This window comes from Ursus arctos, unplaced genomic scaffold (assembly GCF_023065955.2).
Source record: "Ursus arctos isolate Adak ecotype North America unplaced genomic scaffold, UrsArc2.0 scaffold_14, whole genome shotgun sequence".
NCBI classification, from domain to species: domain Eukaryota; kingdom Metazoa; phylum Chordata; class Mammalia; order Carnivora; family Ursidae; genus Ursus; species Ursus arctos.
The window spans coordinates 65484077-65766904 of record NW_026622808.1 but is presented as its reverse complement, the minus strand read 5'-3'; the positions used below and the strand labels follow the sequence as shown (position 1 = coordinate 65766904).

The 282828-nt window shown below is 39.1% G+C and overlaps 2 protein-coding genes and 2 long non-coding RNA genes across 5 annotated transcripts; 3 read left to right on the top strand and 1 right to left on the bottom strand.

The window, feature by feature from the left end:
- The first annotated feature begins 15057 nt into the window (after positions 1-15057).
- LOC130543635 (uncharacterized) lies at positions 15058-27468 on the top strand. The gene is made up of 3 exons (XR_008959132.1): positions 15058-15126; positions 24625-24912; positions 27030-27468. It is a non-coding gene; the product is annotated as an uncharacterized LOC130543635 (long non-coding RNA).
- A 59446-nt stretch (positions 27469-86914) lies between these two features.
- On the bottom strand, positions 86915-281634 carry SYN2 (synapsin II). Its single transcript, XM_026501384.4, has 13 exons — positions 281150-281634; positions 134885-134942; positions 133400-133491; positions 131028-131184; positions 126625-126714; positions 115957-116019; positions 115453-115595; positions 111469-111543; positions 110909-111011; positions 109428-109577; positions 94629-94689; positions 90365-90584; positions 86915-87837 (listed from the first exon to the last, which is right to left on the bottom strand). The coding sequence occupies exons 1-13, from the start codon at positions 281539-281541 to the stop codon at positions 87702-87704; spliced, it is 1740 nt and encodes a 579-aa protein (XP_026357169.1). The 5' UTR covers positions 281542-281634; the 3' UTR covers positions 86915-87701.
- TIMP4 (TIMP metallopeptidase inhibitor 4) lies at positions 118095-129267 on the top strand. Of its 2 annotated transcripts, none has more exons than XM_026501385.4 (5): positions 118095-118781; positions 119982-120079; positions 120482-120596; positions 123434-123558; positions 124200-129267. In XM_026501385.4, exons 1-5 carry the CDS (start codon positions 118643-118645, stop codon positions 124395-124397), a joined length of 675 nt encoding a protein of 224 aa, XP_026357170.1. In that variant the 5' UTR covers positions 118095-118642; the 3' UTR covers positions 124398-129267. The 2 variants fall into 2 exon arrangements, with proteins under 2 accessions (XP_026357170.1, XP_044241010.1); XM_044385075.3 differs by having other exon boundaries at positions 118116-118802.
- Positions 147059-151396, top strand: LOC130543634 (uncharacterized). The gene is made up of 2 exons (XR_008959131.1): positions 147059-147149; positions 150122-151396. It is a non-coding gene; the product is annotated as an uncharacterized LOC130543634 (long non-coding RNA).
- Positions 281635-282828: the final 1194 nt, after the last annotated feature.

The following is a 282828-nucleotide window of genomic DNA, read 5'->3' as shown; positions in this document are numbered from 1 at the left end:
CTATGAAATATGTGAACCTCCAAAAAATTATGCTGAATGAAAGAAGTCAATCATAAGAGAACTTACATCGTATAATTCCATTTATACGAAATGTTCAGAGTAGGCAAATCCATAGCGACACAACGTAGATTAGATGGGAGAGGAGAAAATAAAGCACTGGGTGTTTTACACAACTAATGAATCATTGAACACTACGTCAGAAACTACTAATGTACTATATGTTGGCTACTGAACATGAAAAAAAGCATATTTGTTAATGGATACAGTTTCTTTTTGGGGGAGAGGAAATGTTCTGGATTTAGACAATGGTGATGGTTGCACGACTTTATTAAATATACTAAATGCATTGAATTGTTCATTTAAAAGGCTGAATTTATGATATGTGAATTATATCTCCATTTTTAAAATGCTGAGAAAAAAATATATCCTCCTTTACTGAATAAGAACGAGCGTGTTTTTACTTTTCCCTTCTTCACCCACCTGCCTTGTAGTGTCATTCTGCTACTCCTGGGCTGCAGCAGATTGTTGTAACTGTGCCCAGAGAGGCTGACCCAGGGGACAAAAAGGGTCTAAAATCTTAGCTGTGCACTTGTTCTACCTGAAAGAAGGGTGACTGTTTGGGGGGGAGGGGCAAAGGGGGAGAGAGAGAAAGAGAGAATCTTAAGCAGGTCCCATACCCAGCACGGAACCCAATGCCAGGCTCAAACTAAGACCCTGAGATCATGACCTGAGCCAAAATCAAGAGTCAGACATTTAACCGACTGAGCCACCCACCAGCCCCAAGGTGAGGGACTTTCTCTAAACCATGCAGAAGTGCTTTAAGAACTAGCAGTAGCCTTAATCATTTTAATGGGCTTTTAGGGTAGTCAAGGTTGATAAATATACATAGTCTACTACCTTGGATTAAAAACCAAACACTTCATTTCACTATAATACTATAATGGACTATTTTCCAGAATGGAACACCCTTTGGCCCTCTCTTCATAAGTCGGGTTGAAAATTATGTGATTAATCTCAAAAAGCACATTTCTAGTTTGAATGTGTGTAATACAGTTCCTTCAGATTGGCTTTTTTTGTTTAAAAAAGACTCAGTGTGTTGTTCAACTTCACATTATGCTCCTCCAATAGTTTTTATGTTTATATCACTAAAGTACCACCACTACCAAGGGGATTTCCTGATAGTTACTTGTTCTAACAATGCAAATTTTCTGACAGCATTCTTGTAGATTTCAGAAGAGCTCAAATAATAGTATTTTTGACACTAAATTTAATCAGTGAGTCAATGCACATTTATTGAATTACTGTTGAAAATAACACTATTCCAAACAGGAAGAACCCCCAAACCATGGTACTTTACATATAAAGTGCTTATGTGCCTGGTGCATAGTAGGTACTCAACAAATATTTGGAAATGAATCAGTGGATCAAGTGCAATTTTGTTTATTTATGATACCTAAAAATCAGATACTGGCTAATAACCGTAGATTTAATAGGTCCTTATTTCCATCTTCAGAGAAAAAAGAGAAATTATCTGATGTAAAAAAAAAAAGTGATATAATTAGTGACTACTTCTAAGAGAAGTCCCAGAATTCTGGCAAGTTAACAATTGTTTTAGTGCTAAGTATTTGCAGTGTTTTAAGCTGCAAATTTTCATCAGTGATTTTTTTTTTTTTTTGGCTTCGTTTTCTGTTTGTTTATAAAAAGAAGTATTTGCTGTTAAGTTTCAGGATTACTCAAAAGAATTTCCATATATAAATCAATAATCAGTGGTTCTCAAACCTGGCTGCATATCAAACACTTAGTATTTTGTTTTTGGTTTTGTTTATGTGTTTGTTTCTAATCCTAGAAAGGTGGAATCCAGAATTCCTAGACTAATTAGAGCCACATGGTTGAACTCATGAATCTTTGATTTAAGAAGCATCGTAGATGATATTTTGGGGAGCCTGGGTGGCTCAGTCAAGCATCTGACTCTTGATTTCGGCTCAGGTCATGATCTCAGTGTCCATGAGATTGAACCTGGGCATCAGGCTCCATGCTTGGTGTGGAGCCTGCTTGAGATTCTCTCTATCCCTCTGCCCTCCCTCCACCCTTTCTTTCTCTCTCTCTCTAAAAAAAAAAAAAAAAAAAAAAAAAAAAATCCTAGGTGATATTTTAAGTTTCATTCTTAGCCACTCAAACTCTTCATGAACATTTTTTTCTTAGAAAAAACGGAAGATTTCAAATAATGCTGAATTCTCATCCTGGTTCCCAATCTTGGTTCCTTCTCTCCTTCCCTGACTTGGGAGCACTTCTTGTGCACAACTGAAAAATTTTGTTAGAACTCAAAAACATAAGGCCAGATTTTTAATGTTGTTATCATGTGAATTAGAGAGTACAAGTCCCAATAAAGAGAGGGAAGAATTGCCTTTTCAAGTATTTAAGGGCATCATTTAAGATGATATCTTACCAAAAGAATCTCTTCCTTCTCATGGAAAAAAAAAAAGTTTAATTCCAATTACGCTTAGTAAGAAATGTGAGCCATGGAAATAGTAAACATATTCAGTATGTGGGGAAAACAGTTGGTATTCAGTAAACACCAAGTAATTTATTGGCTTGGCAAGGCTCCCTTGAACTCTAGTGTATAGTTAACTCTTACTTATCTAGGACCAGATTTACTATTTTGTAAATTGTTTGTAATGTCATTGAGCTTCTCCCCATCATGTTGCTAAATTCCAGGCTATCAGTAGTACTCCTGCAAGAGCAATGGAATCAAGTCAACAGTGGGCTAATATAGTTGGCTTTCAAATCCTTAAGTACGTCCTTTTCGTCACACATTGTGTTAGGTCAAAGGACAAAACCCTGCTTTTAGGGAGTTCACAGTCCTGTAGACGAAGCAGAGGGGACAAGATAAAACAACAACAGCAACAGACACTAGAATACCAATGCGGTAAGTGCTATAAAAGGGTTGTTCCGCCATGGGTACTGGACAGGCGGAGAAATCTAACTCAGGTTGGAGGGGTAGAGGGGTGGTTAATGGGAAGGCTTCCCAAAGATGTAATACCTGAGCTTAATCTTGAAGGATGAGTACAATCTAGCCATACAAAAATATTTAGGAGGTAGGCTCCAAGGCTTTTAAAAAGCACAAAAACAAAAAAAACCCAAAAGTCATTTGCACTAGAGACCCTAAGTCTAAGCTTAAAGCTCAGGTTTTTGACTCGAGCAATTGATGGGCTCAGTCTGAGACATGTTGAGTTCTAGATGTGTGAGGGATGTCCTAGTGAAGGTGTCCGTAGACGACTGGCAATCTCCTTTAACTTTAGGAAGGGGTCTGGGATGGAAATATAATGTGGAGTTGTCCTTGCTCACTTAGTAACCAAACCCACTGATGTGAATGAGTTTGCCAGGGAGAACAAGAAGGTGAGGAGGCCAGGGAGAAATCTGTGGGGAAGATGAGCTTTGAAGAGATAGGTGGAACCTGAGAAGGAACAGTCCAAGAAATAGAAAAAAGGAAAATGAGAACAACTTGATATAACGAAGGTCAACAGAAGAAGGAAGCAATCCTCTCAGATGGCTCAGAGAGGTCAGTTAAGGCAGACCTGGTAACTGGTGAGATCCAGGCAAAAGCCATGTCAGTCGGGAACATTTATTGAGCACCTCCTATGTGCCAAGCATTGTAAATGTCATGCTCTTTATTCTTCACCACAGCCTTCTGAGGGAAGGCAGTCTCATTATTACTGTCATCCTCATATTATAGATGAGTAAATTGAGACAGAGGCCCTGAGCAGAGTCATACAACTAGCATGCAGCAGATCGAAGATGACTCAGCTCTTACTGACTTCTGAGTCCAGTCGCTTAGCCATTTCTGGTTACCAGTTGTGGCAAGAAAGGAGATAATGTATGTGGATGCCTCGTTAGAGACATTTATCAGTGAAATAAGAAGGGTAGATTTTACAAAGGGGACGACACAGAGTCTAAAAAAGGTGGGTTGTAGGGCTTTATTTTTGTTTTTAAGAAGAGAGAGGTTTGTTCAACATCACTTGGCATTGGGGAAATACAAATAAAAACCGCTATGAGATACCACCTCATGCCGATCAGAGTGGCTAAATTAACAAGTTAGGAAACAACAAATGTTGACGAGGATGCAGAGAAATGGGAACGCTCTTGCACTGTGGGTGGGAATGCAAGCTGGTGCAGCCACTCTGGAAAACAGAATGGTGGTTCTTCAAAGAGTTAAAAATAGAACTGCTCTATACCCAGCAATTGCACTACTAGGTATTTACCCAAAGGATACAAACATAGTGATCTAAAAGGGCACATGCACACCAATGTTTATAGCAGCAATGTCCACAATAGCCAAACTATGGAAAGAGCCCAGATGTCCATCGACAGATGAATGGATAAAGAAGATGTGATAGGGGCGCCTGGGTGGCACAGTGAGTGGTTAAGCATCTGCCTTCGGCTCAGGGCGTGATCCCGGCATTATGGGATCGAGCCCCACATCAGGCTCCTCTGCTATGAGCCTGCTTCTTCTTCTCCCACTCCCCCTGCTTGTGTTCCCTCTCTCGCTGCCTGTCTCTATCTCTGTCGAATAAATAAATAAAATCTTTAAAAAAAGAAGATGTGATATATACATGCAATGGAATATTACTCAGCCATCAAAAAAATGAAATCTTACCATTTGCAATGACATGGATGGAACTAGAGGGTATTACGCTAGGCAAAATAGTCAATCAGAGAAAGACAAATACCATATGATTTCACTCATGTAAAATATAAAAAACAAAACAGGATTATGGGGAAGGGAGGGGAAAATAAAATAAGACAAAATCTTATAGTCTCTTAACTATAAGAGACTCTTAACTATAGGAAACAAATTGAGGGTTGCTGGAGGGAGGTAGGTGGGAGGATGGGGTACTGGGTGATGGGCATTAAAGAGGGCACTTGATGTAATGAGCACTGGGTGTTATAGGCAACTGATGAATCAATGAACTCTACCTCTGAAACCAATAATACACTATATGTTAATTAATTGAATTTAAATTAAAAAAAGAGAGAGGTTTGCACATGATTTTTTCTTTTTGAAAATATTTTTATTATGTATGCTTATTTTTTCACTTTTTTTATAATAATTTTTTATTGTGTTATGTTAGTCACCATACAGTACATCCCTAGTTTTTGATGTAACGTTTCATGATTCATTATTTGCGTATAACACCCAGTGCACCATGCAATATGTGCCATCCTTAATACCCATCACCGCCTATCCCAATCCCACACCCCTCTCCCCTCTGAAGCCCTCAGTTTGTTTCCCAGAGTCCATAGTCTCTCATGGTTCATTCCCCCTTCTGTTTATCCCCCCTTCATTCTTCCCTTCCTTCTCCTACCGATCTTCCTATTTTTTATGTTCCATAAATGAGTGGAACCATATGATAATTGTTTTTCTCTGCTTGACTTATTTCACTTAGTATAATCTCCTCCAGTCCCGTCCATGTTGCTGCAAATGTTGTGTAATCGTTCTCTCTGATGAGTAATATTCCATTGTATAAATGGACCACATCTTCTTAATCCAGTCATCTGTTGAAGGGCATCTCGGCTCCTTCCACAGTTTAGCTATTGTGGACAATGCTGTTATGAACATTGGGGTGCATATGGCCCTTCTCTTCACTACGTCCATATCTTTGGGGTAAGTACCCAGTAATGCAATTGCTGGATCATAGGGTAGCTCAATTTTTAACTTTTTAAGGGACCTCCACACTGTTTTCCAAAGTGGCTGTATCAACTTGCATTCCCACCAACAATGTAGGAGGGATCCCCTTTCTCCACATCCTCTCCAACATTTGTTGTTTCCTGCCTTGTCAATTTTTGCCATTCTAACTGGCGTAAGGTGGTATCTCAATGTGGTTTTGATTTGAATTTCCCTGATGGCTAGCGATTTTGAACATTTTTTCATGTGTCTGTTAGCCATTTGTATGTCTTCACTGGAAAAGTGTCTGTTCATATCTTCTGCCCATTTTTTTGATTTGATTATTTGTTTCTCATGTATTGAGCTTGAGAAGTTCTTTGTAGATCTTGGATACCAGTCTTTAATCTGTAGCGTCATTTGCAAATATCTTCTCCCATTCTGTGGACTGCCTCTTAGTTTTTTTTACTGTTTCCTTGACTATGCAGAAGCTTTTTATCTTGATGAAGTCCCACAAGTTCATTTTTGCTTTTGTTTCTCTTGCCTTTGGAGATGTGTCATGAAAAAAGTTGCTGTGGCCGATGTCAAAGAGGTTACAGCCTATGTTCTCCTCTAGGATTTTGATGGATTCCTGTCTCACATCGAGGTCTTTCATCCATTTGGAGTTTATCTTTGTGTATGGTGTGAGAGAGTGGTCAAGTTTCATTCTTTTGCATGTAGCTGTCCAATTTTCCCAGCACCATTTATTGAAGAGACTGTCTTTTTTCCACTGGATGTTTTTTCCTGCTTTGTCAAAGATTAGTTGCCCAAAGAGCCGAGGGTCCATTTCTGGTTTTCTATTCTGTTCCATTGGTCTCTGTATCTGTTTTTGTGCCAGTTACCATGCTTTCTTGGTGATCACAGCTTTGTAGTATAGCTTGAAATCGGCAACGTGATGCCCCCAGCTTTGTTTTTCCTTTTCAACAATTCCTTGACTCCTTGCACATGATTTTAAGCTAAGGAGAAAGAGCCAATGAAAAGGAAAAAAGGGAAGTGTTAAGAATGAAGAGGTTGATACATTTCTAGCCATACCTCTACTTTCTGTGGCTGGATCCGAATATATCTGTAAAGAAGCAGTCAGTTTGAATAACTGAAGCTATTTTGTACTAAGTACGTTTTGTGAAAGAAAATGCCTGTAATAAATGTCCATCCAGTCTTTTCTCATTTTGGAATCCATTAATATGACTGGTATAATTCATGATAAAGTAGGCTGAATTTCTTATTTAACTACAGCTCACAACTGTACTTGCCATATCAAATGAGGCCGTATGTATCTAGGTTCAAGGCGAATATTAACAGTGAGGGGTGGGCTCCATTTTTACATTTCCTTCTTACGTTCACATTATAAAATTGAATGCCTTCTTTCTCTCCATTGGTTACTGTGCTCCAGTAGAATGCCCGGAGTTCTTTTGTGGCACAAGAAGTGGTGCCCCTTGATGAGCTCTTACCTGATCCTGCTGGGGTACTAGAAATACTTTCAGTTCTCCCTGGTCTTGTTTTTTTTTTTAATATATGCAAATGTAGTTAAACTTGACTTAAACTGAACTTCCAGTAATTATACTAGAAAGGACAGTACAATCTAGTTGTTTCTTGGTTATAAAGGGCTTGTAATGAAATCCATAACCAGAGCTCTTTATACATTCCTCTCCAAAAAATAGTAGTTCTCCAGCTCTGGTGGAGTGACATCTAACTCATACTCGAGTTCATAGTTTTATACATTGAAGACGGACATACTAGGACCTCTGTGCCAAGGCACTAATGCTAGGGCTGTGGGGAAAAATGCAAAGTCCCATGCTTATGGCTTCTTTAGGGTCCTTCAACTTTCTTAGAAGAGATTACAGAAATGACTAGAATTCAGAGAAGTAAGGGGCCAATATAAATAGTAATATGGTGTTGGGTCACCTTAATTTCTTCCATTTAAAAATGATTAAAGCAGTAAGAATTTATTTTTGTTCAAGAATTTATTATTTTTTTAAAGGAATACAGAAATATCTAGAATACATTATAAGAGTTCCCCCTTACTACCTCCTCACTTCCACTTCCCTTCCCGGACTGAGGCGTTTCTCACTAATTTCTTCTCTATGCATTTTCATATGTGTGGAAGGACTTATGTAGTTTAGCACAGGCTCTTTCACAGCCGTTTGGCATAAATTATTTAAAATGCATTGTTCCATGAATTTTTCACTTAATAAAGGCTTTTCATGCCAGAAAACACAGATCTATTCTTTCGATAGTCAGTGTTGTATTACTGCTGAATAAATTTTTAAATGTATCCTACAAAAGAGAGTGAAACAAAACAATTAACTTCTAAAACTTTTGATTGGCAAACACTGGCGATTGTATTCAATTACTTCCATGTTTAATTTCTTGTTTGAGAAGACTAAGCCTAATAGAAATTTTCTTTTACCTTTTTAATCTTTTAAAAACATAAATTTAATGCATTATTTTGACATGAAATGCCTTACATAAATATTTTGCTAAAAACCAAGTGTTCTTAAAAGGAAGACTTAAGTAGAAAATACTGGAATACTACCTCATAAGAATATATAATTGAATGCTGTGGATCCCACAGGCAGAAACAGAATGAAATAAAATAAAATAAAAATCTTAAGTATCTAAGGATAATGGGAATTCTAAGGACAATGGGAGATTTTGTTTTTGTTTTTTTGTTTTTTTGTGGTTTTTTTTTTTTTTTTTTAAAGATTTTATTTATTTATTTGACAGAGATCGAGACAGCCAGCGAGAGAGGGAACACAAGCAGGGGGAGTGGGAGAGGAAGAAGCAGGCTCCCAGTGGAGGAGCCTGATGTGGGGCTCGATCCCATAACACCGGGATCACGCCCTGAGCTGAAGGCAGACGCTTAACGACTGCGCCACCCAGGCGCCCCTGTTTTTTTGTTTTTAATATCAGTTCTTTTCTCATCATTGTTAAACTTATAACTAAAATATTTTTTAAAAAAACAAGATGTGAGGTGCCTGGGTGGCTCAGTGGGTTAAGTGTCTGACTCTTGGTTTTGGCTCAGGTCATGATCTCAAGGTCATGAGTTGAAGCCCCACGTCAGGCCTGGAGCTGGGCTAGACGTGGAGCCTGCTTAAAACTCAATCTCTCCCTCGTCCTCTGCCCCTCCCCCCTCCCTCTCTAAAAAAAAAAAAAAAGATCAAACCAAAACAAACAAACAAACAAAACCAAGAAGCTCTCTACATCTTGTTTAAAAATATATCTGTATGTATACATGCATAGAAAAATGTGGAGGAAAAAATAAGTTTATTTTTTACCAGTGGTTATCTCTGGGTGGCGAGATATAGTCAAGGTGATTCTTATTCTTTATCTTTTTCTGAACTTTTCAATTTTAAAAATATTGAATACATATTATTTTTCCTAATTAGAAAAGTTGAAGCAATATAATGAATTAATAGTATATGAGCTAAAGGACCATGTCTCTGGATTCAAGAAAAATAACCATTCCCTCTTTATCTTTGTATTTCCCCACATCACTTTTTCTCAAGTAGTTGTCAGATTTTAAAAACTTATAAGGCCAAGAAATAACATTGGACCATTATACTTAATGTATAAAATTATAACCTTGGGTCAAGATAAACATAGACTTTTAATGTATAAATAAACACAACATCTAAAGTAGTTTATCCTAGTGCTATTAGGCCAACACACAAAATACATTTTTTATTTGCTAATAAGTTAGGTCTCTTTTGTTAAATAACTAAGATTTTTTACTTTTAATTTAGCAAAATTTAGGTTTTAAAAAAGCTTATTCTTGTCATTTCCAAAAAAAGAGGGGAAAGGAGAGAGGAAGCTGTGCTTACTGGGAAAGTTGCAACATTCAGTTCGTAAGTACTTTTTGCTTGAGATATTTTTTTCAACTACTTCTCTTACATAAGAGCCCTGTAATATCTCCATAGGGAGAAATAACACTGGGCTACATTATGTCTTTTTAATTTTTCCTCCAGATAGTGTTTACAAATCAACATGTAGGAATGACTCCATACTCAAAGTTATTAGCCAACATTGGTGTCCATTTGCCATTAAGGACAATTGGTAATTTTAACAATCAATGAGAGTTTATTTTAGGAGAAAACTTACTGAAATTTGCAGGAAATAACCTTTTTGTTCCAAAACAGCTGTCATTGAGCACCATTATATCTACAACAATTAAAATTATCTTTGGTGACTTTTAGCATTTGGCATTGCTCCATTATTGTTCAGTTAAATATTTTTCAAGTTTGCTAGGACTTTTGCCCACTGTGTGCTTACGGCCCTTTATTGTCAATATGTATCTTAGAATTCACCTTTGTGACATTACTTTTTTGTATTGTGGGAGAGAGTGTAATTTCTGAAGTGAATTGCTGGAGAAACCAAGTAACATTTGTTAGGAAAATTGCAGCACATATCTACAAGTTACTTACAAAAATATGATTACAATTTATTCCATTATGTTTGGCAACGGATATCCCTTTCTCTCTTTTTCTAGATCCTTGCAAAAAATTCCCAGTTTAAAGAATTAGCTAATGTTTAGAGGACAAAAACAGTGAAGGGTGACATGTGCTGTCATTTTGATAAATGTAACTAAAAATTGTGAAGAAAATGTCTAAGTTTAAGTCACCCGGGCCATCAGGTAGGGGATTGATTGTCAAAAACAACACCAAACAAAAACATATGATTTTGCATGGCAATGGAAGTCATAAACATGTTAGCCCAGCACCCATCCAAAATGAGTGCTGCTTAGAAAAGAATAACAAACCTGAGATCCTGTAATACGTCACCCAGTCTAAATCTTAAATAAGACCTCATGTGTTTGTTTGTCTAATTTTGAAAAAAAGGAAACATTTGTCTTCAGAAATGATTAATTAGATATTGAAACACAATAGCTTGGAGACCCTAACTGCATCAGATGATAAAAGGCAACACTTTTACAATATCTCAGGCCTTGATTACTATTAGTTTATTACTGCATTTTGAGGGAAAGAGTTTATTTGCCATGATTTTATTCAAACCAAAAAGTTATTTGGAGAATATTTAAGCATTGTAACTCATTATCTAAACCTAAAATACCGATACCAGTGAGCATTTCTTATATCCTGATACTTTTCTCAATACTTGCAAGCCCATAATTAACCTTTCGGACAAAAAAATCCTGGAAAGGATTTGAAGGGCTAGTTGGGTGAAATTTATTTATGTAACTTCAATAATCTGCAGAAATTCAAAGCAATTTAAGCGTTGTGTTACATATTTAGGACACGAATTTCTTTACGCTGACTCGCTTTGACCCTCTTCCCTCTGTTAAATCCCAGCAGATATTTTTATTTCTGAATTCCTCCTCCCCCACCCAATTTCACATCATCAAATCCTGGGCTGTTTTTGAGGAGAAATAGTAATTAACAAAACTTGGCTTTCCAACCCAGGAGGTCGAAAATGGAGGGTGTGCAATATATTATTTAAAAAGCAGATGCAGGGGTGCCTGGGTGGCACAGCGGTTAAGCATCTGCCTTCGGCTCAGGGTGTGATCCCGGCGTTATGGGATTGAGCCCCACATCAGGCTCCTCTGCTATGAGCCTGCTTCTTCCTCTCCCACTCCCCTGCTTGTGTTCCCTTTCTTGCTGGCTGTCTCTATCTCTGTCAAATAAATAAATAAAATCTTTAAAAAAAATTAAAAAATAAAAAAAAAATGAAAAGCAGATGCAAACTTCTTTAAAATTTAAAATTGACTAACAACTTGAAGACAGATACTCCAAATTGTTGAAAGGCCTTATGGAATACTCGTGATCTTTCTTTTCTTGATATTTCCTGAACTTTTCAGAAATTCATGTATGTTTTCATGTATCATTTTTATGGTGAGAAAAATAGTAAAACATGGGGAAGAGTATCCCATTGATCATGAAAGTGTGAATAAAATAGGTAAAACACTGAATTTTTTCAAAGAATTAAAAAAAAGTACTCTTGTAAAAGAATCCAGGCTGCTAAACTCTTCCTCTCATTTGTGGAACATAAAGTATATTTTGGATCAAAACATGGAACATTCCAGACAATGTGAAATCTAGAAAGGAACTGCACCTGTATCCCGATGCAGCGCCAAAAAAATATAGCTACTGAATAAATAATCTTCCTAAATTAGGAAGAAGAATTCAAGTCCACTTATTACAATGCACAAAAGTGAAAGTTTTACTCTTGGCATGAATACGATAGAATCGTGAGATACGATTATCAAGAAGGTATTTTTCAGAGTTTTATTACACTGAGCAGTTTCAAGTGGAAGAGTAGATATTATAGAATATAACTCAGTGCTTTGCTTTAACTGAAAACATTTTTTATTAAACTATACCTATTTACTCTGTACATTTTGAGAATTCTTTTATTAATTATTTTCCTCAAAACTATTACTTGTGCCAAATAGAAGACATTGTATATTTTAGGATTTGCTTACCTAAACTGATACTCTTGGTGGGGATGAATTAAGCTTCTGCAGAATTTTCTGGAAGAAGAGTAACATTTACATAATGGTAATTCTAAAAAAGTGATCTTTTTCATTGGAAAATATGAAGCAATGTATGTGGAAAGCTGCAAAATCTGGAGTTACAGGCAGATTAGGCAAGGGACGTCTGGTACAAAAAAAGAATTAAATCATGGCTAAAGATTTTTCCAGTAAAAGTAGTAATTAATAAAGGGAACAAGCTATTAGCGTGACTTTTTAGAACACACTATAAATAAAACTTTTGAAAAATAATCAGAAGTTGTAAAAGAACTCTGACAAAGGAGAGGCATGAGATAAAGAGGGAAGTTGAAAAAGAATGAGTATGTGACCAGACATGTGACATTGCCATTATTTTTATTATTTTGCAGAAAACCTCAGACTAACCAGGAGAGAAGACTGAGGAGATGAGCTAAAATTTAGCTTCTAGATGAGATCTTTTGCTCATGTCTTAGGTTTTTCCTTTTTAAAAAAGTGTGTGTGTGTGTGTGTGTGTGTGTGTGTGTGTGTGTGTGTGTCTTTTGGGTGCATTTCACGGTAGAAAAATCTCTTGAATATTCTATAGTTTACCAAAAAAATTGAAAAGCAAATGAAGCATGTGGAACTGTTCTCAGATACAGATAAAGACAGACCAAAATTAAATCTTCACTTTTGCATTTTGAATTTCAACAGAGCTATGGTATGTTTCTTTAAACTCTGATGTTTGGCTGCACTCATTTTCATAGTATTTTTTTGCAGTTATCTTAGCAAATGCTTAAGAAATCTAAATTGACAAAACCAGTTCCAAACTAGTAAAATGATCTGTATTTATTTCTTCATTGAATCTTTTTATTCATCTTCCAGTTTCTCCATTTATCAGAATTCGAAGCTGCTCTTGAATTTGTTGTCTTCCATTTAAGGGTTTGGTGATACAATCTATTGTGAGATATATATATATCTATATCTATATCTATAGATATATCTATATATACTCAGCTTTGTACTGGATGCTGGAGATACAACACTGAAAAATTCAGGAAAGTTTCCTGAGCTTGCTGTACACCAAGTTCTTTCCCAAAAATAGTTTGTAAAGGTTCTAATGATCTCTACAGCAGTATCAAAAATAATTCCTTCTTTCTAATTTGGAAAACAAGAACATTAGCCATTATTTGCTTCTTAGTAATTTTCCACATGCCAGTCATCCTATCTTGGAACTTCTCAATCTCAGACCAAACTCCTCTTACTGGTGTATGACTTTTCCCATGTGACCCTTTAAATAAATTCTAAGGTTTTTCCCATAATTAATTAATCTCAGAAATCAAAATGAAACATGTCACCAGGGTCTTATTTAAAGCCAAGAAATTTATTGGCTATTATCCAGGCTTCCTTCTAAATTAAACAACCCCAAACACTCCTCTTACCATCCTTGCTTCTTGATTTTAGGCATTTTCTCCCCAGACAACTGGGGCATGTATAAGAGTTTTGACATGTCCATGTTTTAACCAAGATTGCATTTACGTTTTCTTGTGATGATGCGTAAGGAAACTTCTCTCTGAAATGTTCATATCCAGGTGCTTTTAAAAAGGTACACACAATAGAAATTAATTTCCCCATCCTCAGTATTTTTTGCTTTTTCATTTTTTTGAAAGTTCTAAAATTTAGTGGCTCAAAATCTTTTCTCAAAGTCTGACTGTTTAGGCCTGGTAACAATTTAACGTACAACTAAATCTTTATGATTTATAGATGGATTACTTAAATTATACTTTATCTTTGGTGACTCAGTTCTTCCTCACCTTTGCCACTTGGCCAGGTTCAAGGATGCTGAACATGAAGCTGAACAGAGTCAGGGTCAAACATGTAGAGTGTAATCATGGGGTGTGCGTGCATGTGTGTGCACGGGGGGAGGGGAGACAGAGACAGATTTAATTCCCAAGCCAAACTTGAGATTACCCATTTTTTAGGGGAAAAAAAAGGGCTCTCTTTTGCCGAGGTAGATAAAGCATTACATATAACTAAAGAGAAAGCTGGGCACCTCCTCTTCCTCCCTCCCTCCACTACTCCCTCCTTTCCTCTCCCACTGCTTTCCTTCCTTCCTTTCTTCAAGGCCAACAGCCTCCTCTGAGCGGAAAGCAGAGGATTCCTGGGCAGCAGCCTAGGTAGGATCCCTTCATATCCACCCCTTCATATCCACCCACCTGGTCCTCGGCTGGGCGGGACGGTGGTCAGGCTCTTGTGACCTCACCTCCCACCCCTCTGCCGGGTGCTGCCCACTGAAGCCCGCAGCCTCCTTAAGCCCTGCGCCTCCACTGACACATCTCAAGGCTAGGATGCTTTCTCCCTCCCCTTTTCCCTCTTCTGCTCTCTCCCTCTCTGTACCTCTTGCATTTATTCACATTTTCTCCATTTTCTTTCTTGAATTGAGATGAGGGAGCTGGTGATTTGATAAATTTCTATTTCTTTAAAGATAGACTTGCTGTAACTTCTAATTTTTTTCCCCTACTAGTCAGTGACCTTTGATAGAAAGAAAGCATTCTTACTACGGCTTACAGAATTGCTGCTTCGTACATGAATGAGGTGTGCAAAGGGGCTGCTGTTCATCTTCCTAAGTTTCTTATGATAATTTTAGAAAGAAAATATCGTAAACATCGAAAAGCATACTTATCCTTGGGTAGAGTTGCCAGATGTAGCAAATAAAAATACAGGACACCAGTTAAATTTAAATTTCAGATAAACAATGAATATTTGTCTAGTATGAAGTATTCTCATGCAATATTTGAGACATATGTATACTAAAAAAGTATTTTTATTTAACAGTTGCTTATCTGGGCATTCAGTATGATATATATATATATATCATATATATATATTTGTAACCAGGTGTTTTTTGTTTGGGAACTAGTTATTTAGAACTTCTTGTGCCATTTCCCATGGAGATTTTACTGCCCCTGAGGATGGCCATCAGATAAAGGTGAGTAAGAGTGAAAAACTGTAATTAAAATCAATTTTGCTATTTACTTGTTCTGGCACGAAGTTCTACGGGAGGGAACAGTACATTTCTTATTTATTTGTCCCCCACTAATTCTGAATTCAAAATAATATATTGACTTTATCTTTTCTCCCTAGGGTATATATCTTCTTTCACTTCCTTCCCATTCCATCTAAAATGTAGATGGTTTAAGGAGAAAAATGTATCTACATATTCAATTCCTTACCACCTCCCTCTGAAACAGGCACTTATTTACTTAATAAACATTGTAAAAAGGGCAGCATTTCTGAACCTCTTACAAAATTACATATGCACTCGGTAGACTTTTTTCTTTGTCACGACCTCATTTTAAAATAAAATACCTGAGAAACGTGGGTAGCTATGGTAGTAATAATAGCTGGCACTGTTGGCACTTAGCCATTTGTCAGGCACTGTTGAAACATTTTATATCAAATGGCTTCAATCATTTAAATCCCCCAAACCAATGAGGTAGGCAGTATTATTATCCCCACTGTAAAGATGAGAAATTGAGGCTCAGGGAAGCTAGGTAACACCCAGTTTCCTCTGTTATTAACATATTACATTAGTATGGTAACTTTGTCACGATTAGTGGACCAATATTGATCTATTATTATTAAACTCTATACTTCATCCAGATTTCCTTAGTTTTTACCTAATGTCCCTTTTCTATGCTAGGATCCTACCCAAGACATCACATTACATCCAGTCCTCATGTCTCCTTGGCTATAACAGTTTTTTCGTTTTCGATGACCTTGACAGTTCTGAAGCATGCTACTCAGATATTTTTTAGATTGTGTCTCAGTTGGGATTTGTCTGATGTTTTATTCATGTTTAGACTAGAGTTATGGGTTTTGGGGAGAAAGACCATAGAGGTGAAGGGACATTCTCAGCGTATCATGTCAGCCGGGATCACCTGGCTGAGGTAGTGTTTGTCAGCTTTCTCCACTGTGAAGTGACTCTTCGCCCCCCTCTTTCTATACTGTGCTCTTTGAAAGGAAGTCGCTATTCCCCACCCACTCTTACTGGGTAGAGAGTTATAATTGAGCTATTATAGTAATAACAGCTTTATTGAAATATAATTCACATACCTTATAATTAATCTATTTAAAGTGTACATTTCAGTGGTTCTCAATGTATTGGCAGAGTTGTGCAAACATCACCATGACCAACTTTAAAACATTTTTATCTCCCCCAAAAGAAACCCCATACCAATTAATAGGCATTTCCCTTTTTTTCCTCACCTCCCCCTTCCCCCAGCCGTGACAACCTAATCTACTTCTGTCTTTATGGATTTGCCTGTTCTGAACATTTCATATTAATGGAGTCCTAGTGATTTGTGACTGGCTTCTTTCACTTAGCAAAATGTTTTTGAGGCCCATCCGTGTTGTAGTGTGTACGTCGTTGCTCTTTACTGCTGAATAATATTCTGTTGTATGGCTATAACACATATTCTATTGTATGGATATACCACAATGGAATAGTGTTCTATTGTATGGATATACCATCAGCTGATGGACATTTGGATTGCTTTCCTTTTTGCCTACTATGGATAATGTTGGTATTCACATTTGTGCACCAGTTTTTCTGTGGATATGTGTTTTCATTTTTCTTGGCTAAATACCTAGGGGTAAAGTTGCTGGGTATAATTTAGCTATTTTTAAAATAAGAAAAACATGGCTGACAAGGCTGTGGGCTGGCCCTGCTTTCAGTTATCCACACGGGCTAGAAAAACCCAGCTGATTGCCCTATAAAGCCATAACACAAGGCCCCACCTCTGATCCATTGGCAGGTAACCAAATTGTAAGCCTGTTGACTAAGATGAAAGAAAACAGCTTCATAAAAGCCTGCTCACACATCCCATTCTATAAACCTATGGCAAATAACACAGTTTATATGCACTGAAAAAAATACAGATCCCATATAATCACTAGTTTCTGTTAAAAAGTTATGATGAGAAAGCTTTGCTTCTCCCAGGTCTAGATGTCCTTCAAGATGCATGGAGTAGGTCATTTACCTAAATCCTCTCTTTGACATTTTTCTATATTGCTGCCACTGTCATTGTTAGGACAAGTATTATTTATCAAGAAAATAGGTACTAAGCAGGAAGCAGTAGCCACTACTTTCTAGTGTAAGGGACATATGTATCAGTTTAAGGAAGTATTTTGTGGCAGGAAAAAAAATACATGATTACACAGCTTTAAGCACAGACACTTCTATACTGGAGAGTGTGGTGGCGGGGGGCGGGGGGGTGGGAAGAGGAACAGAAAAAAACAGCAAACCTAAAGTCTAGACTACCACTTCTTCCCATTAACCATTCATGGTAGGAACTAATTCAGGTAAGCGGCAATTTTAGAAAGTCAAAAGATACTTGTTCCTATTCTTGGTGGAAAGAAATGAAACCCAAGTGGTTTGTAACAGATAGCATGATATTATTCCCTTAAAAATAAGCAGCTTGTCAGTGCTTCCAGATAAATCCCTTTGACCATATTCATTAATCCTTGGAACTACAATCACCAAAAATAAGCAGGACACTTAGGGCTAGTCCTTTAGCAGAGGATAAGCAAGAGGGAAACAAGTCTGTTTTTAATGAAAAAACACCAGAAGACAGTATTCCACACACACTTGTCATGTCTTCTCTTTCTTTTGCTCCTTGTCCCCTCCCCAATCATCTATGATAGGGTCCCACACAAACGGAGGAAAATAACTGTTGGCTGACTCTAACTGATTTACTTCTGTATCTACCTCTAGAATTTGCTGACTCCTGATTGCAAAGATACTTATTAAGCAATCTGTGAAAATGCAAGTGATAGTCTGGTCCCCATACATAAGGTATGCGTTGCATGAGGGTGTTAAACAAAAGAAAGTGACAGGAGATTGCTTTTCTGAAGCATGTAATCATGGCCGTCCACCTGAAATAAAGTCCTTAAATGAGCTAGATTGGCACGTGGTTTAAAATAAAGGATCTTTGGCTGGTATTCACATGGCGAAATCTGAGGGAAAATTTTACCTCGGGAAGAGGGGTAGAAACTCTTTTCCTGGGGACATTTCCAAACAGACTAGATGTGCCTCTGCTTGGAATGATGCAGATCAGAGCTGGTGTGCGGGGAATGTGTCTCAGGTGTGCAGAGATAGTGATCATTTCAGCCGTAAGGGAAGCTGGGCAGGGCCTGGGGCCCACAGAGACCCAAGACAGATCACCTTTGTCCACAAGCGTCCTCATGGATATACCCCTGAGTGCCATATAAATGCCATTTTCTATGTGCTCCACAATGTGAAAAAGGTTGAGAAGCTCATATTTAGGTGAAGTTTGCCAGAGGTTGACCTCCATGATTATTCAGTAAGGATTAAGGATATAATAAATTCCTCATCATTCCTTCTCATGAAGTTAAATAATGATGTAATAATTGCAGTCATTTTTTTAAAATTTCGTTTTAGAATTTGATTTTGTATTTATTCATTGATTTGATTGTTTGCTTGCTTGTTTATTTAGATGTTTTTAAATGAAAATACGGCTACTTCTTAGGGGCAGGGCTGAAGTGTTTTAGCGGGCGTTACAGACTCAGCATGAAGCAGCTGTAGCCAGGACTCGCAGAGAGTTTCAGTGCATTTATGGTTTACTAAGTTAGTGTGATTCTTGGTGTCTCGATTGATGACTGGGGTTCCACCCTATTTCTCTGCCTGAGTTTCTGTCTTGGTGTTTTGCCTGATACCCCAGAACCTCCCCGACCATAGGCCCTGTCTTGTTCTTACAAGTCTCTCCTCCAAAAGAATGAATGTCTCTGCTCCTGAAATCAAGCCCACAGCATTCCAGGGGGAAAAAAAAAAAAAACAAAAAAAACCAACCAAACAAAAAAACCCCCAGCATCTGTAGATAAACACATTCAGAGAGATTGCGAGTAGTTCAGCATGACTAAAATGAAGTGGAAAGATCTGAGACGAGTAAAAAATAAAATGAGGTAAGTAGGGAACATATCATGAAAGGCCTTATATGTTATTGTAAGGGTATATAATCTGATCCTGTTCTGCTGAGGACATAATGTGGTTATAGAGGCATCATGTACGGTGTGTATAAATATAATATATTTTTAAAATTTACTTGATAATAAAATAATGCATGCTCATTAAAGAACATTTGGAAAATATAATGAAATTTAAATAATAAGATAAAGATTACCTATTATCTCATTACCCAGACAGAATCACTGATGATATTTTGGTGTATTTCTTTCCAGGTTTATTTTATATGTATGATATATTGCTATTTAGCATAAGTAGAATAGTCTGTTTCTTTCACTTAATGATACATTTTGTACTTTTCCCATGCTGCTAAAATTCTTCCAAAACACAATTTTAATGATTGCTGAATATTTCATCTTAAGTCATACAATTTACTTAGGCATTCCTCTAGTACTTGACATTAGGTTGCTTTCAATTTTTTTCTTCTTATAAGTAATAGTGCAATAAATATTCTTGTACATAAATACTTATATTCTTCTCTGGTCATTTCCTTGGGATGGTTTCCTGGCAGTAGAATGTCTAGGTCAGGGCAAAAACTTCACATTTTTCTGCGTAAGAATTTTCAAATTACATTCCATCAAGGGTGTATTCATTTTTATTTATATCAGTGTATCTCATTATACTCTTCTCAACACTTAGAATAAAATTATTTTTTATCTTTGTGAATTTGATAAGCAAATAATGATATTTTCTTTTAATTTAAATGCATTTGGTAACTAATGAGGTGAATGCTATTTTTAATGGTCATTTGTATTTTTTTCATTAAGTGGCTTATCAATGCCATTTTCTGATTTTCCTACTGAAATGTTAGTGTAAAACTATTAAGAATAACTTAGGGGTGTCTCGGTGGCTCAGTTGGTTGAGTGTCTGACTCTTGATCTCAGCTCAGGTCTTGATCTCAGGGTCGTGAGTTCAAGCCCCACATTGCACTTGGAGCTGGGTATGGAACCTAGTTATATATATATATATATATATGATGTTGGAAGTAATTACATTTCTTCTTATTAAAGGTAAGCTAAAAATGGACAGATAACCTTTAGGAAAATGCGACTCACTAACCTAAATAGAATTGTCTGCTCTGATTATGTTGTTATTATAGTTACTCCTTTCCTCAAGGGTTGAAAATAATCAAATGTATTTTGTTTAAAAGATCCTGTCTTCCGGGGCACCTGGGTGGCACAGTTGTTAAGAGTCTGCCTTCGGCTCAGGGTGTGATCCTGGGCGTTCTGGGATCGAGCCCAACATCGGGCTCCTCTGCTGGGAACCTGCTTCTTCCTCTCCCACTCCCCATGCATGTGTTCCCTCTCTCGCTGGCTGTCTCTCTCTCTGTCAAAAAATAAATAAATCTTTAAAAAAAAAAAGATCCTATCTTCCATCTTCTGCTGGGCTGTGGACTGCTTAGAAGTATATAGAAATAGCAATGATGGCCACAAAAGATTTTTTAGAGACCAGGTGAAAACATTCAAATAAGAATTTGAGGGCACAATTTACCATGAGAAAACTTCAATGCAAATAATCTTCTGTACTTAACCCAAAGCATTCACAGCCAAAGGATATATACAATATGAACTTGGAAAGATCTTTAAATGATAGTCAAAATGCAGGACCACCACAGAACTTTCCTCCCCTAAATTAAATCACATTAAAAAAATGAAGTGAAAGAGCAAAAGATACATGGTTGATGCTGCAGGCATGCAAGGGTGTCCATCTTATTCTACAGAGTTTAAGAGTATCATCTGATATAACACAAATTTTATCAAATTATAAGGTGATTCAGGAAATAGACTCCTGACTTTCTCTCTCAAGAGAGAAACACAGTGAGGCAATCAGTAGGCAGATAAAATTCTGGAAAACCTCACTGAGGTTTGGTGGTATGAAGAGTGGGGATGTAAATAAAATGTATAGAACTTTAAACTTGAAGCCCCACCTTCTAACCTCAAATAAATAATATGAGCCTAATTCAGAGAAACACATAGAATTCGCCTCTTTTCCCTTTGGTGTAAAGTGAAAGAGGATTTTGTTTGTTTATTTTTGTTTTTGTTTAAGTAGCAAATAAAGTCCCTGGATGACAGGTGGGAGGGAAAATGTGTCACACCAAACTGAAAATCAAAACAGCCAATGCTTGCACACTCAATACACCAGCTTGATGACCCTGAAACAGGGAAACATAGTGAAACTTAACTGTTTGTTTGCAAGGACAGACCCTCATCCCCCAACTCAATGGAATGGACTTGTTATGCAGGGTTCGTTAAAGAGAGGTGATAAAGTTCCATGACCTCCATCTCCCCAAATCCCAAACTCCCCAGGCCCTTCCTGCTCCCACAAGCTAGTAAAGGATAGAACAAAACCACAGCCCATTAACATGAGGCCTTAAAATCCTGCTTGAGGGGAGGACTCAAATATTACCCAAATGAACAAGATCTGGAGTCAAGGAGAATTTGCTACATTATTTGGGGGCCGAAAGGCCAGGATAGGATTGCCAAGCCAAAAATTAGTGGGTAAAACAAGCTGAAATGGGACTCGTGCAAGAATTTGTTCGTCTCCCCTCCATAGGTCCCCCCAAAGAGAAGAAATGCAGTAAAGAATCCAAATTGGAAGACATGTTACCATGAAAAGAGAAGAAATGTTTAGATACTATATTCTTCACACTCTTGAGAAAATTAAGGAGGATGTGAAATAACAAAATGACAGAATAAGTTCTGTCAGGGCACCTGGGTGGCTCAGTCAGTTGGGCGTCCGACTCTTGATGCCCGCTCAGGTCATGATCTCAGGGTTGTGAGACTGAGCCCCGTGTTGGGCTCTGTGCTGGGCAGGAAGCCCGCTTAAGATTCTCTCTCTCCCTCTCAAAGAAAAAAATAAACATAAATAAGTAAATTAATTAATTAAATAAAAGGAGCAGGAAATGCAAACGAAAGGAACTGGGAAGAAAACAATCCAGTCCCAGAACAAAGAAATACATTAGAACTAAAAAGGCACAGAATGAACATGTGGAAAACCAAATCAAAGATATATTCAGGGGAAGAAATATTTCTGAAATGATTAGTTCAATTTACATATTAAAGGGTTTCAGGGAAAAAATAACAGAAAATGATTAACACCAATGCTGCTGGCGAAGCAGCTGAAGGTGAATTCCTGTAGGCTTCCCGGAAAAGGGATCAAACCGCCTACACAGGGACAAGGAATTAAACTGACTTGAGACTTCTTGTCTGGAACATTCATCTGAAAACTGAAGCAACATCTAAATGTCTTGAGAGATAAGGGCTTTGGCTGATAAATTCTATACCTGGTGTCATGTAGGCAACAGATACATACAGGCAACATACAAACAGTAGATAGCATCAGATAAACAACATTCTGGAGATAGACCATTTCTTGAAGTCTACTTGATGATATAATTCAATCAACAAAGAACTGAAATAAAATGAAAACCTGCAAAGTCTGAGTCGCGGAGTATGCCTATTTTCAACTTTACTGGTGGTTGCCAAAATGCTCTTCAAAGTGGTCCTTTGGATTTACAATGTAGCAAGCATACACCGTATGAACTTTCCCACCTGCTTGCCAATACTTAGTATTGTAAGATTTTGAAATTGTTTCCAATCTGATGTGCACCAAATGGTATCTCGTTACTGTTTTATTTTGCATTTTTCTGATGTGAAGCTTGATTGCACTCCAAAGTAGCTATACCAACTTCCATTCCCTTTAACAATATATTAGCATTTATTTTGCCCCACATCATTGCCCACACTTGATATGCGGGGAACAAGGATGTCATCAGTTGGCCTAATGTAGCCTGCAAATTTGATATTACCTCTTTTAACCATTTGTGTAAATACTGCTAGACCCTCTCATACAGATTGCATATTATAATACACATCATGACCTCCCATGTTCATTCAACAATACATTGTGGAGGATTCTGCAGTCCTCCTTCCTTCTACCCCTTACCAATGACAAAGTCTATGAAGGAATTGTATAGGAAAACTATTTCTTCCTTCCTTTGTCACATAATTTAACTAAAACTCAGCAAACTTTTAATGGAGTATCAAGTTGAAAATCCTGAATGATATATGGAATTTTCTTCCCCCTTGATTTAGTGGACCAGCCAATGGATCTTCCTTTCCCTACATTATGTCACTGTTTGATAAGATAAACTACCTCAAAACTGGCTGTGGTTTCACAAAAACATGAATATTTATAAATAAACTCTTGATTCAGCCAAATTGCTTAATTTCCAGTTAGTTATGGGATCATAAAATACAGTTTCCTTAGATACATAAGTAATGTTTTATTGGGCAAATCCCTCTGAGATAAGTCAAACTGCACTGTAGGCAGATTATATTTTACAGTCACTCTCCAGTTTTATTACCATATAGAGTCAACCAGTTTCCTTATTTCATCATTGTAACTTGAGTTTGTCTGCATTTCTGTCAAAAACACATTTTCTCCTGCTGGGGGTATTAATGATAACCTAGTATGAACATCTGGGAAATAAGCACATAGTATGGTGCCTGGCACATACAGGGTTTCTAACATTAGTTGTTGAACACGGGAAAATTAAGTTCTGTTCTCTCTCACTCTCTCTCTTTTTTAGAGAGCAGAGGGTGGGGAGAGGCAGAGGGAGCAAGAGAGAGAATCCCAAGCAGGCTCCATGCTCAGCACAGAGCCCGAAGTGGGGCTTGATCTCACAACCCTGAGATCATGACCTCAGCTGAATCAAGAGTTGGACGCTTAACCAACTGAGCCACCCAGGCGCCCCCCTTTTCTTAATTGATGTATAATTAAAATATAATGTTATATTTGTTTTCAAGTGCACAACATATTGGTTAGACAATTCTAAACATTAGTCAATGCTCACTATGATAAGTGTAATTTATTCACCTGTCAGTGTTATTAGAATATTATTGACTAGATTCCCTATGCTGTACTTTATATCTCTGGGATTTTTTTTTTAATAACTGAAAGTCTGCACCTCTTTAAGTTCTGTTTTATGATTGAATTTCCTATTAAATCCATCCCTGCATCCCATGTGATATTTAAATTGTCATTTTAAATGGTGAAATATAGATCATTTGTATCATATCCATATTGTGATCTCTAGTACTGGGTCTTCTTAAAGCTGTTCCATTTTTCTAGGTCAATCTTGCAAAAGTATGTGGGTCATTGCAGATGAGATATAATTTTACATATTATATAAAGAAATATGATGTTAATAGCTTCTCTTGATACCTTTCCCTGAGCAGTTACATCAAATCCTCCTCCACGCTAATCCTTTAGGATCCTGTCTTTCCCCTTGATCACAAAACAAACTTAAATGTGCAGAACTCACACCCAGCAGCCATTTCCACTTAAATTGGAAAAGATTGAGTGCAGGTGGCCAGAATGCGAATTTTAATCTTGGATTTTGCTATTCTCATCCTATTTCAAATTTTGTTTATATTCTAGTTAACAAGCTGGGTCAAATCCATATCTTTACCTCTTTTGCTCTATGAAGCATCACCAACAGGAATTTAAAACAGCAGAAACTCACTAGTACAGACAGAGTGAGAGAGGAGATGACAATGGATGGAAGATTCGACAAATTTCTAAGAAATGGAAAGTAGAAGGACCCATCATAACTGACTTAATGGAGTGAAGAAAGCTAAAACCTAAGTCTACAGAAGGCAGAAGGCAATGAGAAGAGAGTTAATTCATTCTACAGAACACTAAAAGTTCAGGAATTGGAGACATCAGGTAAACCTAGGGATGGAGAGGATTGAGCATGGTTGAGACTCTGTACCAAGAGCATTTAGCTCCCCCCATCTACTCCATTACTCCACCCACTTAGGCAATTACTCCTCTTACCCTGTATAAGAATGGAGATTTATTCCTTGAAGAAACTGAAGGAGAGAGAGGCTCTGAGCTCAGAGACTGTAGGCATAATGGAGGGTGTGGGTGAACACTGTACAAGAGTTCCTCCTTGTGCTCCACACCCAGCTTCCTCTTGCCCCCATCAGTCCTCCAACTCCCTCCCCGCCCCCACAACCACCACAGTTTTCCCCAACCAGAGACTGGATAATTCTCCCCTGGAGAAACTGCTTCAAGAGAAAACAAATCTGGACACTGACATTTGGAGACATCTCCCTGAAACAAATGGGCCCTACTGAATCACATCACAGTGAAGCCCACCAGTTAACAAACCCTACCCATGCCTCACTCACACTGAAGTAGAATCTGTCAGAGAACACTAAACATTTGAGGAACACCTCTACCATGACAGGCACACAAATAATAATTTTAAAAAACCCAAATAATAATTTGCTTTCAATAATCTGAAAAAAAAAAAAAAACTCAGAGAAAAGAAATAGAAACAATGCAGGGAGCAGAAAATAGGTTCAATAATGTTCTGAAAGGCCAAAGAGTATATACCGCATCCAAGAAATGAAAACAATCAGAAACAAGAAAGAGCTCTCGAAAATTAAAAATGTGATAGCTAAAATTAAAAACAGCCAATATAAGGATTTGGAGACAAAGTTGAAAAACTGTCCCAGAAAGTAAAATGAAAAGACCAAAAGGTGAAAAACAGAAGAGAAAAGATAGGAAAATTAGAGGTTCATGCCAGAATTTGAAAAATAAGGATTCTAGAAAGAGAGAGTAGGGACAGTAATGAATTATAAACCTTAGAAAAAAAAAGAAATCCATGAGTAGTCCATACCAAGAATAGAGAGATAATGGATAGGTAGATAGATAGATGACAGAAGGATGGATAAATGGGTGGGTGGATGAATGGATGGATGCATTGATGGATGGATATATGAGAAGGGAAAGGAAGTCTCTTTTGGTAGAACGCTGAGTGCTTACTTATAAATGTGAAGGGAGTGCAGGAGTTAAATCATCATTTGCAACCATCAAAGTAAAGATTGGTTTAGGCAAGAATCATCAATGGTTGCAAAATCTAGGGGGAAATTTCAATCAAGAGAACATTAGTATGATCTTAAAGTGTCCTCCCACAGATTATTTATTGGAAGAGGGGGAAACAGGCTATCTAATGGGGAAAAAATTAACTAGCACCTTGACTGGATGACCAAAATTAACATCACCAATAAGGGGCAGATGGACAAGGGATGTCTCCAAATGTGATGCCCTAAAAAGAACATAAGACCAGGAATTCTGACCAGGAGTGCATACCTTGAATCTAATCAGGAAGAAACAACAGGAAACCAAAAGGAGGAACATCTTATTTAAATAGAAGGGAAGAGGGCTTTATTTTATTTTATTTTATTTATTTTATTTTATTCTTTTTTGGGTGGAGAAGGCAGAGCGAGGGGGGAGAGAGAAAGAGAATCTTAACAGGCTGCATGCCCAGCCCAGCTCGGAGCCTGACATGGGGCTCTATCTCATGACCCTGTAATCATGACCTGAGCTGAAACCAAGAGTAGGACTCTAAACCCACTTGAGCCACTCAGGCACCCTGGGGCTTTATTTATTTTAGAAAAAACATTATAAAAGACAAAGATAAGCTGTGGAGATGTTCCAGATGAAAGAAGATCAATGACATCTAAAGGCAATACATGATCTTAGACTGGATCCTGTAACAGAGGGGAAAAAATAATATTAAAAACACTTCTGGATCAACTGACAAAACTGATCTATTGGAATATGGATGGTAGATTACTGTGTCCATGTTAAATTTATCAAAGTTGATGATGGAACACATACACATCTTGTGTGTGTGCGTGCACAAATGGGGCAAAATGTTAAGAATAGGAGAATCTGTGGAAAACTGTAATATATGATCACACCCATGTAATCTTGAAGCTATTTGCAAATAAACAGTTGTTAAAGATTGCTTCCATCTCCCTTTTCCTTAGGAAGCTACTAGAAGACATACCCTAACAAGGGCGCAGAGCAGGCCAATTAGAAAGAAGACAAAAATCCAGGAGACTGGGGAACCAACACTGGAGAAAGGGAAAACAATTCTCAGGATGGTGGGAAAGGCAAAGTTGGCAGCTTTGCAGGAGGCGGAAAAGAACAATTAATCCCACCTGGAGTGGGAGGATGGAGCAATTCCAGAAAGATGTCTCCCTGATTCCTCCAAAATGAAACCAATAGACCACCTGATGTGGCTATGTTGAAAAGAGTTTAATGATTCTTTCGAAGAGTTTGGTAAAAATTGTCAGGAGTAAAAAAAGGGTGGGGGGGTGGTAATTATTAACTCTAGGGGAAAGATAAAGGTACAGAAAAGAAATGTAACATACTATGTTATTGGCTCACTCATGAATAATATGTACATGGTAATAATAATGTAAACACAGAATGTTCATTTGTCAAAAACTTGTGATAGAACTAGTTGAGAAAGGAAAGAAGGAAAGAAAGGACAAGAGATGGGTCGGTAGGTGGGGGGAGGGGGAGGGGAGAATGATAAATTCACAGCTTCCATAGGTGCAAGTTAGATAATAAAGTTAGACTAATAAAGAAAAAGCAACACAAACAAATCATTTAGAAGTATGGAGGGAACTCTAGAAGAAACAGAGCAGAAGAAATTGGTAAAAGACATTGTATCTGAGAAGCAGAGCTCAGAAATGGTGGTGTGAGGAAGTGGATTGTAGTTTTTGGGGGGGAGGGGCACTCTTTTGTTTGTAATAAGCTGTGTAATACTATTAGTTCACTCATTGCATGTATTGTTTGAATAAAGGAGAACGTTTTAAAATTCCGAAGATCTGCTGATTTTGACGATTAACAACGTATTTTACATTTCGTTTTTTTTTTTTTTAAATATTTTATTTATTTATTTGACGGAGAGACAGACAGCCAGCGAGAGAGGGAACACAAGCAGGGGGAGTGGGAGAGAAAGAAGCAGGCTGCTAGCGGAGGAGCCTGATGTGGGGCTCGATCCCAGAACGCCAGGATCACGCCCTGAGCCGAAGGCAGACGCTTAACGATTGAGCCACCCAGGCGCCCCTACATTTCGTTTTTCAACAGCACTAGGATATAAGTAAAGCTAAGGGGACTGCCCATTAGAGAGGTTTGATTGTTATATTCATGATAAAATTTAGTTTATATTAATTTTTTAAAGCTGTGTGTGTGTGTGTGATGTGTGTTGGTTTGGAAGGGGAGTGGAAAAGGAAGAGTGGGTTTTGAACAACTCGGGTATTTATGGAAGGAAAGAAGGAAACTATTCATTACATGTGCATAATATGCTCATGCTCAAGAAATAATTATGATCCAAGGGGAGTTTAACGCTTAAAAATAAGAAAAGGAAGGGGTACCTGGGTGGCTCAGTCGGTTGAGTGTCTGCCTTTGGCTCAGATCAAGATCTCAGGGTCAGATCAAGTCCCGCATCAGGCTCCCTGCTTAGTGGGGAGTCTGCTTCTCCCTCTGCCCCCTGCCTGCTTGTGCTTGCTTGCTTTCTCTCAAATAAATAAATAAAATTTAAAAAAATAAGAAGAGGAAGGGCAAAGAGAGGTGCTCCCATCAAATAGAAGGGTGTAGTCTCTAATTTTAGATACAGAACAGGACAGAAAGAGAGAAACACAGAAAAGATGTTTATTTGATTTTTATAAACTAAGTGTGCGATCGCGTTATGTGGCGCAGCTGGGAAATCATTTCACCTGCAGGACAGGTGTAACAGAATCAGACACACAAGGAGTTTGTACATGTTATATGGGTTTCAAGCTGAGATTTCCCTGGGGAAGTAGGGACGCCACGGAGAAGAGTGTGGGTGGTACCCAATCACTCAGTCTGGTTGGTGGAAATTTCAAGGCTAAGCAGAAATATGCTGAATTTTCTTTGGCAAAAAAACATGTGTTAAGAATACCAGTGATTTCTTAATCCAATTTTGCAAGTACAAACAATGACTGTCTATTATAAAAAGGGCTATTCAGATTTAGATTTCTTCATAGTTCCAATAAGGCAAAGATCAAATTTTTAATGTAAAAAAGGAAAAACAGAGAAGTAGACCATGAGTGAGAAGCTTCTAAAACTTTAGAGGCATTGTCATTGCTTTATAATTGATGGCGTTTCATACTATAATCTTTGCAAATGGAAGTCAATATGCAAAACTAAGTTAAAATGTTATGGTTATGGGTTTTTTTTTTAACTCTTGTATCAATCTAAAAGGAAACATGTTTCTTCAAAGTCTGGTGATGTCAATATTATTGACTGGGAATGCTTCTTGGTTACAATGCCAAAATCTCATCAAAACAAGAATTTTTAAGGGGCACCTGGGTGGCTCAGTCAGTTAAGTGTCTGCCTTCAGCTCAGGTCACGATCCCAGGGTCCTGGGATGGAGCCCAGTGTTGGGCTCCCTGCTTAGCGGGGAGTCTGCTTCTCCCTCTCCCTCTTCCTTTCCCTCTGCCCCTGCCCCTGCTCATGCTCTCTCGCTCACTCTCTCTCCCAAATAAATAAATAAATACATAAATACATAAATACATAAATAAATAAATAAATAAATAAATAAATAAATAAATAAAATCTCTCTCTCTCTCTCACACACACACACACACACACACACACACACACACACACAAGAATTTTTAAGCCCATCATCTGGATGTTCCCAAACATCTAGCTGTTCAATGCCACGTAGACAAAACATGTGAATAGCTTAACCCAAAACACAAAGACATCTCACAGAGCTTCACAGGTTGTGTTCAGATATTTGGGATGGCATAGTTCGATGCTCATTGCTGTTATCTCAGCCCTCAGGAAATGGGCTGTGCAAAGTGCATGGCTTTGTTTAAATCTGCTTCAAGCTAGCTGGATTTTTTGCTGAAATGAGTTATGATTACAAATCTTTGCTTAAATAATCCTACACGCAAGTTTGACCATTTTATTTAGCACATCCAGCAAAAATTAAAAAAAAAAAATTTGTACCTTGGGGTGCAACCCAGGATCAGGCGTTTGTTAAATTTATGTTGGTGTTCTGCTTGGTCTCAAGTGGACAAACTGGTAGCTGCATTTTTAACAATAACAGAAAGCACCAACCACATATGACTCAGTTGTCTTTTTTCTTGAACTGAAGACAGCGCAAGAATGAGTATCCTCTCTAACCATAGCCTCCCCCTGGAGAGCAAGAGTGAGGATCACTCATTCTACCAGAGGAACATTATCCTAAGGGGAACAGTTTAACCAAATAAGAAAAAAAAAGAAAAAGAAAGAAAGAAAGAGAAAGAAAGAAAGAAAGAAAGAAAGAAAGAAAGAAAGAAAGAAGGAAGGAAGGAAGGAAGGAAGGAAAGAAAGAAAGAAAGAAAGAAAGAAAGAAAGAAAGAAAGAAAGAAAGAAAGAAAGGGAAAGAAGGAAACGGAGAAAGGGAGAAAGGAGGGAAGAAGAAAAGAAAGAAATGCTTCCCTTACCAATAACTTCTAAAGTTATCAACATATATGTTTACATGCATAGATATGGACCTGGAGCCAACAACAATCAGGCTCCCATGACTCTAATATAGAAACGAATAATGACCCAAACCAAATCCTCCTGTGTGGTAAAGAAGTAACTGAGACAGGGAAAAAAGAAAATACTTCCTGATTTTCTGAGTTTCTGAGGTTTTTAATGAAAGAGATCATTCTTCTTGGCTCAGGACTACTACCTTTTCACTGGTGGCCCTGTGGGAAGCTTACACATTCTTCCATAACAATATAGGATTCTTTTCCAGGACCACCTATGGTTCGGTGCCCATTGAACAACAGAATTGTAGCATGTGAGAGCAGGAAAGGGCACCTTCAAGGGAATTCAGTTCAACCCTCTTGTTTTATCCATGAAGGAACGAAGATGCAGGGATATGAAGGAACTGATTCACATTCTGGAGCTAATGAGAAGCGGAGCCCAGGGATCCCGTCACCAGGTCTAACCTTGAAATTCTTGAACCTTTGCTGAAATGGCATCTATAATAACTTACTAATGTGTTTTTGAAAATGTCGTGGCTAAATAGTGCCATAAAAAGAATATTATATTTGGATTTAGGATTCCTAGGTTGTAATCCCAAGGATGTCTTTCATTTTCTTTGACTTCGGGCAAATCATTTTGAGTCTCTCGTGCATACTTCTCTAATCTACAAAATAAAAGCATCGGTCTGGATGATCCTTGAGACTGCTTCCACTTCTACAGTTGTATGATTATTTTGCTTTTTAAAAAATTTAACTGTGAAAACAAAAAAGCAAAACCCACCTATTTTTTTTTTTAATCTTCATAATTTATCACCCGCTGGAACAAATCTATATCCTTCATGCTGTGCCTCGGCCTTAGCTTCCCCTTTCCATCCGGCAAAATGGGAATTGTTTCTGTGTAGTTAGTTCTCCTTATACATTGCTTACCACAGCACCATGCAGGCTCAACGGCTTAATAAGTATTTTTCAATGTGATGAGGACAACAATTATAAAATGTGGTGCAAATGTAGACATTCCAATCCTGGACGTTTTAAAAATCTTTACAGAAACATCTTTGTTATTTCTGTTTTCCTATTCCTCTCAAAGACCAAGAATAAAACACTGGTTTTGGCAGAAATAAATTGATTAAATTCCTTTAGGGTCTACCCCTAGTCAAAGTGTTAGTTAATTAAGTTTGAGGAGATCCTAGGAGAGGCATCTCTCTTTCCTGGCCCCTGATCGCCGGGCTTTATCTAGTCCATTTGAAAAATATTGGAATTCAAGTAGATTAAAAAAAAAAAGTTGAAATGCAGGCTTAATAAGATTTTAGCTCTTGGGAAGACTGGTATTTCTTTCTTGTTAATGCGTATTTAAAAGGAAAAAAAAACCTTTTGAGGAGATGAAAGGAGGTAACCTGTTTATAAATAAGACTTACGGAGGTTTATGGTCTCCAGGATTTGCCATAACACGTTCCCTAGAAAAGGAATTCCGAACTATTGAAAAGGGTGCAGCGTGCCTTCAGTCTAAAATGAAAGTTGAGTAGCCAAAGGTAACTGCCCAGTAGCAACGATGAGTCACCATTCCAAACGATAAGCAAAAGACAAAAATAAAATAACCAAGAGTAGGAAAAAAAACACAACAGAATTACTGGAAGCTTTATTGGATTACCCAGGAGTGTTAGCTCAACTCCTGTTCTAACAGAATTGGATTTGCCTTTTGAAGCTATTCTAGCTCTCGAGCAGCATAGTAGCTAGCCTGGCTGTGTGGCTTCATTGGTTTATTGGCAATTACTTTTTTTTCCTTTTGCTGGTTTGAAGGCAGTTTGTGTTCGAGAGATGGTTTATGGGTACGGCTCTTCCTTAGAAAACAATTGTTCATTTTCAGCTTTCTCCTGCTTTATGCAGGTGTTAGGAACACGGGGTTGGCTTTAAATATGCCATAGGAGAGATTCTTGCTTTATTTGGCCTGACACTCCAAGGAAAGAGCAATGCGAGGAAAAATGGAGGGAGGGATCTCTTAAGCCAAGTTCAACGAAAAAGAGTGAACATTATCTGATCTTTCATTCCTACAACTCAATGTGAGTGAGAACCGAAAATCCATGTATTAGTATGAAGACTGACACTCAGACATTTGGGTGTCTCACTAGAGAACAAAAGATGAGCTGTCATTACAAAGACATACAGGAAGCCACACATCTTTATATTATTGCGTTCGGAACGCCTAGAGAGTCTCCTCATTGACCATGAGGCCAGCTATGAATTGAGCCCAGTGCTTGCGTGTCTTTGGGTAATTTAGAAGGATATATGTGCCATGTCTTGCAATGCTCTTCAGTGAAGAATTTATTTTGTAGGAGGGGGGTTCACCTCTTCAATCCATATGTACCCAGTCATATCGGAAGCACATAATTAAAAGAAGATCGCTTTGGCCAAGGTAGCCCCCAGAAAGACAGGGAGCTGATAACTCCATATTACTCATACCCTCCATTTCTTTACCACCTTCCTTAGCAATTTGTGACCATAGATCATGGCTCACTAGCTTCTCCAGCAAACACAGAGGAAAATTTAAAAGATGGAGCTCAAAGGAGAATTTGCATGCTATGCAAAACAACAGGTTTGGGGAAAATTCTATGAAGAAGAAACTGAAATCTTACCAGAAATTTAAGAATTATGTTTCATCTGTCCATTCCTTTGAAGTATCCCAACGAGAATTTTTCAGAATTGACCACCTGAATAAACAGCAATTTTGAGCTAGGCAAGTCATTAACTATAGATTATAAACTACTCAAAAGTAGGACTTCGTCATTTATCTCTCTATGAAGCCAAGCACCAAAACATTGCAAGCTTTTCCCTTAAGGTGACACTATCTAGAGACAGGGCAGCTGTCGCAGGAGTGGAAAAGTAGGAAAGAAGGAAGAGACAGAGCTTGATGTCCTGTGGACATGTACCTCAAAGGCCTTGCTACTTTAAAATCATGGTCCCAGAGGCCTGTCTCAGATGGCTAAAATGTCACCACAAAAGAGATGACCATTTGAATTGTTACCTACTATAATGCAAATATTCCCTGAGAGATCAACACACATAAATAAACTGTTATCTCCCCATGCTGCCACAGTATGATTTCTGTAGTCTGATTCTATTTTTAGCATGACAGTTGCCGGAGAGCAAATGTGGATAGTGTGTAGGAGTGGCAGTGACACTGGTGGGGAGTGGGATGGCACAGAGAGGGAGAACAGGAGAACCACATGCAAGAACCACGTGTAGAAACCACAGAGATAAAGTTGTGCAAAGCAAGGGCACTGACCCAGACATCTCTGGGTTGAGCAGAGTCAGTGCCTCCTGTCTGCCTGGCAGCTGCATGAGGGCGCTGGGCAGCCACAGCCAAGGGAAGAAGGAGAGAAAGAGGCTCCTGAGATAGATCTTTTCTTCACAGTTTGGTTTAATTCTGACCCTGGGCCACCTACAGAGTAGAAGTGACGACAAGGATTTTGGCTTTGGGGACAGGTTAACCCTGGGGAGGAGAGGATTGCAGAATGGGAGGAGGATTTTGGCTTACCATGGTGTGTGCTCTGTGTGTGTGTGTGTGTGTGTGTGTGCACGCACGTGTATGTGTATATGGGTATGGGTGTAGAAATTGGGATCAGAAATTTGACAGCAGAGCAGGGAGTTCATGAACAGCAGAGTGGTTTTGGTAAGCAGCTGGACAAGTACAGTAAATGCATCTAAGAATCAGAACAGAAGGCTGGATTTGGGGGTGCAGGTGCAGGTAGCGGGAAGCTCCTTGACTGGGAGGAACTATGTTGACCCTTGCTTTTCTTGGCATTGTCCCTTCTTTGCCTCTTTCTCTTTTACTATTTTATGTTTGTCTCTTCTTTCCTTTTTGTTTGTTTTCATTGGGTAAAAAAAACACGTAACATAAATTGTACCCTTTTAACCATTTCTAAATGCACAGTTCAGTAGTGCTAAGTATATTCACACTGATGGGCAAACAATCTCCAGAATGTTTTCATCTTGCATGACTGAAATGGCACCCATTAAATTACAATTCCTCATTCCCTTCCTCCCTGAGCACACCCCTCCCCTGGCTTCTCAGCTCCCAGCAACCACCCTTCTACTTTCTGTTTCTGTGAATCGAAGTACCTCACAGGGGTGGAATCTTACTGTATTTATCCTTTTGTGACTGACTTCTTTCACTCAACATAAGGTCCATGGTGTAGCCTGGGTGGGACTCTCACTCCTTTTCCAGGCTGGTAAAGTTCCTCTGTGGTACAGGCCACACTTGATCCATCCATCCATCCATCTGAGGACACAGGGAATGCTTCCATCTCTTGTTTACTGTGCATGCTCTCCATGTCTAGCAGTGCCTTTCCCTCTTCTTAGTTGTACACGTCAGGAAGCTGAAGTATATTTTAAGTCATTTCTTCACTAAATAAATCCATCAAGAGGAAGGGAGAAAGCATATGGAAATCAGGTTAACAGTTTGGTATCCAGTTAATAGTTAACTGCATGATCTTTGACAGTTAATATGGCTGGGTCTCTGTTGGTACATCTGTAAAATGAGGGGTTTGGTCTAGATGGATGTCCTTCTAAGGTCTATGATTTCTTGTTCTTGCTCCTTATGTTTAAAGCAAGAGGGCTAAACGCTTACCTCAAATCAAGTAGACTGTTCCCCACTTGTATCAGACTATTTTGGGTTTTCTTCCCTTTGAGCAAATGATTCTTTAAGAGAAAAATTATCTACTTTCAAGCTCCTTTTATGAGTCTGTTTGTATTTTCAACTCGCACTGCCTTTGGCGTGTAATGAGTTTCATCAGTTTCCTTTAGATAAACTCTAAGATTATCTCTTTTAAACCTTAGCCCTTTTAATACACAAATATTTATTGAGCACTTATATATGTCCAGAATTATGTTAGTCACCATGGGGAATTAAAAAAGAAAGAGAGCACAGTATAAAACAATGGCATGGCTCTAAGGAAACTCCAAACCTAATCAACTCTGTCCTAGGTTTGGGGGATTATTGATTTTTCAAATTTCCTTTCAACTCATCCTAACTTATACTTGGATTTCATCATCATTACTATTTCTAAAATTGATTAATCCTATGATATTTCTCTGGTTTTCTTTCCCCATTCAGAACATTATGTTTTTTTGTTTGGATGACACTAACATGTATCCAGTCATTCACAAGGTAAAGCTCTTGCAAATACGGCAGGGTACAGAGAGTTCTGTATTTCACCCATGAAGGCATGTCATGAAGAAGAATTAGAAACTAAAATTTTACATTATTCAAAAAGTGTGTTGAGTATACAGTGTGCAAGTTGTCTTAAAGGACTAAGATTCCTACTCTGGAGCGATGAAGGCTTATGAGTAACACCATGACTGTCTAACAAATATTGATAGATTCAAATGAAAGGATACTGGAGGTTGGGAGAACCCAACTGAACTCAAAAAATAAACTCTGGACAGATGAAATAAGCCAAACGTGACACTTAAATGTGCGGTTCTGCAGAAGTAGCCTGGGCTTACTGAACGCATTGAGTCCCCAGGAGAGGTGCAGGCTGTAAGTCTAGTTTTAATAGAGTTTGATAAATGAATACAACAGGTTTAAAGGAGAACTTATGCAGATAAAAGGGCCCCCTTGTACATGGTTTGGTAGCTGCTTTTACATGTGGCTATTTCAACTGTACATAGTCCCTCTGGAGATAGAGGAGCTCATGTTAAAGTTGCTGTTATGGGCTGAATTGTGTGTCATCTTCTGCGCCCACCCCACCCAAATTCATATGTTGGAGTCCTAACCTCCGGTACTTCAGACTGTGACTGAATTTGGAGATAGAGCCTTTATTGTTGTGATTAAGTTGCAGTGAGGTCATTAGGGTGGGCCCTGATGCAATATCCGTGGTGTACTTAGAAGAAGAGAACATTTGGACGCATACATATACGGAAGGAAAATGGCGTGCAGACCCCAGGGTGAAGGCTGCCATCTACAACCCAAGGATCAAGGCCTGGGGCAGATTCTTCCCTCATTAACCACAGAAGGGAACAATCCCGCCAAAACCTTGGTTTAGGACTTCCAGCCTCCGGAAGTTTGAGACAATAAATTTCTGTTTTTAGGGGCACCTGCCCCTAAACAGTCGGTTAAGCTTTTGCCTTCGGCTCAGATCATGGTCTCAGAGTCCTGGGATCAAGCCCACATGGGGCTCTCCATTCAGCGGGGAGCCTGCTTCTCCCTCTCACTCTGCTGCACCTCCCCCCATTCGTACTCACTCTCTCTCTCAAATAAATGAATAATATCCTCAAAAAAAATTCTGTTGTTCAAGCCACCCAGTCCATGGTATTATTATGGCAACCCTAGTGAATCAATGCAGTTGTAACACACTTTTATATTATTTATTTAGCAAACACCTATATAGAGCTTACTATGAGCCAGACATGCTTTGAAGCACTTTACAAATTTTATTTTATTTCATTTTTTTAAAGATTTTATTTTTAAGTAATTTCTACTACACCCAATGTGGGGCTCAAACTCACAACCTTGAAATCAAGTGTCTTGTGCTCTACTGACTGAGCCAGCCAGGCACCCCAGCACTTTACAAATTTTGATTTAATTATCGTAACAACCCTATGAAGTAGGAACTGCTGTTGTCCCCATTTTACAGGTTGGGTAACTGAAGCACAAAGCATTAAGTAACTTGACTAACTTGGTAAGTAAAGGAACCAGTATCTGAACATGGGCAGTCTGATTCAAGTCCAAGCAATGAAATCCCTGTCTCTACAAGGTCTGTCGTCCTTTGTCTCCTGGGATTTAACCAGGGGTTCCAAGATACAGGTTAAAACTTGTCTCCACAGAGGTGTGTGTGTGTGTGTGTGTGTGTGTGTGTGTGTGTGTTTAAATCTAATGCCACACCATCCCTCACTGCCAAGTAGATAGAAATCACATTTCATAATGTTTTTCTAGATTTTTAAGCCTCACATCAAGGAAAACAATCCAGAATTCTTACAAAATATCTGCTGGTCCTTCATGAGGAGCAGATTGCTGGACTCTTCAGGCTTTGGATGAACAATTCTCATTTCTTACCTAGCAACATTCCACAGAGGTATGAGAGGAGTGATGTTGTCTTCTGTGTTAGCCAGCAAATATCTCCTTCTAGTTATGCAGAACTTGAAGAATTGTATGAAAGCCTCTGTAGTCACACAAGAGAGCTTGCAGGCAAAGGGCTTTTCCATCTGCGTCCTTAGCTGTCAACGGAGCATCAACCAATGTGTGTGCAGATGCGTGACTTCAATGTGTGAAAAAATGTTTCTACAAAATCAACCGGAGAAGCCAAATTTAATTAACAAACATTTTAGGACATGAGCAACTGGGGGGAAGAATCACTGCAGGGAAAAAGGGAACCTTTTATCCCTGGCCAGAAAACACAAGGGCTTTGAAGGTTGGTGGTGTGGTGGTATTTTCCATGAAGAGCATTGGAAGCCAGACTGCAGCTCAGTGGGGAGAGTTAGTTATTAAATGAAAGGAAAGTACACATGTCCAACCTGCTGAGCGTGCACCATGCTGCACACCTCCCCACACCCTGCCCTTGAGAGTTTCAGGTTGAAAGACTTTGTTTGCAGTTGTTCATTGCTCAGAATCTTGAGTGGAGGAGCCAGAAACACACCTCTTTACTCTTTCCCGTTTCAGCTGACTCACTTGGAGATTTTGTGGAGGTGACCGTGAGAGGCCAAGGCGGTGCCAGCAAATGTTTGGACTTTAATGGATCAAACACACTTAGCGATGGGGAAAAAAAAGTTAGAGTGATGGTGGGGCTTCATGTTCTACATACATTCCGTAGCTTTTTCACTCCCATCAAGAGTTGTTGCTGGACCCCAAGTTATACAAGAACAGCTTGATAGAAGTTTAGCAAGAGAGCCTTTTCCAATCATGACAGAGGCAACAAAGTCTGCTCAACAAGGAGGCAGGAACATGGGACCTCTTCTAAACCATTCCTTCTCACTCCAGTCCAAAGCTTGGCTTCTTTAAAATGATCTGTGAGGTTTTCTATCTTGTTCTAATAGGAAGCATTGGCACTACTCCCTCCCCAAGTTATCTCTGATATTTCCAAACAGGCCCCAGTCCCAAAATTTCCACTGCAGAGAAATCCTAAGCAAGCTTGTTGGCAAGTCTCTCCTGTTGTTCTGGGAGCCGGCTCTGCCCCAGGTGTTCTAATGTTGACATGCGCTGCAGGGAGCCGACTTAGAACATCTGAGAACAAAAGGAGAAAAACATTATGAAACGTGATTTCTACCTGGGATATGCCAGATAGGAAGGAAACAAGTCCTTTGTAAGGAAGCAGGTCTCAGCCTGAATCGCAGTGCCCGGTAAAGAATGCCAGGAGGTTGTTATGGGGGGGGGGGGGGCGGTGGAGGGGTTTGTGAGGAGGGAGGGTCAAGATTTGTGAATGAGACCACCTAGCTCCTGAGAGGCAGCATGATGTTGAAACGCTCACAGTGCCATTGCTCTCAGCCCCTATCAAACCCATAGTAGGGACGTGGTTCATTCGGTGGTCCCTTCATAAAAATAAGAAGCAAAAATAAGATGCAAGGCCAGACTCACCCACACCAGCCATGAGACAAAACTTCATAAGAAACCAGGGAACTGAGAAACATTTCTATAACTGAAACCTTTGTAGATCCGTGATATCTTTGGAGATGTTGCTAGAGAATGGAGTTATATGTGAGGTCAAGACTGGATCTGACTTCCTCTTGGGGTAGTTTAACCTAAATGGAAGACTTTGGAGAATTCAGTTCTTCATCTATGCTGAAGCCTCCCACTTCCCCGAACTGAAGTTCTTTATCACTCTCTTAAGCAGATACCATGACAACACAGCAGGTAGCTTTTTGCTCCTTCAGGTTGTTCTAACTCGAATAACAACATTGCTAGTTTATCATTTCTAGCTAAGTCAGGCAATACCTGCTATGCAGGATTTCTAAGCAAAATAATTTACTGCAAGAAACTGTCAATTACCTGTCTGCCTTGGTGACTCTGAAGAGATTGACCAAGACCAGAGATATGAAAGGAAAATATTTGTAAAACAGAATCAGAGTCCTTGCGCCCTCCACTTGGCATCATTCTTATCTTTCTAGAGTAATTCTAAGACTCCTATTCAAGTTGAAACTCACCCCGATGCCCTTCCATGATGAATTTTTGTATAACTGGTTGTTCATTTGTTCCTTATTTAGTTAACCAATTCATTTCAGATGAAGCCCAAGTGTATGGAAGTGAACCAATTTGCATGTACTTTTAGTTGGAATAAGTGTTTCATCCTACCACAGGTGAAGCTAAACTTCACACAAAGAAGCATATTATGTGAAGCACTTTATAAAAGGAACATACACATTTTCTGACAATTATTTTAGCATATTGGGTTCAAGTAGAACTTATGAAAAGGGTTTATCGGGTTATTCTTTTAAGAAAAACCCTGATATTGGGGCGCCTGGGTAGCGCAGTCGTTAAAGCGTCTGCCTTCGGCTCAGGGCGTGATCCCGGCGTTCCGGGATCGAGTCCCACATCGGGCTCCTCCGCTGGGAGCCTGCTTCTTCCTCTCCCACTCCCCCTGCTTGTGTTCCCTCTCTCGCTGGCTGTCTCTCTGTCACATAAATAAATAAAATCTTTAAAAAAAAAAAAAAAAGAAAAAGAAAAACCCTGATATTGATGAAAGTACCTCAGTATTTTCTCACCCGAGCAAACTTGTGTTGGTTAAATTATGCTGCTGGGTTGCATAACTGAATTAGGAAGCGGGAATACCAGAAACCCACTTGAGGTTTAAAGAGCAATGAAGTTGAAATAACTGTGGTGTCCAAAGTATTGAGTCAAGAAAATGCTCTGAGTTCACAGAGTGATTTGGAGAGAAAGCAAAAGGAATTCAGTGGTTATGTGGTAAGGTAGTAAGATTTTTGAGCCAACAGTCAAAGGATCTAGCTTCGGATTCCAGCTTTTGTTGCCGCACACTAGGGAATTCATTTCTCCTCTCTGGGTTTCAACCATAGAATAAGGTGCTTGGATTAGATGGTTTCTCTGAGGTCCCTTCCACGTCTATTAATCTGTGAAATAGGTGACCCTAGTTTACGGTATGCTGGTTTTGATCAGTGATACATTTTTTTATGGTTTATACATGATTAAATTAAATTAAAATATGTACTACATTAGGATGCTTGGGATTTTTTCGATTTTTTAAAAAATCTCTGCATTCAAGTTGGTTAACCAGACTATTTAAATCATTTAAGACTAGAAATTGCCAGGTAAAATTGATAGGGAAGGATTGTTATCTATGTCAACAAAATAACAAAAAAAGAATGAATGGGGCATGGAGATTATCAGAGCAAGCTGTCACAATAGTAGCATGGAGACCTTGTATCAAAGACAAGGATGAAGATATTTAACACTTGTCTAAGTTTTAGCAGACAGAACATGAGAGCAAGAGAATTTGAAGAAGGCCATGGTGGGAAAATAGATGTTCGTAAATATTTCTTTATTTCAGAGCATAAATTTTGGTTTAAAAGAATAAAAGAAATAGAGGATGATCAAAAAGAGCATTTGTGACATTAAAGAAATAAAATGATATAACGTGAAAAAGCCCTTGATACTTCATAGGCTATAAGCAAAGTCTAAATACAACTTCTTCAATAAAAGTGGTTATCTGAGTAAATGTTAGCTTCTAATCTATCTTTTGAAGCCTAATTTTTATGACCTCAACTAGTAAACTTCAAAGTCTCCACTCGAAGGATTTCTGTAGAAAGTATGGAAATATAGAAGTTGGAGCAGAAGATGAGCAAGATAGAGGTGTTATCCTAATGCATAAATGTTGATGTCACAGAACTGTGAAGGATGCCACTAGCCTGGCTGCCATTGGCTGAGGAACTCAGTACTGCCTCTCTTAGGGTAGGTTGCCTGAGATGGGGACTCTGGGATGGAGATTTGCCTGAAGAAGATTCAACAGGAATTCTCTCTAGGCCATCACCTGGAAGGGAGTGAGGTGAGTGGGATTGGGCAGGAGAAGCTGAGCTGTGGTACGGTTGCAATAATGGGTTTAGCCAATCCCACAGAAAGCTCTGGAGCCTTTCAAAGTTGTCTTCAGTCAAGGTAGGAAGGCTGGACCTATGTACACTCACACACATTGGTCATTGGATGTGAGCTGCACCTGGGGGAGGAAACACAACCTGGGGCAAAGCAGCTCCCCCTGGCTGAGGGCAATGGCCAGAGAGAAACTCACCTGTGAGATTTAAGTAGCTAATGCTGTCAACTGCTGGGGGAGAGAACACCCCAGTCCTGAAAGGCCATTTGGGGTCCTGTAGCACAGCATCCACTGCTCATCTTGATAGTACGAAAACTAACTCTTCACTGTGTAAAAACTGTATAAAATAGAATCAAAACATCAACAAACAAGAGCTCAGCTCCTAAGCAACCTCACCTATCTTTTCCAAAAAAGATCGTGATAACAAATGCCTTTGAGCAGACGAAACAGATTGCCACCAAGTCTATGCACCAAAGCGAGTGAACTCGATTCATTGGAGAGTCTCTGCACAGGAAATCTGGCAATATACCATCTATGCCCATATCCAATAATAACAAGTTAAGAGAAGTATTTAAAAATTTCTTAATAACAGGAACTAGTGTCCACTAATACTGTGTCTGTGAGGGAAGAGCCAAACAAAATGACATGAGGGGAAAACACACAACAACTTAAAAAGGACAGGAGTCTGGAATCAGTTAGTACCATAGGAAAAAATGTGCCCTAGCATCTCACTATACCTAAGGGTATCACCACATTACAGCTCATCACTGTGACTGCAATTTTTAATGATTAAGTAGGTGTTCAACAAAATTGTATTCTGTACATTTTGCTTATAAAAGAAAAATAAATTTCGGGGCGCCTGGGTGGCTCAGTCGTTAAGCGTCTGCCTTCGGCTCAGGGCGTGATCCCAGAGTCCTGGGATCGAGCCCCGCATCGGGCTTCCTGCTCAGCGAGAAGCCTGTTTCTTCCTCTCCCACTCCCCCTGCTTGTGTTCCCTCTCTCGCTGGCTGTCTCTCTCTGTCAAATAAATAAACAAAATCTTTTAAAAAAATAAAAAGAAAAATAAAAGAAAAATAAATTTCAGAACTATTTCCTTTTAGAATAGTTAATTTTGAAAAAGCCTGATGCTTATTCATAGTTATCCAGAAAACCTTGGCTGTCCAGATTCCAGTCAGTTCTCAAAAGGATCCGTATAGCCAGTATTTACTATATGCGTAGACTTGGAAGTTAAAGGTTAACAGGCACGGCTTCACAATGTTTTATTAGGTAGATGTTCACACAGCAGATCTGTGGCAGTGGCTCCAAGATCCTATTTCTTTCCTTCCGTAATCAGGTCCCCTAGGGAGTACACTTGATAAGCAGGAAGCTCGGTGCAGATTCTTTCAGGTGAATTAGACAATTCAACTGCAAGGAGTTTGGAGCATGCTCTTTGCCTCACCGGCCGTGTCACCCTTGCTAACCTAGCTTAGAAAAACTGTCTGCCGGGAGGCAGAATTCTGCTCTGGCTTGGTCATCCATTCAGTCTATTTCCTCTTGCTTTCAGAGGGGAAAGTGGATATATACAAGACGGTAAAAGCAGGGCTCCAACCAGCCTTCAGAAGCTCTGACTGCTTTGGGAGTGAGCGATTTGCCTTTCCACCGACTCAGTTACATAGGAGGAGAAAGTATTCCTGAAAATTTACCTAACTGGAAAGTCGATGGAAGCAAATTTTTTGTGAAACGCTGAATCATTCTGCTACATTAGCCAGAAGTTTATGCAATTTCTCTTTTATCACCGGAAGATCTTTAGTAATTGTAGGCACTCCTCTTATTTCAATAGCTTCAGAGAGGGATTGTTGACACCTTAGATTAAGCCAGTGGATACATGCCACCTTTTTCCATTCATAAAGTCAAAGAACGAGTCATGTGCCGAAAACCTGAAAGTCTTTACGGGACTGGACTTCAAAACAATTTTTTTTTTGTCTTGAAGTCTTTTTAACATTCCTATAAGATCTCCATACCACAAATACAATTAGGAATCCTCTAATCTTTTTTTCAGATTGTAATAAGAACACTTAACATGAGATCTATCCTCTTGACAAATTTTTAAGTGTACAATACTGTGTTGCTGGCTATAGGTACAATATTGTGCGGAAGTCTAGAGCTCACTCATTTTGTTTAACTGAAACTTCACGCCCCTTGATTAGTAACGCCCTGTTTTCCCCTCCCCCCACCCCCTGGCAACAATCATTCTACTCTGCCATCCTACATATTTGACTACTTTAGATACTTCGTATGAGCGGAATCATGTACTATTTGTCTTTCTCTGTCTGGCTTAGTTCGCTGAACATAACTTCCTCAAGGTCCATCCATGTTGTTCATATATTGCAGAACTTCCTTTATTTTTGAGGCTCAATAATATTCCATTATACGTATAAGCCACATTTCCTTTATCCGTTCATCTGCCAAAGGACACAGAGGCTGTTCCCATATCTTGGCTACTGTGAATAGTGAGTGTTGTGATGAACATGGAAGTGCTAATATCTCTTCAAGATTCTGGAAATCTTCTCATCTTAAACGCATACAAATCATATTCATTCTCTGCCTTTCTCCTCCCTTCATCTTTCTTTGTTCTCAGGCGAGTTTCCTGGCTTAACAGCATTTCTGACATTCACCTCAATTACTGTGTTTCCACAGAACAGCATGACACATTACTCTATACCCTGGCATAACTAACTAAATCCACCCTTTTTACAGGTAACAGTTTTGCTTACACTGTATCTTCAGTGATGTGGGCACTTGAATAAATATTAATAAGCAAAAATAATTATGTCTCCTTTATTTACCTTTTTGTTTGAAGTTGCTTAACATCTCCTATAGTCCTGACCACACATAACACAAGCTATCTCAAATTAGAGATTTTTATACTTAAGAAAGAGACTCACCTTTCCATTTATCCTAATTGTTAATTTTCTACTCAGATGAAATATCTAGCACTATGTAAGCCTTGAAGTGGAGGCATCTATCTGAAAGTATACATGAAAATATGTAAGACTCATTCAAACTATTAATCATGTCCCCACGGTTAAAAAAAAATCCAAACACTCAACACAAATCAAGTGAGAAAATTGGCCATAATCTCAAGAAGTAGTTAGTAATCTAGTTCTAATCTCTTAGAAGTAGTTCTACTTCTAACCATGGCAGAAGAACTGGAACAGACTTGTCCTCCCACTGTAAATGACTAGAAAACAGATCAAAATTTATGAAACAACTATTTTCAGACATTAGACAATAGAGAGCACAGGACTGTGATCCTTAAGAGAAACAAAAGAAGCAAGTCCTATGATCACCAGAGCTTTCTGCCAAAGCACTTTCTGGACTACAGTGTAGTGAAGGGTACCCAAGCAGAACAGGTAGGTCATACTAAGTGAGGAGACAGAGATTAGAATTCTGGGGAGGCTGGAGCATATGGTGTAGAGAAACAGTAAGGAGAGAAAAGTTCCAGAAGTTTGCATGAGTTCCCCTTTAGTTTGTACCTGAGTACTAAGCTGAGCGTGCATAGAATGGGACCACACAAGGCAGGGGTAGTAAAAACTATAACAATTACTGGGAAAACAACTATCAGGGAACTATAAGCACATAGTTCAATTCATGGAGCACAATTCATACAGCTCACACAATGCTGAGAGACATTCAGGTATAGACCTCTTAAAACACCTGGCACATTCAGTAAAGACCTCAGGAAGACCATGTTTTAGAAGGAGGACTATGGGCTCCTGTGTGGCTTAGTTGGTTGAGCATCTGACTCTTGATTTCAGCTCAGGTCATGATCTCAGGGCTGTGAGATTGAGCTCCAGGTCAGGCTCCACACTGGGCATGGAGCCTGCTCAAGATTCTCTCTCTCTTTCTCCCTCTGCAGCTTCCCTCCCTGCCCTGGTGCTCTCTCTCTCTTCTCTCTGAAAAAGAAAGGAAGAAAGGAAGAAAGGAAGAAAGGAAGAAAGAAAGAAAGAAAGAAAGAAAGAAAGAAAGAAAGAAAGAAAAAAGTAGGGCTAAACTAACCATAGATTAAGGCTATTCTACACCTATGTAACAAAACTTAAAAACCAAGCCTCAAAAAGACAAAATTTATCTCCAAGTATTTTAATGGCCTTTCCAAATCTCACAATACTCTTTGAAGGAAGATAACAAAATCCAAACAATCAACACAAAAATTCACAATGACCAGTATCCAATAAAAAGTTGTTAGACTTGTGAAGAAGCAGGAAATTGATCCATAGCTATAATAAAAATTAGTCAATAAGGACAGTCATAAAAATGACAGAGATGATGGAATTATCAGAAAGGACTTTCGAAGTTATTGTTAATGTATTCAATGATTTGAATAAAAATATGAATACAATGAAGAGTGAAATTAAAGATATGTAAAAAGACTGGATGGACATTCTAGAGTTGAAAAAAACAATATTTGAATTGAAAAAATCCACTGGATGAGAGTAACAGTACTTTAGGAAATACAAAAGAAGACCAGGGAAATTGAAGCCATAGCTATAGAAATTACCTGGACTAAATATGGAAGAAAATCATTGAGAAAAAAATGGACAGAGTCATGTGACTTTGTGACAACATTAAATGGCCTAACATGAATATAATTAAAGTCCAAGAAGGAAGAGAGGTAGAAAAAAAAATGAAGAAGTAAAGACCAATTTTCCCCCAAATTAAAAAAACAAACAACCTATAATCCTACTAATCAAAGAGGCTTAATGAATTCCAAGCAAAATTAATATGAAGGAAAGTATATCAAGACACATCATACTCAAACTGCTGAAAACAAGTTATAAAGAGAAAATTTAAAAGCACCCAAAGACAAAAGGCAGATTGTAATACAGAGGAAACACAGATAAGAATGACTTCTGACTTTTCCTCAGAAACCATGAAACCAGATGATTCTTAAATGCTGAAAGACAAAAATACACAGTGAAAATATCTTTAAAAATAAAGGTAAAACAATGACATTATTAGACAAACCAAACCTGGAAGAATTGGTCAGCAGCTTACAAGCACTGCAAGAAATGTTTAAAAAGTTATTCAGGATGAAGGACAATGATTTTGAAGTTTGGATTTATACAAAGAAATAATGAATCTCAGACATAATAAATGTGTGGGTAAATATAAGAGCTTTTTTCTTTTTTTATTGTATTGAGTGTATTGTATTCAACATACAGAGTGTTTATAACGTATATAGAATTTAGAATGTATGCAATAATAACACAAAAGCAGGAGGGAGGAATGGAATATATTTTTTTGCATTTTTGTTTGTTTTTTGGAGGTTTTTTGCATTTTTTATTGTGGTAAAATATATATAACTTAAAATTTGCCTTTATAACCATTTTTAACTATATAATTATGCACTTGCCTATTTCATATAAGTGGGATCATATCATATTTGTCCCTTTGTATCTGGCTTGTTTCACTATGTTTTCAAGTCTCATCCATGTGGTAGCATATATCAGAACTCCATCCCTTCCTATGGCTGAATCATATTCTATTGCATGTAATACTACATTTTGTTTATCCATTCATCTGTTGATGAAAACTTGGGTTGTTCCATCTTTTGGTGATTGTGAATAATGCTGCTATGAACATTAGTGTTCAACTATCTGAGCCCCTGTTTTCAATTATTTGGGGTATATCTGGGAGTGGAATTGCTAGGTCATGTGGTAATTCTATGTTTAACTTTTTGAGGAACTGACAAACTGTTTCCACAAGGGTCACACCATTCTATATTCCCACCAGCATTAGAGGAGGGTTCCAATGTCTACATTCTCACCAACATTTGTTACTTTATAATTTTTTAGGTAAAACATCCATTCTATTAGGTGTGACACAGCATCTCACTGTGGTTTTGATTTGTATTTCCCTACTGACTAATGATGTTTAGCATCTTTTCATGGGCTTACTTGCATTTGTATATTTTCTTTGGCAAAATGTCTATTCAATTCCTTTGTCCATTTTAAAACTGTTTGTCTTAATGTAGTTTTTTGATGTTGAATTGTAGAGTTCTTTGTATTTTCTGAATATTAAACCTTTACCATGTATATATTTGTAAATATTTTCTTCCATTCTGCATATTGTTCTTCATTCTCCTGATAGTTTTCTTTGATGCACAAAGGCTTTTTTGATAGACTCAAATTTATCTATTTTTCCTTTTATTTCCTGTGCTTTTGGTGTCATAGTTATGAAGCCACTGCCAAATCCAAAGTTGTGAAGATTTGTTCTATATTTTCTTAGACTTTTAAGAAATTTAGCTCTTAAATTTAGGTAAGTTAAAGGTCCAACTTCATTTCTACATGCGGATATCCAATGTTCCCAACACCATTTCCTGAACCCTGTCTTTTTCCCATTGAATAGTCTTTGCACTCTTGCCAAAAAGCAGTTGACTAGAGATGACAATTTATGGGCTCTCAATTCTATTTCATTGGTCTACATGTTATCCATATGCCCAGTAGCACATTGCTGTAGCTTTGTAGTAAGTTTTGAAATTGTGAAGTATGAATTCTCCAACTTTGTTCTTTTTCAAGATTATTTTGGCTATTTTGGATACCTTGAAATTCCTTATGAAAACACAGTTGGGATTTTGATAGGGACTGCATTGAATCTGTAAACTACTTTCAGGGGTATTGTCACCTTAACAAAATTAAATCTTCTGACCTATAAACATGGAATGTTTTTCTGTTTAATTAGGTCTTTAATTTCTTTAGTAATATTTTGCAGTTCAGGATACAAGTTTTGCATTTGTTTTGTTGAATATGTGTAAGTATTTTATTATTTTTGGTGTTACTAAAATGAAATTGTTTTCTTAATTTCCTTTTTGGATTGTTCATTGCTAACACATAGAAAGGCAACTGATTTGTGTGTGTGTGTGTGTGTGTGTGTGTGTGTGTGTATCTCACAACTAGCCTGAATTCGTTTATTAGCTATAACAGGTTTTTTAGGGGGAGATTGGGGGCTGGATTCTCTAGGATTTTCTACATGTAAGATCATGTTATCTGCAAAAGAATTCATTTTGCTTCTTCCTTTCCAATTTGGATGCTTTTGATTTCTTTTTATTGCTTAATTGTTCTGGCTAGAACTCCCAGTACTATGTTCAATAGAAGTATCAGAAGCAGGTATCCTTGTTCTGTTTTTGATCTTAGGAGAAAAGTTTTCAGTATTTCACTATTAAGTATTATGTTCACTAGGATTTTTCATATATGGTTTCACCTTCTATCATGTTGAAGAAGATCTTTTATATTACTAGCTTACTGAGTGTTTTTATCATAAGAAGGTGTTGCATTTTGTCAAATGCCTTTTCTGTGTGGATTGAGAGGTTCATGTGGCTTTTCTTCCTTTCATTCTATTAACATACACTGATTTTCATATGTTAAAACTCTCCACTACTTTTTTCCCTTGTGAATGAGCCACATTGTCCTGTTTCTTTGTATGCATTGTATTTATTTTTGTTGTTGTTGTTGTGGTTGAGACCTGGAGATTTTGAATTTTATAATGTGGTAACTCTGGAAATCAGACTCACCCCTTCTCAGGGATTGCTATCAAGGGCTACAGTTTTCTATTTTAATAGTGATGTTTCCAAACTGTATTTACAGAGCCTGTGTTCCTTGTTGTGTGTGGTCACTGAAATTTCTATTGTTATTTTTGAAGTCAGTCTATGAGGGGAAGAGTATGATCTCCTCAACAACGTGTTCTATCTCTTTAAATCTTCTGATAGGTGCTGTCAGGGAAGCTGTCACAACCTGAGAGGGATGAAACAGAGGTAAGTGTCTGTGCTGGTCCCCCAGGGAACAACCAGATTGACCAAAATGTACAATGCAATTATCCTTATTGCCCATCCTAGCGCTATCTCCACAGCAACAGAAGGACTGAGGCATAGGGCATGGTAGTTCGTTCATGTGTGCTGCTCTCTTACCAAGGTTCAGTAATCTCTCCTTTCATCACGTGTTCCACCAGTTACTGTAAATGCCTGGCCAGGTTCCAGAGTTCTGAAATAGTTGATTCTGATTTTTTTCAGGTTAATGTTTGTCTCAGTGAAGGGACTGACCCTGAGGCTTTCTCCTTCACTATTTTCTATGATCAGGAAGTATCTTTTTTAAAGATTCTTACATTATATGTGAAAAAGTATATTACTTAGCTGTATATAAAGTTAAAAAGTGATGCAAAGATGCATAGATATTATATGCATTATTATATGCATTATATGCATAGGTATTATAAATCTAGAGAAATGCAAAAGGCAACAAAAGAGTCTACCTAATATGCCAGTCAAAGGTATAAGAGAGTACTCTAAAAAATATTAAATTAAACCAAAGGATGCAGGAAAAGAGCAAAAAAGGAGAAAAAACAGAAGGGACAAATAAAAAACAAATAGCAAGACAACAGACCTGAATTCAATCATATCTATTATATATTACATGTAAATGATCTAAACACTCCAATTAAAGTGCAAAGATTTCTAAATTTTCAAAAAATTTTCAAAATTTCTCCTAGTTGTATGTTCTTTGTGCAAAGTAAAGTTTACATATACAGACACAGATTAGTTAAAAGGATATCATCCAAAATATACAAAGGATTCTTTCAACTCAGCAATAAAAAGACAAATACCTTAATTAAAAAATAAGCAAAGCATTTGAATAGACATTTTTCCAAAGAAGATATACAAATGACCAATAAGGACCTAAAAAGATGCTTAGAATCATTAGCCCTCATGGAAGTGGAAATAAAAACCACAATGAGATACCACTTCAGACGCACTAGGGTAGCTATAACCCAAAAGACAGATAATAACAAGAGTTGGCAAGAATATGGGAAAAGTAGGTGGGTGGGTTGTTGGGTGAAATAGGTGATGGGGATTAAAGAGTACACTTATCATCATGAGCACTGAATAATGTATTAAATTGTTGAATCACTATATTGTAGACCTGAAACTAATATAACACTGTATGTTAACTATACTGGAATTAAAATTAAAAACTTAGGGGCACCTGGGTGGCACAGCAGTTAAGCGTCTGCCTTCGGCTCAGGGTGTGATCCTGGCGTTATGGGATTGAGCCCCACATCAGGCCCCTCTGCTGGGAGCCTGCTTCTTCCTGTCCCACTTGTGCTGCTTGTCTCTCTCTCATTGGCTGTCTCTGTGTCAAATAAATAAATAAAATCTAAAAAAAATTAAATTAAATTAAAAACTTAATAAAAATTAACAACAAAAAAAAAGAATATGGGAAAAGTAAAACCCCAGTATACTGCTAAGTGAAATTAGCAGGGCCACAGATTAGACAATGAATATACAAATTCATTTGTATTTCTACATACTACCAAAGAACACATGGAAAGTAAAATTAAAAATATATTCATAATAACATTCCCAAACTTAAATTACTTAGGAAAAAAATTGATGAAATATGTTTAAGACCTATACACTGAAAACTACAAACTTGGCTAAAATATATGAAGGGAAGAATCATGTTTATGGATTAAAAGACTCAGTTCTTCTCAAATTGACCTATAGATTCAATATAATCCAAATCAAAGTCCCAATAGACTTTCTAAAGAAAAGAAATGTATAAGCTGAATCTAAAAATTATATGGAAACATAAAATACCTGGATTAGCCAAAACAAATTTGAAAATTCTACTACCTGACTTAGTATAAGCCATAACAATCAAGGCAGTGTCGTATGGCATATAGATTGACCTATATTCTATAAAATGATGAGAATATATAACAATGAGATTATATATATATAGTTAATATATAACTAAATTCTAATATACAAGACTATATTCTATAAAAGAATGAGGCTATATATATAATCTCCTTGTTATATATATAATCTCACTGTTTTATAAAATATATCTCATTTTTATATATAGTCTTACATATATAGTTTTTTATATATATAGTCTTTATATATATAGTTTTATATATAGCCTCATTCTGTATAGAATATATATAGAATATGATCATAGAATATATATCTATATATAGAACATATATATAAGTATATGTAGATATATAGAAGGTATAATGTCTATATATTATATACTGTATATAGAATATGATCACATATATTATCTTATATATTATATAGAAGATATATATGTATCTATATATTATATAGAATTGATTTCAACAAAAAAATCTAAGGTAATGCAATGGGGATAGAAAAATCTTTTCAACAAACAGTGCTGAATAACTAGATTTCTATATGGGAAAAAATGAGCCTCAGTCTTCATCTTACTAAGCTAGCTCAAAATGGATTCTAAACCTATATATAAAATAAAAGATTGCAAGGTATAGAAGCAAAGGAGAAAAATCTTCACAATTTTAGGAAAAGCAAAAATTTCTTATATAAGATGCATAAAGAGCTAACCATAAGAGAGAAATAATGATAAATTTGACTTCATCAAAATTATAATCTACTCTTAGAAGAAATCTACTAAGAAAATGAAGACAAGTCACAGACTAGAATATTCATAATACATATTTGTGACAAGAGACTTGTATCCAGAAAATGTAAAGAACTCTTATGTAACAGGAAGACAAATAAGCCAATTATTTTTTTTTTTTTAAAGATTTTATTTATTTATGTGACAGAGAGACAGCCAGCGAGAGAGGGAACACAAGCAGGGGGAGTGGGAGAGGAAGAAGCAGGCTCATAGCGGAAGAGCCCGATGTGGGACTCGATCCCGGATCGCCAGGATCACGCCCTGAGCCGAAGGCAGACGCTTTAAGGACTGCGCTACCCAGGCGCCCCAAGCCAATTATTTTTAAGTGGGAAAAAGGTTTGATTAGACACTTCACAAAAGAGGATTCACAAATGCCAATAAGCACATGAAAAGATGCTTAATATCATTAGTCATCAGGAAAATGTAACTTAAAACCACGATGAAATACCACTATATACCCTCTAGAATGGCTAATATCAAAAAGACATACTATCAAGTTTTGGCAAGGATAGGAACACTTAGGACAGCTATACATTGCTGGTGGGAACACAATACAGTCCAACCACTTTGGAAAACCATTTGGCCATCTCCTGTAAAGTTAGTATCTTACCATCTGACCAAGAAATTTCACTCCTAGACACTCCTCAAGAAAAATAAAAACATATGTCCACACAAAGGCTTATAAATGGATGATTATGGCACTTTCATTTATAATAGTCCCAAACTATAAACAACTCAAATGTCCATCAAGAGATGAATAGATAAATCGATCGTGATATGTATGGACTACCAGTCAGCAATAGCAAGGAATGAACTACTGCTATAGGCAACAAGAATGATTCTCAAAAACAATATACTGAGCAAAATAAGTCAGACACAAAACATTACCCACTTTTTCATTTCATTTAAATGAAATTCTAGAACAGATACAACTATCTTTAGTGTTAGAAATCAGATCAGTTGTTGTCTTTAGCCCAGGGCTGTTTGGCTGGTGGAGAAGAACAGGAATTGATTGCAAAGGGCACAAGGGAATCTTTTGGGGTGGTAGAAACATTCCATATTCTGATAGGTGGGTGGTTACATGGATATAATCATTTTTAAAAGTTTTTAAAAATGCTGATTATAGTAACATTCAGTTAATATTCAGGTTGGTTTAATGCAATACAACTTTGCACTAAATGCCAAGGAAGGAATATAAAGTTGAGTTAGACATGGCCTTGCCTCTGTATACCTTTCTTCAGACAGATAAGTATATAGATAATTATTATACAAAACAAATTGTAATTACATCCTTTTACAATTTCATACTACCATGAAGGGACAAGACTTAGTCTAGACTTCTAAAACCGTGCAAGAATAATATGGATTCAGCTAGTGGGGGGCACAGAGTAGGTGCAGGGCTTTCACCATAAAACCTACATATAACCATGTATAACAAAGCATTAAATGTGTTCACTCAAACTCTATTAATTGTACATTTGTAACAATATGCAAAGCACATTTAAGAAATTCTTGTTGAATAGGAAGTTATGTAATTTAGGACTAATTTAGGACTTTAGAGGTAAGGTATCATTAATAAATAATAAAGAACCAATGGACATTGTATACTTTTTTCTTTATCACACTCTTTTATGAAGATAAATTGTCATGACAAAATAAGTGTAAGCTTCAGAGATAAACCTAATAATAATAATAATAATAATAATAATAACAGCTAACATTTATGAGGGTTTAACAGGTGCCTGGAAGTGTGCAAAGTTCTTTGCATGCCTTCCCTTATTGAATCTTCACAATGAATCAACCTGTGAAGTTAAGTCTTCTTCTTATTATTATTACCCATTTACAGATGAGGAAACTGAAAATTGGAAAGGTTAAGTAACTTTGCCCAAGTTTACAAGTTCATAACAGACAAAGCCAGGAACTAAACTAAAGTCTATTGCTCCTGGAGCTCAACTTCCCAACTACTTTACTGTCTCAAATTCCAGTGTGGTACTTATTAGTTTTGTGTCTTTTGGTAAGTAACATAGGCCTTTGAGCCTCAACTTTCTTGTCCACCAGGCAAGAATAATTTATGGAGGGTTCTTGATTAAATGAGATGATTTAAGTTAAATTACTTAGCACAGTATTTGGAAAGGGTACAATTAACATAGCTCTTCTTTGCTGCATAATTTAGACTTAATTTATAACATGTATAGTTTAGGACTTTGTGACTATCAAATGAGAGAACTATGTAAAAGTCCTTGTCAAACAACAGAACACTATATAAATTCTGACTATTATTATAAATCTACAGAGACATAAGTAAAACTTTGCTGTGTTTTTTTCTTTTTTTAATTCAGCATGTAAAATTTAAACTCCTAAGACTGCCCTAAGAGTAGTTTCCAAACCTGGCTGCCTAGCAGAGCTACTGGAGGAATGTTGTAAAAACCATATTCCTTAATCACATTCTATCTACACAGACCTACTAAATTTAAGATCTCTATGATCCTGGAATCCAGGTGATCCTAATGCACCTGCCTGGTGATGGCTGCCCATATAAAAAACACTTATGTTTATCATTCATTTAGTAAATATTTAATGTATTTAAACTATGTCAAAGCACTGTGTGGGTCCTATGATTAATGATTTGTTATTAGAAACACCAATTATTCATAACTGGATATCTCTGATATGTATGATAGCATTCTTTTAGTGTCTTAAATGTTCTAAGATCTGCTTTATATTCTTAACTTATCTAGGAAAGCATTTCTTGAGAAAATTCCTTTTTTATTGAAATACATGGATTGAATTAAGATGGTCAAATGAATGTGAAATAAATCTATACATTCCTCCTATGCACAATTCTTTATAATGATAAAAAATATATATGTGTAAAAAGAATAAAAACTAAGACAGGAGTCCAAAATGGTGAAGGAGTAGGATAGCTTAGTTTTTTCTGTTCCTAGGAATTCAGCTAGATAACTATCAAATCATTCTGAACACCTGCAAACTCAACCAGAGATCTAAGAAAAGAATAGCTGCAACTCTACAAATAGAAAAGTGACCACTTTCTGCAAGAATGCCAAGATGGAAAACTCACCTCAAAAAAGAGAACAAGAGACAGTACTGACTGCCAGGGACCTAATCAGTATGGATGTAAGTAAGATGTCAGAACTAGAGTTCAGAATAATGATTATAAAGATACTAGCAGGGCTTTAAAAAAGCATAGAAGACACTAGAGAATCTCTTTCTGGAGAAATAAAAGAACTAAAATCTAATCAAGTTAACATAAAAAAGGCTATTAATGAGATGCAACAAAAAATGGAGGCTCTAACTGCTAGGGTAAATGAGGCAGAAGAGAGAATTAGTGATATAGAAGACAAAATGATGGAGAATGAAGAAGCTGAGAAAAAGAGAGCTAACTACTGATTCATGAGGGAAGAATTTGAGAGATAAGTGATGCCATAAAACAAAACAAAATTAGAATAATTGGGATCCCAGAAGAAAAGGAAAGAGAGAGAGGGATGCAGAAGATACGTTGTAGCAAATTATAGCATAGAACTTCCCTAATCTGGAGAAGGAAGCAGGAATTCAAGTCCAGGGTGCACAGAGAACCCCCTTAAAAATAGGTCAACACCTCAACATATAATAGTGAAACTTGTAAATCTCAGAGACAAAGAAAAAATCCTGAAAGCAGCTTGGGACAAGAGGTCCATCACCTAGAAGGGTATAGAAACATTAGACTGGCAGAAGACCTATCCACAGAGACCTGGCAGGTCAGAAAGGAGTGGCATGATATATTAAGGGTGCTAAATGAGAAAAATACACAGCCAAGAATTGGCTAAATGACAAGGAAGGTTGTCATTCAAGATAGAATGAGAGAGATAAAAAGCTTCAAGGACAAACAGAAACTAAAGGAATTAGTGATCAATAAACCAGCCCTGCAAGAAATATTAAAGGGGATACTCTAAGCAGAGAGAGAGCCCCGAAGTAACATAGACCAGAAAGGAACAGAGACACTATACAGAAACAACGACTTTACAGGTAATACAGTGGCACTAAATTCATATCTTTCAACAGTTACTCGTAATGCAAATGGGCTAAATTCCCCAATCAAAAGACACAGAGTATCATTGGATAAAAAAGCAAGACTCATCAGTATGCTGTCTGCAAAAGACTCATTTTAGACCCAAAGACACCTCCAGATTTAAAGTGAGGGGGTGGAAAACCATTTATCATGCTAATGGACATCAAAAGAAAGCTGGGGTAGCAATCCTTATATCAGACAAACTCACTTTTATTTATTTATTTGTCAGAGAGAGAGTGAGAGAGAGAGCACAAGCGGGGGGAGCAGCAGGCAGAGGGAGAAGCAGGCTCCCTGCTGAACAGGGAAACTGATGTGGGACTCGATCCCAGACCCTGGGATCATGACCTGAGCCAAAGGCAGACAATTAACCCACTGAGTCACCCAGGAATCCCCAAACTCAATTATAAACTGAAGAATGTAATAAGAGATATGGACGGACACTATATCATAATTAAAGGGTCTATCCAACAAGAAGATCTAACAATTGTAAATATTTATGACTCTAACCTGGGAGCAGTCAAATATATAAGCCAATTAATAACAAAATTAAAGGAACACATTGACAATAATACAATAATAGTAGGGGACTTTAACACCCCACTCACAGCAATGGACAGATCATCTAAGCAGAAGATCCACAAGGAAACAAGGGCTTTGAATGACACGCTGGACCAGATGGACTTCACAGATATATTCAGAGCATTCTATCCTAAAGCAACAGAATACACATTCTTCTCAAGTGCACATGGAACATTCTCCAGAATAGATCACATACTGAGTCACAAATCAGGTCTCAACCAGTACCAAAAGACTGGGATCACTCCCTGCCTATTTTCAGACCACAGTGCTTTGAAACTTGAACTCAATCACAAGAGGAAATTTGGAAAGAACTCAACTACATGGAGGCTAAAGAGCATCCTACTGAAGAATGAATGGGTCAACCAGGAAATTAAAGAAGAATTTTTAAAAATTCATGGAAACATATGAAAATGAAAATACAACTGTTCAAAACCTTTGGGATGCAGCAAAGGCAGTCCTAAGAGGGAAGTATATAGCAATACAAGCCTTTCTCAAGAAAGAAGAAAGGTCTCAAATATACAACCTAACCTTATACCTAAAGGAACTAGAGAAGAACAGCAAATAAAGCCTAAGCACAGTGGGAGAAGAGAAGTAAAGATTAGAGCAGAAGTCAATGAAATAGAAACCAAAAGAACAGTAGAACAGATCAATGAAACTAGGAGCTGGATTTTTTTTAAAGAATTAATAAGATTGATACCCTCCCCCTGGCCAGACTTATCAAAAAGAGAAGAGAAAGCACCCAAATAAACAAAATCATGAATGAAAGAGGAGAGATCACAACCAACACTGAAGAAATAGAAACATTATAAGAACATATTACGAACAGTCATATGTCAACAGATTAGACAATCAGGAAGAAATGGATGCATTCCTAGAGACAGATAAACTACCAAAACTGAAACAAGAAAAAATAGGAAACCTAAACAGACCCTTAACCAGCAAGGAAATTGAATCAGCAATAAAAAATCTCCTAAGAAACAAGAGTCCAGGGCCAGATGGCTTCCCAGTGGAATTCCACCAAACATTTGAAGAAGAAGTAATACCTATACTTCTGAAGCTCTTTCAAAAAATAGAAATTGAAGGAAAACTTCCAAACTCGTTCTATGAGGCCAACATTACCTTGATCCCAAAACCAGATGAAGACCCCACCAAAAAGGAGAATTAGAGACCAATATCCCTGATGAACATGGATGCAAAAACTCTCACCAAGATAGTAGCCAATAGGATCCAACAGTACACATTAAAAGGATTATTCACCACAACCAAGTGGGTTTTTTTTCCCTGGGCTCCAAGGGTGGTTCAACATCTGCAAATCAATCAATGTGATACACTACCTTAATAAAAGAAAGGACAAGAACCATATGATCCTCTCAAGAGATGCAGAAAAAGCATTTGACAAAGTACAGCATCCTTTCTTGATTAAAACTCTTCACAGTGTAGGGATGGAGGGAACATACCTCAGTATCATAAAAGCCATGTATGAAAGACTCACAGCAAATATCATCCTCAATGGGGAAAAACTGAGAGCTTTTCCTCTAAGGTCAGGAACATGACAGGGATGTCCACTATCACTACTGTTGTTCAACATAGTACTGGAAGTTCCAGCCTCAGCAATCAGACAACAAAAAGAAATAAAAGGCATCCAAATTGGCAAAGAGGAAGTTAAACTTTCACTCTTCGCAGATGACATGATACTCTATGTGGGAAACCCAAAAGACTCCACCCCAAAATTGCTAGAACTCATACAGGAATTCAGCAAAGTGGCAGGATATCAGATCAATGCACAGAAGTCAGTTACATTTCTATACACTAACAATGAGGCAGAAGAAAGAGAAATCAAGGCATTTATTCCATTTACAATTGTACCAAAAACCATGATACCTAGGAATAAACCTAACCCAAGAGGTAAAGGAGCTGTACTTTGAAAGCTATAGGAAACTTATGAAAGAAATTGAGGAAGGCACAAAGAAAGGGAAAAGCATTCCATGCTCATGGACTGGAAGAACAAATAGTGTTAAAATGTCTATGCTACCCAAAGCAATCTACACATTCAATGCAATCCCTATCAAAATACCATCAACATTTTTCACAGAGCTGGAACAAACAATCCTAAAATTTGTATGGAACCACAAAAGATCCTGAATAGCCAAAGGAATGTTGAAAAAGAAAAGCAAAGCTAGAGGCATCACAATTCTGGACTTCAAGCCATATTACAAAGCTATAATCATCAAGACAGGTACTGGCACAAAACAGACACATAGATCAATGGAACAGAATAGAGAACCAGAAATGGACCCTCAATGCAATGGTCAACTAATTTTCGACAACGCAGGAAAGAATGGCCAATGGAAAAAAGACAGTCTCTTCAACAAATGGTGTTGGGAAATTGGACAGCCACGTGCAGAAGAATGAAACTGGGCCACTTTCTTCCACCATACACAAAAAGAAACTGAAAATGGATGAAAGACCTAAATGTGAGACAGGAATCCATCCAAATCCTAGAGGAGACCACAGGCAGCAACCTCTTTGACCTTGGCGGCAACAACTTCTTGCTAGACACGTCTCCAAAGGCAAGAGAAACAAAAGCAAAAGTAAACTATTGGAACTTCATCAAGATAAAAAACTTCTGCACAGTGAAAGAAACAATCAACAAAACTAAAAGACAACCTATGGAATGGGAGAAGATATTTGCAAATATCTTATCAGATAAAGGGTTAGTATCCAAAATCTATAAAGAACTTATCAAACTCAACACCCAAAAAACTGATAATCTAATCAAAAATGGGCAGAAGACTTGAATAGACTTTTTTTCCAAAGAAGAGATACAGATAGCTAACAGACACATGAAAAGATGCTCAATATCACTCATCATCAGGGAAATACAAATCAAAACCACAATGAATTATCACCTCACACCTGTCAGAATGGCTAAAATAAACAATACAAGAAACACCAGCTGTGGTTGAGGATGTGGAGAAAGGGGAACCCTCTTGCACTATTGGCGGAAATGAAACTGGTGCAGCCAGTCTGGAAAACAGTATGGAGTTTCCTCAAAAAGTTATTCAGGCTTTCGGGTTTTGAGTTTGATAAGTTCTTTACATATTTTGGATACTAACTCTTTATCAGATATGTCATTTGCAAATATCTTCTCCCATGTCATAGGTTGCCTTTAGTTTTGTTGACTGTTTCTTTTGCTGCACAGAAGCCTTTTATTTTGATGAAGTCCCAATAGTTCGATTTGCTTTTATTTCCCTTGCCTCACGAGACATATCTAGTAAGAGGTTACTGCGGCCGAGGTCAAAGAGGTTGTTGCCTGTGTTCTCCTCTAAGATTTTTATGGTTTTGCATCTCACATTTAGATGTTTAATCCATTGAATGCATTGAATTTGGGCACTGGGATAATAAAAAGTAGGCCAGTGTACCAGTAAAAGCCAACCATGAGAGACAGAGAATCTCCACAGCCAAAGCAAACCACTGTAATTTCACATTTGGAAGATGTCTGTCCTCTTTAATTTAGCATCTAAATTAGACAATGGCAAACAGAAAAAGCCTTCACATAAGGATCTCACATACAAGATAAGCATACAAAGAAGAATCACCAAATATTTGAAAAAAATCAGCAGCATGATAAAAGAAGCATTAAACTCAATAAAGACATTAATTACTGAGCTAACAGAAGAGTATGAAATAAATATAATGATTTTCCATTAATATACTGCAATAAGTTCACACTTTCACATACCTTATCTGCTTTAGACATGTAGAAATATCTGCAAAATATAAAAAGCAAAACCCAAAAAGGTCCTTACACTTATGGTCAATTGATTTTCAAAAAAGGTGCCAAAACAATTCAATGGAAGAAAATCGTTTTTCAGCAAATGGTGTTGGGACAATTGGATACATGTATATAAATTGCCAAAAAGCATATGAAAAGATGTTGAAGATGACTAGCCATTAGGAAAATGCAAATTAAACCCACAATGAAATACTACTTCTCACTCACTAGGATGGCTATAATACAAAAGACAGATTATTACAGCACTGGCAAAGATGTGAAAAACTGGAACCCTCATACACTGCTGGTAAGAATGTAAAATTGTGCAGTTTCTTTGGAAAAAGTCTGACGGTTTCTCAAAAAAAAGCAAAACAAGGCAAAACAAAAAACTAAACAGTTACCATAAGAACCAACAATTTCACTTTGAGGTATACACCCAAAAGAATTTAAAACATGTGCCCATACAAAAGTGGTACACAAATATTTGTATTTATAATAGACCAAAGATGGAGACAACCCAAATGTCCATCACTAATGAATGGATAAATAAAATGTGGTATATTCATATAATGGAATATTATTTAACAATTAAAAGAAATGAAGTATTGATACATGCTACAAGATGTATGAACAGTATGCTTAGTGAAAGAAGTCAGTCACAAAAGACTATATCTTGTATGAGTCCATTTATATGAAATGTCTAGCAGAGGCAAATCTATAAAGACAGAAAATAGATTAATGGTTGCCTAGGGCTGAGAGAGAGGTAGGGAGTGACTGTTAATTGTATATGGTTTCTTCTGGGGTTAGTAAGAATGTTCTAAACAGACTGTAGTGATGGTTGTACAAGCCTATGAAAATCCTAAATAACATTGAATTGGACCTTTCAAGTGGGTGAATTGCTTGGTGTGTGAATTAAATATCTTAAAATAAAGCTTTCAGTGAATGCACATTGTAATCTCTAGAGTAACAAAAGAAAGGTTAATAATTGAATAAATACAAGCTAAGAGAAGGGATAAAATGAAATAATAAATATTTCTTAATTGATCCAAAAGAAAACATGAGAGGAGTTAAAAAAAAGGCAAAGGACATATTAGACAAATTTTAAAAAAAATTAGATGGTAGATTTGAGCCAAGTATACTGCAATTACATTAACTGAAAATGAGCCAACAGCTCCAGTTAAAGGTCAGAGATTGTCTAATTAAAATAATCTAAATATATGTTGTCTGTAAGATAGCCACCTTCATTATAAGGACACAGAAAGATAGCAGGTAAGATAGGCCATGCTAACTGTTATTGACTGAACTATGTCACCTTGAATTCATATGGTGAAGTTCTAACCCTGGTACCTCAGAATGTGACTATATTTGAGGATAGAGCCTTACAAGACGTAATTAAGGTAAAAACAATGGCATTGGGATTGGCCCTAATCCAATCTGATTGGTGTCCTTATAAGAAGAGGAAGTTATGGGATGCCTGGCTGGCCCTGTCAGTTGGGCATCTGCCTTCGGCTCAGGTCATGATTCCAGAGTCCTGGGATAAAGGCCCTCATGGGCTCCTTGCTTAGCGGGGAGTCTGCTTCTCCATCTCCCTCTGCCTACTGCTCCCCCTGCTTGTGCTCTCTTGCTATCTCTCTCTCTCTCTCTCTCTCTCTGTCAAATAAATAAATCAATAAAATCTTAAAAAAAAAAAAAAGAAGAAGAGGAGGTTAGGATTACAAGAAACAGCAGGGATGTGCATGCACAGAGAAAAGTCCATGTGAGGATACAGCAAAAAGTCAGTCATTTGCAAGCCAAGGAGAGAGGCTTCAGGAGAAACCAAACTTGCCAGACCCTTGATCTTGGACATCTAGCCCCAGAACTATGAAAAAATTCTGTTCTTTAAGCCACTCGGTCTGTTGTATGTTGTTAGGGTAACCTTATCAAACTAATATACAAACAATGATCAAAAACAGTTATTGTAACTATAATAGTATTAGACAAAGTAGAATTACCAATATTTGTAATGAAAAAAACAGAAGTATAAGATACTACAGATATTGAAAAAATGAGATACCATGGAAAACTTTATGTTAATAAATTGAAATTTTAAATTAATGGACAAATTCCTGGAAAAACACATCCTTCCAATACAGACAAAAGAAGACAGAAAATGGGAATTGTCCTATATCTACTAAGCAGACTGAATTTTAGTTTAAAATTTTCTCATAAAGAAAATTCCAGTGTCAGATGGCTTCATCAGTGAATTTTCAAATACTTAAGGAAGAAATAACATTAGTCTAATGAAAAACTTTCCCAAAGAAAAAGAGGGATCATTTTCCAACTCATTTTATGAGGCCAATATAATTGTGACACCAAAACTTTGGTGAGGACATCATGAATAAATAAAACTACAGGGATGTCTGGGTGGCTCAGTTGGTTGGGCATCTGCCTTCAGCTCAGGTCATGATCCTGGGGTCCTGGCATCAAGTCCCATATCAGCTCCCTGCTCAGTGGGGAGCCTGCTTCTCCTTCTGCCTGCCACTCCCCCCTGCTTGTGCTTGTGCTCTCTCTCTCTGAGAAATAAATAAAATCTTAAAAAAACACATCAAAATAAGTAAATAAATGAAATTACAGATCAAAATTTCTTATAGAAAAAAACCCTAAACAAAATGTTAGCAAATCAGATCTACTGATATATAAGAGGCATAATACATTATGACCAAGTCTGATTTATTCCAGAAATACAATGTTGATTTAAAATTTAAAAGTTGAATGATATAATTTACATATTAACAGAATCAAGGAGAAACCACATATTATCATCGTAATAGATGGAGAAAAATCATTTGATAAAATTCAACATTCGCTATTGATTAAAAAATAACTCTTCATAAGCTAAGAATATAAGGGAACTTCCTTAATCTGATAAAGGGTACGTTAAAAATTAACCAATCAAATAAACAGCAGGAAAAAACCTAGTAAATATATTTAATGGAGAAATATTGAAAGCTTTCCTCCTGAAATTAGAGACAAGACAAGAATATATGCTATCACCACTTCAGTCAACATTATATTGGAGGTCCTGGCCAGTACAGTAGTCACAGAGAAAAAAGATATAAGGATTGGAAAAGAAAGAAACAATCATCATCCACAGATGACATGATTGCATAAGTAGAATCCAAAAAAGTCTGCAAGCCATTACAAATAAACGAATTTAGCAAAATCGCTAGATATCAGATCCACATACAAAAATATCAGTGGTATTTCCATATACCAGAAATAAACAATTAGACAACACAAGTTTTTATTTATTTTTTCTTTCTTTCTTTTTTTTTTTAATGATTTTTTATTATATTATGTTAGTCACCATACAGTACATCCCCGGTTTCCGATGTAAGGCTCGATGATTCATTAAGACAACACAAGTTTTTAAATGATTATTTGTATATCTTTATAAATATATATATATGTATTTGTAATAGAAAAAAAAATCAACTATCTGGGGGGAAAAATCTAGCAAAAGATGTGGAAGACTATACAGAAAACTACAAAACATTACTTAAAGGAATTAAAAAAGACCTAAATAACTAGAAGGATATACCATATTCATGAATTGGTAGGCTCAATATTGTAAACATGTTAAGTCTTTCAACTGGATACAAACCAAAAAAAAATTTTTCAGAAGACTTTTTGTGGAAAATGACAAGCTGAAGAATACTAAGATAATTCTGATGAACACTCGTGTTAGAGCTACTTGATAACAAGATTTACCATAAAAATATAGTAATTCAGACAATGCTATTTACAAAAGTATAGACCACTAAAACATAATAGGGGATTCTAGAACAGACCCCCAGATATTTGTGACTAAGTAGTCACTGTAATTTAGTAGGTCATAGGTTGTCTTTTTGTTTAATGGTGCTGAATTGACTTGATATCTATATGGAAAAATTAATAAATCTTGACTCTTATCACCTACCATACACTAATCAATTCCAGATGATTTGTAGATCTAAATACAAAAGGAAAAACAATAAAAATTTTAGAATATAGGAGAATACAGAACAACTTTTCTTTCTTTCTTTCTTTCTTTCTTTCTTTCTTTCTTTCTTTCTTTCTTTCTTTTTTTTTTAAAGATTTTATTTATTTATTTGACAGAGAGAGACAGAGCCAGCCAGCAAGAGAGGGAACACAGACAGGGGGAGTGGGAGAGGAAGAAGCAGGTTCCCAGCGGAGGAGCCTGATGTGGGGCTTGATCCCAGGACTCTGGGATCACGCCCTGAGCCGAAGGCAGATGCTTAACAACTAAATCACCCAGGCGCCCCAGAATAATTTCTTAAATATGAACTGAAAGCAATAAAATGAAGGGAAATCTTGATATTTAGGACTTAATTAAAATCAAGAACTTCTGTTCATCAAGAGGGAGGGAAAGTAAATTAGAGACTAAAAGATTGTAAAGGAAGATTGAAAATAATCCTTCTTTGTACACAATAAGAATGTCTACATGGAAAATCCAAAAATTTCTAAACATACAGCTAATGAGAGAATGTAGCAAGATTCCTGAATAAATTGACATTTAGAAAAACCAGTAGCACTCCTGTACACTAGTAATAATAACTCAATTAGAAAATGTAACAGAACAAATGATGTCTATCATAATAACAAAAACTATAAGCTATCCAGGAATAAATCTAAGAAAGCTTATGCAAGATAATTATGTGAAGATAATTTAAAAACACCACTGAAAAACATAAAAGAAGTCCTAAATAAATGGAGGGATATTTATGGGCTAAAGGACTCAGTTTGTAAAAATGGCACTTCTCCTTAAAATTCATCTATGTATTTAATAAAATTACAATAAAAATCTCAACAGGGTCAATTTGTCAACCTAATAAACTAATCCTAAATTTTTATGGAAGGGCAGAGAGTCAAGAATCACAAAGATAATTTTGAAGGAGAATGTGGTAAGGGACTTTTCCTATCAGATATTAAGATTTATTAATTATTAATTACAAGAAGATAGTGCAGTATTTGTGTAAGGACAGATGAATAAATTAATGGAACAAATCTGAGGAGCCACAAATAGACACAAGCATTGGGTGTTATATGCAAGTAATGAATCATAGAACTTTACATCAAAAACTGGGGATGTACTGTATGGTGACTAACATAATATAATAAAAAATTATTTTAAAAAAATAAAATAAACTACGTCAAGAAGAAAAAAAGAAAATAGCAAATCATATATGCAGAAAACTGTAAATTGTTATTTAAGGAATAAAAGAAGACACAATTGTATTAATTTATCATCAAATATTTGTTGAGCACCTGTTAAGTGTCAGGCACCGTCCTAGGCATTGGGGCTATTTACAGCAGTAGAGAAAACAAAGGTACTTGTCCTCATGGAGCTTCCATTCTAGTAAGGGGAAACAGATGATAAACAAAATAAATAATAAAATATAAAGTATGTTAGATGGAGACAAATGCTATGGAGAAAAACAAGGCAGGGTAGGAGAATAAGAAGCGTTGGGGGGATGCAATTTAAAATAGGGTGGTAGGGAAGGCCTTGCTTAGAGGGACAGCATATGCTACCAAGATGGGAAGTCTTATATTGTAGCAATGTCAATTCTCCTGGTAAATAAATATGTAAATGCAATGCCTCCCCAATCAAATAATCAAGCCAACTTTGGAAAGGGAGAAAAGGCTAGAATTTTCCTAGCAATAAAAACACATGGTAAAGTTATAATAGTTAAAATTGCATGATCCTGGTCTACAAATGGAAAAAACAAACCAATGGAACAGAACAGAGTAAACAGGAATGTGTCATATTAAATAAGTGGTGGGGGGGCAGACCTATTTCTTGCTTCATAACTAAAGTCTCTAATTATTTGTAGTTTTCCATCAGTTCTCTTGGATTGCCACCACAAGATCATTTTATCCCTCTTTTCCAATTCTTATGCCTCTAATTGCTTTCATTTATTGAACAGCATGAACTAACAACTTCAATAACCTCCAATATCAGGTTAATAAAATGGCGACTGTGGTCACCCTTGTCTTAACCTGACTTTAGTGGGAATGCCTTTGGGATTTCCCATGAAATAAGATGCTGGTCTGGGAGCTAAGATATCTCTGTCTCTATCTCTGTCGCTGTCTCTTTCTCTCTCTCTCTCTATTTCTATATCCATCGTCATATCTACATCTATAGCATATATAAAAATAAAAGCAAAAAGCAGTGTGTATATAAATTCATGTTAATGAAATAACATGGTAATTTTTGTACTTTGTGATTTTAAGAAGGTATCCATTGGTTCCTGTTTTATTGAGTGCTTCTATCAGGAATGGGTTTTTAATTTTGTCAAATGTTCCGATCTGCTAATATGATGACTTGTCTATTTGATTGACTTATGATAACTAATGATTTCCTAATAGTAAAGCATTCTTGCTTTCTGGAACAAGTCCTGCTTGATCATGACATTTGCTTAGGATGCTGTTGAGTTCTATTTTCAAATATTCTATTTAATAATTTCTGCATTAGTATTCATAAGCAAGATTGCTCTGTAGTTTTTTTTTGTTGTTGTTGTTAAATTACATATATTTTTTTGTAAATTATATTTTCCTAGAACATCAAGTCTCCAGGTCTTTCTCTCATTGTCTCACTAATACATGGTAGAGGTATCCAGAGGCTACAGCATGTAACATCACAATAAACTCAGGGCAGAAGTGGGTGAGAATCCAGCTGTCTTCCATCAAACCAGATATTAAAGAGATCTGCAAAAATGTAAACCAGCTACTCCTCTCGGTAATTTTTAAAGAACAGAATTTTTATTTTTCCTAAAATTGTTATTTATGTTAACATGCAATGGGTTTTAAATTATTTAACATTTTAATTAATACATAAATATTGTTCAAATTGTCAAATTTAATATCAAACATGGTAAACAGTAATAGATACAACCCACATAAATGAAAATTCTTTTGGGTCTGGAGACCACAAAATTGCTTCTCTTTTAATGGTTACTTTCCCCTTGCCATTTCCTATTTTCTGTCTTCAGCCTTCCTCTCCTTTTTCAAAATTAGTTTGGCTATTGGATCATTTATGTTTGTTAATTTTTTCAATGAACCAGCTTTTTGGTGTAATAGTGTCAGTTTTTACATCTCATTAATTTCTGCTTTTATCCTTACCAATTTCTTTCTTCTGCTCTCTTTTCATTTGTGCTATTTTCTTTTTAGTTGCATATTTAATTCATTTATTTTAATATTTATCAACATAAATATCTAATACTATTAATTTTCCTTGAGTACTGCTTAGCTATATTTGTGAGATTCTGATGTGTCTGTTTTCAGTATCGACATTTTTTAGAAATTCTGCAATATCATGTTGCATTTTCCCTTTGACCCTAAGGTTTTTGATTATATATATTTCAAATATCATAAATAACATAGTTTTTTTATTTTCCTTTTTATTTTTCTATGCCCTTTAAGAAATATTGCAAAATTTGAAATAATAGAACTCAAAAGCATGAAGTTTTACTGCTCATCTGTTTGTACTTTGCAAACCTCATGCACCGCTCCATGCCAGGTTTGTGATAGATGAGTTTGGGCTAGATCCCCTCTGAAATTCCTTCCAATTCTAAGATTCAGTTATTCTAAATGTATGTGTACAGATAAGATTTTTAAAAGATTTTATTTATTTATTTATTTATTTGAGAAAGAGAGAGAGAGCACACACACAAGCTGGGTGGGGGGGAGTGGCAGAGGGAGAAGGAGAAGCATACTCCCCGCTGAGCAGGGAGCCTGACCCAGGGCTCATTCCAGGACCCAGGGTTGATGACCTGAGCCTAAGGCAGATGTTTAACCAACTGAACAACCCAGATGTCCCTTTAAAATTATTTTTTAAAAAATAGTTGTTTCTCTCCTCAGAAAGATTTTATGGCTCAGAGAAAAAGCAAGTGTCTTCATTCTGTCCCTAACCCCTAAACTGACTGCAGCCAAGCAGACAATTTCCTATGCGAGGTGAGTTTAAAATAAAGTGGAGGTGGCAAAAGTACAGGAGACTGAATACAATTCTGGCCATTACCAACCAGGGCCCCTGTTCTCAGGGCCACTGCCCAGTGTTGCTTTATTGCGCTAAAGGCCTATTACACTGTGTTCTGTTGACAGCAGAAATTGCACACACTGTTTATCTCCAGCAAGGGCAATTGTGCAGCAAGGAGCCCAAATGACTCCTATTTATACACTGACAACATGAAACCCCTATGCCAGCAGCTTGTTACTACCCATTAAATAACATACGATCTCTATTTGGAAGTATGTTACCAGGCTCAGCATAATTCAGAAGAAGCAATGTGGCTGATTGGTAGGTTTTATGTTGTGTTTGTTTCATGGTTCTGTTTGATTGCCTGAATTCTGCATTCTGAGGGTTTGCCAGGTGTCTTCTCAGAAACACCCTTCTCTTTTGTGCTCTCCAATATACATTCTTCTGGTAGGCACGTGGCTGGCCTTTTACCCATGGGCTGGGGCACATCTACCAAAATCCAACTTTGGTTGTTTTGTTTTTTCTCAATTTGGCTCCCAGCAGACTTACCCTTACTCACAGTAGAGTGTAGAATCCTCTACTCATTTTAATATTGTATTTAAATACAGTACATTTTAAAATGAATCACTTCCTTTCATACAGAGTTGTGTCTTCCTCTCTTCCTTCTATCTTACAACCATGAAACATTTGCAGGTTTGTTGGAAGGCAATAACATCTAACTCAGGAGTGGGAGTGGGAACACTGGCTTAGCCCCAAGAGGCTCTGGACAGCCACCAGGAGGAAGTTAAGCTTCCTACTTGTGTTTATCAATTATCTGCCACATAGTGCTTTTCCTCAGTTCATTGGATGTGGAACCTGGCATGAGGAATCCTTCTTCCCACAATGCCATTAAATGCTTATTGGTTTTTGAGATGTTCTTTTTTCCATGAAAGGAAAAATACATGTATTTTGTGATCCTGGAAGATCCCATCTATTGGTCTTGGACTTCATTATGAAAGAGAGAGATCTGGGATGGGTGTGAGTGAAAAAAAAATGGCAATATGATACACATTTGTAATGTTCTCCGGCCTTAGTCTTTGTAACCTTTCATTAGATTGATCCTGTCACTTAGAGTAAATGTTTTAATTAAAATATTTCAAACAGCCAGCAGCCCTGAGGCTTGAAACAATTGTAAGGAATAAAGATAGTGTCAAAGAGCCCAGTCGCATTTTCCAAGGTACACTGTAGGACCCCTGCTGTCTTCACTGCGCTGGCAGTGGTTGGCTGTGATCCGGAGGTTGACATTGAGTCCCTTGCCTCATTGTTGTCAGAGTACTTTGGCATGCACAGCACATGCTGCTATCTGTTGAAGGTTCCTGACCTGTTCATCCCAGGTGGATTTTGATTTGAGTAGCTGCTACTTCTTCATTTTGATACTGGTTATAATATTAGTTATAGCTCACATTCAGCTAAATAGGAGGTCTAAGATCTTAGATTTAAAGACAGGCTGGAAAGGGGTGCCTGGGTGGCTCAGTTGGTTAAGTGTCTGCCTTTGGCTCAGGTCATGATCCCAGGGTGCTGGGATTGAGCCCTGCATTGAGCCCCAAATCATTGGGCTCCCTACTCAGTGGGGAGCCTACTTCTCCCTCTCCCTCTGCCCCCACCATGTGCTCTCTCTCAAATAAAAAAAAAATCTTAAAAAAAAAAGACAGGCTGGATGAACAATCATCAGGATGTTATAGACTGGATAGCAGAATTGGACCAGACTAGCACACTTGGCATTCCTTGGAAGGGAAGCAGAGATCACCTTGGGGTACAATAGGTCAACTGAGTGGTGTGCCTGACCTGCTGTCCTGCTTTAACCAGAATAAATTTGATCTATTTTATACATAAAGTTTCCATGTAAAGAACTTTTTTGAAAATAAAAGGTGTTCTATTACGAAAGAAATTAAGCTTCAAAACTAATGGATTAAAAATAATACTTATAATTTATAAATTTCCTAGAGAATGCACAGATCCCCCACACTTATAAGACTTGCTGTCCATGACTAGAAGAACAAATATTGTTAAAATGTTTATACCACCCAAAGCAATCTACATATTTAATGTAATCCCTATCAAAATACCACCAGCATTTTTCACAGAGCTAGAACAAACAATCCTAAAATTTATATGGAACAACCTGAATAGCCAAAGCAATCTTGAAAAAGAAAAGCAAAGGTGGAGGTATCACAATTCTGGACTTCAAGCTATATTACAAAGCTGTAATCATCAAGACAGTATGGTACTGGCACAAAAACAGACACTTAGGTCAATGGAACAGAATAGAAAACCCAGAAGTGGACTTACAATTATATGGTCAACTAATCTTCGACAATACAGGAAAGAATATCCAATGGGGAAAAAAAAAAGGACAGTCTCTGCAACAAATGGTGCTGGGAAAACTGGACATATTTCATGCAGAAGAATGAAACTGGACTGCTTTCTTACACCATACACAAAAATAAATTAAAAATAAATAAGAGACCTAAATATAAGACATGAAACCATAAAAATCCTAGACGAGAACACAGGCAGTAACCTATAGTTAATAACACCATATTGCATATTTGAAAGTTGCTAAGAAAGTTGATCCTAAAAGTTCTCATCACGAGAAAAAAAATCTTGTAACTGTGTGGTGATGGATGTTAACTAAACGTCAGGTGGTGAACATTTTGCAATATAGACAAATACCAAATCATTATGTTGTCCACCTGAAACTAACATAATGTTATATGTCTATTATACCTCAACCAAAAAAGTATTAAAAAGAATGTTAAAAAAAAAAAAACCAAGAAAGAAGAAAGCCAGTCTCTCCAGCTATAACAATGTTTTTTGAAAGGGCAGTCTTAGGAAAATGTGCTCAGTCAATCCATGAACTTAGCTTAGGGGCCAAACTCTGGCTTCAGAATTCTAAAGATCAGATCTAAAGCCTTGATAAATCCTTAACCTATTCCCTTGTCTTGAGATGAGCCATGGACCCATTTCTTTACCTTAAAACAGAAAAACAGATCCCAACAGCACAAACTTGGAAGAGATATTGTGAAATCCTTAGATCATTCAATAGGAGAGAATCTCTAGAAATTTCCTAAGGAAAAGTTTGTTTCACTCACAGGTATTCAGTCTACTAGGAAATTACAACTCTAAAAATAGGTACAAAGTCCAGCTCAGGAGGCCACTCTTAATGAAATCCTTGTATCGTTAATTCTTTGGTCCCACCCTAAATTGAGCTTCCTGCAAGTCTAGGGTTCCTTTTGCCTGAATTCATATGCTTCCTGTAGTCTGACCTGAGCGTGTCTGCCCTACCTCCCGAGAGACTGCTGTTTCTGGTTCACAGCTTGCACTCTTGGGCTCAGGCTAACATCTCCATGTTCCTGAGAATCTTTTCTTCCACAGATGCTACACCTTCAACTCTGTCTCACAGTATTTCATCTCCTCTGGAGGAATCTGTGAGGTTTCTCTTATATGTACAACAAGAATAATTCTATACTACATTTATTCATGCAGAAAAAAGAGACTATTATTATACATGAAAGTGTTCAGATATCACCAGTAGTAAGGGTCTGGAGATCAGAACAGTAAGTAGTGACTCCTCTCAGGGTCCTTTTTTCAAACCACCAGACTTAGTTGGATACTCATGTACTTTATTATTTAACTATTTGTAATGATCTGTTCAATATCTATCTTCCCCCATTAAGCTGTAAACTCCATGATGACAGAACCTTTATTTGTTTTGTTCATTACTATATTTCTGGGACCTGGCAGAATGCCAGGGACATAGTAGGTGATCAATATATACTCGGAGATTAACTGATCAATGTTAAAATAATTGCTTAATATCTTAGGGCTTTAGTTTTTTCATCTATAAAACCAGGGGATAAGGTAGATTATCCTCACAATCCTTAACAGATAGAGCTAATCTGTGTCATGATTTGCAAGGTGTTCTGATGTCTGCAACTTACTATGAAATGCATTAAAAATGTAAGATGGATTGTTGGATGCATAGAGGGATGGATAGATATGGGACAAAGCGAGCATAATACAATGTTAATTGTAGAATACAGGTAGTGAGTATAAGGATATTTATTTTATAGGTACTTCAACTTTCTGTGTATCTTAAATTTTCCAAAATAAAATGTTGGGGGGAAATGTGTGACTCAGAATAGCCTAAAACATAGATTTTGATAGGGGAAAAAAGCTGAAGAGAATAATTCAGTATAAAAATAATCAACAAGAGTTCAAGATTATTAATAGAATGTAGGGATGAAATAAATGTATACATTTTAATAAAATTTTGTGAACTTGCAAAAGAAGCAATAAGTGCATTGTAAGACTTTAGAGGAGAGACAATAATCACAGGAGACTACTGTATTGTAAGTAGTACTTACAATAGTAAGTAAGTAAGAGACTTACTGTATTCTAAGACTTTAGAGGAGAGACAACAATCACAGGAGACTATTAGGTGGAAAAAAAGTGCTCCATGGAGTAGATGATATTTCAGCTGGGTATTGAAGGGTGTACATGATTTGGATGGGTAATGAAGATAAGAAAAGTAATTTTTAAGAAGCTGAGGATAGCTTAAAAACTATAAAATGAATATATGTATAGAGCAAGAATGCAAAAACAAGGACAGTGAATTTTACATCAGCTTAGCTGCAACTTAAAAGGGGGAGATAGGATGGAAAAGCAATAATAGTGATAAATAAAATGTGTTAGAATCTTCCTTATATGTGTGAGGTAACTGCACATAGCACTTTCCATGCATTATCTCATTTAATCCTCAAAACAACCATATGAGATATTACAACTACAATCATATAAGTAAGGAAACTGAGGTTTACAGAAGTTTAGTCATTTGGCCAAGATCACACAGCTAATAAGTGGTAGAACTGGTACTGAAACCACATTTGTCTAACCCCAAAGCCCAACTACTTAACTATTAGACATAACGTCTACCTGGTCAATTGAGGCCAGACTCTAGTGGGGCTTAATGACTAAGATAAGGAGTTCAGGCTCCACTTTCTAACTGGACATCCACTGAAAGATTTTGATGATCAGAGATCTCAAAATAAGTGTACCTTGCAGACATAAGCAAGAAATTGAAGCTAAGAAACACAATTAGGAGACTGTCACAATAAGAGGTGTGAATAAATGTCTTACCCCAGAATAATATCTATGGAAACAGAATAAAGGAATAGTCTTTAAGAAGAAATAATCTATTGACCTCTTCCTACTAATAATACATTGAGAAATTCACTGCTTTAGTATTAAATATTCAAATCAAAAGTGTCTTTAGGAGTTATATTGTGTTAGCTCAGTGAAACTCCAAAGGCAACTGAGCAGCCCAAATGTCTTCCAGTCCACTTACCAAGCTACTCAGGTCTCAGGGCTGGTTTGAGAAGCTTTAGAGTATTTTTTTAAAGAGTTTATTTCTTTATTTGAGAGAGAGAGAGAGACACACACAGAGATCATGACTGGGGGGAGGAGCAGAGGGAGAGGGAGAAGCAGATGCTCCACTGATCAGGGGGCCTGATGTGGGGCTCAACCCCAGGACCCTGAGATCATGACCTGAGACAAAGTCAGATGCTCAACCAAGTGAGCCACCCAGGCGCCCCTACAGAGTCTTTAGAGTATTGATAAGTCAGGATCGGTTGAGCCATCTATGGGACTCCTTTGGATCTAGTCTTTCAATTCCCTATCACTACCCATGAGCTCTAGAGTGGATCCAAAATTCCAAACCTGTGTCATCCCATCAGTAATCCAGCAAAGCTAGTCCCCTTTCCCCAAGAATTGGATCTAGAACGATCAGGGTTGGTCAGGCAGTCACTGAACTTAACCCGATCCACTGGGATGGCTGTGGCTTTCTCTTGCAAACTGCCTGAAGGAGTTAGCTGAAGGGTGGAAATTCTTATCAAAAGAGATGTATATGGATATGGAGGTGGATGAAAATGAGAAGGGTGGTGTTCCCTGGGCAAAATTTATTTACACATGGTGTGGGGTCCCTGAAACAGCTCTCTGGTGTTCCTTTCTCCCCTTTTTCTCTCTCAGGTTATTTCCTTGATACAGGTGAAAGGCCAGGGAGTATGGACCGTGAAACAAGAGGAGAAAAGATTCCTGAAAATATAGACTAGTGGACCTGCACAAATATGTGTGTGTGCATATGTGCACGTGTGTGACTATATCAATATCCAAACAAGATAGAAAGCAAGTTCTCAAAGAGTGATAGGGTGTTGAAGAGGGAGGGTATATCAGACAGAATTAATAACTGCATTATTTTCCCCACATGTTTACAATCAACAGGCTTTGAAGTCCAAGGAGAATTGTAGAAGGAAGAGTACCATTCAAGTGGGAGCCCAAAGCTCAAACACTCAGAAATCACCCGTAAAGAGGGATAGCATCATGGAGCTATTGTGAGAATCTAACAAAAAGATGGAGGAGTCAGTGTTTTATAAACTGTAAAGTGCCTTTAAGTTGCAAGGTGCTATATAAACTGTAAAATACTACATAAATGTAAGGGATGATGATTATGATTATTTGAGGAGGAAAACATTATTCTGACTGTAGTCTGTGGCTTGAGAATAGACAGTAATAAGGTTATTTTTAACATACAACAGAACTTGCCTGTTGAAATGCATCTTCTGTCTTTCAAAATCAATAACCTTGATGGGACTTGACATTCATTTCAAAGAGAAACAATTCAAAACATATGAGACTCCTTTAATGGAATTAATTTCCTTCAGAACCAGTTTATAAACCACCCAAAATTATCTCATTAATTTACAGTCTCATTTTGTTTTGAGCTTTACATATTATCTAGCTTAATCATGAGAATTGACTCCAAAAGAATTTTACATGTTTTTTTTAAATCAAAATTCACTCCTTAAAACAATAATTCTTTACCATTTTTTGTGTGTGTTGGGAACCCGCCAAAATGCACAATACACAGAACAGTTTGCATGGGAATCTGTATTTTCCCAGGTAAAGAACTCCTGACCTTCCACAAGTTACAGAAATTCAAATTTGAGGGTCTAAGGACAATCATTTTCTGAGCATAAGCAGCAGGCTTGTTGGAATAAACGTTTAGGCTCCCAAAGGAATTGTTTGGAGGAAACCACACCACTGTAGGAAAGATCACATGGTATGAGTATCTAAAAATTAGCCCATTAGAGTCATACAGGGTTTGTGTTGTCATTTCCATAGCTGCAGTGGTTTTTGTTGTGCATGTGTGTGTGTGTGCGCGTGCGCGTGTGTGTGTGTGAGTGTGTGTGTGTGTACGCATGTATGCTCTTTGCTAGTGGGATGCTTAGGGCAGAAGCATTTGCCTCCCTAGGTGTCTACCCTCAACTCAATTTAACCAACTTGATCTAAAAGAGCTATAGCCTTAGGAAAAGGCATCTAATGGGCTGAAATTGCCCTAGAGGCCCACCTGGTTACAGGAGAAGAAGGAAGGCATGATTGGCATTTTTTTAACTGCTCCTGGAGGAGTCCTGGCTAAGGCGGTATTTGGGGCTTCCACTGGTGTTCTCTTCATGAAACAGAGAGGATTTCTTGTGATCCTCTCACACACCAACCACTGTTAGGAAGAGACGTTAGATGAATTAATTCATTTTTTATTCAAATATAATGAACATACAGATTTAATTAGTTTCAGATGCACAATATACTGATCCAATGATTCTATACATTTTTCACTGCCCATCAAGATAAGTGTACTCTTAATTCCCTTTATCTATTTCATCTATCTTCCCAGACACCTCCTCTTTGGCAACCACCAGTTTGTTCTCTGTATTTAAGAATCTGGTTTTTGTTTATTCCTTTTTTTCTCTTTGTTTTTTCATTTGTTTTGTTTCTTAAATTCCACATATGAGTGAAATCATATGTTATTTATCTTTCTCTGACTCTTATTTCACTTAGCACTATATACATCCATTCATGTTGTTGTAAATGGCAGAATTTCTATCTTTTTTATGGCTGAATAATACATAGTATATATATGTGTATATATATATCACATCTTCTTTCTTGAAAAATTTTTAAATATTTTAATTTAAATTCAGTTTCATTAACATATACTGCATTATTAGTTTCAGAGGTAGAATCCAGCGATTCATCAGTTGCATACAATACCCAGTGCTCATTACAAGTGCCCTCCCTAATGCCCATCACCCAGTTACCCCATCCCCCCACCCATCTCCCCTCCAGCAACCCTCAGTTTGTTTCCTCTTGTTAGGAGTCTTTTATGGTTTGTTTCCCTCTAGGTTTTCCTCTTATTTTCCTTCCCCTCCCCTATGTTCATCTGTTTCTTAAATTCCACACATGAGCAAAATCATATGGTATTTCTCTTTCTCTGACAGATTTATTTTGTATAAGTATCCTCTAGTTCCATCCTTATCACTGCGAATGTCAAGATTTCATTCTTTTTGATGGCTGTGGTATATACATTCCATTGTATGCATATACCACATCTTCTTTATTCGTTCATCTGTTGATGGAGCTCTGGGCTCTTTCCAATTGTGGACATTGCTGCTATGAACATTAGGGTGCATGTGCCCCTTCGAATAACTACATTTGTATCCTTTGGATAAATACCTAGTAGTGTAATTGCTGGGTCATAAGGTAGCTCTATTTTTAACTTTTTGAGGAACCTCCATACTGTTTTCCAGAGTGGCCGCACCAGTTTGCATTCCCACCAATAGCAGAAGAGGGTTCCTCTTTCTCCACAACCTCACCAACATCTGTTGTTTCCTGAGTTGTAATTTTAGCCATTCTGACAGGCGTGTGGTGTTATCTCACTGTGAGATTTTGATTTGTAGTTCCCTGAAGCCAAGCGATGTTGAGCATTTTTTTCATGTGTCTGTTGGCCATTTATATGTCTACTTTGGAGAAATGTCTGTTCTTGTCTTCTGCCCATTTCTTGACTGAGGTTTTTGTTTTTTGGGTGTTGAGTTTGATAAGTTCTTTATAGATTTTGGATACTAACCCTTTATCTGATAAGATATTTGCAAATATCTTCTCCCATTCCATAGGTTGTCTTTTAGTTTTGTTGATTGTTTCTTTCACTGTGCAGAAGTTTTTTATCTTGATGAAGTTCCAATAGTTTACTTTTGCTTTTGTTTCTCTTGCCTTTGGAGACGTGTCTAGCAAGAAGTTGTTGCCGCCAAGGTCAAAGAGGTTGCTGCCTGTGGTCTCCTCTAGGATTTGGATGGATTCCTGTCTCACATTTAGGTCTTTCATCCATTTTCAGTTTCTTTTTGTGTATGGTGGAAGAAAGTGGCCCAGTTTCATTCTTCTGCACGTGGCTGTCCAATTTCCCAACACCATTTGTTGAAGAGACTGTCTTTTTTCCATTGGCCATTCTTTCCTGCGTTGTCGAAAATTAGTTGACCATTGCATTGAGGGTCCATTTCTGGTTCTCTATTCTGTTCCATTGATCTATGTGTCTGTTTTGTGCCAGTACCTGTCTTGATGATTATAGCTTTGTAATATGGCTTGAAGTCCAGAATTGTGATGCCTCTAGCTTTGCTTTTCTTTTTCAACATTCCTTTGGCTATTCAGGATCTTTTGTGGTTCCATACAAATTTTAGGATTGTTTGTTCCAGCTCTGTGAAAAATGTTGATGGTATTTTGATAGGGATTGCATTGAATGTGTAGATTGCTTTGGGTAGCATAGACATTTTAACACTATTTGTTCTTCCAGTCCATGAGCATGGAATGCTTTTCCCTTTCTTTGTGCCTTCCTCAATTTCTTTCATAAGTTTCCTATAGCTTTCAAAGTACAGCTCCTTTACCTCTTGGGTTAGGTTTATTCCTAGGTATCATGGTTTTTGGTACAATTGTAAATGGAATAAATGCCTTGATTTCTCTTTCTTCTGCCTCATTGTTAGTGTATAGAAATGTAACTGACTTCTGTGCATTGATCTGATATCCTGTCACTTTGCTGAATTCCTGTATGAGTTCTAGCAATTTTGGGGTGGAGTCTTTTGGGTTTCCCACATAGAGTATCATGTCATCTGCGAAGAGTGAAAGTTTGACTTCCTCTTTCCCAATTCGGATGCCTTTTATTTCTTTTTGTTGTCTGATTTCTGAGGCTGGAACTTCCAGTACTATGTTGAACAACAGTAGTGATAGTGGACATCCCTGTCATGTTCCTGACCTTAGAGGAAAAGCTCTGTTTTTCCCCATTGAGGATGATATTTGCTGTGAGTCTTTCATACATGGCTTTTATGATACTGAGGTATGTTCCCTCCATCCCTACACTGTGAAGAGTTTTAATCAAGAAAGGATGCTGTACTTTGTCAAATGCTTTTTCTGCATCTCTTGAGAGGATCATATGGTTCTTGTCCTTTCTTTTATTAAGGTAGTGTATCACATTGATTGATTTGCAGATGTTGAACCACCCTTGGAGCCCAGGAAAAAAAAAACCCGCTTGGTTGTGGTGAATAATCCTTTTAATGTGTACTGTTTGATCTTATTGGCTAGTATCTTGGTGAGAATTTTTGCATCCATGTTCATCAGGGATATTGGTCTCTAATTCTCCTTTTTGGTGGGGTCTTCATCTGGTTTGGGGATCAAGGTAATGTTGGCCTCATAGAATGAATTTGGAGGTTTTCCTTCAATTTCTATTTTTTGAAAGAGCTTCAGAAGAACAGGTATTACTTCTTCTTTAAGTGTTTGGTAGAATTCCCCTGGGAAGCCATCTGGCCCTGGACTCCTGTTTGTTGGGAGATTTTTTAAAAAACCTTTTTTAAAGATTTAATTTATTGAGAAAAGTGAGAGAAAGCGAGAAGAGAGAGAGAAAGCACAGATGGAGAAGAAGAAGAAGACTCCCTACTGAGCAGGGAGCCCAACGTGGGGCTCGATCTCACGACCCTGAGATCATGACCTGAGCTGAAGGCAGATGCTTAACTGACTGAGACACCCAGGTGCCCCTGTTGGGGGATTTTTGATTACTGATTCAATTTCCTTGCTGGTTATGGGTCTGTTTAGGTTTCTTATTTTTTCCTGTCTCAGTTTTGGTAGTTTAGCTGTCTCTGGGAATGCAACCATTTCTTCCCGTCTGCCTAATTTGTTGGCATATGACTGCTCATAATATGTTCTTATAATTGTTTGTATTTCTTCAGTGTTGGTTGTGATTTCTCCTCTTTCATTCATGATTTTATTGATTTGTGTCCTTTCTCTTCTCTTTTTGATAAGTCTGGCCAGGGGGAGGGTATCAATCTTATTAATTCTTTAAAAAATCCAGCTCCTAGTTTCATTGATCTGTTCTACTGTTCTTTTGGTTTCTATTTCATTGACTTCTGCTCTAATCTTTATTTCTCTTCTCCCACTGCGTTTAGGCTTTATTTGCTGTTCTTCTCTGGTTCCTTTAGGTATAAGGTTAGGTTGTGTATTTGAGACCTTTCTTCTTTCTTGAGAAAGGCTTGTATTGCTATATACTTCCCTCTTAGGACTGCCTTTGCTGCATCCCAAAGGTTTTGAACAGTTGTATTTTCATTTTCATATGTTTCCATGAATTTTTAAAAAATTCTTCTTTAATTTCCTGGTTGACCCATTCATTCTTCAGTAGGATGCTCTTTAGCCTCCATGTAGTTGAGTTCTTTCCAAATTTCCTCTTGTGATTGAGTTCAAGTTTCAAAGCACTGTGGTCTGAAAATAGGCAGGGAATGATCCCAGTCTTTTGGTACTGGTTGAGACCTGATTTGTGACTCAGTATGTGATCTATTCTGGAGAATGTTCCATGTGCACTTGAGAAGAATGTGTATTCTGTTGCTTTAGGATAGAATGCTCTGAATATATCTGTGAAGTCCATCTGGTCCAGCGTGTCATTCAAAGCCCTTGTTTCCTTGTGGATCTTCTGCTTAGATGATCTGTCCATTGCTGTGGGTGGGGTGTTAAAGTCCCCTACTATTATTGTATTATTGTCAATGTGTTCCTTTAATTTTGTTATTAATTGGCTTATATATTTGACTGCTCCCAGGTTAGAGTCATAAATATTTACAATTGTTAGATCTTCTTGTTGGATAGACGCTTTAATTATGATATAGTGTCCTTCTCCATCTTTTATTACAGTCTTCGGTTTAAAATCGAGTTTGATATAAGGGTGGCTACTCCAGCTTTCTTTTGATGTCCATTACAATGAGAACTCCACCCCCTCACTTCCAATCTGGAGGTGTCTGCATCTAAAAGGAGGCTCTTGTAAGCAGCATATCAATGGGTCTTGTCTTTTTATCCATTCTGATGCCCTATGTCTTTTGATTGGAGCATTTAGTCCATTTACTTTCAGGGTAATTATTGAAAGATATGAAGTTAGTGCCATTGCATTACCTTTGTAAAGTTGCTGTTCCTGTAGATTTTCTCTGTTCCTTCCTGGTCTTTGTTCCTTTTGGGCTCTCTCTTCACTCAAAGCATCCCCTTTAACATTTCTTGCAGTTTAGTGTTGACGAATTCTTTTAATTTTTTTTGTCCTGAAAACTCTTTATCTGTCCTTCTATTCTGAATGACAGCCTTGCTGGATAAAATATTCTTGGCTGCATATTTTTCCCATTCAGCATGTTGAATATATCATGCTAGTCCTTTCTGACCTGTCAGGTCTCTGTGGATAGGTTTGCTGCCAGGCTTATGTTCTCCCCTTGTAGATTAAGGATCTCTTGTCCTGAACTGCTTTCAGGAATTTCTCTTTGTCTTTAAAATTTGCAAGTTTCATTATCATGTGTAGAGGTGTTGACCTATTTTTTTTTTAACTTTGGACCATTTTATTTTTTTATTATTAACATATAATGTATTATTTGTTTCAGGGGTACAGGTCTGTGATTCATCAGTCTTATACAACACACAGTGCTCACCACAACACATATCCTCCCCAGTGGGTGTTGACCTATTTTTATTAATTTTGAGGGGGGTGGTTCTCTGTGCCTCCTGGACTTACATGCCTGTTTCCTTTCCCAGATTAGGGAAGTTCTCAGCTATAATTTGTTCAAATAAACCTTTGTCCCTCTCTCCCACTCTTCATCTTCTGGGACCCCTATTATCTAGATATTATTTCATTTTATGGAATCACTGAGTTCTCAAAGTCTCCCTTTGTGGTCCATTAGTTGTCTTTATCTCTTCTTTTCAGCTTCCTTATTTTCTATCATTTTGTCTTCTGTATCACTGACTCTCTCTTCTGCCCCATTTAGTCTCATTGTTAAAGCCTCCATTTGTGACTGCGTCTCAGTAATAGCATTTTAATTTTGGCCTGATTAGATTTTAGTTCTTTTATTTCTACAGTAAGGGATTCTCTAGTGTCTTCTATGCTTTTTTCAAGCCCAGCTGGTATCTTTATAATCATTGTTTTAAATTCTAATTCAGTCATTTTACTTATATCTGTATTGATTAAATCCCTGGCAGTGAGTATTACCCCCTGTTCTTTCTTTTGGGGTGACTTTCTCCATCTAGTCTAGTCATTTTGTCCAGAAAAGAAAGGAGGAAAGGAAAAAAAGAAAAAAAAAACTCAGTAAAAACAGCAACAACAACAAAAGTTTCAAGAAGTGTTTCTGCTGAATGCTGTGTACACTCTGGTGTTGTGTTTTGGCTGCTCTCTCCCACTGGACCTTCTTCTAGAGTTCCTCCTTGATTGTAGTGCAGTGTTTGGACTTTAAGTAGGTGTGCTTTGATTTGTTTGTCAAAATAAGTCTCGCACCTGCCATGTTCTCTCCCTCCAACTGTGCAGATTGTTTCCTTAATCCTCAGATCGTCTTCCTTGTTGTTCAAAACAGTTGAATGTTGACCTAGCTTTTGGAGATCAGGAGCATCCAAGAGAAGCACTTCTGACATGAAGGAGAATTCTGGAGAGCAAGAACTGAGGCAAGAAGAAATTTTCTTCCTCTATTCATGTGCTCTCACTGTGCCCTGAGGCAGAGGACAGAGACCTGCACAGGCAATGCTTGGTGGTACAGACCGCTAGGATTTAGCGACAAGCCAAGCACTGCCAATAGGATCTCCCACATCCTTTTCATCTTCTTTATCTGTTCATCTATCGATGGATGCTTGGGTTGTTTCCTTATCTTGGCAATTGTAAACACTGTTGCAATAAACATAGGGGTGCATATATCTTTTCAAATTAGTGTTTTCATTCTTTGGGTGAATACCCAGTAGGGGAATTACTGGATCATATGGTAGTTCTATTTTTAATTTTTGAGGAACCTCCATACTGTTTTCCACAATGGCTATTTCAGTTTGCATTCCCACCAACAGTGCACGAGGGTTCCCTTTTCTCCAGATCCTCGCCTTGCCAACACTTGTTATTTCTTGCGTTTTTGATTCTAGCAATTCTGACAGGTGTGAAGTGATATTTCATTGTGTTTTAATTTGCAGTCCCCTGATGATTAGTGATGTGGAGCTTCTCCTCATGTGTTTGGGCCATTTGCATGTCTTCTTTGGAAAAATGTCTATTCAGATCCTCTGCCCATTTTTAATTGGATTACTTGGGTTTTTGTGTGTGTGTGTTGTGTAAGTTCTTTATATATTTTGGATATTAACCCCTTATGAGATATATCATTTGCAAATATCTTCTCCCATTCAGTAGGTTGTTTTGTTTTGTTGATGGTTTTCTTTGCTCTGCAGAAACCTTTTATTTTAGTGTAGTGCCATTTGTTTAATTTTGCTTTTGTTTCATTTCTCTTGCCAGAGGAGACATATCTAGAAAAATGTTTCAATAGCCGCTGTCAAAGAAATTACTGCCTGTTTTCTTCCAGGAATTATATGGTTTCAGCTCTCATGTTTAAGCCTTTAATCCATTTTGAGTCTGTTTTTATGTATGGAGTAAGAAAGTGGTGTAGTTTCATTCTTTTATAGGTAGCTGTCCATTTTTCCCAACGCCATTTACTGAAGAGCCTTAGCTCATTTCTTAAAATAATCTCCTCAGAAAGCTACTATTGTTCTCATTTCATAGATGAGAAAGTTGAGACACAGAAAAGCTATAATCAAAGTCAACTAGCTAATAATTAGCAAAGTCAGGATTTAAACTCAGATTTGATTCCAGGCTCTTTCTGTGGCCCATCACTGTCTCTTCCCATTTCTTTCCTGGCTTCTGAAATGCTCCATAAGCCTCTCCCTCCCTGGAGGGCTCCTGGAAGTGAAACCCATTCATTTATCTCATGAAGGACAGTGTCTTGAATGGCCCATCAGACACTAGGACTGAGACTCATTTAGTGTTATTACTAATTTCCTTCATAACCTTGGCCAGCTCCTTAAGTTGCCTGGGCCTCAGTTTTCTCAACTGTAAAATGAAAGGATAGATCTAGATGAAACCTCCAGCTGTAAAATTCAGTGACTGCATTCTGTTCACTCCCTCCATTTCCCGGTGGGCATGTCTCCTCATCCTGTGGGCTGCTCACAACTCACTAGTAGGGTGCCCATTCTCTGACCACCCAAACTAGAAGTATGCTCCATTCCCACACCACCTACTGCTTATTGTCCATTTTACTCTTTTTTGGCTCATCTTTTTCATTCTCTTTCCATATCTTATCTGAATTTAACTAAATTCCTCAAATATTTTTATTTCTTTTTAAAAAATATTTTATTTATTTATTTGGGGGGGGGAGAGAAGAAGCACATGAGCAGGGGGAGGGGCAGAGGGAGAAGCAGACTCCTTGCTGAGCAGGGAGGCAGATGTGGGGCTTGATACCAGGACCCTGGGATGATGACCTGAGCTAGGGGCAGACGCTTAACTGACTGAGCCACCCAGGTGCCCTGATTTTTGTTTATTTATTTAACTTCTATATAGTATTCCAATTTATGAGTAAACTACAATTTATGTTCTAATTCCCCCATAAGAGACAGTTGGTTGTTTCCATTTTTCACAAATGGTGCTGCGACTAATATTCTTTTACTTGCCTTCTTGCATACATGTGCGAGAGATTCTCTAGAGTGAATGTCTAGAAATGGAATTACTGAGTCATAGGGTTTGTGCATTAGATATTGCCAAATTGTTCCCCAGTGTGGTAGTACCAACATGTTTCCATTTGTAATGTGTAAGCATTCTGTCTCCCATATCCTCACCAATACCTATCAAGCTTAATTTTTTTTCCAAACTAACATTTTGACTGCATATGTCTCACAGCACTGACCACTCTCTTCTTTATATTTGTATATATGCTACCTCCCCTACTGGATGGTAACTTTATGAGGGCAGAATCTTTGCTTAGCTCATTTTTATATTCTTCCCACAAGATTTATTGAGCTTAATAAGTATACCATAAAGAGTTATGAACAAGAAAATAAGCAGAATTAATTAATTCTGACCCAAAGAGATGGGGAGTTCCATGCGGCAGGGATGAGGTGTTCTAGCTTTATTAATACGGGGTAAAGATATGGGTAGGGAATCCCCATCAGCTGCCTAGAGGGCTGCAGAGTGGTCACAACTGGCCTACAGACTGAAGGCTTCAAGATCTATAGTGGACTATCACCAACCCTGGGAGATCCCAGGTTTAGATCATTTTTTTAACATGATATTCATCAAATATTTATTGATTGTTGTGAGTGGCTAATTTCCTAGTCTCTGGGGCCAGCTTTATTATGTACCAAGAGGGATGTTTCTAAATGGAACTCCCCCACCTCTGGCCCCACCCCATTACTAAGAGTTGAGTAGAATCCATGTGTCCTTTGGACTAGGGTGCTACATGACCTATGGTAAATGCCTCCCCTTTTTGTCACCCTAGCAGTTCCTGGCTGACTCATTTTCTAAATAAGCCACTTGTGGTTTTTGGTCTGACATCACATGTGGAAGAATGAGTAATTTTTTAAGAACCAGAACTATATTCAATCAGAATAAGATACATTGTGTATGTTACTCATGGTTCTAGGACAAGGGGTCAACACTGATACAAGTTCTCTGACCTTCTCCCACTGCTCCTTTCCTGGGGCCAATGGCTAGAGAGAAGATAAAGGAAGGAGGAAGGTATGGGTGCAAAGAATTTTTCTGTATATTTCTTATTTTGCTTTCACATTATGTACAATTTAATAAAATTATATCTTGTGTCCTTTGCTAGATTAAATAAAAATATAGCAAAGTTGCCAAGGCCATGAGTTAAGCTGCTATACTACTTGGGTTCAAATCCCGGCTCCACTGCATGCCAGCTGGGTGAATTTGAGCAAGTTATTGAATCTTGATGTGCCTCCATTGCTTCATTTATAAAACAGTAATAGTACCTATAATATAGGATTCTTGGGAGAGAATAAATGAATTTATACATGTTAAGTGCTTAGAATGGTGCCTGAAACTTAGTAAGCACTATGAAAGTGTTAGTAAACATTTTTTGACTCCATCACAATGTTTATGCTCATAGTAAGTGCTCAATAAACGCTTTTTGATGAAATGAATGCATTCTACTAAACATTCCTAGGATCAGGGGGACAGAAGTGACCACAAGTGGCAGACCCTTGGTTGAAAATAGAAGGAACCCTGAAGATCAATTCCCTGGAGCATAGGGAGTTTCCTGCTCCCCACCTTTTTGTTTGGTTTAATAGTTTGTTCCCCAGTTATGTGTGTTTTGAGGGAGGAGGGCTGCCACCTCCCCCCATCCATCCCTGGAGCCACTCAATGGGAACTTCTACTTCCTGTTTTTTAAGTGTAAGAAGAAGGTACAGTTCTGCATCCTTGAACCCTGAAATCATGGGCTGAGTTAGAAAGGAGACCCTGGTGCCAGAGAACTTCACTCTCTGGCCTCTCAGTATCTATTGCTGGTGAGGAGGGGTAGCAAGATAGTGGCATTTGGCTGAGTGTTATTTTGTTGAGTTAGGATGGGTATGTGATGGAAATTAGATAGATATAACATTAACACACTGGTTTCCATTTATTAGTGCAGATGTGGTGCTTATCTTCACAGGACTTGTAGTCTTCGGGAACTACTCTTGTGTGAGCTGTGAAGAAGCCAGAGTGAAGTCCCTTGGAGCCCACCCTCAATCGCAGACCTCTTTAGGATGCCTGAGGCCAGGCTTGTAGGACTCCACTCATCAGAGCAAGTTGGTCCAGCCTCATTGGCACCACCATGTGGCTTTAGCTGAGGAGCTTGATGGACCAGACAAGGAGGTCTAACTTGGCTGCCACAGGAACAAGGGTGCTATGCTTACTAGAAAAGCTACAGATTCAGTAAAATTGGTAGAAATGCCGAGTTACCAAAGGAAGTTCAGTCGTCCTGCATGAAACATTCACCAGGAGATGTCAGGAGGCCCAGCATAAGTGACATCTAAAGGATAGCCATACTCTCAACCACTTGCAAATAGCCACTCACACATAAACACATTCACATACATACCGGCACAAACAGCTTCACTCTCCTAGATATTTTCCCTTCCCTACACTTGCAAGCACACACATATGCTTCACATATACTCTCTCAGCCAAAAGGGTGGCCTAGGGGAAACCTCATGGCTGAATCAAATGCTGGTTAATGCTGCTGCTTTTATTACACCAAAGGTCTTAACATTTATTTGGAGATGAACACAAAACTTGGCATACTGCTGTTACAGTGGCATGCATTCTCTACAGTGCAGCTTCGGAGCTTGAGATCACTGCAGCACGCACATAAGAACTGCTCTCCGGAGGAGAGAAAAGGTGGTGGTGGGGAGAACTGCAGATCCTTGCCCTCTCAATTATCAACAGACTAAAGGTGCTTTACCATGATAGCAGTCGAGGAGTCTCTTGTTTTGGGCAAGTGTGTTTTAAACAGCCAAACAGCTATGACAAGGGATCCAAGTGGGTAGGTTCCTAACACTTAGAGCCAAGAGCATTTTTGGGTAAGTATATGCTCCCCAAACAGGCAGCACTGACTAAAGCGGGGGCATGCTTAGCACTGCATCTGAGCTAGGTAAAGCTACCAAGAGTCCTCAGTGAAGGGAATCCTGGTTTCATGAAGAAGAATAAGACATGAGGGCACTGTCACAATAAGGCCACTAAACTCACAGCAAACAATGACCTCAGAGGAAACTCGCAGGACTACAGGAAAGCAGCTCTATTCTCTCTGATATCAGATGCCCCTTGCTGGGTAGGCACCTGCCCTGAGACTTTCACATGGTCTTTTCTGAGCTGCACAACATCACTTAGCACAACGGAGCAGAGGAAGGGACCACACACATCAAGGTCATGGAACATCACCAAGGGTGGCTGACTATTGGCAAATGTCTCAGATGCCTTTCCCGGTTGGGCTAGGTGTCCCCGTGTATCTGGAGAGCTAATCTGAAAAGAGGCTGGCAAAGGACTTCCTCAAGCTCCGGATGGTCTCCGCTTTGGCTTCATCCTCATTGGCTGAAGACCGGAAGAAGGAGGACTCAGAGAAGCTGAAGGCATTTGTCAGGGACTGCGACTTGCTTGAAGATAAAAACCAGAGAGAACGTGAGAGGGGGTGTTCCCAGTGAGGCAGGGAAAGACGATGACATGAGGATACACAACCGAACCCCTACTCCCACCCCAGGGAGACCAGGGTGATGGAGGAGAAAGCCACAGTGGAGTGCTGCCAGGACCCGGGGAGGCCCCTGTGCTATTATCTCACCTTTGGTGCTGCTAAAACAGGAAAGGATGGGGGCAGTGTGGGAGAGAGGGAGAAGGGGAAAAAGAGAAGGGAAAGAGGGAGGAGTCACTCAAAGGCTGCTTCTTATACTTAATGCTAAACTAAAGGGTGCACAGGCTACATTTCAGAGGTCCCAACTTGGTAAGTACTAATCTAGGAATCTCACACCCTTCCCTTCTGATGAAATATAGTAACCAGGGGACCACAGACTCTTTGCACTTTCTTTTCCATCAACTGTCAGTGGTAAAACCAGCATCAGAAGACCTGGGTCAAAGTCTTGGATTTGCCCTTCACTCACTCTTGTGCTTCTCTGGGACTTGGTTTCTCATTTGTGATGTACAGATGTTTTGTAAAATGCTTTCTAGGCCTTTTCAGGTCTTTATACTCTGCTTATTTCCTCTGATTCCAAATAAACTTGGAATAAACCAAGGCCTTAAGTTACCTGCTCTTAAAATGGACATGACCATCCTTTGTAGCCTTCCTCAGAAAAGCCCTAATATGAGGTCTGTGCAGTTCAGGGTATCCAGGGGCAAAAGAGATACATATCTGGTACACACGAGGACATTAAGCAGTTTTCTAATTAAAAACCCAAATCACACACATTTTAGGAGACAATTTTTCCCCTGAGAGACTAGGGATCCAGAGGGAAAAACTGTGAAGACAAGAAGGTCTAGGGGAGGCCAAGCCCAGTACTTGAGAAGAGAATACAAGCTCTGGCGTCTCCAGTGGTCTGCCCTGTCTCCTTGACTTTCACTGTCTCTTTCCTGATGATTTCTGGCTGTAGAAGTCTTCTCCTGATGTTTTAGGGCTCCCAGCCCTTCTCTACATTTGGGATACAGCCCCCAAAACTCCCTTCTACAGGAGTGTGAGCAGTTTCTCTCCTGCAGTGACTGTGAACAGATGCCCTTTAGAGTTGGCGATGAGCCCCAACTCGCTGGCTTTTGGGAGGGAGGGCCCCTTCTGCATGCACAGCCAGGGGCACCGGCTATAAGCCTCCTGCTTGTTGTCAGACGCTGGCTCTATTTAACAACTTCAGCCCAAAGGCTGTGGCAACCCAAAGATCTGCTTTCACACTGGGGGTGGCTAATGAGAAGGCAGGAGAGATTTTAAAAGTTAGCATGCAGAAAACAATTGGATTAAGGGTAGGTTATGGGTCAGGTGAGATGTGAAATGTGCCACTGGCCAGAGCTGGGGAGCAGGAGTCGGTGATGCTCCTCCAGTCACGAGGGCTGGAAGACCCAGAGAAAGTGGTCATCTGGACTACCTGAGCCTGGCTCTGCCACTAACTAGCAGAGTGGTTTTGAGGAAGAAAATTAATCAAATCTCTCTGAGCAGTTTACTCATCTATATAATGACTAGACCATGTCTAAGTGGCCTCCTTTTCTCCCTCCCTGAGGAGTCCTATCACCTCACTCTGAGAAGCACTGATGGGTCACTCCCATCCCTGCAAGGCTACAGCTGTTTCTGCTGACAGTGATGACAGAGGCCCGTTTGGGGACAGTGGAAAGAGGCATCTCTGGTTCTAGAGGAGAGGGTAGAACTAACCACCATCCACACCCAGGTGCTGTCCATCCCAAGTACAGCTTTACTGTTTTCCAGGGACCCTCAGTTCTTCCTCTGAAGCAGGACAGTGTGGTGGGGGCTTCTAGGGTGTAAGGAAGCCCAAGAAGATGGAGTTCCTCAGGGTATCTATCTGGGCCCTGCTCTGATGACCACACCAGAAACCGACATCCTTCTGACAAAGCTGAAGGTAAAACGTTGAAATGGATTTAACTACTTCCCCCTTTTCCTTCTGGGCAGCCTTGCTGATTGCATACCCTAAACTGTGAGTCAGAGGCAGGAAAGAGGATTTTTTTTTTTTTTTTTTAATTTTAAGAGAGAGAAGTGTGCGCGCAAACACACACACTCACACAGAAAAGGAATGGAAAAAAAGAGTGGGAGACAGGATTAAAAAAAAAAAAAAAAAAGAAACAACAACCCTAAGCTAATATAAGAATAGGAAAGGGGCAGTGACTCTGCCTTATTGGCAATCCCCAGGAAGAAAGGGGAGGGCCCGAGCTTCTAGCTAGACCTTAGACTTTCACTTCCTTCTTTTCTACCCTCCCCAATCAACCCCCAACCATGCCCCCAACCAAAAAAACAAAACAAAACAAAACAAAAAAAACAAAAAAACAAAAAAACCCCAAAACCAATACCCAAAAAAAGCCCCACAAAAATATCTGTAGAGAAAGCCTGATTGAAGGTGCTTTCTAGCAGCTCTGGAGCCTAAGGCCTGTGAGGAGGGGCAGGAAGAGGGGAGGGGAAGGAGCTGCTGAGTTGTCTCTTACTTGAGTTGTGGGTGAGGCTGGGGCTTCTGTGGTGGAGCAGCCGGGGGTGGCTGGGCCTCTGCCAGGGAGCTGCTGCTGGAGGGTGCATCTCCGTGGGTGGTGGAGGAAGAAGAGGAGGAGGAGGAAGAGGAGGAAGGTGGCAGTGATGGTCCAGGGGGAGGCCGGCGTGGAGGCAGCACCTTGCCTGGGGGTTGCATTCCTTGGGGTTGCCCAGGGCCCCCTAGGTTCAGTACAAGAAAAACTTCATAATTTAACCATATCAAAGGGTTTCCTTATTAGAATCTATGTGTTAAAGGATGAGATTAGTTAATCACCAAAATGTTAAGCTCTATTACAAGAAGCCACCTGCGGCTCTGTCCGGCTCCAGAGCCAGTCCCTGGTTTCCCTCATACATCTGCCACTACTTGCTCTTCCTCAGAGACACAGCACCTCAGGCACAGCGGAAGTCAGGAGGACAAGAAAGGAACCATGGGATGAACGGCCCTGATCAGAAGCAAGCTCTTGTACAGAAGGCCCCCTAGACCAGAGGGACCCCACCCCTCTTCCCCAGAGGTTCCTCAGGTATAGGGCAACCTGCCCCACAGTTTACTAGAAGGTCTCGAGTTCCACACTGTAGATGCAGTACAAGGCAGTGGAAAGAGCACAGGTCTGGGAATCAGAAAGTCAAGACACAGTCTATCAGTGACTCCCTGAGCCAAGTCAGCAAACTTCTCTGGGCCTTGGTGTTTACAACCATAAAACTGTGAAAAAGTGATCCCTAGTCTTAGTTGTCTTTCAAGAAGGTAATGTTTCAAAGATGTTAATGGACAAGAAAGTTCTTCAAAAAGTATTGTGTGCTTTATGATCATTAATGATCACAGACTTTGTTTTGACAGAGCTGGGCCTTGTTGGGCTCCTGACCCGCACGTGTCTGATTGCCATGCCCCGCCCCACCAGGGCTTCATATTAACATTAACTCAAGCACACGACTAGGGGGTATCTTCTGTTTCCTTGTGCTCTTTTGCCTCTTAGTACCATCCTTAGGGCTCTACTCCCTCCCCAGTGTGTGTGGTGAAATTCTCCAGAAATCCAAGTCCTATTCTCTCCTGGGGATGTTGTGGGCCCCATCCCACAAAGAAGCAGCCCCCCACCTCCACCCCACCCCCAAAAGGACCAGGATACCATTCTCTCAGCATGAGACAGAAAACCATCTGGTGGCCTGGAAGGGGAAAAGGCCATCCTTCCTCTGGCGGTTGTCAGGCAGTAAGTGTGATACCTGATTGCTCAGATTTTGCTAAGGAGGGGTTCCTGCAGTCCGAACTCAAAAGATGTCCTCATCAGTGCATTCTGACTAGTGGAAATAATGCATAATTGGCCTGAGAGATCCAATTACTCAAGTCTCATTCCCAGCATCTACATTCATGGGCTGGCTGGAAGAAGTAGGCTTATAGAAACTCAAGAGCAGCTAAGAGTTGTGTTGTAATTTAGTGTCCTAGAAACACCAGAATACCTATACCCTCTGGAGAGAAAGAATTATACATCTACGCCGCTGTGCATCCATGATTATCAGCCCATCTCCCTACTACATGGCGTGGGCTCCACTGTATCAATTACCAGTGAATACCAGAGTTAGTTTTACATTAACAAATACATAAATGGACTTTTGGATTGAAAACTTGAAGTTCCAAGTTCAAATCAGATAACCAGTGAAGACGAAGGCGACAGATCAGCATAGTTCACGTTAGCCAGTTTTTGCCTCTTCCCAAGTTTGGCTTCATCTTGTAAAGTACAGCAGGTTGATAGCTCAGCCTCTTACACCAGGAACCTGAGTTCTTTCCGACTTGTACAGAGATGCTTGAATAGCCAGAAACTTTACAACTTAACACTGAAGACAGATATAACTTTTCCTTTATTGCACATTAAGCTGTACAAGAGAGTCACAAAAGAGAGGTACTTAAATCACACTTCCAGCATTGGCTGAGGTTCTCCCAGCTGGATCGGTACAAAAAAAGGGGACAACATCAGAAAAGAAATGGGTACAAAACACCTGAACAGCAATCCTATACTGTGACATGGATGTCCCCCAGGCCACAGAGTTGTCCCTTAGCATGCTGCCTGAGGGCCATGATAGTCAGGTTACGCTGCCTGCTTGCATTTGGCAGTAGGAGCCCTAATCAGTTTCTCCCCCACCTGAGAAACTTTGGCTAACACCACCCTGGAGCCTGACTGAATTCAAATGGCAACGTTGTATTTGTGGCTCACAAACGTCACATGAAAAGCACCTGGATGTTCACACTGATAACATGCAGAGAAGCAACACCACCATCAGCTCACCACTCGGACAAAAAGTAAAAATAAAAAATAAAAATGCATTCCTCCATTCTGGGAAATGTTGCTTTATTCCTTTCTACCATTTCATCAAATTGGGAGGTATTTAAGGACCTGATTCTTATGCAACCCACCTGGAAGTGCATAAATGCATTTATGTATATATTTACAACAGATTGACCACCATCACCATCTAAGGAAGGGATCACAGATGAGAACACTCATACTCAGCGCATTTCCCTGTAGCCTCAGAATTTGCCAGCAACCAAAGGAGAAACTAGGGCACGTGCCCTTGACACATATATCATACTATCAATACTATTTATTCCTCAGACCTGGAATCCAGACCGGTAACATATCAGTATGGAAGTGAGAGGAATGTAACAGTAGAGCTAGAAGCACTTCTTTGAAATGCAAACTGCTGGCATGAACTCCCACGGACCACAGCGCTAGAGGAGAACGCTCAGTGCCCGTGCCAGCCCGGCTAGGAGATGGCACGATGAGGCACTGAAGCCGAGGCCTGATTTAATTAACGGCCTCATCACGGTCCAGGAACCGCATGTCAGACGAAAGAGGACTAACTGGCTGAAGACAGATATACTCTTTCTTCAAGAGCCATGGCTGTGGAGCCTCCGCCCCAAACACACACGAGCTAAAATCAGAGACAGTTCTTCCCAGGAAAGATAAAACTCCTCATTCTCTGGCCTCTGGAGGGCTCTTGTAACAGCTGAAAATGAAAGCAGGAGTCCACCTCAGAGTTCTGTAGGCAGTGTACCCACTCTGTGAAATGGGACATTTCAGTTTTTGTCTCATGATTGCCTAGGGAGAGGCCAAGAGCAGAATGGTCAACTCCTTCTCAGACTTTCAGTAGCTTCCTGCATCCTATGTCCAAAATTGCTAAAGAATCATCTCTGTACATAGGTCAGGCTTTGGGGAATACAAAGCAGCCTCAGTTCCACAGAAGCGCATAATATGGCCAATTCAGAAACAGCAACAAAGAAGAAACAACTTAGGGGGACTGAGATCAACACACAGAAAATACAAGTTCACTTTGATATTGCACATCAGCGGCCCCATTTTTTTTTTTTTTTTGTCTAATCTCGTAGCTAATTAGTTAATAATAAAAAAGAAGGTACACTGGGATGTAAAATACAGAACACATTCCTGGAAATAGCTTGTTCTTTATATTTCATGTCATCACTAAAAACACAAGAGCTCTACAGGCACAGCCAGCCTATTCACATAAACTCAAACTGCACCAAATTTTAGCAAATGGAGAAAAAGGTGGATGCCTTCAGATTCAATGGATGAAGCAATGGAAATTAGACCTTGAAAATCTCTTAAACTTCTATCTATTTACCCTAGTCATGCAGAAAGGAAGCAAAAAGCACAATTCATTGAAGATCCCAAGCACATTCATGGAGGTAAGCAGGGGGTGGGGGGGCGCTTTAATCTGAGCCTGGCGGGGGGAGAGAAGGAGAGGAGTTGGGTTTTATTTCTGTGGTCTTTGTTTCTCCCCTGTCCATCCCCCCAGTCCTATTTCACCTCACATTGTGTAATACTTTAAAAAATACTATCAAACCACCCAGAAGATAGAGTCACACTGGACTTGGGAGAGGCACAATTCTTTTGTACACTGTTGACAAACAGCCCTGGAATCACAAGTTATACAGAGAAACGTAAGTGAGCATTACAAGCACGAACAGGAACAGGTAAACAACCAGACAGGGGAGCTGACACTGCATAGGAAAACACAGTCCAGTCAGCATTGAAAGAACGCAGAAACGGCACCAATGGGAGGGTCTGTTGCTCCCCTCCCCGCTTTCCTTTCTTCCCTTGTTTGTTTTTGGCTTAAAATTTCTGCTTTGAAAAATGAACTACCAATCACTTTAAGAAGCTTGGACTTGTTTGGGCCCTACTGCAATGCCATTACAGTCGAGAATATACTGTAAACAACCTTGGGGGGCTGGCCGCTGAGGTGGGGTCTTGCTCGAGTCCGGATCCTTAAGTGTTCCACTCTGGAAGACAAAATGCAAAAGAGATAAAAACAAAACTCCGAACAGATTCCAAAGAGAAACTGTGGCTCCGTGGCATGGGCACAGTGGGATCTGATGGGGATCATGGGGTCCAGCCTAGAGGCTTCTGCTGTTCCAGAAACATCTCAAAGGGGTTCTCAACCTCTGGGGTATTGCTGGGGCACAGGTCTAGGCAGTCTGGGGCTGATAGGCATTGTCTGAGACCCCCTAAACCCTCCCTCTTAGACTTATTCTGTCTAGAAGTTTTGAGTCTTCTAATAGCACCTGGTTTTTTCTCTGGCGGCTACCCGCTGTCCAGTTCCCCGTCATACTCACAGGCCCAGCTTCCTGAAGGAAAGGGAGGATCAACACCAAACTCCAGAGAGTGGGTTGGGCTTTAGGTGATTGCAGGGGCCCCAGGAGCAGGGGCTGGACCAGGCGATGGGCCCAGACTTCTCTCACTTCCCTTGTGTAGTTAACTCTGGGGTAGGATCAGCTCTGGGGCTGGCTCTGGGGTCAGATCCACTCTTTGGGGTATGCTGGAACTCCAATAGGGAAGGACTTGAAGGAGGGTGCAGTCATCTGTTTCCCCCAAACCCCCCTTACCCAGAGGAAAAGAATAAGATGTTAATGCTTGTAAAGGTGCTCAAGGCCAAGCTGTTTTTCCTTCTCAAATAGCATAAATGAATTTTATCCAACAACATGGCTCCACTCCCATGCTTCCTCTCCTCCCAGCTATCATTCTGATTATGCCCTGACAGGATCAAAGATGCATGTGACTTCAGTTTGTCTAACATATGAATTAAAGGCAGTGAGCATTTGGAGCTTAAATTCAGTGCAAGGGAAATGCTCTATAAAGCCTAAGTGTTGCCAAGTGTGCCAATGTTGATGTCACAGAGGGAGCTGAAGGGGCAAGGCTGTGAAATGGGCTGAGCATGTCTTCAGCATTCTCCCACTTCCTCTTTCAGTGCTTCCCTTCCTCGTGACGTGCCCCTCAGCCCTATTCCCACGTGAAAACTGTTTTTCCTGTTCCCCATTTCCTACGGACCTTCCATTCTCACCATCAGTCTCCTCTCCTGCCTGTGAAGGCTTGTTTTCAGCTCCACTCAAGGAGAGCTGAAGTGTTACCCTCTCCAGTGTCATGGTCTTTAACAACATTACCTAAAACTATCCTACTAAGAGGAATTGGGGCAGTAGGAGGCAGGGGACCTTTGAAATGTCCTTAGTGCCACTACATCAGAGGGTGCCTGTTCTATCTACGATCCTCGCCCTCTCACAGATCACAGCAAGCACACCAATACTTCCCCTCTCCTTCTTCCAAGCACCGTCATGGGATCCACGGTGCTTGGTCTGAGCTCTGACACCGAAATACCCATACACAATACACCAGCTAGAGACCATGCCATCCATTCAACAGCGAGACCTGTCAGTTTTTCCCTCTCAACATCTAAGATTCACCGCCTTCTCCTGATCATTGCTGGTCAAGCCTGTACTATATCTTGCTTAGACTACTAGACTACTACTATTGCTACTATACTACTACCAGAATAGTTTCCTCATGCTTTAGTCTTCTCTCTCTCCAATCTATCCTTTCTGTGCCTACCTACTGTCCTCCTATACTCCTTCCCTAATTGTGTCACTTTACTGCTCTAATAACTTATAGCTAACGCTACGTATGTACCAGGGAACATGATGGACACTTTGATAAATTATCGCAAACCTCATAAGACCTCTATGAGGTAGATGCTATTATTATCAACATACCTAATTTTTAGACAAAGAAACTGAGGTCCAACTAATTCAGGGAATTTACCCAGGGTTACACAGTAAAGGCTGATGCAGCTGGGCTGTGAGGCTAGGCAACCTGATGCTCGCATTTTCTTCCCATTGCCAACAGGATGACAATCATATCCCTCAGGCTGACATCTAAAACTTGCTTCAGTATGGTTGGAATTGATCTTCCTGGCCTTCTCTCTCTCTCATGTCCTAAACACACTTGCTCCCTCCAGGCCCAACCCCTCACTCCTTATTCTCTAGGGTAGGCCACACCATGTTACCCTCCAGGAATACCTTTTCACCTGTTCTAGCAATCCCATCCAATACATCCCAGACATCTAAGTCACTTTCTACCTCATCCATGAAATCTTCGCTTCTGACTGCCCCCTTTGACTGTGATCTCTTCTCTAAAATCCTGAAACAGCACTTAGGAGACTCAAGAGGGTCTTCATAGTGAGGTGTTGTGATCCTAAAGACTGGAATGATGCTCCGAAGAAGACTGACAGATCCTTCAGGGCACAGACTATGTGTCTTCATCTTCTCATGAATTCCTAACAAATGCAATACCCCTTGTTTTCAAAGAAAAATAGGGATATATGGCCTGGAACAGGAGCTATTTATTTAAAAAGTTAAAACAGTTGGAATTAGGAATATTTTGGAAAATTCAAGACTATCATCATTTTACCAATACCATCAAACACAGGACTGAGTATATAAGAGGTCCTTAATAAAAGCTTGTTAAATAAATGAACATGTAGTACAATAATGGTGAAAATCCAAAAAGGACTAGAGTATAAGTCTTTAAGAGAAAAATGTTGTTAAATCATAGAAGTTAAACCATGTTGTATTTGATATCCACTCCAGGGAGCAGCTCTGAAAATGGTCAGGTTAGGGAATTAAACTTGAGGCCTGCTATATGTGCCATATGTTAGATGCAGAAGGTAAAGTTAAAACAAGCCTCAAAGAAGCAGAAATTGCTTCCATCAAGACTGCCTAACCCAGGGACACTTTAGGCCCAGGACTTCTTTCCCACTGTGATCTCTTCTTTCTCTTGACCTGGTTGCCAACTAGTGAAGTCTGGGGCCAGGACATAGTGTTTGATAATGGGTGCACAGATAACAGGGTGGCTTTTCTACCTGTGCTTCTGACATGCTAAGACTGGGCTGGGCCTCAGCCCCACCCCCAACACACATACACATACACTGCTTCCTAGGTCTCCAGCAGCAAGTCTTTTAAGATTGGGCAGCAGAGTGACTAAGGAATTTGGGCCTTTGGGCTGGGAAGACCTCAGATCCAGATCTGCCATGCACTAGCTTTGTGACCTTGGGCAAGTTATTTCACCCCTCTGTACCCACCTTTTTTCACAAGGTTTCTGTGATGTGAAGTGAGATTATCTATCTATCTATCTATCTATCTATCTATCTATCTATCTACCTATTCATCTCTCTAGATATCTATAAGCATCTGGCCCCAGTAGGTGCTAAGTAAAATGCAACAGATGAAGGTGATATTGATGAGGAAATTTCCTCTGAAATTCTGTTGTTACCCAAGTCTTACCCCCATGATGGAATACCCCCTGCAGCGCTCTATTCCTAGGCTTCAGAGAACTCTATTTAGTTGTGATTGTAAAGCCTCCTCTGGTCTCTCTGACAAGCTATCAGTGTTATGGTTTCTCATTGCCTGAGAATCATACTCAGATGAAAGACAGCAAAATTCACACAGTTTGTGGAGTCATTAGACTGTCTCTTGCCACTCTCCTTTCCTGGAGCCTCACCCCAAACCACTGATGGCTGCCAATCACCTCAGACATTGGTCAGGAACAGCTTAAGATGTTCTCCTCCAAGAGAATTGTCATTTTTAGATAGGGTTATGGAAGACCAAATAACAAGAGAGCAGAACTACGGCCAATGGGCAAAAGCTCCAGAAAGATAGAATTTTAGTTATGGGAAGAACTTTCTATAGTAAAATCAGTGGAAGAGGCTATATTGGGAGGTGGGTGTATTCATGCAGAGGCTAGAGAATTAGGACAAAGATAATGTAGAGAATATTCCTTCGCTAAATATGAGATAGATTAGGTGAACACTATGGTTCCTTCTATCCTGACAATTTATGATTCAGGGGTGGGGGGGGGGAATACTTTAAAATCCCATAGACTAAGTTTCAATGGTAGAACTCCGGATTCTCATTGGATAAGCTGACAGGGGTAATCATACCAGTGAAGGCTGGCCCTGGCTCTCCTCAGCCTCAGAAATATATATATAAGACATGGATGAACTGAGCCCAAAAGTTCCTTCCAAAAGCTTCAGAGGAAGAGCTCCCAGAGGCAGTCCTTTGAGCTGGAGCCTGGGAATATGCCTTGGCCACCCTTGTCTGGCGCCTAGGGAGCTTCACCCTTTCCTGGCTCCACAGAGGTTGTGGACTAAAGACTTCCCAGGGACTATGAGGGGTAGGAGAAGAGTCCCCTAGGACTATCTGTTGCTAGGCTGAGACTCTCTGGCTCCACCCACAAGCCATCCATCTGTTGGGGCTGAGGGCTATTCCCGTGGGGTTTGGCTACCATGGGATCTGTCTCCAGTCACCAAGAACTGCCTGAGATGCTGAATTCCACAGAAGTCTGGCCACTCTGGCGTCACTGCCAAAGTCTGGCCTGTAGCCAACCCGCAACAGGAGCCCATGGCCAGACTGAGCTGCAGTTTCCCTCAGGAAGTTGAGTTGACTAAAACAGGTAAGAATATGTAGTCCAATGCTTGTGCTCAGATGCACTCAAAAAAGAAGGGGGAATAAATGGCCTTTACAGCAGCATAAAGGGAAAACAAACACACAAAAAACTAAACAACTGTGGCTTTATAGAATGACAATGAGCTCAGAAGGTCTCCATTTATAATGCTGCTGCCAAAAATTTGATGCAGCTAGAGGGGCTTCAGTGTCTCAAAGAGGGGAGGGCACAGGTCCTTTGCTCTTTTATCTGATAAGCCTCACAAGAAAGCGCTGCAACGTTCTGGGTGTTTCTTTAAGGGGGACACTAGTGGAATTAAAATGGGTACGTGGGGAATAAGTGGGTACCCGGAGCAGATAGGATGGTGAGAAGTACGGAAATGACATCCTTCCTCCTGTGACTTTGGGAAAGTTACTTAATTTCTGAGTCTCAGTTCCTCAAATAGACCAATTGGAAGGATTAAGTGAGGTAACCATGGAAGCACCTAGGACTGAGTAGTAGATCAAAGTTAGTCAAATGTAAATCTGATCAAGGTCAAGGATGACTTGGGTAGTAGTGAGCTTCCTGGCCTCCAGGCCTTAGAGGTGTTTAAGCAGGGCCAGGACAAACTCGTCAGAGAGATGCTATGGAGGAGGTCACGAAGTTGCAGGCAGATGACTTCTACAGGCTCTCTGGTTCTGGGTTTCCATTAATTCTTTCATGTATTTTTCAGTTCTTTAGGTGTCTGAGATAGGATACAAGCCCTTGTTAGCTGCAGAGTCTTGAGCCCAGCAAGACCCCAGGGCTATTGGGCCTGAGCAGAGGTGTCTGCAGGCACAGGCTTCGAGGGGCTTGGCAAGTAGAGTGTGCTACTGCTTTCCATCAAAGCCGGTTGGGCTGGTATCTCACTTTGCTGAACCACTGGGTTTTAGCAATCTGAGAAGTCAGAGAGGCAGGAAAGGCAGGTGTAGCTCAGAAACTCCTCTAGGTTGGCAGGTTTAGCACTTGGTTGTCAGGAGAAGGAAAGCAAGGGTTTCCCTTACACAAGGTCATGAAGGCCCAGCTCTCTCCATTTTTACCTTCCCCAGTGGTCTGGTGGGGACATGAAAAAGGCATAGTGCATAGTGTTGTAGACCACTCCCTAAACTGGAAACCATAAGATTCAGCTCTCCTGCTTATAAACTGTATGACTTTGGACAAGTCATTTGCATTCTCTTTGGTTATGCATGAAATAGATATACCATCTCATGTAAGGATGGTGAGGCTCAAAGTAATGTCTGTGCTTTGTAAACTGTACAGTGCTAGGCAAAGCAATGATATAAGTGAGCACCATTACTATTATTTAAATAATAATAACTATCAATCCAAAGGAATGCAGCTCCAACGAAGCTCTAGAATTTAATGCATTGATGGAGATCCAAGTATTGTTGGGTGGCTTCCTGTCACCTGGTGCATAATAGCTCAGTATGTAGGGGATTCTGGGCTAGGTTATATCATGCCCTCTGCATATCACTGACTTGTTCCAGTGAGGTCCCTGAAGATGCAGAAGAGTCATTTCAGAACAATAAATATTAGCTCTAAAGGTGAATGGACAGGAAATCACTTGTCTAGGAGAGAAACCAAGCCCATGGATGAGGATTTGTGGGGTTTTGTCAAAGCCACCTTTAATTTGCTATCCTGTGGCTTTCAGCAGACAAGCTGGGAGACAGGAGCTCCTATCTGAGGTCCCAGCAGAGATGAAAGCTGAGGAAGGAAAGAGTCACTGAGTGACTCAACTTTAGAGAGTTTTTGGCTTGAGTCCAGCTGCCCCCACCAAGGAGGAAGGCCTGTGCTTGCTCAGCATATCTGAGACAGGAAATTGGGAAAGGGTCTCAGGGTCTGGCCCCAGGAAAGAGGCCAGGCCAAGCTCCTTGCCGGACACGCCACAGAGCTATTCTGATCAGCTCCCCCAGGCTCCGTTCCCCGGTCTAGGACCCCAGGGGGAATGAGGCAGCAGGAAGGAATGTGGTTGGGAGGTTGTAGGTTCAGTCAGAGCAAAGGGTAAAGCATGTTTTCTGGCACCTTGGGATTTCTCTGAGATCACTCCAGCAGTTACCAGTGCCCACCTTTCTTCCTCTGAAAGGTTATGAAAGGTTCCCAAGGATGAGCTCCTCCTCCTCCTCCTTTCATGAGGGAAATTGCTACTCTGAGGGCAGAGCTCATCTCCTGGATTGGGGCCCTCCCATAATCAGTGATTTCCTAAGGACACAAGAAGTGTCCCAGGGGGACAGTCCATGAGACCTATGGGGGCACTAAGGGCCAGGTCACCCGAGGTCAGAATGTCAGCTTCAAGTGATTAAAGATGTCCCTTAAAAGTTAAGACATCCCCAAAATAGTCAGTTTCCCTTAATAGTCTGCTAAGGGATCTGGTCACTAGTGACTTTATCTGAACCTGCCTCAAATCTCCTCACATTTTCAGCTTACACTCACTGGGGAACAAACTCCCTAAAGCCAGTCCTGCTGTGGGAAGCAGGAAGGCCTTTCATTTGTCCTAAATTTACTTCTTCTAAGCTATGTAAGTCCTTCTTAGTCCCATGTTCGGGATCTGAGCTGTGTCCCTTCCCCAAACTGCATTGCACTTTAGACCCCAGTGAAACCCCTTCTCAGTCTTGGTGTCCTGTACTCAAGAGACTTCATCTTTTCAAGCCTCTGTAGGTGGAAAGACCTGTCTGGAAATGTTTTGAGTATCTCTTTAGCCCAGAAAGCCAGTATAAAGGACTGGTACAACGTCCTACCAGAGGTCAGAGGCTACAGGTTTATGGATCTCAGTCCTTCAATTCTAAAGTCTCATCGCTGCCCTTTCCAGGTCTGAGGCTACCACATGTCATCTTAGATCTGGAAGGAGATTTTAAGTTACCTGCTCCAACAGTCCTAGCCCCCAGCCCACCCTTTTACCATATCCCTGACAAGCGGCCCACCTTGCCCCCCGAATGAACATCAGTGATGATGTGGCAGCCGCATACCACTTCTCAAAGTAGCCATTTCCTCTCCTAGTGTTAGAGAGTTTACTCCTGTCTTCTAGCAAGTTTGCCTTTTGGCACCAGTCCTCTCCCATGACAGCCACCAGAAAGCTGAAGGCACCAAGTCATGGGCTTCTTGGGACTATTGCTATTCAACTGGAGCTCCTTTAACTTTTACTCAAAGATTTGCCAAAAGCCTCAACCTCCTGGTTCTTTTCGTTGAGCACATTCTAGTTAGAGTTAGAGGATGTCCTTGTTATACTGTGACCCTCAGACTGGAGACAACATTGCAGGTGTGATCTGACCTGCTCAAGGTAGGGGAAGAGGCTCATCTTCCTCCTGGACACCACATGTGTACTAATGCTTCCAAAGGCTGTCTTAGAATCACTCCTCATGGGTATAACCCACAAGCCAAATAGAAAGTTCATTAGTGTCTAAAATCTCTGCATTAGCAATTCAGCCCTTTTACTCTGGAAGACTTTACAGGAAAATAACAAAAGTGGAAGTAGTGTAATGGAAAATGAAAAGAAGATTAGCCACACAAAGGAGAGCACCAGGATGCCACCTCTACTGGCATGACTTGAAAGCTTTGTCTAGTTGAAGTTCTCTCCCTGATTCCCAACAGTCTCAGGAGCAGTGTACACCTCTCTAGAGCCCTGGGTTATAAGGCCCAGCTCGGATCCCAGAAGACAGATCCCAAGGTGTGTGGGGGATGGGAGAGCAGGGCCTATAGGGACTTTTCGAAGGTATATAGCCTGGAGGCTTTGGCCATCAATGGCCACCAGGTGTCACTGCCACCTTGAGAACAGTCTCCCTGAAGCACTTCAGAGCCGATGGAGTCACTTGCCCTGGCCAACTCTTAGGGTAGCACAAAACCTGGCAATCAGCTAGGCTGAGACCAAGTTGTCATTAGCCAGATAAGGTTTTGCCACTCGCCTCCCTACTTTCAGCAACATAGCCAGTGCCTCTTACACCCCCATCTCTACCCCTTTGAACTGGGCAAGCAGCTAGCCTCGGCCCACTCCAATGACTTTGCTCTTTGTTTTCTATAATTAATCCATCTCAGGCTAGGGGGCTAGCTGACAAGGCAAGGTGTGCCCTCTACTAATCTCCCCTTCAACCTCCTTTAGGGGTTCTTCTAGAGTCAAAGAAATGAAAGCTGTAAGGGTGGAGCTGCAGACAAGGATAGAGAGGGAGAAAGAGAAAGGTAGATATATGACTAGTCATTGTCCATCCTGGTCTTGACCTAGAATACTGGGCAAAAAATAGCTCTTAGGGCTTGTGACTCAGGCCAGAAGCTCTTTAAGCCTGAGCTGCCAAAGCCACAGAAGAAAGAGGCCAGCAAGAGGGGCTTGATTGTGAGGAATGGAATGTAACTTAGTGACAGCAGCTAAGGGCTCAGTGCACCATGCAGAGTTCTGGCTGGGACCCAGGTAATATCCCTTGGTTTGTATCCCTCCCATTTGTACACTACCAAAATCGCTCATAGGATCCTGACACCAACTCCAATATGCTGCAAGGGCTGTTAAAGACACTTATTCCATCCGGGAACTCATTCAACAAATATGAACTGCAATGCCATATCTAGGGCAGGAGAAGGGGAGTGGTTTATCTCGGTAGGAGGAATATTTTAATCACTGTCATTTGCATAGAATTGCTATCACATGATCATAATAAAAAGCAGGCAGACATAGTTTTGTTACTGTTGTTTAACTCTCCTACTGATGACTGACTGCACCCTCCTTTTTTTTTTTTTTTTTTAAAGATTTTTTTTTATTTATTTGACAGAGATAGAGACAGCCAGCGAGAGAGGGAACACAAGCAGGGGGAGTGGGAGAGGAAGAAGCAGGCTCATAGCAGAAGAGCGTGATGTGGGGCTCGATCCCAGATCGCCGGGATCACGCCCTGAGCCGAAGGCAGATGCTTAACCGCTGTGCCACCCAGGCGCCCCCTGACTGCACCCTCCTTAGTATACCCCTGATGTATTCAATGGCTACGAGGTGCTAGCTATTCTGCAGACCTTAGAGATACAGCAGTGAAGAGACCCCCTACAGTGATTAGGTGGTAACTTTGTATTGGATGGTTGAAGAAATTTCAGTTAGACTGTCATGAAGGAGCCAGCCATACAAAAACAAGGGGAAGAGCATTTCAGATAGAGGACACAGCTCATACAAAGGCCCTTACCAGTGAGGAAGAGCTAGGATGGTATGAAGGCAAAGAAGCAGGTAGGGGCCTAAATGAATTGCTTGGGGAAAATTGAAGGGAGGACAAATTTAAGCGGAAAAAAAAAGAGTTCTGCTTTGGCCATGTTATATTTAGGATGCCTTTAGACATGCAAATAAAGATGTCAAGCAAGAGTTAGAAATATGAATCTGGAGTTCAAGGAGTCGTCAGGACAAGAGATAGATATGGGTTAGCTGAGATCACCAAGGAAAGTGCACAGACCAAGTTCCAGGTACTGACATGTGGAGGTTTAGCAAAAGTGGAGGGGCCAGCAAAGGTGGTGAGAAAGAGAAACCAATGAGGTGGAATGAAAACTAGGCAAGAACAGGATCACTGAGGCCTAGAAAGGAAAGTGTTTCAAGGAGGGAGAGTGGGCAATTGCATCAAGACTACCGAGAAATCACGCAAGATAAGAAGATGGGAAGATGAGAACTAGGTGACATGGAGTCACTTTGACAAGAGCAATTTCAGTGGGATGGTGGGATTGGCTTTTAATTTATTTTTCTAAATGAGAGATGTTTATAGGTGGATGTGATAATTTTCTAGAAAAGAAGAAATTGATGATAGAGAAGAGAGGGATAACATGAGAGCAAAAAGAAGGTGGGATCCAGATCACCCATGGAGGGTGGGCCTTAGAAGAGATTCATGTGGCTAAAGATGCAGATAATCTGGCAGATGTAATAGTGGGAACACGGATGCAATTTGGTCTGACAACTCCACGGGCCTAGAGCCAGGATGACTGAGATGTCTCCTCAATCATAAGCAGTGGAAATGTACTACCATCAGGGAGAAATGGGAGGTGGAAATACGACCAGTACAGTCATGACGTCAAGCCCAAGTTGCAGTGTTTTGCCAAATGTGACAGACTGTGGTATACTTGGTCTTTAGCGTGGCCTGGAGTCAGGGCACGGGGTTCAGGAGGAAACTAACAGAGAATACAAGGAGGTACCATCTGACAAATGGTGACAACCTCTTTGAAGTCAGTCATGATTTCAATTTAGAATATAAACAATTTTTGGACAGGGACTGTATCTCATTCATCGCTGTGGCCTTAAGTATATTAACTAATTTTAAGCACACATGTTGAGCTAGGCCTGTGCTAGTCAGTGGAAACACAGTTGAATAAAGCATAGCCCTTGTACACAAAGGGCTAAAAGTATTTGAGAGACATTTGCTAAATTAATTTAATCATGTATATATATATTTTAAGGTTTTATTTATTTATCAGAGAGAGAGAGAGCACAAGCAGGGGGAGAGGCAGAGGCAGAGGGAGAAGCAGGCTCCCCATTGAGAAAGGAACCTGATGCAGAACTGGATCCCAGGACTCTGAGAACATGACCTGAGCCGAAGGCAGACGCTTAACCGACTGAGCCACCCAGCTGTCCCTTTATCATGTTATAGTAAAGAATTTGGCCTTGCCCAAAGAGAAATCTGGCCTTTGTCCCTCCACTCCTGGGAGATAAGTCTAAATTCTTCAAATTTCCTGAGTAAAAGGAGTGTCTTTTTATTTGTGGTGAGAGCCCCTCAGACCACACTTGGTAATATATGCTGATGAGGGGAATCACAGTGGTCCCTGGGGCCACATGGCATTAACCTGACTTTCACGGATGGGGATGCTGGAGACCAATTTCAAGGTGATCAATCAATCAAGCATGCCTATGACATGAAAGCCAAGGAAAACTGTGAACACTGAATCTCAGATGAGCTTCCCTGATTGGCACCATATGTACCTTTAAACATGGATGCTAGGAGGTTAGGACAATGGAATCCTCATGCTTGGAACACTCCCAGACTCTGCCCTGTGCATCTTCTTTTGGTTTATTTTTGATCTGTATCCTTTCCTATAATGCACCTGTGAGTATAAGAGCTTGCAGTAAATTATATGAGTCCTTCCAGAGAATTCTTGGGAACTCTGAACTTTTTGTTCGTGTCAGGAGAAAGGGCAGTCTTATAGAGGACTGTACTCAGACTTCACAATTGGGCAGACTCCAGGTTTCATGTGACCTTAGAATTGAAAGGGATCTGGATATCAACTGATTCAACCTAATTCTAGAAGTGAGGAACCAGAGGTCTAGAGATAGGGAATGACTTACCCAAGGTCACATAATGTTATGACAGAGTAGGACTAACCCCTGAGTATCCTGACTCCCAGCGACAGTGTACTTTCCACATCCTGTTGTAGCTTTGAATGTGATCCTGAGCAGAGAAAAGCTTATCAGAGAAAAGCTTATCCTTGAGTCACTCTGGCTTTACTACTAGGGATTTTGGCAGGAGCCCCTATATTTAGGAAAGCTCACTCCTTACTATGTTTCTTGACTTGACTCTGATAGCTTCCAGATTTTTCTTGAGAATATTTAAATTGCAATATGTAATGCTTGGAAAGTAAAGGACTTGTACCAAACAAGAGCTAATGCTTTCTGTGGGGTGGAAAGTTTTTTTGGTGATTTCTCTTTGTTATTGAACTTTTATGCTTCAGATATCATTTCTGTATAATCTAAATTTCATTGCTAGAAGACATCTTAGTAGTTTTTTTTGTTCAGTCCTTCATTTTACACATGAAGATGCTGAGGCACAGAAACAAGAAGATATCTACCCAAGGTTACTTGGTAAGTCAGTAGTGAGGACAAGGCTGAACTCAGGTCTCCTCTGCATTCTAGTTCAAAATGACTTCCTTGTAGAAGGCCAAGAGAGTTTTGCACACTTCTATTTATAAAAGTACTTAAGGGATCCTCACAGAATCCCAGAACAACCCATTTTTGTTTATCGTGCCTGGGTAGCATTGGGCTGTCTTACTCTGTCACAAGTTCTTTAAGCTGCAACCAGATGGTCTCTGTATTTCTCAGGGTTAAAGGGAAGAAAAGGGCTACCTGTCCCTCTTCCTCTAGGGCAGGGACAAACAACAATCTGCTAATCCCTAAGCTCTACAAAATCATAAAACCTAACCACAGGTCTGATATTTTTTTAACCAGGAAAATCTTTTTTTATCAACTCTCATTAAGTACAACATTTAAATAATGGGCTTGTATCTCTAACAAGCAATTAATCTTTGTTCTCTTAATTACCCTACTGTAATTCTCTGGTGACTAACATTCCTGATGTACAGAAACAGATTCTTGTACTTGCCCAGAGTTTTAACACATGAGAGCCAGCTACAGAAGGTATAAAACACCCACAGCATCCCACAGCAGGCGGGCTATTCTCAACTTGGATGCCCAGTGTAAGTCTATTATCCCAGAAGCTCCCATTTATCCAGCATGAGTTAGGATGGATGTATTCTACTCAAAGAAATTTTCAGAGCTCAAAAGGTATTTAGATCTATCTCATATTATAGGTGGAGAAACTGAGATCCAGAGAAAGAACTGACTTAAAATTGTCACACTGTTTATTTTAGTCATTTCTTAAAAAAAAAAAAAAAAGAAAAAAAAAAGATTTATTTATTGATTTCCGGAGGGGGGAGCCAGGGGGGAAGGGCAGAAGGAGGGAGAGAATCCTAAAGAAGATTCCCTAAGACCTCAGGATCATGACCTGAGCCGAAATCAGGAGTCAGATACTAAACTGACTGAGCTACCCAGGCACCATTATTTTAGTCATTTCTACAGAAATAGTTCTTATACATTACATTTCTAGCTCTCTTTAACAATATGTGGAATACTGACTTAAATATAACTTTATTTATGGTTCAGGTCCATTATTATGAATATCAACTAGGCTCCTATGCTATGATTCTGTGACATTCAAATGATAAGAAGATAAATGTGGGGGTAATTTGCTTCTATACCATAACCCAGGCTTGTTTATACTGTTTTCCCCTCTCCACTCCTTTCCTTCTTTCTTACTAAGGAATTTCCGGAATCCAATTACTTGGCTTCCAGGGTTGCAGTATAATCCTGGCAAGGCGCTGATCTTTAGAAAAGGGAGTGATGACCTCGAAGCCAGAGTTCGTAGGGAACCCAAGCCCGGAGACGGCTTACTTACTTAATAATAGGTAACCTCTTTTGAGCATTTATGATACATTATATATATACTACATTTTAGGTTCTTCATTTAATTCTCATAATAACCCTAGGAGAGGGGTGCCATTGTCATCTCTGCTGAGTCACATATAAGTACTTTATCCAAGGTCACAAAGCCAATAAATGGAGGGTCCAGGATACATACTTGGGTAGTTCTCTTTCCAAAGTCCCCACTCTGAAATCACTACTCTATTCTATCTCCTTAACTGTTTAAAGTAGGATTTTGAAAGAAAGATTTCTGAGAGATTTTTATGTACAAGTTATAAAACTTGAGCCCTAGAAAAGGTAGTAACTTCCCCTCAAAGTCACACAGCTGTTTAGGGAACAGCTAGACTAGGACTCAGTTCTTGGATTCTTTGTCCCAAGCTCCTACCACTTCATTATGCAAAAGTTCAGTGGGAAGAAAGTTGGGGGACATTTCTACAAAGGGAGATATCTCCTAGATGGGACTTAAGACCCTCAACCCCTGCCTTTCTTTGGCCCATTCTAGAGCCACAGGGCCTGAGCCACAGAAACTTCAATGTGGACTTCCTACCAGACCTGCATCTGGGATACTGCCATTGTGAATGTGGTTGGCCATGAGTCACACACCACAGCCACCTGAAGAAAGCTGCCTCCTCTCCCTTAGGAAGGAAAGCAGATTTCCAATTTGAGTTTTACCTCGTCACTATCTAACAGAATGAGGGACCTGACCCTTTCTTCTCTCTAAACCAGCACATTTCTGGTAAACACCCTTCTTTCTCCACAAACGCAGCAGACCCCTCACAGACAGTGAACAGCTGGTGAGAGGTCTAACCCAGCCCTTCCTCAGAGACCTCCCATTTAAAAGTGGGAGTATCCCAAGGGAAATGGGCTCTGGTTCCCCAGAGACTTCAAGTTCAGAAAGAAGAGATCCAGTGCTCCGTTTTTGGACAGTTGTATAGTTGATATTGCAGACGGCTAATGAGAAGGCTCCTCCATCCTGGAGCTACCACAGTCTACAGCATGGGCTTGGAAATGGTTCTTGGCTCTCCTGTGTCTCTTCATGCTGCTTACCTGTGGTTGCTGGGTGGTTAAAGGTCTCTGAGGGGACAGGACAGGGGTCCTAGACAGCAGCTGGTTCATCTTGCTAATGACTAGTTCGGTGATGAGTTGTCTGTCCTCCACCTGGTGTTCACCAATCAGTGGCATACTGCAGTCCATGACCTGATGGAAGATGTAGTCCAGGTTAGGAAAGAGTCTGGAAACATCAAAGGCCTGGTATAGAGTTTCAGAATGAGTAGGACTTAAGGCATCAGAGATAGGTTGGGGATGAAACTGGTGTTCTTGTCTTGAGCTGAAAGCATGTTCCTTTGCAGAAACAGGACCTTGGTCCCCTCCTCCAGCAAACTTTTGCCTTGGATCCTTCCCCGCAGATGTCACCCAGGCCAGGGCTCAGTGAGACTGAAAGATTCATGCCTGAAGGTAGTGGGGAAAGGGAGATAGCAAGTAGAGAACCTAGCCTCAGGGCTTAGAGGTTTGCAGTCAGGGAAAGCAGGAGTACATGAAGGTCATTCCCTTAACTCTCTAATTAGGAGTAGGCAGTTTTCATCTCTGAGACTTTTCACCCATGCAGTTTCTATCTCCACACATAATCTGCTCATTACACAACTAGATTTCTGCTTTTGCTCATGACCTGGGATGCCTTCCCTTTTCACCACCATCCTGATTCTTCCCGTACCTCAAAATCCAGGTAAATGTTTTCCTCCTTTAGGAAGTGTCCACCTAACCAGGATCATCGACTCAACAGTCCAACTCTTATTTATTGATGAGAAAACTGAGTCCCACTGAGAGAAGGGGGTATGATTATCTAGAACACTATGTGCCAAGTAGATCATGGAGTAGATTCTGAAGCCCACTTTGGGCTTCTGACACTAATCCTTTGCAAATACCACCAACTCCTGGCAAGGAGCCTTTCCTGCTCCCAGGAAGATTGGGCAGGAACATGTGTGAAGGATTCATACTGCTACTGACTTTCCCTTTAATATGGGGAAAGGGAGTCAGCAAAGTTGTGTTAGAGGACCAGGCTGAGTAAAGTATCTCCAATGCTCAGAGAGATGTTAAGAAGTATCTCCTGCAGGTTGAGGCACTGATTCACTCCATGGCCTTGAGCACATGCTCATGGCATTAGGCCTTAGTTTTCTCATCTGCAAAATGAGCATATTGAACCAATGATTCTCAAGTCCAGCTTTCTGAGAACAAAAATGATAAATCACTACAATCTTCCCAGAGGAATAGCATTAGGCTAGAACCCCAGGAACCCAAATCTGGCATCTCTTACCCATGGCATGGATCAGCTTAGCTGATTGGAAACAATAGTAGAGGTAGAGGTATTTCACTATGCACATCCATTGGTCGTGTTGTCTGGGAATCATCCCCTGGCCTGAGAGACTCTAATCTAAATGCAGTTTGGGCCACCCACATAATTCTCAAGCTAAGAGCCTGGCCTCTAGCTTACTGAGATACTCTTACTGAGATACTCCTTTGGCCAGACTTACCTCAAAAATGTAGTCTTTCCCATCTTTGCCATGTACAGCTTTGACAGCGCAGATGTCCAGGCCACCAAACATCTCAGAGCAGGTGTCCACCCACAGCTTGTACCTGGAAGGGATGGGAAGGTATTCTGAGGCTGGGGTGTTAGCTCATATCAAGCCTGCTTGCTATTCATTCTCCTTGGTGTCTCTGCCTCTATCATCCCACCCCTTTCCTCCTCCCCTCCCTCTCCCCATCAAGCATATTGCCTTCTCTACAATGCTTTCTCACTTGCTCTCCAGATGCCACCCAGGTTTCCAGGCTCAAAGTAGGTCTCACATACTCTAAGTGCCTTCCTTGGCTCTTCCAGTGCAGGGTAACTGCTCCTTTCTTGGAGCTTCTACATCATGTCCAGTCTTTATCCTCATAATTTAGCATATAACCCAGTCCTGCCTGATCTTGTTACCTGGTTGCTTGGGCCTTTGTGTTCTGTCCTGATTAGAGGCTTCCTTTGGGCAGGGCTCATTTCTTATACCTCTTCAACTATGGAAGTTGGGCTGGGGAGTGGACTCCTTCTCTCACTCACCTGTCTGACATGGCGATCTGCTCCAGCATTGCAGAGCCAGTGTTTGTCTTCCAGTTCCCTGAGATCGACGTCCTCCTGCAACAAGGTCCCATCAGGATAGGACAGACAGTGAGCCACACCAGCAAGAGGGGGGCATGAAACTTTCCAGAATTTTAGCTAACTGCTGCTTTCCCCACCTGTTTCTTGCATAAGTAGCCCAGGCGCCTGTCTGCTGAGCTGAGATCCTGGCTGCCCTGCCAACCTCTACCCTCAATGTCCTTCTCTCTATAGTCCAGCCCAGACTGCTGTGGCTCCATGGAGGCTTCCATGATCTTTTCAAAAAGATGAGCACTTACTCTCCTGAATCTCACTTACAGTCCTATATCTACTTTTTACATTAGTTATTTGAACTAAGTCTTAGGTCCAGAAGTCTGTAAACCACTTGCAGCCTACCCACTTAGTATCTGGGCTGACCTGGTATATACAAACTGAATTCTATCAATCCTGGGAACACTCTCAGGATTCTTGTGAATATCTCCCTATGGCTTCCTTATTAGCTCATTTATTTGTCCATTCAACAGTTAATTTCTGAGAACCTACAGTATTAACAATGTGACTCTGGACAAGTCAATTAACTTCTTCAGGCTTAAGTTGCCTTGTCCATCAAATGCGGCTGATGGAATCAAGTCACTAACCTCTTCTCTGCTGTGCCCTCTGCACCCTCTCCATCCACGAGCAGGTGTTAGAGTCAATTAGGCTTAGACTAATTAGGAGGTGGATGACCTGGTTTCTGGTTCTGAATTTGCTCTTAACTGGCTGGGTGACCATGGGTGAATCACTTCACTCTCTGAGCCTCTTATCCCTGTGTAAACACAGGGTTGTCATGAGGATCAATTTTAAATAAAGTTTTAAATAAATTGTAAAACACCAAAAGTAGGCCTTATTAATTATTAGTCTTCACTCAGAGTCAAGAGGAAGAGGATGGCCTAGGGGACAGAAAAGCCCTGTTCACACTACTGACAGACCGTTCATGTGCTGTCCTTTTCACTTGCTACCGTTCATGTGGTAGTCTCCACTCAGCAGTTCCCAGGAGTACCTTCCCCGGAGGTCTGATCTCAGACACTGAGAAACCTAGACATACAGCTAGTTTTCAGACCGTGAGTCGGCCCAGTGAGTCAACTGATGTGATAATAACAACCGCTCACACTTGTACAGTACTGACAGCTTGCCAAGGTTCTTCCTCCACCAACCCCTCACCAGAGCCTCAGTGCAAACCCCTGTCGTGAGGCTGACATCCTCGCCCCAACTTTACAGACAAGGAGATTAAGACTAAGAAAGGTTAAATGACTTGCCCAAAGTAGTGTACCCAGTCAAATTAGACATAAGATAAAAAAAAGTCCAAGATTCTTGGTTCCCTCATTGTGCTGTGCTTCCCCTATACTCCACTACCTAGTTTAGAAAAAAATAACTAACTAACAGATGAGTGACTTGCAAAATCTGAGTAGGGACATGAAGATAGATCATAATAAAAACAACACTGTCTTCCTAGCACTGTGGTTTATGAGTGTGTCCCTGTGACCAGGCTGGGCTCTTCAAGGGCAGGGACAGAGTCACTCATTCCAGGTGCCCAGCACAGGGCCATGGTATATAATAGGGTCTTGGAAACTTTGAGTAATATTCTGTCCTTCACTCTTTACACCTTTTTCTAACAATGAGATGCAGGGCACAGATCCATATAGGCCACTGGGGCAGGGGAGAACATCAGGGGCATCCAGAAGCCACTCAGTAACAGCTCAACTACCTCTCAGGACTTCTAGGTCATCTGACCTCCACAGAGGGATGCACGTTATTACCTACTGAGAGTAGAGAGGGAACAACCCCCTCTGTCTACCAAATATGGCTGTCTCTGGATCTCCAGGGTGAGAGCTAAGGGAGTAGGGAAGACTCTCAAACCTTATCTTGGCTATTACCAGGTCAATTCCTTCTGAAAGCAAGGGGATAGCTAAAAGCTTAGGGAAGAGGAACCAAGAGGACCTCAATATTCCCCCTAAATAACTGTCCCTTGCAAATTAAAAAGAAAGTAAACGTTTTCTAAAGATTCTTTGGGGGTGCCTGGTGTCTCAGTTGTTAAGCTTCGGCCTTGGCTCAGGTCATGATCCCAGGATCCTGGGATCGAGCCCCGGGTCAGGCTCCCTGCTCATCGGGAAGCCTGCTTCTCCCTCTCCCACTCCTCCTGCTTGTGTTTCTTCTCTCGCTGTCTCTCTGTCAAATAAATAAATAAAATTAAAAAAAAAATAAAAACAAAAAATAAAGCTTCTTTGGTTGCCCACCCTTCATCAGTATTAGAGGATTCTCTTTTCTTATGCTTCTTTGAAATTGCTTTTAGAAATCCTAACCTTTAAAAATGAGATGTCTCCTTTTAAGGATCAAGACACTCTTGCTCCACTATTGTAAACATTTTGTGTTTGTTTGGGGGATTTTATTTTTTTATTTTATTACTTTTATTTAGGGGATTTTAAAAGTAAAGGATAAGAAATCTGCTTTCCTAGGTGACTACACATACTGATTTTTCTGCTACTTTTAGCTGCTTTTCATAATTGTCTTTTAAATTATCTTGTCTTACATAGTGCAGTTTTAAAACAATCCTAAATTCCTTTTTGAAGCAGCAAGACTTTAAATAAAAAACTGTAAACTTTTAAAAAGTAGTAATCTAGTAAAAAAGTGAAAAAGATACTATGCTTCGGTTCTGTGCAAGGGTTCTTCCCTGAATACTTATTGGGTGCCTACTCTGCGCCTGCTGCTGCACAAGCTGCTGGGGCTGCAGAGATGATTTCGCTGCTCCTGCCCAGGCAGCGCAGAGGAGGGGGACAGAAAGTCCTGTTTGTGCAGAGAGCTAAATTAGAGGTGTGTGTAGGGTTATGACAAGGGAGGGGGACAGGGCTCCTAACTAATTCCAGGGGTGGGGAGTACAAACATGGAAGGGGGAGACAGAACAATGGAAATAAATGGGCAAGGGAAAGGGAAGCTGCTCAGCCTTAAAGTCTGTTCAAGTGCCGAGTGGCCAAGACCAAATTCATATATCAGAATGTTCTTGTTTATAAAGGAAATACCACCCTACAGGTTTTAAAAAATGAGAGGCTCGTATTTCCAAAATTGGAATCGTAAGCTATTTGCATTCTTATGTATATTATAGAAGATTGGGTCATCCTGAAATCTTTTCTTTCTCTAAAGTTTAATGGAGGAAATTTTTAACTTTCCATTCTGGCAGATGGACACAGTCATGTGAAGTCACCTATTCTTATAACCACTAGGTTTTTAATGTTCTGCAGTGTTTTCAGGGCTGTATATTTTCATTAGGAGTTTCTTAACCTTTTCTGAATTCTGGCAGCTTGGTGAAGCCTATGAATTCCTTTCAATGTATAAAAATACATAAGATATGTAAATGTATAAAATAAAGTACATAAAAAGAAACCCAATTTTTAAAATCATTATCAAAATAGTTATCAAAAACAAATCTGTGATTTAGTAAAAAGTACATATCTCTGTAAATAACAAAAGTATTTACAGGTATAAATGCAGTGACAGGTCTAATAACTACCATGATTCTTGAGTAGTGATAAAAATAATTGGCATTTAGAGATATTGGTCATAACTGCAGTGTTAATCAAAAATCTCTGTGATTACCTTTAGTAACAAAGTCACATGTGCTGTTGCTACTACTGTAGCCTGTTGTCGTGATTTATAACCAAGAAGATGTCAAATTTCACTTAGAGGCTAGTGAAAATAAATATTAATTTTATTTCTCATCTTAGTTCATGGGCCCTCCTCTGACTTGAAAGGAACTCAGTCTGGAAGTCCCTGACTTGAATGGCACCCTCTCTCTGGTCTCTGCCTTTTGGGCCAGGTGAGGTTAAACTGAGAGTTGGCTGCTACCTGGAGGCTCAGATTTTCAACTGGGCTGAGGAGAAAGTGAAGAGTATCTGCTGGGACCCCAGCCCCACTCACATATAAGCCTTGTAGTTGTTGCCTATCTTCTGGACCCGGATGTCATACTTGGCGTCAATAAAAGGCTCTGCTGTGGCATATGTCTGGGTGAGGGCCACCACACTAGCAATGTCCTGGAAGTCGTAGTGGTTTTCCACTTTGACCTAATGTTGGAGCAAGGCAGAGAGGGAGAAAAGGAGACATACAAATACACATACTGAGAGTCACAAGAGCTCTGAGCCTCTAAAACCAGAAAGATGTTTTCCATCCAGATGTCAACCTGGGTGCCACATCTCCCTAGGACACCCTTTCTCTTTAGCTTCTGCTCCTAGAGCTCAGGAGCCACACTTGCTGCAAAGGACCTAAGGGCCCAAGCAACTGGCCTGTACTCTGCTTGTTGGAAGAGGTCTGTTAGGGTAACACTCATGACTTCGGGAGGCAGAGCAGTCCATAACTAGGCTCTCTAAAAAAGTGCCCTTCTTGGCCTCAACCCCAAAGCACAGCAAACCCTTACCATGGCCTTACCTTGCCCATGCCTGAGTGAGCATGGCCAATCTTCACCACCACAGGGAATGTGGGCAGTGTCAGCTGAAAGCAGAGGAGAAAGGAATGAACTGATCAGAGCATGCCTCACTCTCTGTGGAATCTTACAAATATTTTTCTTGGTAATAGCATTGGAAGGGTCCTTTACAGAACTAGCCCAACCTTTACAGATTAAAAAACTGAGGCCCATAGAACGACAGTGACTTGCCTAAGGTCACAGCATACCAGCAGCAGAACTGTAAGAACCCTGCTCTGCCACTCAGTACTCTCTACATCTTTAAAATTCATTGCTTCAATCTTCTCTGCATTATAGAGACCCTGGGCAGGACCAGTCCTGAGAGAGAGAGAGAGAGAGAGAGAGAGGGAAAGAGGAAAGAGGAAAGAAAGAAAGAAAGAAAGAAAGAAAGAAAGAAAGAAAGAAAGAAAGAAAGAAAGAAAGGGGGGCGCCTGGGTGGCTCAGTCATTAAGCGTCTGCCTTCAGCTCAGGGCGTGATCCCAGCGTTCTGGGATGAAGCCCCACATCAGGCTCCTTCACTGGGAGCCTGCTTCTTCCTCTCCCACTCCCCCTGCCTGTGTTCCCTCTCTCGCTGGCTGTCTCTCTCTGTCAAATAAATAAAATCTTTAAAAAAAAAAAAAAGGAAGGAAGGAAGAAAGAAAGGGCATCTTTGAAAGGGTGAATTCTGTTGTATGTAAATTTTATCTTAGTAAACCTGAATTTAAAAAGAAGTATATCTTCAGAATCTCAATGTCCCTTTTGTCATGTACCTTTTAGTCCCCTCCCCTTCCTCTTCAAAGGTCCAGCTTCCTGTAGTGAACCTGGCTGTTCTCCCTCCCTTTCACAATGTCATCACTGCTCGTCAATATCCCAAACTCACCAACAAACACAGCTTAGAATGCTAAGGCTTCTTTCTGACCAGTTTGGGGTTTGGAAGAGAGCTGACTTATGAACTCGACATGTTTATCATTTGAAAAACATCCTTAAGAGTGTAAACTCTATCTTGAGGTAGCCATATAGAAACTTAAAAGGAGAACTGCCCTCCAAAGGCAGGATTTCAAGTGGTTACAAAGTGGCTACGGAGGAAGTACTATGGTGGAGCGGAAGGAGCACTACATCACATGTCAGGAGACTTGCATTCTTGTCCTCTCTGCCATTAGCTTTCTGCAAGTCACTTTACCTCACTGAGACTTTGTCTTCACATTTGCCAAATGAAGAGACTGGACTGGATGCTTTTCGGGGTCCGTCCAATAATAAACACATCAGGCTCTGTCTTGGTTCAGGTGTTATATGAAGAATCAACTCAGTCGACTACCAAATCTCATCTTTCTCAATCACACTCAGATTTCTCTCAATTTCCTTCTTTTCAAACATCACTACCACACCAAAATGAGATGATGTCTTTTGAAAAAATTAAAGTTAAAATAATAAGTCAGATTCCCATGGGAGTACTGACCCGAGGATTTCAGTATTCCTGGCTGAGGCCAGTTGAAGTTGGGGCAAAGACCTTCAAAGGGGCTTGGAAACATGGTTCAAGCCTATTTAACGGAGAAGAAAGTGAGGCCCAGAGAGGCAAAGGTTGCAAAGCTACATTGTGACAGAATCAGAACCCGGCCTTCCACCTTCTAGTCCAGCACCAGGTGGAAATACACTACAATAATCTCATGGGTCTTTTTCTATTTGGAGACTTGCAGCACTATGCTCTGTCAAACACGGCGCACAAGGCTCCAGTTGCAGCGACCCCATGTGCCTTGCTTCTTTGTTTTCTAAGCTGTCCCACCTTCTATGACAAGACATAGTCTCTCCAGTGAATAATGACGTAAGATAGGAACCATGTAGCCTAGGATCTGGAGAGGGCTTTGAAGTCCCAGGTTTGCAGTGTGGTGGGATATCCTGTGCTTTGAGCCCCCACCAAGAGTGCTGTCCTCAGCCATCTGCAGAGTCTGAGGCTCTGGATATGGGAAAGGGTTTCTAAAGCACAGGCTGCTTTCTCTGACATCTCTCCCCACCCCCCAGCCAACAGCGCCAAGACACACACACACACCCCAACTTTCTCTGTCCTATTCCATTACTGTTTGCTGTTGCTTTGGAGCCTCATAAATAGGGCATTGAAAACACTTCCTGCAGCTGAAAGAAACCCTGAGTAGCTTGTCTCATTCCCAGTGTGCAGCTCAGCAAGGGGTCCGTCCTCTCTGTCACTGTCTCTTTTGCCTGTTGTAATTCCGTCTGCCTCTCTCTGACTCTGCCTGTCTCACTTTCTGTTTGTGCCTCTCCTCACTCTTGTTCTTCCAGTGTGAATCACAGCCCATCGGTCTTTCTGCCCTCATGCATTTGTCTTTGTTGTGCTTTCTGTCTTTCTGCCTTGACACCATCCTCTTTCCCAGTGCTTTCCTCTATTTCTATGAGGCTTAATTGCTTAGGCAGGGAAACAGAGGCTAGGGGCCTCTCTCCTGGCTTCCCTCTTCCTTTTACTGAGCCTGCCAGTCAGGAGTGCTGCGGGTCCTGCAGCCGTGGGTGGCCTACAGCCAAAAGAGGGAGGAGCCCATCCGGCGGGATTGGCCCTAAGTCCACCTCAAAAAGCCTGGGGCGAGGGGCGCGACGCGTTCTGAATGAGCCCTGGAGGGCCGGTTTGGTCAGACAGTCCCCGCAGGCTCAGTCGGGCTTTGCAGTGTCATGCCCCGGAGCCCCCGGACCGCGCCGAGCTGGGCGCTGTTGCTGCGGCTGCTGGCGCTGCTGCGGCCACCGGGAATGGGTGAGGCGTGCAGCTGCGCCCCTGCACACCCCCAGCAGCACGTCTGCCACTCGGCGCTTGGTGAGTCCGGAGGCCTGAGAGGTACAGCAGGGGGTGGTTGTGTGGGTTTGGTATGGGGCTGAGCTGTAGACCTGGAGTCTGGAGGGAAAGGGAAGAGATCAAATACCGCACCAGTTGCCTCCCACTGGGGCTGATGGGTCGGGCAGGGCTGGCGCCATAGCAACCTTGCAAGCGCAGGGCCTGGCTGACTTGGAAGGAAATGAAAGACAGTGTAAAGGACCCCCATAGCGACCCCCTCACCCCTGCCTACTGCAATTATGAACTTCAACAAGTCACGGGAGCTATCCAGTGATTATTCTGAACTACTGGAAGCAGGGAGCGGGAGCCAGGGCCCAGGGAACTGGGCTTTCATTATAAATATCCCGTTGTGTCAAAGCCTGTAACTGATGTTTACTCCATGCACCCCCCCCCCCACCTTTTGCCCTTTCTCTTTCCTCTGCCTGAAGTGCCCTTCCCCTATACCCTTAAATTCCTGGCAGACTCCAATTCATCCTTCAAGGACTTATTCAGGTATCTTTTCTTCTCTGAAGACTTCCTGACTTCTTGGTGCTACCACACTATCTCTAACAAAAATTTTTGTACTCTGTTGTGCTGTTATTCTTTGTAAGTGTATTCTCTACTAGACCAAGAGTTCTGCAGGATGGAGGACCCTGTCTTAATCATGTTTATGGACCTAGTACCTAGTGTTGGGCCAGGCACATAGAAAGAACTTTATAATCAGTTTTTGATTAATGCCCAAATGGCAAGAGACAAACTACCTCTGTACAGGGTCAGAACATATTTACTAATTCAATAAACATTTACCAATATCAACTCTGGGTAGACTCTCTTGAGGCCTCAGGCTATATAGGTAGATGACTGCAAACTGACTGTCTTCAAGGGGCTCCTTCCTCCTCTATCCTGATGCCCACCTCTAACCCACTGCAGTCTGGGCTATGGAGAATTAGACACTCAAAACTAGCAGGTAAAGTATAGAGATTATAGGGCCCAGTAGGCCTGAGGAGTTTGGAACTTCTAGCAATTGTGGAGGAGGAGGAGTTTCCAGGTCCCCACTTTTACACACACGGTCCCCCTCACAATCCAACAAGACCTAAACCCAGAATCCCCCTATAAAATTCTCCAGGGGCCCAGGTCATCCAGATCCTAGATGGACTGCTCCCACAGGTTGCTACAGGTCCCCTCTTTTCTCTTCTTATGCAGCCATACGGGCCAAAATCTCCAGTGAGAAGGTAGTTCCTGCCAGTGCAGACCCTGCTGACACTCAAAAAATGATCCGGTATGAAATCAAACAGATAAAGGTACATGGGGACAGGACAGGGCATTAACCCCCTCGGGCTGCTGGGAGGAGTGGGGTCTGTGTACTGGGAGTGGGGCTGGTAGGAGGTGACCCGGCTCATTGATCCTGAGGTATTGATGCTGAAGTAGAAGTGGATGACATGTTGGGAACAGGGCCCACAGGCCCTCAGTGTCCACCCAGCCCTACAGCTGCTTGTGAGTGGGGCTACTAGAGGTACTCTCACTGGAATAAACCAAGGTTTAGATTTTTAAGAGAGAAATGACCCAGTTGGGCCATCTCTGTATACCAAATCCTGAACTAGACTTTCGCTTAATTTTTTTTAGATTGAGAAATGAGTTTTTCCTGTTAAGATATAAAGTATACTCACTGACCCGACACTGCTTTTTTTGTAATTGCCTTTCAGATGTTTAAAGGGTTTGAGAAAGTCAAGGATGTTCAGTATATCTATACACCTTTTGATTCTTCTCTCTGTGGTGTGAAACTAGAAGCTAACAGCCAGAAGCAATATCTCTTGACTGGTAAGTTAAAGACCAACAAGCGACCCTATCAGTCTCTGTCCTAAGGAAAACAGTCAAGAAGGAGCCAGGGCTGTCCTTGGGCAGCAAACTGAGCTAGGTGGCATTTTCTTGGGCAGAAAACAGAGCTGTGTTACTAAGAACCAGCCTCTGCGTTGGGAGGAGCTGTGGTAACCTTCCTTTCAACGCAAGAGTCTTCATTACGGTGATCTTCGCCACTGCTTCACTATTGTAAGGACAGGCTGCTCTCCCAGCCTAGGGCAGCTGGTTCCATTTTTTTTTTTTTTAAGATTTTATTTATTTATATTTGACAGAGAGAGAGAGAACAAGCACAGGCAGAGGAAGGGGCAGGCAGAGGGAGAAACAGGCTCCCTGCTAAGCAGGGAGCCCGATGTGGGACTTGATCCCAGGCCTTGGGATCATGACCTGAGCCAAAGGCAGATGCTTAACTGACTGAGCCACCCAGGTGCCCCAGTTGGTTCCATTTTTAAACAGTTTTAATCGATGTAAGTTTGGTATCTTGAGCCAAAAATCCACCCCTCTGAAACTGCCCCTTGTGGGTTCATTTCTGCCTTCTGCCCATGATGATCCGTCAAAGCCCAAGGACGATAAATACATGCACTCTAGCTCCAGGCCTGCTGGCCGTGGTTCCCAGACCCCTTCCTATCTTGGCCACCTTCTTAAATGGGATATAGCTTGTCCCTGTCCCTCCCCTAGCACAGGCCCCTAAACTAGACACTGTACTACAAGTAATGTCTTGGTTCACAGAGTAAATGAAGATTGTGCATGTGCAACCTTGCCCCCCAACACACATATTATAGTTACTATAGTCTACAATGGCATTAACTTTAGATAGCTACATTGGGTCATGATCTTGGCTCATAGTGAGCCTCTGTGGCTAAATCACATCACACATCATATTCTGGGGGTACAGTAAAGCACAGGCCCTAACAGGAGCCTTCAGTCTAACAAGTCTAACAAATCTCTATGAACTTGGGCCCAGGCAGGTCTCCACACTCAATTGGTTGGGACAGAACAGTTAAGAAACCACACAAGATTATGACTCTGTAAGTAAATGAATGCAATACTAAATTATTCTGTAGTTCAAGGGAAAGAAGTATTTATGTGATTGTAAACAATTAGGGAAGCTTCACTGTGTAAGTGGGACCTGAATTGCCCCTAAAGGAAGAAAAATATTTGGAAAGAAGGCAAGGAAAAGAAAAACACGGCAGGTGGGCAAAACAGGAGGAATTTCCATTATCTGCCCATCCATTCAGCAATAATGACCACCTGCTTGCTGCCAGGCCTTGGGCAGGAGGGTGGAGACTCAGTGACAGGCCACAGTCCTCAAAGAGCTCACAGTCCAAGCTTCGCTCTTGAGAAGTCATAGCCATTAGAAGCCACACTGGTAGGGGCTCCCCAGATCTAAAGATGTAGAATTGTGTTGATCTGGGAGCCTCTGGATGGGAGAGACAGAGGCAGGGCATGCCACTGAGCCCTCCAGTTTCCAGGATTAGCAGACAAGGCCTCTCTGTGCCTAGACCTCTGCCAGGCACTGTGGTGCATCGGGGGAGGAGGAGACATATTCTCTGCCCTCAAAAACGTCAAGTCTAACTGAGGGTGGGGACAAACGACAAAATACAAGTCTACTGAGAAGTCATCAGTGGTGCCCATGCTCTTCAGGAGAAGGCAGAAGCTCTTTTGTCTAATGTTGAAAGCCTTTGTGACCAGAACACTGCTGACCTCTCCAGCTTTGTCTCCAGCCATGTGTGAGTGACAGCTTTCAGCTCCTCTTTTCCCCCAGAACTGAACTAAACTCCTTGCAGTTGCAGAAGGTGTTCTGCTGGCTGTGCCCCTTCACCCTGCACAGGGTAGTCACAATGTCCAGAAGTCCTTTCCCTCATTTGTCTGGCAGAGGAACTCCTACCCACCCCTTCAATGCCTAATACAAGCATCATCTCCTCTCAGACACCTTCCTTGCCCCACACCCCTTCCACAGATGGAGATAATTGTGCTTTGTTCATTCTTATACTGCATCTTGTATATAATCACACAACAGTATAATTTTTGCCTACTTACCTATCTGCCCTACTGGTTATTAACCCCCTTGGGGAAGAGATTCTGTCATATTTATTTCTGTATTTCTGCCAGGCCATAGTAGTTATTCAGTGAGTAATTGAGTGACTGAGGTTCTAAGAGAGGTGTGTGCTAGGGTGGTCGGAGATAGCTTTGAGGACACTGTGGTACTGAAAATGGTCTTTGGAAGCTAGGAAAGAGTCTGATAAGTAAAGAGGGGGAACTTTCCGATGGGGAAGGGAGAGACTCACCGAGATAGGTATCAATGGGGCAGAAGACCTGGCTGTGTAGATATTGGGAAGGATTGGAAAGAGGAAGGGACCTATTATTTATGGACCCTTCTGTGGGCCCAAGCTGTGCTAGGAACTTTACAGACATTCTCTCATTTAATCCTGACAACAACTTACTACTTTCATCTTCGAGCTGAGAAGTTATGTGACTTTCTTAAAGTCACATGGCTGTAAATGAGAGAAAAGAAGGGGATTGCACAAACAGTCTGAATTTAAAGCCCATGTTTTTCTCTCTACACCACACTAAAGGAAAAGGCCTTCATCCCACAACTCTCTCTCATACAAACATAATCTGTTAATATCTTTCATATAAAAATTATAGAGGTTTTTCTGGTTCTTTCATTGAGCTCCATGTCACCACTGCCACCAAGAAGCCATTGAAGAAACTGCAATTCTGGGCTCTTTGAGGACCTGGGCTCCTGGAGCTCCATGAACAGATTCCTCATGCTAGGTCTCCCTCCATTCCCCTTGAAGGTCAGGTCCTCAGTGATGGAAAAGTCTTCATCCATCTGTGCAACTACATCGAACCTTGGGAGAACCTGTCCTTTTTGCAGAGAGAAAGTCTGAATCACCACTACCATCTGAACTGTGGCTGCCAAGTAAGGGAATATCCATTTGCAAGGTCTTTTGGGGATGGGGGAAGGGTCTTGAGCCTTGCAGTCTTACTCTTCGTGTATTCCTTCCTTTGTGCATGCATTTATTCCACTTATTGTACTATATTTGAAATCTGCCATGGATCAGCCACTGTATGAAGTTGGAGATGGGAAAGCAAGATAGTCCATAGTCCGTGATCTCAAAGTACTTCCATTTTGCCTGGGAAGGTGGCCATCATATAAAGAATGAGATAATATAGCTACCTTTTAAAGAGAGTCTACTTTTTGCCAGGCCTTGTAATGATGTATTTATTTAAAATATTTAATTTAGTCTTTATAACAAATTTATGAAGAGTTAAGATTTCCATTTTAAGGTAAAGAAATTAATGCTGTAGGAAGTGAAGTGATTTGCTCAAGGTCAGTGGTGGACCAAGGAGTCCTGTCTCACTCCAGAGATATCATTTGAAAGGCAATACTGTATGTTAGGAGATAGGGGAAAGGGAACTCAGGAGGAAGTCTGGGGACTAAGAAGGGCTTCAGGAGTCAGGGGCATTTGAGCTGGGTTGTAAGGATATGTAGGAGTCTGAAAGGCAATAATGGAAAAAGGACACCCTACTCATGTTGATGTTGTGTGGCTGTGACTCTAGATTACCACCTGCTATACAGTGCCCTGTACCATCTCAGCTCCCAACGAGTGCCTCTGGACAGACTGGCTGTTGGAACGGAAGCTCTATGGGTACCAGGCCCAGCATTATGTCTGCATGAAGCATGTTGATGGCACCTGCAGCTGGTACCAGGGCCGCCTGCCCCTCAGGAAGGAGTTTGTTGACATCATCCAGCCCTAGTAGGGGCCAGTGATCATCATATTCCTTCAAGCATCCTGAAGCCCAAGCCAGTTCTCCCTCCCTGTGGAGCTCTGGCTGTCACCACCTGCCTCATCACTGCCAGCCAGCCAATGGAAAGTACCAAGTGGATGGTCTGGCTAGTGTTAGGATAGGGATGGGGCACGTTACAGCTTGTGCCCAAATGCCAGCCCAGCACCTGTCAAGGACCAGGGAAAGTAACATGACGTTGCTAGCCAGCCTTCAGCCCATCTCCCCTGCCTCCCAAACCCTTTTAGTCTAGCTAAAACCTGTTACTGAAAGTTTTGATTTTGGCTTAGTTTGCTTTTTTAAAGCCAGAACTATTCCCTTTTCTCCTCAGGAGAGTGTTTTCTCTTACCTTAACTGATCTGATAGGGGAGAAATGGTGATTATTATACATATGAGATAATGTTGCCTTCTGATGTACGATAGCAGAAGGTGGGGTTCACAGAATCAGAAACAAGCTGATTTGGAAGAATGAAAAAGAACAACCCACTGTGGCTGTATGTCCTCTACTCATGTCCCAACTCATCCTAATCCTCTCATATACTTTCATCTGTTTGAGGAAACACTTGGGGGAATATAGAATCACTCAGTGTGAGACCTGCAATGGCTTAACCTCCTTCCACATGCTATAATCCCCTCTCTATCATTCCTGGCAGAGGATCTGGCCCAGTTAACATACCTCTTTGGACAAGAATAGACTTAGATATTGTCTCTCCAAGTTAACTGTTCTTAATGCCCTCAACTGATATCCATAAAGTTTCTCCTCTCTTTCTTTCAGAAAGTCCTTCTCTACTGCATTACTAATGTCTTATTCCTAATTCAGCATTTTTTTAAGCCAAAAAAAGCCTTTCTCTTTTAGAGACAAAATTCCCCTTCAGCTTTTAACACCTCAGAGATCTTAGGAGGTCCTCTCTTGAGGGCAAATTTCAGGACAGAGGACAGGAGAGAAATAACACAAGGACACTTGGGGGAAAAGATGGTAGATGGGGAACATATTTGCAACTGTTTCAACTGTTCTAAATGGTCAGCCTTGCTAGACTTTATGGCAGGAAAAAAGCCAGCTTTGTTCCCTGTCTGCCCTAAAGTTCAGTCCCCTCATCACTGTGTATTAGACTCCCTGAGAACTCCAAGCATGGACCCCTTAGGGTTCCTTAGATTCTGCAAGGCTTCCTGGCTTGCCCTAAAAGAGAAAGCCCTTAATGTTCATCTCAAGGATTTATGAAGGATGAGGGCTTAAAGTTCCAGAGTCTCTCCACGGCAAAGATGAAGCAGGTAGTTCTTTTCAAGGCCCAAGGTTACTACTCATCTTTTATGTGTGGTTTGCTAATAAGCAGGGCCATGCCCAATATGCCAAATGAAGGTTCTTGACTCACAGAAATGGTTCAAATGGAGATCCCTTTTGGAGTAGGGAGGAGGAGGGGGAACAAACATGATCTATGTCCCACAGTACAACACTGGAATGCTATGGCAGAAAGTCTCCATTGGTGGGTTAAGCAGGATCACCAACTGACTATGCAGGCCTGGGGCAGAGGATGTAGGGACAGAGAATAAGAAGGAAGTTGAGCTAGAGGTTGTCATAAAGGAAAAACATTAGCTATAGCCTCTGCACCAACCAACCGTGTCATTTCTCTGCTCCTTCTGACATCCTAGCATGGCCTCAGAGAAGGCATAGTGTTAACCCAGTCTTATTGCAATCTTGAGGAAGCCAAAGGAATGGAAGGGGCTGCTGAATAATTATTGGAACAACACCTTACATCTGAGGAGTGCTTCACACTTTTCCAGAAGGCTGTTACTTAATCTCACTTACATTTTATAAGTACCATATTAGATATCCTGGTCAGGAATAATTATGCCCATTTAACTTTCCTATTGAGAAACTCACACACAGGGAATCTAACTAGTCTGGTGACATGTGGCAGGCCAGGGCTAGAACCCAAAACAGTAGAATCTTCTGATCCATAGGTTACTTTCTCAACTTGATAAAATGCCCTTGTTTCTGCTCTTCCCTATATGGTCTCCAGACTTTGGAGACCAGGGATTATCAATTAAAATTCAGCTGCTCTAGCCGCACAAATCAGGTCCACAGTTCAATCCCAACAGTCTCTGGGGTTGAAATGCTGAGGCCCTCTTTAGGGCCCCATAATCACCATGTGGCTCACAATAGAAACGGCAGAGGAACTAAAGTCCCCACTCAATCACCTACCATCTCTTTATGGTTGGGGTAGTATGTCTGCTCAATGAGTGGGAACTTTTCTCCTCCCAATGTCTTGTAGATGGCCACCAGCTGGGCAAACTGCAAAAGAGAAGCAAATGTTTCAGCTTATCTAGACACTGCAACAGACAGACAAACATCAGTCTATCAAACAAATATGTATTGAGTATTTGCTCTGTTGGGGACTTTGTACAAAACACCAAGGATATAAAAGAGGTGTACAATTCTTATTTTTAAAGAACATATGCGTTAATTGGGGAAGGGAGAGAGAATGCACTAACATTCTTCAGTACCTATACAATTTTAATGATATTTCATCCATTCCCCATATCAAATTGATGAACTACGTATTTTAGCATCTTTATTTTACATATGAAGCTCAGAGACAGTAGAAAAGTTGCCTGAAGTCACAGAGCTGCAAAGAGGTGAAGCTGGAATTGAAATTTGGATCTCTAACCTTAACACTTGCATGTCTAGAGATGACAATTGATAAAGCTCGATAGGTAACATGGGGACAGGTCTTGAAAGTTCAAATGCTAAGAAAGGAATGGTAGCTGTTTTCTGCAGGCAGGATGGAGTCATAAGAATTTGAGCAGGGGCCATGAATAAAGCTGCTCTTTAGGAAGATTTTGATGCTCCCGGTATGCAGGATAGAGAGACCTAGTCTCTCTAGGACTTACTACTCATCTAAGAACTGAACTCACTGGATCCTTCACCTAGGAGAATTCAGAACAACTCTGAAGAAGAGGTAGGTACACATACTTACAGTGTGAGGATTGAAAAGCCTCTGGCAAATATCTAGCACTCCCTGGAGTCCCCTTCCCCCACATTTTATAAGTGAAGAAACTGAAGGCCAGAGAGATCACTTGCCCAAGGTCACATAATAGTTGAGCCGGATTCATAGCCAGGCCCCTTTATTTCCAATTTATAACTCTTCCTACTCCTTCATATGGCTGCCTTTCAGACTCTGCACAGACCATGCTCTTCCTGTAGGAAACACACAAGACTTTTCTGCTCAATCCATTCAAACACACACACACCCACACAGTATCTCCAGTGTACTGGCAGCAGGGGTAATCTAGCATCTTCCCTCTAGTGCTACTTATGTTAGTTTACACTCTAAACCACTGATATCTGGAACTGCTGGAAGGAAAAGTTGCCAGATCAAACTTGCCTTCTATTTATCGGAGAAAGGAAAGCTAGGACATTTTTCAAAACCTAAGGTCCTATTCTCTCTAAGGGATGTTGGTACATGAGCCAGTGGGGACAGGGGGGGTGTGGGGGGAGGAGTAGAAACTTAGAACTGGGTTGTTAGAAAACTGGGTTAGAGTCTTCTGGTTCTTGTTACGCCTTGAACTCACTTGGTGTCTTTGAGCAAATGATTTCTCCTCTCCAGGCCTCATTATCTTCCTATATAAAATGAAAGGAGTGAATTTGATCAGTTCCTCAAACTTTTTACCATAAAGGAACATCATTTTATTATATTTCCTTCCAAACTCCGCTATCAAACTGCAGTTTAAGTGACCATATATTGTGATCCTTTTGTGGGCAAGGATAGAATTTTATTATTTTTGAAATGCTGGAAAATGTTGGAATTTCTGGGTCACTCCCCTTTGTGACACGGCTGGTGACTATAGATCTTGAAGGCCTCCTCCAGAACTGAAAGTATGATTCAGGGACTCTCAAGCCCTCAAGATTTTATTATTGAAAGAGACTTTAGAGAGTCTCTAGACCAGACATTTCATTTTACACATGAGGATACAGGGGCTAGAGAAGCAAAGGAAAGCATAGGTTCCCAGATCATGCCTGGAATTGGGACTGCACTAGGACAGCAACCAGGTAGGTCTCTTCCTGCCCGTTGCATGCTCCATTGAACCCTGCTGTTCTCACCATTCTTCAGTTTTTCAACTTGCTTTGACTGTCAAGACCAACCCCTCAGACTTTTCTTGCCTTCTCTGATTCTCTCCATCACCCCATTTGACCTTTAAGTCCTGCCAGCCCACCTTGGCCAGCCTGGATTCCTGTTCTGCCTCTGGATATCTGCCTGAGCTCCCACGGCTCTCCAGCATCTCCAACGAGCTGATGCCAGCTCTGCCTAACAACCTCTGTCCTGCTGCAGCCCACGCCCTGGCCTGGCACCAAGGCATGTGGGGCCTTATCTTTCCAGCATGTGGGAGAGTTACACAGACACCACAGCGATGCCGGGAAGGCCCACGGCAAAATCCCAGAGTCCTGGGACAGCAAGATTAAAATGGCAGCCAGTTCCCAGGCACTAGTTAATTCCTGGGAGCTCACCCTACCCTCCTCCACTTTATCTCCAGCAGTCCCTGTCTGCTCAAGGTACTGGGCTTGGCATCTAACCCCTGCCTCCTTGGAAACTTAGATTAAGTCACAAGCACACAGTTACCAATTAAACAAATGTAATATCTGATAAGGGTTATTTCCTCTATGCATAGACAAAAGAATGGATTTAGGACATGGGGGTGGTGTTGGCAATGAATAGGAAGATAATGTTCATTATCACCACTTCTTCAGTGAATCGGGAGAGACTTCTCCGGAGAAATGAGATTTCAGGATCAGTCTGAGTTTAATATGTTATCCTTAGCCCTCCTGGAAATAAATGCTTTAATTCAACTCTTGTGCCTCTGTCTCTAAAAAACCCAGATGGAGTGATAGGATTTTTAGATGAATTTGCAGCAGTATGGGATGGTGGCATTCTTGCTTTCTCTGGAATGCTACCTTCATTGATAGGGCTACATCTGCTTCCCAAATCCCAGGGCACAGCCTGCCCTGACCAATTTATAATAGCAGATGTGCTCAGAGACACAGTGATGCAAGGTAGAGCCTTAACAACCCAACTGAGGCCTCCCCTCACACCAAGAGTGGTCACAATAAATATAGAAAATATGAACAAAAGTCATCATCTCAGAGGGAGCCTCCCTTCACAGTCACCAAATTTGTTCACCCCCATTAACAAGCAGAGAACAATATGTAAAATGTCATTAGTGTGGCAGCTGCTTAATGAAAATGGGAGACCTTGGTGTCTGCTTAATGAAGGGAGAACTTGGTATCTGGCCAGGGAGCCTTGCTGTTCTCATGTGATGCCAAAGGCAATGTGCTGGGATTGTGAATGGGTGAGAATGTGAACCCTCACCAGATCCCAGATCCCAGGAGGGGTAAAGCCCTAGGCATAGGCTCTCTGATCCTCCCACCCTGGCCTCTGGCATAGTTTTAGAACATAGAGAGGGGAACTATTTTCTTTAAGAGATCCTAAATCTCATATATATATATATATATATATATATATATATGCCATAACAACTAGACTGGCAAATTGGTGACAGGTACTACTATTATCCCTAGTTTACAGACAAAGAAACCAGGCACAGAGAGGTTTACCTAGAAGAAAAAAACTAGCAATAACAGAATCATCCTGTGTGGCTGTGAGGGAGCCAAATTCTAGCAGGTATTGAAAGGGTGGGGAAGAAAAGGGCTAGGGCTTATTTGCAGTGGGGAAGTTTGTGTGACAAGGGGGAAGTGGGAGGTCCCTAGAAAAGAAACTTAGTGAAGGCCTCAAATATGCTCTTCTGTGATTAGTAACACATTCAAATCATACAACTCTTTTAGCCTGTTTCTGCAGAACTCTAGGATTCTTAGATGCCTTAGGCCAGAGGGAAAGCCTGAATGAGTGCTGATCAGGAACCCAACCCTCCCTCCTCAACCACAGCAGCTCCAGACTCCTCATTCATGGGGTCTTTCTCTTACACTGTCAGGTCTCCCTGGTTTCCAAGGGAATGGGAAAACTGTGAGTTCAGATGTGAGGATGAGATCAAGAGCAAAGGTGATGGGTCCATCTGGTTAAAAAACCCCTCCAACTCCCTGGGTGGTGGAGGCTTGGGGTCTGAGAACTTCACAGTGACGCTTGGCAAGCCAGTGTGATAGCTGAAGTGATTTTTGAAAAACAAGAGGAAGAGGATGCGATTGGGAGCAGGTGTTTCCTTCTAAGAGGGCAGCCCGGAGCGGCAGTTATAGGAGCTGGGTCCCAACTGCCCTCAGGCCTTTCCAATAGACCATTCAGAGGCAAGAAACACGTATTTTTATTCTTGCATCTTATGGCTGAGGGCACAGCTTGCAGACCTATAAGGACTTCTTTACAGAATCTTTGTGTGACTTTGTTGTGAGGCCAAAGGTCTGGTCTACATCAAAGGCAGCCCAGCTCTTGATGATAATGTTTTGTGAGAGCCCACCCTATCCCATGTCTCATTTGAAGTTCCTCTCACATCCTCTTAGCTGTGCCCAGTGCATCTTGATTACCAGTGGTCCCTCCTGGGGGACTGGGAGATATGGGACCTGGATCCTATCCTTTTACCTGAGGGGAAGGGGGCCTCACTCACCACCCATGGCTTGTCACAGAAGTTGTAAATGGATTCCAATGAGTTGATGCTGGGGAGGCCTGCATACTGCATGCCAATGACAAGGTGGCGGAAGTCCTCATTCTCTGCCATGCCGAATGCATGCTGCCGGATAAGCACAAAGTCTGGCCGGAAGGACCTGGTAAAAATGTAGAGGCAAGTTTCCCATCAACCAGCCCCTCAAGTCATATATCATCTTGTCTCCTATTTCCAAAGCCCTAGGCAGAGAAGGGATATTAAGGGTCACCTGACATAAGCCCCTCATTTTATTATTTTTTTATGGACTACGAAGTGAGGTATTATGGCACTTCTTAAAGCAGATTTAAGGAACAGATGTCTAAAGTTCCCTTATTCCTTTGGATTAAGCACTGTCTTTTTCTAAGGTACAAATACCCTCAGGAGGGAAGAAACACTTTCAGACCCTCACACCTTAAATGTACAAGAATTTACCTGGTCCCTATGGGGCAATAAGAGAGCAGAAGCTCCTTGTGGCTTCAGAGTTTATGCTCCAAGGGGCCCCAGTAGACTTTGAAGACATATTTCCCTGACTTCACCACCCTGCCATGGAGATCCCTAACCTCACTGTCCTATTCTAACTCCTTAAAGCTGCTCCTTAAAATAGGCAATGCCCTCATCAGGCCCCTAGAAGAGCAAGGGTCCAGGCTGGCTGAGAATAAATGCCAAACTTCCCAATGTTATTCTTCCAAAGTGTACGCTAGGGAGGGGTGCAAATATTTTTCAGAGAACTGAGGTTGAGCAATGGCTACAGGAAGCACTGGGAGTACAGAATGTTCCCATGCATGGGAAGGCTCCCTGTGTTTCCCCTCTAGCCAGCAAAACTCCTCAGCTGCTCCATCTTCATGCCCTGACTCCAAGGGAACCCCACCTTCCCAGAGAGTCAGTTCTGTAGCAGCATTCTCCCTCAAGGCTCTGGAGCTTTCCAGTTTCACACCGCATGCAATGACCGACCTGGTTCTCTGTCCAGGCACCCATTCAACCCGCACGTATAGCTCCAGTACCACCTGGGCTCAGAGATAAGTCTTTTAAAGTGGGGGTGTAAGAAGCCCTCCTCAGTCACTCAAGGAATGTGGCATCAATATAGCATGTGCTGGAGCTGTTCTGATCTCCTTGTGCCCCAGTTCTGGGAAACTGGCTCCAGCTGTATGCTTGAGATCAAACCTTATATGCCAGTTATAGGAACTGAGCCCTAGATTTCCTACACTGGTCAGCTCTTAAGTTCCTACACTCGTACCTGGAAGGGCCTGCCTTAGTTTTGTCAGATCCCTCCTGGCACCCTGCTATGACCTTTCTGTCACCACCTGCTTGTGTTCATGCATCCCTATGACTCACTCTACCTACAATTTGAGGGGCCCATCATTCTCTCTTGAGCTCGCTCCCCACCTGGACAGACATCTTATTTTTCTGTCCTCCTCATCTCTGGGATGGATGAGTTTACATTTCCTGTTGTTAAGGTTCCAGACACCTGAGATTTGCCTTCCCTGTCACTGAGCCAGTTCCTATTGGACATTGGAGACCTCAGTGTCAGGATGCTGCAGATTGAGGTAAGGAAGAGGATGAAGTGAAGATTCTTCCTGGAGCAAGATTCTGATATCTGAAAACCCTACACCATGCTGAGCCCCTGGGAAAAATGACACTGTGGAAACCATTTTTCCCTCATCTGGAATTCTCGTTACCTCCCTCACAGAATTGTTTTATTAAATGTGATCATATCTATAAGTTACCCAGCACACCACCTACCATGTAAGTGCCCTGTAACTGCAAATTTTCTTCCATCCACAATGTCCCTTCCAACCTAGACATTCCTATCAGACCTATGAATTCCTAGGACTAAGGAATATAGAAAGAGTACAGGGCTGGGAGTTAAGAGAATTCACATAGAAACACAAGGCTCTGCTACCAACTCACTGAGTAAATCTAAGCAAATCAATGTAAAGTCGGACTAGGAGGTTGAACTAGATCAGAGGTTTTCAATTTTCTTTTTTTAAGCAATGGAATCCTGTTTTCCAGAGACAATATATGCAGAGATAAAAGCACAAAAATCACACTGGTGGCAGTGGGGCTGGAATCCTAGAACCCCTCTGGTAGGAATCTGGTCACTTCTCAATGAGTCCTGAGCCCTTTCTCTACCATTGGACTAAGAGCGCTCTGAGAGCAGGAGCTGGTTTTCTCTGCCTTCCTCTACCACTTCTACACAGCCTACATCGTTAACTTCTGTACCGTACGTATGTGGCACCGCCACCCCTCTCCAACACTTGCCTTTGAAACCACCTACGCAAACCAGAGACAATAACTCTGAAGACAGTGAGTGACCCTGAGGACAGAAGGGACCTTACCGGACAACCTTTGTGCCATTCCGGAGCACCTGCATATCCACAGCATAGGTCCCATCTGCGTGGGCCACCAGGTTAAGCTCTGAAAATTCCGCCTGGAAAATAACAGTAGGGGATTAAGAGGGGATTTCACGTTATGTGTTTTTTTACTACAATTAAAATTGTTTAAAAAAAATTAAAAATAACAGTAGGGGATTAAGAGGGGATTTCACGTTATGTGTTTTTTTACTACAATTAAAATTGTTTAAAAAAAATTAAAAATAAACAAATAAAAATAACAGTAGGGAAATAAGCCCACAGTCCTGGCTTTGCCAAGTTATCCATAGAATAGCAGCAGCCCTCCCACAAAACATTTATTCAGTTTTCAAAGCATTTTCACAAACTGATTTCATCTCACTATCATAGCAACTCTGTGAGGCAGGAAGGACAGAGATAATTCTCCCCGTTTACCAAAGAAGCAGTTAAGTGACTTCCTAGACGAACAAAACTTATTCTTGGCAGAGACAGGAGCAAAGCTTCGGACAACTCTGTGCTGCCTTTCTGCAGAGTGGGAATGCAAACTGGGGCAACATGCCCTCTATCAGTTTCAACATAAAAACACTAGATTTTAGTTTAGGCAACTGGGTGTTACTTCTGTTCTGCTCCCAGTTAGCTCCATGGACTTTAGGCAAATCACTTGTCCTCCTGTGGGTGAGGGGGTGTGGGAGGGAGAGTTTCTTTCATCGATAAAATAGGAATAATTTTGAATCAACACTGTCTATCCAACAAGTTGTTTCAAGAACTGAATACAATAATGGGTAGGAAAGTACTCTGTAAATTACAGTGTGTACTCTTTACACACTGTGTAAAGAATGATGAGTAACTTCTACGATTACATAGGAAGTACATGCATTGTTTAAACCAGACATCCCCCTCTCCACCTAAATGGACTTAATCTCTATCTATCATGAAGTGAAGGGTAGAGGAAGATTAAAAAAAGGGGAGAGGGGGCTTTCAGGACTTCACTACATTAAAAGAAGCAGGGGTGTGTGTGTGTGTGTGTGTGTGTGTGTGCGTGCACGTGTGTGTGTTAATTCTCTCTGAAGTGTAGCTTCATGCCCAGAGTAGGCAGCACTGGAGGCTGCACAACTGAATGGCAGATATGTGCCAACCCAGGAATATCACGCCACCAACAATATGGAGGTGTGGCCAGTGTCCCAGGAAGACATTTCCCTAAGGTTATCCTCTGCTTGAGAACACACTACAAAGAGGACCATAAGAACTACAGTTCTCACTACTTTACAAACACCAACACCATGAAAAGAAGTCAGGGAAGTTGAAAGGCAGACTTCATGGCCATATTGCATAGAAAAGCCCCAGGGAACAGGGCCGGGGAGAGGAGATGGAGGGCCTGGAATCCACTCTGAAGACTAGATGATTCACTCTGGGATGACAGGAGAGAACAATGATGACGCAGATGTAACTCTGGGCTTCAAGATAATTAATTACCTGTTCTACTTTGATGTCATAATCTCCAAGGACTTTTTTACCCCGGAAGCACTTGGCCCTGGAAAAGAAAAACAAAACAAAACAAAAAACACACAAATCAGTTTTGTACAAGTGTTTGAGATCAGAAACTTACCATCATAAAGAAGAGGACTATACCAGACAGAACCCCAGAATGAGTGTCAAGATGTGTGTCCTACCCACACATCTCTATACTTTCCTTATCTTCCCCCATCACTCTGATTTTCTAGTTGGGTTCCACCCTTGGAATTTTAGTTTTTAAAGAAACTGTTATCATTTTACCTCTTCATATCTATACTTCCAAAAAGGATTTGAGGCAATTAATAATTTAAAAGGCAACTATAACCAACAAAGTAAGGATTAAAGGACAATCAATGAATGACAAAGCATTAATTATACCAGAAAAGAAATTTTAAAAGGTAGGAGGCTGACGAAAGCTACTATAATTGAACACAAAACCTATTCTGTATTTCTGAATTTCAGTCAAGAAAACTAGTCAGGCTGAGTTATACAGTACTTATTATCTTCCTACTTGTCATGGATCTAAAGGAACCTCACATTAATGCATCAGGGGCTTCAGAGCCCCTTGTAAGTGGACTGTGTTTATGTTTATACTGATATCCATTCTTACTTTGCCCTTTATCTCCCCCTCCCCACCCCCCAAAAGATGTTCTTACCTATCCATGTAGGCTAGTTCTCCATGTGTAAAAAGAGCCTTTCCACGCTATACCTGTTAGCGAGGTTGTCTTTCCCAGTGCTTGAAATTTCAAATTAGCATGTTTCACTTTAGGTTTCTAAAAGTCCCTCTCCAAAATAAAGGGAGAAACTAACATTTATTGGGCATCATGTTCTAGGAATTGTGTGCAAGTTGCTTTCAAGAACATCTCATTTAGTCCTAATAACAATTTATGATATAGGGAGAAAGGTCTTCATTTTTGAGATGAGGAAACCAAGACTCGGGGGAAAAATAGTGTATTCAAGGTCACATGGTAAGTTAGTGACAGAGCCAGTATTCACACCCAAGTCTGAGTCCAGTGCTCCTGGGACTGTATAGTCATCTCCCTCTGCTGATTCATTCTCTCCATCTTCACTCCCGCCATTACAAAAACTGACTTGTCATGTGTGCTGCATCACATATTTTTTTCCCCATTTTCCTTCTTCCGCTCAAAAGGGACTTGATGTTGTGAGCACTAGTTCCACTACAAATACTTCCTACCCTGGTTCCTGTGAACTACCCAGGACGAGGCCAAGCTATTTCCTTTCCTCTCTGCTGGAACAGTCCGTTCTAGGAAGTTGTCATTTGTCCTATCCAAGTCCCTGGCCACCCTCAAATTGTTCCTCAGAGGCACTCAGCCATCCTGGAGCTGGATCACTGAAGCCTATTCCCCAGCCTTTACCCCAATAACTCACTAAGCTTCATCAGCTTGCTTCCAGAACGCTGTTCAACATTTATAGCTCAGCAACCTCCTCTAGCAACGGGCCTCTACCCTATCCTGTCCCTTTGGCTACTGTTCTTATTTATGGACTTAAATGATAATCTACAGATGGCACTATCACTGCTCTGTATATCTTATACTCTGGAGGCCTTTGTCTAGGACTGTAAAAAGGAGAAATGGAGTAAATGACCCTGAAGGTTCCTTTCTTGTACTGATGAGGTGTGTCTATCTTATTACCAGCAATGCTTTTCTGATGCTTCCTCCTATCTTCCTGTCTCAAAATAGCTCTTGTTCTGTGAGGTAAGTCTCAGAGACATTAACAATAACCTCTCATTCTGTATGATACCTTGCATTTTCAAAGCACATTCCTTGCCTTATTTGTTCTTTACAACTTAGTGAAGCAGCCGGGTCAGACAGCACTGTTCGTTTGACCAATGGGGAAACTGAAACCCAGAGCAGTGAAATAATATGCCCAAACCACAGAAAAGTTCATAGGAGCTAAGCTTAGAACTTAGAGTTTACATCTAGGTGCTTATGTGTTGCCAAGTATTTTAATTCACTCACTTATTTTGTGAGTTTAAAACACTGAAATTGAAGTATATTTATAGATTCTGGCTGGGTTTATCTGCTACTTCCTGCACCTGCCCATTGACCAAGTTGGCTAATGATACTGTTTTCATGCCTTCTCCTCGCCCCCACCTCTCCAATGATCTTAATGCCTTTTCCTTAAGGTAATTTGTCCTGTTGAGAATCTTAGTCTGTGTTTCCTGACTCCAGGTCACTGACCTCTGTTGGCTGAGCACAATCTTATGGAACAGGAGCTAAAGATGGCAGGCAGATGGGGCACAGAGCCTTCTTCTGGAGAATGAGCACATTTTTCCTAGCTCTAGCCCTTGGAAATTTAGGTTCCAGGTATTTTCATGAAAAATTTTTTGCCTTATAAGCAAGTGATAGAAGTACCTCCTGATACTAAGATAACACTGTTAGGAGGCAGAAAGTTAGAATCCAGGGGAGTTGTGAATCACAAGGCTCTGTAATCATAGTCTGGGTGGGAATCCTAGATGTAGCCTTTCCGGGCTCTGCACCTTAGGCAAGTGGTTTAAAAAAAAAAAAAAGTATGTTATAGGGTGAAATCAGTCAATCAACCTTCAAAAGTACACAAAAGAATAAGATAAAAAATAAGTTTCTCCTTTCCCATTTCTTTTTCATCACACATAATCCCCATTATCAGTTGCAAGTATATCTTTTCAGTGTGGGGAAAATGTCTGCACATATATATGCTTTAAACATACATGCAGCATCATGCTATGTAAAAACTTCTTTTTTGAACCTTGATTTTTATTGCACTCAAAAATACATCTTAGTAATACGCTTTCAGCACATACTGATGGGCTTCTTTCTTTTTAATAGTTGCCTGAAATTCCATTTGAAGGTCGTACAGTAATTTCACCAATATATATTGGTGAGCATTTAGATTTCCAGTTTTTGGGTTGTTTTTGCCATTATAAACAGTGCTATAATAGCTAACATTTAAGAATATATCCATAGGAGGCGATCCTGGATGGCACAGTCAGGTAAGCATCTGACTCTTGGTTTTGGCTCAGGCCATGATCTTGGGGTGCTGAGATTGAGCCCCACACTGGGCTCCGCACTGAGTGTGGAGTCGGCTTTCTCTCTCCCTCTGCCCTTCTCCCTCTACTCTAAAACAAATAAATAAATCTTAAATATATATATCCAGGGGTGCCTGGGGGCTCAGTTGGTTAAGCATCTGCCTTTGGCTCAGGTGATGAGGTCCTGGGATGGAGCCCCACATCGGGCTCCCTGCTCAGCGGGGATCCTGCTTCTCCCTCTCCCTCTCCCTCTGCTGCTCCCCCTGCTTGTGCTCTCTCTCTCTCTCTCTCTCTCTCTACATATATAGAAAAAAAAAGAACACATCCATAGGATAAATAACTTATTTTTTCCAATTGTACTGAGATATAATTGACAAATGAAATTGTATATATTTAAAGTGTGCATCATGACTTAATATACCTATACTTTGTGAAATGGGATTACCACACTCATCTATCACTTTGCATAGTAACCATTTTATGTGTGTGTGGTGAGAACATATAAGATCTACTCTCTTAGAAAATTCCAAGTATACAATACAGTATTATTAACTATAGTCACCATGTTGTACATGGAGGATAAACAATTTATTGCAGAATTGCTGGTGCCAGGAATAGACACAGTTAAGAGTTTTTACTGATATTGCCACACTGCCCACCCCCCATTAGGAAAATATACCACTCTTCTCAGTGTTTGAAAGTTTGAGAAAGTTACTTCACCTCCCTTAGTTCCCTTCTCCCTCTCCCAACCCCCACAGTTTCTTGCATAAACTGGGCACAGAGAAGGACTTTCTCACTGGCGGTCTTGTCAAATCAGCCCAAATTCACCTCCTTTGCTCAATCCTAAACAGAACCCAAGATGTACATCCTTGAAGCACAGACTAAAAATATCTATGGTGCCTGTGTTGTCAATTTCCCCCTATTGTACCATTTTCTTAACAAGCCTAGCAGCTGAGGATCTATGTGAGTTTAATGGCTTGCAGCTTCCTTGATGGGCCAGCCAATGAACCATCTCACCTTATTACTAAAAGGAGTAGAGGCTTCTAGATTTAACTCTTCTTACTCAAGGCAATGAATATGCTCACCAGTTCCTATCCAGCTAGGGCTTGTGAGGCTGAGGAGCACAATTTCAGACACTTCTCTGCTAAGGCTGCCTCAAAACTTGGCCCAACTTAGGCAAGCCCAACTTAAATTCTCTGTTTTATGCATGGGATAATGGAGAAAGGTCTAGAAATAGGAGCCAGTGGAATTGGGTTCAGGCATAGTTCTACCACTTTTCAACTGTGTGACTTTGGGCAAGTAATTGCCTCTCTGAGCCTTAGTTTTGTCATATATGAGATAGGGTTAATAATAATTGTAATACTAATAGCAAGCATTCGCTATGCACTAGCCACTATTCTTTTACGTATTTTACCTCATTTATTAATACCCTACTCACAGGTTGTTGTGAAGACTTAAAGCCAGATGAGAATAACTGACATGAAAGTGTTCTGGAAACACTGAAATGCTATGCAAATATTAAGTACCATTAGCAAAATGCAACATTTATGTACCAGGTATTATTACTGTTTTATTATTACCACAGCCAACATGGCCTCTTCCTCTTCTGAACTTTCATCCCATTTATTGTCTGCTCATGATGTTTGGCTCATAGCATCATCATCTGATACCAACTTTCAAACTCAGTTGTCCAGTAATCTGGGACACCCCTCTCCAACTCTCAGCCTCAGACAACTGGATTATGTAATAATGCTTGGAATAAGGACCAACCACATGTGAGCCCTGGATTTTCCAGAACATTTTAGATTAAATAACGATTTTGTCCTGTTGTCAGGTTATATGATCTGAGCTAAGGCCTATACAAACATAATCATTGTATCTATAAATTTCTAACTCCTTCACTTACCTAGATTCACAATCAGGGCTTGCTTATTGACTGGAGATGTTAAGAGTGATGGTTTTGGCTGGAAAATGTAGAAAACCAGAAGAGGCCACCTTCAGGACTGACCAGACAGCCTGTCTCTGCAGGCCCAGCCTCCTCTTTTCTCACGTGTGCACATCTGAGGATGTCATGCAAAAATCTGTTCTCAATCTCCATCCACACTGGAACTAAAGGACCTAAAAACAGCCCATAGTGTAAATCCTCCCTAGGTGCCTGGGGTTTGTATAAGAATCAAATATGAAAGCACTAACAAGCATTCTTAGAGCTCTAGAACCAGTCTAGCACCTAGTAAATGCCTGGCACTGATCTGGATACTTATCTTTAACACGGTGCTTAGTTTCTGGCACTCACTGTCTCACTGGCCTTGTTCTTTCAGTCAAGCATCTCTAGGCATCAAGAAGTTAGAAAGTAAGCTAGAAATACTAGAGGATTCCTATTTCCCACCCTATGGTAAAATTAGGCCAGCCGGTCTTGGAGAGAGTTTGTGAGGTCCTGCCGCCACCCACTGGCAAGATGTGTACTGCAGACATGCTGTGCTCCCAGTCCGCCCATCCACTTAGCCAGCTGAATAGCCACCAACCCCACTGGCCCAGGAATATCTCTCCAGGTGCTTATTTGCTGCTTTGAAAAATGATGCCTGAAAATTCACTGTTTCTCCTAGAAAGTATGTGTCCATACACCCCAAGCTAGATACTTAGCTTTTTGCAATCTCTAGAAATAAAGGCTGTGATTTGTCAGTAAATTCAGCAATAATTTACTGAGTATCCAATGGTAGGTGCTGGGACTGTAAAAATACATTAGCAGTTGCCAAGTAGAGAAAGCACAGTCTAGAAAAGGAGAATGATATCCATTACCAATATGGGTTATTGCTAAGGTACCTCGCAACTCTTAAGATTTATAACTAGTATTCACATTCCCACCTTTCAATCTTCCTTTAAAAAATATTTAAAGCACACAACTAAAACAATAACAGAAGTTTCACGTAGCTCAGAAACATGTACACTGAAAAGCAAGTTCCCTCTACCTTCAAAAGCTCACAGGTTAGTGGAGAACAGAAGCATAAATAAAAGGTATACGTGTAAATATAGGGTACAAGCTGTAGCAGAAGTACAAATAAGGCACTTTAGGAGCTCAGAGGAGGCAGTTCTCTTTGCCTGTAGAAGTCTGGGAAGGCTCCAGAGAGGGAGCTGAGTCTTAAAGAATGAGTAGGAATTTGCCATATGGGAAGAAGGAGCAAAATTAAATGGCTGAGTGTAAAGACACAGAGGCTGCTTGAGCACGGGACACTGCAGGGAAGGACACTGGAGGCTGAGCAGTGGGAGCTGCAGGTCCCAAGAAAGGGAAGCATTGAACTGGCAAGGGGTTCAGATGTCAGGCTGAATAGTTGGGACTTAATGGCCAGCTTCCAAAAGATTTTTTTAAACACTTTTTTATTATGAAAAAACTACCCTCAATAGTTATCAACATTTTGCCAATCTTTTTCATCTATCACCATCACTGTTGAGACTATTGTCTGAGCATTTTAAAACAAATCCCAAATATTATGTCATTTCTTCTATAAAATTTTAAGTACTATCTCTAACTGGTGATGATTTATTTTTTTAATGTAACAATATATATAACAAAATTTGCCATTTTAACCATTTTTAAGTCTAAAATTCAGTGGCATTAAATACATTCACAATGTCGTGCAATCATCATCACTACTTCCAAAACTTTTTCATTCTCCCAAATAGAAACTCTGTAGCCATTATGCAATAAGTGCCCATATCTACCCACGCTCCCAGTCCCTGGTAACCTCTAATCTACTTTCCATCTATGAATTTGCCTATCTTAGGGTAATGACTTTTTAATAATTAATTTATTAGTGAATAATTAATAATATTTTTAAACATCTTTACTCAGTCAATATTCAAATTTTCCCAAGTGTCTCCAAAATGCCATCAAAAATATTAAGCAGGGAGGTGACATGATCAGTTGTGCCTAAAATCTGAGAGAACACCTTACCTGGAATGTGGAAAAGACTGGAGGGAGCAAACCAGGGCTTGAGATCATTTGGGAAGCCGGTGCAGTAACCAGATTTCAGGACTTGGTTTTACCGGTACATAACAAACCCATAGCTACTGCACAGCACTCATCTGGCAACTCAATTGATCATTTGATTGATTAGGCCTCGGAACTTTGTAGCTGGCTGGAAAATGACAGTTATTTAAAAAGATGTTTAAAAAGATATTAACAAAGAGGATTTAATGAAGTCATAGAAAGTGGTATAGGGCTCTTACTAAAGATGTTCTAGAACAGAGATATAAAGGAGACCTAAAATAGGTAGGGCCTTAACACTGGTAAAGGGATTCTTAACTTAAATTTGGACTTGTTTTCTGGGGCGCCTGGGTGGCACAGCGGTTAATCGTCTGCCTTTGGCTCAGGGCGTGATCCCGGTGTTACCGGATCGAGTCCCACATCAGGCTCTTCCGCTATGAGCCTGCTTCTTCCTCTCCCACTCCCCCTGCTTGTGTTCCCTCTCTCGCTGGCTGTCTCTCTCTGTCGAATAAATAAATAAAATCTTAAAAAAAAAAAAGTACTTATAAAAAAAATAAATTTGGACTTGTTTTCTAACTCATGAACCATAAAACTTTCTTTCAGTATGCGGAGAAATGCGTGTTATGGATAATTCGTTTAGGAATAAGAAGCAAACAACAGGAAAAAGCGAACACTTTTCTGGATAAAGAGTGCTGTGGCTATTCCTTGATATCATTAATTCAGTGATTAAGCTGTTCAATTAAATGCTCTGCAACTAAGGCACTTCTTAGATAGAAAGCAAGCTGCATGGTGTCTTAGTTGACATTCATATAAATGATCTGGAAGAGAGTACAAGGGGAAATTGCCAAGTTTGCAGATGGCATTCAGCTCTTCCAGGGATTAAAATGCCAAGCTGATTAGGGATAAACTGAAAGAAGACGTGGACGTGGGCAGAAAAGTGGCAGAGGAGTTTTAATGTGACTAAGTGTAAGAAAACACATTCAGGGGAAATGATTTTATCACAGGATCATCCAGTAAAGAAGCCTGAAATGACAAGCAGAAAAGAAAGACCTCAGTTCTATACAATGTCACAGACAAAACACAAAAAGATCGAGAGTGAAAGGTTAAAAAATGTTGCATATCATCAAGAAAGTTTATTGGAAACCAAACACAGAGGCTTTCTTACACTCTGACCTATTCTTGTACAAGTCGTAGGACTTTCATATTTCTAACCCAGCATATTAGGTCCACTTATCTAAAAACAAATGACATAATGAAAGTAGAAATGACCCAGGGAAAAATGGAACAAAATGTAAAGACTCTGGTTTTAGGAAAGACTGAAATAATGTCTTCTTCAGTCTGTAAAGGTAAAGATCCAAAGGGGACAGACGGGTATGAGGGAGGGAAAGAGAACACTGAACGACTACCTGTCATTCATCCCAAATAACCTATTAATCTCATGATATTTCAGGCCTTATAGGGAAGTCATCTCAATGTTACTGGTTTTATAATAAAATGAGGCTCAGATAAACTAAGTGACCTGCTTAGAGGTAGCAGTAATAGGTGGCAGACCTAGTAAAATTAAATTTCAGGGCTTCTGATGATCAAATTTAGAGACTGTTTACTTCCTCAAATAGGGACTAATGCTCTATTCATTTCTGCATTTCCAATACCTGTCGAACTATCTGACACATAGTAGATGCTCAGAAAATGTTTCTGGAGTTACTGAATTGAATATAGCTAGACATTTGGAGGTCAATATCAGAGAGTTCAGCCAATATCCTTATGAAAGAGTCCTGGGCTTGTAGGTTTCTGAGGATACCTACATCGTCCATTTCTCTGGAGTTTATATAACTCCCTCAAGTTATCTGTGGGAAGACTTCAACAGCCTTGGGTGGCAGATGAGACCCCTTAAGAAAAACAGCAATCTCAAAGTTCTGAAAATGAAGGAAACACCCCAGTTGTGACTTCAGTTGGGAATACCAAATCACTTTTCCTGAGCAGATTTTCTGAAGATCTCTATTTTAGGGAATAATTAAATGATGCAGTGTAACCAGATAACAAGATTATCAAATACAGAAGAAAAAAAAAAGGAATCCTGTATTCAGATCACATGGTGGGAAGATTAGATGCATTTGTCTGTAATTATAGCAGAGCTACAGAACAGAATGCTTTGGAGTCATGGGACAGATTCTCTTTCCATGACTGGCTTATAAAATTAAATCAGGCTGATTTGATTTTGGAGCAAAATGGGTGAGTTATGAAGTTTGCTTTAGAGAAACATCAAGCAAATATAATTTTTAAAAGATATGGATTTATTTTATGCTAGATAAACATGGCTCCTAGCATTGACAAATCTCTAGGTTTAACTCCAGTGTAGGGTCACAAATCATACCTACAATCACCACTGCCATCAAAGCTGCACATTTCCATCCATTTTTAGCAGACTAGACGCAGAGGAATGTTCTTTATAATCTGGCCCCACCCTTCTATTTCAAATTTATCTCCTACTACTTCCCTCCTGCAAGATAGCTGCAAAGTTTTTGTATGAATTAGAAAAAGGCACTCCTTCCTCCAGGTGGATACACTCCTGTACTAGGGTACTTAACTTGACAAAAAGAATGTGGGGCTGAGTTTCATCCCCCACTAGTTTCCTCGCTCGAATGCCCTTGTATGGTGAAAAACCTGCACAAGCATATGCAGACACTGAATGGTAGTAGTACATCAATCTACCATTAAGACACTGTTTCCCAACTACCTCTCATCAAACTACTGCCTCTGTGCTTTGGTCCGCTTAGAAATCACTGTTCTTGGGGCGCCTGGGTGGCTCAGTTGGCTAAGTGTCCGACTCTCAGTTTCTGCTTGTGGCCATGGTCTCAGGGTCATGAGATCGAGGTGTGTTGGGCTCTGCACTCAGCTCAGACTCTGCTTGGGATTCTCTTCCTCCCCCACTACTCCTCCCCTCACTTACTCTCTCTCTCATCAATAAATAAATAAATAGAATCTTAAAACAAAATAAAGAAATCACCACTTTCTCACAATAGCCAAGATATGGAAACAACCTAAATGTCCACTGATGGGCAAATGGATAAAGGAAATGTGATGTATACCTAAAATGGAATATTATTCTGCCTTTAAAAAGGTAATCCTGCCATTTGCAACATGGATGAACCTGGAGGACATTATGCTAAGTAAAATACGCCAGACACAGATAAATACTGCATGATCTCTCTTACATGTGAAATATAAAATAGTCAAACTCAGAAGCAGAGAGTAGAATGGTGGCTGCCAGGGGCTTGGGAGGGGGAAATGAGATGTTGGTCAAAGACTCCAAAGTTTTGGTTAGGTAAGATGAATGAGTTTTGGAGATCTAATGTACATTATGGTAGCAATACTGTATTATATACTTGAAGCCTGCTGAGAATTCACTTTTTAAAAAAGATTTTATTTATTTATTTGAGAGATAGAGTAAGAGAGAGAGAGAGCGCACAAGTTGGGGAGGAGGGACAGAGGGAGAGGGAGAAGCAGATTCCCCACTGAGCAGGGAGCCACATGCTGGGCTCAATCCCAGGACCCTGTAATCATGACCTGAGCCAAAGGCAGATGCTTAACCAACTGAGCCACCCAGGTGCCCCGAAATCTGCTGAGAGTTCTTAACATACACACACACAAAAGGTAATCTCAAAGGACTTTTATTCATCTATTGAGATCATAATGTTTTTCTTATTGTATTTGCTGCTGTGGTGAATTACACTGAAGGATATTCAAATGTTATATGAACTTTGAGTTCCTGGGTCATTATGCATGATCCTTTTTATATATCGTGGGATCCAATTTGCTAAAATACTGTTAAGTATTGTTGCATCTATGTTTACTGGGGACTTTGGTTTGTGGCTTAGGTTTGGTGTCAGAGTAATAATGATGGCTTCACAGAATGAACTGGGGTGTAAGAATGTTTGTGGAACTTGTATTATCTCTACCATAAATGTTTAGGAGAATTCCCCTGTGAAGTCTATTTCTACTTTTCTTCCAGCCTTTGGATCCAGGAATAAGTCTTACTTTATTATACAATGTCCTTCTTGATACCTAATTGGATTTTATTAATTAATACATTACAAAGAATGATTGCATCAAATTTGTAAGTGGAATGAGACAAATAATTTTCTCTTTGCTTTTAGCCAAATTATTGCTAAGTTTATTTTAGCCTCAACCAAATTAGATGGAGAGTCTCCTATTTTTTTTTTTTTTGGTACAAATTTGAATTACCTTTGCATGTATCCTAAAACTTATTAGAGACCACTTGAAAATTAATGCTAAAAAAAAAGAAAGAAATCACCTCTCCTCATTCTTTAAGGTCCAAAACAAGTTCTGCCTCCCTTATGAAATCTTCCCTGTCTTCCTCTCCTATGGTGGTGGTTTTTCTTTCCTCTGAAAGCTTAGTCTGAAACCCATTCACTCATCACTTTAGAAAGACAGAGCTTTGTATAATCCACCGATTTTTCATTTATGTATGCCTTTTCCTACTGTATCAGAGTCTTCTGAGGGTGCACACTGTCTTATATTTCCTTCCCACTTTCCAACCCTAAGTCTCACACTCATCTCTGCTGTAAAAAAAGCATACTTGAGATAGTTAATTTTATGTGTCAACTTGACAGGGCCACAGGTGTCCAAATATTTGGCTAAATATTATTCTGGATGTGTCTGTGATGGTGTTTCTGGATGACAGTAACATTCGAGTCAGAACTGAGTAAAGTAGATTGCCCTCCCCAATGTAAGTACACCTAATCTGATCCACTGAAGGCCTGAATAGAAAAAAAGATGGTGGGGGCACCTGGGTGGCTCAGTCGGTTAAGCGCCTGCCTTCAGCTCAGGTCATGATCCCGGGGTCCTGGGATCAAGCCCCACATGGGGCTCCCTGTTCAGCAGGGATCCTGCTTCTCAGTCTTCCCCTGCCTGCTGCTCCCCCTGCTTGTGCACTCTCTCTCTCTCTGTCAAATAAATAAATAAAACCTTTAAAAAAAAAAAGAAAAAGAAAAAAAGATGGAGTAAGGAAGAATTCACTGTCTCTGCCTATCTTTGAGGTAGGGCATCAGTCTTCTGCCTTTGGTCTCAGACTGAAACATAAACCATCAGCTTTCTTGGTGCTTAGGCCTTCAGACTTGGACTGGAACTATATCATCACCTCTCCAGGGTACCCAGTTTGCTGACAGATCTTGGGACTTCTCAGTCTCCATAACTGGGTGAGTGAACTCTTTATAATAAATCTCTCTGTCTATCTACGTACCTACCTATCTTTCTATATACTCTCACTCTACTGATCTACAGATAGATAAATATCTATTATCTATATATTTATACAAATATTTATATATATATAAATATATAAGAAATACCTGTTATCTATGTATTTATTACCTAATTATGTTATCTTTATGTTATCTATAAGTAGATATAGATATATAGATACAGATATCTATCTCCGCCAGCTGCTGAAGCAAAATTCCATAGACTGGGTGCTTAAACAATAGACATTTTTGATGGGAAGTCTAGATCAAGGCAGCAGTCTATTCAGTAAGACCCCCTTCCTGGCTTGGAGAGACCAACCTTCTAGCAGTGTTCTCATAGCTGTGTTCTCATATGGTAGAGAGAGAGGACTCTCTGTTTTCTTCTTTGTTTTTTTGAAAGATTTTATTTATTTATTTGAGAGGGAGAGCAAGAGCAGGGGGAGGAGGAGGGGGAGGGGCAGAGGAGGGGGGAAGAGAGAGGGGTCAAGGAAGAAGCAGAGGGAAAGGGAGAAGCAGACTCCCTGCTGAGTGGGGCGCCTCTACCCCAGGACCCTGGGACCATGTCCTGAGCGAAAGGCAGATGCTTAACTGACTGAACTACCCAAGTGTTCCTGTTTTTTTCTTATAAAGACATTAATCCAATCATGGGGGCTTCACCTTCATGACCTCATCCAAACCTAACTACTTCCCAAAGGCCCCACCTCTAAATACCATCACACTGGGAGTTAGAACTTCAGCATATGAATTTGGCAGGGGGTGGTGGATGGGTGGGGGAGATGGGACACACAAACATTCAGTCCCATAACAAAATCCTTAATAAAGACCTGTTGCTTGATTCCTGGCAGAGGACACCCACCCATCCGAGACTTGAGGGAATGAGGAACCACAATACATAAAATAGTATCATATAAGAATACAGTACTGTATGTTCATCAATGTCAAAAGCAAATAGTCATTTACACCTTTCAGCTGGAGTATATACTCCCTGAATCACAATGAAGAAAGAGCACCTTTCCCACTATATGACAAAGAAACAAGTTATTCATGTCAACTCCGAAATTTCGCATTTCAATCAGTTGCCAAGTGGTATGGCTCAGTGGAAGGAGCATGGATTTTAGAGCCAGATTGACCTGGGTTTAGGTCTCAGCTCCTCAATTTACTGCCTGAACTTGGGCTCTTTATTTCTCTGTATCTTTATCTATAGGATAAAGATAAGACCTATTTCTAAAATTCGTTAGATTTAAATGACCCTGATTTTAATGTATTCCTCAAACATGCTAAATTTACCATCTATTTTAAGCTTTTGCACTTTGTTGCAGGATATATCCTCCCACTAGACCTTTGCACATTCTGCTGCTTCTTACTATCTAAATCTCAGCTTACACATCACCTCCTCACAGTTACGTTTTTCCAGACTACCTGAGCGAAGGTAGTCTCCTCCCCTCCAGTCATTCTGTCTATATTATCTTCAAAGACATTATCTTTATTTAAAAATTTTCTTGAGAGGCGCCGAGGTGTCTTAGTCGGTTGAGAGATCCATGATCTCAAGGGTTGTGGGATGGAGCCCCAAGTTGGGCTCTGTGCTCAGTGGGGAGCCTGCTTGAGGATTCTCTCCCTCTGCCCCTCCCCTGACTCTCTCTAATAAATAAATAAATAAATAAATCTTTAAAAAAAAATTTCCTTGACTATTTGTTTATTATTTGTCTCCCCAGTCACAATGTAAGTTACATGACAACAGTGACTTTGCTGTCATGGTAACTGCTGTATCAATCCCATGCCCAGCTCTATTACAATACCTGTACATGTTAGGTGCCAGATAATATTTGTTGAATGAGTATGTAAAGTATGTAATAAGTATGTAAGTATCTAGCACAGCACCCATTCACACACCATAGGTACTTTTCCTCCCCCTTTCTATGTAAAAATCACTGGGTTGAACAATGTGCTTGTGTGAGTCCTTTGAAATGGAGAGCATTTCAAGAAAATGGATTCTTTGTTTGAATGTTGATCAGGCATTTATAATTATAGACAGAAATACGATCACTTACTCCAGTGTTTGGTGAGGCCATCCTCTGTCTTAATTTATTTTAGGTACAAATCAACATATTAGTTATTAAAGTGTTTATAAGACTTTTTGCTTAGAGGCCTTTTATTTAGGAAGAAACAGAGGCCCAGAAAGTGGAAATACTTGACTAATTCAAGGTCATACACTTAGTTAGAAGTAGACTACATTCCTTTTCCATTCCACCATGCTACCCCCTTAGAGCAAGAAAGGCAACTCTCCCCCAAACCAAGGAACACTGGAATTGAACAGAGATCACTAGGTGACATTATAGTATGTGGAAACTATTCACAGTTACTGAGTTCCATTCACAGTGCTTGTGAAATCAAGTATGATAAAGAATATAAACGGCTATGTATTACAGAAGCGTAAGTTTTACTTATTTTTATCACTTTACTGATACATTGATTCTGTTTGTGATACTGTGCTGCAGTTCATACAGCAAATTGCTGGAAGAAAATAAGAAAAGAGCTCTCTTCATTCTGTTATCATTAGCAAAGGAGGTTTGACCCTCATTTCCTAGTGCAAGTGAAAACTGCCACAGCTGTTATTATCAGCCTACTCACCTCAATGGCTCGGTAGAAACATCCTTGTACCTCAAGGCAACAATACTTTGGATTTCCAAATCCAAACCCAGGTGGCACATTCCATTCTACAATTTTCCAACTGGCACCAACTCAGGGGGAGATATTACTCACCAGAATAGGCATTAACAACTGAATTTTGGCAGGATGGGAGAATAACTGGCACTGTCCTGGAAGAGATATGCCACAGGTTTCCAGATGCACCCAAGTTTAGCAACATGGAACAACACATATTCTGAATGAAGAAATGGACCTTAAATGTTATCCTCTCATTTTTATAGGGAAAGAAACTGAGGCTTAAAGAGGAAAAATGGCCCAAGGTCATGTGATGGGAACGTCATGGAAGACAACTATGCTCACTACTAAATCACCAATGTACACAAGAACCCTGTGGGAATGGTCATCTCTTCTCAACCCAATGCTCTTCTTGTTATACCAAGTTTTGTCCAGAATGGATCTGGATAGAAGCTCATGCCTTGGTATAGCAGTGCAAAGATATATGGTGCTGTTCTGGCTCTCTTCCCCTCAATGAATTTGTCCATCCTTTCAGCCACCCCTCATGATCCATTGAAATGCTCCTCACATTTAACAAGCCCAAAAGAGTATTTTTAAAAATCACCTTAAACTGATTGAAAACCCAGTTCATTTTTACTTAGCATTGGATATATTCCTTTGAAAAGGAGTTTATTATTCAGTGCTATTATAATGAAATACATTCCATAAACCTTTAAAAATATTATCATCATTCATTCAACAAAGATTTATTAGATTATGTATCTACTATTTGTCCAACAATATGCAAAGCACTGGGTGAGGGGTAGGAAAAGGAAAGACTATAGACCTCACCCAGCTCTGGCACAAAGAATAAAAATTAGTGTTAACAGCAGTAGAGTAGATTATTTACCACAGAGTCCACGCACAAGAATTATATTAGTTAGAGCAAAATTAATAATAGCTAATATTTATTAAGTACTTAGTAAGCCCTAGTTACTGTGCTGACTTTACATACCTTATTGAATAAATCCTCATATCAATCATATAAGGTAGATAACATTGTCTCCCAATCTAACAGATAACTAAGGCACAGAGAGATTAATTTGTTCAAGTCATACAACTACTGAATGGTTGTTTCAGGGTTTATGACCATGATTCCAGAGCAGATCTTATTAATCACTTTACATGACTCTAAAATATGAAATTACTCAGAATTTTAAAGAGTAGTCACTTTTGAAAGTCTCACAATTTACTAATAATTTTCTAAGATATTTACTTTTTTAAAAAAGACTTTATTTGCGAGAGAGCGCGAGCGCGCAAGAGTGAGAGAGCAAGAGAGTGCACACAGGCTGGGGGGAGGGGCAGAGGGAGAGGGAGAAGCAGACTCCTTGCTGAGCAGGAAACTGATGTGGGGCTCCATGTGGGGCTCGATCTCAGGATCATGACCTGAGTTGAAGGCAGATGCTTAACCGACTGAGCCACCCAGGTGCCCCTAAGATATTCACTGTTATGCATGCTTTTAAAACTTGTGCTTTTGACTAAATAAAATTTTGTAATAGAAACAATTGAGCATAAGAATTTCTATTATTAATTTAAAAAGGCTTCCTAGCAAGTATGACTTTTGTAATAAAAATACAGCTTTAAAAATAGATACTTATACAAAACAGTAAAGACAACCAACACCTTTAGATACAATTTGGTAACTTTCTCACTAAATCATCAACCATTATAAATATTCTCTTTTTTTCCATAGCAGATTTCAAGAGGAAAATCTTTTCTTCATTTATGAGGAATCATAATTCTCCAGTTCTTGAAATTAAAGTTTTCAGTTTCTTTTTAGTTATGACATATATTCTTTAAAAAATCCTTTATTTCTTTCATCACACCTTACATGATAAAACATCTCTTTAAAATTCCTTGTGCTCATTGTTTGATGGATATAGATATTCAATTTTACAAGATAAAATTGTTCTGGAGATTGGTTATACAACAATGTGAATATATTTAACACTCCTGAACTGTACACTTAAAAATGGTTAAGATAGTAAATTTTATATTATGTGTATTTTATGACAATTAAAAATAAAAATTTCTTGTGCTCTTTTAGAGTCAAGATGCTTAACCTTCAAAGATATTGTTAATTTAGAACAGATAAAATCTCAAACATTCTATAGAATTTTCTGTTGTGCTATAGTACAGAGAAAGGAGTGATAGATTCTAATTATAGAGTGAATGGGAGAAATTTTGTGTAGTTTAGAAATTCAGCTGAATTACATTTTCTTTATATGTAAATGTGGCAATTTAATTACATGGTTTCTAAAGGAAATTTCAGGTTCTGACAGCACAGGAGTTAAACAATTAGGATTTCAATGTGTGATGCAGAAAGGGCATTTCAAGTAGAGAAATGGCTTAAACAAAAGTATTGCAGCATGAAAGTGTAAATCACAAAACCTGCTAAGTGGTGGTGCAGTTATGGTATAATATAGGATATGCACATGTCAGAGAGGAAGTCACAGGGCATAGGGATAGGCTGAAAGGTAGGATGGAGCCAGTTCCTTGTTTTCTGGTTTGCCAATGACCAGGAGAGGGGCCTTTGAAGACCTGTGAATCCAATAATTTAGAATTTGGGGAATGATGAAACAGACACCTTGACAGTACTGTCTTGAAGGGAGATTTCTATTTGAATGTTGTTTATTTCCCAGATTCCAGATTCTGTACTTTGGGGATTTTCCTAAGATAAAGCTGAAATCCCGAGGCCAAGAGTAGTTTTCCCCTTTGTGTCAATAATTCTGGTATGTGACTAAGCCACTAGAATGGCTTAAAGACTTAATAGTCTGTCTATCATTCATTCATGTGTAGGAAGCTTAAAACTAGGTCAACAAATCCCACTTCCCACCCCAACGTGAGGATCTACTCTATAATGTTCATAACAAGGGGCCTCAAAAAAATTACTGTTTTTCAGGGGTTTTGTTTTTGTTTTCATTTTCAGTCAGTCAATTTTTAAACTGAGCCAAATCTTGGAGTTTGCTGTTTGGTTTTGGCTCTGCCCACAGAAAACCAGTCTGTTCTTTTCTTGTACGTCTGCCTTGTTGGGGACAGTGAACAGGCCTCCCAGAGACTTCACCTCTTCAAGCTATACTGCCACTATTCTATCAAACAGCATCAGCCTGAAGCCTCCTCTTTGAAAATGCTCTAGTTTATGTTATAAGGGCATGATGACTAGAACATAAAGAAATCTTCTGGATTGGTCAGATCAAACTTGAGTTAAGCAACAAATATTGGAAGTTGGACAAATCGGAGATTTTATTCAATGTTGCTTTCTCCGGGCAAACTACCACTTAGAGAAAAAATGATTTTGGTAAAATACAAGTCTGTGTATTTCTTTAAGTTACACATTTTAATCAGGCACAGTGGCATCTGTCTAAATTTCTGCCATCACTTTATATCATGTTTTACTATGAGAAAAATAAATGTAACTAATTAGAATTAGTTATACACATAACTATACACTTTTCTAAAAGCTATACACATTTCTCCAAATTTAAGTTCATTATTTGTCTAAATGAAGAAAGACTTCAAGCACACAGAAATATTAAAAGAATGCTATAACAAATATCGGTTTATCCCACTACCAAGCTTTGTCAAATCTTAATATTTTTCCACATTTTCCTCAGATTTTTTTTTAAAAAAGAAATGCAAGATTTGCTGTTGAAATTTCTTGCACCTTTCTCCTCAGTTTCATTCCCCTACTGCTCCTCCCCAGGGATAACTACTCTGAATGCATGTGTATTATTTCTACATACAGATTTATATATTTTTACTACATGTGTGTATTGATAAACTATATGTAGTACTCTTTTACTTGCTTGAGGCCTTTATGTAAGTGGTGTTATTCTCTATCCACCTGCCTGTAAGCTGCCTTTTTCCACTCAATGTTGTAATTTTTATGTGTATTCACGGTAATACATAAACCCTGGTTCATTTATTTTCATTGTTTAAATATATCAAATTTATTTTAACTTTTCTCCCAATGATGGACACTTAGGTTATTCTGAATGTTCACTATTACAAAGTATGCAGAATCTTTCTTGTATGGGGTCCCTGGTGCAAGTCTTTTCCCTTTAATAGTCTGGCAATTGCACGTTTTATTTCTGTTGTGTGGTTACCCTTAACTCTTCTTTTAACATGCATGCTTTACTTTTCAAGTATAAATTTAATCAGTAGCTCTATTATCCTCCCAAATTTTAGTGTGCTTTACTACCAATCACTCCTCTTTTTTTCTTTACTCCTCTGCCATGTCACTTATTACTATTGCCCAATATTTCAATTTCAATTTGTTTTCATACTCTCTAAATTAGTCATTATTTTTGTTGTTATTCCATACAGTCAAGTTTTTCTGTTTTGTTTTCAATTTATTCCTACATTTACCAATTTTCCTGCTCACTACTGCTTTTCTCATGTTATTAACTTCCTTTTGGATTCAATTTTCTGCTTCCTGAAGGACACTCATTTTCAGGACTCCTTTCGGAAATGGTCTCTGAGATGTAAACTTGATGTTGTTATCTGTCTAAAATTATCTCCATTTTACCCTTATTCTCGAATTAGGGTTTAATTAGGTGGAAAATTCTAGATTGAGTGGGTTTTTTCCTCCTTCTCAGCTTTTGAGGACATCATTCCTTTGTTTATTTTAGTCACTGTTCTCAGTTTGTGATTTCTAGGAGGTTATCTCTTCTATCTTTGGATGCCCTCAAGATGTACTTTTGTCTTTGCAGTTACACAGTTTCACTAAAATATGTCTAGAAGTGGCTTTATTTTAATTTATCCTTTGGAACTCAAAGACCTAACTCAGACCTTTCATCAATTTTGGAAAAAGATCAACCATTACTTCTGAATATTGCCTCTTTCCATTTTCTCTATACTCTCCTTCTAGAACTATTATTAAACGTATATTGGATCTTCTCATTCTATCTTCCTTGTCTCTTAACTTTGCTTTCATATGTTTCTTCTTTGTCTCTGTGAGGGGTATCATGGGTAATTTCTGCCTTAACTTCCAATTCACCATTTTTTCCCAGCAATATCTAATCTCCTGTTTAAACAGTACATCATGTTTTTAATTTCAATGACTATGTTTATGTCTTTTTTATTTTTAGAAATTCTATTTGTCATATATGCCTTATATCATGTTTCAAATTGTTTTGTCCTTAATAATTTTAAATATGTTAATTTTATATATCTTTTTATCATCTTATAGTTTTAGATCTCATATCATCTTAGGAAAGTTTGTGTTTTCTTTTGTTAGACACCCTGGGGTACTGTTAGTTGGGCATATTTTTTTGTTAACTAATCAACTTGGAGAACCTCGGACTACCCAGGTAGTATAAATCCAAACTCCAAACTCATTTTAAGATAGACCTATGGTATTGAATTCTCAGAGAGAGAGAGACTTTTTTTTTTTGTATCCAGAGCATAGGCTGAGGTAAACAACTTTCTTATGTCCATATGTTAATGAGATTTTTTTTCTATCCATCATTCTACTGAAATCCAAGGCTCACTTGTAGGTCTCAGCTTTAATGCCTATCTCATGAAGATTCACATCTATTCTTGTGTGGGTATTAAAATCCAAGTTCCAAGGTTACCAAGACAGATATCCCAAGAGGCCTGATAGGAACATCATCTTATAGACTTACTACTCAGCCTATCTCCTTTTTTAGCCTCCGAAGAGTCCATTATGTTCTCGCAAATGTAGTTGTGTATTTTAAAGAATGTTAGTGTTTTTTATTCAGAGCCGTTAGGGGTTTAGTGGATAGAAGATTTTCAGATTATTGAACTCAAACTATTGCTGGAAACATAAATAAGATTATTCTCTTTTTCTGAGCTTCAGATAGGAAGCTCAAAAGCATACTTCCATTCAGCAAACATTTATTGGTCACTTACTGTGATGATTAAATTTTACGTGTCAGCTTGGCTAGGTTGTGGTGCCCCACTATTTAGTCACAAATGCTAGCCTAGATGTTGCTGTGAAAGTAATTTGTAGATGTGATTAATATCCACAAAGCTGACTTTAGGTAAAGGAGATTATCCTTGATAATTGTATGTGGACCTCATCCAATCAGTACAAGGTCTTAAAAGCAAAAACAGAGGTTTCTCAGAGAAAGAATTCTGCCTCAAGACAAACATAGGAATCCTGCCTGAGTTTCCAGCCTAATACAGATTTCACTCAAGTCTGTATTATTAATTCTTGCCTGAGTTCTTTAAAATTCATTAAATTACATTTGATCCAATTCCTTAAAATAAATCTATGTGTCTATATAATTCTTATTGATTCTGTTTCTCTGGAAAACCCTAGCTAGTATACCTATTATGAATTAGGCCCTGTGAGGAACAAAAATGTGAATAAGACTCAAACCCTGTCCCTGCTGTCACACAACTTGTAGTCTAGTGGTAGACAGTTTTTTTTAATGTAATAGTATAAAAGTATTAAAATAGTATAAAAATGATTTATTCATCTATTCCACAAATATTTATTAAGTGTCTACTATTAGTGAGATATTGCTAAATGCTGGAAATAGAAAATGTAAGGCATAGATATCTCTCTTGCAACACTGTCGAGTGTGGGAGTCAGATACAAAATAGATAAACACAGTGTGTAAGTACAAAGATAGAGATAGGTATAGTCTGTTATGGGAGTAGCCTAACTCAGCTCGGAGGGGTCAAGGAAGGCATCCTGAAAAAAGTGATGCCTGTGCCCATCCTAAATTTAAATAGGAGTTATCCAGGCAAAAGTGAAGTAAAAAATAGGGTAGGGAATTGTGGTAAATGGACAGCATAAGCAAAGCCACAGAAGTGAGAAACAACATGGTATGTACAAAGTTGCTGTACATAAAATATGAGGCAGGGAATGATGGGAGATGGGGCTAAAAGTTATAAAACTACAACAGAGGGAGGCTGCATAAGGTTGGAAATGAGAAGTCTTCTTTTTTTGTTTTTAAAGATTTTATTTATTTTAGAGAGAGAGTGAATGAGAGAGAGTGAGCATGAACAGGGGAGGAGCAGAGAGAGAGGGAGAAGCAGACTCCCCACTGAGAAGGTACTCTGGGATCATGACCTGAGCGGAAGGCAGACACTTAACCTGACTGAGCCACCCAGGCACCCCTTGAGAAAAACTTCTTAAAGAAGGTGGCATTTAAGCTTGATCTGGAAGGATGAATAATAGTTTAACAAGTGGAGATGAGGAGGAAGGGAAGAAAACACAATACTCTGGGAGAAAACATAGGATGCATGAAGGGGACACCGGAAAATAAGAATACAGAGGTAAATTATGACCAGACCCAGAGACCTTTGAATGACTGATGACTCCTAAAGTAGAGGTTTTGATGTATTCCCTCGGTCTTTGAAAAAAAAAAAAAAAAGATGGGGGGGCTGGGTGGCTGAGTTGGTTATATATCTGCCTATAGCTCAGGTCAGATCCCAGGGGTCCTGGGATCAAGCCCTGCGTTGGACTCCCTGCTGAGCAGGGAGTTTGCTTCTCCCTCTGCCTCTGCCCCTTCCCCCCTACTTGTGCTCTCTTCCTCTCTCAAATAAATAAAATATTAAAAAAATATATAGATAGATAGATATATTCCCTCAGGTAGTGGCTAGAGGCCTGTGAAAAACAGAAGCTAGTGAGGAAATTGCGGTTATAAACACCTACCACCTCCAAGGGCTTGGAAGGCCCTGAAAGACACACCTGGCCGTGGCATTCAGCTGCCTCTGAAAGACACAGCCAGACTAGCCAAGGGACAGGAAACATCTGTGCCACCATGACCTGCCTGAATCCGCTCTCTCCCTATTCTTCTTGGCACTACAAAAACTGGGAACAGAACAAAGGCTAAGGCAAGCCCCAGCCTGGGTTCTAGAGAAAAACAATAACAAGAGGGGGCCAACCTGACTTACTAGAGGAGAAGAAGAGGTGGACCCTGTCAGATCTCATCAAGGAGAGTAAAATAAAAGACTCATTGTTACTGTTTTCTCCCCTTGGGAAATGAGGCTCCAAACAGTAAACTGTGGTTCAAAGCACACTGACCTGGAAAGAAAATCTGGGTTCTAGTCCAGATCCTGTCACTAGCTTGCTGTGTGGATTAGGCAAGTTGTTTCACTTCTCTAGGTCTCTGTTTACCCATTTGTACTGTGAAGGAGTTGAACCAGATTAGTGGTTCTCAAACCATGTCCTGTGGAACCTCAAACTAACTCTAGGAACCTCTAGCCCTATTTCATTTAAGCAGCTCCATTTTCAGTAGTTTTATAGAAAGAGTTGTGCCTAAAGCTTTGTTTAAAAAAAAAAATCAGCTATTTAAAAATGTATGAAGACCCCTGAATGTGACTCTGTAAGATCATTTCTAACTTCAGGATTCTATGACTTTGTGGTTTCACGTTAAGTTGCTGTTATGGAGTTTCCACCTTAAGGTCAACTGGGGCTGAGAGTGCATAAGAAACTCCTAGTGAAGGGAAAGTCTGGACAGAGTGTAAAGGCAGGTATGAAGACAAGAAGGATAGGGAAATGAACCTGGGAGAAACATCAGGAATCAAGTAGGCAGTTAAACAGCCAAGTCTATTAGACTCTGAAGGCTTTCCCAACATAGATAAAATCAGAAATCCTAAAAAGTGACTAAAGAAAAGTCTTCTGGAAAGAACTGTAGAATATGGTTTAAAATTCTGACTATTTGTTTTCCTGCAATAATGAAAACCACAAACAACAAGGGTGGTCTTTATGTGCCACAGTATAGCTCTGTAACAAAAACTATCATTACAGAGAAAAATCACTGTTGAGGAGGAAGAAGTAGATGGGGAGGTATCCAGGAAAAGCTGACTTATTTGTTCAATTACTAAAAATTTATCAAATTTCTTCTAGGGGCCAGTAACTGTGCTAGGAGGCTGGGTTCAGAGAAATGAATAAAACACTATCTTTGTCCATAAGGCGTACAAAATTTAGTAGAGAGACAGACACATAAGTAATATGAGATGGAAATCTCAGTTCAAAAGAGCTGAATATTCACAGAGAAAGAAAGGCATGGTACAAGGAACACTAGCTGATTTCGAATAGTAGCTAGAAGAGAAGAGAATTTTTTACCTGACCAAAGGAGGATACCTGGCACTTAGATAGAGAAGTAGCCTGGTTGTCTAAGAACCAAAGAATGGGAAAATAAAAAGATCCATTAAAAGAAAGCAGTGAAAATTGGAATGAAGGTTAGAAAGACAGAACTGAAAGGTGGGAAAAGAGGAAACTGTACAAGCCTACACTGTCAAATAGAGTAACCACCAGCCACATGTAACTACTGAGCACCTGAAATGTGGCTAATACAAGTTGAGATGTGCTGGGAGGCAAAACACACATGCCAGCTTCAAAGATTTATTATGAAAAAAAAAAAAAGAATGTAAATATCTCTTTAATGATTTGTTTTATATTGATCACATAAAAAAATTTTTTGTATTATGGTATGTTAGTCACCATACAGTACATCATTAGCTTTTGATGTAGTATTCCATGATTCATTGTTTGCATATAACACCCAGTGCTCCATGCAATAAGTGCCCTCCTTAATACCCTTCACCGGGCTAGCCCATCCCCCCACCCCCCTCCCCTCTAAAACCCTCAGTTTGTTTTCAGGAGTCCATAGTCTCTCATGGTTCATCTCCCCCTCTGTTCCCCCCCCTTCATTTTTCCCTTCCTTCTCCTAATGATCTCCCTGCTATTCCTTATGTTCCACAAATAAGTGAAACCATATGATAATTGTTTTTCTCTGCTTGACTTACTTCACTTAGCATAATCCCCTCCAGTTCCATCCATGTCAATGCAAATGGTGGGTATTCATCCTTCCTGATAGCTGAGTAGTATTCTATTGTATATATGGACCACATCTTCTTTATTCATTCATCTGTTGAAAGGCATCTCAGCTCCTTCCACAGTTTGGCTATGGTGGACATTCCTGCTATGAACATTGGGGTGCATGTGCCCTTTCTTTTCACTACATCTGTATCTTTCGGGTAAATATCCAGTAGTGCAATTGTTGGGTCATAGGGTAGCTCTATTTTTAACTTTCTGAGGAATCTTCATACTGTTTTCCAGAGTGGCTGTACCAACCTGCATTCCCACCAACAGTGTTAAGAGGGTTCCCTTTTCTCCACATCCTCTCCAACATTTGTTGTTTCTTGCCTTTTCAATTTTTGCCATTCTAACTGGTGTAAGGTGGTATCTCAATGTAGTTTGGATTTGAATTTCCCTGATGGCTAATGATGTTGAACATTTTTTCATGTGTCTGTTAGCTATTCGTATGTCTTCATTGGAAAAGTGTCTGTTCATATCTTTTGCCCATTTTTTTATTTGATTATTTGTTTCTTGGTTGTTGAGTTTGAGTTGTTCTTTATAGATCTTGGATACCAGCCCTTAATCTGTAGTGTCATTTGCAAATATCTTCACCCATTCTGTGGGGTGCCTCTTTGTTTTGTTGACTGTTTCCTTCGCTGTGCAGAAGCTTTTTATCTTGATGAAGTCCCAAAAGTTCATTTTTGCTTTTGTTTCCCTTGCCTTTGGAGATGTGTCATGAAAGAATTTGCTGCAGCCGATGTCGAAAAGGTTACTGCCTATGTTCTCCTCTATCATTTTGATGGATTTCCGTCTCACATCGAGGTCTTTCATCCATTTAAAGTTTATCTTTGTGTATGGTATGAGAGAATGGTCGAGTTTCATTTTTCTGTATATAGCTGTCCAATTTTCCCAGCACCATTTATTGAAGAGACTGTCTTTTTTCCACTGGATGTTTCTTCCTGCTTTGTCAAAGATTAGTTGACCATAGAGTTGAGGGTCCATTTCTGGAGTCTGTATTCTGTTCCACTGGTCTATGTGTCTGTTTTTGTGCCAGTATCATGCTGTCTTGGTGATCACAGCTTTGTAGTATAGCTTGAAATCAGGCAACGTGATGTTGAAATGAGAATATTTCATACATATTATGTTAACCAAAACATATTATTTTCACCTGTTTCCTTTTTTTTTTACTGTGGCTACCAAAAAATTTAAAATTTCACACAAGGTGTACACTTGCAATTTGCATTATATTTCTCTTGGTCAGTGCTGTGTTAAACCTTTGCCAAGCCAAATGAATAAGGTGACAGCATATCCCTATAACCAATATCCTTAGGATAAAATATGGACCCCTGAACTTCCTCACTCTCTACCCCTAAACATACTTTATATAGGGGTAACAGCATCCTGGCTACCTAACAGTCTTACAGCAGACAAGGTCTATAAGGGAGGGGGAAAATAGAAAAAGTCATTCTGTTTTGTGTCTAAACTACAGGTGGCTGTTTCATCACAAGAACACAGGACTTTCAGTAAGTTTTTCATCTCTCTATGCCTGTTTCCTTAAAATAGGATAAGATCACTCTCCACTTGCCCACCTGTGTTTGTATTTTAAATTGTGTTTTCCAAAGTTTCACATACTATAATATCTCACTTGACCCTACTACAACCTTGAGAGTTAGGCAGGGTGAAGATCATTATCCCCATTTTATAGATGAGTAAGCTAGGGCAAAAAAGGTTTGTTTGTCTATGAACATAAGACTGAGCCTTTCAACCTAGGTCTTCTAACTGTAAGGTCACTGCTCTTTCCATTTCCCTATGCTACCTCTTACTGTACGAACATCACTCATCTGAAACTTCCTGCTCTTTTCATTTACCTCTTCCTGTATATATCCTATCTCCCTAATCAGACTACATTTTTTAATGCAATATCCATGCCACATTCATCTCCATAACAACCATATCTTCTAACATTCTCCATGTGGTAGCAGCTCAAAATTAAGACTAAGTAGAATGTGGCACAGAGGGCCAGGATAGGAAGACCTGGGAATCCCCATTTTCCAACCTCCCTCCAGGAAGGCTGCCTCTTGCCTCTAGGGAAGATGTTGCTAACTTCTGGGTAGGAAGTTCTACACTTTCCCAGAAGGGCAAAAGGTAGAAAACATAGGGGAGAGGATTTAAAACTTGACAACTCTAACTGCAACCTCAAAGCAGAATTTTTAGCAGGTTATATAACAGTTTCTGGCACTACCCACTCATATCATCCAGAGTGCTGTTAGTTCCAGTTCCCAATGTTATTTGGGAGGGTGGACTGGGATATAGTTAGTTCTCTGTCTCCCAGGGCCTTTATAAATAATGAATGATGAGATATTGTAGGAGCCAGCATTGATTGGTACAAAATCCAGGGCAATGTGTCTAAATAATTTCTAGCATTTCTTTGTAGATTTTGAGAACAGATTTAAACAAAACAGGATATTCCTTTTTCTAAAGATTTATACCTTGGTAAGGCACAATTTAGGGACTAAATTCCTCTATCTTAACATTGAAACTAAAGCACCTAAAACAAAAAATATATGCTGAATGACTGGAAGAAATTGCTTTGCAGTTTTCTCTAGGAATAAAGATTAGATCCATTGATCTTATATTTGGAAGCTTTTGTGAGCAAGGAGAAATCACAGTGATAGTACATCTTAAGTGAGTCTTTTTACATACCTATGAAGGTGGGGAAAGGGACACATGGTTGTAACTAATTGCACTGATTTTATGTAACTTCCATCAAATATATTTATCCTATAGAAAATTCCTGGGTGACATTGAAATTGCAATGACTTTTGCTTCTCCCCGAGGTTAAACTCCAATCAAGAGTGCCCTAGACTCTAAAGCTTAGAGCAACATCTGTAATCACAAGAGGGAACCTCTCTAGGATGTCTGAGACTTGATTATGGAGGAGGAGAGCTGTTACTTATGCCTCCTCCCTTCTTTCTCCACAAAACATGAAAAGCTCACTCTAGATCACAAGGGTCCCACAAGACTAGAAAAGGGTTGTGAGGATGGTGACTACTAAAGTCAAACCCAATGCAGTGGATATTCTGTCTACTGTGAGGAAATAGTTGTCCAGCAAAAATTCGTTTGCAACTGATCACTGACCAATCAAAAAAGCACGGTGAGGTCATAGCCACTATTTTCTCAGGGCATCTTATTTTTCTCTTGGCATTACTAGCTACCTTTTCCCTCTCCTAACTGTGTCCCCATTCTCTTCCCCTCTTCTCCCAACCTTTCTCTCTGCTCCACCTTTCCATACTGGCAATCGGAAATACAGCATCCTCACAAAAATCCCTAGTTTCAAGCCCAGAAATCTGATTAAGGAGGAGTTTGTCATTTCCTTTTCCAAGGAACTCAGAAAGATCCATAGTTTTTTTCTATCTGGACGCTATGGGTTCAGTATTGCTAGTCTTAATTAATCTAGGCTACCCCAAAAAAGCCAGCTCTCCAAAAAAAGCTGACATACAGCTCCACAAATCAGCTTATAAGCTCAGTCCATCTTTACTAGGCTATTGTTAACTCTCTGATCCTGACTTGATGACTCATTCAGGGGCCTGACACTCCTGGCTGAGAAATGTCTAGTTAAAATAACAGGCACTCCCCTCAAAGTGAAGTAAAAATCTTGATTCAATTAATTCTTTAAAAATTCTTGAATATCTATTTTATGCTAGGAGGAACCATACTAGGATATGTACAAGTCCAGACCTCGCTCTGAGGAAACCAATAGTTACCCCAATTATCACAAGTTCACAGAATGCCTACTATGTACTATTTACTGTATTTAGTACTAAGGAAAATGAATGGTATTCTGGGGAGCAAAATAATATCCCCAAAACATAATCTTTTGCCATAATGTAAAATTAGGGAGGCAAATATCAGAGACCCTTAATCAAAAGCTCTTGGGATTTAAGTTTCTATGTAAATTGGAACTCTGAGGCCCTTGTACACATTTTCCCAGGAACTGGTTGTTTAAGAAGGACCTTGAACAGGTTATTACAAATGAATAAAGGATTAAAGAGATCTTAAACATTAGGAATTCCTGAACCCTGAAAGGTTTCATCTGACATATGGCACAAAAACTCATGTTTTTCACAGCCAATTTTCTAGGAGAGCTTTTTGTAAGTAAGGTAGGAAAATAACTTAAGGATATGAAGATTGAAACTGTTTTTATGCTGCTACTAAGAGCTGGCTATAAGCACTCTTCCCCCCAAGAAGTTGATTTACTACCAGGGCTAGGTCCTAAAGAAGTAGCTGTCCATACAGGAGAATTTAAAGAGTAAAAAATGTCCTTGCCTTCTGAAACTCCACCACACATTCCTTTAAGTCCTAAAGAGGAAGAGTATGATATACTGGAATTAGGCACTCCTGGATCCAAAATCTGGCTCTACTATTTATTGACTGTTTGACCTTGCACAAGTCATTTACCTGAGTTTACTCTAGAACACAAGTCTCCTGCCTCCCAATTGACTATTCTTTCCACACACAAAAATGCCTTTGTTCAGATGAAAATGAGATGATGATTCTTTGGAATGACAATAGTGAAATCTTTTCAAGGCAGTAAGATATTTCTCCAACAGAAACAGGTTTCATAATTAGGAATAAAATTAAAGACTGATAGGCAAGTTTCTTGAGAACATTGGTGGTGGACATACTCCGGGTAACAACATAGGAAGAGTCCTAGCCTAAGAAAGGAGTTAGGGATAATAGAAAGTTGTCATGCCAGCTTGGAGCCTGGTGAGTGAATTCTTGCTACCTTCACCTTGCCCAGCATTTATGTAACATTATGTCCATCTTATGAAGCTGAGGAGAAGGTCGGTAGGAGAGGGTTCTAGATGGGGAACTATGTTTCTAAATTTGGTTTCCTTTCCTTCCTCAATATTTTATTATGGAGAATTTCAAACAAAGAGCAAAGCTGAGAGTTGAAAGAATTTTATAGAGAATCCACTACCTAGATTCTACCATTAACATTATATAGTAGGTCCCCACTTATTTGAGGGGGATACATTCCAAGCCCCCAGTGGATGCCTTAAACTGTTGATAGTACTGAACCCTATATATACTATTTTTTCCTATACATACATACCTATGATAAAGTTTAATTTATAAGTTAGTCACAATAAAGGATTAATAATTAATAACAAAATAGAACAATTTAATGATATACTCTTATAAAAGTTATGTGAATGTGATCTCTCTCTCAAAATATCTTATTGTGTTGTATTCACACTTCTTCTTATGATGATGTGAGATGATGAAATGCCTATGTGATGAGATGAAGTGAGGTGAATGATGTAGGAAAAGTGACGTAGTGTTAGGCTACTATTGACCTTTTGAACATACGTCAGGAGGACCATCTGTTTCCAGATCATGGTTGACCACAGGTAACTGAAATTGTGAATAAGGGAAGACTACTGTACCATACTTGCTTTATGACATAATTGTCCAACTGTCTATACCTCTATCCATCCATTAATCCATCTTATTTTTTTATCAACACCTAAGTAAACTGCAAACATCAATACACTTCCCCCTAAATACTTAAGCATGCATATCATTAACTAACTTTAATACTTGATTCTTTTTTTTGAGATAACATTTATATACAATGAAATGACCAAATATTAAGTGCATTTGCTATGTTTTGACAAGAGCACACCCCTATGTAACCCAAATCCCTATAAGTACAGAACATTACTATCACCCCAGAAAAACTTCATCATACCCCTTTCCCATCAATCCCCACCCCAACACTTCCAGAAGCCATTGCTGATATGATTTTTTTCCATAATAGATTAGTTTTGCCTCTTGTAGAAGTTCATATAAATGAAATCATACAGTAAGGCTTTTTTCTTTTTGTTTTTCTTTTTTCTAAGATTTTATTTATTTATTTGAGAGAGACAGAAATAGTGACAGAGAGCACAAATGGGGAGGAGAGGGAGAAGCAGTTTCCCCGCTGAGCAGGGAGCCCAATGCGGGACTCGATCCCAGTACCCTGGGATCACAACCTGAGCCAAAGGCAGACACTTAACTGACTGAGCCACCCAAGCGCCCAGTAAGGCTTTTTTCACTCAACATAATCTTTTAAAGATTATTCACATGCTCTATGCTCAGTAACTTGTTCCTTTTACTGCGGAGTAGTATTCCAATATTTGAATATAAGAATTTGTTTGTTTAGTCTCCATGATGGACTCCTGGGATGTTTCTAGTTTGGAGCTATTATGAATAAAAAGCTATGAACATTCTTGTATGAGTCTTTTTGAGAACATATGTTGGTTTCATTTTTTATTTTACTGCATACTATCCTAGCCACAGAATTGACTTCTCAAGTTCATAGGAAAACTGCTGTGGCCCAAGTTCTACTCACTACAGCAAATATATGAAGGAATTAGAGTTCAGTTGAAAGAATGCTGGAGCTCTTGTGAGAGGACCTCAGCTCTAACTGAAGCTGTGTGAGCCTACAATAAATCATTAAACTCTGAGAGCCTCAGTGTCCTTATCTGTAAAAGGAAATATTATTGGCCATCTTGTTATTAAAAGAATAAAAATAGATGTAAAAGCACTTTGCAAATTGTAAAGTGAAAACAAAAGAAATATGTCAGACTATTTTCTCACATTGGGGTAATGTTTACTCACAGCAAAATGAAGTAGTACGATATAATGTGTAATATTCCTTTAAAAGTGGGGAAGGAAGTAATTCACACATTATACATGAAACTTAAGAATCCACACACACACACACACAAACGAGAGCTAATAAATGAACTCAGCAAAATTAAAGGGTATAAGATAAACATACAACAATCAGCTATATTCTATACATTAGCAATTAACAATCTGACAAGAAAATTAAGAAAATAATTCTATTTATAATAGTAAAATAGATAATAAAATACTTAGGAATAAATTTTATTAAGGAAGTGAAAGAGCTGTACAATAAAAACTATAAAACATTGCTAAAAGAAATTACAGATGACCTAAACAAAAGGAAAGACATAATATTGTTAAGACGACCATATTCCCCAATGTGTGCTCTATAGTTTCAGGATAATTTGTACCAAAAACTTAATGGCCTTTTTGCAGAAGTGAAAATATTGATTCAAATATTTACATGGAATTTCAAGGGACTGAGAATAGCTAAAACAGTATTGAAAAAGAACAGAGTTAAAGGACTCAATCACACTCCAACTTACTACAAAGTCACAGAAATCAAGACAACGTGTTACTGGCATAAAGACAGACATATAGATCAATGGAATAGAATGGAGAGTCCAGAAATACACCCATATATCTATGGCTAACTGATTTTTGACAATGTTGCCAAGACTATGGGTAAAAAACAGTCTTTTCAATAAATGGTGCTGGGACAACTGGATATCCACATGCAAAAGAGTAAATTTGGACCCTTACTTCACATTATATACAAATATTAACTCAAAATGGATCATAGCCTTAAGTGTAAGATAAAAAAATGATAAAAGAAATGGTAAAAGAAAACATAGGAATAAATCTTCATGACTTTGGATTAGGCAATGCTTTTTTAGATATACATGAAAAGCACAAGTAACCAAAGAAAAAAACAGAAGGGGGAATGAACCATGGGAAACCATGGACTCTGGGAAACAAACTGAGGGCTTCGGGGGGGGGGGGGGCGGACTGTGATAGTCCGGTGATAGGTATTAAGGAGGGCACATATTGCATGGTGCATTGGGTGTTATACACAAATAATGAATCATGGAACATTACATCAAAAACTAAGGTATACTGTATGGTGACTAACATAACATAATAAAAAATTATTATAAAAAAATAAATAAAATAAATTAGACTTCATAAAGAACTTTTGTGCATCATAGGACACCATCAGGAAATGAAAAGACAACCCACAGAATGGAAGGAAATATTTGCAAATCATATATCTGATAAGGGTCTAGTACCCAGAATATTTAAAGAACCCTTACAGTTTAATAATAAAAAGACAAACAGCCCAGTTTTTTAAATGGGCAAGGGACCCGAACAGACATTTTTCTAAGAATACCTAAAAACAGCCAACAAGCACATGAAAAGTCGCTCAACATCATTAGTCATTAACGGGAATGCAAATCAAAACCACAATAAGATATCACTTCACACCCACTAGGATGGCTATAATAAAACAGATGGACAAGTGTTGGTGAGCTTGTGGAGAAATAGAAATTTCCATACATTGCTCAGGGTAATACAAATTGGTACAGCTCTGTGGAAAACAGTATGGCAGTTCCTCAAAAAATTAAACATAGAGTTAACATGAGTCAGCAATTCCACTCCTTGGTATATAACCCCAAAGTGAAAATAAATGTTCAAATAAACCTTCTACATGAATGTTCACAGCAGCACTATTTCTAATAGGGAAAAAAAAAGAAACAGCCTAAATGCCTATCAACTAATGAATAAACAAAATTCAGACATAAAAAGGAACAAAGTACTGATACATACAACATGAAAGAACCTTAAAAACACGCTAAGCGAAAGAAGTCAGGCACAAAAGACCGCATCGTATGATTTCATTTATATTAAATACCCAGAATAAACAAATCCATAGGAACAGAAAGCAGAATAGTAGTTCTCAGGGCTGTGGGATGGGAGTGAATGCTTAATAAGTACATGGTTTCCTTTTGGAGTGTTGAAAATATTTTGGAATTAGATAGTGGTGATGGTTGCAAAACATTGTGAATGTATTAAATGCCACATAGCATACCAAGAATAGAAGTGTGTACTTCAGAATAGTTAAAATGGTGAACTTTACATTTTACTCATTATACCACAATTTTTTAAAAAAAGGAAAGGTAGAGGAGCCTGAGCGGCTCAGTTGGTTAAGCATCTGCCTTTGGCTCAGGTCATGATCCCAGGCTCCCTCTCAGGGGAAGTATGTTCAGCGGGGAGTCTGCTTCTCCCTCTCCCTCTGCCCCCCCCCCCCCACCGCTCGTGCTCTCTCTCTCTCTCTCACATTCTCTATCTCTCAAATAAATAAATAAATAAAATCTTTGAAAAAATAAAAGTAAAAAAGAGGGAAGGTAAATATGGCCTGTCTTCTTGAAGCATTGTTTTTACATAATTATTTTTTTCCCTTTTCTTTCAAAGGTTTTCACCTTAAACAATTACAAATACTGTGGAGTAGAATGCAAATTTTACATATACTTAAAAATCAAAACATAAGACTTACAATATTTCAAGTTAATGCCAGCAGCTATTGGAGTTACAATATGTACTCTCTTCTCCACAAGAATACTTTGGTGAAAGAAATACTGCATGAAGATATCAACACACAGAACTAGGATACTCAGCTAGGCCACAATCATTTCTACAGAGTGGAACAGAGAGGAGGGTGAAATGCTTTTTAAGGATGACAGACAAAGGGGCACCTGGGTGGCACAGCAGTTAAGCGTCTGCCTTCGGCTCAGGGCGTGATCCCGGCGTTATGGGATCGAGCCCCACATCAGGCTCCTCCACTATGAGCCTGCTTCTTCCTCTCCCACTCCCCCTGCTTGTGTTCCCTCTCTCGCTGGCTGTCTCTATCTCTGTCGAATAAATAAATAAAATCTTTAAAAAAAAAAAAAAAGGATGACAGACAAAGATCACCACCACTGAGTTTAGAACTTGCACAAAGATCTCTACAGGAAAGAGCCCTGTCACTCAGAAGAACAGACACCAAAAAACCCCTTCACAGTCCCTCCATTCATTTAAGGCCCAACTCAAATCTTATCTATTCTACAAAGTCTTCCCTAATCATTACAATCCATGATTATTCCAGACTACCATAGAACCTACTGTTTATACCATAGGTATATACCATATACTTACTTGATATGATTTAATTCTTAAAGTATTATATTTGTGTTTTTTTTAAGTGCATTGCAAGATGTCCATGGAGGTACCTGAGGCATTATTGAATGAGCTTTCACTTGGAGGCAGAAAAAAATGGGTTCATGTTTTTGTCTGCCATTTACTAGAGGTGTGCTATGACCCAGGTGGACACATTCCTCCTCTTCAAGCTTTACAGTCTTCATCTATAAAATCTACATAATAGTTAACAAAGACTATACAGCTCTCTGTGATAACTGAAAGAGAATTATGTACATTTTGCAAACTGCCAAATATTACGCAAATGTAAGAAATTCTTAATACTTATATTTCAATGGGTTAACAGCCCTGTAACTTCATTGTAAAAAATTTGAAAGTACAGTCTACATGTCTATGACCTTCATAGCTGCAAGCTGTGTCTGAGCACAGGACAGAGACCCCCAAATAGTGAAATGAATTAAAACCAAAGCTAAGAAGCCCATGTCACAATTCAGTTGACAGAGGTAGTTAAACAAATCTGAATACAGGAATAAAGTGAATTAATTGAATCTGACTGTGAAGCTGCCAGGAATGCCCTCAGAGACAGTGGAGTTGATCCAAGAAATAGAACAATGGGTAGGAGGATGGCAGATAGTCAACCTGCAGCATGATATTTTACTTGCACACAGGTACTATGCTTTCAGATTCCAAGGAGAATGCTGGACTTCCCATCTAGACTCAAAGCACCTCTGTCAGTCCTCTAAGTTACACCACTCTCGTGCTTTTCAGCATTAAATACTGTCCTCCTCTTAGAGATTCTAAGAAGATAAACTATACCACCATCACCCAGGGATCTTATCTAGGAGTTTCTTCCAATGTCTTAAGTTGTTTCTAAAAATCTGACTTCCTAGAAGCCTGGCTGACACAACAATGATGCCATGCCCCAGATTCCATTTCACTTTATCAGGCACTGAGAGTCCTTTTCCCAGCCACTTAGTTGCCTAGGGATCCCACAATGATTCATCACACTACACTGACCAAGGATTCTCTGATTCTTCAACATGGAACAGTAGTCAATATCCCCCAGAGATAAATGGCCTAATACAGTGAACTGATGGATAAAGAGTTCCTTATTTCTCTTCCTTAAATAATATCCCACTAAGTAGGACTATTCGGAAAGCAGGTAGAGTTAGCAATATATTGACACCAAAAACCAATTCAAAGCTTTTTAGTCAGAAGTCCTATTTAAGATAAAGAAGAGAAAGATCTATAAAGGAAGACCTGCTAAAAAATAAGACCATTTTCTCTGAGCCACCCTATCAAACTGCTTAGGAATTGCCAATTCTTTAAAAGTTCATTTAGGATTGTCTAAGGACCTGAAGGGGATCTCAGTTGGATAAGATGTTGATAATACTGATAGTGATGATAATAATAACAATAATGGCAGCTAACATTCATTGAGTGTCACAATGTGCCAGATACTATGCTAAATATATACAAACCACAACTCTACTAGGTAAGTATTATAATTATTAACACTTAAAAAGGGAAACAAACAGAGGTGCCTGGGTGGCACAGTCAGTGCAGCATCAGACTCTTGGTTTTGGCTCAGGTCACGATCTCAGGGTTGTGAGATGAAGCCCACCCTCCTCTCTGTTCCACTCTGTAGAAATGATTGTGGCCTAGCTGAGTATCCTAGTTCTGTGTGTTGATATCTTCATCTCGGGCTCCATGCTCAGCACAGAGTCAGCTTGGGATTCTCTCTCTCTCCCCCTCTGACCCTCCCACTCATGCTTTCTCTCTCTCAAATAAATAAATAAATAAATAAATAGAATCTTTAAAAAATAAATAAGTACAAGGGGAAAAAAAGAAGTTTCATCAAAATAACTTGTCTTGGTTGGGGCGCCTGGGTGGCTCAGTCAGTTAAGGCTCAGTTCATGATCTCAGGATTATGAGATTGAGCCCTGAGTTGGGCTTTGCACTGGGCGTGGAACCTACTTAAGATTCTCTCTCTTGGGATGCCTGGGTGGTGCAGTCAGTTGAGCGACCAACTCCTGCTTTCAGCTCAGGTCGTGATTTCAGGCTTGTGAGATCGAGCCCCTCATCAGGCTCATACTCAGCATGGAGTCTGCTTAGATTCTCTCTCCCCTCCTTTTGCCCCTCTCTCTCCAATAAATAAATCTTAAAAAAAAAAAAGAAATTCCCCCTCTGTCCCTCCCCCTTTCTCCCTCTCTAAAAATTTTTAAAAATTAAAAAAATAATAACATGTTTGGTTATTCAGCTAGCAAATGATAGGAGCCAGGATACAAATTCATATTGAATTTCTCCTGAGCTTGAGTCCTGAATCTGTATGCTTTATTGCCTCTGTCAGAGAACCAGGACGGGCAGAGCTTCCAACTCTCATCCTGTACCTACCCCAAACCCAGGAGAGTTGTCTGTATAGTGGGTATTATTCTCTTCCTTACAGACGAAACAGGTGGTAGTAAGAGATAAATCAAGGAACTTTGGTGGTGGAGAGTGTGTTGGAGAAAGAAGGAAAGGAGAAAAGAAAAAAGAACCGATTGAGCACTTAATAAATGTCAGGCACTTCACATAATTCTTTTTTATATTAAAGCAAAAATATCTTTACTAGTTTTCTGATACTCCATAATTATCATAAATATTTCCAAAAAAGGAGAAATTAAAAATGTTTCTCAATCTCACAACCCACAGGCAAACTTTAATTGTTTGATGAATATGATAATATAATAAACACTCATACTTTGATTTATGTAATCTTCATAATCCTGAAGATAGGTGGTATTATCCTCATTTTAGAGAACAGATAATGAGCCCAGAGAGATTAAATACCTTATTCAAAATGACATAGCTCAAAATCAGAAAGTCTGGTGACTTCAGAGTCCAAGTACTTTCTACTACGGTGCCTTTGGTAGTTGTGTCTCCTGTGCTTTTCTTTCTGTTTCTTGCCTTATACTTCTCCATGTCCCCACACCCCCAATTATGTTCCTATCCTGAGTCCAACTTCCTTCAATTTCCTAGAAAGTATTCCCTTAAAATGGTTTCTGACAATGGCACTTTCTGGCAAGTGAAAGCAAGAATAAGAAATCTTCAACATGGAGGCTCCTGGCTGACTCAGTCAGAAGAGCACATGACTCTTGATCTCAGGGCTGTGAGTTTGAGCACAATGTTAGGTGCAGAGATTACTAAAAAGAAATAAATAAACTTTAAAAAAATCTTCAACATGTAAAGAAACAGATATTTTACAAGCTGTAAGCAGGGGCAAACTGCAAACCTTGTTGAGTCTTTTTTTTTTAACATTTTATTTATTTATTTGACAGAGATAGAGACAGCCAGTGAGAGAGGGAACACAGCAGGGGGAGTGGGAGAGGAAGAAGCAGGCTCATAGCAGAGGAGCCTGACGTGGGGCTTGATCCCATAACGCCAGGATCACGCCCTGAGCTGAAGGCAGACGCTTAACCGCTGTGCCACCCAGGCGCCCCCCTTGTTGAGTCTTTATGGCCACATTCTCTTTTTAATCAGACGGCTCAGTATTAAGAATAGGTATTTGAGTTTTCTCCATACAACTTCCCTCCCTGAAACTTTCCATCTGTTTCCCCCCTCTCTCCCTTAAGTACAGGGTCAAGAAAAGCTCTGGGAAAACTGGTTGCCGGACCAATTATATCTTAAAAACCAACAACCAAACAAACAAACAAAAGGAAATTAAAAACAACCCCCCAAAAAACCACTAAGAAATTTATGAAGGATGCAGGTCCTCACTTGGAACACACATTCTAATAGTACAGATGTTAGAAATAAAGATGGCTGATTAGTTTACACTGGAGTCTGATAACTTAATAACAGCTATTATTCCTGAAGGGAGAAAGGGAGATATGAAGTCTTTACTCAAAAGGACTTCATATAACAACACTACCACCAAAAAAACTGGAGCTGAAAACAGCTATCTTGTGACATTCTTTAAACAAAAACCAGTATACGCTTTAAGTCAAAGCCCTCTTTTCACTCCTATCCCCAAACTGAAGCCCAGTCAATGTTAAAGGTACAGTCATTTTCAGCAAAAAGGGGTTTATGGATAATAATACCTAGGTGATTTTATCATAACAATACCTAGGTGATTTTATCTTTGTATTAAGAACTGCAATCTAGTGAGAAAAGCACAGAAGTGAGAGACAAGATGTCTGGATTACTTTGATCCAAACACTGTCACCAACTCATTATCTTGGACAACTCTCTTCAATCCAAGATTTCAACCAGAAAATGTCTAAGGCTACCTCTAATAAAAGTACGCTATAATGCTCCTATGAGTTGGTCTTAGTTTCTTAGATTAGAAAAAAAAAAAACCCAGCCTTTCCCAAACTGTGTTCTATGACATTTATTGAGTGTTCTGTGGCAGGGCTTCTGCAGCCAAATGATTTTCGGAAATGTTGGGTTAAAAACCATCCTGCACCGACTGGGTGTTATACACAACTAATGAATCATCGAGCCTTACATCGGAAACCGGGGATGTACTGTATGGTAACTAACATAATATAATAAAAAAATCAAATAATGAAAAAATAATAATAATAAATAAAAACCATCCTGCACCGAAAGGTGGAGATGATGAGTAAGTCATATTGCTCCTCCTTATGTAGTATCCTTTAAAATACAGTACCTTATGCCAGAAGCCTCCACTTGAGTCATTTCAAATGGGAATGACCTCTCTGGATGACCATTAGCAACTGAGCTAAGCAGAGAATTAAATTACCCAGCCTGATTACAGTGACATCATTACACAGACAAGCCCTCTGATGGGATTAGTATCTGCTAATCTATTATTTGAGAAGATAGTCAATAGGGGCTGAGCAAATGCCATTAAATTGTAACAATAACCATCACTCAAAACTGCAGGTTAAAAAGCTACTCAAGCAGGAAGGAAAACATTAACATTAGATAGTCCCACGGTAATAAACTTTCAATTCCAAAGATAAATTTGTCTTGGAAGCTATTGTTGGCATCCATTAATCTCTCTAATACCTAACTTCAAGTATTTTTTCCTTTAGTTGGAATACTGTTGCTGGGTACCTGGAATGTCTAAGGCACATTTTATGTGAAATAGTATGTTTGAACAGATGAGTAGTATATGGAATAGTAGCACTGGACACTGGAATTAAAAGATTATCTAATCCAAATTGTCTTCACCCTGAAAACGCACACACACACACGCCTCTAGTTAGTTAGTGGCTGGGTCGAGATCTGAATCTATCTTTCATTTCCTATTCCAGTGCTCATTTCTTTAAACGAGGAAAAAATATAAAAGATAGTTATGTGAATAAGTAATTTGCAGAATTTTGCTTTTAAGACATCAATTGAAAAAAAAATTGAAGACTATAATTTCATTAAAACTACAAAGAAATTGCAAACTTAATTATATATTATTTTAGAAAAATATATCTTGCTATATAACCATAGTGGCCATTGCTCTGAATTACATAATTACTCATTCTTTCATTTATTCATCTAACTATTTGCTAAAACTATACTATAAATCATACTCTATACTAGATACTACGGATTAAACATGAATAAGATTGTAATCTCATACTTCTAACACATTAATTATTAGTCAGTGATAATGTAAATATCAGAATCTACTAAGTGTTATTATGTGCCAGGCATTAACCTGACCTAAGGACTCTTCCCATCTAGTAAAGTAGATGAAACTCTTAAACAAATGCAGTAGGCAGAACTCTAAAGTGGCCCCTGATTTTCCAATCTAATCCCAGGATTGTTAAATAGGATGGATTTTACTCCCATGGGTAGGTTATGATATGGCACAATGCACTTTAAAATAGGGAGACTGTTTAGGTTGCCCTAAATAATCTGTGATCAGATTAAATCATAGAAGCCTTTTAAAAGCTGAGACTTTTCTCCAGCTGGTGGCTGAAGGGGAAGTCAGAGACTTGAAGAACAAGAAACATTTGAGGTGCCATTGCTGCGTTAAAGATAGAAAAGGCTACATAGTAAGGAATTCAGGCAGCCTCTAGATGCTGAGAGTGGCCCCTGGCTGACAGCTAGTAAGAAAATAGGATCTCAGTCCTATAATCACAAGGAACTGAATCCTTCCAACATCAAGAATGAGATTGGAATTAATGAATCTTTGAACACTACATCAAAAACTAATGATGTTATTATATGTTGGCTAATTGAACATAATAAAAAAAAAGAATGAGATTGGAAGCAATTATTCATCTGCATCTCCAGCAGCACAGCTAACACTTATTATACCCTCAGAAGAGAACACAGCCACACCATGTCAGACTACTGACCTACAAAACTGTGAGCTGATAAATGGGTGTTGTTAAGCAGCAGTAAAAAACTAATACAACAAAACATTACCATAGAAATTGTATGTATATTCTCTAATTCTTGAAAGGAAGATCTGTAAAAAGTGCCTATTAGATCATCCATATTAATTATATTGTTCAAATGTTCTATCTTTACTGCTTTTTTTGAAGCTTGACTTTAAAAAAATTATGGAAGATGTATTGAAATATCCTAGAGATATATTGCGTTTGTAAATTTCTCCCTGTGGTTCTATCAATTTTGCTCTATATATTTCAAGGTTATTTTGGAATTAATAATCTTCTGAGTTGAACCTCTTCCCCTAAAATATATTTTGTCTGATATTAATCTGGTTATCCAACCTTTTTTGTTCTTCTTTCTAAATAGTTTTGTAAAGGTGTTACTGCTACCTCAGCATTCTTATTTAATGTTTGCCCGGTGTACCTTTTTGATATTCTCACTTTTATGACCTTATGTTTTGGTGTGTTTCTTGTAAAAAGCATACAGTTGGGTTATTTTAAATGCTATTTGAGAGAGGAGTTAAGATGGCGGAGGAGTAGGGGTCCCCTTTTTCAGCTGGTCCCCTGAGTTGAGCTGGATATCTACCAGACCATCCTGAAAGCCCACGGAATCAGCCTGAGACACAGGAAGATACATCTGGATCTCTACAAATGAACATCTCCAGCGCTGGGTATAGAGGTACGAAGCGGGGAGCCGTGAATCCATGCACAGATATCGGAAGATAAATGGAAGGAGGAGGGAGTCGCTGCGCTGAGGCACCGGGAAGCAGTAGCCACCTGCACTGGGGAGCAGGCAGGACTCGAGGACCGGCACCCTCGAGAGAGCAGACTGAGACCGTGAGCCTGGGAACAGGTGTGGGACCAGACTGAAATCTGGAGCTCAGGAGCGCACACTCGAACTAGACTGAAAACTGGTTCTCCGGACTGCGCACAAACCACACTGAAACAGAGAGCTTGGGAGCATGTGCGGGAACCGGGGCGGCTGGCGGTGTTAGAAACACAAAGGACAGAGACCTGCCAGCCCTGGAAGTGACAGCTGGGACACCAGCTGTGGGGTGCACAACCCCGGACGCTGCAGGGTTTTTAGCAGCACCAACAGAAACATAGTTAAAGAGGCCAAGAGAGCTCAGTGGAGAGCAGACTGAGATCTCTCTGTTCTGAGACAGAGGCTAGGATTCGGACACTGCTGCTCGGACTCTCAGAAGAGCCACAGAAAACCGCCAGGAAGAGCTGCCAAAAAACAAAAGCCTGGAAATACCGGCTCACAGTGTGCCCATCCCCATCCCCCCTCGCAGGGGACAGGGAGACTCTACCCAAACAGGGTTGCCTGAATATCAGCGCGGCAGGCCCCTCCCCCAGAAGGCAGTCTGAAAAATCAAGAAGCCCACATCCCTAAGGTCCCTATAAAACAAGTGCACACTGCCTGGGTCCTGGTCAATAATTTGGGCTCTGAACAACCCCGCAACCTCTCCTCATCAGAATGAAGAGAAGGAGAAATCCCCCCCAGCAAAGAAAAGATAATGAGTCTGTGGCCTCTGCCACAGAACTGATGGATATGGATATAACCAAATTATCAGAAATGGAGTTCAGAGTAACAATGGTCAAGATGATGTGTAGACTTGAAAAAAATATTAACGAAAATATTAACGAGAATATAGAATCTCTAAGGGTGGAAATGAGAGTGAATCTGGCAGAAATTAAGAATGCTATGAATCAAATGCAGTCAAAACTAGATGCTCTGACGGCCAAGGTAAATGAGGCAGAAGAACGTATCGGCGAATTGGAGGATGGGATGGTAGAAGAGAAACCTAAAATAGAAACTTGGCTCAAAAAAATCCAATCTCAAGAATGTAGGTTATGGGAGATTACTGACTCAATGAAACGTTCCAATGTCAGAATCACTGGCATCCCTGAGGGGGTGGAGAAAAACAGAGGTCTAGAAGAGATATTTGAACAAATTGTAGCTGAGAACTTCCCCAATCTAGCAAAGAAAACAAGCATTCATGTCCAAGAGGCAGAGAGGACCCCTCCCAAGCTCAACCACAACAAACCTATGCCACGTCACATCATAGTGCAATTCGCAAATATTAGATCCAAGGATACAGTATTGAAACCGGCCAGGGCAAAGAAATTTCTCACGTACAAAGGCAAAAATATTAGGATTACGTCAGACCTGTCTACACAGACCTGGAATGAGAGAAAGGGTTGGGGGGGGGCATTTTTAAAGCTCTTTCAGAGAAAAACATGCAGCCAAGGATCCTTTATCCAGCAAGGCTGTCATTCAGAATTGATGGAGAGATAAGGACCTTCCAGAATCGCCAGTCACTGACCAATTTCGTAACCACGAAACCAGCCCTACAGGAGACATTAAGGGGGGTTCTATAAAAGCAAAAAGGCCCCAAGAGTGATACAGAACCAAAAGTTACAATCTACAGAAACAAAGATTGTACAGTCAACACAACATCATTAAAATCATATCTCTCAATAATCACTCTCAATGTGAATGGCCTAAATGCTCCCATAAAACGTCACAGGGTTGCAGACTGGATAAAAAGGCACGACCCATCCATTTGCTGTCTACAAGAGACTCATTTTGAACTTAAGATACATCCAGACTGAAAGTGAAGGGATGGAAAACAATTTTTCATGCCAGTGGACCTCAAAAGAAAGCTGGGGTAGCAATTCTCATATCAGACAGATTGGATTTTAAATTAAAGACTGTAGTTAGAGATACAGAAGGACACTATATTATTCTTAAAGGATGTATCCAACAAGTGGATATGACAATTATAAGTATCTACACCCCCAACAGGGGAGCAGCAAGATACACAAGCCAACTCTTAACCAGAATAAAAAGACATATAGATAAAAATATGTTAATAGTAGGGGACCTCAACACTCCACTATCAGCAAGAGACAGATCACCTAAGCAGAAAACCAACAAAGAAACAAGAGCTTCGAATGCCATACTAGACCAGATGGACTTCATAGATATATATAGAACACTACACCCCAGAACAAAAGAATACTCATTGTTTTTGAATGCACATGGAACATTCTCCAGAATAGATCACATGCTGGGTCACAAAACAGGTCTCAACCGATACCAAAAGACTGAAATTATTCCCTGCATATTCACATACCACAGTGCTTTGAAATTGGAACTCAATCACATGGAAAAATTTGGAAGAAACTCAAACACTTGGAAACTAAGAACTATCCTGCTCAAGAATGAGTCAATAAACCAGGAAATCAAAAATCAATTTAAACAATTTATGGAGACCAATGAGAATGAAAACACAACGGTCCAAAACCTATGGGACACCGCAAAGGCAGTCCCAAGGGGAAAATGCATAGCCATCCAAGCCTCACTCAAAGGAATAGAAAAATCTAAAATGCAGTTTTGGGGGCGCCTGGGTAGCGCAGTCGTTAAAGCGTCTGCCTTCGGCTCAGGGCGTGATCCTGGCGATCCGGGATCGAGTCCCACATCAGGCTCTTCCGCTATGAGCCTGCTTCTTCCTCTCCCTCTCCCCCTGCTGTGTTCCCTCTCTCGCTGGCTGTCTCTCTGTCACATAAATAAATAAAATCTTAAAAAAAAAAAATAAAATAAAATAAAATGCAGTTTTTATATTCTCACCTCAAGAAGCTGGAGCTGAAACAGAATAACAGGCCTAACCCATGCATGAGAAGGCAGGTGATCAAGATTAGAGCAGAGATCAATGAATTAGAAACCAGGAGCACAGTTGAGCAGATCAACAGAACTAGAAGATGGTTCTTTGAAAGAATAAATAAGATCGCCACTGGCAAGACTTATTCAAAAGAATAGAGAAAGGACCCAAATTAATAAAATTATGAATGAAAAGGGAGAGGTCACAACCAACACCACTGAAATAGGAAGGATTATTAGAAACTTTCATCAACAGCTTTATGCCAATAAATTAAACAACCTGGAAGAAATGAATGCCTTCCTGGAAACCTATAAACTACCAAGACTGAAACAGGAAGGAAATTGATTTTTTAAACAGACCAATTAATTATGAAGAGACTGAAGTAGTGATCAAAAACCTCCCGAAAAACAAGAGTACAGAGCCTGACGGATTCCCCAGGGAATTCTACCAAACATTCAAAAAAGAAATAATACCTATTCTCCTGAAGCTGTTTCAAAAAATAGACAGAAGGAAAGCTACCAAACTCATTCTATGTGGCCAATATTACCTTCATCCCCAAACCAGGCAAAGACCCCATCAAAAAGGAGAATTACAGACCGATTTCCCTGACGAATATGGACGCCAAAATTCTCAACAAGATCCTAGCTAACAGGATCCAACAGTACATTAAAAGGATTATCCATCATGACCAAGTGGGCTTCATACCTGGGAGGCAAGGGTGGTTCAACATTCACAAATCTTATCAGTGTGATAGATTATATCAACAAGAAAAAAGCCAAAAATCATATGATCCTCTCAATAGATGCAGAAAAAGCATTTGACAAAATACAGCAACCTTTCCTGATTAAAACCCTTCAGAGTGTAGGGATAGAGGGTACATTCCTCAATCTCATAAAAACCATCTATGAAAAGCCTACAGCAAATATCATTCTCAATGGGGAAAAGCTGGAAGCCTTTCCCTTAAGATCAGGAACATGACAAGGATGCCCACTCTCGCCATTATTATTCAACATAGTACTAGAAGTCCTTGCAACAGCAATCAGACAACAAAAAGGGATAAAAGGTATCCAAATCGGCAAAGAAGAAGTCAAACTGTCTCTCTTCGCAGATGACATGATACTCTATGTGGAAAACCCAAAAGAATCCACCCCTACTCTACTAGAAATTATACAGCAATTCAGTAATGTGGCAGGATACAAAATTGATGCTCAGAAATCAGTTGCATTTCTATACACGAACAATGAGACTGAAGAAAGAGAAATTAGGGAATCCATCCCATTTACAATAGCACCAAAAATCATATGTTATCTCGGAATTAACTTAACCAGAGATGTAAAGGATCTATATTCTAGTACTACAAATCACTCTTGAAAGACATTGAAGAAGACACAAAAAGATGGAAAAATATTCCATGCTCATGGATCGGAAGAATTAACATAGTTAAAATGTCTATGCTACCCAGAGCAATCTACACTTTCAATGCTATCCCAATCAAAATACCAATGACATTTTTCAAAGAACTGGAACAAACAGCCCTTAAATTTGTGTGGAACCAGAAAAGCCCCCGAATCGCCAAGGAATTGTTGAAAAGGAAAAACAAAGTTGGGAGTATCACGTTGCCGGATTTCAAGTTGTACTACAAAGCTATGATCACAAAGACAGCATGGTACTGGCACAAAAACAGATACAGAGACCAATGGAACAGAATAGGGAACCCAGAAATGGACCCTCGGCTCTTTGGGCAACTAATCTTTGACAAAGCAGGAAAAAACATCCGGTGGGAAAAAGACAGTCTTTTCAATAAATGGTGCTGGGAAAATTGGACAGCTACATGCAAAAGAATGAAACTTGACCACTCTCTCACACCATACACAAAGATAAACTCCAAATGGATGAAAGACCTCGATGTGAGACAGGAATCCATCAAAATCCTAGAGGAGAGCATAGGCAGCAACCTCTACGACATCAGCCACAGCAACCTTTTTCATGACACATCTCCAAAGGCAAGAGAAACAAAAGCAAAAATGAACTTGTGGGACTTCATCAAGATAAAAAGCTTCTGCACAGCCAAGGAAACAGTCAAAAAAACTAAGAGGCAGCCCACGGAATGGGAGAAGATAGTTGCAAATGATACTACAGATAAATGACTGGTATCCGAGATCTACAAAGAACTTCTCAAACTCAATACACGAGAAACAAATAAACAAATCATAAAATGGGCAGAAGATATGAACAAACACTTTTCCAATGAAGACATACAGATGGCTAACAGACACATGAAAAAATGTTCAAAATCATTAGCCATCAGGGAAATTCAAATCAAAACCACACTAAGATACCACCTTACGCCAGTTAGAATAGCAAAAATTGACAAGGCAAGAAACAATTGTTGGAGAGGATGTTGAGAAAGGGGATCCCTCTTACACTGTTGGTTGAAATGCAAGTTGTTACAGCCACTCTGGAAAACAGTGTGGAGGTCCCTTAAAAAGTTAAAAATTGAGCTACCCTATGATCCAGCCATTGCACTACTGGGTATTTACCCCAAAGATACAGACGTAGTGAAGAGAAGGGCCATATGCACCCCATTGTTCATAGCAGCATTGTCCACAATAGCTAAATTGTGGAAGGAGCCAAGATGCCCTTCAACAGATGACTGGATTAAGATGTGGTCCATATATACAATGGAATATTACTCAGCCATCAAAAAGAACGATTTCTCAACATTTGCTGCAACATGGACGGGACTGGAGGAGATAATGCTAAGTGAAATAAGTCAAGCAGAGAAAGACAATTACCATATGGTTTCACTCACTCGTGGAACGTAAGAAGTAGGAAGATCAGTAGGAGAAGAAAGGGAAGAAGAAAGGGGGGGTGGGTAAACAGAAGAGGGAATGAACCATGAGAGACTATGGACTTTTGGAAACGAACTGAGGGCTTCAGAGGGGAGGGGGGTGAGGGGATGGGATAGGCTGGTGATGGGTAGTAAGGATGGCACGTATTGCATGGTGCACTGGGTGTTATACGCAAGTAATGAATCATGGAACTTTACATCAAAAACTAGGGATGTACTGTATGGTGACTAACATAATAAAAAAATATTATTGGGGCGCCTGGGTGGCACAGCGGTTAAGCGTCTGCCTTCGGCTCAGGGCGTGATCCCGGCGTTATGGGATCAAGCCCCACATCAGGCTCCTCCGCCATGAGCCTGCTTCTTCCTCTCCCACTCCCCCTGCTTGTGTTCCCTCTCTCACTGGCTATCTCTGTCAAATAAATAAAAAATCTTTTAAAAATATATATTATTAAAAATTTTTATAAAAATAAAATAAAATAAATAAAATAAAATGCTACTTGATAATCTTTTTTATTTATTTATTTTTCTCTCTTTTAACTGGTAAATTTTGACCACTTACATTGAACGGAATGACTATTACTCTCCAACTCAACTGTGCTTTTCATTTGCCCTGTACATATTTTTTCTCTTTTCCTGCCCCTTCTTTTTTAATTTGTTAATTTTCTGTGTTAATTTGGAAATTATATACACATTATTTCTTTTCTTTCATTGGTTAGTATTGAAATTATATTGTTTCCTCTAATTACATTTGAAGCTAATTGATGTCATAATTCTCCTTCCTAAACAATTCAAGGACCTGGAAGAGTGCTTCTCAATCTTTAATGTCCATATGAATCACCTGGGGAGTGTTAAAAAAGCAATTCCAATTCAATGATTGTGAGGTGAGCCTGGTATTCTGCATTTCTAAGCTCCCAAATATTCACTGCTACTGAGAAGCAATGCCTTAGAATACTTTACTTTAATCATCCCCCTTTAGACTGGCATGCTATTGTCTGGGATTTTAATCCTGTCTTTTTAAATTCCATAGTTATACATTATCATTATTATTTTATACAATGTTCATTTAGACTTACAGAGAAAAGTTCCTTCATTTCTTTGGTCACCTTTCTTTCTTATATCCAAGACTTTCCCTCTGGGATTATTTTCCTTATTCCCAACATTCCTTAAACAAAGCTCGCTAAATGGTTCATATTCATTCTTGAGAGACAGTATTAAATTAGTGAACTACAGCAGATGTCTAATTTTGAATCCCTGCTCTGTCTGTTACTGACCACAGACTTTAGGAAATTCACATCGTTTCTCTGGTCCTCAGTTTCCTCATCCATAAAATGAGGATATTAATTTATAACTGTATCTATCACATTATAAATTCTAAGTAAGTGTTAGTAATTATAGTTACATAATTCTAAGTTGTCACTTATTTTCTCTCATCACTTTGGAAACATAATTTTTGTTCCTCTGGCTCCTATTATCACTACTGAGGATCTGTAATCTGTATCAATCAAATAGGCTAGGTTATGCTTCAGTAATAATCCCCCAAGTCTCTGTGGTTTAACACAACAAAAGTTTATTTCTTGCTCACACTACATTTTCTACAAAGTTGCAGAAGTTTCCGTCCCTCAGTCACTCAGGGACTCAGGTTTTCAAAGGCTCTGTCTTGACATCTTCTTCCAAAATAGCTTAGACAGGAAAACGGAAATGAATCACATACTGGTGTTCCAGGGAGTGACGTTCATTTTGTTCACATTTCATTGGCCAAAGAAAGTTACATGCCACACTTAACTGCACAGAATAAGGAAAGCAATCCTACTAATGGCAAAAATAAAGAAAATGAAATATTTGTAATAGCATTGCTGACTACTGTAAATCTAACTATACTTCTTCTATAGGTAATCTTTTTATTCTGATTATTTCAAGATGTTTCTCTTTTTTTAGTTTCACTACAATGTGTATAGTGTAAGGTGGTTGTTTTTTCCCCCCATATTTAAAAATATCTTGTTTTATGCTTTTTTTGGAGATTAGGTTTATCAGCTCAAATTATCTTTTTGGATAATGCCTCTCTTTTATCCCCCATCTCTGAGGCAACAATGTAGATGGATTTCAGACCTTTCAATTCTATTCTCCATATCACATAACTTCACTGTCATATTTTCCAACAACTTGTCTCTCTGTGTGCTGTATTCTAGGCAATTTCTTTAGGTCAATATTCAAATTTATTAATTTTCTCTTCAGCTGTATTAGAGCTGCTATTCAACCCAATTTATTGAGTTTCTTTTTTCAATGATAATTTTTATTTCCCAAAGTTCTATTTTGGGATGCCTGGGTGGTACAGTCAGTTAAGCATCTGCCTTTGGCTCAGTTCATAATCCCAGGGTCCTGGGATTAAGCCCCACGTCAGGCTCCTTGCTCAGTGGAGAAGCCTGCTTCTCCCTCTGCCTGCCATCCCCCCTGCTTGCTCAGTCTCTCTGTCTGACAAATAAATAAAAAATAAAATTATTTTAAAAAATATAAGTTCTATTTTGTTCTTTTTCAAGTCTTCCTAGTAATTTCATATTTCTTCAAACAGGTCTTTCATAAAGACTTTACTTTCTTTACTTGAAAGTTCTAATATTAGAAGTCCTTGGGAGTCTGAATCTGCTGTTTGTTATTTCTGATGTATCTTATTCATGGGTGCCTTGTTTGCTCATAAGTTTCGTGATCTTTACTTGTGAGCTCATATTTGGTTGAATTTAATCTTTGGGAATCCTCAACACCTAAATTAAGGATGCTGTCCTCCAGAAAAACTTTGCATATAATAATGCTTTCAGGAGTTGGGAGTGGGATGAAGTATCACATTTTATCACTTTAGACTTCTCTGAGAAACTATCTTAATGTGGTCAGCAATAAAGTTTCGGGGTCAGGAACCACCTTTCAGAAGACACAACACTTAGTCTGTAGTTCCCAGTGTTGATATCAGTCAGCCATTTTCCTCAAGGCTAATTCAGCTTTTGGGGTTGTTTATTGCTTATAGTTCTCAATTCAGTTTGCACTCACTTTTTTCCTTATCCTTTTTTAAAATTCATAGAGGGAAGGGGAATAGGGGAATTTGGAGATTTCTCTTATGTTTTGGGGGGTCTAATAATGGTTAAAATATTATTTTTACTGTAAGTTATCAGAGATATATTTATAATGGAAGAACCTCCAGGACAGCTCTGCCACCATGTTGACAGTTTATTACAGTAAAATCCATCCAGTTCCCATCAGCAAAGGCAGCAAATGTCTTCAACTTCTTTGCTTCTTTTCAGAGATATTCTATGCTTATGTAAGCAATAAGATATATAATTTTTCCTCTTTTAATGCAAAGGGTAGTATACTGTATATACTTTGTACTTCCATCTCTTTTTTAATTTAAAAAGGTATCTTAGAAATTGTTCCATATCAGTACCTAAAGAGCATCCTCCTATTCTTTATGGCTTCACTTTATTCCATTTTATGGGCCATTTGAAATCTCACCTGATCCCTCAATGCTCTTTATTCCCACAGGACTGTCTTTTTAACACTTCTTTCCTCTCTCCTATTTGTTGTAGTTCAGCGTAGCCTCTGCTTCTGCCTAGCTTCTAATATTGCTCTCACTCCGTATCCTGAGTTTAAATGACATGAACATTATACTCTAGTTTCCACTTCAAGTTCTCACAATATCACATTAAGTGTAAATTCATCTGAGTTCCAGGACTTGCTCATTTAAAAAAAAAAAATCTCAAAGACAACAATTCTCAGCCATCTACTCAAGGAAGAAGAAAAAATAAATCTAAGGAATGAGACCTAATTATATTCGATTATTTCCAAGACTTTGCAGTAAGATATAGTAAAGCAATCATTTAGGGCCTAATCTGGAAAAGGAATAGAGGTTAGGGGCTAAAATTCAGGAATGAATGACAGAAACAAATATTAGTTTGAGTTTGGGGCAGGCTGAAAAGAGGAGGATGAAATTTATTGCTATTATTTCCTCTTCTATTTTCTAATAAACAGTACGTGCGAAGCACATTTTTAATCTTGATGACATTTATCATTTTTTATTTTTATTGCTTGTGGTGTCATATCTAAGAAGCCATTTTCTTTTTTTAAAATATTATTTATTTATTTATTTATTTATTTATTTATTTATTTATTTTAAAGATTTTATTTATTTATTTGGCAGAGAGACAGCCAGCGAGAGAGGGAACACAACAGGGGGAGTGGGAGAGGAAGAAGCAGGCTCCCAGCGGAGGAGACTGATGCGGGGCTCGATCCCAGGACCCTGGGACCATGCCCTGAGCCAAAGGCAGATGCTTAATGACTGAGCCACCCAGGCGCCCCTAAGAAACCATTTTCTAATCCAAGGTCAAAAAGACTAACACCCATAGTCTCTTCTAAGCATCTTATAGTTTCAGCTCCTATACTTTAGTCTATGATCTATATTGAGTTAGTTTTTGATATACTGTGAGGAAGAAGTCCAATCTAATTCTTTTGCATGTAGATATTCAGTTGCTCCAGCACCATTTATTGAAAAGACTTCTTTCACCATTGAATGGTCTTGGCACCCTTGTTGAAAATCATTGACCATGGTATATGGGTTTATTTCTGGACAATCGGTTCTATTTAATTCACCTATATGTTTATATGTTTGACCCATATGCCAGTAGCACATTGTTTTGATTACGCAAATAGCTTTGTACTCATGCTCTGTAGTAACTTTTGAAATCAGGAATTGTGAGTCAGCCAATTGTTTTGGCTTATTCTGGGTCCCTTGAATTTCCATATGATTTTAAAATCAGCTTGCTAATTCCTGTGCAGAAAAAGAAAAAAAAAAAAAAGAAAGAAAAAGAAAAAAGCCAGGTGGAATTTGGGCATAGACTGCACTGAATTTGCAGATGAATTTGGAGAGTAATGCCATCTTTTAACAATGTTTTCTGATCCATAAACGTATTTCCATTTATTTAGGTCTTCTTTAATTTCTTTCAACGTTTTATAGTTTTTCAGTGTACAAGTCTTGCGCTTTTGTTAAATTTCTTCCTGAGTATTTTATTCCTTTTGATGCTATTATAAATGGAATTGTTCTCTAAATTTCATTTTCAGATGATTAGTTGCTAGCACATAGAAATGCAACTGAATTTTCCCTTTCTAACCTAGAAGACTTCTATTTCTTTTTCTTGCCTAATTACCCTGGTTAGAATCTGCAGTTGAATGGAACTGTGAAAGTGGACATCCTTGTCATGTTCCTGATCTTAGGGGGACAGCTTTCATTCACCATTAGTATGTTATTTCTTGTGGATTTTTTATAGATGTCTTTTATCAGGATGAGGAAGTTCTCTTTGATTCCTAGGTTACTGAATGTTTTTATCAGGAAAAGGTGTTGGATTTTGTCAAATGCTTTTTCGGTGTCTATTGAAATGATCATGTGGGATTTTATATATTAGTATGGTGTATTACATTGACTGATTTTCATATGTTGAACCAACTTTACATTCCTGGGATATAGCCCACTTGGCTGTGATATATAATCCTTTTTATATGGTGCCAAATTCAATTCTCTATTATTTTGTTGTGGATGTTTGTGTATATGTTCATAAGGAGTATTGTTCTGTAGTTTTTTCTTATGTGTTACCTGGTTTTAGTATCAGGGTAATATTGCCTCATAGAGTAAGTTAGAAAATGGTCCCTTCTCTTCCATTTTTTTGGAAGAGCTTGTGAAGGATCAGTGTTAATTCTTAAATATCTGCTAGAAATCACCAGTGATGCCATCTGGTCTTCAGCTTTTCTTTATGTGATAATTTAAAAAATTATTGTTAATTCAATCTTCTAATTTTATAGGTCTCTTTGGATCTTCTATTTTTTCTTGAGTCCGTTTCAGCACTCTTTCTAGGAATTTGCCATTTTAACTAGATTATCTAATTTATTGGCATAAGATATCATAGTGTTCCCATAAAATCCTTTTTATTTCTCCAAGACCAATAGCAATGTCCCCTCTTACATTCTTGATTTTAGTAATTTGAATCTTGTATCCTTCTTTCTTAGTCTAGCAAAAGATTTGTCAATTTTTTTTGTCTTTTTAAAGAACCAACTTTTGGTTTCATTGATTTTTCTCTATTGTTTTTCTATTCTCTGTTTCATTTCTTCCCACTTTAATTTTTACTTTCTTTTTTCTGCTTGCTTTGGATTTAGTTTGCTCTTTTTTTCTAGTTTCTTTTTTAAGGTCAAGGGATAATTATTCATTGAAAATCATTCTGTTCTCTTAATATAGGCATGTACAGCTATAAATTTCCCTTTAAACACTGTTTTAACCACATACCACAAATTTTGGTATGCTGTGTTTTTGTTTTCATTAATCTCTAAGTATTTTCTAATTTCCCTTCTGATTTCTGCTTTATCTCATTGGTTGTTTAAGAATGGGTTTATTTGGGGTGCCTGGGTGCCTCAGTCAGTTAGGCCACTGCCTTCAGCTCAGGCCATGATCCCAGGACCCTGGGATCAAGCCCCATATCATGCTTTCTGCTCAACGGGGAGCCTGCCTCTCCCTCTCCCTCTCCCTCTGCCAGTCCCCCTACTTGTGCTCACTCTCTCTCTCTCTAATAAATAAATAAGGAAATAAATAAATGAATGAAATCTTTTTTTAAAAATGTAAAAAAGAATGCTTTTAGTTTCCACATATTTGTGAATTTCTTAAATTTCCTTCTGTTATTGCTTTACAAATGCATTTCATTGCAGTTGGAGAACATACTTTGTACAATTTAAATTCTTTAAAATTTATCGAGATTTGCTTTACGGATTAATGTATGGTCTATTTTGAAGAATGTTCCATAAGCTTAGAGAAGAATGGGCATTCCTCCATTGTTGGCTGAAGTGCTCTATAGATACCTGTTAGATCTAGTAGGTTTTTAGTGTTGTTCAAGTCCTCCATTTCCTTACTGATCTTCTGTTTAGGTAATATATCCATTATTCAAAGTGAAGTAGTCAAGTTTTCAACTATTATTATTGAACTGTCAATTTCTTCCTTCAATTCTGTCAGGTTTTTTTGAGGCTTTGTATATTTAGGTGTATGCTTATAATTGCTATTCTTCCTGATAGATTGACCTTTTATCAATATACAATATCCTTTTTTGTTTCTAGTAACAATTTTTGTCTAGTCTCTTTTGCCCAATATTAGTATAGCCACTCCCATTCTTTTGGTTACTATTCTCATGGCATATATTTTTCATGCTTTCACTTTTAAATTATCTGTGACTTTATTTTCTTTTTTAACTTATTTAAATTCAATTAGTTAATGTATAGTATATCATTAGTTTCAGATGTAGAGTTCAGTAATTCATCAGGTGCGTGTAACACCCAGTGCTCATCACATCATGTGCCCTCCTTAATGCCCATCACCCAGTTACCCCATTCCCCACCTATCTGTGACTTTAAATCTATTTTAAATCTATTCATCGCCAGCAATGAATTCATTCTCTCTCCTCACCCTCTCTCTCTCTCTCTTGCTCATTCTCTTTCTCAGTTAATCTGGGAATGTCTTAATTTCTCCTACATTTTTGAATGATGATATTGTTGGATATAGAATTCTTCATTGACAGTCTTTTTTTTTCGGCATTTTGAACGTGTTATCCCACTGCCTTCTGGCCTCCATCATTTCTGATGAAAAATAAGCTGTTAATCTTTTTGAGGATCCCGTATACATGATGAGTCACTTCTCTTTTATGCTGTCAAGATCAGCTTTGGGGCTGGCTTTGATAATTTGATTATGATGATTTAGGTGTATATCTCTTTTGACTTTATACTACTTGGAGCTTATTGAGATTCTTGGGTATTTCATCAAATTTGAGAAGTTTTGGTGATGGGTAGTAAGGAGGGCACGTATTGCATGGTGCACTGGGTGTTATACACAACTAATGAATCATCTAACTTTAAATCAAAAACCAGGGATGTACTGTATGGTGACTAACATAATATAATAAAAAAACATTAAAAATTTTTGAGAAGTTTTCTACAATTATTTTGTCAAATACTCTTTCTGCTTTTTCTCTCTCCTTTTGGGACTCCCATTATGTTTATGTTGGTATGTCTGATGATACTCCACAGGTCTCTGAGGTTCTGTTCATTTTTCTTCTTTCTTTTTTATTTCTATTTTTCAGACTGTATAATCTCAATAGAACAATCTTCAAGTTCACTGATTCTTCTCTGCCTGCTTAAATCTGCTATTGAACCTAGTGAATTTTTCATTTCAGGTACTGTATTTTTAAACTGCAGAAAATCTATTTTATATACTTTTAAATATCTGTATATTTTTATATATCTATATATCTTTTACATCTATTTTACATACCATTATTTACTTTCTGTTCATTGTTATTCTCTATTTGGGGATACATAATTCTCATATTTTCCCTTAATTCTTTTCAAAAATTGAGGTATAATTGACATATAACATTATATTGGTTTCAGGTGTACAATATGATTCAATATTTGTATACATTGTGAAATGACCACCACAAAAGTCTGGTTAACATCCATCACCTTTCATAGTTACGATTTTTTTCTTGTGATGAGAACTTTCAAGATCTACCCTCTCAGCAGCTTTCAAATATGCAATACAGTATTATTAATTATACTCAACATGCTGTACATTATATCCCCATAAGTTATTTATAATGAGAAGTTTGTACCTTTTGACCCCCTTCAACCACTTCTCCCACCTCCATCCCTAAACTCTGGCAACCACCAATCTGTTCTCTATGTCTACGACCTTGGTTTGTTTTATTTTGGCTTTACCTTTTTGTTTTTTAGATTCCACATATAAATGAGATCACATGGGAAAAAGTAAAAGAGCTACTGTTGCTATTTGTTTGTTTAGTTACTTTGATGAGAAAAGTCAGTATTCTTTGTGCGTAGCCAGTGAAATCTCTGCTCGGTTAGCTTAGTAGTCATTAATAATTGAACAGAGATTTCCTTAAATTCCTGGAATCAGTAAGTCTAGTCTTTCCTGAGGGATCTCTGTGTGTTGGGATAGGACTTCAATACTCAGCCAGACAGCTTATAACTCTGCTGCAGCCTACAAATCCTGCACATGCACACAGCTCTGCACATGTGCATGGCCTTCTAAATTGCAAGTAATATTCCAGAGCTTTTTGAACATGTCATTTCTCAACTTTTTCTTTTAAGTTTCTACCACCTCAGGCAGTCATGATGTTAAGCAATTGCCACTGATTGTTTTTAGAAAATGCCCCCAGAGAAAAGGCTTTTCTCACTGGGCAAGTTTCCAGCCAGGTCAATAAAGACAAGCCTTGCAAATGGCGTCTTCCAGGTAACCAACAAACAAGTCAAATAATGGCAATTCTTTGGGTATGGGGCTTTGACGGGGCTCCATCCTCATTCTCATGGAGATTCAGCCATTTTTCTTGAAGATGCTCTTTGGATTGCTGTAGACCTTAGTTAATTTCCCCAGTTCTGACAAAGTAGATTTTGACAAGTTTTGCCCAAAAAGCTCATTGCTTTTTCCCCCCTACTGATTCATAAAGGTAATTACATCACTTTTATAGGGAGATATTTCAGAGATCTGCATGCCATCATTCTCACTGACATAACTGTTTCCTTCTTGACTTAGGCAATTCTTAACTTGATCCATTTTTCACTTTTCCTTATTTTTGTTTCCTCAGAATCTTTATCTTCTGGTGCACAATTTCTTTCCTCTGGGATATAGAGTCACTGTGAAATTTTATGAAATATTTCCCTATCATTATCTGATGTATTTTTATACCTGTGATCATGTTTTTGTCCAAAATGCCCTCTCCCTGTTATGGCAAATGCCGATTCAGCCTTTATGGTATAGTGCAAGTATTGACTCCTCCTTTAGGTCTTCTTCACTCCATCTACTCAAAAGTCAAACCAATCACTCCTGCATCTTCTCCTACAGCCTCTTTACATGCATCCATTATAGCTAATATTTAATCTACCGTGTTTGCTTTACTAGACTGTGAATTTTGAGGACAGATAAAAGGTATAGACCTTATTCCTCTTTGCATACCTAAAATTTAACACAGGGAAGGAAATGAGGGAATGTTTTTTTGACTTTTCTCAATAAAGAAGTTATCACTCTGCTGATAGTAAGAACCAATCTCATCAAAGGCACTGAGCCCTCAGGCATAAGCATAAAGCTGATGATCACAAATGAATTTTATAATATAAATCTAACAGCAGAAGTCTTATGATTAACAGAATAAATAGAAAAGCCGTGTGCTTTCTTTTTACTTAAATTTGAGAAAATGTCAGTTGGAATCATATTAGTAAGGGTCCTTCTGGAGCTCTCAACTGGTTCTCTAGACACCTGGGTTCTCTTCCAAGCCACCCCCTAACCTGCTGTAGGATTCTGAAGGAACCAACAAGAATCTGTTTTAATGTGAAAGTGATTAATTTCATCTTTAACTAATACATGCCCTACCAAATTTATATTTTTAAGAGATTTCTTTCCCTGCAGTATGGAGAAAGAATTATAGAAAGACAAGACTGAAAGGGGAAAAAGTAGATAGGAGACTACTTTAAGAGTCTAGGCAAAAACTAATAGGACCTAGACCAGACAGAAATGTGATAATTTGAGATATTCTGGAAATAGAACACATTTGATTTGGTGTTAGATGTCAAGAATGAGGGAGACGGAGAGAAGCTGACCCCAAAGTTCAAGCTTGACTGGTTTGGACAGTCGTACTATTTATTAAGATGAAAAGAAGTGTTGAAAAAAAAAGAAAAAAGAAAGAAAAGAAGTGTTGAGGGGGACACAGGTTTGAAGGGGAAAATATTCAACAGTTCTGTTTTGGATATACATATATGACATATTAAGTGGAGATGTCATACAGAAAATTGAAGCTCACTGGAGAAGTCTTACTGGAAATAAAAATTTGTAAGTTAGCAGATCAAGATCATAACAAATCTATAGCAATGGTTGAGATCACCTAAGTGAAAAATTTTCAGAAACAGAAGAGATAAGGGCTTGGTTCTGAGCCCTAAGGAATCCTAACATTTAGGGATCAGGTAAGAGGAGCTGGAAAAGAGGAGCCACAGAAGTAAGGGAAAGAAAGAGGGAATGGTCAACTGTGCTAAATGCTGTTCAATGAGGATGGAGAAATGCTCACTAAATGTGTTCAACTGTGGATAATGGTCTTTTGAAAAGAGCCATTTCACTGCAGTTGAGGGGATGGTGCAGAAGCCAGACTGTACTGGGTTGAAGAGTAAATGGAAGGTAAAAAAGAAAGATATGATGTGTGACAATTCTTTCTTGAAATGTTTTCTACTCTTGGCTTCTGTGACACTATACTTTCCTGGTTTTCCAACCCATCTGGCTGCCTTTTTAAATTCACCTTTGTTGGGTTATTCTCTACTCACTTTTAAATATTTAAGTTCTACAGAATATAGATACCCTAACTCTGCTCTTTATCTTTCTCTTCTACCTGAGGGCTTCAGTTATCACATGTAGGCCAACAACTCCCAGATTTTACACTGTATCCTTGTCTCAGATCACTCCTTTGAGCTGCAGACTTGCATATTCAATTACCTATTCAACATCTCAAAATTAGTCATTTCCTTTTCACAACTGTTTTTCTTCTAGTGTCCCAGATTCTCTGTAAACTATATCATTATTTTCTCAGCTATTCAAGACAGACACCAGGAGTCATGCTTCATTTTTTTTTCCCTCTTGTGTACTACAACCAATCCAATAGCAAGTCCTGTCCATTCTACCTTCCAATGTCTCATTTATTAACTGCTTATGGGACAAACACCCAAAGGTTCCTTATTTATATTATCTTTCTCATTAAGTTTCACAAGCACCCAATAAGGTTGTTTTATCTCCATTGAAACTGAAGCTCAGAGAGGTTCAATAACTTACTGTGGTAAGACAAAAAGTAAATGGCAGAGAGGGAGGAATCTAATACTAAATATGCCTAATTCCACACTGCCTCTGACCTCCCTTCCCCCTTACTTAACCTCTCTGAGGTGAAGTTTCCTTAGGAGTAAAATGGACCTAATATTTCCTAAATTTAGGCTGTCATAAAGATTGAAAAATAAAGTGAGGTACATAGCCTTAGTACAAGGTATAAATTCAATAAATGTTAAGTCCTTTACACTCCCTCCACTCCCTCCTCTATACTGTTTCTGGAGCCATCTCAGTGATATTAGTATTACAGAGATGAACAAAGATTGTTCCTTGCCTTCAAAAAGCAAATAATTTAAGGAGACAAATGAACACACATAAAACAATGAGATAATAATATAGGAAGACAGTAGAGAACTAAGCATTAAATTGCATAGAGGCTTCTTATATTAGAATTACAGAGAGAGGATAAAGGGCTATTGGGAGATGGAGATGGGAATGGGCTTTTGAAAAAGACCTATTAGTACAGTTAGAATATTTAGTGAGGGGCAGGACACTCAGAAAAAAAGAATACTGATGTGGAAAGAAGAATAACATGCTCAGGGTCAGTGATGTGAGCAACCTGATTTCAGCAAAAGGTGCTTATTTTTTCCCACATCAAAGTATTTTTACTACTAAGTTTCCTTATTATGGTTTAAGTTCCCAATGGAACAAAGAAACATTTGTGCCCATTATTAAAACCAAATGTCCTGGTAGGCAAAACCATCATTAAACTGTCTACCCACCTTCCCAGGGAAGGGGAACAAGACCCAGACTCTGACCTACATGAGATAAAAATAATTCAGATGCTGGGGTGTGCTTTGAGAATAATATCACACTGTCAAAATGGGTCTAATGACGTCAATCACATTTTCTTAGCTTACATCTCTCAGTTGCAGCTAACGCTGACAGATATCACCATTCCTATGTCTGAAGTTTCCTTTGATAAAAAACCTATAAAGACCACCAATACTAATACGCCTATTAAGTCTGGGGCTTGGATGAAGAAGTTTTTATTCTACAGAACCTGTTCATCAAACCAATTTGGCTTCTACAATGACAAGGATAAATAATTTGCTTCATCATTCAACAGAGCTTCTGGACTATGGCACCATAGAATATTAGAGCTGGAAAGAAACTTATTGGTTACTTTGATCTTATTTTACTAATGAAGGCACAGAGGCCCAAAGCAGAGAAGTGGTAAGTTCAAGGTCAAAAGGGGACCAGGAGAGGAAGGCTTATTAGGATGGCTAACAGAACCTAGAGAAGGAGAGTCATTAGGTCCCCTGCTGAGAAAAGTGATGAAAATGTAGGAAAATGAAAAATATTATAAGTTACTTTCAGAGCTCCAAAAGCTCTTTGGTACTGGTCAAGAAACCTAAAAGATGGCTCAGTTGGTTAAGCATCTGTCTTTGGCTCAGGTCATGATCTTAGGGTCCTGGTATCGAGTCCCCCGTCAGGCTCCTTGCTCAGCAGGGAGCCTGCTTCACCCTCTGCCTGCCATTCCTCCTGCTTGTGCTCTCTCTCTCTCTCTAATAAATAAAAATCTTTAAAGGCCTGAAGTACTATCCTTCCCAGAATTCAAAGATTCAGAAAATCAAGGCCTAGCCCGCCATACTACATGATCTTCCGAAAGCTCTATTTGATCATGTCGCTCTTTGGATTTTTAAAAAATGTCTTTGAGTCAAGCTCTGCCTGGTTTTCAAGGATTTTTACAACCTTTTCTGCTTTTCTGAAGTCATCCTTTGCCAACTAGTCACACCATAAGATCTGCCATTTAAAACTATGTACTTTAATTCTTCTGAATTTTTATGTATATTATTTTCTCTGCCAGAATAATCAACCCCATCCCCACTTGTCTATGTCAAAAAATTTTACTCATCCTTCAAAGACACTTGATGTGATCCCCCCTGGAAGATTATTTACTTCTTCCTCTGTGTTCCTGGTATCTCTCTAAGCAAGCCTTTCTCTCACTTAACATGGCTAATTGCATTCCTATCTGTAGTCCCTACTAGATTGAGTTTTTGAAAAGCAGAGATTGTGTCTCAACTATCTCTTGAAAAACGGAAAGCACATAGTTTTTCCCTTACTTGGATATAAACCCTAATTATCTTTAGGGTATTATCTAATTGCATTTTAAAACATAGTGAAGAAAGTCTGAATACTGGTGCTCTGTTTAGCAGTGATAACAGTTCAAGTTTTTTTCCCACTAATGTCTCCTAGGTGACCCTAAAAAGTTCACATTCCAAGAAGCCACTGATAAATGATCTTAGATATATAAGACATAAAGATAACATGTTCAAGGGGGAAAAAACTCACCTTAAAAAAAAAAGAACTTTCCTTGGCAAAAAATAATGACCAATCTGTAGTAATTTGCCTTAATTACCTTTATGGTGACTTCTTCTATTGATGGTTAATATCTATTCTGTACAATTATTTTGTGACTTGGCCAAAGTAGTTCTGAAACTTAAATCCAGAAGTTCTTATTAGAAGGCTTGATATTCATTTTGCTATACCCCTATGTCTCACAGCTTCCAAGTAATGCTTTAAACACTTCTACATAGGCTGTTTATTTATTTGACTGTCAGTCAATTCCTCTGTTGAGTAAGGGGCAAGATACAGAGGCTAGACCACTGTTAAGTCTCCACTAAGTCTTGAGATTTTATTATTTTGACAGAACTAAATACCATAAATAATACCCACAATCCAATTTAAATACAAAAAAAATTCCACCAAATTAAGTACAGAATAAAAGCCCTGTGGCAAATCAAAAGACCTGGTTTCAAGTCCTAGCTCTTCCACATATATTGAAAGTGATCTCAAATAAGTCACCTTCCCTGCCTCCCCCCAGCACCTTCCCTTAAATTTTTATTCAAGTGTTTATTTAAATTCCAGTTAGTTAACATAGAGTGTAACATTAATTTCAGGTGTAGAATTTAGTGATTCATCACTTATGTACAACATTCAATACTTATCCAAACAAGCGCCCTCCTTAATATCCACCACCCATTTAACCTACTTCCACCACCACTTCCCCTCCAGCAACCCTCAGTTTGTTCTCTAGAATGAAAGAGTCTATTTTCTGGCTTACCTCTCCTTTGTTTTTCCCTCTATGTTCATCTGTTTTGCTTCTTAAATTCCACATATGAGTGGAATTATATATTTGTCTTTCTCTGACTGACTTGTTTCACCTAGCATAATACTTTCTAGCTCCATCCACGTCATTGCGAATGGCAAGATTTCATTCTTTTTTATGGCTGAGTAATATTCCACTACACACACACACACACACACACACACACACACACACACACACCACCACTTCTTTATCCAGTCACCTGTTTGATGGACATTTGGGCTCTTTCCATAATTTGGCTATTGTTGATAATATTGCTATAAACAACAGGGCACATGTGTCTCTCTGAATCAGTATTTTTGTATCCTTTGGGTAAATACCTAGTAGTTCCATTGCTGGATTATAGAATAGTTCTATTTTTAACTTTTTGAGGAAATCCCATACTGTTCTCCAGAGTGGCTGCACCAGTTTGCATTCCCACCAACAGTATAAGAGGGTTCCCCTTTCTTGGGGCGCCTGGGTGGCTCAGTCGTTGGGCATCTGCCTTTGGCTCAGGGCGTGATCCTGGCGTTCTGGGATCGAGCCCCACATCGGGCTCCTCTGCTGGGAGCCTGCTTCTTCCTCTCCTACTCCCCCTGCTTGTGTTCCCTCTCTCACTGGCTGTCTCTCTGTCAAATAAATAAATAAAATCTTTAAAAAAAAAAAAAGAGGGTTCCCCTTTCTCCAAATCCTCAACAACATCTGTTGTTTCCTGTGTTGTTAATTTTAGCCATTCTGATAGGAATGGTATGATGATACCATAGTTTTGATTTGTATTTCCCTGATGATGAGTGATGTCGAGCATCTTTTCATGTGTCTGTTAGCCATCTGTATGTCTTCTTTGGGAAAAATGTCTATTCATGTCTTCTCCCCATTTCTTAACCAGATTATTTGTTTTCTGGGTGCTGAGTTTGATAAGTTCTTTATAGATTTTAGATACTAACCCTTTATAAGATATGTCATTTGCAAATATCTTCTCCCATTCCGTAGGTTGCCTTTTAGTTTTGTTGATTGTTTCCTTTGCTGTGCAGAAGATTTTTATCTTGATGAAGTCCCAATAGTTCATTTTTGCTTTTGTTTCCCTTGCCTCAGGAGACATATGTAGTAAGAAGTTGCTACAGCTGATGTCAAAGAGGTTACTGCCTGTGTTCTCCTCTAGGATTTTGATGATTTCCTGTCTCACATTTAGGTCTTTCAACCATTTTGAATTTATTTTTGTGTATGGTATAAGAAAGTGGTCCAGTTTCATTCTTTTGCATGTTGCTGTCCAGTTTTCCCAACACCATTTGTTGGAGAGACTGTCTTTTTTCCATTGGATATTCTTTACTGCTTTGTTGAAGATTAGTTGACCATAGAGCTGTGAGTCCATTTCTGGGTTTTCTTTTCTGTTCCATTGATCTATGTGTTTTTGTAACAGTAACACAGTGTCTTGATCACTATAGCTTTGTAATAGAACTTGAAGTCTGGAATTGTGATGCCTTCAGCTTTGCTTTTCTTTTTCAAGATTGCTTTGGCTATTCAGGTCTTCTGTGGTTCCATACAAATTTTAGGATTGTTTGTTCTAGCTCTGTGAAAAATGCTGTTGGTATTTTGATAGGGATTGCGTTAAATGTATAGACAGCTTTGGGTAGTATAGACATTTTAACAATATTTGTTCTTCTAATCCATGAGCCTGGAATATTTTTCTATTCCTTTGTGTCATCTTCAATTTCTTTCATAATTGCTTTATAGTTTTCAGAGTACAGATCTTCTACTTCTTTGGTTAGGTTTATTCCTAGGTATCTTATGGTTTTAGGTGTAATTATAAATGGGATTTATTCGTTGATTTCTCTTTCTGCTTCTTCATTAATGGTGTATAGAGATGCAACAGATTTCTGTATGTTGATTTTGTATTCTGTAACTTTACTGAATTCATGTATCAGTTCTAGCAATTTTCTTTCATGGAGTCTTTTGGGTTTTCTATATGGAGTATCATATTATCTGTAAATAGTGAAAGTTTGACTTCTTATTCGCCAATTTGGTTGCCTTTTATTTCTTTTTGTTGTCCGATTGCTGAGGCTAGGACTTCCAGTAGTATGTTAAATAACAGTGGAGTGAGTGCACATCCCTCACCTTCCCTTATTTTAAAGTAAGGATGATTATCAATCGAGCTATGAAGATCAAAATGGACCTTGAATATGAAAGCTTTTTGAAAGGAGTAAAGTGCTTCTTCAACAAGAAGAAAGAAGTAAGGAAAAGAAAGTTTATTAAGTATTTAGTATGTGCCAAGTGCTATGTTGGGCACTTATGCATATATTATCTTACTTAATTTTCATAACAACCCTCAAAGGATGCAGGGATCATTTCTGAATAAAGTCATGGAAGTTTAGAGAATATCGATGTCTTGCCACAGTCTCATAACTCACAACTTCTTTGGCATTTTTGGTTTTTTGCACAGATTGATAAAGAAACATATATAATAGATTAGGTTTTTGTTTTTGTTTTTTTTACTCCAAAGCCCAGTCCTTTTCCTATTACATCATGCTGCCTCTCAAAAAGACTATAACAATTACACCTCTCCTGTCCATAGCTGGGATAATCAAATTTGCCCATACAGGTCAAAGCAAACAGTCTGGGAAACACTAACATTAAAAACTATAACTTAGGCTATACAATGTCAAAATATTTCTGAAAAAGATAAGGGCAAGGTTGTCATCTTTTCCTATTGTCCCATGCTCCTTAAATTAGAATAACGTATCAAAAAGTACATATATCCACAGAATATGCATAGGGACTCTTCCTGTAATTCCAATTTCATTCAATGACTTTTTGGAGAAAAGGTGGGTGTTTTTAAAAATTTTACTTTTTCTGAATATATACTTGCAAGAAGTTTAATATAAAAATATAAACTTAACTGAAAGAGTCCTCTTCTATCTCCCCTCTGAAAATAAATTACTATAAACAGTTTAGTGTTTATCATTATTCCAGACTTAGGTCTTCTGTCTACTGAGAATATGAGGGGAAGAGACAAAGGAAATAGTTTTGAATATTCTTTTCCCTAAAAATAATTTAAAACTCAATGTTGATAGTAAAACAAAAATATGTTACAGAATAGAATATTTTAATTTACATGAGATTGTCTTAATATAACATTTTAAATATATCTATTGCTCAACTTGAAGTAGACTATTTATGTTGTACTGTTCCCCTCTTCCACAAAAACCTTGAGTTTACCTTCCTCTGTCATTAGTGTTATCAGTGGGAGGAAAGTTAGAAAAGCACTACCTACCCAGTCTTTCAGTGGCACAATCAGGATAAAACACCACAACTTCAATTAGGCCCAGGTACAACAAGAAGTAACGCTTCATTATCAGTCTCCTGGCCAGGAACATCCTGCTATCTCTGCTGTCATCCTAGATGACTTTCCCTCCAGGGGCTTCTAGCTCCAGTCCCTTACTTCCGAGTTGCCAAGTTTCAGTTACTTGTAAGTTAGTCCAACACTCTTATTTTACAGCTAAAAATTCTAAGGCACATAGAAGTTAACTCACTAGCTCAAGGGTTTACTGGCAAGGAAGTGACAGAGCCAGTACTTCAACTTGAGACTTCAGACTCTCTATTTAGTATTCTTTCAACTCTATTGTGTCATCTCTCTTTTTGGACATTTTAGTTTCAGGTGTACAACATAGTGATTCAACATTTAATACAATGTTATGACTATACTCTATGCTGTACATTATATCCCCAAGACTTATTTATTTTATAAGTGGAAGTATGTACTTCTTAATCCCTGTCACCCATTTCAACCTTTCCCTTCTGGCCACCACCAATCTGTTCTCTGTATCTATGAGTCTGGGTTTTGTTTTGTTTGTTTGCTTGCTTTGTTTTTCAGATTCCACATATAAGTGAAATCATATGATATTTGTCTCTCTCTGGCTGACTTACTCATTTAGTATAATACCCTCAAAGTCCAACCATGTTGCTGCAAATGGCAAGATTTCATTTTTAATGGCTGAATAGTATTCCATCATATATACATACCACATCTTCTTCATCCATTCATCCATTGATGTATACTTTGGTTGTTTCCATATCTTGGCTACTATAAATAACACTTCAGTGAATATATGGATGCATATATCTTTTCAAATTAATGTTTTGATTTTCTTCAGATAGGTACCCAGTAATGAAACTGTTAGATCATAATAGCTCTATTTTTAATTAAAAAAAAAAAAAAACCTCCGTATTTCGTTCCATAGTAGCTGCACCAACTTACATTCCCACCAATAGTTCCTGAGGGTTCTCTTTCCTCCACATCCCTGCCAACATTTCCTATTTATCTTTTTGATAATAGTCATTCTGACAGGTGTAAGGTGATATCTCACTATAGTTTTGATTTGCATTTCCCTGATGATTAATGATGTTGAGTATCTTTTCACATGCCCATTGGCCATCTGTATATCTTTTTTGGAAAGATATCTGTTTAGATCCTCTACCCATTTTCTAACTGGATTGTTTTTGTTTTTGTTTGTTTTGCTATTGAGTTGTATGAGTTCTTTATATATTTTGGACACTAACCCATTTTTGATGTATGACTTGCAAATATTTTCTCTCATTTGGTGGGTTGCCTTTTCATTTCGTTGATAGTTTCCTTCACTGTGGAGAAGCTTTCTAGTTTGATGTAGTCCTAATAACTTATTTTTTTCCTTTTTTCCCTTGCCTTTGCAGTCAGATCCAAATAACAACAACAGCAACCATAAGACCAATGTCAAGGAGCTTACAAGCTGTTTTCTTTTAGGAGTTTGATGGTTTCGGGTCTTACAATCAAGTCTTTAATCCATTTTCTGTTGATGTCTGTGAACAGTGTAAGACAGTGGTCCAGTCTCATTCTTTTCCACTTAGCTGTCCAGTTTTTTCAACACCATTTATTGAAGACAGGGTCTTTTCCCTATTAATAATTCTTCCCTCCTTTGTCAGAAGTTAATTGACCATATATACATGGGTTTATTTCTGGGCTCTTGATTCTGTTCCATTGATCTATGTGTCTGTTTCTATGCCAATACCATACTGTTTTGTTTACTACAACTTTGCAATACATTCTGAAATCAGGGAGTGTGATACCTCTGACTTTGTTCTTTATCAAAATTATTTTGGCTATTTGGGGTCTTTGTGGTTCCATACAAATTTTAGAATTTTTTGTTCTAGCTCTGTAAGAAATATCATTAGAATTTTGATATGGATTGCATTGCATCTATAGATTGCTTTGGGCAGTATGGACATTTTAACAATATTAATCCTTCCAACCCATGAGCACAGAATTTCTTTCCATTCATTGGTGTCTTCTTTAATTTCTTTCATCAATGTCCTAAAGATTTCAGTATACAGGTCTTCCACCTCTTTTGTTAAATTTATTCCTACATGAAAGGGGAACCCTCTTACACTGTCGGTGGGAATGCAAACTGGTGTAGTTACTCTGGAAGACAGTATAGAGGGTGCCCAAAAAGTTAAAAATAGAGCTACTCTACGACCTAGCAATTGTACTATTAGCTATACAAACACACTGATTCAAAGAGGCACATGCACCCCAATGTTTATAGCAGCAATGTCCACAATAGCCAAATTATGGAAAGAGCCCAGATGTCCATTGACAGATGAATGGATAAATAAGATGTGGCATATATATATACAATGGAATATTTCTCAGCCATCAAAAAGAATGAAACCTTGCCATTCACAGGGCATGGATGGAACTACAGCATATTATGCAAAGCAAAATAATCCTGTCAGAGAAAGACAAATATCATATGATTCCACTCATATGTGGAATTTAAGAAACAAAACAGATGAACATAGGGGAAAGGAAGGAAAAATAAGACAAAAACAGAGAGGGAAACAAACCATAAGAGACTCTTAACTATAGGAGACAAACTGAGGGTTGCTGGAGGGGAGGTGAATGGGGGAAGAGGGTAAGTGGATGGTGGGTATTAAGGAGGGCACTTGATGGACTGAGCACTGGGTGTTATAAGCAAGATGAATCACTTAATTCTACCTTTGATACGAATAATATACTATACGTTAATTAAATTGAATTTAAATAAAAATTTTTAAAAAGAAAGAATATATTCCTATGTTTTATTCTTTATGTTGCAATTGTAAATGGGATTATTTTCTTGATTGCTCTAATAGTTCATTATTAGTATACAGAAATGTGACAGATTTTTATATATTAATTAAAATACCCTGCAATTTTACTGAATTCATTTATTAATTCTAGCAGGTTTTTAGGTAGAGTCTTTAGAGTTTCCTCTATACACTGTCATGTCATCTGCAAATAGTGAGCTTTACTTCTTCCTTTCCAATTTGTATGCCTTTTATTTCTTCTTCTTGCCTAATTGCTGTGGCTAGTACTTCCAATACTATGTTGACTAAAAGTGGGGATAGTGGGTATCCTTGTCTTATTTCTGATCTTTGAGAAAAAGCTTTCAGCATTTCAGTACTGAGTATGACATTAGCTGTGGGTTTGTTATTACAACCTTCATTATGTTGAAGTATGTTCCCACTTTGTTGAGGGTCTTTATCATAAATGGACGTTAAATTTTGTCAATTATTTTTTTGCATCTATTAAGATAATCCTATTATTTTTGTCTTTCAATTTGTTAATATGGTGTATCACACTGACTGATTTGCAAATGTTGAACCATCCTTGCATCCCTGGAATAAATTTCACTTCATCATGGTTTACGATCACTTTAATGTATTGTTGAATTTAGTTTGCTACTGTTTTCTTGAGGATTTTTGCATCTATGTTCACCAGAGACATTGGCCTATAAATTTCTTTTTTGTGTGTGGTATTCTTGTCTGGTTTTGGTATCAGGGTATTGCTGGCTTCATGAAATGAGTTTGGAGGCATTCTCTCCTCTTCAGGTTTTTTTGGAAGAGTTTGAGAAGAATAGTATTAAATCTTTAAATGTTTGGTAGAATTCACCAGTGAAGACATCCATTCTGGACCCTTGGTTTCTTGGGAGGTTTTTGAATACTAATTCGATTTCTTTGCTAATAATCAGTCTATTCAGATATTCTATTTCTTCATGGCTCAGTCTTGAAAGATTGTATATTTTTAGGAATTTATATAATTTTTATAGGTTGTCCAGTTTGTTGGTGTATAATTTGTTCGTGGCAGTTTCTTATGATCTTTTGTATTTTTGTGGTATCCATTGTAACTTCTCATTCATTTCTGATTTCATTTGTTTGAGCCTTTTCTTTTTTTTGTGGTGAGTGTAGCTAAATGTTTGTCAACTTAAAAAAATTTTTTTCAGAGAGTCAGCTCTTAGTTTCATTGATTTTTTCTATTGTCTTTTTAGTATCTCTTTCACTTATTTCCACTCTGATCTTTATTTCTCTCCTTCTACAATGTTGGGATTTTTCTCCTATTCTTTCATTTGTTCTTTTTCTAGTTCCTTAGGTGTAAAGTTAAATAGTTCATTCAAGATTTCTTTTATTTCTTGAGGTTGGCTAATTTTGCTATAATCTTCTCTCTTAGAACTGCTTTTACTGCATCCTATAACTTTTGGTACGTTCTATTTCATTTGTCTCTAATATTTTATTTCTCCTTTGATTTCTTCTATGACCCAGTAGTTGTTCAGTAACATGTTTAATTTCCATGAATTTGTAGTTTTTCCAGTTTTCTTCTTATAATTTATTTCTAGTTTCATATTGTTGTGGTCAGAAAAGATGCTTGATATGATTTCAATCTTCTTGAATTTATTGAAACTTGTTTTGTGGCTAACACATGATCTATCCAGAGAATGTTACATGTGTACTTGAGAAGAATGTATATTCAACTGCTTTTGGATGGAATGTTCTATATATATCTATTATGTCCATCTGGTCTAATGTGTTTGTAAAGTTATTTCCTTATTGATTTTCTGTATGGATGATCTATCCACTCATGGAAGTGAGGTTTAGAAATCCCCTATTATTATTGTATTACTGTAAATTTCTCTTTATATCTGTGAATATTTGCTACATATTTTGGTGCTCCTATGTTATGTACACATATATTTATAAACATTTTATCTTCTTGCTGGATTGACCCCTTTACATTATGCAGTGCTCATTTTTGTCTTTTATTATAATCTTTGTTTTAAAGTCTATGTTGTCTAATATGAGTATAGCTACACCACCTTTCTTTTTGTTACCATTTGTGTGGAATATCTTTTTTTATTCCTTCGCTTTCAGTCTCTGTGTGTCCTCACTTTTTTTTTTTTAAGATTTTATTTATGTATTTGACAGAGAGAGCAAGAGAGCACAAGGAGGGTGAGTGGTGGGAGCAGCAGGCTCCCTGCTGAGCAGGAAGCCTGAGGTGGGGCTTGATCCCAGGACCCTGGGATCATGACCCGAGCTGGAAGCAGACACTGAATTGAATGAACCACCCAGGTGCCCCAGTGTGTCCTTACTTCTGAGTCTCTTCAACGCAATATATAAATGCGTCTTTTTTTTTTTTATCCATTCAGATACTCCATGTCTTTGATTGGAGAACATAGCCCATTTATATTTAAAGTGATTAATTTTTTTAAAAGATTTTATTTATTTGAGAGAAAGCCAGAGAAAGCATGAGCGGGGGTGAGGAGGAAGGGACAGAGGGAGAAGCAGACTCCCCACTGAGCAGGGAGACTGACACAAGGCCGAATCCTAGGACCCTGGGATCATGACCAGAGCTGAAGACAGATGCTTAACTGACTGAGGCACCCAGGCATCCCTAAAGTCATTACTGATAGGTATGTACTTATTGCCATTTTTTAAGAAGATTTTATTTATCTATTTATTTTTTTATTTTAAAGAGAAAGAGAGAGTGAGTGAGGGAAGAGGCAGAGAGGGAGAGAGAATCACAAGCAGACTTCCTGCTGAGCACCAAGTGTGGAGCCTGATGCGGACCTCAATCCCATAACCCATGAGATCATGACCTGAGCCAAAATCACAAGTCAGAGGCTTATCCAACTAAGCCACCCAGGCGCCACTACTTATTGCCGTTTTGTTAACTGTTTTCTGGCTGTTTTCATAGTCCTCTCTGTTCCTTTCTTCTTCTCTTTTTCTCTTCCTTTGTCATTTGATGACTCCTTAGTGTTACCTTTAGATTCCTTTCTCATTTTCTTTTGCATATTTCCATAAGTTTTTACTTTGTGGTTACTATAAGGTTCACATGTATCATCATATGTATATAACAGTCTATTTTAAGTTGATACCAACTTAAATTTGAACACATTTTAAAACTCTAAATTTTTATCCCTCCCCCAACATTTTATGTTTTTGATGTCACTTTTTGCATCTTTTTATTTTATGTATAGCTTTGTTAATTATCAACATTTTAGTTCATTTTCCTATTTTTGTTTTTTAAACTTCTTATAGCTTTAGGAGTGATTAACCCATTACATTTACTATATACTTACATTTTCCGGTGAGACTTTTACTTTTGGATATTTCTTGTTATTAATTAGTGCCATCTCTTTTCAGCTTAAATAAGTCCCTTTAATATTTCTTGTAAGGCCAGTTTAGTAGTGATAATCTCTTTTAGCTTTTGCTTGTGTGGAAAACTCTTTATCTCTTCTTTAAATCTGAATGATAATCTCGCCAGGCAGAATATTCTTAGTTGGGAGTTGTGGTTGTTTGTTTTTTTCTTTCTTTCTTTCAAGACTTTGAGTATGTCATGCCACTCCCTTCTGGTTTGCAAAGTTTCCACTAAGAAATCTTCTGATAGCTTTTTGAGGTTTCCCTTGTATGTAACAATTTGTTTTTCTTTTGCTACTTTTGTGATTCTCTTTTTAACTTTTGACATTTTAATTATAATGTGTCTTGGTGTAGCTCTCTTTGGGTTCATCTTATCTGAAGCTCTCTGGGCCTCCTAGATCTGGGTGTCTATTTTCTTCCTTAGGTTAGGAAAGTTTTCAGCCATTATTTCCTCAAATAAATTTTCTGCCCCTTTTCTCTCTCTTCTCCTTCTAGGACCCTTATAATGCAAATGTTAACCCGCTTGATGTTGTCCCAGAGGTCCCTTAGGTTATCTTCATTGTTTTAAAATTCTTTTTTTCTTTGTGCTGCTCTGGTTGAGTTCAACTCTGGTTAAGTTCCATTGCTTTATCTTCCAGTTCATGGATCCATTCTTTTACTTCATCCAGTATGTTGTACAACCCCTCTAATGTATGCTTCAGGTCAGTTACTGTATTCTTCAGCTCTGTGACTTCTGTTTGGTACTTTCTTGTTTTCTATCTCTTTGTTGAAGTTCTCAATGTGTTCAACCATTCTCCTCCTGACTTTGGCAAACATGTTTATGACCATTGTTTTGAATTCTTTATCAGGTAAATTACTTATCTCCATATAATTAAGGTCTTTTCATGAGGTTTTACCTTGTTCTTTTGTTTGGAACACATTTCTCTGTTTCCTCATTGTGCTTGACTCTACGTTTGTTTCTACATATTAGGTGAAACAGCTACCTCTCTCGGTCTTGAAGGAGTGGCCTTGTATACATGATGATCCTTCTTGTTCAACCTTGCCCTATCTCTTGGCTGTTTCTCAGATCTTTTTGATTGTCTAAACTGCCAGATTTATCCTTAATATGTACCCATTGTTGAAGGTGTGCCAAGACCTGTTAGTATTCCAAGCAGAGGAATCTCATTTAGCACCTAGTTTCAGGCTTATTGAAAACTAGATCTGAAGGTGTTCCCTGGGCCACAGCTGCAAAAACTGGGGCCCCAGACAAATATATTAGCTCCTTCCTGGGAGGTCTCATGGTGCTATAGTGAGGCCAAGGGTGTGTGAAAAGATGGTATCTCCCTTGGAGTGCCTCCTTAGTGTCTCAGTGTATGGGTAACCTGAAGCCTATCCCTCATTCTAAGGCTCCAGGCCAAGTAGAGAGGCCTTTTTCATAGGAAGATTGGGGTTATGTTTCAGTCTGCTGTCTGTGCAGTGCCCTGAGAGTGGCATAGTGTCAAGAACAGTCTTCCTGATTTTTCGAGTCCCATGGAATTCTGGAACACCAGCTCTCTGGGCCACCAAGGCCAGGCAATCAAGGGGTGTCTCCTTTGTAGATTGCATAGGCCAGCTGGCTTTAGTAAGGCTGCTATGGATTGTAGTGGGTAGGGCACAGTTGCCAGCTTCAGAAAAGCATCAGGGCAGGGCAGGAGAGGCATTGTGTGGGGAAGGAATATCTTGACTGTATGCACCTGTAGGCTTCAGCAATTCACCAAGAGAGTGCCCTGTCTGTTCACATACACAAGCTTTAGGCTGGGAGCGGGAAATGCCTGCAATTGCCAGCTCCACCCAGGGGGAAGGAGAGTGTCACAACTGCCTATGCTCACAGACTTTAGCTAGGGAGGAGAACTCTACAACCATTTGTGCTCACCCATCCAAGCCAGGGAGTGGGGGAGTGCTGCAACTGTCCATGCTCTCCAGCTTCAGCAAGTACTATGACTGGTCATCCCCACAGGTCGCAACAAGCGGGTGGGAGGGTGCCACATCCAACCTCACCTGCCTGTACTAAGCAGGCTATCTGGAGAGTGCAACAATGGTTCTGCCAGTGCCTCCATCTCTGGGGAGTGTTTCAGCTGTCCCCTGCCTCTCCAGTTGATGCCTCCAGATCAGCAGATCTCTCTCACACATAGTCTAGGGACTTTTCAAACTGCTATTTTTCACTGGGTCTCCAGGTGAGTGTGACCACATGTGAGCCCTCCAAGAGGAGAATCTCACTTTTCTATAGCACTTTAGGACCCCCAGACATCAGCCTTCTTGGTTTTCCAAGCCAGAGGTTCTGGAGGCTCATCTTTTCAGTTCAGATCCCAGAGGTTGAGGTGCCCAAAGTGGGGCATTGATCCCTCCTTCCTGCAGGGGAAGTGCTTGTCTGGTGAGACCCTCCTTATTGTAGTTCCCAGGCCAGGGGTGGGGTTTTGTGTGAGACCTTATCTCTGCCTCTCCTATTCATCTCCATATGATCCTTTTATCCTTTGTTGTTCTATAGAAAGCAGTTCACCTAGTTTTCATACGTTTTTCAAAGGAAATGATCCATGAGTTCAGTATCTTCCTACCCCACCATGTTAGACCCCCTTCCTGTCTTTCCTCATGGTCATTTAAAAATAACAACACATTTTATGGAAGTGTTGAATCACTATATTGTATACCTGAAACTAATATTATACTGTATGTTAGCTAACTGGAATTTAAGTAAAAACTTAAAAAAAAAAACTATTGGTAAGAAAAAAATAATAAGAGAATATTATAAGCAAAGAAAAAATAAAAATAAAATAGGTAACACATTTGCTGGAAAATGACTTAAGCATTTCTGAAAGCCACAGCCAGAGACTGACTGTTCATCTGCTCTGGATGTAGATCTCTTAAGAAGCTACTGATTTTATAATTCATAGGGACCAAGGAAACCATCAAAAGAAAAAAAAGAATGTTTAGAATTAAATGTGCTCATTTTGAAAATATGTGTGTCCCCTAGAGGCCAAGTTAGACATCTAGGGCAGAAATTTTCTTAAAATGCATTTGGTCTATTTCCTAGTAATCACTGCCTATAGTGCTTTAAGGGCTACCCAGGGCCTATTAAATTTTCTAATCTAACTACCTCATATTACAGATAAGAAAACTAGGCACCAGAAGTGTCTGCTCAGAATTATAGAGCTCATCAAGAATAAAGACAAGACTAAAACCCAGGACTCTTAAATCCTGTCCAGGTTTCCCCCTGTACTCTATTCATTCTTAGGTAACATGTAACTGCTGGGATACCTTATCTACCTTTCTGCACCATCTGTCACTCTCCATTTTCCCCTGACTCCTCTGAGACACCTAATGCCCTTAGGTTCCCTAGAGGCTGATGTAACACTATTCAGCCAGGATTGCTCTAAAATAAATTATTCCTTCTAGATTCTTATCTGATCCACCATCCTGGAGGAAAGAATCTGATTAACTAATTTGCATATGAATTTAATGAATTGCATTTTCCAGAGGAATCTGCAGGTTACAACAGTATTTTGAAGGGCTTCCTCAGAGGAAAACAGGGTGGTCTGAATGACACAAAGAGATATAATTAGGAAAATGAAAAATAGTTAGATGTTATAGGGAAGCAGCTTTAACCTTAACATTATAAAGAATATTCAAAGTGATCAGATGAATTATCCTAAGGCACAGAAATAAGCTCCTGATCAATGAATGGTTTTAATTCAAACGTGGATGACTACCTAACAGGGATGCCAAAACAGATTTCTGAATTACATGAACAGTAAGAAACATGTCTGCACAACAGACTGTCTTAGCATTCTCCTCTTCCCACATCAACTCATAAAAAACATTATATGGCCTCTAAAGATTTCTTGCTCCCTAACTTTGGTCATTTTCTACTTGGTAGAATATTGACAGCTTATGGGGGTAAAATATAGACGTCATTCTAATTCTGCCAGGTAGTTGGAGAAGTTAGGTCTTTTTTAACCCCAGTGGGCTCCTGTTTCTAGACAGGTTAAAACTAGGGGATAGTTCAGCTCTGCACCATCCTTAGGAGAGACTACTGGGTGGAATAGATGATGAAGAGCCAATAGCAGTCCACACCTAGGCTCTTTATGCTCAGAGAGAATCACTACAGTCCACAGAGATATAAATTATAGGCACACTGGAGTTTTAGGAACAGTCAAGCACTTTTAGTATTCTCTGAATGTTTTCCTAAACCTGAAGGGTTTCCAAGTCTAAGGGAAACTATGGGAGGAAGGAACAAACATTTCCCTTGTCCTTAGCTCTCCCCTGAGTTTCCCCATTCCTTATTGTCCCAGTTCCACCAACCTAGGGTAAGAAGCTAAACTCAAACCTTAGTCTGGAAAATTCGTTAGCACCAACACCAAGAGTGGTAGAACTCATACACAGGCATTGTAGGTGAGAAATGGAACAGATCTGTCCAGGACATAATTAAGAACAATAGGAATGGTTGGACATGAAAGGTAAGTAGATTTTTACCTCAATATCATCAAGAGCTTTTTAATAATCACAGTAATCCGATGGACTCTCTCAAGGGGCAGAGATATGAGAGGTAGGCAGAACGTCTGAGATCAAAAAGTTTAAGTCCCTTATAAACAGATAAGAAAAATGAAGGAGACAAGTGAAGAATGACGGCACTAAGAACTCAAGTCTCTTGACTTCTAATACGGTGCCTTGTATTAAAGGACTAACACAAGGAAAAAAGAAACTACAAAACAATATATTTCATGGGATTTTAAAAAGTCCTAGAATTGGATAGTAGCAATAGATGGATCACCTCTAAAACTTTTTCTTTCTCTAAAACTTCCATGTAAGTTTTTTTAAAAGAGTCTATTTATTTAAGGAAGAGAGAGAGCATGAGCAGGGGGAGGGGCGGAGGGAGAGAGAGAGAGAATCTCAAGCAGACTCTACGCTAAGCATGGAGCCCAACTCAGGGCTCAATCCCATGACCTGAGTCAAAATCACAAGTCGGATGCGTAACTGAATGAGCCACCTAGGCACCCCTTTCATACAAGTTTTTATCCAACTTATTTGGAAATGCCTTTTACTAACAAGGTAATGTTTACTTAATACATTAGCCTATTTCACCTTCTGTCTGCACTTTAGAAAGGTCTTCCTAATACCATAAAAAGTTAACATACCAGGCTTGAGAATGCTCTCCTTAGAAAGTCCTGCTTGCAAGGGTGGCCCTTGGCTAGTATCTAGGAACTTAGATTTCAGGAGGGTACCCCCATTGTCAGAATTCATAAGAATGGCTCACTGTGCCTAAACTATTTATACAAACAATGTGGTTTATGATGAATACCTGCTTTCTTTTTAGGGGTCTGGATGGTATGTGATAAGTAGAGGGTGCCTGCATGACCAGCCCCCAGTAAAAACTTTAGGCACTGGGTGTCTAATAAAGCTTCCTTAGTAGACAACATTTCACACTTATTGTCACAATACTTACTGCTGCAGGAATTAAATACATCCTGCGTGACTCCACCAAAGAGGACTGTTGGACGCTTGCACCTGTTTCCTCCAGACTTCACCACATGCATTTTTTCCCTTAGCTAATTTTGCTTTCACTGTTGAGTATGACTATATGCTGAGTTCTGAAAATACTCCTAGCTAGTGAATCATCTAATCTAGGGATAATCTTAGGGACCCTCACACACACTGTTTTGACACACATACTGAGCTTTATTCTGTCTTTCTTAGTTTCTGCCCATTGGTCCTTCAGTTCTACGTCTTAGAACAAATGCTAAAGTTAATGATAAACTGATAACCATACAAAAAAAGAACAATGCGAGTTTTAGAAAAGTGCATTAGAGGAAATAATACGTGACTTGGGCCTTGAAGAAAGGGTGGCATATAGATAGGTAGGAAAAGAGATTACAAATCAATCCATTTAGTTAGGCAAGCAGTTTGAACATAGGTAAAAGCTAGAGATTGGTTTGGGAGGGGGCATATGTGGTGGCAGAAGGATGGATAAGATGGTTGAGAAAAATACTTCTGAGATTCTGATTCTCCGTTTTTCAAGCACTGTTAGAAATCATCAATCCAATACAGAACTTTTTCCAACCCCAGAAGTATACAGAACACATTCTTTGGGTCTACTACAAAGTGCTGATCATCATCTGAATTGCCTTCTCAAATGTTCTTTTAGAACATTTGCATTGGTAACAACGACAACAACAAAAAAGTAAATGAAGGGAAGAAACTAAAGGCCCAAATATCTAAAATGAACAACCTAATAATATGCACTAAGCTAAGGAATGCCAAAAAAAGCAAATACTCTTTCAGCTACCCTTTTTATTGTCGAAATGTAAAATATCTAGAACAATAGCTCACTCCCTCAGAAACTAGCAGAAAGTAATATCACATATTCCATTTTCCATTCAAGTATCTCTTTTGTGATTTGATATTATGGACATACTTACAGCATTGCATTAAAAAAGACAATTGTGTATGCATAAATAAAAGGCAGCCTTTTACTTGTTTATTCAATGAGCATTTATCAAGCATTTATATGCCAAGCACTACCAGGCTAACAGCACAGATAACCTTTGACTAAACTTTATTGTTTGCTCTCTAAAAGTGCTCTGATTCTAAAATCCAGACGTGATAAAGCCTCTCATCAGTGAAAATACATTAAGATGATGCTATTTACTTTCTTCATACCACTTAACAATTAAATTATCTATCCTCTAAACTATCAGTCTTCAAATTCTTATAGTTAAACATTTTTCTTCCACCACAACTGAGACAGCAAATACCCTAAAAATTTTTATGCAAAATTTAATTGAAAACTGTGGTCAGCCTTATTCTTACAGGAGTTTTCCTTAGAGTGAATTCATCTCAACTGAGTCACTGACATCAAGCTCAGGGTTTAATCTAACCTACTGAACTAACTAGTTGTGGAGAACAGATTATGGAGGAGACACTAGTAAGATTGTCCCGTTTGCAATCCTGCAGTGAGTAGTAAAATTAATCAGGAATAAAGTCAGAGAGGAAACCATACCTCTCCCTTTGTCAAATTCTAATCCACTGGTTAGCAGCTGCTTCCCTCAACACCCTTTCCTCCTCTGTCTTAACATCTGTTTAAAACCACACAATTTGTTTGTTTCCCAGAGTCCATAGTCTCTCATGGTTCATTACAAACTGAGGGTTTTAGAAGGGAGGGGGGTCAGGGGAAGGGCTAGCCCGGTGATGCGTATTAAGGAGGGTGTGTATTAAGGAGGGCACGTATTGCATGGATCATGGAGCACTACATCAAAAACTAATGATGTACTGTAGCAGTTCAATAAAGTCTCAGAGGATTTAAAAAAAAAAAAAAACACACACAATTTCCCAGGTCAAAGTTAACTTTGCTCAACCTTGTTCCTCCAAAACATCTATCACTACAGAGGCATTTGACATGTGGTAATCTTAACATCAGTGGGTTATAAGGATAACCCCAGTTTGTTTCCAGAGCAGTGGAATGGGAAGTTCAAGGGCTTATAATGATATAGATGTTTGTTCAAAGCAGTTCTACTGGGGTCTGTAGGTAGCTCAGTCAGTTAAGCATCCAGCTCTTGATTCTGGCTCAGATCATGATCTCAGAGCTGTGAGATTAAGCCCTGCATCAGGCTCCATGCTGGGTGTGGAGCCTGGTTAAGATTCTCTTTCTCCCTCTCCTGCTCCCCACTCCCATCCCTCTCTCTTAAAAAAAAAAAAAAAATCTACTACTAAGGAGCCATATGAAATTAGTCAAGTACTTAACCTTTCCTAGCCATGGCATTAATTAATTAATTAGGGTTCATTAATACAGGTAAAACATTTGGCATAGTGTCTGGCATCTGGTAGTAACTGATTTAAACAGTAAACTGAGCCTGGGTGGCTCAGATAGTTAAGCATCTGCCTTTGGCTCAGGTCATAATCCCAGGGTCCTGGGATCGAGTCCCAAAGCTGACTCTCTGCTCTGAGGGAAGTCTCCTCTCCCTCTTCCCCTCCTCCCACTTGTGTTCTCTCTCAATCGTTCTGCTCTCTCTCTCAAATAAATAATTTTTAAAAAGTAACTATTATTAGCATTATTTCTTTGAAATTTTTTTCTTCATTCTCATTTCCCATGGTGATCAGGTTGCCATAATAAAAAATTGGTTCACATAGTCTAATAAAAAACTTATTATTTCTAAATTCAAAAAGCAACCTGGGAAATATATTTTACATGACATAACACTGGATTTTGCCTAACATTTTCATGGCTCATGGGGACACAGAGACTATTTGAAATCAGTACTGAGAAAATCCAATCACTATGGTAACACAAATGCACTTAGTTCAGGCATTTATCAACTCACACCAGCATTACTCCATCAGCCTCCTTACTAGCCGGCTTTTTCCCACCTCTAAAGGCAGCATAGCATAATGAGAAAAGCATGAACTTTGGAGTACGTCAGATATGCACTCTAGTCCCAGCTATACAACTAACTAGCTGTATGACTTGAGCTTGTTCCTCAGTATCCTCATTTATAAAATGGGGATAGGGGTGGCTGGGTGGTTCAGTTGGTTAAGCATCTGCCTTTGGCTCAGGTCATGATCTCGGGGTTCAGGGATCCAGCCCCACATAGGGCTCCATGCTCAGTGCAGAGCCTGCTTCTCCCTCTCCTCCCCACGTATGCTCGCTCTCTCTCAAATAAATAAATAAAATCTTTAAAATAAAATAAAATGGGAATAATAGTACCTATGTCACAAGATTGTTTTGAGGATTAATACATGTTCTAAATTGTTTAGAGAGCAGTGCCTGACAAAGAGCACCTACTTAAGGAGCATTGACTATTATTACCAACTATGTGCTCTTTACAGACAGTAACTAACTCATTGTTTCAAAATTCCCACATGTGACCTAGTGTTGCAAACAACGGGCATTTTACATGCTTTTCTTTATAAATGATTTTAAAAAGCATTTATGGCAAGATGTCATTCTTGTCCCCATATCTTAACTGGACAAGAAGCCCAGAATAAACCCTCACATTTATGATCCACTGATTTTTGACAAGGGTACAAACATGAATTAATAAAGAAAAGTATTTTCAACAAATGGTGGTGGGACAACTGTATATCCATTTGTAAAAGAATGGATTTGGACTATTTCATATTATATGCAGAAATTAGCTCAAAATGGATAAAAGGCCTAAATCTAAGAACAAAATCTATGGAACTCTAAAGAAAGAGACAACCATAAATCTTTGTGACCTTGGATTAAACAATAGTTTCTAAGATATGACCTCAAAAGCACAACCAACAAAAGAAAACATAATTGAACCTCATTAAAATGAAAAATGTTGTGCTTCAAAAGACAGTATTAATAAAGTGAAAACACAATCTATAGAAAAGGAGAAAATTTTTGCAAATTATTGATGTGATAAGGGTCTAGTATCTACAATAAAGAACTCTTACAACTCAATAATAAAAAGATAAAAAACCCAGTTAGAAAATGATCAAAAGATCTGAATAAACATTTCTCCAAAGCACATATACAAATAGTCGATATCGCATGAAAAGATGTTCAATATCATTATCCATCAGGAAAACAGAAATCAAAACCACAATAAGATACCAATTCTTATCCACTAAGATGACTACAATAAGAAAGACAGAAAAGAACAACTGCTGGTAAGGATGTGAAGAAGTTGGAATCTTCACACACAGCTAATGTAAAATGGTGTAGTTGTTGTAAAAAACAGTTTGGCAATTCCTCAAATGGTTAAACACAGAGCTACCATTTGACCCAGCAATTCCACTACCAGGTATATGCCCCAGATAAATGAAAATTACACAAAATGTTATACATGAATGTTCATAGCAGCATTGTTTATAATAGCCAAAAACCCAAATGTCCATCAACTGAGAGATGTCCATCAACTTGGGAAAACAAACTGACTTTTCCTTGGAGTATGACTGCTAATGGGTACAGTTTCTTTTTGGAGTGAAGAAAATGTTCTAAAATCAACTGTAGTGATGATTGCACAACTCTTGGATATAAGAGAAACCATCGAAGTGTACACTTTAAATGGGAATATTTCTTAAGAGAAAAAAATATCGCTAAAAGAGGGGCGCCTGGGTGGCACAGCGGTTAAGCATCCGCCTTCGGCTCAAGGTGTGATCCCGGCGTTATGGGATGGAGCCCCATATCAGGCTCCTCTCTGTAAGCCTGATTCTTCCTCTCCCACTCCCCCTGCTTGTGTTCCCTCTCTCGCTGGCTGTCTCTATCTCTGTCAATAAATAAAATCTTTATAAAAAAAAATCACTAAAAGAAAACGCAATAGAAATGCTGGGAGAAAAGTTGAGGAAATTTTCCTAAAAATAGAGGAAAAAGTCAGAGATGGAAAATAGAAAACAAAAAATTCAAAATTTCCTGATTTGTTCAGAAATTTCAACATCCAAATAATAGCAGTTCTAGAAAGGCAGGCCAGAAAAATATGAGTTGAAAATCAACAATGAAAAAATTTAAGAAAGTGTCCCAGAATTGGACTTGTTTTCCAGAACGAAAGAAATTCTCCATGGAGCTTAGCATAAATAGAATCTCACCAAGATTCAACATTATAAATTTCAGAAGAGCAAGTCAAAGAGAAAATTCTAAAAGCTTTCAGGGAAAAGGGTTGGGAATAGATCACATACAAAAGATCAGGAAATCAAAGTGACATTGTACTTCCCAGGAACAGTACTAGAGTCCAGAAGTAACTGAGCAATGCTTCAACATTCTTATGGGAAAACGACTTTAACCTAAAATTCTAAAGCCAACAAACTATCAATTAAGTGCAAGACTAGTAAAAAGATATTTTCAGATATGAAGGTGGAACTTTAAATGTTTCCATAAAAAGAGATATCAAGTTCATACCAAATACTTTATTACAATTGAGTTCATCCACATTTTAAAATTTAAAGAAAGCTTAAGAAGTGAAGACACGGAGACAGAATAAGTTTGAGACATTCTCCCAGGAAAGGAACAAGGAAATTGGGAATATGCGAGTCAGGGAAGCCTTTTTGTTGTTGTTGTTGTTGTTGTTGTTTTTGTTGTTGTTGTTGTTAAAGCTAAGTGAGCCAGAGCGTGTGATATGTTGATGGGAATGATTCAGGAATCATGCTACTTGGAATGCCCCCTCCATCAGCTCGATGAGGCTTCATTTATAACAGCATAAACCTTCCTAAAGTGCTGGGTAGATACACACTAAATCGTTGATGGTTTTCTGAACACCATCAGCACCCATGCAATCAAATTCTTAGGTTGGATTTGTGTGACTTCACTTGAACCTTGCTGTCATAATAGAGCTACAAAGGACCCTGAAGTGAACCATCTTGGAGGTAATACTGCTGATAGTGCTTAAAGGGCTAAGAGGCAATCATTGCAGAGGTATTATCTAGGAGAAAATATTGATTCTCTGGTGCTCTGGGTTCAAGCTATGAATCTGGTTGTGATTCTTGATACCTTTATCACACATTAGGAGCTCCAAGCAAAACCTATCATCTTCAACCTAATAGTTAAGCCCTACAAAGTCTCAAATGTTAGTTCTGGAAAGGACTCCAGCAATCGTTTCGCTCAACTCCTCAGTGTGAAGATGAAGAAAATCTAAAAATCTAAGAGATATGGTATTTTCCTAAGGTTAACAGATCAAAAATTATGTGTAAAATGATTTGGGATCAGATTTTTAAAAAGCTAACAAATTTATTGTTTCAAAAATAGGGGCGCCTGGGTGGCTCAGTCGTTAAGCGTCTGCCTTCGGCTCAGGGCGTGATCCCGGCGTTCTGGGATCTAGCCCCACATCAGGCTCCTCCGCTGGAAGACCGCTTCTTCCTCTCCCACTCCCCCTGCTTGTGTTCCCTCTCTCACTGGCTGTCTCTATCTCTGTCAAATGAATAAATAAAATCTAAAAATAAAATAAAATAAAATAAAAATACAAGAGTACACTTATCATGATGAGCACTGAACAATGTATATAATTGCTGAATCATTATATTATACACCTGAAACTAATATAACACTGCATGTTAACTGTACTAGAATTAAAATTTTAAAAGAAAGTAAAAATAAAAGTCAGAGGCAGAGCCAAAAGCAAAACTTGGAACTCCAAGTTCAAGTCTCTTAAATTTCCTCACACCTTCCTTTCATCAATGATAACACATCAATGATATACATTTGGTATCTCCTCCCTGAATGCCTGACAATCCTATATTACTATTTCAATGTACACTACAGAGGCTTGTAGTAACTGAGTTGATAAATGGGGCTAAAGAAAACACCAGTACTTTCAGAATAAATGTAGCCACTTCTTTACCAAGGCCCTACAGAAAGCCCTAGAAAATGTGCAAATAGCTAACAGCGCCTGTAGCATAGAAAAGTCTGCATTCCTGAGAGTAATGTGAAACAAATGTACCTTCCCATATTTTAGTAAAAATGACAGTCTGATTTCAACTTGAAAATACCAATAACAATGACTCCACACACAGGAAAAAGTGCCTAGAAAAATGTTCAATTTTTTAAAAAATTTATTAAAATCCTAACAGGTATTCAGCCCCATGGAAGATGCTCTATAAGAAGAGAAGAAATCATTTCTGCTTTCACAGAACATTCACAAAGTTAGTGGGATGAGACTGACACACATACTTACATTATATCAGGAAATAGCCTGAGAAATTACAAAATTCTTTCATTTTGCAAGTGGGGAAATTAAGGCTAGGAAAAGCAAATGACTAATTAGTGACCAAGCCCACTTGAGAACCCAAGTCACCTGACTTCCTACTTATTGTTCCTACTATAACAGCTATAACCACACACCCATGAGTAATTTTAATGTTTAAATCTTTTCAGAAAGGATTTAAGAGTGCTTCCCAACACATATATGATAAAGAAGAATAAAAATAAATTATTGATGGTGTTAAGGCAAGGAATATAGCAGCAGCAGAAAATGGTGAAGCCAGGACTAAGAACAGTACAGGTATATGCCCTAAGCTCCTATATACAGTTGCTAGCGATGGACAATAAATCTGGCACTCAGTGTCTGTATAACAAAGCAACAGGGAAAACCAACCAGTAATTTGGGAGAGGCCTACCTAATGCTTCATAATAAGAACTAAAAGGAATTTCTCTCATAGATTCTCACAAAAGGCAAATATATCATATATGTATAGATAGATATTCCAAATAATCAATAAATATAAATTCTAATACACTCTTATTTAAAAAACAAAGTAGTCTCCGCCCTCAGCGCAGAGCCGGCTTGAGGATTTTCTCTCTCTCTCCCCTTCACTCTAAAATAAATAAGTAAATCTTTAAACAAAATAAAAATAAAAAACAAAGTAGTGATAGAGATATAGGCGTCATAGCAGAAATGGCCTTGGAGGATAGAAAGACAATCACAAGAGAAGTTCAGACAGAGCTGAAACAATAAGAGGAGTAAGTTTCCCTCTTTATCACTGAACAACTTAGGTTAAACTCTGACATGGACTTGTTCTGCTCCTTTTCCCTTAATAAAATCTGCATCTGTGGGGTGCCTGGCTGGCTCAGTCAGTAGAGCATGCCTGATGTCAGGGTCCTGAGTTCCAGTCCCATGCTGGGCGTGGAGCCTACTTTTTAAAAAAAATAAAATTAAAAAAATCTGCATCTGTCCTTTCTCTGCTAGGGAGATATGAAACAGAATTTAATAAAGCCTGTGAAGAAGTTCTTGAACAGAATGTAATGCTTTACATTCTGAATGTAACTACCATACCACCCTCTGTGATGTTAGGACTCCAGCAATACTTATTTCCATAACTTACATGCTATAAACATTCTGATATCAATATGCAAATACTGTTGGGGAGGAAAGAGGGAATCATTTGGACTGAAAAATTCAGTAGTTATGCAAATATGATATCCAGTTTGCAGAAGAGTAGTCGGAATTTCTACCAATGCCTCCAAGAATTTTGGTGAATATACTCGATTCATGCTTTGCAATTTGATTAGAGATTTTCTCCCTTTGAATCTTTTTTTATGAAACAAATGGCTCTCTCTGTTTTCATAAGTGAGATTTTGTTTCTTTTCCCCTCTTATGTTAAAACAGCTGTTTTCATTTTTTAAAACTAACTTTATTTTTAAGAACAGCTTTAGATATACAGAAAAATTGAGACAATGATGTAGAGAGTCTGCACAACTCCCAAACCAAGCTTCCTCTATTAACACCTTACATTAGTATGGTACATTTGTTATAATTAATGAATCACTATTTGTTATTATTAACTAAAGTATACTTTATTCAGATTTCCTTAGTTTTTATTTTATTGAGATATAATTCACATACCATAAAATTCACCCTTTAAAGCGTACAATTTAGGGGCTTTTAGTATCTCAGAAGTTTGTGCAACCATCATCCACTATTAATTGTAGAACATTTTTAATATCCCAAACAGAAACCACGTGCCCATTAGCAGTCAACCACAATGCTCCATTCTCATCCACTGATAACCAGTAATCTACTTTCTGTCTCTACAGATTTGCCTATTCTGGACATTTGATATAAACAGAATCACACAATATATGGTCTTCTGTGACTGACTTCTTTCACTTAGCATGATGTTTTCAAGGTTCATCTATGTTATAGCATGTATCAGTACTTCATTCTATTTTATGGCTGAATAACATTCCACTGTACGGATAGACCACATTTTGTTTATTCATTCATCATTTGACAGACATTTGGATTATTTCTACTTTTGGCTATTGTGAATAATGCTTCTCTGAATATTCACATACAAGTTGTTGTATGAACATATGTTTTAAATTCTGTCAGGTATGCCTAGAAGTGGAGCTGCTGGCTCATATTGTAGCCCTATGCTTAACCTTTTGAGGAACTGCCAAAATGTTTTCCCAAGCACACCATTTTAAATTCACACCAGCAGTGTACGAGGGTTCCAATTTCTCCACATCCTCCCCACCACTTGGTATAGTCTTTTTTTATTGTAGTCATCCTAGTGGGTGTGAAGTTATATCTCCTTGTGTCTCTGGCTTGAATTTCCCTAATGACTAATGATGTTGCGCACCTTTTCATGTGCTACTGACCATTTGTATATGTTCTTTGGAGAAATGTCAACTCAAATCTTTTGCCCTTTTTTAAATTTAAATGTTATATTTTTTAATCTTTTGCCTTTTTAAAAAACCGGATAGTCGGGGGCACCTGGGTGCCTCAGTTGGTTAGGCATCCGACTCTTGATCTCAGCCCAGGTCTTGATCTCAGGGTTGTGAGTTCAAGCCCCATGTTGGGCTCCATGCTGGGTGTGGAGGCTGCTTAAAAAAACAAAAACAAAAACACCTGGATTGTCATTTTATTGTTAGTTATAAGAAAGAATTCCTTATATATTCTGGATACTAGAACTTTCTGAGCTATACACTTTACTTTTTTCCATTCTGCAGACTCTTTCCACTTTCTTGATAGTTTCATTTGAAACATAAACTTTTAATTTTGATGAAGTTCAATTTATTTACATTTTTTGGTTGTTTTCTTTTAAATGTAGATTTTCTTAGTTTTTAACCTGCTGACTTCTGTTCTAGGCTCCCATATAGTACGCCACATTACATTTAGTTGTCATGTCTCCTTAAGCTCCTCTTGGCTGTGATAGTTTCATCAGGCTTTGTTTCTCAGAATCTTGTCAATTTTAACAAGTACTTTCCAGGCATTTCGCAGAATGTGCCTCAACTGGGATATATCTAATGTTTTTCTCATGATTATGTTAGGGTTATGGGTTTGGGGGAGGAAGAGCAGAGAGATAAAATGCTATTTTAGTCACAACACAGCAGGGGTACATACTACCAGCATGACTTATTACTGTTAATGATGACCTTGATCAACTGACCGAGATAGTGTTTGTCAAATTTTTCCACTATAAAGTTACATTTTCCCACTTTCTATACTGTGCTTTTTGGCAGGAGATCACTATGCACAGCTCACGCAGTGGGGAGTTATGCTCCACCTCCTCAATGACAGAGAATCTACATAAATTATTTGTAATTACACTAAAAGGAAATTTTTTCTCTTCTCATTTATTTATTCAATCATTTATTTATATCAGTATGGACCCATGCATATTTATTACACATTTTGGATTATAACCCAATAGAATTTTATATTTTTGCTCAAATTGTTCTACCTTTAGCCAGTGGGAACTCTTTCAATTGACTCCTGTGCTCTTGTAACACATCCCCATCAATGTCATTTTTTTAATACCTATAAACATTTCTATATATAACTATTTTTACCTACGTTAAGCTAAACATGAGTTCACATTAATGTCTCCAATTCTAATCCATTGCTATATAGATAATTCTAGCCTCCTTCCCATGCTTATCCATAAACTCACACTCCAGTAGGGAGAAACCTGGTTTCCACTATTGGCCATTCATTTACTTAATTGTTCAGTTCAGTCTACGTCCATAGCAGTATCAGATTGTTAACCCATACCTCCATGGGATACAACATTATCAACTAGAGTATAGTGCTTATGTACAGTTTCATTTACCTTTAGTCTCAACTCTACTCACTGTCACAATTAGGTCAGTACCTTTTTCTCCTCATTCACGTCAGTGAGATTGTTTCATGTATTTGTAACTCTGTTACATTCTGTATTCATCTTGGGATCACTCAACCTCCTATATGATTTTTTTTAAATTTCCAAACATTATGGTTCACTCTGAGCTTTTGAGTTCCAAAGATTTTGACAAATGCATAGCGTCATATATCCACAATTACAGTAACATATGGTATAGTTTCACTGTTCAACAAAAAATCCAAATCTCCTATGCTTCACCTAATTCAAGTTCCCTCCTCCCTGTTTCCCTGGGCAACCACTGATCTTTTTACTGTCATTATAGTTTTGCCTTTTCCAAAATGTCATATAATTGGAATTGTATAGCATGTAGTCTTTTCAAATTGGCTTCTTTCACTTAGCAATATGCTTTTAAGATTCATCCATGTGACTTGATGGCTCATTTCTTTGTATCATTGAATAATATTCATTGTATGGATTCCTTCACCTATTGGAGGACATGGTGATTCCTTTTAGTTTCTGGCCTCTATAAATAAAATTGCTATAAATATGTGCATGTCAGTTTTTGTGTGGGCATATGTTTTCAGATCAGTTGGGTAAATACCTAGGAGTATGAATGCTAGATTTTATAATAGGATTATGTTAGCTTTGTAAGAAACTGCCAAACTGTTTTCTAAAGTCTACACTTCTTACTGCTGAGACTTGGAGTACTTTGTATATTTGGATGTAAGTCCTTTATCAGATATGTGTTTTGCAAATACAGTTTGTTGGTATCTACAAAGCAGTTTGCTGAGATTTTTATTGGGATTCCATTGAATCTATAGATCAAGTTAAGGACTGACATTCTAACAATATTAAGTCTTCTGATCCATGACCATAAAATATCTCTCCATTTATTTCAATCTTTTATTTCTTTCATCAGAGTTTTGGGGTTTTTTTCTATATAAATATCCTGCACATATTTTGTTAAATTTATACTTAAGTCTTTTCTTTTTTTTGTAATGTTCTTCTAAATGGTTGAGTTTTGTCAACTTCAAATTCCAGTTGCTCATTTTTGGTACATAGGATAAAAATTGACTTTTATATATTAACTTTGTATCCTGAAATCTTGCTCTACATACTTATTAGTTCCAGGAGTTTTTTGGTCAATTCTTTTTTTTTTTTTTTTGAAGATTTTATTTATTTATTTGACAGAGAGACAGCGAGATAGGGAACGCAAGCAGGGGGAGTGGGAGAGGGAGAAGCAAGCTTCCCACTGAGCAGGGAGCCTGATGCAGGGCTCCATCCCAGAACGCTGGGATCACGCCCTGAGCCGAAGGCAGACGCTTAACGACTGAGCCACCCAGGCGCCCCTGTTTGGTCAATTCTTAGTAATTTTCTACATGTCATTTGTGAACAAAGAGTTTTATCTCTTCTTTCTCAATCTATATACCTTTTACTTCCTTTTCTTGTTTTACTGTAATAGCTAGGTCATCCAGTACAGCTGAACATGAATGGTGAGAAAGGACATGTCTGTCTTATTCCCAATCTTAGGGAGAAAGCATACAGTTTTTCATCATTAACTATGATATCAGCTATAGGTTTTTGGTAAGATGTTCTTTATCTAGGAATATCTGTTCTATTCCTAGTTTGCTGAGAGTATTTATCATGAATGGTGTTGCATTTTGTTAAAGGCTTTTTCAACATCAATTTCTGGTCATTATTATTCAAATATTTATTCTGTTCTCTCTTTGCCTTCTGATATTCTAATTATACATAAGTTAAATCTCTAGAAATTGCCCAACAATTCTTGGATGTTCTGTTCTGTTTTGGTTTTTTTTTAACTCTTCTCTGCATTTCTGAGAAATTTCTATTGTCATATCTTCAAGCATGCTGATACTTTCCTTGGCTGTGTCCAGTGTAGTGATTAGCCCACAAAAGCATTCTTCATTTCTGTTACAGTGTTATTTCTAGCATTTTTTTAATTGAATAAATTTGACATGTAACATTGTATAAGTTTAAGGTATACAGCATGGTATTTCGATACATTTATATATATATAATTTAGTTGTGATATAGTGATTTTATCATGTTACATAATTAATAGCACAAGATTATTGTCTACGCTCATTATATTGTACATTAAATCTCTATGGCTTATTTCCTATTTGTTACAAGTTTGTACCCTTAAGAACCATCACTCTTACTCCCTAGCCCCCACCACAAGGTAACCATTGTTTTACTGTTTTTTTACAGATTTAACTTTTTAAAATTCCCATATAAGTGGTATCATATTGTACTTGTCTTTCTCTAACTTACCTTGCTTAGCATCATATGCTCAAGGGCTATTATGTTGTTGCAAACAGAGGAACAGCCTCCTTTCTCATGGCTGAATAATATTCCATTGTGTATATGTACCACATCTTTTTTATCCATTCATTCAATGATGGGCATTTAGGTTATTTCCACATCCTGGCTATTATAAATAATGCTGTGATAAGCATGGGAGTGCATATATCTCATTGAAATCCTGTTTTCATTTCCTTTGAATATATACCCAGAAGTGGAATTGCAGGATCATATGGTAGATCTATTTCTACTTTTTTGAGGAATTTCCATATTGTTTTCCTTAGTGTTTGGACCAATTTACATTCCCACTAGCAGTGTACATGGGTTCCCTTTTCTCCACATTCTTGCCAACACTTGTTATCTCTTGTCTTTTTGATACTAGCCATTCTGACTGGTGTGATATATTATCTCATTGTGGTTTTGGTTTGCATTTCACTGATGAGTAGTGATGCTGAGCATCTTTTCATGTGTCTGTTTGCCATCTTGTGTATCTTCTTTGGAAATGGCTATTCAGGTCTCTGCCCACTTTTTAATTAGATTTTTTGTGGGGGGGGGCGGGGCTTTTTTTGTGTTGTTATAGAAGTTCTTTATATATTTTGGATATTAACCCCTTATAGATTTCATTTGCAAATATCTTCTCCCATTCACTAGGTTGCCTTTTTGTTGGCAGTTTTTATCTTTCAATATTTTAAATATGTCATTCCACTCTCTACTGGCTTTAGAGTTTCTGCCGAAAAATCTGCTGATAGTCTAATGGGTGTTGCTTTGCAGGTTACTGTCTTTTTTCCCCTGGCTTCCTTTAAAATTCTTTATCATCGACTTAACAGTTTTAATATAATGTGTATTAGAGACACTCTTTTTGTGTTGAGATAATAAGGTGTTCTATTAGCTTTGTGGACTTGAATACTCAGTTTCTTCCCCAGGTTTGGGAAGTTCTCAGCTATTATTTCTTTAAATAAACACTCTGTTGGGATGTCTGGGTGGCTCAGTCAGTTAAGCGGCTGCCTTCGGCTTAGGTCATAATCCCAGGATCCTGGGATGGAGTCCGGCATTGGGCTCCCTGTTCTGCAGAGTCTGCTTCTCCCTCTGCCTGCCACTCCCCCTGCTTGTGCTCTCGCTCTCTGACAAATGAATAAATAAAATATTAAAAAAAAAAACAACTCTCTGCTCCCTTCACCCTCTCTTTTCCTTCTGGAACACTCATTAGTCTTATATTGGCTTTTCTATGAAGTTTGATAGCTCTCATTGGCTTTCTTCGCTTTTTAAAAACCCACTTCTCCTCTTCCACCTGAATCATTCCTAGATTCCTGTCTTTTAGCTTGCTAATTCTCTTTTTCATTTGGTCTTTTCTATTTCCAATACATGCTAATGTATTCTTCAGGTTATTTTTTTAGTTCTTCAGCTCCAGAATTTGGTTCTTTTTTAGAATTTCATTCTCTTCAGTAAAGTAGTCCATCCATTCATTAATTTTATTCCTGAAATCACTGCATAGCCTTTCTAATTTATCTTTTAACTTGTTGAATTTCTTCATAATAGCTCTTTTGAATTACTTCTCAGATCACTATATTCCGTATCTTTGGGTTCAGTGCTGGAAAACTGTCATTTTCTTTTTGTGATACTGTACTACCATGACTTTTTAAGGTGTTGATGAGAAGTGCCTCTGTCACAGCATTTGAAGTAGCAAACACCTTTCTTATTTAGGAAGCACTTTATTTTAATTCTAACAGTTCAACAGGTTGGTAATTAGGCGTCTTTCTTTTGTTTTCCAGAAGGTGGTGCTATAGCACAAGTTTTTAGTTTCTCTTCCCGGAGCCGACTGGCCACTAAAATTGAGAGCACACCACGTTTTTGGGTTTTGTTTTGTTTTGTTTTGTTAATGTTATGTTAGTCACCATACAGTGCATCATTAGTTTTTGATGTACTGTTCCATGATTCATTGTTCGCATATAACACCCAGTGTTAAAAGCACCTTCACTTTCCACCTCCTTGCCATGAAGATCCTGGTGTCTTGCTGCTGGACCTGCCACTGGTTTCTCTGCTACAAGCTCCGCTGCCACCAGTTCCACTGCCACTTCCCTTGCTCCACAGCCTCCTCCAAGGTTCAATTCACCCACTTTCAGGTACACAGATGGGTGGATATCTTAGATGTCCTGGAATGCTATATAGGGGTGATTTTTTAGGCTATAAACATTCAATTAGTTGTAAATAAAAGAGAAAAAAAGGAACTAGTCACACCATCATGATTCTGATGTCACTTCAAACATTTCTTTTTCATTCTTTCTTATGGTTTTTCATCTCTCTGCTTATCTGATCTATCTGTTCCTTTATGTTGTCTATTTTTCCATAAAGTCCTTAATATATTAATCACAGTTACTTTAAATTTCCTGTATGATTCCAAAATTTGTGTCATATGAGTCTGTTTCTGATGCTTGCTTTGTCTCTTCGGGCTGTGCTTTCTTATTCCTCTTAGCATGACTTGTAATTTTTTGTTGAAAGCCAGACATGATTTATCAGGAATCAGAACTAGGGTAAACAAGCCCTTAGTGTGAAGTTTTGTGTTAATATGGCTAAGAGCATGGCTGTATAGTATTTGCTGTAGCAGTATTTGCTCAGAGTCTTCAAATTCCACTAGTGTCTCTGTTTCTGTCTCCCCTGTTGTTGTGGTTTCCCTGAGAATTCCACCTCAGATAGAGTTTACGTGTTGCAGCTCTTTTGGCTATAATCCAGTTATTCTGTCAGAGCCTTATCGGTGCGGTAGTAAAATGGGGAAAGTATTCTATAATCTTACGATTAAATCTCAGTCTGTTAGTGGGCCTGTGTCTCCATGCTGTGACCTTCACAAGTGTTTCTCCGCTTCTTTCCTCTCTCCTCATGTAAGTGAGACATTAAGAGTGGAGAGCAGTGAAGTTCAAGAAATGTCCCTTCCCCAGGTAGGATAAGGCTCTACTAGTTTTTCTCCTGAAGACGAGACCCTTATTATGAAGGCCATAGATGTATTTTATAATGGTTCCTCTTTTCTTCCTGCCAGAATCAATATGAAATCTTCCTTGGCTCTTCACATTGAGAACCTGGTGGGGTTCCTGGATATAAAACCCATGAAAGTGTGGGTTTCTTCTCTGAGAAGAATCTTAGTCTTCTCTAAGATTGGGACCCCAGGAGTTTTTCATTCTCAAACTAGCCCACCTTCAGCCTCTAGCAATTCATCAAAATTATCAATTAAGTGTTCCTACCAAGTTTATGACTCCAGCAGCTCCTGTTCCAGGTAAGCAGATCTCAACTGTGACTTTCTGGATTCACCTGTCTCTTCATATTTTAGGGTAGCAATCTCAGTTCTTTGATATGAAAACTTACTTATTACTTACTTCTTACTGCCCAAGAAAAATTACTGATTTCCATTTTGTTCAGTTGTTTTTTTAAATTATGTTGTTACCACACTGTACGTCATTAGTTTTTGATGTAGTGTTCCATGATTCATTGTTTGTGTATAACACCCAGTGCTCATTGTAATATGTGCCCTCCTTAATACTCATCATCATGCTAACCCATTCCCCCACCCCCCTTCCCTCTAAAACCCTCAATTTGTTTCCAGGAGTCCATAGTCTCTCATGGGTCTTCTCCCCCTCTGATTACCCCCCCTTCATTTTCCCCTTTCTTTTCCTGATGTCCTCCATGCTATTCCTTATGTTCCACATATAAGTGAAACCATATGATAATTGTCTTTCTCTGCTTGACTTATTTCACTTAGCATAATCCCCTCCAGTTCCATCCATGTCAATGCAAATGGTGGGTATTCATCCTTCCTGATGACTGAGTAGTATTCTATGTATATATGGACCACATCTTCTTTATCCATTCTCTTGGCTATTCTCTTCCACAGTCTGGCTATTGTGGACATTGCTGCTATGAAAATTGGGGTGCATGTGCCCCTTCTTTTCACTACATCTGTATCTTTGGGTTAAATACCCAGTAGTGCGATTGCTGGGTCATAGGGTAGCTCTATTTTTAACTTTCTGAGGAACCTCCATACTGTTTTCCAAAGTGGCTGTACCAACCTGCATTTCCACCAACAGTGTAAGAGGGTTCCCCTTTCTCCACATCTTCTCCAACAGTTGTTTCCTGCCTTCTAATTTTTGCCATTCTAACTGGTGTAAGGTGGTATCTCAATGTTGTTTTGATTTGAGTTTTTCATGTGTTAGCCATTCGTATGTCTTCTTTGGAGAAGTGTCTGTTCATGCCTTCTACCCATTTTTTGACTTATTTGTTTTTTGTTTGTTGAGTTTGAGTAGTTCTTTATAGATCTTGGATACCAGTCCTTTATCTATGTCATTTGCTAATATCTTCTCCCATTCCGTGAGCTGCCTCTTTGTTTTGCTGACTGTTTCCTTTGCTGTGCAGAAGCTTTTTATCTTGATGAAGTCCTAATAGTTCATTTTTGCTTTTGTTTCCCTTGCCTTTGGGGACATGTCTTGAAAGAAGTTGCTGGGGCTAATGTAGAAGAGGTTACTGCCTATGTTCTACTCTAGAATTTTGATGGATTCCTGTCTCACAACAAGAACCATATGATCCTCTCAACTGATGCAGAAAAAGCATTTGAGGGGCGCCTGGTGGCTCAGTCATTAAGCATCTGCCTTCAGCTCAGGGCGTGATCCCGGTGTTCTGGGATCGAGCCCCACATCAGGCTCCTCCACTGGAAGCCTGCTTCTTCCTCTCCCACTCCCCCTGTTTGTGTTCCCTCTCTCGCTGGCTGTTTCTATCTCTGTCAAATAAATAAATAAAATTAAAAAAAAAAGAAAAGAAAAAGCATTTGAAAAACTACAACATCCTTTCCTGATTAAAACTCTTCAGAGTGTAGGGACAGAGGTTCCCTCTATTCCTCGATTTCATAAAAACCATCTATGAAAAGTTCACAGCAAATATCATTCTCAATGGGGAAAAGCAGAGAGCTTTTCCCTTAAGATCAGGAACACGACAAGGATGCCCACTCTCGCCACTATTGTTCAACATAGTACTAGAAGTCCCAGCATCAGCAATGTGACAACAAAAAGAAATAAAAGGTACTCAAACTGGCAAAGCAGAAGTCAAACTCTCTCTCCTCGCAGATGACATGATAACTTTACGTGGAAAACCCAAAAGACTCCACCCCCAAATTACTAGAACTCATACAGCAATTCAGTAATGTGGCAGGATACAAAATCAGTTGCTTTTCTATACACTAACAAAGTAACTGTAGAAAGGGAAATTAGGGAATTGATTCCATTTACAATCGCACCAAAAACCATAAGATACCTTGGAATAAACCTAACCAAAGAGGTAAGGGATCTATACTCAAGAAACTACAGAACACTTATGAAAGAAATTGAAGACAACACAAAAAGATGGAAAAACATTCCGTGCTCATGGATTGAAAGAATAAACATTGTTAAAATGTCTATACTGCCCAGAGCAATCTATACTTTCAACACCATCCCGATCAAAATACCAATGGCATTTTTCAAAGAGCTGGAACAATCCTAAAATTTGTATGGAACCAGAGAAGACCCCGAATCGCCAAGGAAATGTTGAAAAAGAAAAATAAAGCTGGGGGCATCACATTGCCTGATTACAAGCTATATTACAAAGCTGTGATCACCAAGACAGCACGGTACTGGCACAAAAACACACATAGATCAATGGAACAGAATAAAGAGCCCACATATGGACCCTCAGCTCTATGGTCAACTAATATTCAACAAAGCAGGAAAAAATATCCAATGGAAAAAAGACAGTCTCTTCAATAAATGGTGCTGGGAAAATTGGACAGCTATATGCAGAAGAATGAAACTCAACCATTCCTCTTACACCATACACAAAGATAAACACTAAATGGATGTTCAGTTGTTTCTTGTGTAAGGATGGAAGTAATTATTTCTAAGCTCTTTACATGTCAGAGCTGATACCTGCTGCCTGCATTTTCATCCTTATGGTTTAATCAGTTGCTCTCTTGAGGAATCACTTGAGCAACATATTATGTGGGATGCATGTAACCTGGCAGGTAGATTTAGATATGCCTCATTGTTGGGATTCAGCTCTCAGCCAAATACTAAGGCTCCCTCATTTCAACTGGTAGTTATGTGGGGCCCAAGTGCTATCATTAGGAGATGATTTTATAAGATGAGAAAGTAGTTGAAACTACTGTAGAACAGGAATGAGAAGGTACTCTTGAGAAATGGCATGTGATGGGGGAGAGGGGATGATAAAGGTGAGTGTTCTTTTTAGAAACAATTCTCACTATTATGACACTCCAACAGAATCTTTGGACGAGGTCAGGAAAAGCAAAATTGTCAAATAGATTTTCAGTACCCAGGCTCCTTTCTGGGTTTCTCTCTGCCCATGCCTCTCTCCTTGTTTCAGCACTGCCTTTGTATTTCCTTTCCCAATGCTTTTATCTTGACTTACTCACTGGGCCCACTTCAAAATGCTAGAGCTTAATTGTTATCAGAAGGGATGATACTAGAGTAAGAGAAAATAATAGAGGCAAACTATCCATCATGGCAAGGAACAGTTTGCTCCAAGAAAGAATTTCCTGCCACTGGCTTATTAAACAGAGAAGAAACAACTGCTTGTCAGGAAAAGAAGTAAATTACTGTTATCTTACACCACACAAACATACAAAGGTTAATGACTGGAATAACTGACTCTCATTCTGAAAGAAAAAAATCTAAGACTTGATTCCTTTTTTAGTCTTATATATACATACAGCATAAGAAAATATCTTAATTAAATGTCTTTGATAATGCAGCTGAGAATCATTCAGAAATCATTCACTATCATTAAAAGGATCCTTAATTTGTTGGAAAGAAAATGTATTTATGCTATCAAGATCTCCAAATTCCATCAAACCTATTATCTCAAAAACATGCAAATGGTCTATCAAATCAACCTCCAGATAGCCTATTGATATCTACATGTCCTTACAGACATTATACATAAAAAAATCAAATGCAAACTGGTGCAGCTGTTGTGACAAACAGTATGGAGGTTCCTCAAAAAATTAAAAACAGGGACGCCTGGGTGGCTCAGTACGTTAAGCATCTGCCTTCGGCTCAGGTCATGATCTCAGGGTCCTGGGATCAAGCCCCATGTTAGCTCTTTGCTCAGCGGGGAACCTGCTTCTCCCTTTCACTCTCCCTCTGTTCTCTCTGTGTCTCTCAAATAAATAAATAAAAATTATTTTTAAAAATTAAAAACAGAATTACCATACAATCCAGTAATTCTACTGGGTATTTACCCAAAGAATGTGAAAATACTAATTCGAAAAGATATATGCACCCCTATGTTTACTGCAGCATTACGTACGATAGCCAAATTATGAAAGAAACCCAAGTGTCCGTCAATAGATGAATTTGGATAAAGAAGATGTGGTGTATGTATGTATGTATGTATATATGTATGTGTATATATATAATGGAATATTACTCAGCCATAAAAGGAATGAAATCTCGCCATTTGCAACAACATGGATGGATCTAGAGGGTATAATGCTAAGTGAAATAATCCAGTCAGAGAAAAACAAATACACTAGACAAAGACAAATATGAAAGACATATTTCACTCATATGTAGAATTGAAGAAACAAAACAAATGAACAAAGAAAAAAGAGAGACAAACCAAAAAGAAAAAGGACTCTTAATTACAGAGAACAAACTGATGGTTACTGGAAGCGAGGTGGGTGGAGGGATGGATGAAATAGGTGAAGGGGATTAAGAGTGCATTTATCATGATTAGCGCTAAGTAATGTATAAAATTGTTGAATCGCTATATTGTACACCTGAAACTAATGTTAACACCGTATGCTAAAAGAGAAAAAAAGAAAATCATATCTAAGAAAGGAAAAAATCAATTTAAACAAATAAAGAAATAGAGAAACTGAAAAAAAGATAACGATCAAATTCTAGGCACAGTCACTTGTTAAAAGATGTAGAGGTTCTGACTCACAGGGTGGGACCTAAAGAGTATGCTTTTCAAGTAAGCATCCTCGGTGATTTTGATGTATCTGACAGAAGTACCACACCTTGAGAAACTATATTCTAAGATGATCAAAATAAAGAATATGTTTCAAGTACATTTATAAAATAATTTTTTAACACTTTTAAAATTATAGAACCAACTCAATTTACATACTTAAGTATTTGCGTTATATTTTTTTCATAAAATCTTCCCTGATTGTCTTATAGTAACAAGAAAAGCAAGCCAAGGGAGTGGAAAAGCAAAGCACCAGAGAGAGTAGAAAAGGTCAGTTCCCTGCAAATTAAGAGAACAAATTATGTTATTGACAGATAAGATGCTGAGAGAACTGGATCCAAGTCAAAATTAAAACTATAAATATAAAACCAACTTTCTGAAATCAAACTGCAACCAAAGAAATAACAGATTGACTCTTACTCAACCTATAGGCATATCTAATCCAAATTTATGTTGTTCAGGACTAAAGTCAATACCACATAAAATACTGAAAATAAAATCCCTCCTTGCACCCTCTATTTCTACATTTTTAAGATTATTCTGGTACTGCTCGGCTGCTGAAATAAATTTCAAATATTTTTGTTTATCTGTTTTATTTGAAATAAAATTCAAAAATCTTTGTTCATGTTTCACTAGAAAAAAATTCCCCAAGAAACAGGAGATTTAAAGTTATCACTGTATTTTCCTACCTGATATTATCTTCTTAAAACTATTATTTTCTTCTGTTAGAATTTAATATACATGTTTCCATAGAATTTTTAACATCCACAAAGCACGCAACTTTTCAGAAGGGTGACTAACTGGAGGACAGATACTACTGCCACTTAATTTAGAGAGAAATTAATATATAACCCACACTTTTAGTTGCCAACATCAGTCTAATGAGGAAAGTAAAAGGACTCTATTTTGGAACCAGAACAGGTTTGGGCTTGAATTTCTACTCTACTACTCATCACCATGAGCAATTTATTTAACCTCTATGAGACTTGGTAAAACAAGGATAGTTTTGGGTTTGTTTTGTTTTGTTTTGTTTTTTTTAAACCCATGTGTCAAAGGCTGACTTTCAATGAAACAGGGATGGTTTAGAATATTAAGATAATACCTGTGAAATGCCCTAGCAGAAAGTCAAGCACAGCTCCCTTCTTTCCTCCTCTCTACCCACTAATCTCTTGTTATTTCAGACCACAGAAGGTATTTTTTTAACCTTTACGCTGTAAAATAAAACAAACATACAGAAAGCCACACCAAAAAAAAATGTATTGCTTCATGAGTTTGACGAGTTGTTATGAGGTAAACACCCATGTATCCACCATCCAGGAAAAGAAACAGAATTTTGCCTACTGCAGCAGCCTCCCCAGTCCCCTATCACAACCTTAACCTATTCCCATCCCCACAAAGTAACCTCTATCTTGACTTTATAGTAATCACTTTTTTACGTTTGTACCCAAGGGTACACTCCTAGACATTATAGTTTAGAGTCTGTACGTGTCTTCTAAATCCCTTTTAAGTCACAGGATTCCCTCCTTCATCTGTTTCTTTCTCTTATGGTACATCTGTTGAAAAACCTGGAGTCATTGACCCATACGTAGAATTTTCCACAAAGAAGATCAACATGTTCCTCGGCCCTTTGATTTCCTACAAATTGGCAGCTGGACCCAGAGGCTTGATCAGACTCGTGTTGGATCCCTTTATGTTCTTTTATCAGGGTACATAATTTCTGCTTGTCTCTTTTTTGTGATGTTAACAGCTGCTGATGTTCAATGCCTAGATACATTAGTTTACTAGGAGCTGCAAAATGGTAATGCTCTAATTTTGTCATTTTTATGAAAAAAAATTATTTAGTTCTATGTCCCAGCAACCAATAAACAGAAATAAAATTCTAAGAGTAATGTCATTTATGATAGCATCAAAAAAAAAAAAAAAACCCACCAAGCACACAGGGATAAAGACAACAAAATATGTGAAAGACTTCCACACTGAAAAACCACAAAATGAAATTGAGAGAGGTTACAGAAACATCAAATAAATGGTGGAATACATCATATCTATGAACTAGAAGATGCATAAGTGCAAAGATGTAATTTTTCCCAAAACTGATCCACAGAATCAATGTAATCACAAAATCCCAGCAAGTATTTTTTGTGTACATGGAAATCCATTCTTTTTTATGTATTTCTCTTTTCCTTTCAGTTCCTTCTCTTCATTTTCTAACTTCATAAAATGGACACTTAGCTCATTCATTTTAAGGCTCTCTTATCTAATATATGGATTTAAAAGATAAATATTCTATACTCCACTTCTGTTTTATGCCTCAATACTGTTATGTAATGTTTTCATTATCATTCAGCCCTAGATATTTTTAAATTGCATTAACTACTTAGTCTGTGTGTGTTTTTTAAAGATTTTTATTTATTTTTTATTTATTTATTTATTTATTTATTTATTTATTTATTTATTTAGGGTGGGGAGCAGAAGGGAAGAGAGAGGAGGGGGAAAGAATCTCAAGCAGACTCCACCCCAGGCATGGAGCCTGAATAGGGCTGGATCCCAAGACACTGAGATCATGACCTGAGCCCAAATCAAGAGACTAACGCTTAACCAACTGAGCCACCCAAGCACCCCCTTAAGTCTGTGTTAATTTTTCAAAATAATAGAAAATTTTTAAAATTTATCTTTTTGTATTAACTTCTAATATCATTGTGTTGTAGTCAATGATCATTTTTATAATATCTATTTTTGAAATTTGTTGATATACTCCATGACTTGTTCATATCAATTTTTTATAAATGTCCATGTATATTTGAGGAAAAGGTATGTTCTTAAATTGTTAGATATAAAAATCTATATATTTTTTAAAGATTTTATTTATTTATTTGAGAGCCAGAAAGCATGGGGCGGGGAGCGGGAAGGCAGAGGGAGAAGCAGACTCCCCACTGAGCAGGGAGCCCGATGCGGGGCTCGATCCCAGGACCCTGGGATCATAACCTGAGCCAAAGGCAGACACTCAGCTGACTGAGCCACCCAGGCTCCCCAGAACTTTTAAAATTTTAATTCTGCCTTCTTAACCTCTCAGAGTTAAACTTCTCAATAATAATATAAGGTGTTAGAAGAAAGAAGCAATAATTTTCTTAATTTTGGAGAAAAATTATTTTCAACCTACAATTCTATATTCTATAACATTTTTAACACACAATTTCTTAGAAGATTCATCTCTTAGGCACCCTTTCTTGAAAAACTCCTGGAAATTGTGCTTCTGAAGAATGAGACAGTAAGGTAAAGCAAAAAGGAAAAAAGTGGGATCCGTGAAACAGTAGCTACTCCCCAGGATAGAGGTAAAAAAAAAAAAAAAAAAGGAGTCCCAGAACACAATAGGCCTAGGTAGCAAATAGTACAGATTGCAAAAGAACAGAGATGTCTGGAAGGGAGATCTCCAGACAGGGAGGGGCTGGAAAAAGGGAGAACTGGTAGATTTTTCAGATGTTCTTAGTAGTTGACTATATTAGACACATTTCTTGCTCCTTGTCAGATTCTCTTGGTTTTACTCATTTTATCTTCAGCCGCCACCATAGTGATTCTGTGTGGGCTCAAAGAGTTCCACTCAGGGTGTCTCTGGCTCCTCCCACAACTTTCAGATTCAGATGAAGTATCACACTAGGGAAGGTAGAATCTTGCTTTCCCCCAAATTGCCAAACACACATTTGATGATGCAAACAAGAAGGGTGGGGAGGGGGTTTATTCTTCATGGGGCAAATTTTAACCCATGGGAGACACAAAATATGGGGAAATTAACAGATAAAATCCATTTCCCTCTTTCTGGTAGACTATTCCAACAATTTTCAGTACAGCCCATATGGAAATGTGCTGAGTGGGTGAGTAGGTGAACCTGCCAAATGACCAGCTGTTAGTTTTTCATGGCTTGTTGTAAAGCAGTAGCCAGTGAGTTAATGCATCACCTTGCGTTTGCTTCCCATTCTTCCTGCCTTGCTTCCCCCTACCCTCATTCTTGCTGCCCTGAGATTGCACCTCCCAATAAACGATTAGCATTTAATGCTTGCCTCAAGCTCTGTTGTCTAAGGAACATGGAATAAGTCACAAATGTATAATGGATTCTGATGAAACTCATAAATTTTTAATTTGTTTGTAAAAATTATTCAAGGAAAAAATCAGAATATTATTAACTCCAGTTTTGTAAGGAAAGTCCTGTAATCATAGTATGATATATAATCTAGCTCTGCAGAAAATATTTACACAATTTTAATAATGTAAACACTAATCACTGATACAAGTACAAATTGTGGAATAATTAAATTTGGTGGATGGAGAGTAGAGGAGTGTGAGGGCTAAAATTATCTCTACCAGGTAATGAGAAAGAAGGATCACACAATTAGAATCCTATTCTCAGCTCTAAAGTAATTCAATGTGAGATCTTGCACAAGATGTCTAATTTACCTTTGGCTCAGTCTCTTTACTTGCCAAATGTAAATAATACCTGTCATGCCTTTTGCAGCAGGGTTGTTGTAAAGGTAAAATGAAACGTGTGTGGAAGCATACTGAAAAAGAGAAACAGGGATGAGAACCACAGTAAATTCAAAAGAGCATTTTGGGATCAAAGGTATAGAAGTGGGATATGAGTCTAAATCCTCTACCTACCACCTCTTTGAAAGCTAAACTGAATGGGGCAAAGCTAAGAATTTCAATAATGTTATGATCCTTCAGCATTTAAAAAAGTTCTCTTTTCCCTAGGAAGGAGGAAGGTATGACCATGCCTGGCTCCTACGGGTAACTTTGATTAAAGCAACCTCCTAACTTGTTTTCCTGCCTCTAATCTCTCTTCCCACCAATATCCCTATCTAGCTTACCATTCCTAACCTAACTCTTATCTTGTTATCCTCAGATCAGGGATCTATAAAGGCTCCAGATCCCTCAATTAAGGTTCTATCTTTTCTCCTTAATTTTTTTTCTTGGAAGTATAACTAACAGTTAACATTTAAGATTTATTTATTTATTTGAGAGAGAGAGTGAGAGAGAGCATACATGCACAAGCAAGGGCAGAGGGAGAGAGAGAGCATCCCCAAGCTGACTCCCCACTGAGTGGGGAGCCTGTTGTGAGGCTCAATCCCAGGGCCCCGAGATCATGACCTGAGCCGAAATCAAGAGTCAGGCGCTCAAACGACTGAGCTACCCAGGTGCACCCCAACAGTTAATTTTTAATATTAGATTACATTCTACCTTGTCTTTACAAATCTTGACCCCCTCAGACACTGCATCAATTTGAGAACATCAACTATGTCTTTTACTTCTCCCTAAGTGCTAAGCACAATTCTATCCAGGTGGCAGGTATTACAAAAAAAGAAGAAATGAATGGAACAAAAGTTACTTACTTAACCACTTTATTCTTCAATAAAATGGGGACAATACCTTACCGAGATACTATGGGACTTTTAAAAATCATACATATGAGAGAGTCTAGCGAAATGTCTAGCACGTAGCTAGCATTCCATAAATGTTTGCTGAATCTAGATACTAAAATGTGGATAATATTCATCTCATATGATTGGTGTGAAGATTAAATAAGGATGTGTCAACATGCTTTAAAACCAAAACACTCGTCAAAGGCCAAGAATTATCATCATTAAAAAGCACAACATAAAGAAACAGAATGGAAGAGGAACCCAGCAGGGAACCAACTCAAAAGCAGTAGCCCCATGGGAAATATATGATGTATTTAATAAGATTTCTGGCCTCTGAAAAGCTGCTTTCTTGGAGAATCTTAATGAATACGTGAGAGTTTTTGCCTGAAGAGGTGACATCCTAAAACCACAGGTACAGGCAAGCCTTGAAGCAGATGGTGTTGTACAATATGCTTCTAAAGACACTCTTTACAACTGACCCATTTAAGAAATATTCTCTCTAGTCCAGAGAGGATCTTTGGCAAGCCATCTCCAAGTAGGGTGATTCAAGTCTGAGTATTCCATTTCAGAGCCCTAGGATCCACTTAATGTTGAAGAGTAGCTCCGAACTAAAAGTTTTCCATAAAATAAAGGAGGTAGACCATACGAGCTCTATGACATTCAGTTTTGAAATCTGGGGATTCATCTGTACTAAGAAAACTTACTGGGGCAGGAGAATTTGAGGAACAGACCACCACTACCCAAAACTAGAAGATCAGCAGTAGTTCTGGAGGAGAAATTATCAGTCCCTGTGCCTCTGTCAGAGGTACAGAACAATGTAGTAATTCATCTCTCAGCACAGTGCCCTCTGCTTATATACCAATAAAAAATATTCTTTACTGAAAGCCCCCAAGGGAACCTAAATATCCCCTTGCCACAGTCCTATGTGATCACCTTAAATTCCTGTTCATCCAGGAAGCTAAGATTTTTTGTAGCCATACTCTGTAGTCTAATATTCTGAACTGCTTTTATTGAGAGGACACTTAAATAGTCAGACAGGTAGGTCCATTGTCATATACTAGGCATTGGCCTGCGAGTCAGAAGACTTGGATTTTTGTCCAGACTTTTCTAATGACTTGCTACAATCCCTTTGACAAGGCACTTGTCCTTTTGCTATTCTCCTTGGTCTCTATTTTATGTTTAAAAATGAAAAAGTTATATGAGAGGGTTCCCAAAGATCTTTTCAAGTCTACAAACCTATGAAATCATTCATAACTGTAGCCATCACTGTCAAGGAATCTACACTAAATGAAGGGGGTAACTTAAGGATCTGCAAATATGCGAAGATTGCAGAGAATTATAATCATTTACAGCTAAAAGCTGCCGAGACTGGTTTGAGTTGCGTAGGTACAGCGCCCACTTGGAGCTCTCCAGGGTACTGATTTCATCTCTGCCTGTTATTTGTCCTACTCTGGACTTAAGCATGTTGTTTCCAAATCTATCAACCACCCGGGCAGAGGTGTGACACAAATATATGCATTGCCCAATGGATATATGAATGAACAAAAGAAAAGAATGTCTAACAGAGAACATCACAGGACTGCAAAACAAAATGAGTTCCAAACACAGTTTTCATTCAACACATACTAGCCACTTTACAGGAAGTACCGTACCATTTTCTAACAACCTCCAAGTCATCTATAGCACTCCGGTACCAGACTAGAACCCAGGTCTCTCAACCTTCAATCTAACATTCTTTCCATAATTTCTCCCTACTTCTCTTTTGAGTCCCAATGTTAAATTCCCAAAGTTAGACTACACCAGGAAGAATTCAGACTGTCTTATAATACACCTAGCACAATGGCCTGATATACCCTAAGTGTCCATAGATATTTATTGAATGAATGATAAAGATGGGGACCATAAGCATTTCTAAACAGCAAGTGCCTTCAGTTTCGCCATGTCTTACCTGCATATTCATGAAACCTTGACAATCCCATCTTACATAGAACTCAAAAGACTGACACATAAAACTTCCAGGGCTTAGGTCTGCATGTGATTGCAAAATTAATAAACCAGTTGATATAGTGACTAAAAGTAGACACTACTGTGTTGATTGCTGCAATTCCAGTATAGTGATTATAAACAGAGGTTTGAAATTGGACAAACTTGGATTTGAACCTTAGCTATCACTTACTAGCTGCATGACTTAGGCATATTACTTACATTTCCTAAATCACACTTGACTTATTTGTAAAATGGGGATATACAGTATATACCCTCATAAATCTGCTGAGAGGATTAAATTAAATACCACATTAAAGCACCTACTAAGTAAGCCTTCTTTAGATTGCCTTACTGTGTAACTGGCACAATGCCAGCATCAGCTGTTGCCATCATCTTTATAATAAATTACTGGACTCTATAACTAAAATGGAGATTTTATATGTTAAAAACAGTCTCAAAAGAATTTAGAAAATTTTGTAGTTAAAAAAAAATAATGAAATCTCACACCATCCCTTTGGGAAAGTAAAACATAGGAAACATTGATTTTAAATCAATAGGGCCTCATTTTAATAAGGCACAGACAGGCTAAAGTTTTCACTTGGGGTCACATAAAATGCTCAGTCCACTAAAGACAAGTAATGGGCACTTTGCCTTAAGTCAGAAGCAAAAGGGTGGAATACACAAAGTATGTAACTTGTGTAGAGGGTCTGACAATCAGGTACCAAAAAAAACCCAAAACAAAACAAAACAAAAAAAACCACTAAAGTACTTTCATATAGTTCTTTGCTAATTTATTAAACCACCTTAAATCTGAACAGCTTAGAGCAAAAAGTATGTTAATAGCTCTCTTCAAGGGAGCTGGTTAAGCAGCTGCTTTCTGCTCTGGTCGTGATCTCAGGGTCCTGGGATAAGTCCTGCATCAGGCTCCCTGCTCAGCGGGGAGTCTGCTTGTCCCTCTCCCTCTGACCTTCACCCCTACTCGTGCTCTCTCTCTCTCTCTCAAATAAATAAATAAATAAAATCTTTAAAAAATAGCCCTCTTCAAATTAGAGAGAAAATTCACATACTGCCTCCTTAATATATAACAACCAAGTGAGAAAAGCATCAGAACTTTACCTATTTTACAAATGAAAGCAATCTTCATCTTAAGAAATCCTCCAGATGATTCTGATGCACACTAAAGTTTGAGAACCACTGTCCCAATTCCCACTCCCCTATCTTCTTTTGCCTCTCTTTTCAACTTGGATTCCATGACCTAGTATTTCAAGAACCTAAATTTCCTTTCCCTTTCATCCTCTCCACTTGATAAAATCTCAAAAACTCCTGATAAGCTCAATTATCCACTTTCTCCAAGTGTATCAACAAGTTGCTGAGAAACGGAAAAAAATAGGGCATACTAGCACCTCAACAAGGCTTTCAACTGTCAATAAATCATGTGTTTGGTCAAAAGGTAATTTTAAATCCTATTCATTCCCTTCAAATAGCACCCCTTCTTTCCTCCTTCCTCATTCTCAGTAGATGACCTAGCCTCCTACTTAACAGAGAAAATAGAATCCACCAGATGGATACATCTTCAACTTCCCACCATCCAATCTACACAACTTTCTGTATCTTCATCCATATTCTCCTCCATCCCTTCTGTTAAAATAATAAATCAGGGGCGCCTGGGTGGTGCAGTCGTTAAGTGTCTGCCTTCGGCTCAGGGCATGATCCCAGCGTTCTGGGATCGAGCTCCACATCCGGCTCCTCCACTAGGAGCCTGCTTCTTCCTCTCCCACTCCCCCTGCTTGTGTTCCTTCTCTCACTGGCTGTCTCTGTCAAATAAATAAAATTAAAATCTTTAAAAAAAAAATAAATAAAGTGGCCCTCCTCTTATCTAAGACCAAAACCACCTGTGAACTAGACCTCATTCCCTCTTGCTCTTAAAAATCACATTATCAATTCTTCTTCTCTCTCCATATTATTTACCTTTTCCTTCAGTTACTTATTACACATAATCAGTACCCTAGTATATACAATGAAATGCCATACAGTCATGAAAAAAAAATACGGTAGTTCTTTCTGTCCTGATATGGAACACGATATGCTTTCCAGAAATTCAAACCCCTATACCCAACTGCCCATAATCATCCTTTAGTTGGATGTCTCATAGGCACTTCAACATAACATGTCTAAAATAACTCTCCTCATCTCCCCCTAAAATCTGTTCCTTTAGACTCTCTAATATTCCTCATCTCAGTAAACATCACCCCTATCCACCCAAGTGCCCACCCAGAAATCTAGCTGACGTACTTTGCTACAATCCTCTCCTTCATCTCCTATCTAATCAAACATCATGTTCTGGTAATCTTATCTATTAAATATTTCTTATGTTATTCCAGCTCTCTCCATCTCCACTACCCCTATCTTTGTCCAAGTCAATATCATCTCTCACCCGGATTTCTGCAACAGCCTTTTAATGGTTTCCCAGCATCCACATTTCCCCTCCTCCAATTCTGAGTCCACTAGATTGCAGCCAGAGCAGTCATTTCAAAAGGAACATCTAATCATGGCTCTCATCTATCAAAACTGTTATAGTTTCCCATTTGTATGAGAATAAAGTGCAAAATATTTAGCAAAGCCTATAAGCCTCTGCGTGATCTAAACTTTGTTTATTCTTGTCTCATTTTACACCACTTTCCCCTCTCTACATTCTAGTCACATGGAAATATATTTCTCTAAACTCTGCTCTTACCCCTTCAGAAGCTTCATGAATGTTCTTTCTCCTGGAATGTGGTTCTCCTCATTTGCCTAGCAAACTCCTATTCATCCTTCGGGTCTCCACTGAAATGTAATATCCTCAGTGAAACCTTTTCCAAACCTTCAGATTTGGCCAAGCCAATTTTAGCCCTCCCCCTAACTTACCAGACATTCATTCATTTATTCATTCAACAAATATTTATTGAGCACCTAAACTATACCAGTTGTTGTGCTAGGTGCAGAGAATATAATTGAACAATACTAACAGTCTCTTTCCTGATTAAATATACATCCTAGTGGAAAATATAATCATTACACAAATAATTATTTAGTTTCTGTTATGATAAATACCACTATTAAGGAGAAGTACAAGGTGCTTTGAGAATGAATGAATGTCTGGTAAATGGGGAAAGGAAGGAATTCAAATCCAGGTCCTTTGACTCCAGAGTCTAAGCTTCTTTTCCCACTACACTATGCTATAAATTCAAGCTTCATTTTATTTCTATCCATAACTGATTTTAACTTTTTCCTTCGTAACTCCGGCAGATTCAAATTCCACATAGCTCTCTCTTGTGCTTCTGGGAGGCAGTCCTGAGCTCACCACCACTCAGCACGGCAGTTCTCCAACTCCAAAAGGCCCACAAATCAGCTGACTATGAATACTGTTCTGGGAGTGAGGTGGGGGTGGTTAATGACATAAAAAAAATAGTTTACAGTGCAGGGCTATGTGCAGAGGACTATGGGAACACAAAAGATGGAAAGATTAATTTTGTTCAGGGCAATAACATAAGTGAAAGTACTCTGTAAAATGTAATAGGTTACTCAAATGATTGTTATTAGTGGTGGCAGTCTCTCTAAGCAATAGAATCCTCCAAGGACAAAAACACAAAACAAAATAAAACAAAAACCATCTATTCAACTAGAAAAACAGTATGGCCATTTGCTTATTTAACCAAGAAAAGAAAACGTGAAATATATTTCTCTTCATTCACTCTTAGTATCCCATTTTAACTCATTTTACATTTTACAAACAAAATTCTTATTTGCAGCAAATGACAAATTTATGTACTTTAGGGGCGCCTGGGTGGCTCAGTCAGTTAAGTGTCTGCCTTTGGCTCAGGTCATGATCCTGGGGTCCTGGGATCAAGCCCCACTTTGGGCTTCCCACTAGCAGGGAGCCTGCTTCTCCCTCTCCCTTCTCCCCACTCGTGTTCACTCTCTCGCGTGTGCTCTCAAATAAATAAAATCTTTTTAAAAAATTTATGTACTTTGCTTTTTATCTACTTTCTTTTATTGCATCAAAAAAATCTTAAGTTCTGATACTTCTAATTTATTATAATCACATCTCAATCACTAAGGTGTTGCTGAAGTTAAAACACACACACGCTAAAATATTATCTGCAGGGGCCACTGGGTAGCTCCATGAGTTAAGCCTTGGACTCTTGGTTTCCACTCAGGTCAGGATCTCAGGGTTGTTCTGTGAAATTCCCAGTCAGGCTTGCACTCAGCGGCGAGTCTGCTGGAGATTCTCTCTCTTCCTCTCTCTTTGTCCCTCCCCTTGCTCTCCCTCTCTGAAATAAATAAATAAATCTTAAAAAAAATAAATAAAATACTAAATGAAGTTAACTCCTTTTACATTCATTTTTATCACAGATTTGGTCACACCACAGGTACAGCCCCCTGGTGGTGGTATAGTGGAATGAATGGATTGAAATTTAGGGGACTAAGACTCAAGATCACTGACCACTTGGAAAGCCTAGGCTGGGAACCTCTGGACCATATAATCTTTAAGGCATACAGATTTTTAATTTTTAATAATTCCAGTCTGCCACTTAGCTGAATGACCTGGAGTACATTTCTTAACTTCTGTTATCTTCAATATCTTCATGCATAAAATAGAAATAACAAAACCATCTCATAGAATAACTTAAGAATAAATACAATATGTAAAGAGATTAGCACATTACACAGCACACAGCTAGTACTCAATAAATAGTTATTATATTATTATTCTTTCAGCTCTAAAGTCCTATGAATTCTATAAACCAAATGCCATAGAGCACAATATAATATAGAAAACTTATCTTATAGGTATTGTTCTTATTCCCCACTAGCAGGAATGTGCTGTAGTTCACAACAAAAAATCATGACCAGGTAGACTTACAGTTAAAAGGGATACCAATGCCTTGTCTAGAGATCTCGGTGCCTCCATATCCTTCCATAAAACTAGATGATCATGACCCAAGGTAAAAAGCCTCCTCCTATTTTGAGGGGTTCTATTGTTTAAAGAAATGATTTCATTAGATTCCAAATATCTCATATCTAATCCCTTAGTTCTTTCCTATGAAAGGATGGAAAATGGTTGCTTAGAATTATTTTAAGCACAGAGCCAAATAATTTTAGAGAATTACTAAGTCATGTTTCTGGAACCCTTTATTTTTCCACAATGATCTTATTTCAAATCTTTCAGTATCCTAATTACTCATGTAATGGGGAAGACAAAATGAAATACAATATTCCATGGAGTACAAACAAGTTTGACTTACAGAATTCCCATTCTTTTTTGTCTTTGCTCATATTGTTCATGTTCATGCCTTACCTCTCCTCATCTGAATCCTACCCATCCTTTAAGGTCCAAATTATACTTTTCTTCTGAACCTCTGATTTCATTCCATCAGTTGACTTTGTGAGTTAAACAAAAGAGCTATCAGCATCAGAGTCCTAAGAGAAGAAACTAAAATTCAGAGGCTGAGATTTGGCCAAGTTTACAAAGCTGGTCAATGCCAATACTATGATTTTATAAATCCATTGAAACATCAGTGGTTAGATTTAACTATAGGGAAACAAAGTACCAATTTAGTAGCACCAAGAACATCTACACCACCAATCTGAATTATTCTGATGAAAAAAAGTCCAGTTTATTTCAAACAGGTATCAAGATAGAAGTCAATCTACCTCTTAATGAGCCCTGTGTACTCATTTTAAAGATAATAAAATAAAGACTCAGAAAAGCTTATTTAAATTGACTTTTTCAGTTAGGACTCTTACATTTACAAGTGTAAACTAGGCAAAATATAATTTACTAACTCACATATTTGAAAACTCCGGGTTTTGAGTTCAACAGATTTTAGGAGTTCAAAGGAGCTGGTTGCTCTTCAACTGTTCTGGCTTCACTCCCAGACAGAACTTCTCCTGAGGACCCTGGTCTTATATCCTTCCAGGTTCTTGTCCAGTATAAAAAGAATACTTATCGTCTCTAAAAAAATGATTTAAAATCAGAGTTATAGATCCAAACTGCGGTTGGTGCCCATTCCTAAGTCAATCTCCACGATGAGAAGAATGTAATACTTTAGTTAGCAAAACATGAATCACATACCTATCCTTGGAGCCGGGGGTAAAGTGGGCCCTGTCCAAAGCTCAAAGCCTGAGTTCTGGAGAGGAGATGGCTCCCCAGAGTAAAATCTGGGTACCAATGCTAAAAGAAAGGGAAATGGACACTGGAAGGCAAAAACAACAAAAGTCCACTACAATCATATAACAAATTAGAGTCATATCTGGGACCAAAACTTGCACTATGGGGGCGCCTGGGTGGCTCACTCGTTAAGCGTCTGCCTTTGGCTCAGGGCGTGATCCCGGCGTTCTGGGATCGAGCCCCACATCGGGCTCCTCCGCTGGGAGCCTGCTTCTTCCTCTCCCACTCCCCCTGCTTGTGTTCCCTCTCTCACTGGCTGTCTCTCTCTGTCAGGTAAATAAATAAAATCTTAAAAAAAAAAAAAAAAGAACTTGCACTATGACTCCCACTTCAGTGTTCTTTCTATTATACTATGCTATCATACTATACTATACTATTCTTCCAAGAGGAAGAAACTATAAAAGAGGATCTCAATCAGCTCTAAGCCTTGAATTATCTAAAGCTTAAAATGTTTTGCTTTGCTTCTTAAAAGCTATTTTCATGAAAAGACAGCATCACAAAACTCTCCAGGAAATAATTCTGCGCCATATGGAGAGTTTCAGAATCACTTTTCAAGATGATCTTGGCCTTATGATCTACTTTCCATCTATACCTGGCAGGATCAGCCATATAAACTAGTGGGTGACCTATAAGGTCAAATATTTAAGGGGATCAAAAAGCTCCCAATCTAGACCTCTACCTCACTACTTATTAGTATTTTTTTAAAATTCTACCACCAAATTCAATAGGATTTGGAAGGTCTATTGAGCTACAAGTTTTCCTAGAAAAATATAGACCTTTAATTTATCCACTCAACCAACATTAAATGAATGTGAAGCAAAAAGCTAGGAAGCATTTTGTCTAAGAATGAGCAAGAAAAACCCTTCCTTTTGAGGAGTTTGCAGTTTAGGAAGAAGACATCTACTATAATTATAACACATTGTGAATGAACTATGATAAATCTCTTATAAAATGATCTGGGCCACAGCACAGCAATCACTTCAGAAGAGAAATGAGAGTCAGCAGACAAGAAGGCCCAGCGATCTTGTGGGGTACCCATCACCAAGGGTAATAATGTCACCAACAAGGAAGATAGGAAGAAACTACAGATAAACTTTGCCTTCCAAAGGTTGGCACTGTAACCTCGAAAGTGGAGAAGAGGGAGAAGAGGAAAACAGAAATTCAACTAACAATTAATTAGCAGATGTGACATGTAAGGATTCCTAGTAGGTAATATGGAAGATATAAAAATGACAAGAGAAGATCCTCATCTTCAAGAAGCCTACAATATACATGGGGAAATAAGAAACAGGCAGAAATCACATAATAAAAAATAGACTGTTTAAAGTGCAATAAAGCTGAAACAGATAAACTGCTATAGAGTTTCAGATGAGAAAGAGACAAGAAGATAGAAGAATATTAGAGAGGAATCTAGGAAAGTATCACGAAGGAGGTGTGACTATGTAGTGGGTGAAGAATAGGTAAAGATGCTAGGGGAGACAGATGCTGAAAGTTAATCCCAGAAGAAAGGTCATACGAGATTTCTGGCCCTCTTTTGACTAACCCACCTTTCACATCTTTAACCAATTTAGTAGGGATGGACCATCATAATTCAGTACCCAGCCACTCTGGGGGCCACAAAATAAGCTCCTCAGGCAACCAACAGGAAAAAAAGAAAAAAGCACATAGCTGACAACACATGAGAGAATAGTCTTAAATAGTCTTAAGAAGGGGCGCTGGGGTGGCTCAGTCAGTTGAGCATCTGACTCCTGATTTAGGCTCAGGTCAGGATCTCAGGGTCTTGACAATGAGCCCACAAGTCAGGCTCTGCACTCGGCAGGGAGTCTGCTTGGGATTCTCTCTCTCCCTCTCCTTCTGTCCCTCCCCATCCCCCTTCCCTCTTTAAGAAAAAAAAAAAAAGAAGTCTGAAAACACAATCTTTTTATTTTATCTTTCTGAGCCTTATTTTTCTGACCTATAAAATATGGATAAATAACCCCTGCTCACATAAAGTTCTTGGAAGACAAAGTAACATATTAAAGTGCCTAGAACATGTCTGATATACAACAGACCTTTCAGTAAATACTAATTTTTCTTCCCTTCTGTTTTAGTTTCCTAAGGCTGCCATAACAAATCACCATAAATGTACTCTCTAAATCTAAAATTTATTCTCTCACAGCTTTGGAGGCTTAAAGTCTGAAATCAAGGTGTTGGCAGGGCTATGTTCCCTGTGAAGGTTATAGGGAACCATGGGTTCCTTTCTTCTTCCAGCTTCTACTGGTTATCAGCAATCCTTGTTCCCTAGTTTGTAGCTATGTAGATCCAATCTCTGCCTCCATCTTCACATGGCCTTCTCCTCTATGTTTCTCTCTGTGTCCCCACTTCTCCTTTTAAGTATCACCAGTCTCTGGATTTAGAGCCCACCCTAAATATAGGATGATTTCATCTCAAGATCCTTAACTAATTACATCTGCAAAGACTCTATTTCCAAAAAAGGTCACATTCTAAGGTGCTGGACGTGAATTTTTTTGGGGGGGACACTATTCAACCCACCCAACCTCCCTTCTTCAGATTTATTTGAGTTTGAAACATTCACATCTTTTGTGACTGTCCAGGTCACAGGAATACATTTCCTTTTCCCTGCTCCCATAATATTTCCATGGAATTGAATAACAATATCAACAAATACCTTAAGGAAAACTGAGATTTTAAGAAAGCCTGAGGCAAGCCGGCATTTTGAACAGACCCAAAAACCTAGGCTCCAGTTCTCTCTCTACCAGTAGCAACTGTGAGACCTTTGGCAAATTACATCAACTCTTCAAGATTCAATTTCTTCATCTTTAAATGGGAATATCAAAAAAATGGGGGGAGAATTAAGATAATAAATGTGAAGGCATTTTGGGAATTCTAAAATAATATACAAATACTAGTTATTCTTTACAGATTTTTCAATGTTTAATTATTTAACAAAATATACTGATAATTGCTAGGCATCATCTTCAATACCATGGTCCATGACTTCAAAGAGCTCATAGACCAACACTAATACAAATAAAGATTATGAAATAATTTACCTCTGAATTATTTGGAAATGACCATATATGTTTGACAGAGCTGAGAAGACAGTGACCAATGCTACCTTGAAGGAGGAAAAAAACTGAGTTAACTCTTACAGGATGGGTAGGTTTTAGCTAAAGAAGAAAGGAATGAATGCTAGGGAAGAAGATAAGACATTAAGGCCAGATATAACAAATTTCAAAGCTAGACAGTATGCCTAGACTTGAAGCACAGCAGCAGCTTCCACAGGTACCTGAATGAAGAGAGCCATGATGAAAGTAGGGTTTTAGAAAAAAAAGCCTGGCACCATTTATAGTCTAGATTGGCAGGAGAGAGACTAAAGGCAAGGATACCAACTAAAAGGCTGTGGCCTTAATCCAGAACATATTCATCTTCACTGGTTGCTAAAATCGTGACTGGCAGAAGATCTATAACTTCTGGAAAGCCGCTTATTTCTCAGGTGGTAGTTCCAAGTCTTTCCCAGGGATTTTTCCTCTGCTGACCTCACTAAACCTATCACTAGACTGTATAGAAGCTTCCATTTCACATCTCATCATCTTGGGGCAGAAAAGAAGCATGAAGGACACATTGGCAATCCAATCCAATGTAAAATCCTCTCTAAAGCAACATGGATGGGAGTAACATCCATTGGGAGTTACAGTCTCTGCTTAAACACTTCAGCCTAAGAAACGCCCATTACATCAAAGCCACTATCTCTGCAAATGACCAAGGTCAAATACATCATCAGCTTCTTGAAGGAATACTTGGTCCTCCGGAATCCTAGGTAGCTGGGAAGGTTAGAGTTCGCCACTGCAAGAGTAGAAGGAAGAATAACACGATCCTGCAGCTTTTGACTGAGATTCAAGCCATACCCAGTAGTGGCTGGCTGCAGGGAGGCAGGTCTGAGTCAGTCTGCCAGGCGATGAAATCCTCACTCCATCTGCTCTGAGGGAGTCGTCTGCCAAGTTTGATGCCTGAACACATGAGCTCCCACTCCCACACCCACCACTCTCTCCTCTGAGAAGCAGAAACAAAATCTGTTTCAAACCTTCATCTTTTCTCTTCTTCCCAAAGCCCAACTCAAAGAAATTACCTTTTCAGTTATAGGTTAAGAAGAGAATAGAGAAGCACATAGTCCCCTAATGACTCCAAATGGGCAAGATGGCTATAATAAAACATACACTAAGCAAAGGCTAGCTGGCATTTCCATTGTTAACACATTAGTTCTCTGCTGGGACTTAATTATTTTCCTTTTTTCCTCTTTCTTTCTCATCTTTTTTTGAATGAAATACTAGATATATTTAAAATTGTAATATATACAGAAGTTATAAAGCCTACTAATAAAAAGAACTCTCATGGACCTACCATTCACTTTAAGAAATAGAACTTGCCAATACCATTAAAGCTCTCTACCACACCCTCCTGGCTCACCCTGACTTTCATCAGAAGTAACCAATCACCATTCTCCTATCCTATTCATTAAAACTAGATTAACTTGCCCATCCAAAGCCCTCCTATCTACTACTTTTCCACTCCAAAATCTACTTTCACTGCCATTTCCGTCTGCAACTACATACTTGCCAGCCCATCTCTCATCAAATTCCAATCACCTTTGGGAAGCTGAATGCCCACACAATCCTATTTCATGACAATCAAACTGTTGAACACTCAGGGAGTCTCTCCTCCTCAAACATGAGCACAAATCTCCCAAATCACCAACCTGTGTCCCAAACCAGTACGCTTTATATCAAATCACTCCATACTATTATTATTATTATTATTATTACTACTACTACTACTACTACTACTACTATTACTATTATTAACAACTACTACTACTACTACTACTACTACTACTACTACTATTACTATTATTAACAACTAAGTATAAAATGAATATTCCAGGCTCCCCCAACACCAGTGCCCACCTGGTTAATGTGGGCCATTGCTAGAGGCCTAGAATCTCACTGTACAGCTTGCATGTCATCCAAAACTAGACCATTAACTACTTAAGGGCAGGAAACATGTCTTCTTTAAGCCTGAGGCTTAAAGATGGCTTTGATTCAGGGGTTAAGTTCTGATCCTACCTGATTTCAAAAAAGAGTGGCCATACAATTAAGAAAAACTTTAATTTCCTTCTCTCTACCCCCCAACCCTTCACCTGATAAAAGATCTCTACTCTATGATCGTACCCAGGTCCAGTTCTGTTACTACATGCATAAAGCTAGTTTTAAAACTCAGGATGCACCCTCAAAAAATCCTTTGCTTTATTTGGTTCTGTCTCAATTCTTTTCCTTGCAGCATCAATCCCTATTTAAGGGAGTTTAAGTGCTGAACAACCACAAAGAAACCAAAAACAAAAACAAAAATCTTTGTCCTTTTGTTTTCTCATCTGCAAGATAGGGACACCATTACCTAGCACACAGTGGGAGATTAAATGGCCTCCACCAGGCACAGAGGTAGAAGTTTAAATAAGGTCACATTATGAAAGGCCTTTAGCAAGGTCATGGCACATAGCAGTTGGTGGGATAATATGAGGCAACTTTCATTTCTCTTTGTATAATGTCAGAAGATCTACTAAATACATTGCAGCTATAAACAAACTGTTGGGAAACCAAATCTACCAATATATAAAAGGGATTATATAGCATGACTAAGTGAGATTTATCCCAGGAATGCAGGTTAGTTCAACATATGAATATCAGTCAATGCAATACACCATATTAATAAAGGACAAAAACCACATGATCACTTCAATAGACACAGAAAAAGCATTTGACAAAATCCAACACCCTTTCATCATAAAAACACTTGGCAATCAAGGAAACAAACATTACTTCCTCAACCTTATAAAGGGCATCTATGAAAAAAAACAAAAAACAAAAAACACAGCTAATATTATGCTAATGGTGAAAGACTGAAGGCTTTCCCCAAAGATCAGGAGTAAGACAAGAATGTCTATTCTCTCTATTTTTACATAGCATTGTACTAGAGATTCTAGTCAGGAAAACTAGGCAAGAAAAAGAAATAAAAAGCATCCAAATCGGAAAGAAAGAAGTAAAACTATCTCTACTTACAGAAGACATGATCTTATATAAACAAAATTTAAGGAATACATACACACAATTAGATAATTAGATTAATAATAAATGAATGCAGCAAGGTTACAGGAGACACAATGAATATGCAAAAATCAGTTGAACCATGAGAGACTATGGACTCTGGGAAACAAACTGAGGGCTTCAGAGGGGAGGGGGGTGGGGGAATGGGATAGGCTGGTGATGGGTATTAAGGAGGGCATGTATTGCATAGTGCACTGGGTGTTATACACAAGTAATGAATCATGGAACTTTACATGAAAAACTAGGGATGTACTGTATGGTGACTAACATAATATAATAAAAAATATTATTAAATAAAAAAAATCAGTTGTATTTCTATATATAGTAATGAATAACCCAAAGATTAAATAAATAAAATTCAATTAAGAAAAAACTCCATTTATGATAGCATCAAAAAGAATAAAATTTGGGGGAATAAACGTTGAAAAGGAAGTGCAAGACTCATACAGTGAAAACTACAAAACACTATTGAAAGAAATTAAAATTAAAACAAATGGAAAGACAACTATGTCCATGGATTGTAAGACTTACTAGATGTCAATAATCTTCAAATTAATCTATAGATTAAAGCAATCTGTATCAAAATTCCAGCTTTGTTTGCAGAAATTGACAAACCAATCCTAACATCCATAAGAAATTCAAGGGACCCAGAATAGACAAAAATCTTGGAAAAGACAAAGTTGGAGGACTTACACTTTCCTCTTACACCTTCCAACATTACTAAGCAAACATACTACAGAAGTAAATAATGAAGACGGTGTGGTACTGGTATGAGGATAGATGATAAATCACTGGAATTCACTAGATCAATAGAATAGAATTGAGAATCCAAAAATGAACCCATAATTCTATTGTGAATTGATTTTCAACAAGTATGTCAAGACAATTCAATGGGGGAAGCATTTCCAACAAATGGTGCTGGGAAAAACAGATATCCACATGTATAAGAACAGAGCATATAAAAATTAATGCAGAGGTGCCTGGGTGGCGCAGTCGTTAAGCGTCTGTCTTCGGCTCAGGGCGTGATCCCAGCGTTCTGGGATCAAGCCCCACATCAGGCTCCTCCGCTATAAGCCTGCTTCTTCCTCTCCCACTCCCCCTGCTTGTGTTCCCTCTCTCGCTGGCTGTCTCTATCTCTGTCAAATAAATAAATAAAATCTTTAAAAAAAAATTAATGCAAAATGGTTCAAAACCCCAAATTTTTTTAGTAAGTGTTAATGGTTTTTATTATCTATTAATACCATTGCTAACAAGAACAGATATGTGATTCAAATTTTTTTAAAAAGAGGCAGCTTCAGAAACAAAAGGAATAAATAATCCATAAACTGAACAAGCCAAATAAATAAATGAAAATGAGCTCGACATAAAATTAATGGAAAAAGCCCCCAAAACTCAATAAATTCATAAGTAAAAAATTTGAAATTATATCAGATTATTCTTGCCTAACAACAGGTTTTAGACTTATAACCTGAGAGAAGAAACACATTATCAGCAAAAGACATAATTTTTCAATTATAATTTGTATCATTAAACTATTATTATGTTACACACTGCTGGATTTTTTTCCTGTTTTGCAAATTGTTTTTCAGGGATCCAAAATCTAAATGTATTTTTTACATTTTCCAGGATTTTCAAAACCCCAAATTTAAGAGATAAAACTATAAAATTCTTAGAAGAAAACACAGGTCATGTAAGTATTTGTGACTTTGAACAAGAAATAGAAAAAATAAACTGGACTTCATCAAAATTAAAAACTTTGTCCTTTAAAAAAAAACAGTGTCCAAAAAACCCAACAATGTCAAACATAAAAAGACAAAAAAACTGGAAAGACAACCCACTGAATGGGAGAAAATATTAGCAAATCATATATCTGGTAAGGTACTTATATCTACAACATAAAAAGAACTCTAACAACCAAAAGACCAAATTAAATCAACCCAATTAACCCAATTAAAAAATGGGAAAAGATTTGAATAGACATTTCTCCAAAGAAGGTATGCAAATAGTCAATAAGTACATGAAAAGATCATCAGCATCATTAATCAGTGGGGAAATGCAAATCAAAACCACACACACTAAGGATGCCTGGTTGGCTCAGTCGGTTAAGTGACCAACTCTTGATTTCAGCTCAGTTCATGATCCCAGGGTTGTGAGATGGAGCCCTGCGTCAGGCTCCATGTTCATTGAGGAAATTGCTTGACATTCTATCTCCCTTTCTCTCCCTCCCATACTCACTTTCTCTCTCTCTTTCTCTCAAATAAATAAATCTTACACACACACACACACACACACACACACTAAAATAGCCATTAAAAAAAAAAAAAAAACAAAAAAAACAGGGGTGCCTGGGTGGCTCAGTCAGTTAAGAGTCTGTCTTTGGCTCAGGTCACGATCCCAGTGTCCTGGGATTGAGTCCCATATCTGGCTGGCTCCTTGCTCAGCAGGGAGCCTGCTTCTCCCTCTATGCTCCCCCTGCTTGTGCTCTTGTGCTCTCTCTCTCTCTAATAAATAAATAAAATCTTTAAAAAATAAAAATAAAAAATAGGGGCGCCTGGGTGGCTCAAGATGGTTAAATGTCTTCCTTCGGTTCAGGTCATGATCTCCAGGTCCTGGGATCGAGCCCCAAGTTGGGCTCCCTGCTCCTCCCTCCCTCTGCCTCTCCCCAGTGCTCATGCCCTCTCTCTGTCTCTCTCTCTCTCTCAAATGAATAAATAAAATCTTTTAAAAAATAAAAATTAAATAAAAATTTAAAATTAAAAAAATTAAAAATTAAAAAAAAAAAAGACAGTGGTGTCAAGGATGTGGAGAAAGTGCAATCATAACAGTCCTGGTGGAAATGTAAAATGGTACGGCCACTTTGCAAAACTGTTTGGCAGTTCCTCAAAAAGTTAAACATAGACTTACTATATGACCCAGCAGTTCCAGTCATGGATATATACCTAAAAGAACTGAAAACACATATTAGTGTAAATCTTATACATACATGCTCATAGCAACGTTACTCATAATAGCACACATGTGTTAAAAACCCAAATGTCCATCAACTGATAAATAGATAAATAAAATATGTTAATCCATACAATATTGTATAAAAAGGAAAAAATGAATAAAATCCATAAAAAAGAACCAAGTACTAGCATACTACAATGTAGATAAACCTTGACAATACTACGTTAAGTGAAAAAAGCTTATAAGAAAGGGTTGATACATAATTCCACGTATGTAAAATGCCTAGAATAGGCAAATCCACAGAGACAAAAAGTAGATTAACCTGGAGCTGGGGAAAGGGGGTTTGGGTATGAGGTTTCTTTCTGGAATGATGAAGATGTTCTGGAATTAGATAGTGCTGATGGTTACACAACCTTGTAAATATACTAAAACCAGTGAATTGTATAGTTTAAAAAGGTGAATTTTATGGTATGCAAATTACACCTCAATCTTTTTTTTTAAGAAAGCCCCAGCTACATATCATATCAATCTCTTGCTCCCTACTCTGACTGACACCTGGAAATTTCTAAACTCACCACTGGCCACAGCATAATCTGTTTCATTCCCAAGTGGGATAAATATTAGAATTGCTTATAACTCATTACTTCGTTCTACTTCTGATTAAGTGTCGATTCTCCAAAACCTCTTTTCTGACCTTTATGCCTGAAGTCCCTCCCCTAAGCTTCTTCGCATTCAGAGGTGAAATTTCTATGACTCTAATAGCACAATTACTCTGCTTTCAGAGTCGAAAAATAAAAAAAACATGGATTTTCAATTCAGACAAACATTCAAATCCTCACTTACCAATTTCTAGCTGCATGCAACTTTCAGGAAGTTACTTAACCATCTGCTTATATGTAAAATGGCAATAACACCTCTTTGGAAGTGTAAGAATTCCATGAGAAAATGTATGTAAAGTGACCGGTCATTGTAACTTTTCTATGTCACTTCACTCCTTCTCAGTTTTGTAAAATGGATGAAGCTGACACTGGCTCCCACTAGGCAGATACTGTGCCCCAATGTGAAACCTGTCCTCAACCAGTATAGAACTCATGAGATCTAGGGACATTTCAAGGGTACAGATGATAAAAAGGAGGCAAATGGGTGGGACATATTTATATGTGTTTAATTGGGAACCTGATTCCCGACCCAATGCAATTCACAGGCTCATTACATCATGCTCTGGGCCTCTCCAGGCAGGGATATGGGTATTTGATAGAAGAATGAAAAGGCACGCTGCTCCTATTACCATGAATGTAATGCATTACAAATAAACGTATGTTTCCAGGACAGAATGAAGAGATCTGTTACGGAGAAGAGCTAAGAAGAAGCCTGAGCCACAAGGCTACAATCTTGCCACTTCTACCTCTGATGACAAGTTTTAATGGTAAGGACACCACTGAGTTTATTACAGTGTGGAGACTTGCTGCTCAACAACAGAGCCTCTTCCACTCCCCACCCTTTTGTTTTACACAAGCATTACACATATATCCAACACTCTAAGCCAATTAAGAAGAAATTAGTGTAGACTCCAGTTCACCAAGGTCCTCTCTAATCAAAATCACTTCTGAGTGTGTGAGCTTCACAATTGCCATAGCTACCATCAAAACACTGCTGTGTGGATCAAGGGTGCAGAGTTTAGAGGAACCCAAAATTCATTAAGTGGTACTAATTCAAATGATATTTACAATTCTTCATTAGTCATCATCACTACAACTATAATGTTCAAGTCCCTTTACAAAGGAGCCCATTGACCTCTCAACCCATATCATCTAGCATTCCTCTTTCTTCCCATTTTCATCATACACAATATCTACACTAAGAACACAGTATTTCCAAAATAAGTGTCTTTTCATGCCTTCCTGCCTCATTCCTCTACTTGAAATGCCTTATTCCCCCCAATCTCCTAATCCATCCAGTGATTTCTACTCTTCCTGTAACTCTAGCTCAGATGCCTCCTCTTTGATTAATCCTTCCCAATCTCCTACTAGACAAAATTAATTATACCTCCTCCATTCCCTCATGGTGGTCAGAGGATAGCATGAAGGCCTTGCGTACACCAAGAAAATGTTAAAGGTGAGGGGCACCTGGGTGGCTCAGTCGGTTAAATGTCCGACTCTTGATTTCAGCTCAGGTCATGAGCTCAGGGTCCTGGGATGGAGCCCTGCATCAGGCTCCATGCTCAGTGGGGAGTCTGCTTGAGATTCTCTCTGTCCCTCTCCTTCTGCCCCTCCCTCTCCTCTCTCTCTCTCAAATAAATAAATCTTAAAAAAAAGAAAAAGAAAATGGTACAGGTGAAATTTTGCTCATCCTTGTTGTGCCATTCATAATCTTTCACAAAGTAATACTTTCACTTATAAGAGATCGTCTAATGAATTTCAAGCATATATTTGTTACATAATCCTGTGCTTTAACTAAAATCTCAGGAGGAAGCTCAATACATACACGACAAATAAAACCTGAGCTGCTCTGGTTGTAATAATATGCAGAAGATCCAAGGTATATCTCCTACTTGGGTCTTCCCACAGTAGGCCTTGAGGATGGTCCATGGAACCACTAACTCCAATCCAACTCCCTCTTTTTATAAATTATAAAACTTTGATCAAGAGAAGGGAAACATGGTATTTAAGAGCATATAACAATTTAGTATTAGGGCCAGGACCCAGCTCTCCTGCCTTCTAGCCCTATTTCATGTCATTCTTGATTTCCTACTCTCGGGGGTAAAAAGCTACATGAAGAAAACTGGTGTGAGAGAGAAATGAGGCTTAACTAGCCTTAAAAATTCTATGGGAGCTTCTTCCATCAGCCTGCCATCTGGAGCAGAGGATATGCCAGTATAATATCTACCTTGAGACAGTCTTAATGACGGGCTGCTAAGAGATTCATTGGGGAGGCAGAAAGGGCCTAAGGGACTGAGGGTGGGGAGCGAGGAAGTGGGAGTTGCCTGGTTAGGAGCCTGCTGTTTGCAGGGCCAGCTAAGTACTAAATCTCAGAAGGGCGCCACCTATATTATGGGCTTTCAGGGTCTTCAAGAAGAGCCCCCTTTAACCACACACACACACACACAAAGCAAAAGGCACCTCACTGACAAAATGCAGTTTCTATGTGATGTGACTGGTTTGGATTCAAGACATAAGTTGGATTCTGGTTGGCAATTATGAGCGGCCTGACTAACCTGTGAGTACTGGTTTTATGGCTTGTAAAATCAATGCAACAACACTGATTTTGCATGAGTATTATCTTGATTACAAGACAATATAAGTAAAAGCACTTAGGCAGTACTAGTTTGTAGCAGGCATTCAATAACCAGTAGTCCTCTTCTTCCCCTGTGTTAGATAGAGCCCTCTTTGTTCAAGTTTCTTAAAACATAAAAGCCTTCGATATTTAAAATACTGTAACACTGAGTAATTATATAACTCATTACGAACTGAAAGTTTATGCCCACCCCCAGCCCCCAACCCCAAAATCCATATGTTGAAGCCCTAATCTCCAATGTGATGGTATTTAGAAGTAGGGCCTTTGGGAAGTAATTAGATTTAAATGAGGTTATAAGGGTAGAGCCCCCATAACGGGATTTGTGCCCTTTTAAGAGTTTGAAGAGTCCAGAACTCACTCTCCACCATATGAGGATATAGCGAAAAGGCAGCATCTACAAACCAAGAAGAGGACATTCACCAGAACCTGATTATGCTGGCACCCTGATCTTAGACTTTAAGCCTCCAGAACTGTGAGAAATAAACTGCTGTTGTTTAAGCCCCCCAGCCTATGTTATTTGTTACAGCACCCAAGCTGACAAAGACACAAGTATTGGTAAGGAACTCTTATAGACTGCTAGTGGGAATTTACACTTGTAAACTCTATAAAAGTGGATAAAACAGTTTGGTAGTATCTATTAAAGCTGAACATACATATTGCCCTTACCCAGTATATTCCACTCCTGTGTAGGAAACAAGAGCCTATATTCACCAAAAGATATATACAAGAATTGTTCACTGCAGCATTTTCATAACATCCCCAAACCGCGAACAACTTAAGTATCTATAACCAGCAGAATAGTTAAATAAAATGTGATATATTCAAACCACTGAATGTAAGTGACCAATGAAAAAGAATTTAGTAATGCTTCATACAAGAAAACAGATGGATCTCATCAACATAATGTCAAACAAAAGAAGTTAGACCCAAAACAGTTTATATTGCATGGTTCTATTTATATAAGCTCAAGTCAGGCAAAATTAATATACAGTGAAGGAAGTCAAAATAGTGATTACCTGTTAAGGGAGAAGTAATGACTGAGGGGGTACCATAGAAGCTTAGCAGGTATTGGTTATGTTGTATATCTTGACTTGGGTTGTACTTTATACTTTGCAAAAACTCTTTGAACTATACACTTATTATTTGTGCACTTTTATACTTCAATGTTTAAAAATTTTTCAAGGAAAACAAACCTCTGGGAGAGATAAGAGATTGAAGCTCATAAGGTCCCAGAGCTCCTTTAGCCTAGACTACACTCTCTGACCTCCTTATATCCACTCCTTCTTCACTGCCGTGGTCCCATCATTACACGCCTCCAGTATCTCATAGGTGGACAACCAAAACATCCTTCTAAAGTCTCCAGGCCGACACAAGTTTTTCCTCCTCCCAATTTTCAACACTGTCTCCAGATAAACGTTCCTAAGGCAGGCACTGATAGTGATCGAATCACTCCCTTGGTCCAAAACCTTCACTATCCCCACACTAAAAGATAACTCATCATTTGCAAAACTGATAAAAAGCTAACAAAGTCTGTTCACTCCCCAAAGTTACCCCCCTCCCATCCTCCATCCTTCCTCACTATTTCCTTGGGGGAAAATAGTACTTTAGAAAGCTCTATTTCATCTTCAAATGATAAAGATTGGCAGCAAAATATAAAGAATAAATCCAGCTCCTGGGAAAAAATAAAGGTAACTTTATCTCCCTATTCTTGGTTTCTTATATGAGATAGTGATGATAACAATGATTTCTTTTCACATAGCACTTTTGAGTTTACAAAGCACTTTCATAACCTACTTTATTTCAATAAAGTCTCACAATAACCCTAGAAAGCAGGCATCCTCATAGACATTTATGCATAATGACACCAAGGCTCAGGTGACCACTAAGATTGCTTTCCAGGTCTCATACTCCTGGGATTCTCTGCAATAGATGAGGTTTATTTCTGACAACTTCCTACTACTCTTCTGAGCATCTCTCTCACCCCATCTCCACTCCTCCACCACCAGGTGTCTAGTCTATATTCCATCCCTACAGAATGTTGCTCTCACAGTGTGGCTATAATCTCCAATACATTGCCTGAGAGCACCACAGTCATCCTCCTATAGGGATTAATAAATTCCCAGAGGCCTCCAAGATTAGAAAATCTTTAAGACCTAAATAATGAATCTAAAATGTGAAAGTTTAGGCAATTTAAGAAGAGGTGAGAATAATACTTAGAGAAGGAGCTTATCTAGCATCCCCAAGAAATTCATATTCCTTCAACAATTTTTTGAGGCCTACTATCGGCCAGTGTGCTAAAAGCTGAGGCAAAGAATGAAATATGGCTCTTGCTCTGAAAGAACTTACAGCCTAGTATAAACCCCACAGGTGTCAGCCCTACATGTAGTACTGCCTTTCTTTTTAAAGATTTTATTTATTTTATTTTATTTTATTTTATTTTATTTTATTTTATTTTATTTGAGAGAGAGAGAGAGAGCACAAAAGCACAAGTAGTGGGAGCAGCAGGCAGAGGGAGAAGTAGGCTCCCGCTGAGTAAGGAGCCAGATATGGGACTCAATCCCAGAACCCTGGGATCATTACTTGAGCTGAAGGCAGACGTTTAACTGACTGAGCCACCCAGGTGTCCCTGTAGTACTGACGTTAGCTCAAAGAATCTGACTCTTGGCTCCACAATCACAGAAGTTTTTGATAAGTTAGATCAAATCCCCAAAAAGACATTCCAGCCACTGTCATCCATTCCTCTTCATCAACAATGAATGTCCCATTCAAAATCAAACCACCAAGTAAGCAAATCAACAACTGCCAAAAGTACAGAGCAATCATTTCACACATTTATAAACAAACATTAGATATTTGTTTATATTTTCATTTCACATATTTATAAACAAACAAAACATTCAATTTTACCTGTACTCATAGAAATGCATGTTAAAACACTCAAATATAGCTTTTATACCTATTAACACTTAAAAAAATAATACTGTGCTGAAAAGTGAGGTAAAAATGGTTGATGAACTACAAACTGGTAAAAGTTTTTATGGGAAGCAGTATAGCTTCTATCAAAGCTACATATATTATAATTTTTGATCAAGTAGTTCTTTTCCTGAAAATTGAGAAGGCCTATAGCCTTACTATGTAGTAACTATGAAAAATCATGGTATAACAGCTATGAAAAAAATACATAAGTAACAACATGTAAAAATTATTTATTAGCAGAAAAACATAATATGAAATTTTAGCTAGACAACAATCACAATTATGTAAAAAATATGTTTGCATATGGAAAAATATTGGAAGAGAATAAGGAAAAATGTGAAAGCAGCTACTCTATTGCTATGGTGATATTATGAGAAAAATATGTTCTATTTAAAACTTCCTTTAATCATGTTGATATAACAATATGATTTTACTTTTTACTACATTACCACTTTACTACATTGCTGGTTTAATTGACTATCTTCCCAAATAAACTATAAGCTTTGCGAAGACGGGTCAATGTCTCTTGTGCTCAGCATTATAGCACCAGTTCCTACAGAATAATTCATGAAAAAATGAATGAAATACATGGGAAACCACACAATAAATATCCTCAAGGAGGGGAGGGGAAGTGGACCACCAAAAGTAAACAAAAGGCTGATCTCTATATGACTTTTTTTCAAGTTCTAAATATGGGAAAAACCAAGCCAACCATTAAAAAAACTTCTGGGAAGTCTTTATTTTCAAGGCCACTGCTGAGATGCTCCTAAACGGTCTGGAGAAAGACACAGGATGCTGGGAAGTGGACACAGCAGCAGGTATTCCCAGGATTTGGGGAGAACATATGGAATCAGAAGGGACAGGAGCTTCATATCCTTTCCCTACCCCCAAACTCACTGTCCTTTGACTCTTAGAACCTTACATATAACTAAAGCTGGAATTAAGGGATGGGGTGTAGCAAAAGGGACAAGCTATGTGGGGGGAAAAAAAAAAGCAGGCAGAAAAAAACAGATCAGCAGGGAACAGTCTTTTCGGTAGGAACTTAAGTCTGATAGCACCCTGAACTCTGGCTAAGAAATAAATTTCCAGGTACAAAGGAAAATAAGAAGCTTTAAAGGAATTGAGCTCTGGAGTGAAAATCCCCTTTCCTGACAACTTAAAATCAGTCTGAAATATACCAAAGACACCAGAAGGATTCGAAGTCATAAAAATATTATAAGCATTAAGAAAAACACATAGGGAAAGGAGTTAATCTTTAAGTTGTTTTTCAACCAACCTACGCAGCACCTGTCACAGACCATACAGGCTCTTTCCAGCTTAAGCAATTTTTTTATCCATCCTTAGTGCTTTTAGGCAAAAGAGTCATAATTGACTAATGCAGAGCTCAGAAAGGAGTTTAGCTGCATAGAGAAAAGGGGCACTGAGTAAGGAGAAAAGAGCAAGAAGAAGAGTCTAGATTTTAGATGTAGCTCTACCTATTTCATGTTGTAACTGTAAGTGAATCTACCTGAGCCTTGATTTCCTAATCAAAACAGGAAGCTATATCGACTTACAAGGTTAAGATGACAATTAAGTGAGGGGACACACGCAAGTCAAAGTATATAATAAATAACAAAGTTTTACTCAAATGTATGACCTTATTACAGAATCCTAAACGCTCTAATTTCTTTCCAGGCTCAAAGTTAAGTTGAGTGCTTTTTTTTTTTTTTTTTCCAAGCAAATCTGAATGCACAAGCTATCTGAAAGCTACAGGAAAATCAGTCTTATCCCACTTTGCCAAGTTAATTCACAGTTTATTCTTTCAAAGAGTAGACTTTTCACGTGGGCAAGTGGCAATAAAGAAAGATTCTCCTCCCCCCCCCCCCATCTTAGTGCTGAAATTCCACTATTCATTAGGTTGGATTAGAGAAGTTTTTCTACTTTCCAGCTCCTTTTATGAAAAGGCAAAAACCTGTGAAAAGAAATTGCCAATTACCATTAACGACCTGTAGCTAAACAAAGATTAACTCAGTCTGCTGAAAATTAAAGGCTGGGAAATAGGGATGCCAACAATAATTTGGCCTATAATTTCCAAGAACCTCCTGACTTCAAGGAGGTTCCAACCACCACTGTCTCCAACCACCAAAATTTCCCAATTCCCACATTTCAGCAAGTAAAAATCACCCAGACTAGTTCTTGCACTGAAAAATAAGACCTCATGTCCCAGTTTTATTTCAGAAAATATGTTCACCTCTGGAATGGGACCCAGGTCATTCATAGGACATATGTCCATGGACACAGAACGAAAGGCATCAACAGGGAGAGAAGGCACAGAAAAGTGAAAAAAAAAAAAATTCACCACCTCCACAGTCCTAACTATAATCAACATCCCTGATTTTAGGAAAAATATATTTGCTCCCCCAAATTCCTACTTCTCATAACTAGAAAAACTGCCCATGACAATACTTAAGAGGAAATTAAGTGGGAAATTCTTCCTCATATCAACTCCCAATCCCACCTGTTGCAATAGTTTCAATCCATATATATTTAAATCTTTGTGGTACAGTTTGCAATTTGACCTCACAACAATCCTATGAAGAAAGAAAGGCAGGTCTTATTACTACAGTTTTAAGGATGAGGAAATTGAGATTCAGAAACTTGCTATGCCTGAATTCACCCAGGCCATCTGACTCCAAATTTACGCTTTTCAGAACACCATGATGCTTCTTAATGTCTTTTGGTTCCATTCTTTTCAAAGACTACCAGTCTCAACCTTTCTGCCATCACTTTTTGTGTCAGAACCCAGCAGTTTCTGCAAGAGAAACTTGAGGTAGCATTAAAGGGAAATCATTAAGCTAAATACCCTTGGAAAACAAAGAAGTTTGTTAAATGGCTGAAAGAACTTATGTTCGTGTCCACTTGTCAACTAGATTAGCCACCCCCCCTAGTTCTATGGCACCTGTAACTCAGTATAGGAAGCCCATAGAAAAATATACAAGATCCAAAGTCAAAGACCTGAGTTCTAGTCCTGACTCTATCATTTCCTGGCTATGTGAGCTTGGGTAACCTCTCCATCTCAATCCCTTTACACATAAAATGAGAATAATATTAATTATGCCCCACAAATACTATTGCGTGGAGGATTAAATAAGATAATGGATGTGACAGCACTCAAAGAATAAAGTTTCTACAAATAAGCCATCTCAAAAACATCTTCCCCAGAGACTGTTTCAAAACACTAGTAATCAGTGTTTTCTAAACTATATGCAACAAACCACTATAACTAAAATGAAGGAATATTCATCAAGGGTTGTCCTATTTTTCAAAATTATTTTTAGTGTCATGGAAATCTGTCTACAAATTATTTTACTTGACTTGAAGTCTCCTATAAATACTCATATGGTAAGCTGTTGTCTTAAAGCTGCTGTGAAAATCTGCTCGTCATGGTGGAACATTTACTGAACATCTCCATGTCCCAGACACTGCATTAGACATTTTCAGTTTGATTGATTCTCATAAGAACCCTTTGAGATATATTTTATTTCCTCTTTATAGATGAAGAAACTGAAGTTCAGAGAGAACAAGAAATTGTCAAAGGTCAAATGTGTGTTTATGTCATTGAGGATAAGAAACATCAAGGTGTTTTGTGGCAAGAAATTTGAAACACTGTTATCTAGTGATTACACAGCATGTTGGTTAAGAGCTTGGACTCAGAGCTGGACTACCTGGATTCAAACCTTGGATTCACTATGAGCTTTAGTTTCCTCATTTGTAAAATTAAGTTCATAATAATAACCTATTTCATAACCTAGCAAATAAGTTAATACATCTACTTAGAATAGCACCTGCCTGTCACATGGTATATCCAATACATTAGGTATTATTATCATCATTTTCCCCACACTGCTTTACCCAAACTTCTCTCCCTCTTTTCCCTGCCCTGAAACCTGTATCTCCTCTACATACACGTTACTCATTACTGTTGTCTGCTTTTGCTCTTTCTTTTCCTTTTAACTGAAATGCCTCTTTCCTTCCTCACTAATCTAAATCTCATTCAGCCTTAAAAGGCTAGCTTAGATCTACCCCTTATGTGAAACATTTTCTGACTTCATCAGCCCACAGTAACTTCTTCTCTGAAAAACTCTTTACACTGTCAAATAATCTAACCTGTAGAAATCACTTGGTTTCTTTTCTTTCTTTTTCTTTTTCTCTTTTTTGAAATCATTTGATTTCCAAGGGCTTCTGAAGATAGATGATTTAACCCAAATCCCTAGATTTTGAAATAGAAATTGAAGTGTAAAGAGTTAAATTGCCTATGGTGACACAAAAAGTTAACTGGCAGAGTAGACACCTGAATCTGGATATTTTAAATGTTTGCAGAGCTCCTTCTACTATACTCTTCTAACTTTTGTCTTCCTTGAGATTCTGCACAACTTCTTAAAGCTGAAAACATATATTCTATAATTATCTGATTCTAAGTATTAACTGGTCTTGTGGCCTTCATGGAAACTAACACACTGAAGTTAGTAGATGTTTGCTCATTGATTAGCAGATCAATCTTTCACTGATGCCTGTTTGTCCAATAGTTAAAGTGTTAATACTTTAACACTTTGCAACATAGGATGCAACAGAACTTAAATTCTCACCTTCAGGGAGTGATAGGGGCTGAAGAGGGGAACATATCCATATATATTCCTAGAGTTGCATCGCAGGGTCCATCACATCCCACTACACACCCTCAAATTTGGAGCCCTGCTATGAGACTTGGGGCACAACACTCTCCAGCATGCCTCCCCCCCACCACACACACACAGCTCCCTCTCTGGATTATTACTGGAATCCAGAAGTATAAAAGAAACAGTCTTCAGGTGAGTTTTCATTATTAATATTAAGGCCCTTCAAGGATTTGAATCTACAGCAGAAAAAAGAGACCTCAATTTCCTTCCACAAAGGATCACCTCAGGCTAAAGTTACTGCATAAAGTTACTAGGTCCCTTGAGCAGAGAAATAAATAAGAGGTATATGTCCTGGAAAGGTATTATAGCTGTACTTAGGAGGACTGGAATGGAAGAATGGTCCTAAACAGAAGGAAAAAAGAAAGAACAGACTCTAAAATTTGAGAAAGGCTCAAGTAAACAAAAACATCTTAGTGCCTAGGCTGAAAAAGGGGAAGAAACAGAGAGCACATGGCTGTTCTCCAGAAAACAAGCATGGAGTATTTATGACCATCAGAAAAGAGTATATTTGAGAGGGGAAGAACAGGTACATCATCAGCTTCTTGTAAGGGAGGCTAATAAAAATAATTAATGATTTTATAGCATTTTATAGTTTACAAAAAGATTTATATTTTATATATATACATCTCACTTCTTTTTTAAAAAAAAGATTTTATTTATTCATTTGAGATAGAAAGATACAGAGAGAGAGCATGAGCAGGGGAAGAGGCAGAGGGAGAGTAAGAGGCAAACCCCCCACTGAGCCAGGAGCCCCACACGGGGTGCCATCCCAGGACCTGGAGATCACGACCTGAGCTGAAGGCAGATGCTTAAGCATCTGAGCCACCCAGGTGTGTGTATATGTGTGTGTGTATATATATATACACACACACACACATAAGTGATATACATACATAAGTGATACACATATAAGTGATATATATATATATATATATATATATATATACACATCTTAATGAAGTGTCTTAATGAATAGTCACTTTGGTTAATCTAGCTCTTGTTTGTTTATATTTACAGGGAGTGAAGAGTTGCTTTTGCTCGTCATTCATATTTTCATAATTATTTAATAAGTCATTGACTGATCCAACAAATAATTATTGAAAACATTCTTTGTCATACCAAATGCTTGGGATATCAAAATTAAAGTTATAGTCATTGGGGCGCCTGGGTGGCTCAGTCGGTTAAACCTCTGCCTTTGGCTCAGGTCATGATCTCAGGCCCCATTTCGGGCTCTCTGCTCAGCGGGGAGCCTTTTTCTCCCTCTCCCTGTCCCTCTGCCTGCCACTCTGCCTGCCACTCTGCCTACTTGTGAGTTCCCTCTCTCTCTAATAAATAAAAATAAAATCTTAAAAAAAAAAAAAGAAGTTATAGTCATTGTCTTCAAGGGGATCTCAGGATTGAAGAGGAGATGAGAAGACAAATAAAATGTGATTATAAGTTAATTGCTATGAGATAAGCAAGGATATTATGGTTTCTAACACAAATTGAAAGAATTAAGAAAGGAGTAAGTCTAGTTCTGACTCTAGAATAGTCAACAACTGAATTGAGTCTTGGAGATTTTCCAGGCAAAAACACAGAAGAAGCCTTTCAGGTAGTAGGAGTAGTATAAAGACAGGCACATGGCACATTCAATTAAACCTAAGTAGGGTGCCTGGGTGGCTCAGTCGGTTAAGTATCTGCCTTCGGCTCAGGTCATGATCCGAGGGTCCTGGAATTGAGTCCCACATTGTGCTCCCTGCTCAGTGGGGGATCTGCTTCTCCCTCTGCCCCTACCTTCCCCCAACATTCATGCTGTCTCTCTCTCTCAAAAATAAATAAATAATATCTTAAAAAAAAAAAAAAAACAACTAAGTAGTTTGTCATGGCTATCAAAGTGGGTGCGGAATCAAAGAAAGGTAGAACTGAAGAGGTAGGCAGTCAGATCATGAAAGGCTTACTGTGTATTTCCTTTCAACATCTGTCAGTCACAATGCTGTTTAGTTCTCCAGAATGATCCTTCGGATAACCTAAAGATTTTTTTCTCACTAATGAGAAAGAAACAAGCAGCTTGGGTGGCCCAAGATTGGAGTGTTTCACACTGAGGAAAAGTTTGCTGGACAGGGGGAAAAAAACAAAAAAAACCCAAAAGACAAAAAGCAGGATTAACTTCAGAAAAATGAGCTCCATGAGAGCCAAGTGTCAATATAAGCTAGGGAGGAGAACCTCGGCCCTTAATTTTATTCCATTTGCCTTTACTCTGCTCAAAGCTATCATGGGCCAGGTAATACTTTCTAGTATTGAAAGCTGCTATGGCTCTCAATCAGAGCTAAATCTCTAAAGATTTATGATTTGGACTGGTTGAAAACTAATAGTTAAGTTAATTTGTATTTCATAGAGCATAAGTAAGAGCAAAAGCATTCTAGTGGTTGTATTTGCAGTAAATAAAGATGATTTCCAACATAATAACATATACTTCTAATCCTAGAATACTTTTTCTCACCATTGTTCCCTTTTACCCCTTTTCTCATTCTCTGAATCTCTCTCTCCTTAGCTCAGTTTGGCAAAGATTTACTGAACTTAAACTATGTGTCAGACACTGCTGGATGCTAAGGATATAAAAATGAATAACACACTAAGCCTACTGCAAAGAATTCTCCATCACACAAATAGATCATTGTGTTGAGAAGAGTGATAAAGATATCCACATGACTGTAAGAGGGCATGGAGGGGACACAGAGGCCCAATATATCCAAGGGGTAAGAGAAGGATTTCTGAAAAAGAAAATACTCATCTCAGCTCAAAAGGTGCATATGAGTTTAGCCAAGAAAAGGAAGGAAAGAGATAGAAAGATAATTGCAGGAGGAGTGAACAGCATAAACAAAGACAAGGGGCGGAATGCCATAATGTGTGTATGGAACAAATAATTCAGTATTGCTGTAAATTGAAGTTTAAGGATGGAAATGGTTAGGAGATTAGAGAAGAAAGCACAGGTCAAATCGTGGGAAGGTGATGAACCTTACCTATCAGACATGGAATAGGACATGAAAAGCTTTAAGCAAAGGAGTGAACGAGTCAGATTTGTATTTTAAATAGTTCATTCAAGCTATTAAGTGGAAATCATCATGAAACTTACTAAAGTTCTAGGTGAAATTTTTGAGAACTTGAAATAGGCAACAGTCAGTGTCCTCAGTTGAGACAGAGAATATGAGAAGAGCTGGAATAGGAAGGGAGATAAGGAATTCAATATTGGAACAAATGACCTTGAGTTGCTTTAACCACCCAAATGGAGACATCCAGCAGACAACTAAACATGGGTGTAAAGACCAGGACAACGTTCTGGTCTAAAGGCTGAGATTTGGGAACTGACATCTTGAGAGTAGATGGATCAGGGAATGTGTGTAGAGTGAAAAAAGAAGTGGGCAGAAGATGGGGCCATGGGGAATACTTACATTTATGAGGTAAGCAAACAAAAAAAACAAGAATGAGAAGGAACTTTAAAAAGGTATTAACAAAGATTGCCATATTCAGAAGTGAAGGGACTTCCAAATGGAAGATAAACAGTGACAAACCAATCCGTGAAAGTATAGACTGACACCTTCCTTTGGATTTAACAAGAACAATTTCGGGGTGCCTGGGTGGCACAGCGGTTAAGCGTCTGCCTTCGGCTCAGGGCGTGATCCCGGTGTTGTGGGATCGAGCCCCACATCAGGCTCCTCCGCTATAAGCCTGCTTCTTCCTCTCCCACTCCCCCTGTTTGTGTTCCCTCTCTCGCTGGCTGTCTCTATCTCTGTCGAATAAATAAATAAAATCTTTAAAAAAAAAAAAAAACAAGAACAATTTCAGTATTATGGAGGTGGAAGCCATCAGTGCAGGAGGGGAAATACAGGCTAAGGAAGTAAAGACAAGAGTGAGATTTCTCTTTCATATCTGGAAGAGTGATTAAGAAGGTGAAGAGCAGATTTTGCTTGTTTCTTTATTTGCAAGGATGGAACAACCAGTAGAAAATGAGAGAATGAACAGAAGGAAAAAGAAGGGGTGATATTTAGGGCAAAGACATGGAGAAGCCAGGAGGGGATGGGTCTTTTTTAAACAAGACAGAATCCTCATGCTCTGAGAATGGAATAAAGAAAATGAGCGTTGAGGTAAGACACAGAAGTAGAACAGGAACATTCCAAAGGAACTGTGTAATAATAGCGTGGAATCCTGAAAGCCAAATATGTGTTCAGAAGAGTGTAATCCAGGATATAGCAAAAGTTTAGGATTAAGAGAGTAGTGACAAATGAGTCTGAAAAGATAAACTGGAGCAGGTTGTAAATAAGCCTCACGAACAACAATGTGTTAGAGAAGAACATTAAAAAGGAAATTATAAGATTTGTGAATGCTTTTGTTTAATACTTCGAATGCAATGTGAAAGATAGATTGAATAGGAGAAAAGAACACAGGCACACCTTTTAAAGCCATTCTGTTTCTCTCTTCCTTCATTTCCCTCTGTAACCACCCTTCCCTAATTAGTCACGAGTGAAACTGAAGCAGAGCTATTTTAGAATTTATTTATTAAATAAAATAAGAATTTATGTAGTCCTGTCCCTAATTGTTAAAATAGCTGAGTCAAATAGGTAATATTTCTCTTATTTAAAAAAAAAAGCAAATTATATTTCCTTTCAAAAAATAACAAAGAAAGCCTTCAAAAATTTTGTCTTTGAGCAAGTAGCCTTCAATTTAAAAAAATAAAAATATTCTTCATCCTCAAAGTGTGTAAAATAGACAATAAAACTACACAATAGGGGAACTCAAAAAAAGGGACCAAGATAGGTTGGGTACTTGCAGCTGGAAACAGGGAAGGGTGCAACAAGCAGTAGTATAGCTCTTTACCCTTTACAAAGTGCTTTTCCAAAACCTTATTTTATTCAATTCTCACAACATCGCTATGAGATATACATGTTTTCACTTCCATTTCACACATACTAGAACTAATTTTTGTCTGTATTACTCTGGAACCTAGAACAGTGTCTGGCATATGGTAAGTCTCCAATGAAAAATGTGTGAAATAGAGGGGAAAAGGGGTTCAGAGAGGTTATGTAACTCTGATAGGGTCATATGGTTAAGGGTGGAGCCTAGGTCTTCTGACCCTCAATTCTGTATGTTCACATTGCTTCATGGTGCTGAAAAGAGAAGAAAAGGGTGGAGTGATTGAATATAATCATAATCTGCTTTACAATTTAATGTAAACTGAATAAAATTTCAGAAATGCCTACTATCAAGCAACAAACGCCACGGCCAGCATACTTCCTGCAATTCTTAGTCATGCTGCATGGGTATCTTTAGAGTTCAGAGATCCATGGTATTTGCTCACTTTATTCTCTCCATAGGTCACCTGCCCTATTCTATGTTACTTCCTCCTGCTGCACTGAAGTAGTATCTGCAGAAAGAAAGGCCTTTTATATCATCCTCTCTTCTCTCTAGGAAGCTGTAAGTAGCCTTCCGGTATTCAATTGCATCTATGTGGAAAGCTAAAACAAAGGATGACAACGCCACCCAATGAGTATGGAGAAGATCTTATTCACGAGATTTAGAGGGGCACACATAGTGTGAGTACATTAAACACCAAAAACAGGACGCAACTCTCCATTTTGAGGCCACTATGTTTAACCATGCCCTCAATCTGTAATGAATTTAATCCTAAAAAAGCTGTGTACATATAAAATTTTTGTAAAGTGAGCAATTTCAAAAGCAGTGGGGTGCTTACTATTTAAGTGAATCCTGTGGTAAATCCTTTTGCAAAAGAAACCTTTTTTATAACAAAAAATAATCTAATTTTTCTGCTGGCAAATTTGTCTTGTGTGTGTGGAATCTACCAATTTGGGTTCAGAACCTGACATTTCAGCTTAACAGCTATTTAATACTGGGCAAGTGATTACTTTTATGAGTTTGTTTATTCATCTATGAAATATTCTTTCTACTGCTCAGGATCACTGTGAGGATAAAATGAGACAACGTGTATGCACATGTTGTATAAACTGCTCAGCACAGTGTACATGGCAGGGATCAAGAAATAAAGTCTGTCAGCCAATACTTCAACATATGTATACAAAAGTTCTTAGATCTATCAGGAAGAGAGGAATTTAACCACAAGTCCCCAATTCCCATCATGAGGAAGTAAGAAAGAGACTAAATGGAGAGTACTCAAAGATGAGTATCTCATCAAAGACATGTTTAGTCATTTATTAACCTATGCCTCTTCTTTCAAAGATTTACAAGCATTATTCCATAGAGTAAATATAAAGCTTTTTAAAGAAAATGGCACACAAACTGTAACGTGGAAATAAAGTAGTGCTGTAAAGGATCTTAGAAAATGTTTGTTTCAATCCTCTCATTTGACAGAGTTTAGAAAATCAAAATCCAAAGAGGCAAAATGGTTTACCTAAGGATATATAATGGTACATTTTCAATAGCACAAACATTTCCAACCATATCTTCATTTCCCAGGACAGGCCACCTCTGTACCTATGCACACAAATTACCGTACTATAATAAGTCCTACTTAGAGGTCTGTCCTCTCCCCTCCTGGACTGGAAAATCCTAGTAAACAAGGCCGATGCCCAACTTATCCTTATATCTCCAGCACCTGGCTTGTGTTAGATGCTCAACTGCACAGAACATATCCCCATTAAAACTGTTTTACCAATTTGAGGGGAAGATATACAATTCTAGAAAACTTACTGTTTAGGCCTCCATTACATTTTACTTAGCAAGATATTGAAAAGGCTAATGTAACTACAGATTTGAACTTGGGTACAGAAAGACAGGAAGCAATCTCAGGTAGACAGGGACACTACGGTAAAAATTGATCCCTGAAAGAAAGGTCATTGTTGTAGCACAGTCCTACTAACTTTATTACATTGTTGGATTTCGAAGAGTCTCTCCTTCAATCATTTTACAGTGACCTCTGCTGAAACAATAACACAAATAAGACAGTGAAATTGCCAATATGAATATAGTGTGGTGTTCATATGGCTCTTTTTAAAGTATTTACTAAGAATTCCACAATGAATCTTTAAAAGAAATAGATAAAAGCAGTATTTTAAGGAGAAAAGGATTAAATTTGAGGGATCTGCCTAAAGAGTGACTTAAGAGTAGAAAGAGCTCTTTGAGAAAGAAGTGGTTGCTGATACAGTGGAGCCCTGGATGCCCTGCTCCTGCTCCTGACTCACCGCTGTTTGCTCTCCTCCAGGAACAAGTCAGTCAGGAAGCCACTCCACAGTCATGGCTTTTAAAAGCACTGGGAAGACACCCTGGAGCCAGAGGTGGCGATTCACCAATTTAGAATTACTCTTAGCCAGCTGCAACCTAAAATCTTAGGAGACGGTATGTGCTAAGTTGATCAGAGGCACAAAGGAAAAGAATCTCAAAGTGAAAGGACCAGTTCGGATACCTACCAAGATTCTGCGAATCACTACAAGAAAAATTCCTTGTGGTTAAGGTTCTAAGATGGGATTATTTTCAGATGAAGATCCACATGCGACTCATTGATCTGCACAGTCCTTCTGAGATTGTTAAACAAATTACTTCCATCACTATGGAGCCAGGAGTCAAAGATGAAGTCACCATTGCAGATGCTTAAATCAACCTTTTAAATAAATTATCAGTTGTTAAAAATAAATAAATAAATAAATAAATAAATAAATAAATAAAGAGAGAGAGAGAGAGCAGAAGGAAACTTGAGTTGGAGTCAGATGATTTAAGTTCTAGTCCCCATTCTCTAACTTCTTATTTGACCTTGGCCAAAGCATTCCATTTCTCTGCACTACGTGATCATTCAGGTTCTTTCAAGTTCAAATGTTGTAATTATAAAAGTAAAAAATCCCTATCAATCCTTGAAAGAGTCATAGATGGAGAAAGATAAAAGGCAGGTAGAAAGATAGTAAAATAGAGGGATACTGTGGTATAATGGGGCAAAAAGCTTAGTAGAGTGACTGAAGTTCTAGATTGTAGTTCTGGTTTTGCCATTAACATTCAACTAGAATAACCTTGAACAAGTCACTTTCCTTCTTCAGATCAAGATTTCTCCCATTTATAAAGTACCCAGATGATCTTCCAGCTCTAATAATCTAGAATTCTAAGCTATAGCCTACTGCTGTTATGAACAATGAAATGTTATACAATCAGTATGTTTGTGTTCACAAGTCAGAAACAGGACATACAGATAAAATATTTAGTAGACAGAAGCCTCAAACTTCACTTGAATTTTCCCCCCAAGTTCTAATTCAAATATTTTTCTAGAGCCTCTCACAAGCACTGGTCCAGACTACCGTACTTTGAGTTCCCCTATTCTTAATGGTATGTCCAAAGACGGACCATAAAAGCATGGAAAACAGGTGCTGCCTAGATAATGCATCAATCCGGTCTTTTCATGGTCTCTCTCTTTTCTACCACTGTACTTTTCTTATACTATCCACTCTCTGGACTGAGCCAAACCTATCTCTTTTGATTCAGATTCTTCAAGGTTCAGTTCAAATCTCAATACTTGCATGAAGTTCTCCCTTCCCACTGTAGCCAACACCTATTTTTCACTCTTTTAAACTTCTAAAGTACTACAGTGCTGTGGCAGAGATTCAATGATATTTGTAAAGAGCTTACTACAACATTTCCCACATAGCAAATGCTCAATAAATGATAGTAGTGCTGTTGCCACACCTTTAGCACTAATCACATATCCTTTAGTTCAGTGCATCTTAAATTTAATGTGCATTTGAATCACCTGGACATTTTATTCAAATGCAAATTGATTCGTAGGTATAACGACCTGATAATCTGTAGTTCAAAAAGCTCGTGGTTGGGGCACCTCCGTGGTACAGTCAGTTGAGCAGTTGAGTGTCTCAACTCTTGGATTTGACTCAAGTGGTGATCTCAGGGTCATGGGATCGAGCCCCACATTGTGCTCAGCGATCAGTGTGGAGTCTGCTTGAGATTCTCTCTCCCTTTCCCTCTGCCCACGCCCACTCGTGTTCTCTACCTAAAATAAATAAATAAATCTTTAAAAAAAAAAAAAAGCTCCTGCTTGATGTCAATGCTATTGATCCAAGGACTATATTCTTTGAATACAAGGGGTAGTTTTCGTAAACTTAAAAAAAAAAAGTATGGGGGCGCCTGGGTGGCACAGTGGTTAAGCGTCTGCCTTCGGCTCAGGGCGTGATCCCAGCGTTCTGGGATCGAGCCCCACATCAGGCTCCTCCGCTATAAGCCTGCTTCTTCCTCTCCCACTCCCCCTGCTTGTGTTCCCTCTCTCGCTGGCTGTCTCTGTCTCTGTCAAATAAATAAATAAATAATCTTTAAAAAAAAAAAAAAGTATGGGGGAAACCCCCTACACTGTTGGTGGGAATGCAAGCTGGTGCAGCCACTCTGGAAAACAGTATGGAGTTTCCTCAAAAAGTTGAAAATAGAGCTACCCTATGACTAGGCAATTGCACTACTGGGTATTTACCCCATAGATACAAATGTAGTGATCCAAAGGGGCACCTGCACCCCAATGTTTATATCAGCAATGTCCACAATAGCCAAACTATGTTAAGAGCCCAGATGTCCATCAACAGATGAATGGATAAAGATGTAATACACACACACACACACACACACACACACACACACAATGGAATATTATGCAGCCATCAAAAAATGAAATCTTCCCATTTGCAACAACATGGATGGAACTAGAGGGTATTATGCTAAGCGAAATAAGTCAATCAGAGAAAGACAATGATATGATCTCACTGATATGTGGAATTTAAGAAACAAAGCAGAAGATCATAGGGGAAGAAAGGGAAAAAATGAAACAAGATGAAACCAAAGAGGGAAACAAACCATAAGAGACTCTTAATCATAGGAAACAAACTGAGGGTTGCTGGAGGAGCAGAGGGATAGGGTAACTGGGTGATGGACATTGAGGAGGGTATGTGTTGTAATGAGCACTTGGTATTATATAAGACTGATGAATCACAGACCTGTACCCCTGAAACAAATAATACATTATATGTTAATTTTTTTAAAAGTATATTATCTTATCTGTCCACCTGAACAGAAAGATCTTAGAAGACAGACACTACATCTCCTTTTTCTTAGCATATACACCCTATACCAAGAAGGTATTCAATAAACACCTGCGGACTTACCATATCTACAGTCCCTAGAACATCTAGATAATCTCTAGAATGTCTGTGCTATGCTGATTTTCAAATTAAACATTGAGACATGCTAAGATGAAAAAGCTCACTTGGTCTCTGGAATTGGAATTGCTGAAAACAGAGGCAGGGAAAAATGTGAGAGAAAACTTACCTCTTCACCAGTGAGAGTGTAATATACAGAAAAAACAACGTACAAATGGACGTTTGTTCCATTTAACCACAAAGATAATTAGAGTGCAGTCTTAACTGCACTTCAAATTTAGGTATGAACCTTAAAAGAAGACATGCATTTTCAGGCAAAATATATATATTTAAAACACTAGTAACAATTACTAATAAGGGATATAATAAGCTTGATTTCATTTTTTAGTGGAGCAGATACATTTTTTTCAATGATTCTTTAGTGTGCAATTAACCTAAAGATCTCAAGGAACCAATGAAAACACATTTCAAGCAAGAGACAGAAACACCCTCCAATTTTCCCATCAACTTAGTCCATGCAAAAGTCCCCAAATTCCATTGCCCACAATTACACTGATAAAAATTTTAAGGAATCTGCTGTATATTAAGGTTGCTCTGAGAGGCCACCTACTTTAAGCCCCAATTATTTAAATGCTCTTTTAAACCTCCAATTATTTAAATGCTTCTTAAAACCCTTTTATTTTACCATTCTATAATTCAAATGGGACCAATATTCTTAAATTCTACTGGGAAGCTACACTCTGACTTCCTATTCAAGGATCAGGAATATAATATTGGGCATATATGACACCTGCTCACTGAATGCTATCTAGATAGCTTAAACAGTGAGACAAATTTACTGAAATTTGCCGTTAGAGGAAAAAGCACCTTTTTAAGTCACTGTGCTTGTCATAAGCAGACACCTGCTCCTTAACTTATAGAGAACTTTCAAGAAAACCATTCAACAATATTTAACTGAGATGTTTTTAACAAATTTAGGCAAGAAAGAAGACAAAATCTGCAATCCTGAAAATTGCTATTAAGCATAGCAACAGAGAAGCGTCAAATGCTGTCAAGCACTAGACTCAACTGGGTTTATGAGTTTTAATAAATCAATGTTATTACTTCAGAGAAAATCAGAAAACAGTTGGGAGTCAGCCCAAAGGAAAGTGGCTTCTATTACTTCCATCAGAAGTGTAGTCCCCAGGGCAAGGCGAATTCTCTGGTTCATGCCAGGCAGGCAGTGTTCCTGGAGAAAAATACTATCCAAACAGAGTTTTGAATCCTAAGCTACTGAATCAGTTGTGCTAAACACAAACTACAGCAGCCACATCACACCCGTACAAATGAGTATCTTCCTACCTGTGGGTACCTAACTGGTAATTAAACCCAAAACAAATGCCTTCGACAGGATAGGAGATCAGCACGAGGTACAGGAGTGTCAGATTCTTGCATAAAAAATGAAGCACCAATATCATTCCCATTTCTCCCCTCCTTTTCCTGGCCTTTCTTCAAGACTTTTGTAAAGCTTTCTCCAATAACTCTGACTCTCCCAATCACTCAGTTTATTGAATGCCAAAAACACTAGTCTGAAATAATAATTGTAGAATCGTTTTTGTTAACTGTTTCGTGTCTCCATTTTGTCTCCCAAATTTCAGTGTGAGTTCTTGGTAAGGCCCCTACACTGCCTACACTGTAGAGGGAGCCTATTATTAATATTGTCAATAATATAATAATAATAGTGAGGCAACACAGCATAGTGGAGTAGCAATACTAGAGACAAATGGGCCTAAGTTCAAATCCTAGGTCAACTATTTGCTGGCTGTATGACTAGGAACACATTACTCACTTTTCATAAGTCTCAGTTTTGTGTTTAGAATTTAATGAGATATGTATTAGAGCACCTAGTACAGGGTTTGACATATAACAGATGCTCAATGAAACTTAGTTACCTACCTTTCTCACTTAATAAGCACTTGTTGATTTGAACTAAGAACAATCCTCCTAGGGGACTACCAATGGTACCGTCATATACTCATATTTTCCTCATACACCACCTTGCTGGTGCCTCTGTCATTTCCTAACAAAGGTCCCTTAAAAATTTCTACTCCATTGTTCTGAGAAAAGGCATCTACACAAGTCACCCAAATGATTATTCAGAATGGTCATACCAGGGGCCAGCAGGAGTGGATCTCCACATCTACATCTCACTTCCATTACACCCACGCCAGTACTCCCTCCCTCCAAGTCTCCCAGTGAGAAAATGATAGAGAAAAGCAGTAAAGCAGCCAAAAGAGGAAATGGAGATAAACAGCTCTGTGGCCCCTCCGAGCCTCACTCTTGGGAGGGAGCACTTGGGTCCAGCCTCTAACCTCAACCCTTGTGAGAAAGAAAAAATCCTTCCCATATTCCTGAAGAGGAAGGAACCCAGATTCCTTGCCTCTTCATTTCTTCAAGCCCTTCACCAGTCAATTCTTCCATCACCACCCACCCCAACCATCCCCTGGGCCAACTTCTTGCTACATAAAATAGAACCTCTTTAACCTGATTTGTCTTGAATGAACCCCATTCATGCTTTTAACAACTAGAGGTAACATTCTCCCCCAGCCTTCAACGTTCTAGGTTTGAATATCCCTAGAAGAAAGAAAGAAAGAAAGAAAGAAAGAAAGAAAGAAAGAAAGAAAGAAGAAAAAGAAATTCTCGAAGTTGCTGTCTACTACATTAAGGTAGATCTCTTTATTTTTTTGTGCCCCTTTAACGATCCAGAATATTTTACCTCGGTCATCATCTTTCCAGCTGGAAAAAAACACCATCACTTTCACACCACCACCACCACCACTACCCCCACCACCTCCCCCCTCCCGCCACACACACACACACACACTTTTTTCTACTAAAACAAAAACAAATTTAAAAATCCACAAATCCCCTCCCTGCTGCACAAAACACAAGAATTTTATTATTCTTAAACGGACTACAGCCATGCTCCACTGGAACAAGCCCAGGTCCACCTGGGCTCTCACCTCCGTGCTTTGACCAACGTAGATGTCAATACTGATACAAGCCTTCATCCAGCCAGGTGAAAACTACCCCATCACCCTCTCCCCGCAAAACACCCATTTCCACCGCAAATTCACTCCCGTGCCTCACGATGCAGAATCTTTTTATTGGCTTCAAATGTTTCACCTGAGCTTTTACGTGTCTAGGCTGAAAGTCTGTTCCTTATGCCCCCCTTCAAAAACAAACAAAACTCTATTTTTTTAAGATTCTTCCCTGTTGCATAAAGTAGCTCCTTTTACGTGTCGTGAGGTATTTGAGAGCATCGAGGCAGTATTTCACCTCAGGATTCACCTTTCCAGACGCCCCCTTCCCGCCCCGCACACACAACGCTCAACCTCCCCCCGCCCCCACCTCCCCACTGCGGGACCGTGCAGACCCTCCTTCTCAGGGGTCAGAAACGATTCCTTGGCGCCCGGGACCACCTTCCCTTTGGTCTCCCGCTGCCCGGCAGGCCCCGGGAGCCCCGAGCGGCGGCGGCGGCCGGGCACCTACCAGTCGGTGTGCGGCTCGTCGACGACCAGCAGCACCTTGGCCTTCCTGGCGGCGGCGGGCGCGGGCGCGGGCGCATCCACCAGGCCGGCCGAGGCGGCCGTCTGCTTCACGGCTTGGGACAGTGAGCTGAAGAAGCTGCTGCCCACCGACGGCGCCGCGGCTGCCTGCGGCGCGGGCTGCGGCGCGGGCGCCGGGGCCGGGGCCGGCGGCGGCCTCCGCTCAGGGCCCGGCGAGGCGGCCGGGGGCGCCGAGGAGGCCGAGGCCGCGCCAGGACCGGGGGGCGGCGGCGGCGGCTGCTGGGGCTCGGGCCGCTGCAGGTCGGTCATGTAGCCATTGGGCAGGTTGGCGATGAAGCTGCTGTCCGACAGCCGGCGCCTCAGGAAGTTCATCATCTGGCTTGAGGGGCTGGGGGCGCGCGGGGCGGCGGGGCCGGGCTGCGCGGAGGGCGAGACTGAGGCGGCGGCAGCTGGGGTACTGAGGCTACTGAGGCTACTGAGGCGGCTGCGGCCGGGTGCGCTGCGCGCGAGCCCAGCAGACAGCCGCGGAGCACTGGGCCGGGCGGGCCAGGCGGCGTGAGGCTCAGCGCCAGGGAGAGGGCGGGGCCGGGGGCGGGGACACTGCTCGTCCCGCCCCGCGCCGCAGAGCCGGCGCCGGTCCCGGCTAGCCGCCTGCGCGCCCTGCACCTAGCGGTGGGGTTCCTAGTCTGGGGACTTGGGGGCAAAGGATTGCCAGGCTTCCTGCAACCTGAGAGGAGCTCTGTGGAGAGAGCGTGGGAGCCAGTCTTGCTCCCCGAGAATAGGGAAAAGGGAGCCGAGACTCCTACCACCTTTTCGTTTGGGGATAAAAAAGCCATGTCCCACCCGACATGGAGGTGAAGGAAACTGTCCCCACTCCCTTTGCAAGGAAGAGAGGCGTCAGCCTCCCCACCCTGAGGTGAGAAAGGACCCATTCCCCTGGCGCGCGCGCACGTAGACACACGCACACACTCCCTGTAGTGGGAAAGAAAAAAACAACCTCCTTTCCTAAAGCTGGGAGAAAGGTGCCATCTCCTCAACCTCTAGGTGATGGAGGAAGGAATAATCTGCCCCCCAACACACACACACACACACACACACACACACACACACACACACACACACACTCCTATGATGAGACAAAAAAGAACTACTCCCTCCTCAATATTAGGTGAGAAAGACATCCTCCTCCCCCGACCTTCAGCCATCAGGTGACAGAGACTTGACAGATCCCCTCACCGGGTCTGCCAGCGCATTTTTCGTGCTGCACTTTAGGGATGGCTCACTTAAGAGCACCTTCTTCTCTTCCCCTCCTCATGGACTAGAGAGAAGAAACCGTGTGTAAGGCTGAAGAACCCCTCCCCCCAAGTGGGATGTCTAAGGGTCCCCCACCCCTTGTGTGTTCACCTCCCTGACAGGCAGTGGTGTGTCCTATGTTGTACCAAGAAGTTCATCTTTTCAAAATCTTTCTATTTGTTTTTTCCAGTTCATTAACTGGCTAGATCTGCTTCCACCTCCAAGAAGACCTCCGATTATCACCTTTCCATGTGCACTCGCTAAATCTGGTATGACCTCTGGACTTTTGTTTTCACCTCTCGTGAGATACACTTAATCCATGTGTTGTATGGAAACAGGACACAGCAGATATAGTACCTTACATTCTGG

Excerpts from the sequence above, each read along its gene's own strand:
- TIMP4 (XM_044385075.3), top strand. The coding sequence starts at position 118,643 with ATGCCCCGGAGCCCCCGGACCGCGCCGAGCTGGGCGCTGTTGCTGCGG. Across the intron at positions 120,080-120,481 it reads ATGAAATCAAACAGATAAAG|ATGTTTAAAGGGTTTGAGAA; the intron begins GTACATGGGGAC and ends ATTGCCTTTCAG. Across the intron at positions 123,559-124,199 it reads ATCTGAACTGTGGCTGCCAA|ATTACCACCTGCTATACAGT; the intron begins GTAAGGGAATAT and ends CTGTGACTCTAG.
- SYN2 (XM_026501384.4), bottom strand. The coding sequence starts at position 281,541 with ATGATGAACTTCCTGAGGCGCCGGCTGTCGGACAGCAGCTTCATCGCC. Across the intron at positions 133,492-134,884 it reads ATGACATCAAAGTAGAACAG|GCGGAATTTTCAGAGCTTAA; the intron begins GTAATTAATTAT and ends GTTATTTTCCAG. Across the intron at positions 126,715-131,027 it reads TCTGTGACAAGCCATGGGTG|TTTGCCCAGCTGGTGGCCAT; the intron begins GTGAGTGAGGCC and ends TCTCTTTTGCAG.